This window comes from Ceratotherium simum, chromosome 11 (genome assembly GCF_057802395.1).
Source record: "Ceratotherium simum simum isolate JZ-2026a chromosome 11, ASM5780239v1, whole genome shotgun sequence".
Lineage (NCBI taxonomy): Eukaryota > Metazoa > Chordata > Mammalia > Perissodactyla > Rhinocerotidae > Ceratotherium > Ceratotherium simum.
Genome location: NC_141910.1, coordinates 12,641,190 through 12,901,986, shown reverse-complemented (window position 1 = coordinate 12,901,986; position 260,797 = coordinate 12,641,190). Strand labels below are relative to the sequence as shown.

General features: G+C 45.1%; 5 protein-coding genes and 2 pseudogenes across 14 annotated transcripts; 5 read left to right on the top strand and 2 right to left on the bottom strand.

Moving 5' to 3' along the window:
• Positions 1-4,011: 4,011 nt before the first annotated feature.
• Positions 4,012-25,545, top strand: ACTG2 (actin gamma 2, smooth muscle). Its single transcript, XM_004435520.3, has 9 exons — positions 4,012-4,066; positions 11,299-11,460; positions 12,342-12,470; positions 17,359-17,469; positions 17,728-17,812; positions 19,705-19,866; positions 20,670-20,861; positions 22,631-22,812; positions 25,324-25,545. Exons 2-9 carry the CDS (start codon positions 11,335-11,337, stop codon positions 25,465-25,467), a joined length of 1,131 nt encoding a protein of 376 aa, XP_004435577.1. The 5' UTR covers positions 4,012-4,066; positions 11,299-11,334; the 3' UTR covers positions 25,468-25,545.
• Positions 25,546-31,566: 6,021 nt separating this feature from the next.
• DGUOK (deoxyguanosine kinase) lies at positions 31,567-63,581 on the top strand. 6 transcript variants are annotated; one of them, XM_004435518.3, is made up of 7 exons: positions 31,570-31,738; positions 42,431-42,543; positions 52,149-52,336; positions 56,016-56,163; positions 62,051-62,166; positions 62,773-62,869; positions 63,339-63,581. In XM_004435518.3, the coding sequence occupies exons 1-7, from the start codon at positions 31,597-31,599 to the stop codon at positions 63,363-63,365; spliced, it is 831 nt and encodes a 276-aa protein (XP_004435575.2). In that variant the 5' UTR covers positions 31,570-31,596; the 3' UTR covers positions 63,366-63,581. The 6 variants fall into 6 exon arrangements, with proteins under 6 accessions (XP_087292689.1, XP_087292685.1, XP_087292688.1 ...); XM_087436563.1 differs by lacking the exon at positions 62,051-62,166 and having other exon boundaries at positions 31,567-31,738; positions 56,032-56,163; XM_087436559.1 differs by lacking the exons at positions 62,773-62,869; positions 63,339-63,581 and adding an exon at positions 62,518-62,764 and having other exon boundaries at positions 31,568-31,738.
• Positions 63,582-85,931: 22,350 nt separating this feature from the next.
• On the top strand, positions 85,932-188,544 carry TET3 (tet methylcytosine dioxygenase 3). Of its 3 annotated transcripts, none has more exons than XM_087436558.1 (12): positions 85,932-86,256; positions 88,297-89,026; positions 103,744-103,800; positions 138,042-140,175; positions 156,341-156,431; positions 162,186-162,279; positions 168,781-168,989; positions 170,184-170,334; positions 172,068-172,157; positions 172,673-172,810; positions 179,667-180,003; positions 180,733-188,544. In XM_087436558.1, the coding sequence occupies exons 2-12, from the start codon at positions 88,724-88,726 to the stop codon at positions 182,523-182,525; spliced, it is 5,397 nt and encodes a 1,798-aa protein (XP_087292684.1). In that variant the 5' UTR covers positions 85,932-86,256; positions 88,297-88,723; the 3' UTR covers positions 182,526-188,544. The 3 variants fall into 3 exon arrangements, with proteins under 3 accessions (XP_087292684.1, XP_087292683.1, XP_014646900.1); XM_087436557.1 differs by lacking the exon at positions 85,932-86,256 and adding an exon at positions 87,244-87,477; XM_014791414.2 differs by lacking the exons at positions 85,932-86,256; positions 88,297-89,026 and adding an exon at positions 103,333-103,430.
• Positions 188,545-194,345: 5,801 nt separating this feature from the next.
• On the top strand, positions 194,346-213,800 carry LOC147915925 (formin-binding protein 1 pseudogene; annotated as a pseudogene).
• A 1,000-nt stretch (positions 213,801-214,800) lies between these two features.
• Positions 214,801-215,469, top strand: LOC101402116 (formin-binding protein 1 pseudogene; annotated as a pseudogene).
• Positions 215,470-217,004: 1,535 nt separating this feature from the next.
• Positions 217,005-234,447, bottom strand: BOLA3 (bolA family member 3). Of its 3 annotated transcripts, none has more exons than XM_087436555.1 (4): positions 234,037-234,145; positions 231,675-231,798; positions 229,696-229,784; positions 217,005-217,960 (listed from the first exon to the last, which is right to left on the bottom strand). In XM_087436555.1, the coding sequence occupies exons 1-4, from the start codon at positions 234,088-234,090 to the stop codon at positions 217,787-217,789; spliced, it is 441 nt and encodes a 146-aa protein (XP_087292681.1). In that variant the 5' UTR covers positions 234,091-234,145; the 3' UTR covers positions 217,005-217,786. The 3 variants fall into 3 exon arrangements, with proteins under 3 accessions (XP_087292681.1, XP_087292682.1, XP_004435572.1); XM_087436556.1 differs by lacking the exons at positions 217,005-217,960; positions 234,037-234,145 and adding exons at positions 223,600-223,838; positions 234,275-234,447; XM_004435515.3 differs by lacking the exon at positions 217,005-217,960 and adding an exon at positions 223,600-223,838 and having other exon boundaries at positions 234,037-234,144.
• A 3,934-nt stretch (positions 234,448-238,381) lies between these two features.
• On the bottom strand, positions 238,382-260,101 carry MOB1A (MOB kinase activator 1A). Its single transcript, XM_004435514.3, has 6 exons — positions 259,881-260,101; positions 253,324-253,490; positions 249,370-249,463; positions 247,897-248,030; positions 243,207-243,370; positions 238,382-242,103 (listed from the first exon to the last, which is right to left on the bottom strand). The coding sequence occupies exons 1-6, from the start codon at positions 259,892-259,894 to the stop codon at positions 242,026-242,028; spliced, it is 651 nt and encodes a 216-aa protein (XP_004435571.1). The 5' UTR covers positions 259,895-260,101; the 3' UTR covers positions 238,382-242,025.
• Between the last annotated feature and the right edge of the window lie 696 nt (positions 260,102-260,797).

Sequence of the window (260,797 nt, the reverse complement as noted above, 5' to 3'; positions counted from 1 at the left end):
ACACTCAAAAATGGTTAAGATGGTAAATTTTATGTTGTGTGTATTTTACCACGATTAAAAGTAAAATAAAAAAGAAATGCTTAGCCTTCCTAAGGATGTTATGAGACACAGACACCAAAAAGGAAAGACATTTGATTAAACTTCAATAAGACAAATGCTACCAGACAAAATCGAAAGGCAAATGTTGAACTGGGGGGAAAATATTTGCAACCCTTGTGATAGGCAAAAGGCTATTAGTATCACTAATGTAGTGTACCAAGAACACCTATAACTCAAGAACATAAAGGTGAACCATCCAAGAGAAAAATAGACAAAAACGTGAACCAGCCATTCTCAGAGAAAGACCCCCCTAAAAGGTTAACAAAAGCTAATTGTGTTCATTCTTATTAGTTACCACATAATTTAAAATTTTAATTTTAAAACAAGAAGATGCTGATTTTCTCCTTTAGAATTAGGAAAAATTAAAAAGATCGTTAATTGCCAGTGTTCCACATGGGTCTTTTGGGCACAAGGAGAGCCAGATGAGCAGAGTGGTTCAGTTTGCACCTATTTTCATATTTTCCCCTTTTTGTCTTTTCGCCATTGCATGTATTACTTTTTTTTTTTTTAAAGATTTTATTTATTTTATTTTTCCCCCCAAAGCCCCAGTAGATAGTTGTATGTCATAGCTGCACATCCTTCTAGTTGCTGTATGTGGGACTCGGCCTCAGGATGGACGGAGAAGTGGTGCCTCGATGCGCACCCGGGATCCGAACCCGGGCCACCAGCATTGCAGCGCGCGCACTTAACCACCAAGCCACAGGGCCGGCCCTGTATTACTTTTATAATCAGGAAAAAAAGCTAAACAATCCTAAGGTGGTGAGTCATATGAAAGTTAACATGTTTCCAAATGTAACAAACAAATGTACTGAACAAAAGAACATTGATAACTAGTGTCTGAAAGCGTGTGAAGGACATGGTCTCATACACTATTGGCTGGAGTGTAAACTCATACAACCCTTGGGAGGACACCAATTTGGCAGTTTCCATCAATATTTCAAATGTTCTTGCTTGAACAAACAATTCAACTTTAAGAAATTTACCATATAGATATGCCCACACGTGCACAAAGGCACATGTAAAGTTTTATTAATTGCAGCAATTTGTGTAAGTTTGCATTAAGTAAAAAAATTGGAAATGACCCAAGAGCCCATTAATAGGATATGGGTTAAATAATTAATGGTATATCCCTGCTACAGAAAACATGGTAAGGTTTTAAAAATTATATGACCTGATTTGGAAAGACATCCAAGAGTATTATTAAGAGAAAATGGCACGTTTCAGAACAGTTGTAAAAATATATGTTATAACATAATCCCATTTTTATAAAGTAACACAAAAATAGCAAAAAATCTGAAAGAATACATATCAGACTGTTAAGAGTGGCCATCTCTGACTCAGGTCTGTGTGAGATTGTAAGGGACGTTTACTTTCTAAAATCTACATTTTTGTATTCTTTGAATTTTTTGCATTGATTTTTGAAACCAGGAAACAAAAACAAAGAAAGAAACTTGAAGAGTGGGTTTCTTCATATTAGAAAAAATTGAGTAACTCTGGCACCTGGTTTAGCCTCCCACCTCCCCCACATCCATCTCTCTCAAAGTCAAGGCAGACTCCACCTCCCTAAGAATTTCTAAGGGCTTCAGTTTTTACAGATAGCCTTGCTTCCTGATCTCTGGACTCTTTGGACCCTGAATCACAACCGATCCCTTTTGATGACAGGCTCTTTATTGTTTATCAGCTAATTGCACCAACCAAAGTGGGAATTCCCACCCCAGCCACAGTGCTGAATGATTAGAAGCGACTTCAGCCAACCCTAACACTGTGAAGGACAACGATGCCCTCTCTAGATCCCTGACCAGAGCAAGGGAGGTTGGCACCCTGTCCCTGCCCAGGGAGGAAGACTTTAGGGGGAGCTCACTACCTGGGCACTAGCTCTTAGCTGCTTCAGCCACTCAGGACTGACAGCACTCTGTCCCTGCTGGACAGCTCCCACCTCACCCGCTGCTGCCTTGCATGCCCCCACCATCCACTAGCTTTTTCTAGGGACCTGAAAGGCTCAGGGAAGCTTCCCAGAGGGCCTGGAATTTAGACTTAGCCCTAAGCACGCAGGCCAGTGGTCAAAAGATGGGTAAGTATACCTCATGATGGCTGCGGTGTCCCTTCTCAGCAGGAGACAAGCACAAACCCTCATGTAAAGCCTTCCCTAATCTTGCCTCTGGATTCTCTCAGCAGTGGGCACTCCTTATCCACACTTCTGCCCCACTCAATTCTCAGTTAGTGGGGAAGACAGACCTGCACCCAGCCATTGTGCCAGGACACCCAAAACCACCTAGAACTCCCATGCAGTGTGCCCAAAGTGGGTGCAGTTGTGCCCTGTCTGGTGCAAGCTCAGGACAGCTAAAAGCAAAAGGAAAATGCCACCCATACCTGGGAAAGAAATCCAGTGTGCCCCACGCACCTGCTGCCCCGCACACAAGCTCCTAAGCCCTGGGCTGAGTCACCTGGGGGTCCTGGGATACCAGAAGCACGTATTAGACATGGGCTTCTTCTGGTGGAGGGAGGTATCTTGGACACCTGGGTGGAGGGAGGTTTGTAAAACACAGGTGGCCGATCTCCACCACTGGAGTTTCTGATTCAATAGGTCTGGGGGAAGCTGGAGAATCTGCGCTTCTAATACAACCCCAGGCTACGCTGACGCTGCCTTCTGGTGATCCTGGGGACCACGCTTCGGGAACCGCTGGGTTTAAAGATGGGGCAGAGTCAGAAAGGCGAGTCAGTAAGCTATGGCGGCTCCAGGCCAGACAGGACCAGAGCCCAAAGCAGGGGAGGACCAGCAGGGATGGACAAGAAGGGTCAGAGAGGAGAATGCAGAGCCGAGAGGCACTTCTAGGGGGCGGGCCACCAGGAAATGTGCCCCAGTGGTTGAGAGCATGAGAGAGTGTGAGGAGGTGACACTGACTCGGGGGTTTCTAGCTTGAAGGATTGAGGAGAAGGACTGTGAGGTAGGGAACCCAGGAGTCACAGCAGCGTTGAGGGTAGGGGTCAAGGGTTCAGGATGTCCAATAGGCAATCAGTAATTTTAGTCTGGATCAGGCATGAGGTATTGGGACCGTGGGAATGTGGAGTTCAAAGTAATTGCCACAGAGCTGGTAGCTGATGGTGTGGGAAATGAAACAGCTACCCAGGGAGAGTACGTGAATTACAAAAAGAAGAGCAAGAACCACAGGGCTGTGGAAAATTCTACAACTTGTGAGTTTTGTCGGGTGTGCCTCAACCCTAAGGTAGCTCTCTTGGTCTGTAATTCTCAATATTTAGGGACTGGTAGAGGGAATCCAATAAGGAAAGGAGAAAGATGGGAGACAGTGATGTTTCAGAGGAGGCTTAAGGTGTCCTGGGACCCCCGGGTGACTCAGCCCAGGGCTTAGGAGCTTGTGTGAGGGGCAGCAGGTGAGTAGGGCACACAGGATTTCTTCCCCAGGTATGGGTGGCATTCGCCTTTGGCTTTTAGCTGTCCTGGGCTTGCATCAGACAGGCAGAATTGCACCCACTTTGGGGACACCGCATGGGTATTCCAGGCCAAGCTGGGGGCAGCGGGCAGCAGGTCCAGAGGAGGGGGGTGTGGAGGGAGGAGGTCCACTGCCATTCTTGGTATGGTTCTCTCTCCAGGAGCAGAGCTGCATCTGGCCTCACTCTGGGCAGCTTATAAGGCCTGGTGTGAGTTTTGTTTATGCAAGTGCAGCATAAAAGGAACAAATCCGCCAGCACCGGGGTTGTTGCCACTGGAGCCCTTTTGCATACATTTTTCAAATGATAATTCACTCTACCCAACCCCCTTCCCCACCCCCCTAGGCCGATTTATTGAAAAAACCACCTTATATGGTAATATTGCTAACACACCGTCAGCTGGCCTTTTTAGGGACTCTGTTTAAAGAAGATCCGCCTCTGGGGTTTTATATTGCTCTGGTATTTCTGCCAAAGACACACCAGCCCTGAGTCACTGGGAGAAGGACCTGTTACACCCTCGGTGAGTACTGTGCAGCTTCTGCCGTCTCTTCCTTTCTGGGGCTGCCTGGCCCCCTGGGTGCAGGAGGCGTCTCCAGATTGGCCTGGCTTCCGTGACGCTGGCCCAGATCACACGTCAAGGCCCTCGGTGGGCAGCGGTGCCTCCAAGCACATTGCTGCCTTCCAGGAAAAGTCATTTCTGGCTAGGCGGCATCCTGGGGCAGGGGCGGCGTGGAACCCTGCTCCTGGCCCTCCTAACTGGGAGGCAGGTGGGATGTAACACCTGCCGCCTCTACTCACCTTGCTCACCAGGGCCAGCGCAGATCTACACCCTCGTGTTCTTAGTTGTGGCTCAGAATGTCTGGGAGGCTGTCTTAGGGGAGCAGATGCTTTTCAGAAAAATGACTTCTTCTCAGAGTATTTGAATCAAAGCCAACGACGGTCCCAGTGTCTGTGAGATGTCTGTGTTAGGCATGGGAGTGCATTTTCTTCGGTCCTCCTGTGGCTCTCACTATCCTCTGATTCATGCTTGGCTGAGGTGAACGGAGAATTTTCTCAGTCCTTGAAGGCTCCAGGGTCATTGGGGGATGCAGAAAGTCAGGAGGGGAGTGCGGGCAAGTGTTCTGTGGCATCACGTGGCTTTAGGGCTGGAGGAACACAGGAGCCATCTAATTCATTCTCTGAGGAGGACACTGAGGCCTAGAGAAGTTAAGCAACTTGTCCAAAAAATTCACACCCAGCCATGAAACCACCCACCAATGCCATTGTCCACCCCTCCCCACAACATGCGCACAAATAATTAAGAGGAAAATGAGACCAAGGGACCGTTTCCACTTTGGTGATCAGAGTCTGCTAACATCTCTTCACCACTGAGGCAGGTTGGTGCAGTGCTGCAGGCCTCGGAGGCAGACTACCGGCTCCCAAAGTTACTGAGTGACCTCAATTTCTTCACCTGTAAAATGGGAGTAATGGTAATACTGTCTACTTGGCAGTGCTGTTGTGAGGACTGAATGAGATAGTACCTGTTATCAAGTGCTCAGTCAGCGCTGTTAGGGCTTGGCCCCTAGTGCGCAAACTTTAGGAATCACCTGCAGGGTTTATTAAAACACAGATTGCTCTTCACCCCACCCCAGATTCTGACTCAGTAGGCTGGGGCGGGGCCTGCTAATTTGCATTCCCAATAAGCTCCCAGGTGATGCTGAGGCTGCTGGCCTGGGACCACACTTTGCACAGGGAGGCTCTAAGCCCTTGCTTTCATTACTCGAGTGGGTTAGCCCTTGGGCTGAAAGGAGAGCCTCCTGTGGTGGAGATGAACGGGTGCTGGAGAAACTGCCGTGAGTGGAGAGACTCTACATGCCAGGCCTGGGAAAGCAAGATGGGCAGGATGACATTGAGCATGACCTTGAGGCAAGATTTCTTTCCTCCTTCCCTTTGTTCATTCCACCAACATTTATTGAGCACTTATGTGCCGGACACTGTCCCTGTTCCTTAGGGACTCCTTAGGGGGTCTAGCCACAAATTACAAGCAAGCAGCTGAGGAAGGTTTAGAAAGTCTCCCAGCAGAGACATTCCAGGAGAGCCTGGCTCCACAGTGAAACCCTTCTTCCCAGGGCAGCGCGGGCTGGAAGGCTCCGCTCCAGGCTGACAGCCCTAACCCTGTCCTCAGCTCCCTCCCTTCTCACTTGGTTCTGCTTCCAAAACGGCAGATTTAAATCCACCCCAAGTGCTGCAGAATGGCGTTGTTGACAGCTGTAAGTCACTGTGTGGCTTGTCTCAACTGCTGGGAAACAAAGTCCAATACTCTTTCCGTGTGTGGGGAACTCAGTGAGAGACACAAGTGTTCACTGAAAAGCCAGACTGGCTTGACCTATCAATCACACGAGAGAGGGATGCTGAGGGGACCCTGGAGGGAGACAGTCCCGGAGGTGCAGCTTTGCCTCTGGCCACTTTGTAGCTGTCAAAGTTGCTTTCCCCTCAAGGTGGACCACCTGCTAGAACAGGGAAGCACAGCTGTTTGCTGACCAGTGTGTGAGAGAAAACTGTCCCTGTGTGGTTCTAAATCAGGCTCATGTGACCAAGCTGTCATAAGACTGGACTGTGGGGACTCGGGGATCCCAGGAGCAGAGCAGACCAGGTCTGGGAGGGGGCCACTCAGGTGGTGGGATTGTCTGACTAATGTAACAATTTGAGCACTAACTATCTGCTAACCACCAAGATGGGTGCAGGGGCTGTAACGTAAATCTAGACGCAGTCCTGGCCTTGGAGGGCTCAGAGGCTCAGAGACAGAAAAGAACACAGACCCTTTTATTTTAGGGCTTTTGCTGCCAACAGCTCTAGAGAGACACAGAGGCAGAAGCCAAAACACCAAACATGGAGAAGTCATGCCAGTTTCACCAAGGTGGTGAGGAAGGTGCAGGCTTGGGCTCTGGCACCTGTCCTGGGCTGGCGCCAGCCCTGCCTCTTCCTGCTGAGAGACCTGGGCTAAGTCCTTTCACTTCTCTGAGGCTTGGTTTCCAAATCTGTAAATGGAAATAAAAATATCTTCCCTCAGAGCCTTCATGAGTATTAAATAGACAATATGTGTGAAGAACCCTCAATTTTTTTAAATTAAAAATACATTTTTACCAAAAATGGAAACACAGAACACTGCTGTGTTTCACCTAGCAAAGCAGCACGTGCCTTTTCCATTGCATTAAATATTCTGCTCTCTCCATCAGATGGAGGTTTCTGGCAATTAGTTTACAAGCCAATTTATTTATTATTCAATAACTTTTTTTGACATTCAAGTTGTTTTTGATTTTGGCTATTTTAAACAAAGCTGTGATAACCTGGCTCTTGGCCAAATATTTGCACTCACCCATGAGTGGTTCCCAAGGATAAATTCCTAGAAGCGCCCTTGTGGAGTCAAAGAATATTTACATCTTATATCAAAAGATATATACAGTCATGTGCTGCATAATGATGTTTCTGTCAATGACAGATGGAATATACAACTGTGGTTCCGTAAGATTAGTCCCATATAGCCTAGGCATGTAGTAGGCTGTACCATCTAGGTTTGTGGAAGTGCACTCTGTGATGTTCACCAACAAAATCACCTAATGACGCATTTCTCGGAACGTATCCTCGTCGTTAAGAGATGCATAACTGTACATTATATACAAGATATGTGTATATATATATACACACACCCATATATGCTTTTTAAGGCTTTTGATTAGAAATTTTCAAATTCCTCTTCTGAAAAGTAGTTCAATTTGACATATGTCAGCAGTGAAGGTGAGCCCACTTCCCTACACGTTTTCCAGGAAGGGTGGCCCCAAGAAGCGGGCACAGTACTCCAGCCAGAGGTGGGGTTAGCTTTTATCCCAGCCACAGCACCCTGTTGACTGTTGACAAGACTCAAGACTCCAGGTCCTGCTCACAGATGCAGAACAAGAGCTTTCACAGTGTGGCTAGTTACACTCACGTGCAGAACCTCATATTTATCCCATTAAATTTAATCTTATTGGATTCAGCTTATTTTCTCTGCTTTTTGAGATCTCTTTGGATTTTGATTCTTCCATCCAACATATTTAATATTAATCTCTCCCCTAGATCTGCTTTATCTGAAAATTTGATCAGCATGTGCTCTATATTTTCATCCAATTCATTTATAAAATCGCCACATGAGAAAGGACCAAGAGTGGATCCCTGAGGCATACCGCTGCCTCCAGGTTGACCTTGACCATCAATCAAGACCATTCAGTGACAGTAACTAAGGCAGCTGTAAATATGCCTAATTGATTTATTGTTCAGCCTACATAGCTTTATCAATGAGGATATCACAGGGGACCTTGTGAGATGCCGCGTTCAAGTTTAGCTCAATGTCTCCTGCATTCCCAGCCCAGTGGTCCCGGGGAAAAGGGAGGGCTGTTAACATTTGTTCTGACAATATTTGTTCTTGGTAAACCATTACTGATTATAAGAAATCACTGCTTCTTTAATAATGCCTTCTGGAAAGCTGCCTAACTTGCATATCCAAGATTATCTGAGGTTTTATAAATCTGCCTTCTTTCCCTTTTTGAACACTGGTACATTTGCCCATTTCCAGTCTGCTGACATCTCTCTACTTCTCCATTCTTTCAATATGGTAGGAGGTTGGGCATCTTCTCTGCAACCCAGAAACTGTTCAGACCCAGAGACAATATTTTTTTGGGCAGCTATGTGCTTTCCTTCTGTCTCCATCTCATCTCAGACTTTGATTTCCTCTAACCAATGTTTGTTCTACCTTTGTTGTTCTGAAAATCCTTCTCCTTGACATCCATTGATTCCTTCCCTTGTCCATTTTGATAACAAACATTTAAGAGCCCGCTCTGTGACAGATATTGTGTTAGGCACACTGGAGAATGGCTGGGGCACAAGACAGACCCAGCTCCTGCCTTTACAGAGCGACGGATGAGCCGGGATCTGCAGAGTTGATCATTGCTCAGGCAAGTTCAAGGTGCTGTAGGGAGCAAAGAAGAGAGGCCACTAACTGAGACCAGTAGCCAGAGAGGCCTCACAAAAATGCAGTGTTGACACAGGACTGACAGGTGATAGGAGTTAGACTAGCAAACAGGTAGGGGAAAGGGTGTTCCAGACTTTGTGTCTAAAGATCCAGAAGGGAGAGGAGACGACACAGGTCAGAGAAAAAGAAGAAAACTCCACATAGCCAGAGTGAGAAGGCCAAGAGGGGGCAAGAGGGAAGATGAGCCTGGAGACACAGGCAGGGCTAGACCCTGCTGGGCCCTGTGGGCCGGGTTAGAGAGTTGGGACTTGATCTCCATGGCCGGGGAGTCACGAGGATCAAAAAGGACAGAAGCAGAACTAGACTCACGAAGTCACAGCAGGCATCTCCCCTAGCATGCACCCTGCTTTGAACATAACAGGGAAGGGCTTCCTTTTAGCCTTAAAAATTTTGTTCACAAGCTTCTGCTCCTCTCTACTTAGCTTTTCTGACCTCACATTCACATGCTCATGGCTCTATCTCCTCTTTGCTTTGATCTTGGTCTTCGTTGTCCATCTTCAGCGTAAGACCATTGAGGGGCTAAGGTCACAGATTTCCATAGCAGCTATCGCCTTCCCCTCCTGTGGTCACACATTCTGAACGAAGCTTCAGTGGGCCTTCCTCCTCTGCAGCCACCTTCTCTTCCCAAGCCTCGTGCCTCTCTTCTCCAGACTCCTGAAGGTCGGCCTTCCCGACCCCTCAGCCAGGACTTTTCCCACTTCCACTTTGTCCCACCTGGGGCTTCCCAGGCTAGGAGGCAGTCTGCTCACCATCTCCCGAGCTTCCGTTGCTTCTCCTCTATCACCGAGTGCCAAGAATTTGTCAGATGTTGTCTTTTAACCAAAAAGAAAGAAAACCTGCAACAGATGTTGGAAAAATTCGTTCCCTCATCACTTTGCAGCCATCCAAATTCAGATATCAGCGTTGGTGGAGGCTTCTCTGTTTCCTCCGTCTGAAGCGGCAGGGGGCAGTGAATCCCACCCATCGTGAATTCTCTTGCTTTCCTCTCTCCTCTCAGGCTGCCCCTTCCTCCTCAAGGGGCTTCTACCCTTCGGATTGTACATTTCATGGATAACTACTGCAATTTTTTTTCCTTAATGATATGTTATGTTACTGATTTTAATTATAAACTATACGTGAATACAGTCTCCTTGTGAAAATTTAAAACGTAACAGCTACAACCTGGCACCTCCTCTCCCAGTCTCCTTCCCACCTCCAGAGGTAATCATGTGATCAGTCTTAGACTTTTTTTTCTAGAACTTTTTGCTATGTGTTCATATCCACTAATAGAAAGTGATGGAAAATACACGATATTGATATTTTTGCTTTAAAAAGAACTCACATAAATGGTTTTATGCTGTACATTCTATTCTGCAACTTGCTTTGTTCACCCAGGAGAATAGTTTAGAAACCTATGCATGTTAGTCCATATAGATCTGCCTGGCTCTTCTCTTAACTTCCATACAGTATCCCCTAACCTGGACCTTTGGGTAGTGCCAAATTGTGTGTTTGTGTGTTTCTCTAGGTAAAGAGTGCCAGTTTTCCCACATCCTTGCAAACCCGTATCATAAAACTTTGAATCTTAACCCTACGATGGGTGAAAATGGTCTTATTTCGTTTGCACTTCCCTGATAACGAGGGAGGCTGAGCATCTTTTCATATAGTTGTTGGGTATTTGTAGTCCTTTCCTGTCAATTATCTATTCATCTAGTCTTTGTTTTTCTTTTGGGCTGTTTACTTCTTTCTTATCGATTTGTAAGAGTTCTTTATATATAGTAAATATCGATCCTTTGTCATGTATATTGCAGTTTTTTCAACTCCCTTCCTAACCTTCAAGTCTTTTAGAGATTCTCTCCATTGGATTAAAGCTTTGTAGCCACTTCAGGTCTTTAAGAGGCAGGTCACGGGCCGCCCGGTGGTGTAGTGGTTAAGTTCACGCACTCTGATTCAGCGGCCCAGAGTTCGTGGGTTCAGATACAGGGTGCAGCCCGACGCGTCGCTTATCCAGCCATGCTGTGGCGACATCCCATATAAAGTAGAGAAAGATAGGCACGGATGTTAGCCCAGGGCCAATCTTCCTCAGCAAAAAGAGGAGGATTGGCAACAGATGTTAGCTCAGGGCTAATCTTCCTCACACACAAAAAAAGAGGCAGGTGGATTAATTTGCTGGAGCTGCCATAACAAAGTACCACAGACTGGGTGGCTGAAACAACAGAAATTTATTTCTCACGGTTCTGGAGGCTAGAAGTCCAAGATCAAGGTATTGGCAGGGTTGGTTTTTTCTGAGACCACTCTCCTTGGCTTGTAGATGGCCATCTTCTCGCTGTGTCTTCACATGGTCTTCCCTCTGTCTCTACGTCCTAATTTCCTCTTCTTATAAAGTTACCCATCCTATTGGGTTAGTCATATTGGACACCAGTCATGTTGGATTAATGACCTCATTTTACCTTACTTACCTCTCTACACACCCTATCCCCAAATACAGTCACACTCTGAGGTGCTGGGAGTTAGGACTTCAACATAGGAATTTGTGGGGACACAATTCATCCTATAACAGCAGGGTGAAGGTCAGAAGCCCAACTACCAGAGAGAGGGAGGCCAGGTCCACGCCTGTCCCTCCTGGAACTGGGCTCTGGTTGCCGATGGGGTCAGGCCCCAAAGCCAAGAGGACTGTCTCTGACATGATTTTGACAAGTGGATGACTACTTCTCTTCTCCCCCACCCCCAAGGTGCTCCAGCCCCCGGTTCACTTGGCCACACTCACCATGTGTGAAGAGGAGACCACTGCGCTCGTGTGTGACAATGGCTCTGGCCTGTGCAAGGCAGGCTTCGCAGGAGATGATGCCCCCCGGGCTGTCTTCCCCTCCATTGTGGGCCGCCCTCGCCACCAGGTGTGTGCTCATCTGGAGTAAGGCTTTGAGGCTTTGAGCCACTAGGAGTAAGCGCTGCATCGTGGAGACTATGCAGGGCTGTATGGTGCTCACGTGTTTGTGTGTGCGTGTGTGTGAATATGAGTGTGTGTGTGTGTGATTATGAATGTGTGTGTGTGTTGGGGGTGGGGGACTCTCTTCCAAGTAAATAATAGAGCAAGACTCTTTAAATAGAAATATCCAAGACCAAAACCAACATCCATCAGGCCTGCAATGATGGTATTATGTTTCGCTTAAGTCCTTGGGGTTGCGAGGTTTGGAAGAAACCTTTTTGAAATATAGCAATTAAACAAGCCCGTTGCCTTTTAGAAATTTATACTCCATGAAGATACACACACAAATAATTTGAGATTACAGGCTGGAATAGAGGCTAAATATTTCACCAGGAGAGCACAAAGAAGGGAAAGATTGAATCTGAATGGAGGGACTAGGGAAGGGAAGACTTCATAGAAAAGGGGATAACTGAGCATAAGGAGGATCTCAGCAGGTGGAGAGAAGACCATGAACAAAGGCTCTTGGAGGAGGGCAAGTACAAGTCCCCTGTGTGTGTGTAAAGTAAGGGAAGGGGAAGAAGTGTATAGATAGGTCTTGTTCTCTCTCAGAAAATGACATTGTCTTAGGAGGAAGAAGAGGACAAGTCCACGAGAAATCTTCCACCTTGCCTCCCGTCACTGCCATATTCATCAGTATCTGCCCCATCCTTGTCTCCCGCTGTCCTGTTTCCAGGGGAAGAAGGACGTTTTTCCTATCTTCATCCTTCTTCAGAGACCCTCCAATGCTTGAATCCCTCTAAGAGGAGCCTCGGCCAATTCACATCTCTCTCCTTCTCTTTTGCGTTGCAGGGTGTAATGGTGGGAATGGGCCAGAAAGACAGCTATGTGGGGGATGAGGCTCAGAGCAAGCGAGGGATCCTAACTCTCAAGTACCCCATTGAACACGGCATCATCACCAACTGGGATGACATGGAGAAGGTATCGGTGGACTCTCCTTTAACGTGCTCATTTTAACGATAATACATCATCAGGACACTGTCATCTCCCAGGCAACTGTGCCCTGTCAACTCTTCCTCTAAAATATTTCTCACATCCTTCTTTCCTTCCTGTCCATCTCATGGCCATTCTCCAGCCTAGGCTGCCAAGATCTCTCGCTGGCCTATTGCAATGACTTCCTGACTGATTTGTCTCCTGCCTCATTCATCCAATTAATTCTCTATGCTGCTGCAAAGCTTACCTTTCCAAAAACAGATCAGATCATGTCACTCACCTCCTCAGGAATCTTCAGTAGCTCCTGCTAACCAACAGTGGGTTCCTAACTCCCTATCTGAGGACCTGGTCCTGCCTAATTCCCAGCTTTGTCCTTTCATGCAGCTTTCACTCCAGCCCAGTGCTTATCCCCTCTTTAGAATGCTGATGCTGTCTTGAGAGAGGCAAATAGCCTTCTCTCCTTTTTATTTTCCCTGTCATGACCTCAGCTAGGTGCACTGATGCTATATTATTACGATGATTCTCTAATGAAAATTTTAAGTAGGAATCTCTAGGGGTTTCTAAAAGCTTTTTTTTTTCTGCATAAGAAAATACAAGGGGGGGTCAATTTTTAAATGATAGTTTGTGATAAACAAAATCATGTGTGAAAAATGTTAATAGAGCCTTTCTAATATTCTTTTGATAAATTCTACTGACAGTTGTCTGAGAATTCTTGTTTTTGCAATTCTTGTTTCTGCCTTTTGAAATGTAATAGAGGGCTTATTGAGCAGACTGCCACTGGGAATAAAGAAGGTAGATTTGAAATCTGTAATCCACATAGACTTTTCTCTAAATCCTAGATTCAGTTACTCTGGACGTGAGATAAATAGATAAAATACAATATCTTCCGCGTTACTCAGTGGAGCGGTTAAGAGCACAGACACTGACTGGAGTCAGTGGCAGAGAGACCTGAGTTCAAATCCTTCCCTCTAGGCCTCAGTTTCCTCATTTGTGGAGATAAAATACTTTCTTCATTAGGTGGCTTTGGAGATTGAATTAGGTAAATACTTAGTATAATCCCAAGGCATGGACCATACTTAATGCTCAATAAATGGCATATATCATTCATATGTATCTAACAATATCCAATTTGAAAACACAACAGATGAAATATTTTATTCACAGTAGTAACAATATGTGAACTCTTTAAAGAAACCCCTAAAAATATATTCTGTGCCTTAAAAGAAAAACTGAATGGGTAAAGCTGTCAGATCCTCTCAAATTAGTTTGTCGGCTCATTGCCATTCCAATAAAAAATCCACAATTTTTTAATTTGTATATATTTAAGGAGTACAAAGTGATGATCTGATACATATATACATTGTGTAACAGTCACCACATTCAAGCTGATTAAGATATCTATCACCTCACATAGTTCCCTTTTGTTTTTTTCTTGTAGTGAAACCACTTAGGATCTACTCTCTTGCAAATTTCAAGTATACAGTACAGTATGGTCACCTGTCATCACCATGCTATACACTAGATCTCCAGAATTTATTTGTCCTGCATAACTAAAATTTTGTATCCTTTGAGCAACATCTCCCCTTTTCCCCCTCCCCCCAGCTCCTGGTAACTACCATTCTCCTCTCTGCTTCTCTGAGTTTGCCCAAAAAAAAAAAAAAAAAATCACAATTTTAATTATGTGAAATAATCATCCAGTATGTTTGGAGAAATAAATAAGGAAAAAATTATGAAAACAAAATGAATAAGAAAAATTATGAGAGGAGACTTGTCATATCCAAATATTAAAATATAATATAGAGTTATAAAAATTAAAGCAATTGGATATCAGCACAAATGGAAAGAGGAAATACATGATAAATGCAACTTCCAACACCATAGGAGAGAAAAGGATTATTCCATGAATTATTCCAGGACAATGGATTAGTTATGTGGGGGCTGGGAAATCTTTGTTTACTGCCCTTACCTCATAGTATTTTCACTAAACACATATCAATTGAATATAAAAGTTAAATATAAAAATTCAAATAATAAAAAAATACAATATAGTAAGTGTGAGTATTCATCAAATTTATGGTGAAAAAAGTCAGATAAAAAGAATGACAAGTTTGACTTCTTAAAAACCATTACTTCCAGTATGTGAAAAATAAAACCAAAGTTAACAGGCAAAGGACAACTGCAAAAAATATTCACAACAAGTGCAATGAAGGATTAATATAAACAGCTAATGCAAACTGATAATTAAAAATACAAAGTCTCCAACAGACAAAAGAACAAAGGACATGAATAGATAATTTGCCAAATAGAAAGTGTAAAAAGTTACCAGTCAGAAAAAGTTTAAACTCATTTGAAACAAATTTAAAAAGTCAAAGTAAACCAATTAGGTATTATTCTTACCTATCAAATTATTTCCTATTTGAAGAGTGAGAACATTGAATGCAAGTAAGGTGAGGTAGAACAGATACTTTCTTATCCTGGAGTAAATTAGCCTCTTTGTTGGTAACAGAAATCCAGGTCTTCCAATTGCTGTGCGCTTTAGCTCAGTAATTCCACTTTTAGAATTCTTTTCTTTGGAAAACACCCTGAATAAAAATAAAATGTAATATACGCAAAAATAGCTACCATAGAATTATTTATAAACAAAAATCGAAGATACCTGAATAGTAACATGATTAAATATATGAAGGTATATGATGGAATGTTGTGTAAGTATTAAAAATAAATGTTTTTTCAATTTACTAAAAATAAATATTTATTATTGAATATTTAACAAATAACGTAAAACAAATTTCAACATAAAAGTATAATAATAGTATAATAACAAATAAATAAAAGTATATGAAATAAATAAATGCTAATAATAATAAATTTGAAAATACATAAAGGTGAAATATTAGGAAGAAGAAAAAAGCCAAAATGTTAACTATAGGTGATAGAAATATAAGAGATTTTTATTCCTCTTAACAGTATTTTTTCTCATTTTAAAATTATCAACATTAACTTTTAAAGTATTTTTTAAAACCCCCAAAAATGAAATAAAATGAAGTTTAGATGCTTGGGCCCAACACCCAAAGATTCTGACACCTGGGGCTGGGATACAGCCTCGGAACCTGCACCTATAACAATTATCCCAGGTGGTTCTTTTTTTTTTTTTTTTTTTAAAGATTTTATTTATTTATTTTTTCCCCCCAAAGCCCCAGTAGATAGTTGTGTGTCATAGCTGCACATCCTTCTAGCTGCTGTATGTGGGACGCGGCCTCAGCATGGCCAGAGAAGCAGTGCGTCGGTGCGAGCCCGGGATCCGAACCCGGGTCGCCAGCAGTGGAGCGCGCTCACTTAACCACCAAGCCACGGGGCCGGCCCTCCCAGGTGGTTCTGATACAAGGTGTCTTGGGCCCTCATTTGAAGAAATGCTGGCATCACCTCATAAACACTAATTGCCACCTCTTTCTCATCTCCTGTGAAACTTGCACAGTCCAGTGCCTCTGCTCGTGCCTTTTCCTCGGCTCAGATGCCCATCTCAGCCTCTGGAGACCCTCCTTTGCCTTCAGAGCCCACTCAAATCCCCCAGAAAGTGAAATTTCCTGCCTCTTCCTTCACTTAAAAAGTGGACGTGTCTTTGTATTTTGTCTTTTTGCCTGTCTTCCTCCCCTCCAGACATTAACACTAAGATCTAGGAGCCATATCTGATTCATATCTGCCCTTATCACACTTAGCACCATCGCAGCACAAAGCCGGAGATTCATAAATACACGGGCACAATGGAATCAAATGACCCTATGCCCCCACTCTGAGGAGATCAAAACTGTATGTCCCTGCCACTCTTTGCCCAATCCCTCTGAAATAAAGACTCCTGTTTGGTCATTCTGGATCGCTGAAGAGGGAACTGGACACAGAGGGAAGAAATAAGTTCCTCTAAAGCAGTGGTTCTCCACCAGGGCAATTTTGCCTCCCAGGGACATTTTGCAATGTCTGGAGATATTTTTGCTTGTCACAGCGGAGAGGTGCTACTGGCATCTAGTGGGTGGAGGCCAGGGGTGCTGCTAAACATCCTGTAATGCACAGGTCAGCTCCCCACAACAAAGAATTATCCAACCTCAAATGTCAAAGTGCTGAGGTTAAGAAACCCCGCTCTAAGGCGTCAGCCTGGTCAACAATAAACAGTGAAAGTTCAAGCGTATTTGTCAGGTTCCCAGCAGAAGACAGTATATTCTCAGCTGGGGTTTTGAAATTAATTTGAGGAAGGACTACTTACAGAAGTGTGAGCAGGGTTAAGGCAACTGGGAAGTGATGTTGAGGCACCCAAGTACTAGCAACAGAGGGAAGCTCTTACATCCCTAAGGTGGAAGCTAGGGGGTAGGGGGGCTGGGGAATGTCACTAGAGCTCAGTGAGAGCAGGAGCCCTGGAAGTGGGACCACCCAACAGGAGCTGTGCTCGTGGAGGGCCACACCACTGCCCGGAGAAATACCCTCACCTCTCTCCTTCCTCCTACTCTCCAACCTCTTGCTGTATCTTCCTCAGCCACACATAACCAGAAGCCAGAAGCCAGGAACACTGAGAGAGGCAATGGGTCTAGCCTCCCAGGGCACAAACCAGGGGAGAGAGGGGAGAAGAGGAAAGAAGAGGGAAGGTCTGATGGAAATAATCAGCACACTATGCATATTGGCTTCAGATCTTAGTCCTGTCTGGGGCCATGTTGAGAAGGAATATAACCTCTAAATGTCAATCAGAAATTCCCAGGGCTGACACGTCTCCTCTCCAGATCCAGCCCATCCTGCGAACGTTGTGCCATATTCCCCCAGTATGTACATGTCAATTGGAATTTTCCAGACCATTGGGAGTCTGCTGGGCTCATTTGACTTTTGTCTCAACCAGATCTGGCACCACTCCTTCTACAATGAGCTGCGGGTAGCACCTGAGGAGCACCCCACTTTGCTCACGGAGGCTCCCCTAAATCCCAAGGCCAACAGGGAGAAGATGACTCAGGTAAGAGGCCAGGAAGACTTTAGAATGGCACAAGAACGCAACGCGGATGCTTGGCCAGATCTTTCTTTCATTCACGCATCAATGCAACAGAATTTTTTGAGGACCTGTTATGTGCATAGTCCATGCCAGGTCCTATGGGAGGTGGGAGTGGGGAGTGGGGCACAGCCCCTGCCCTTAATAAGATTACAAACCATCCTATGGGCCAAGAAGTGCTGTGAATGTTGCCAGACAATCCTTTATTCTGCATTGTCCTTTCAGATCATGTTTGAAACCTTCAATGTCCCTGCCATGTATGTCGCCATTCAAGCTGTGCTCTCCCTCTATGCTTCTGGCCGCACAACAGGTGAGTAGCCCTGTAATCCGTTCCCTTTCTGACTTCAGGGGGAGGTAGGGAGAAGCTGGGATCCTGCAGAGTCTCCTGCTCAGAAGAATCAAATGGACAGCCAAAGTCCAGGGAAAGCCTCGCTTAGGGATGACAGAAGGGAATGCCTATGTAGAATGCAGACGCAAGTCTACCTGGTACAGCTGGAAAGAGTTTACATGAACAAACCATGACTAGTACATCCAGCAAGGGCCGTTTCCCTCACAGTGGTCAGTCCCCGAGCTTATACACGCTTTCCAACGATATTGGAATGTTTCTGCTCATGAAGCATCAATGACAGAAACTGTGATGGTGGATGTGTAAGTATGTGGCCTTGATATAGAAAGGTGCTCAAAGAAACAGAGGGAACTTCAAAATAAAGTGATTTTTTATTTTTTGTGAGGAAGACTAGCCCTGAGCTAACATCCGATGCCAGTCCTCCTCTTTTTGCTGAGGAAGATTGGCCCTGGCCTAACATCTGTGCCCATCTTCCTCTACTTTATATGGGACGCTGCCACAGCATGACTTGACAAGCAGTGCGTCAGTGTGCGCCCGGGATCCGAACCTGCGAACCCTGGGCCGCTAAAGCGGAGTGCACGCACTTAACCACTGGGCCACTGGGCCAGCCCCAAAATAAAGTGATTTTTAATAAGGACTTGAGAGCTTCCATGAACTTACTTCAAACATTCAATCATTCATGTATTCATTGATTTACCCATTCATTCATTCATCAGATATTTTCCATTACTCCCGACCACATGCCACATACTGCACCAGGCCGTGGGCACACACTGACTAACAAGACTGACCCTGCCATTACGGAAATAACAGTCTAGTGGGGGAGAGACAAGATAATTTCACTGCAGGTGATAAGGAAGGTGATGGGGAAATATAGGGTATATGCAGTTTTGTATCCTGCACTTTGCACTTGATTGTATGTTGTAAACATCATGTTTAACAGCCACATGGTAGTCATTTACTTATTAATATAAATTATTAATATAAATTATTAATAATTTGTTTATTTATCATTTCTCTATTGCTGGAACTTCAGGTTGCCTTCAATTTTTATTTTTTATTATAAAATATGCTGAGATCAACATCCTTATACAAGAGTAAGCTACTGGTCTCTGGATATTTATTTTGCCTCTGGCCCTTACTGAACCAGCTTGTTAGCTCTAATCATTCCTCAGTTGATTCTCTTGTGTCTTCCAGGTATACAACCATTATCATCTGCAAATAACGACAATTCTGTTTCCTTTTGATAATACCTCTTATTTCTATTTTCTGTCTTATTGCATTGGCTAGAACATTCAGGACAATATTAAATAATAATAATACAATAACAATATTAGTGTTTCACCATCAATTATGATGTGGCTGTTAGATCGAGAAAGATTTCTTATCATGTTGAGAAAGCTCATTTCCCTTCGTGGTTTACTAAAAGTTTTATCAGTAGAGGACGTAAATTTGTTTCTTATTGGCTGGTTTTTATAGTCCTTTCCAGATCTAATATTCTAAATGCATATACATGTGTTAATTTGATGCCTGAACGATGTGTAAACTATCCAGTCTCACTTAAAGAATGTGCAGTCTAGATGCAAATTGACAAGCATGCATTATTGTAAAAGTGTTTCAAGGAATATAAGACGAGAAGACATTATACTTGCTTCCAGCAGCCTACAGTCTCATTTGGGAGAATAAACTGATGTACACAAAAATTGATGTATACAAAAAATATGATTCTCACAGTGGGTGAATTTTCTTAGCTGCTAAAGATAAATGTGGTTGAAGACCATTTGGTAAGGGGTCCTAGAAAGAGATAGATGAAAGACAATAAAGGTTTTCATAGATCCTATCCCCTCTGTCCGTAGGCATCGTCCTGGATTCAGGGGACGGCGTCACCCACAATGTCCCCATCTATGAGGGCTACGCACTGCCCCATGCCATCATGCGCCTTGACCTGGCTGGCCGCGACCTCACGGACTACCTCATGAAGATCCTCACAGAGAGAGGCTATTCCTTTGTGACCACAGGTATCCGGTCCCTGTCCTGATTCTGACGAGCTCAGAGCCAAACCTGATCTAGGATCAGAAGTTCTCAGGACTGATGAGACGTCTGTGGCCCCGTGTCCTCAGACTCTCTTGAGATAGATGGGGAAACCTTAGGCTGGGGCTGGGCTGCTGGACAAGACCAGATAGTCAAGGCGGCCTTATTTAAGGAGGAAGATGCCCGACCGACACCCTGGGGAGGGGGACAAGACTTAGTTCTACTTATCCTAAGCAGCACTCAGCTGAGCCCTCCTTTAAGTGCCCCAGGGACCTGCTACCTCTGTCCATGTCCATGCCAGGATTAGAGCTAGTTTTCACAGGGGTGAATGGTAGTAAAAATCTGGTGATGCATTTCATTACCTAGGGGTGTTTATGGTTTGTCTGAGGACACATGGAATAAATAAGGTCTGAATTTCTAAGGGGAAGTGTCATGCCTCAATGACCCCCCTGGGCAAGAGGAGTTTTTGGGTAGAGGCATTCCTAGATTCTGTGACATATAACACATAAGCCTACATCTAGACCAGAAATGCAGCCTCCAAGGCCCTCAGGAAGGCCTGAGCTTTGCAAGGGCAGAGTGAAGGCAGCAAGGAGAAGAGCCCATGTGAAATTTTGCTTGGAAATCAAGATTTTAAACTCTTTCACTTCAGAAAGATCAATGAAAACATTAACATTCATCCCAAGACTAAATCCAAAGTAGAAATAAGAAGGAGCTTTTCATGGAGATCAAAATGGGACAACCAAACTAACAGAACTGAGTATTGACCTTCTGTCATTTCGACTTCTTCCAGCCGAGCGAGAAATCGTGCGTGACATCAAGGAGAAGCTGTGCTATGTGGCCCTGGATTTTGAGAATGAGATGGCCACGGCAGCCTCCTCTTCCTCCCTGGAGAAGAGCTATGAGCTGCCAGACGGGCAGGTCATCACAATTGGCAACGAGCGCTTCCGCTGCCCCGAGACCCTCTTCCAGCCTTCCTTCATTGGTGAAGTGCTGCCCCTGGTCCCTGCCAATTGGGAGGGCAGGGCGGGGGGGGTGTGAGGGATGGAAAGAGAAACACCAGGAGTCATGCACACTTTCTTTACTGTTTATACATGGCCCATATTTTTTCCAGGAAGGGCAAAATTTTTAAAACAATACAAATAAATAAAATCTAATTTCAAGTAAAAGGGTAAGGAAATCAAGACAAAGAAAAAGCAGGGTAGGGAATATAACTTGAAACTAAAAATGAGGTTAATACACAAAACACTTCTTGGATCACTCAACATTTAGGTCAGGGGGGCCAAAACCTATAGTAGTAAAGAGGATGGTTTTGGGGGTCAGATCTGGTTTTAAGTCCTGATTCTGCCCCTTTAAGCCCTGTCACCTTGGACAAGTTACCTTCTTAAAACCTCAGTTTTCTCATCTATAAAATGGAAATAATGAAAATACCTAATAGATAGGGTTGCAACAAGGATTAAATAAGATAATATTTAATACAAGAACAAATACTTTCTTGAGGAATGTATAAGAAGAGATGGGCCTGTAGGCAAATATTGATATACAGGGTAGTGGTAAACAGCAAATAACTGGACAAAGTGCTACAAACCTAGGAAATCATTGACGTCTCCTTAGAGAAGGTGAACACATGAACAGAACCTTGAAAAATGAGTATCATTTTATGGTATCTGGGGACGGAAGTAGTAGAGAGTACGGAATGGCATGCAAAGCAGATGGAATGGTATGTGCAAAGGCCTGGAGGCGTGAAAGTTCATGTTCTATTTGGGACCCGATGGGAGAGTTCTGTGTGTGTGTGTGTTTGCACAGAGGGGAAATTGGAGAGTTGCTCAACCACACAAAGAGCATGTGTTAATCATATCAGCAATGGAGATGCCCTGGAAGTTTTTAGGCAGCAGTGCAGCAAAGCCAGGTCTGAGTTTTAGGAAGATTCCTATCTACAGTCTGGAATTATGTCACATGGAAAAAAGACTAGAGGTGGGGAAGGCCAGGTAGGCGGGCATGAGCTGGTTTGGCATGCAGGGCCTTTCACTGTGGAAGATCTTGGTGCCAGGCTAAGGTAGCTACTTACCAACATGTAGGCAATGGGGAACTGTCAAAGATGACATGGGGATATCTATACAATGGACTATTAGTTGGCAATAAAAGAGAATGAAGTACTGAAACATGCTATAACATGGATGAATATGCTTGCAAACATTATGCTAAATGAAAGGAGCCAGACACAAGAGGCCACATATTGTATGATTCCATTTATATGAAATGTCCAGAAGAGGCAAATCTACAGAGACAGAAAGTAGATTAGTGGCTGCCTAGGGCTGGGGAAGTGGTGAAGGGGAAAAGGGGAGTGTCTGCTAATGGGTGTGGGGTTTCTTCTTGGGGTGTTAAAAATGTTCTAAAATTAGATTGTAGTGATGGTTGCACAACTCTGTGAATATACGAAAAAGTACTGAACTGTACACTTTAAAAGGGTGAATATTATGGTACGAGAATTATGTCTCCATAAAGCTATGAGAAAAGATGATATGATGAAAGTGCTCCTTTAGAAATATACCTTAGGCAACAGTGTGAAAGACCAGTCAGAACACGGTGAAACTAAAGGCAGAGTGAAGACCGGGTAGAGGGTCTGATCTTGCAATCCGTTTGGGAAGTGATTAGGGGTCTGAACAAGTGTAGGTGCAACCACAGAAGGATCACTGAGGAGCTGGAGGTGTGGGTATTTATGAAGTGGTGGATGCTCACTGTGATCTCTACCAGGTATGGAGTCTGCTGGAATTCATGAAACAACCTACAATTCCATCATGAAGTGTGACATCGACATCCGTAAGGACTTATATGCCAACAACGTCCTCTCTGGGGGTACCACCATGTACCCTGGCATTGCCGACAGGATGCAGAAGGAGATCACAGCCCTAGCCCCCAGCACCATGAAGATCAAGGTAGGTCTTACCTCAGTTTTCTCCATCCTGTTTTTTGTACAAAGCACTGTCTACTTGGGAGATGCTCGGAGTCAGGCTGCCAGGCCTGTAGCTTGGTGTCTCCTGGGTTCAGCATCACCCTGGTCTGGGAGAGATATCATCTCAGGGGATTATCTTCCTTGGGCACTGCTGGGCTGGAGACACATTTAGCACGTTCTCAAACATAATCACACGGATGCCATACGAGGAGGGGGTGAAGGAATTTGGGATGAAGAGAATACTGAGGAGGCTGAGGATGAAATCAGGAGGAGGGAATTAGAGGGGAAGAAAAGAATGAGGCAACACTACAGCATCTTTAAACTTTAAAAAGGACTCGGTGTTACCCCAGAGGAGGGCAAAAGTTCCAAAGAGGGAATGTTTGGCCATGGGGCAGGCTGCTGCTTCAAACTCACAGGACATATCTCGATTCCTGGACAGCCTCTGATCTGCCCTCTTGTCTTGGCCACAGCCCTCGCCATGCTGCTTCTCATCAGGGTTTCTCACTTTGTAGGCCTCAGAAAATGGAAGCCCATCTGTCTTACGGCTTCTCCCCAGCCTCTGGTGCCCAAGCAATCACACAGACCCTTTCAGGGCTTCTAGAAACTTTGCCGCTAGCAGGTTTAGAAAAAGAGTTAGGAATAGAATAGAGATAACAAATAGGTTAAAAGTTACAAAGTCTCACGACAAAGTTGGTCTCTGGGGAGCAGGTCTGATCTGAGGAAGTGTATTCTCTCTGTAGTTTCCTAAGAACCTTCTTCACAAAGGAAGGCTGCCCCAGGCCTTCCTCCTGCCTACCAAATGGTGCTCAGCACAAGGAAGCAGAGTGGGCCCCCATGAAACAGGTGAGATCCTGTGTGCTCTTCCCCTCACTCGGAGCCGCTGGAGCAGCCATGCTTCCTGAGGCCTACCTTATGGGGGCATTGTGCCAGGCCAGGAGCAGGGGCTTTTTACCAGGACCTTGTGCAGCCTAACCTCACCCCCAGATTCTAGTTCAATAGGTCTGAGGTGTCCCCATCACCTACATTGATAACCGAACACGAGTGATTTGATGCATAGTTGTGAGTTATCAGCCACTGCCCTGAGTTGAACAACATGTGTCAGTCTTCAAGGAGTTTAGGATCTAATTAGTGGACATAACCAATGGAAGGGCACCTTAAATAAGACAAGAGGAGGGGAAAGGGCACTCCAGGCAGGGGAACTAGAGTGAGCAAAGGTGCCCAGGGGTGAGTGTGCATGTACGAACCCCCCCGGCCAAATTAGACAGCAGGGTTTGCAAAGAGGAATTGAAGGAGATGAGGCAAGCCTTAAGGATATGGAAGAAGAGATGTGGGGTGGGGGTGGGGCTGCGATTTAGGACCTCCAGCCCAAGACAAGCCAGTTTTCTCACAACTAGAACTGCCTAGCAATAAAATCTGTCTCCTTTTTAGTGGCTGTGCTGGTCCTTGAGGTATCTATCCAAGGAGTGTCTGAGTGACTTTTGTCTGCATGAATAATAAGATAACTTCTAAGGACCCTTCTATTCTGCAATCCCATGATCTCTGCAATTTAGAAAATATGTAGAGAGATTCTAAGGAGACAAAAAAATCAATTTAGTGTCTAATTTGTTCTAGCACTAAATTCTTACACTCTTCAGAAACTGGGAAATTAGTTGAAGAGTCACAGTCCTTCTGGATCCACTTTTAGGTGGAGCTCACAGTTGTTTGACATGACAACCAATTTCTAAAGGCTAAGCTCAGGACTCCCAGTGGCAAGGATGAACAATGTATGTAGGAATTCGAGAACATCTCAGATACAGGTGGCTGCTGACAGGTGAAGCTCAAGACAAGATCTGAGTAGACTGGCTTAGACTCCGGACTGAAGGGAGCCCAGCCCAATCTGCCCATGCGTCCAAACTTCAGGCAAGAACAGAACAGCGCTCCCTCTATAGATGTCTGTATTGGTCAGCTATCACTGAATAGCAAGCAACTATGACATCTCAAGGCAGATAATAAGTATTTATTGCTTGTGCATCCGCAAGTCAGCTGATCTAGGTCAGGCTTGGCTCAGCAGCTCTGCAGGTCCAGCCAGCTCAGGTAAGGTCCACATCTCTCATTAGGCGGCCCAGGCTGAAGGGCCAGCAGCTCCTCAAGGGGAGCTCTTCTCATGAAGATGGCCGAGGCACAAGAGAGCATGCCCAACTGCATGCCTGAAGCACATTCCAAGCCCCTGCTTGTGTCATGTCTGCTAACATCCCATCAGCCAAAGCAAATAGAGGGTCCAGCCCAAAGTCACAGGGTGGAACAGTGCACTCTTCCCCCGGAGGGGCAGGGCCTAGGAGGAGGGCGAGTAAAGATTTGAGCAATAATCTAATCTACCACAAGATTTACCCTGTTTGTTTCTGACCATGAAGCCTGCCCTTCTCTGGGGCAGCCTGGCAGTGTGGTGAGATGATTCTGGACCACCTTCCCTATTCCCTGGGGACTGACCATGATTTGCCACACTTGCTCTTTGCAGATTATTGCTCCCCCAGAGCGGAAGTACTCAGTCTGGATCGGAGGCTCCATCCTGGCCTCTCTCTCCACCTTCCAGCAGATGTGGATCAGCAAGCCGGAGTATGATGAGGCAGGGCCCTCCATTGTCCACAGGAAGTGCTTCTAAAGTCAGAACAGATTCTCTGGGGACCTCCTTGAGACTGCTCTGCTACCAATCACGAAACATTAAAACCTACAAGCCTTACTTCTCTGTGTGGGGCTCATTTTTGTCCTGGGCTTTGTCTCACACACAATGCTAAGGGCTTTTCACACATTTTTTCTAATCCACACAATGACCCTGTGAAGTAGGTACTATTATTATCCCCATATTACAGATGAGGAAATTGAGGCTCAGAGAAGTTAAGGACTTGCTGGAGATCACACAGAACCAAGATTAAAATCCAAATGTATGTGACTCTAAAGCTAGGACTCCTACTATACCACCTTGTTTCCTTTTCCTTGATCATGAGTAACAATGAAGGCTAGAAGATTCTTGGGAGGGCTAAGAAACAAGGGCTTCCAGAGATATAAGGGCGATACACACAGAAAAGGAACAGAAGGAGAAATATAGGCTTTTGGATGTGACATAGAGGTAGTTCAAACACAGTGTTGTTTGAACTTAGGTGAAAGAAGGTCATAGTGGGCTTAAAATCTCTATGAGGTCCTTTGTCATTGAGGATTATGTTATATTTTGCCCCAAAACTAATCAAGAAAGTAACAAGCACCCTTAAGAAGAATATTTTCTCTCCCTCCCTCCCTCCCTCCGCTCTTCCTCCTCCTCCCCACCCTCTTTCTCCTCCTCCTTCCTCCTCCTCCTTTCTCTCTCTCTGTCATGATTTGCTTCCCATTCCCTGTCCTTGGTCAATTCTGTTTAATTTCACAAGTATTTACTAACTTTTTGGCATCTAGAATTGCTGGGTAAGGCCCCATGGGATTTATGTACCCCACAAAGGTGCTTCCTGCCCATCTAGGTCTCATCATATAAAGGGGGAGACAGACATATACCTACAAGACAATGATTTGAGGTGAAATAGAAGCACTCATGAAGTACTATGAGAAAATAGGGGATAATAATGATAGTAACATTTACTGAGTGTTTACAATATCCTAGGCACTAGGTTAAGAGCTTTATGTGGATTTCCTCATTTAATCCTCACCACAACCCTATGAGGCAGGTACTAGTATCATTCCCATTTTATAACTAGTTTACTAGTTAACTTGATCACCCAGCTAGTTAATGGCAGAACTAGGTCCTCACTTCTTGGTGTACCCTTTGCTCTTTCCACCTAGCTAAGTCCCATCCTTGATGCTCCTGAGCAGATCCCTCCTGGCCCATGAACCTTCCCAGACACACCTATTTGGAGACAGTGGAGCCCAATGGAAGCACACGGACCTCAACGACTGCCAGACATTCCTCCTCCACCATCTCTGTGCGTTCCCTCTTGGGGTGGGGTGGAGTAGCATGTTTTCAAAATCCCCTAGAGGATGTATGTCTTAGGACAGGTTTCCCAGAAGCAGACCCTGAAATGAGGATTCACGTGCAAGTGATTTATTAAAGACGTGCTCTCCTGAGAAACTGGTGAGCAGAATGAGAGGCAGACCAGGAAAGGGGAGGAAGCCCAGCAGGGGAGCTCTCAGGAAAAGTCCCACAGAGAGTGGCTTCAGCCTGGTCCGCAGGGAGCTCTGGAGCGTAAGCTTGACTATAGGCAACAGAGCTAGGCTTTCACTGTCACTATCAGTGATTGGTGAAGGCACCCTGGAGGGACATAAAGTCCCAGGCTTTCCTCTGGTGCAGTCAAAGGGCTCCAGTAGTGTGAAGGCAATCCTCCAAAGAAGACCCAGACGCGCTGGCTGGTGGAAGAGAAAGCACAGGGAGGAGGCCGGAGAATCACACACACATACACACACACATACACACACCGGGGGTCCGAGGAGATGTGGAGCGCTGATAATCCTCCCTATAGAGGGGCACACTGGAATCTCCATGTTGGGGGAGAAGGGGAGGCTGACTGGTCGTTCTCCTCCCTCCCCCACCCAGTCCTGCTCCACTTCAAGAAGAGCTGTCCTAGAATTCTTCAGTTGAAGTCGTGTTATGTGCTGATAGAGAGGGGGAGGTTATAAGGGCTTGGGGGGAGTGGAAATCCAATAGCAATTCAATTAAAGATAAACAGAAATAACATCTCAGGCACTGAGGGCCAACCTGAAGACAGCTGTTACTTATTATGTAATGTATATTGGGTGGTAACCGTGTGGCAGGCATTGTGTTAAGTGCTACATGTGGATTATCTTTCTTAATCCTTACCCCTGGCCGTCTGAATCCAGGGCCCACACTCTTAACCACTCCCTATATGCCTCCCTTCATGGCTAGGTGTACCAGTCAGAGTTCATTTAGGGGAGCAGAGCCACCATGTACATTATGGGAATAAGGGATTTATTATAGGAATAAGACTTTACCTGAAGGTGGGAGGAGCTGGGGAAGTGAAGGTCTAGAAGGACTTGTGAGGTGATCAGAGAGGAGTCACTAAGACCTCAAGGACTAGCTGGGATCCATCTATGGGCACATCTGTCTGTCACAGTATCTGACCACAGAGCTCTCCCCAGAGGAGTGACTCAGGCTCCCATTCCGCCTTCCAAATCTCACACCAGGTCCTCTTTTGGCCAACTGCAACTCAGAGCCCTGTCAGGAGGGGATTCTGGAAGCATACTTCCAAGCTTAATCAAATTGATTTAGCACTATCCAGCCCATTATATCTCTGATGTAGACGAGAATATAACTGAGCAGACATCCAAGCAGCAGAAGAAAGGCAAGGTCACATTTGTGTATGTTTATCTCCCCATTTTAATGGCTGCAGAGCATTTTTGTATTATGGGTCAGTATTTTATTTGTCACAATAGCACTTACAAACATTTGAAAATAGTAATTCCTTCAGAGCTACACTCCAAGGACTAAGTAGAGTGCCTGGTGCAGCAGGCGTTCAGCACATACTGGATGAAGGAATGGATGCCGAATGGCTGGAGTCCCCCTAGGACAACATGGACTCTTACTCATAAACTCCAGCAGACATCTGACAACACCCAGGGGCAGGAAGTGGCCTTATTCCTCCAAGTAAGTAGGAGGCAATTCTGCTCACCAACATGCACTACCTTCTGTCTTCTAGCCAACACCTGAGGGGGGGGGGTGAAAACACCCTGTTTAGCACTTCCAGGAGGAACTGATCACCACTTTTCTCGAGTGTCTTTCTTGCTCCCCACAATCCCTTTAATCGTCTTCCTTCCTTGTGCACAAGGGTAGCGCCCTAACACTCACGGTAGTTCCATGAGACCCTATCTTTTGGCCACAGCTGGGCCAATCAGATCCTCTCCCCTGGGAATTAGGAAGTAGGACCAAGAAAGATATTGAATTTTTATGCATAGTATAAGACGCTAAAACAGGCATAAAGAAATAAAGGGGAGTAGAAAGATCATCACTAATATTGGGATAACCAACAGGCAATTTAGGTAAAAGGCATTTTAGTTTCTTCACACTATGCATCAAAAAATTTAAAAGCTTTTAGAAGCAAAGAAGAGAGTGAGAGAAAATATTCGCAAAGGATTCACATCAAGAATATATAAAGAACAAGTAAAAGGCAGACAACCAGTAGAAAAATGGGCACAGAATTTGAACAGGTCCTTCAGAGCAGAGGTTACTGAAATGGCCAAAAAATATATGAAAAGGTGTTCCACTTCATTAATCATCAGAAAAATGCAGATTAAAACTACATTAAGATACCACTATGCACAGCAGAACGCATAAAATGAAAAAACTGACAATACCAACTTTTGGGAAGAATGTGGAACAACCAGAGTGCTCACTCACTGATGGTGGCAGTGTTGATTGGTACAAACATTGTGGAACTATCTACTATTCGGGAATATCTACTAAAGTTAAGCACAGATATAACTTATTACATAGCAATTCCACTCGTAGGTATATAGCCAAGAGAAATGCATATTTAACTTTACCAAAAGACATCTTCAAGAATATTCATAGCAACGCTATTCATAATAGTCCAGATCTAGAAACTCTCAAATGTCCATCAATAGTAGAATGGATAAAATACATTGTGGTATAGCAACAGAGTGGAATACTATACAGCAGCGAGAATGAATGAACTACAACTACATATACAACATACAGATATTATGTCAAATGAAAGAAGTACTTACTATAGGATTTCATTTATAGAAAGAACAGGAAAGTCAATGTCTGCTGTTGGAAGGCTATTGGTTACCTTTGGGGGTAGTAACTGGCAGAGGAAATGGATTTTGGGGAGCTGGTAATGCTCTATTTCTTTATCTGAATCCAGGTAACATGGGTGTGTTCAGTTTGTGAAAATTTCATTAAACTGTGCACCTATGATACATGCTGTTTTCTTCACTACATATTATACTTCACTATAAAGTTTTTAAAAAATAGTAACTTTTAGGAGCTCTAACTTTTAGCAGCAGGTTAGTTGCCTGTCCGCATCTTTCTCATTGAACACAATGACCCTGAGGGCAATGAAGGCAGCGAGTCCTTGGGGACTCCAAGAGCCTCTCAACCTGTTTTGGATGAATATTTTCCAAGTCTGAATTTGCATAGATAAAGAAATATAAGCAGTACTTTTACATAGAGGTGGCTACCAGTGTGGGAGTCAGGGATGGCACAGACTTTAGCTGCTCCAATATCCATTAGCGCTCCACCCAGGTTATCCTAAATAAATTTACAATCTGTTTCCTGTGTGTGTGAGTAAGATCAGCCCTGAGCTAACATCCGCTGCCAATCCTCCCCTTTCTTGCTGAGGAAGATTGGCCCTGGGCTAACATCCGTGCTCATCTGCCTCTACTTTATATGGGACGCCACCACAGCATGGCTTGACAAGTGGTGCGTTGGTGCCCAGATCCGAACCTGCGAAGCCCAGGCGCCGAAGCAGACGGCACGCACTTAACCGCTACACCACCGGGCCGGCCCCTACAGTCTATTTTTTAAAATAATGTGCTTAATATACAAACATCACTTCAACCGTTCCATAGAAACATTAACATAGGGAAAAGGTCCTCTGTTTGCTATGCAACAGCTTCAAGACGGGTGTCCCAGCAACAGACCCTTCCCCACCCGCCTTGAAATCAGATCGCTGCTTCCTAAAACCTCCCACCTCTACGAGCGCTGCCTGAATGCCGGTTTGCCTGTTGACCGCTGGTTTGCCTCTTACGGTAAGTCTAGCGTGGAAGTTAAGCGTGGAAGGTGGAAGCACCCTCTGACAGCATTTTACAAATCATTAGTTCTGAGGTCGTTATGAGGATGGGGTGTGGCAGAAAAGCCGGTCAGAGCCTCACCAGGTGGCAGCGGCTCAGCACTGTCCCCGCCCCTCTGCGGAGCGCAGCTCTCCAGCGACCGCAGGACTCCGGTTTCATACACCAGCGAGTCTCCCTCTACCCTGCCTCTTCTCATCCTTTCACAAATCCCAGTCAGAACCCCCACCCCCCCATCCCGCCCTGCACTTCACCCCCACCAACGTTCACGCCCACAGAACCCAATCTATCCTGTTTAAACGAGTTCCAGTCATATCCCTGAGCCTCCACCCGCTTTATCATTCTGGGATTTTTGGCTACTGTGCGAATCGATTGAGCGAACGTTTATTTATTCATTCGAGAGACAAAATAAGAGGTGGGGTGCAATTGAACTAATTAGTTGATTTATTCAATAATGTGCCAGCAGTGTGTGGCGCCTTACAGAGAATGGGAAAAAGTTAATTTGTGTAAATCATCAGATTGCATCATTTTCCTACTTAAAACCGCCCAATTTCTTCTCATATTAGAATAAAAACCAGACAACACCTGGAAAAAAGAAACCTCGTTTAAAACTACAATTATTTTGATTTGTCTTTAGTTATGAAATTTATTTTAAAGTTAGACAAACATGCAAAGATGATGGAATTGTTGATTTATGTCTCTTTAAAATATTATTTGTCAAAGAAAAACGGAAGGGGTAATCGCGCTGTGGCAATGCCAGTTATCAGCAAACTCTCCCGCGCCCCACTCGAGAAGACTTTTCCTCCTCGCAACGCTTCTCTACAAACATCACGAGAACGGAGTGGCCCCTCCCCGTTTCGGCTCAACCCCACCCACTTCCTGCCTGGCGATCTCCTGACGTCAGAGGCGCGCCGGAGGGCGTGAACGGCCGCACCCGAGGCGGAAGTACTCGGCGGAAGTGACTGTTGCGCGATTCGTGGGTGGGATGGCCGCGGGCCGGCGCTTGCTAAGGCTGCTGCGAGCACCCTCCAGTTCCGTGGCTCAGCGGCCACTCGAGGGCGTGCCCCTCTCTAGGGGCGTGCACGCGGGGCACGAGCCCCGAAGGCTCTCCATCGAAGGCAACATTGGTAAGGGCCGGAAAGTGGCTGCCAAGCCTTGGCCTCCCCGGAGAGGCTGGGAAAGGGAGCTAGGCCCGGAACTCCCTATCCCCCGGTCTGATGCGGCGGGGCTGCTTTTCTGAGCTGCTAGGGCCATTCCCCTCCCAAAGTGCACTGTGGGCCTTTGCCGCTCTGATTTTTAGGACGTCAGGCCTCAGTACGCTCCCACAGGTACACATTTGTTGGGGCATGAAAGCCACGCAGTCTGTAGATAGAACAAGAGTTGTACTGGCTTGTACTCATGGATCGAAATGGGAGCGATGAGGATCAGGTGCCATGTCTTTGCTCTCCTAAGATAGGGTTGTCAGATTTAGGAGGGAGAAAGAAAAAGGATGCCCATTTAAAATAGGATTTCTGATAATGAGTAATTTTTCAGTGTGTGTCTCATGCAATATTTGGGACATACACTAAAAATATTCACTATCTAAAAATACCTCATGCAGTATTTGGGGCATACGCTAAAAATATCGTTCACTATCTAAAATGCAAATTTAACTGGGTGTTCTGTATTTAATCAGGCAACCCTACCCTAAGAGAGATTCTAAACTGAAGTCATTCAAATACCACTTTTGCTATTTTTGTCGTGTCTCTTTGCTAGTCCCACTATAATTTCTTAACGTTTTTCTTAGAAGAAACTCACTTTTTAAACTTAAAAAATGTATTAAAATGAAAATGATGAGAGAAAACAGAATCCCAGTATCTTAAATAAAAGTAATCCAAAAACAGAATGAAAGCAAAACATTTCAATTTAATGTTACTAAATTCTCCCTTGATGCTAAGGTCCTGAGCCCTAAAAGGAGATTAGCAAGTGTTGGGTATTGAAGACATACTAGCAGCGTACTGAGAATTTCTCATTTTATTCCTTCAACAAATAACCCCTTGAGCCACTTCGATATGCCAGCGCTGTTCTTGGCCCTGAGGATACAGCAGTGAACAGAACAAATAAAAATCTCTGCTCCCATGGAACTCTAGTAGAGAGAGACAAACAACATAAATTAAGCAAAGTAAACCATGTGTTAGGTAGTAATGAGTGTGATGGAGAAAATTCAGGGATGAGGGATTGAGGGAAGTTGCAATTTTAAATAGGGTAGTCAAGACAGGCCTCACGGAGAAGGTGACATTTGAGCAAAAAGTTGAAGAACGTGAGGGAGTGAACCATGTGGATAACTGGGAGAAGAATCTTCCAGGCAGCGAGAACACCAAGTGCAAAGGCCCTGAGATGGAGAGTGTTCAGGGAACAGGAGGGAAGCCATTATGGCTGGAGTAGAGTGAGCAAGGAGGAGAGTGGGAGGAGATGAGGTCAGAAGGTAAGGGGTGGCCGGATTGTCTAGGCTTTGTATTCCATTATGGATTTTTACTCTGAGAAGGGAAACTTTTTGAGCAGTCAAGTGACGTGATTTGACTTAGATTATAAAATGGCTGGTATGTTGAGAGTAGAAGGTGTCAGGAGGTTATTGCAATGATGAATTAACTGTGAGTTGGACCAGAGTGGTAACAGTGGAGGTGGTGAGAAGCGATTGGATTCTAGTTACATTTTAAGGTAGGGCCAACTGGATTTGGTAACAGATGTGGAGTGTGAGATAGAGAGAGTGGCCAGTGATGACTCCAATCATTTTGGCCTGAGCAACTTGAAAGATGGAGTTCTTATTTTCTTAAATGGAGAAGAATGGGGAAAACAGACCAGAGGCGGGGAGGGGGGGTGCAGAGAGTGGTTTCAAGTTTTTGGTTTTAGGCGTGTTAAGTTTTTATGTGGTTGTTAGATATCTAAGTGGAGATGTTGAATAGGCAGTTGGATATGTGAGTTCAGAGTCTCCCTGGACTGGAGTTATAAATATAAATGGCATTTAAAGCCAGGAGACTGTGCATGATGATGGAAAGGACTAAGCCTTGAGGCATGCAAATGTTAAAGAGATTGGGGAGATGGGAAGGAACCAGCAAAAGAGATTGAGAAAGAATGACCACTGAGATAGGAGAAAAACAAGATAGAATGATATCCTGGAAGCCAAGTGAAGAAGGTGTTCAGGGAGAGGGAATGATGTAATGCTACTTAAGTAGTGGAGCTTTTTGGTGAACTTGAACAATTTTTAGGAGCAGTAGGGGTGAAGGTCTGATTGGTATAAGTTCAAGGAGAATGGGAGGTGAGGAATTGGAGACAGTGGGTTAAGACAACTGTTTGGAAGTTTTCCTAGAAAGGGGAGGTAGCTGAAATGGGAAGAGGGTTTGAGAGGGTTGTTTTTATTTTTTTCCTTTTTGTAAGAGGGATTAGATCATATTTGTGTGGAAATGGTCTAATAGAGAGGAGAAAAAAATGGTGACACAGGAGAGAGGATAGAATTGCTGGAATGATTTTAAGCAAGCAAGAAGAAATAGAATCTATTGCCCAAGTGGAGAGAGGTTGGCCTTAGCTTGGAGCACAGTTTATCCCTAATAACAGGGGGAATGACAAAATAAATGAGAACTGACTCAAGTAGGTGTGGTGAGAACTTGGGGAAGGTCTTTTGGTTATGTCCGTTTTCTCACTGAAACAAAGAAAGATCAGCTAAGAGTGTGAGGAGAGTAAGCAAGAGAGATGTAGACCTGCTGGGCAGGTTTAACGTCCGCTTGGACTTAGTGGTCGTGAGTTTAAAGTGAGACCAGTCACCACAGCTGTGTGTGTTTCTCCAGCCAAATCAGAAACATCCAAGGAATCAGGAGAGAGTCCTGCTAGCTGCCTGATGGTGTTATTTAAAGATATTCTCTCTTGTGCTTTGGGAAACATGTCCCTCAGAGCCCAGAAAGGTACCCAAGTACTTCACAAAATAAGTACTTTGGACTGGCCGTCAGATGAGGTTTGAGCTGCCTCTCTCAGTTTTCCTGACCTTTGCTTCCTAACCTTTCCAGGTTTTTTTGGTTTCTTGCTTTCTCATGCAACTGAGGCTCACTGAGTGCCTGCTATGATCATGGACTCGTATGTGATACAACTCGTGTCCTTTAAGGAGCTCAAAGCAAGTGGGAGAAGCAGACTTCTAAACATAACTTCTGTTCCATGTGATGAGTGCCATGTTGGGCATGGAAACTCAGAATCTCTGGGGTAGGAATTCCCGAGGCGGAGAAGAGGAAAGAGTGTTCCAAGCACAGGAAGTAACATTTGCCAAGCCAAAGCCTCAAGAGAGATGCAGTTTTAATACCAGGGAAGTAGCTGAATGTGCCTGGAGTTTAAAGGGCCTGTGAGATGATGGCAGAACAAGAGGGTGGAAGGGTAGGATGTTGCACAGCCTGTGAGCCTGCTAGGAGTTTCTCCTGTAGGCAGTGGGAGGCTACTGAAGACTTGACGCCAGTGAGTGCCATGAGCAGATTAATTTTAAAAAGGAAATTGGCTAGAATGAGCAAATAAAAAGTCAAAGCAGGCCCTTTCTTTGCTTGTCTTGTTTGCTGCAGTACCCATAGTGCCTTGCATCTAGTTTGTTGAATGAATGAATAGGAACAAAGTTTGGAGTAGATAGACTAGTTTTGTGGGTATTGTGGTAGTTGGAGGGAGGGAAGATGCAGGCCTGAACGGAAGGAATGGAGGGACCACAGAAGTGATTGAGAGAGATTTTGGAAGCAGGTTTGGCAGGACTTGGTGGCCACTTGGAGGTGAGGGATAAGGAGGCAGTGGGATAAGGTGTGATAAGACGATGGTAATGAAGTTTATAATTTGGATACTGACTCTGAAAACTGAATATGGGAATAAAGGAAAAGGCAGTCTGGGGAGGTAAGAAAGATGTTTTGTATGAGGTACCTCTGAGACATACAGAGGTAGATGTTCTCAGGCACATGCTTGAAGTCAAGAGAGATGGGAGCTGAAATTCAGATATGGAAGTTGTTGACTTGTGGGGGTTGTTGTTGAAGCCTGGAAGTGAATGCAGTTGCCCAAGGAAAGTGACTAATGAGAAGTGGACTGGGGTTCTTAATCTGGCTCTGTCTGGTTTTATCTCCTATTACTGTCCATCACCCCACACACACTGATGACTCTCCCCACACCAAATTAGTCACTGCCTCCTCTGTATGCTCTCATAACATTTTGTACCCACAACTCTGCAGCACTTGAGTTCTGTTGACGTTGTTTGCACATTCAACATCTTCCCTGAGTTGGCCACTTAGTGTCTTGTTCATCTTTATATCATCAGCACCTAACCCCCTGCCTGACTCATTCATTGTTTACCAGATGCTTGAATCCTATGCTGTGATATCCATGTGGAAGTTAGTCATTGCTACCCATAAAGGAAATATATTAAAGTGCTTTTCCAGTCAAATCAAGAATTAGCTTGTTCTCTAATCACAGGTGGCATCCCCAAACAAATCAGAATGAGAGTGCCATTCAGAAAACCTGAGCAGGGAAGGTGAACCCCTGTCCTAACTGAAGTTAGGTGTGTTTAGAGGGGCTTTTCTTGTAGTCCTGCTGCTCTAAATCCTATTAACCTGATCCTGCAGATGTAGACAGTAGCATGTGTAAGGGAAGTGAATCAGTGAAGTAGCAACTAATGGCATCTAGCGTGAGTTACGAAGCCATATGCCATGTGTGATTGCAAGTCAAAAGCTTGGTACCTGGAATCCCTTAAAATCTAAAAAATAAAATACCTAGCCTATCTTAAGTGTATTCATCACTAAAGTGTATTATCGCCTTCTAAAGCTAGTTATTTTATGATTACAAACCTAAATTGAAGGGGTGCTGTTTGAAATATTGTCAGTGAGTCATCTCAGACCATTCTCACTTTGATTTTAAAGACCCAACCAGAGAAAAGGAAACTTTTACACCTTTGCAGTCTAGAGACTTGTACATAAAACAGTGGAGAGCATCCCTAATGACATGTTTCCTCCAATATTTAAAATTAGTGATTTAACAGCACTAATATGCATCTTTTACTTTTATTGAGTATAAACAGTTGGGCAAAAAATCCTAGGGAAAAAAGACCTGTTTATTCCAAACATTGTATATTTGAGTCTGTTTTTGTGATTCACCTCATTCCATCCATCCATCACCATTCTTAGTACCTGGCTAGTTACTCAGGATACAAAGGAAATAAGGTTAGTCCGTGTCTTCAGAAAGCAAGCTCCCAGTCTAGCTAGAGAGAGTGATGAGTCAACAAATAATTACTGTGTAATACCTTGGTAAACTAGAGCAGGCAGTAATTAACTCTGCCTAGGGATGAAGTAGAGGTGGAGAGAGTTCAAGGAGGCTTCACTGAGGAGGTGACCATGAAAGGATGAATCAATTGGTGGGCAAAGTGGGGAGGAGGGCATTGTACATCAGTGAGGGTCTCCTGCTGAACCCATGAGTTCGGATCGTTCTCTAGAAGCTGTGAGGAACTTTTTTTTGTAAACATTGTTTCTGTGAAAAGAAAATAAAAGGAATTGGGTCAAAAATATATGAAGTTTCTTTTAAGCCTGCTGAGTGGTTTTTGTTAAGTTTGCCCAGAATGCTTTTAGGCTCAGAGCCTATCTGATCCTAGGTACTTAGATTCAGGCTTGGAATATAAGTTCCTTGAGGGCAGGATCTCAGCTAGTTCATTATTTTAGTTATAGTACTTAGCACTTAGTAGCTTGAATGAGTGAGTGAATGAATGCAGCATCAAATGCAGTTTCTAAAATAAAGCTTTAAATTTTCTTTGGAAGAATTTTTTTATTTAAAGATAGACTTTTATATTTACTGCCTTTGCTTTTTTGGTAAAAGGTTTCAGAATTGGATTTTTTCCTATGTTTTTCATCTTGTTCAGGAGAAGAAAGTACTGGAGGTGATGGTGTATTTAAGAGGCTCCCATGAAATACAACTGTATTAAATTAAAAATAATATGTTATTTTGGGTGTTAAATCAGATACTATCGTACTATTAGATTTTAGCATAATGTAGCTTCGAATTTTGTAGAAAAATTTGTGGGAGGAAAAAACCATGACTTAGGAAAAGATGAACATTAACAACAGAACTCTTTGGTCCAGCTTGTGGAATGACAATCCTGGTGCTAATAAAAATCAGCATGTTGACGTAATATAGTCTAAGAAAGTACTTCCCACCCTTTTACAAGTCATGGCACATATAATAAAGTACAATGATAGCCAAGGCCCAAAAGAAAGGTTTGATGGTGAGATCTGAGATCTGATACTTCCCACATTTCATAATGTTAAAAAGTATATTGAAAGATAACAGTTAAGCTGGGATCTAACTAAATTGCGTTAATGATATCATAGGAGGTTGGTGCTCTGCATAGAGACCAGAAAAAGAGGAATTCGTCAGTTTGCCCAGGGTTGCGTGAAGAAGAGCAGCTTTCAGTGGACGTGAGTGTTCTGGTCACTAGGAGGAGGCCAGTGTAGCAGTGGAGAACCAGACAATACCACTCTTACGAAGGCCCTGGGAATAGTTTGAAACATTTGTCTTAAAAAAAAAAAACAACAATCAAAATTCAGGCAGGCAGAAAAAAACTATTACGGTCAGGTATCACAGCACTAAAAAAAGTTATGCTGTGTCTGGTTTTTGTATAAATATATAATTTTGAATTATTTTTTAAAATAGTGATTCCACATCTGTGGGTGGTGCCTGGCACATCTGAGTTCCATTGGAATGCAGTTTAAGAAATAGTGCCCTGTAGGTAAATGACCCAGGCTCCGAGCCCTACAGCAACATGGATGGCACAGCCCTTAGGACCTTCCACCACCATTTACTGTCATTCTTTGCTAAAGCTGACTTCTGACTACTATAGTGGCTTTCCAGAAGTTTTGGAATGGAGACTAGGGTACAGGGTGGGGGTGTTGCCCTGGTGTGTTTGTTCCAGTAATTGGAACTGTGTATTTCCCATTACATCTAATTTGTTGGCATTCCTGGTTTTGAGTGTTTAAGTGGCATGAGTTGGTTTCTCAGACTCCTGACTGCCCTTAGATGAACTAATAGTGCCTGATCTCAGAGGTGAAATTGGCACTTCCTAACTCTCAGGGCTCTTCCTTTCCATCTGCAATAGTTTTTTAGGTGATTGGGTTTTTTTGGGTTTTTTTGTGTGTGTGAGAGGAAGATCAGCCCTGAGCTAACATCCATGCTAATCCTCTTTTTGCTGAGGAATACCAGCTCTGAGCTAACATCCTATTGCCAATCCTCCTCCTTTTTTTTCCCCCCCCCAAAGCCCCAGTAGATAGTTGTATATCATAGTTGCACATCCTTCTAGTTGCTGTATGTGGGACGTGGCCTCAGCATGGCTGGAGAAGCGGTGCATCCGTGTGCGCCCGGGATCCGAGCCCGGGCCGCCAGTAGTGGAACGCACACACTTAACCACTAAGCCACGGGGCCAGCCCGTAGGTGATTGTTTTTAACTTTTAAAAAATTTAAATAATTCTAACGATCATTTAATCTCACCCATTTAAACAACTCAGTTACCTTCATCTTTTCATATTAATTAAAATAGCTTTTCAGCTGATAGGCAGGGACCATGTTTTAGTTTTAATCAACAACCTGGAATCTAAATATTGACCATCTGTGCCAAATATTTTAAACTAGGGGCTACTCAGGGCAGGCAGGTATCTGATAATATACAAAGTCAACCAATTTGTGATTCCTGCCACTCTGTTGGGTACTTACTTCATGACGAGCCCAGCGGGTTTTACTTAGTAGTCTGATATGTGGTTTTGGAACCTATATTTTTAAAAAACCGCCTCTGTTGATTTTGATCACACTGTTCTGGATAGCAATCTCAAATATAAGTATGCATCAAGATCACTTTGGGCATACTTTAAAAATGTGGATTCCTGGGGCCCAACCCCAGAGATTCAGATCCTGTAAGGAAACCAAAATTGAGACTCATGAAACAATCACAACAATTAAATGCTAAACATATCATAGGCAGTTAATTCTTGTTTTGATTCAGCTGCCCAATGTGGTAGGAATTTGGTGTGAGCTAGAGAAGTCCTGAACTTCATGGACGAGTTGGGACCTTAGGCTTGGTAGGGAAAAGGGTTTAGACACAGACCTAGAAGAGCAGGGGAAGGCATTTATTCATTGAAGTGTGGGAAGAGCAGAGGCTGAGCAAATGTGCAGAGGCACACATGAGTTGGGTGGAGGGGGACTGAGAGAGGAGCGTGACTGTACAAAATGCACAGATTCATGTTGTTTGTTCTTATCCTGTGTGTTCAGAGAAGAGTTGGAGTGGTGTGTAGTAAATGTCACATATTGGATGTGTGGGCTCTTCTGCTGAGACATCTCTTCACTCCCGATTGGTAACCATGAGTGGCTGATAGAATTGACTGGAAGGGTGCCTCCCTTCCTTCTCTTGGTTCCATTTGGATTCCTCCTAAGGGTAGAACTCACTTGAGAAAGATCATTTCTAATAGAGGATATTGAGCTCCAAACACACTCTTAAGGTTCACTTTTTGATTTTTAACAAATGTGGGTTTCAGAGGGAACTCAAATTAATAACGTATTGTGTTTTATTCATTCAGTCAGTCTTAGGCTGGGCTTTGGTTCCTGCCCTGGAGGAGCCCCGTCTTTTACCTGGAGAAACACAATTAGAATTGCAGTGATGGAGTCTTACCCAGAATGCCAGGCCAAGCACAAAGGAGGGTTGGCTGATCCAGCTTAGAAGTATCAGGGTCTGGAAAGGCTTCACACAGGAGGTGCATCTGAGCAGAATCTTAAAGATTGAGTAGGAGTTGGCCAGTTGAGGAGAGGAGGTGTTCCAGGAAATGGGAGAGTATATGCAAAGTCACATTCACAGGAGAGAACACAGCATGATTGGACTTGCAAGGTGTTTGGTCCAGCAGGAGCTCAGGATGCTGGAAGGAGCCAAGGCCAGAGAGGTGTGTGCAAGGGCCAGATCTTGATGTGTCCTCTAGACCATGCTAAAGGGTTGGATTTTGTCATGAAGGCAATAAAGATCCGTCAGAGGGCTTTTTCTGTTTTTGTTTTTTTGCAGGGATTCACCCTGAGCAACATCTGTTACCAATCTTCCTCTTTTTTTTCCCTTCTCTCCAGTGTCCCAGTGCATGGTTGTATATCCCAGTTGTAAGTCCTTCTAGTTTTTCTATGTGAGCCACTGCCATAGCATGGCGACTGACAGGTGGGTGGTGGTGGTGTTCCGCAACCGGGAAACGAACCCAGGCTGCTGAGGCGGAGAGCACGGAACTTTAACCACTAGACCGTCAGGGCTGGCTCTGTCAGAGGGTTTTAAACATTGTTATTTTGTGTTCAGTGTGGCTGCAGTATGAACGATGGATTAAAGAGGGCAAGGCTGGAGTCAGAGAGGCAAGAGATGATGGGAGTCTGGTCTTGAGTGTGGAGGTGGGAATGGAGAGAAAAGGATAGATGGGGAAAATTTGGGATATGGGGGGAGTTCAGTTTGGGGGGGGAAGATGATGACTCACAGGGAGTGTATTGACTTTGAAGGATTTGTGGGACATCTAAGTGGAGATGTCTGGAGGGCTCTTGGATAGTGAGTCTGGAGCTCAGGAAGGTATGGGCCAGACATTGGTGTAAATGGGAGAAGACAACCCATTGCCCTTAGAATAGGTTCAGACTTCTTTCTATTTTGTTGAAAGATTTTATTTATTTATTCTTTTCCCCCCAAAGCCCCAGTAGATAGTTGTATGTCATAGCTGCACATCCTTCTAGTTGCTGTATGTGGGACGCAGCCTCAGCGTGGCCGGAGAAGCGGTGCCTCAGTGCGCGCCCGGGATCCGAACCCGGGCCACCAGCAGCAGAGCACGCGCACTTACCCACCAAGCCACGGGGCCGGCCCCAGACTTCTTAACCATGGCTACAAGGCCCTGCGTGACCTGGCCTGGCCTGCCTACCTGCCTCTCCACACATCTTGAGCCACTCTTCTCCCTCACTTGACCATGCTCTAGCTGCACTGGCTTCTGCTAGGCCACAGACTTCTCTCTCCTATCTTGTTGTGCACCAGGTTCTTTCCCTTTCGCCAGCCTTTGTTCATGCTGCTCCCTCTGCCTGGATTATGCTTCCCCCACCCTTGGCCTGGCTAACTCCTCCCCTTTCACATCTTACCTCAGATACCATTTTTTTCCAGAGGAACCTTCTCTGACCTCCTGAGCTATATTAGAGCCATCCTGCATTTTTATTTCCTAATTTGTTATTAGTTACTTGTGTGTTTGTTTAGTATCTATCTCCCATACAAGCTCTGTGAGGGCAAAAATCCATCCTCTGTTTTGTTTACCATGTACCCCCAGTGCCAGACAGTCCTGAGCACATAGTAAGCACTCCATGAATATCGGTTAGATTTGTTGAATGAATGAGAGTCATAATCTTCATTTTCTGTTTTGAAAAACTTGCGGTTTTTACACTGTCACAGAATAAAAAGAACTATGATTCAAGCTTTACAACTTAAGTAGCTGATTTCCTCTACTTTTGACAGTCTAGTAGATTTTCAACTGTTATTAAATACTCTTTGCGTCTGGGAGTTTGGGACGTTAAAATTGCAAATCAAATTTTAAGGGTATTTTTCCTCCCTGTTACCTGTATTCATTATGGTGACTCTGGTTAACATGGCCTAACCCATCGTCAGTCTAACAGTGATATGGCTGCTGAGTTTTGAAATTGGAAAAACTGGTACTTGTTGCCTTGAGTTGGACATTTGTGGCAGAGTTTAGTAGCAGCCTTCTCCTTCAGCCTTGATTTAGGAAGTGTCCCAATACATGCTGTTTGCATTGCAGCTGTGGGAAAGTCAACCTTTGTGAAGTTACTCACGAAAACTTACCCAGAGTGGCACGTAGCTACAGAACCTGTAGCAACATGGCAGAATATCCAGGCTGTTGGCACCCAAAAAGTAAGTTTTCAGTTGTGGTGGATAGTTGGCAAGCATGGGTGAGTAAACTAATTGTAATAATCTAATTTGCTCTGAGTAGGTGAAGTAGCCCAGTTTGAGTCTCCTTCTTAAAATGCCTTCATTCCAGAAAGCAGACCACATACACCAGAGAGGATATGACTTGTTTAAATATGTTTAGTTTTGATTTTTGTGGTTTTTACATGTCTGCATAAGTGACTGCCTCTGTTCTTTGTGGTTTCCCAAAGCATGTCCAGCCATCCTGGCTTTGAAGATTAATTTTGTCATTCCTACCCTTAAGTATATTACTGAAGCTGGCCATCAGGATTAATAGTTAATTCTAGTGATTTTAACCTATTTATGAAGTCTTAAAATTGGAAGGGACCTTAGGGAGCATCTTGTCACACTTTGAGTCAGTGTAGAAATAATAGCTAACATTTATAAAGCACATACTATGTGCCAGGCACTATACTATGCCAAGCACTGTACCTTTCACCCATACCTCGTGGCTTAGGCCCTAGTGTCAGGTGTGCTTTGGGAAGGGCCATAGCGTTGGTTTCAACACCAGCCACATCACTGTGAGTAGGGAAGGACCAGTTTGAGGAAGCTGAGGTAGCAGCACCATGCCTCAGTCTCCACAGACTGCTCCTGCAGCCACTGGGAACATTCACTGAGTGGCTCATTCTGGTTTTTAACAACTCTAATTGTTATAAAGTTCTTGTATGAGCCACTTTGCACCCCTGTGACTTTGACTCATTGATTCCGTTTCTGCCTCCCAAGTCTTTTAACTTTTCCACGTAGCAACCTTTCATGTAGTTGAAGGCAACAATTTGCCTGCTCTTTCTCCCCCTCAAGTCTTCTCTGTTTGAAGCCAAACACCATTTTCCTCCAGACTATTCCTCATTCTGAAGTAACTTTGTCTAGGTGATGAGCTCCAGTTTGATAGTTTTCCATTTAGAATTTATGAAGAGTAGGACTCAGAGCTCAACTGGCCAGTCTGGATATAGTCTAAATGGTACAGAATATTACAGAACTTATTCTGGGTGCCATTTTTCTGTTATTCCAACTCAGAAAAGTGTTACCTTTTTTTGGCAGACATGTCATGCTTATTGAGGATATTTGTTTTTTAAATTGTTTCTTTATATGTAAGTATGTGTGGGAGTATTTGTGAAATTAACTTTTCCATTTAGAAAACAAATTTTGGGGCCGGCCCTGTGGCTTGGTGGTTAAGTGTGCGCGCTGCGATGCTGGTGGCCCGGGTTCGGATCCCGGGTGTGCATCGAGGCACCACTTCTCCGTTCATCCTGAGGCCGAGTCCCGCATACAGCAACTAGAAGGATGTGCAGCTACGACATACAACTATCCACTGGGGCTTTGGGGGAAAAAATAAAATAAATAAAATCTTTAAAAAAAAAAAAAAAAAAAAAGAAAACAAATTTTGTATCTTTTTCTGAGTATGCCCCAGGTCACCTGCTGTGGGGATTTAAAAATATGTCCACAAATTGTTTGATACTGTTTCCTTCAAGAGGTAGACCTTAATTCTCCCCTTGAGTGTGACCTGGACTTAGTGACTTGCTTCTAATGAATAGAATGTAGCAGGAATAACAGAGTGTGACTTTCTAGGGTAGGTCATAAAAGACATTGTATCTTCCATCTTGTTCCCTCTCAATCACTTTTGGCTCTGGGGATGCCAGCTGCCATGTCATGAAGCATCCCTGTCTGTGAAGAGGCCAGCGCAACAAGGAACTGAGTCCTCCTGCCAACACCTATGTGAGTGAGTCTTCTTGGAAGCTGATCCTTCAGCCCCAGTCAAGTCTTCAGATGACTGTAGCCTCAGCCAACATCCTGACTGAAACCTCATGAGAAACCCTGAGGCAGAACCACCCAGCAAGCTGCGTCCCAAATTCCTCACCCACAGAAACTAAGATAATGAATGTATTTTAAGCCACTAAATTTTGGCAGAATTTGTTATGCAGCAGTAGATAACTAATATTCCCATAATCCCATTATCTAGAGGTAAAACAGTTAACATTTTTGTCCTTTCAGATTTCTTTCTACAGAAGAGAAAATATATATATATTTACATAGGCTTACATAACTGTATTAAACATATATACATTTACCTTTTGTAAACAAAAATTGTGACTGTCATCTGCATCTGCATGTCACTTGATAGACAAGATCTTCCTTTTTTAGTAATGTCATTTTAATGGTTGCAGTATATTGCTTAATAGATATACTTTTGTTACCAATTTTGCTTCCCTCCCGTAGTACTTGAACCCACAATTAGAGGGGACCCGAGGAAGAGCCCAGGGCCAGTGGGCCTCAAACCTGCAATCAGCCTGACTTATGGGGTCGGTGGGTCGGGTAATACTATCATTTAGTTATTCAGTCTTTTATTTTGAATTTTTTTTTTTTTTAAATGCAAATTCTTTTTTTTTTTTTAAAGATTTTTTATTTATTTATTTTTCCCCCAAAGCCCCAGCAGATAGTTGTCTGTCATAGCTGCACATCCTTCTAGTTGCCGTATGTGGGACGCGGCCCCAGCATGGCCAGAGGAGCGGTGCGTCGGTGCGCACCCGGGATCCGAACCCGGGCCGCCGGCAGCACAGTGCGCGCACTTAACCGCCAAGCCACGGGGCCGGCCCTTTTATTTTGAATATTTAGTTTTCTAATTTCTCCCTATTATAAACAGTGTTAGAATGATGAATATCCTTGTAGCTACATCTTTTTTTAATAGCTAAATATTGTGCACCTTTTTATTTTATTAGGTTAATATAGAACTGGAATTTTGATGTCCAAAAATTATATATCTTGTTGACACTTTTGTTATATTTTTCAAAATTTTCCTTCAAAAAAGTTGTACCAGTTTCCTCATACTTGCAGTAATACTGGGTATTATTGTTTTTCATCCTTGCTAATGTGAGAGGCAAGAAAATGGTGTATGGTTTTATTTTACATTTCTTTGATTACCAGTGAATTGAACATCTTTTTTATGTTTATCGGCCATTTATTCTTTAATGGATTGCCTATTCAAACCTCTTGCTTTTTTTTCTATTGAGATCTTCAAATTTTAGTAATGGCTTCATAAGAACTCGTATGTTAAGTATCTTAACTCTTTGTCATATATTGTTGATACTTTCCCCAATTTGTTATCTTTTTATCTTTATATATGATGTATTTTGCAGTATAATACTTATAAGTTTTTATGTAGTCAAATCTGTCTCTCTTTTTCTTCGTAGTTACTGCCTTTGATGTTAAAGTTTAAAAAGATCTCTCACAGCCCAAGATTATAAAAACATGCACCTACATTTCTTTCTCTTGGTTTTACTTTTTATGTGACTTTAAAAATTTTAGGTGTCTAATTTTCCCCAAATAGTTATTTACTTATCCCAGTAGTCTTCTTGTTAGTTTATTCCTGAATGTTATATGTTTTGTTGTTATTGTGACTGGGATCTGTTTTCCCATCATCTTTTTCAAACTGGTTACAGTCATGCACTTCCTCACAATGTTTTGATCAGTAATGGACCGCGTATACGACGGTGGTCCCATAAGATTAGTACCATATACCCTAGGTGTGTAGTGGGTATACCATCTAGGTTTGTGTAAGTGCACTCTGTGATGTTCACCAACAAAATCACCTAAACACATTTCTCAGAATGTATCTCTGTCATTAAGCAATGCACGACTGTATTGCTGTTTTTAAAAAAAGCAGTTGGTTGTTGTATTTGCCTTGTGTGACTTAATTCTTGTATTAATTTTTCTTTTTGCTTTATTTGCTTGAGGTTTTAGAAAATAATAGTTTTCTCTAACTAATCGTTTATAAGAATTTTCCAATATTCATACCTCATTTCTTTTTTCTTGTTTTCTTTCATAGGGTAGAAGATTGAGAACAATACTAAATAATAGCAGTGATGATAGTCACTCTTATCTTGTTTTGTCTTTAATGAAATTACCTCTAATGTATCAATGTTAAGTTCTATGAATGTTACTCATTTCAATAGACCATGTGGAGGAGGTACCCTTCTGTTACTAGGATATTAACTTTTTTTTTCAGGATGCAATGTTACATTTTCATCAAAAGCCATTTTAGCATCTAGTGAGATAACCATGGGGTTTTTCTTTTTTAATCTCTTAGTATTAGTCATAGATTTGATAATGGTACCATCTTCACATCCCTAGAATGAACCCATTTGGTCATGGTGTTTCACTAATTTGTTAATATGTAGTTTGGAATTTTGCATGTTTGTTTGTTTGTTTATTTATTTGTGCGTGTGTGTGTGTGTGTGTGTGTGAGAGGAAGATCAGCCCTGAGCTAACATCCATGCTAATCATCCTCTTTTTGCTGAGGAAGACCGGCTCTGAGCTAACATCTATTGCCAATCCTCCTCCTTTCCCCCCCCCCCACCCAAAACCCCAGTAGATAGTTGTATGTCATAGCTGCACATCCTTTTAGTTGCTGTATGTGGGACGTGGCCTCAGCATGGCCAGACAAGCAGTGCATCAGTGCGCGCCCGGGATCCGAACCCCGGGCCGCCAGTAGCGGAGTGCGTGCACTTAACTGCTAAGCCGTGGGGCTGGCCCTGCATGTATATTTATAAGTTTAATTGGTATTACTGTTTGTGTGTACAGTTTTTGACAGGTTTTACCATTAGGATTGTGAAAATGAATTAAGAAGCTTTGCATCGTTTTTAGCATAGGAATTATCTATTCCTTGAAGGTATGATAGAAATCATTTTTGAAATTATATGTATTAAGTGCTGTTTGGGGGAATAGTTATTAAACAACTGTTTCTTTCTCAATTATTATTCAGGTGTTTTTTTGTTTTTTTTTTTTACCTTTTTGGAGTCAATTTTGATCATTTTGTTTTCTTAGAAAATTGCCCTTTTATTGAGATTTTCAAGTTTAATGGTGTAAAATTAGTACATGTATTCTTTTATACTTTAAACTCTTCTGTATCCAGAATTGTTGTATCTTTTGTCTGATATTGCTTATTTGTGTGAATATTTTGGGAGGGATAGATTTGATAGATGATTGTCTATTTATTTGTCCTTTTTTTAAAAGACCCAGTTAATGGATTTTATTTTTGAATTCTATGAGAGCTTGCATTCTAATTCATTAACTTTTGCCTTTAAATTTGTTCATTTCTTTCTCAGAATTTCTTTGCATTTTTAAAGCTCTTTAAGTTGAATGATTAGTTTGTGTATTTTTCCTTTTTTTCTGCCTTAATAATAAATGGATTTGAACACGGAAATTTTCTTCATGGGATAAACTTTGGCCCTATCTTCTAGATTTTGAAGTACAAGATTTTAAGTGAAATTTCTGAAGAGTTTGTAACTGTAGTTTTGATTTATTCTTTGCTCAAGAATTATTTTTAAAGTATTTTACATTTTCTGAGTAGATTTTGTGGGTGCTTTGTTTTGTTATGGTCAGACAATGTGGCTTATACAGTTTCTAATTGGGGGAACTTACCAAGGTTTTCTTCATGGTTTATGTATAATCAATTTTTATGTATGATCAGTTTTGGTAAATGTGCCATGGACTTTTAAGAATATGTATTATCTGTAAGGTATGGCGTTTGATGTGACATTTTATAAATTGTAAGATGCCGTTGATCGTAAGATACATAATTTAATAATACTTCTAAGGAATAATTAAATGTCTAAGTTTAATTTAATATACATTGTAAGATGTATCTCAGTTTCAGATATGTGAAAAAAATAATGATTAGGGTCTTATCCTCCAAGTTCTCGTTTTTGGGGTCTACTTTTTATACTAAATTCTGAGAGAAGTGTGTTAAAATTTTGTGTTTTTATTGTGTTTTTTCCACTTCTTCTATTTTAATTGGCTTTGCTCTATTTTTGTATATTTCAGTGCTTTATTATTCCATATGAAAAGGTTCATGCCTTCTTTGTGGGGTATTTATTGGTTTATTAGTATAAAAAACCATCTTGTAGCATTTAATGCTTTTTTTTTTCTTGATGCAGTTTTGCCACATCTGCTTTCTTTTCATTTGCATCTCCTTGGTGGATTTTGCTGTCCCTTTGTCTTCAACTATCTATGTCATCTTGTTTTAGGTGTTTCTCTTATGAACATGGTTTTTAGTTTTTACCCAATCTTAGGGTTTGCCTTTCCTGGGAGTTTTTCTCTTTTATTATGATTATGTTTAATTTATTCCTGCCACCTTATTTTGTGCTTTCTTCTCTCTTTTTGCTATAATTAAATTTTTCTTTCATTTTTCTCCTTCATTCCTATGGGAAATTTACTATTTTTATTCTACCAGTGGAAACATTTAAATTAAAGATATACGTGTTTAAACCTATCTATCAGTGTTAACAGAGTCTCTGTGAAGGGAAAAAACCAACTCTACTACTTTCTTATCACCTTCTTCTCCAGACTCTATCCCCCAGATGTACTGACATCATCTGAACTTGTATAGATCCAGAATGTTTTTACATTGTGAGATTTCTCTTTTAACAATAGAAATTGGCATTAAACTTCATAACCACATTAATAATAGTTACTTTATACTTAACTCTGTTCTGCTGTTTGATCACTGGCCGCTGTTTTCTCGTTACCACATCTTCCCATTTCTTAATTCTTTATTTTGATTAATTTTTTCAGTTGGTTGAAATATAGTTTAGAGAATTTTTTTTTTAGAAAGGGTATGTGGGTGGTGTAATTTCTGAGTGATTGCTTGTCTAAAAATGTCTTTCTTTTGCTCTGGAATGTAAATGGTAGTTTCTGTGGTAGAGAAGTGTTATATGGTTCTCATCCTTTTTTATATATATGTAGGTAATTCGTATTTTTCCCCCTGCTAGGTTTTTGTTTCATTTTTATGAATTGTTGACGTTTTGCCAGCATAGATCCAGTTATGGGCACCTGTGTGTGTGTTTGAAAGCTGTATATGTAAAATACATATAAAATATTTTCTGGTACTCAGTGAATTTCTCTGATGGAAAGTCTCAGGTCTCAGAGATTTTGTTTAATTTTTTTCTTTGATTTTAGCTTCTTTTTCATCTGATCAGTTCCCTCTGACTATAACTCCTGATTGTACCATGATTTTAAACTTTGTTTCTGTTCTTAAATACCTGGAGATACTACATGTTTCTATTAGACACTGATTCTCAGTGACAGTGAAATTTGATGAGGGGGAGACACACCTTGTGAGTAGTGGTCTTCCTCTGCTTATTTCTTTTGTTATTGGGGAGTGGCGTTTCACCTCTCTGTAGTGGACTGTTGTCACATCAGAAGGAAAATTGTTTCCTTGGTTGGATGGCTTTGTCTGAGCTATGGGTTCTGTGAAGTTGCAGATCATTTTAGCCCCTGTTTAGAAAGTTGTTTGATACAAAATTGTATTAATTGCTGTGAGGTGAAACACAAGCAACATTACATCTTGATGTGTCTTTCCAGAGTAAAGAAAGAAAAAGCAAAAAATACCCTACCATTATATTACAAGGTATATTGGATCTCCTCCTTCTAACCTGCCTGTCTTTTCATTTCTTTCTTAATTTTCTGCTTTCTTTTCTTAGTTTAGGAAGAATTTATTGAGCTGATATTCTATATGATATTCACTAATTAGATTTACTGCAGTGTATAGTCTGCTAGTTACTCTCTTCATTGGGTGTTTTATTTTGGCAATTGCATTTTTCTCCTCTAAGAATGTTCTTTTCATATTGCTCCTTTTTTGTGACAGCCTGTTCTTATCAATGTGTCAGTCTCTTGAATCTCATTGAGATTTTTCAGTTTTCTCCTGTTTCTAGCAACAGCCCTGTCTCCTAAGAGGGTGTTTGTCCAGAGCACATGGATTGGTCCTCTCCTTTTGAATTGCTGAATATTTTTATACCCAATGATTGTCCCTCTGTGTATGTTTGAAGGGGGGGTTGCATTTTTTCTGTAGCTGAGATGGGTTCTTTCAGAAATTGTGCAGGCTCTTTTACAGTTTTTGTTCTGGAACAGTCTCCCTTTGGTAGCCCAAAGTCTGGTGGTGGAATAGCCCCGACCCAGTCAACCTAGGACGTTTGCCAGCACAGCACCCCACTCCATTCAGCAGGCTTCCATGCAGTCGCAGAACTATGCTACACACCAAGGGCTCCCTACAGTCTCTAGTGATACCATCAGAGACTCGAAGAGATTCAAATTTGTCTACCTGCTTCCATCTCTAGCTCTTAGCCAGGGGCCATTTGTGAGGTTGGTATGTGTTTGTGGTTTGTGGGATTGGAAGGAGGGAAATCGTTTTGTGATCCATTCTGCTCTACTTACTTGCATTGCTCCTGCTGAAGCCTTCCAAAGGGCTGGGACCCTTCTTTGGAATCTAGGGGTGATATTTAGCCAAACTGGACCACTTGTGGTTGTCTGACCTTTTTCCCTCTCGTGTATCTTTGTCTTCACCTGAAATGCTTTCTTAATCCCCATTTCCATCTGTGGAAATTCCACATCTCATTCTCTTCCCAGCTTCTTAATGCTACCTTATTCCAGAAACTTCCTCAGATTTCCTCTACCATATGTGGTCACCCCTTTGTCACATGTTCCGCCTTATATTCTAGCTCTTTATATCGTTGTTACCCCCTTTCCTTTTGCATCGTGAGCTCCTTGAGTTTGGGAACCACATCTTGCTTGCCTTTATATGAAGTATTAGAATGAAGAAATTAGAGGAAGCCAGGTTTGAGTCCCCATTCAACACTTACTCACCATGAGACTTTGGACAAGGAAGTTACTTAACCTTTCTGAGTGGATTTTCTCCTCAGGAAAATGGGCGTAACAATGGTATTCATCTCATAAAGATGTGTTGAAGATTAAATGAGATAACACAACACAGTGAACATTGGAATAAATCTTAGTTTTATTTTCTGTACTCTTTACAGCACCCAGCCCATGTAGGGCCTCATCCACCTCGGCCTTCAGTTAGTGCTGACTGAGTGAATGCAGATCCAAAGTGCTTTGTGCAAAACTCCCTTTGGCATGGAGTCAGTGGCAGAGCCCAGGAGAGAATCCAGGGCTCATGAGTATCCCACACGTGTTCCCACCCACACATGCCAAGTAAGGGGGTCTTCAAATGCCTTTCATAAAGTCTCTGGAATGGAGGAGGAAGGTTTTGTTTAACAAATTGTAGCCGTTCTATGAGAGAGATAGAAGTCTGTTTGGCTGGTAGGTTTTTCAGATAATCAGTTGCTTTCTTGTCTGGGTTGAAGTTTTATAAAGAAATAGCCACAAATGGAAGCTCAAAAGAGAGACAACATAGTGTTACAGTGGAAAGATTGGATTCCAGGTAGTTTTAGGTGGTAGTTGATTGTTAACGCCTCCTCAGACAGACTCCACAAACCCATCAATCAGTGAATGTGCTAGTTCTATGTGTGGTCCGTCCTCTGCTCTTCTCTGGTATGTCATCTCCCTCTATCAGATTCTTATCTAATAAGGTAGGAAAATCTTTTCCTTGATTATGTAGCTTTGACTAAGCTGGGGGATGTGATTGTGTCTTTTTAGTGGAAGGAAACTTTTGTAATTGCTTCCCTCATTGCTTATTAAACGTGTGGGGGAGGGGGAGAGGTAAACACCATGAAATAAATATGCCTTCTAGGAAATTCTCCTCTTTTGTAATTTCCCTCTAGGCCTGCACTCCCCCAAATCTTGGAAACTTACTGGATATGATGTACCAGGAGCCAGCACGATGGTCCTACACATTCCAGACCTTTTCTTTTATGAGCCGCCTGAAAATACAGTTGGAACCCTTGCCTGAGAAGCTATTACAGGCCAGGAAGGCGGTACAGATCTTTGAGAGGTCTGTGTACAGTGACAGGTAAGACTCTGAGCTCTCCACCTGACACAAGCCGTGTGCTCAGCACTGCATGTTTTCTCTTCGTGCTCAGACTTTGCACCGCGCTGGTGAAAAGTATACTTTGAAAACCTATCTTCTTTTTAAAGACAACACTATACAGATTTGCTCAGACTTACAATTCCACAGTTACCATATATGTCAAGAAAAGAAATTGTGTTTTTCATAAACTAAATGCATTTAATTTCCCACATTGCCACTGATTATGTTTTCTTATTCTTTTCTGGCATAGAGGCAAGCTGGTAGCTATCAGCTATAACCATTACATGCTGAAAGGCAGAACACACACTTAAGTAGCAGCGTATGTTCTAGAAAACCAGATGAATCAGTGGTTGGTTATCATCTTGAAGAAAAAAAAGACAAAATTACAATTTCCCTTTCTAAAATGATATGAGAAATACATTAATCCTTTTTTTATTCTTCAAGAAAGGATTTCTAAGTAGAAATACCACAATTGTGAAATTGGCTTCTGTCTTGGATTTAAAAATCCTTTTTTGACCCCTTATTATGTGACAGGGCTTATTGCTAGCCAGGGTCTGTAATGGGCATCCAGTGCCTATGGCAGGTCAAGGGAAGGGCATCATACTGACCACCCGAGGGAATGAGATGTGGAGTCACTTTTAATGAAGGCTAGCAGCTAGCTTGGGAATTCAGCCCATCTGTTCCAGAGGAACTAGTCCATCTGGGCTCCGGAATTCCTGGCTCTGCCACGAGACCAGGCTGTGACCTGTGTTCAAGCCATTTGGAGATGAGGTGAAGGTGCCTTGATGTGGACACCGCTGAGAGTTTTTTTACCTAAGGCTATGAATGACCTGTGTCAGTGTGAAATGGTAGTTTAAAACATGATAGTCTGTCTTAGCCTCTTTGAGTTATCAAAATGGAAAATGCTGCATTTTCATTGTCCATTCACTTCTGAAGACACTAAGTTGGTTGCCCATTTAATTCCAAATTAGATAAACTAGTTCTACTTAGTGCTCCCAAAAAGCCTCCTGGAGGGAAAAAATAAGAGTACATTTATAAATGTCGTGTGATTTTTTTTTTTTTTTAACATTACCTAAAAATCACACAAGATATGTAAAACAAACCATATGGGCTATGCATTCCTTCTCTATATACCCCAAGAGAGAGCCTACTCTTTATAAAAGCTAAATATGTGAATTATGAATGGTTGGGCTATAGATTTGGGTTCTTTTTCAACTGTTAGATATACTACTCCCTGTTTTCCTCTCCTCTCTCCCAAGCCATGCTTCTTGGACTAGGAAAGTGAATTGCATATAACCACCTGCGTTGCTTGGAAACATATTAACCCTTGGTCTTTTGATTTCTAGCCCTTTTAGTGAGGTAGGCATGTGAGAGACTCCTCAGAAATAGAAATACTTTGTTTAGAAGCTACAAGATCGTAACACTTAATTGTAAAGGAAGAGATGAGACTTGATTGCACTATAGGCAGCTACAACATCCTACATGTTTTCTTCAGAAGGGGCATTTTTGAGACAGGAAGGATAGCTAATTACGCATTCTCATCCTGATAGTAATTTACAGCCTTTCCACTCTTTTAAAAATTCATTTATTTGTTGGCTTAGCACAGATTTATTGAATGCCACCTGTGTTCAGGCACCAGGCGGGTCTAGGGGCTGTGGCAGTAAGCAAAGCAGACCCAGGCCCTGCCTTCACAGCAGCCTTAGCCTAATGGAACTCTGAGAGTACACACGTGCTCATGTGTGTTGTGTTCCAAAGGAGGATCATGGGTTGGTTGGAAGAGTGGATGACAGGGAGGAAGAAATCTAAATTTTTTCTGTTTGAGTTAAAGAAAACAATAGCATGTGGTTTTAGGGCAGAGACCCTGATGCCCAGGTCCTTAAGCTTATTCTTCTCTGCAGCCCCTTTACTCAGACCACGGTAGTTCGCTCTGCTTAGCTCTCAGCACCACACTCTTCTACTCCCTCTCCCCATCACCACCGACCTGGGAGAAATAAAGACATGCTCATCCTCAAAAAAAGGGGAGGGCCCCTTTTATAGAGCTTATTAGCAGATATTTAATTTCTCTTTATAAGATCTTAGTCTCCATGTTAACCTGTGAAGAAGCTGAAAACATTTTTCAGAACTTGAGTTACAGAAGTCACCTCTTTTCTTTGTTGCCTTCAGCCTGACTATAGCTAAACCATTCCAGACTGGGAGAGTTGACTGCTGGAGCTCCCAAATTAGTCTCTTCGTAGCCTAGCAAAGAAACAGTTATAACAACAACTAGGGTGTCTTGAATACTATGTGCCAGTCACTCTTCTGAGCACCTTATATTATGTACAGTCCTCACAATGACTCTATTAGTTAGGTTCCACTGTTACCTCTTTTACAGAGAAAAAAACAGGCTGAGAGAGTTTGATGATTTGCCCATGGTGACTTGCCCATGGTGACACAGGTAGTGAATTTCAGAGCCAGGATCAGACTTGGGAATGTGGCTCTGCAACCCATTCTCTTAACGCCAACACTTGCAGCCTTGTGGTGTATACTTCCCTGAGCCCTTCCTACACAAGGATTCTGAATTTCATTTTCCCAGAAGTGGCCAGTTGCTGAGTGTTGCCTTAGAAACTGGAGTTCATTGTTTAGGATGTAAATTGTGTTTTGTATTAAGATGCCTGAGTTTTGAAAGCAGAATTGACCCTTATGAAGCAAGGGTTACTGGTTAGCTCCAATTTGCTATTTACCAGATGCTCCCATAGTTGTGGATGTAAGCAAGGGGCAAAGCTAGTTTGATTTAGCTTTCTTGTATCTGGATCAGAAGCTCAGCAGCAGAGGAAGCAAGTAAATAAGAGCTCATGTGTGCTTTGGAGGAGAATCTGCTTACTTGGTAGTATTGCAGTCAGTAGGAAGTGCATTTCCCGCTCCAGAGGTGACACCTCTTAAATACAGTTCCTCCTTCACTTCTCAACTAGACAAAAGGATGGCTTAGCAGCCTGGAGACTCAGCAGGCCTCAGTCCTTAAATGAAATGTGGTGGGTGCTTTGTACTAGATTGGTTTGTTTTTTGTTTGTTTGTTTGTTTTCTGAGGAAGATTCACCCTCAGCTAATATCCCTGCCAGTATTCCTCTATGTTTTTTAGTATGTGGGCCACCAACACAGCATGGCCGCTAACCGAGCAGTGTAGATCTGTGTCCGGGAACTGAACCTGGGCCACCAGAGCAGAGTATGCTGAACTTAACCGCTAGGCCACCGGGGCTGGCCCAGTATACTAGACTGGTTTTTTGTTTGGGGGCTTGCTACAATAATAATAAAGAAATCTCAAAAGTTCAAGTTTACGTGCACCATTTGCTGTATGTTCTGACTGGTTTCCAGCAGGGAAAATTGTCAGGGACCACTGATACTGTCTTCCAGTGCCCCTTTTCTTTCTGTGGATCAATCCATCTGGAGAGCTGTCATTTGGGCCTCTAAAGTCCAGATACTATTTCCTATCTTAGTGTTGAGCAAGGAAGGAGATATAGGTTAAGAATTCGGATTTCTTAAAGATTGACGAGGAGCTAGAAAGATTAAGTGGTTTGAATAGACATGGAACAAGTTGGTTATTGATTTGTCTTCTCTTTCTCTTTTGTCTTTCATTCCATTTCTCATTCCTCTCTCCTGCCCCCATCCCACTTACATTTCCAACCAGGTATATCTTTGCAAAGAATCTTTTTGAAAATGGTTCCCTCAGTGACATCGAATGGCATATCTATCAGGACTGGCATTCTTTTCTCCTGCAGGAGTTTGCCAGCCGGCTCAGATTACATGGCTTCATCTACCTCCAGGCTACTCCCCAGGTAACACAGAGCCTAAAGCTTTAGACTTTAGGGCCATATGAAACTTAAGAGATGATGTTCTCCAAGCCCCTGATTTTCTGGTTGGAGAAATTAGATTGCGGGTATTATCTGGAGCACAGAGAGTAGTGGATAAACAACCTCCCCTTCTACCACTGACACTTGTTTCCTACAGACATCCTGTGGCAGAGGACTAAAGCAATTGACTATCCATAGAAGGGGTCCCTCTTGATTTAGCAAGAACAAAAAGAAAATTGGGTGTTGTCTTATCACCCAGGGTTTGCAGGTTGGACCCTTTGACCAGGTAACCTATAGCCACTTGCCTCAGCTTTTCCTTCCCTCTAACTGGGTCATCAGAGGCTGTGGTGATCCTGATAGTTTCCTAAATAGCATGTAGAGAGGAAGAAAAGGAGACTTTCTTCACCTCATCCTGGTACTGCCCTAATTTATAGCCACCTTTTTTTCGTGTGTGTGTGAGGAATGTCAGCCCTGAGCTAACATCCATGCTAATCCTCCTCTTTTTGCTGAGGAAGACTGGCTCTGAGCTAACATCTATTGCCAATCCTCCTCCTTCACCCCGCCCCAAAGCCCCAGTAGATAGTTATATGTCATAGTTGCTGTATGTGGGACAGGGCCTCAGTATGGCCGGAGAAGCGGTGCATCGGTGCGCGCCCGGGATCCGAACCCAGGCCGCCAGTAGCGGAGCACGCGCACTTAACTGCTAAGCCACGGGGCCGGCCCTATAGCCACCTTTTGAACTTTGAGGATGCCACTGGTAAGGCAGGAAGGACTACAAAAATTGTATTCCATGACTTTCTGACTTGGACCATGGAGCCAGCTTAGCACACAGTAGGGTGACGTCATGGCAGGAGCACTAAAGTCTCTGGAGACAGCAGTGGTCCCTGGCCTCTGCTGACAGGCAGTGACCAAGGGCAGCCCTTGGAAACCTTTCCCCTGGAGGGGTCCTTGTCTGTCAAATCCAGTGGCTCAGACTAGTGATCTCTAAGGGCTCTTCTGGAGTGGAATTCTGAGTTAAAGCAGGAGGTGTTTTTTGAGAGATGTGTTGCTCTCAGCCTTTGAGACATGTATATAATGTATAGTCAAATGCCAGATATACCACATAATCTTAGGAGGGAAAGCTCTCTTAGTCTAGAGGCCATGCTTTTTAGAGACAGGACTGAGCCTGTGGACAGGAGGAAGCCGGAGAGCAGACTGAGCAGGGTCAGAAAACAGGTGGGAGAGCCCCTGTCTCCCAGGCTCGCAGGACCCGGAGAAGAGAGGACCAGAAAGAAGGGCCTCACCTCAGGAAGGTGGCGGCCAGGAAAGGGGCCCTCGAGTGTGACTGGAACCAGATATTGGGGCTGTTTGTGTTGAGAGTTTCTGGAGATTGTGAGGAAGAAGCTAGATCATAAGAGGAAATAGAGATTCCACAGAAGTAAATAGCGTCTAAGGTTTAAAGTGAAACTCAACTAGAGATTCAGTGAAGCCAGAGGGCTGAGAACTTTCTGTGTAAAGAACTAAGCTGAAACTGGCAGAGTCACATTTATATGACTTCTTTCAGTAGTCTTCATTGCCTGGGAGCAGGAATAGAAGAAGCAAATTATGAAGGCTGACTATACTGTAGGGGTGGGGATTGCTGTTGATGTAGGGGAAAAGGAGACCCCTGCCAAAGAGGCTGGTTTGAAGTAGCTGAGTGTAGGTTTCAGGATGAGAGGAAAGTCTTGGTCCCCAGGAAGGCTCATGGCCTGGGCTAAAGATGAGTGAGGGCTCAAGTCCTCTATGGACTTGAACTGAGTGAAGACTGGGATTGGAATTTGAAGAGGTGACCTGTTTCCAGTAGGAGTTGTGGGATGGGTGGCTGAAAGAAGCAGTAGATTGAGGGGCTAAGCATCAGGAGAACTGAGAGTACTGACCTAATCTTTTCTGAGAGAAACGGAACTTCAGTGTAATCAACTCAGTGCTGTAAAGACAGTATTAGCGATGAGGAAGTGGGCGGACTCATCCTAGGAGTGAAACAGGGTGCTTGGCTAGCTGTAGAGGCTTTGTTTCTGGGGAGCTGAGCTTGAACCCGGACACTGAGACCCAGCAAGGAAAGCAAGAAAGTCTTCCTCACTTCTTTGTGCACCCGGAATGACTTTGTGAGAAGGGGACAGTGATGATGACGATAGTAGTGGTGATTATTATTATTGTGGTGTGGCTGATACATCTTTTTAGAGAGACTGAAGTATTTCAGCTGGGGTAGAAGGATTATTGCAATTTACTGGTAGAAAAAGAAAAATAGCATATTTGTTTTGAGATTGGATGGGGATTTTGGTGCTATTTTGATGGCGTTAGAGCTGGGGACCCAGGAATGCCAATATCCTTCCCCTGAAGTCACCCTGACCTCTTTTGTGAGATTCGGAGGTAACTATACCCAAGAAAAGAGCAGAACAGAAGTGAAAACATCTCTATGTAAAAAGCCGTGCAAGTGCCCAGTACTTCAATGCTGAGCCCTGGTAAATATGGAGTTGAGTGCGTGTGAGATGGACCTAAGTAGGGCCTTTTGCTCCTATCCACCTACTCTCTCCTAAATTCTAAAAAGCGAGCAAGCCAATAATTTAAAAAAAAAAATCAGAAAAGAATGGCTGGGCCTCAGTGTCCCCACCCAGCCCCGTGGAATCAGGGAGAGAGAGTGCAGCCCGCCAGTGTGCCTGAGAGAGCCAGGCCCTGCCCAGCACTGTTGGCAGCATGAGACAGCGTGCTGGAAATGCCTGGGAACAAATGGCACCTGACTTTGGGGCTTGGGAAGCACAGTGGCCAGACCCCCCAGCAATCACAGTCCAGTTGCTATCTCTGACTCCAAGCAGTCTGAGCAGCAGCTCCTCCTGGGGGCATCAATGAAGGGGGCAGATCGCAGAAGGGTCCCTCCCCTGCGGTTGCAGCTGCACTGTCTTCTCTATTCACATTCAGGTGCATCCTCCCCATGAGGACTGAGATGAGGAGGGACCAGACTTTTTTTAAAGGATTTTTTTAAAGACAATTTGTTGTAACCATATCAGTAAAGCAAGAATTATGCCAAATGCTCAAAATAGGAGTTTACCTAGACTTCTGGGGGAAAGAAAAGTTTGCTCTGTTAAGCAAATTAATAGTAAAAAGGGAATTGTTAGCCTATTTTAACGGGAGAGACGTTAGCATCAATGTTTGCCTGCTAGCAATGAATGAATAATTATAGCTTTTATAAAAAGAATTGCTCTGCCCTTGTGTATAATTGAAAATGTAAAGCCACATTTTAAAAGTATGCATTTTCATTAATTCTGATAATATTTTTCTCTCAGGGAGGAAAATTAGGTAGCTTTGCTATGTTTAGAAATCCTGAAGCTACGTTGTTGGCGGGCATGTAAATTGGTTAGCCTCTAAGGAGGCAGTTTGGCGGTATATATTAGCAAGTGCACATACCTTTTGACCTATTAATCATGCTCCTTGGAATTTACTCCATAAACATGCTCCCACATGGGCAACATGGCTCATGTGCAAGGCAGCACTGTTTGTAATAGCAAATTATTGAAAACAACCCAGTGGTCATCAGTAGGGACCAGTTGGCTATATTATGCTCCATCCATGCCCTGGAAAACTCAGAAGTCATGGAAAAGAAAGAGAAAGTACTGTACTGATACATAGCAATCTCCAAGACGCATTGTTAAGAAAAACAAGAACAGAGTATATGGTAGGACACCTTTTATATGTAAATTTTTAAAAAAAAGAAAAGGTGGGGATAAGAATGTGTATATGCGTAGAATATTTCTGAAAGTATACAAAAAGTTAATGACATTGGTTGTCGGTGGGGTGGAGAACTGAGTAGCTGGAAGTCAGTGGTCTAAAACTGTATGATTGGGGAGGGAGGGGAACAAGGGGAAATGTCTTGAAGCCATCTGCAGTAAGGGTAGGGATGTAGGAACAGAAAGAAAGAAGGAAAAAAAGAGAGGCAGGGTCAGAGTGAAGGAAAGTAGAAATGGAAAAGATGAAAGAAGGAGAAAAAGGCAAATGGACATAGACTAGGTCAGAAATTAAAACGTTAAGTGAATACATGGGACAAATATTTATTGACCACCTACTTTGCCAGGCCCAGTGCTCACCCCTGAACAAGATGGACTCTGGCCTGCCTCCTTGGTCTCCCACAGTCACTGTGCCCTCGGAGCACCCTGTGCAGACCTCCCTCTGTCCTCTGATACAGCTGAAACGCCACTGGTGGTTTGTGTTTGCCCAGGGCGTAGCACAGCTCTCGGAGTGGTGTTCAGTAAGCTGGTACCAGAGATAAAGGGGGAGCTCCTGCCTCTTCCAGAAATCACCTGACTGTCGGAGCCCACGCTGTGCCCTCCCTTATCTGAGCTGCTGCACTTAAGATCCACATCTCACAGTCTAGCACTTGATTTGCTATTTTGCATATTTTATTTTACTTATTGTCTAACTAAATTATAGGCAAGGACTTAGAATCTAAGTTTGGGATAATAATTGATTCAGGGGAAAGGAGAGGTGAGAGGGATGAGAGGGATGAGTGCTATAAGTGTTAACCTGTTAGATTTGTCTCTGTTCATCAATTTGAAAAGTTGGACATAAGATCATAAGTGAAATTTGTTTAGCTGATTTCATTTCCTTAGAGGAAAGGTGGAACAAGAGGGAAACTGCAAGGACTCTGCATCTTTGGGAATATTGTGCACTATATTTAGGGATAAAGTTTTTTAAGTGCTTCAAAGAGGGAAGTCCTAAATCATTGGTTTAATCCATCTGTTCTTCCTAGGAGAGATGACATTGAATAATGAAATATTTGCCAGGCAGAGAAAGGAAGGATGGCAATTCAGGCAAAACAAACATTTGGAGCAAACATTTTGAGGTGTGAAAGAGCGTGGTCTGTCCTGCAGACAGGAGGTCAAATCTCACTCTCTAGCCGTGATTCCAGGGCAGGAGCTGAGGGCGTTGAGATGGAGAGGTGGGAGGGGTGGCCAGACCCTGGGAATGGCCTCGTGTGACAGGTAAAGGAGAAGATGACATTCTCCGAGCCACTGTGCTTCCAACTTTTCTACCAGGCGAAGGCAGAATAGAATTATGCAGACTCTGGAAGAAGAGTTAGTCTCAAGCCTCACTTTTTTTTTACCTTGACTTATGCAGATTTTGCATTCTGCTCCAGAGTGAGTGATAGGATATGAAAGATGTTTCAGATTACTTACTCTTGTAAATATGATGCTACTCATACTTCCTTGAACCTGGGGTGATGGCTGTAGGCAGTAAGGACCCTGTGAAGTGTTTAAGCAAGGAAAGTAATGCCATTATATTGCAGTACTATGGAAGGGTGGACTGAGGGGGACCAACAGGAAGGAGAGAACAGCTTTGGCCAGGAACTTGAGATGCCTTACTTCTGAATCCTCACAGCCACCTGTGGGGTGAGTGGAGAATGAGAAAATGGAAGCCCACAAAGATTGCCCCACTAGTACATTGTGAAGACAGGAATTTAATCCTGGACTTGCTGACTTTAAGGCCTGTGCTCTTTCCATGCACTTCACCACCTCCAGGAGGCAGAGAGCCAGAAGGCTCTTGCCATAGTCCAGGTGAGAAATGATGAGGACCTGACTAGGGCAGAGGTGAGAGAGAGGCAAGGAGAGAAACGACAGAGATTAAAGAGACTTGAATGACTTCCTGGATGTGGTTGGGAGGAGGAAAAAGGGTAATTCCAGGTTCCCTGGGTGGGTGATGGTTGCCATTAACCTGTGATTGAATAAGAAAACAAGACAGCATAAGCAAAGTCGTGACTTCTAGTGCCCAGGATAGACATCATGAGTGGGTCTGAGAGCCCCCAAGACTGCCTTGTAACGGCCAAGATAACAAATGAGCTCACCGGGGCCTGGGAATGGTCTTTTAGGTTTGTTTGAAGAGACTACGCTGGCGGGCCAGGGAAGAGGAGAAAGGAGTTGAGCTGGCATACCTTGAGCAGCTTCATGATCAACACGAAGCCTGGCTTGTTCACAAGACAAGCAGGTAAGCAGAGAAGAGAGCAGCAGCAGACAGAGGCCTGCCTCTGCCAGCCAGTTGTTAAAGCCCAGAAGTTCCACATGCTGCCCATAAGAAGGTTCAGAATGTACTGGAAGTGGTTGGAAATGTCAAGCGTTATCCATCTCAGAAACTTAATATTGGATATAATCTGTATATTCCAGAATATTTTTTATTAGATTCTATTTCTCCAGCTTTTTTGTTTTTTAACATTCCCCTAGATTGAACATGGTGATTGATGATGGGGATAGTTGGCTCAGGGTGAAGGGCTGAACAATTTTAGAGAAATTGTCAATTTACTAAGTTGACGTTGCTAGTTTTGGCCTTTCCTCCCTTCAGGCTTGGTCTGCTGTCCACTTAGAACGTTTGGGGCTCTGGCCTTCAGTATCAATCTCAAGACTAAAGAGAAATTTCAGCCTTCCTCTTTTGAGCCAACTGTATTGAATTCTTTTTTTAAACTGCTGTTGACATGCAGTTTCCTTGAGAAGTCATGTGACTTTAGATTTGTTCTCTGAATTACTAAGACTTGGTGAGTATGTGAAGCTTGGCTCAGCTTGCTTGTTTCTGTTCCCTAAATGTTCATGCTTCTTATAGCCTCCACTTTGAGACTCTGGTGAACATGCCTGTGCTGGTGTTGGATGTAAATGATGATTTTTCTGAAGTAACTAAACAAGAAGAACTCATGAAAAAGGTGGGGAGGACCTTAATTCCTGCTTTCTAGTCGTTTTCCTTTATTACACTTTTATCTTCGCTTCAAACTTCAATATAATGGGTCTTGTGCTTTGTGCCTCGGGTTGCATTTCACACTCCAAAGCTTGTGCGGCCTTGTACAAGTTACAAATAGAATCCCTATTCTCTCAAGTATTTTGGGCTAATAATTGTTATGTAAATGACTTATAATATGTACTTCCCAGCTAACTTCCTCCTCTAAGGTATTCTAGAACTGGGGAAATGAGACTTCTGGATTCTGTTCCCAGCTCTGCCACTTGATACTCTATGACGCTGGGCAAGTCCATTTCCTCTGCACACCTATTTTCCCTTCCTCACAAAAAGTTTCCCTCCTTCCCCTCATGGGCTTGGCTACCTATGCGTTGGGGATGGACTATTCTGTAATCTTCTGAAAATGTGAATTTAACTCTTGGTTTTTCTCTTTCCCACAGGTAAACACCTTTGTAAAAAATCTGTAACCAATACTGGGATGTTCTGCCTGTGATCTGGGCTCTCTGATTTTCTGAAGCTAGAAAAATACTGAGTCACGCATCTTTCTCTCCCCACTCCCATCTCCTTTGACCCCTGGAGTGCTCTGGTGCTCAGGTGTATGGTTTCTGTTATCCTTAGACTTTGCCATTGTCTTCTTTTATATCTCAAGGACTTCTAAAATAAAGTTTTGCTTATTTTGCTAATCCAGTTGTTCATTTATTTCACCGTGTATCTATTGGTGCCTGCTCTGAACTCCCCTCGAGACTAGCTATTTTTGCCTGAGAAAAGTCCTAGCTTTTCTTCTTCTTGAATCCTTCACCAGCCAGACTTCCCTGTGTGTTCACTTGTTCCCTTTGACATGCCAGAGCAGGAATTGCTCCCAGGACCCCTAACTGAGCCCTGCCATGGGCATGAAGAAGGGAAGTAAAGTGGCTCAGGAGTGGGTGGACACCCAAGCTAGGAAATGGAGCCCAAACTCCAGGAAGCTCCTTTATCTCTTCCCATCCAGCACTCTTGATATGGGGGATGGGGTGGGGATTTAGACCTTTGTCCTAGAGCTGGAGAACCTGGACAAAAGAAAGAAAGGGAGGGAGGGAGAGAACAAATCAGGATCCCAAGAGTTCAGCATCCAACATTTAGGGTTTGGTCATCCTGGCACTCTGGCCTGCTCTAAACACCTTACCCAGTGAGTTTCAGGTGACCTGATGGAGTGAATCTGTCTATGCTGGAAAGAAAGAAGATAATTTTTTGTGTTGAACTTCAAGCTTCAAGAACAATTTACTGTTAAGAGAGAAAAATACATGGCTCTATAGAATGGAGTGCTCCATTGCGAGAAGCCTGCACGTGTGTGATTTACCGGGAGCGGAATTCCTGCACTGAGCCCTTGACAGCTGTACAGGCACACAGGAAAATGAGTGAGCTCAGGACTCAGTGTCCCAGAAGACAGACACCTGTGTTTTCCTTTATGCCTGGGAAAATGAGTGTGAGACTGGTTTCTACCAAATGTGTGAAGTTTTGAAATAACAGCACAGCATTTCTTTAACCTACTTTTAAAAATTTATAATGGCTTTGTTGAGATATAACTCACATACCATACAATTCACCCATTTAAAGTGTATATTTCAGTGGTCTTTAGTATAGTCATAGGGTTGTGCAACCATCACCACAACCAAATCCAGAATGTTTTCATCACCCCAAGAAGAAATGCCGTACCAATTAGCAGTTACTCTCCATCACCCAACCCCCTGTAATCCCCCCGACCTGTACTCTGCCCTAGGCAACCACCAATCTACTTCCTGTCTCTATAGATTTGCCTGTTCTGGACATTTCATATAAGTATTTCATATAAGTGGAATCACATATGACCTTTTGTGACTGCTGCTTTCAAGGGTTTCAAGGTTCATCCATGTAGTAACATGTATCAGTACTTGATTCCTTTTTATGACTAAATATTTCATTTTATGGATATGCCACATTATGTCTATCCATTCCTCCATTGATAGACATGTGGATTCCACTTTTTGGCAATTATGAATAATGCTGTTATGAAAATTCATATACAGTCATGCATCACTTGACAGGGATGCCTTCTGAGAAATGCATCATTGGGCGATTTCGTTGTGTGAACATCATAGAGTGCATGTCCACAAACCTAGATGTTATAGCCTACTACACACCTAGGCTGTATGGTACTAATCTTATGGGACCACCGTTGTATATGCAGTCTATCATTGACCAAAACATTTTTATGCGGCTCGTGACTAGACAAGTTTTTGTGTGGACGTGTGTTTTCATTTCTCTTGGGTATATGCTGAGGAATGGAATTACTGGGTCAAATGGTAACTCCATGTTTAACTTTTTGAGGAACTGCTAAATTTTTCCAAAGTGGCTGCGCTATTTTACATTCCCTCCAGCAATGTATTAGGATTCCAGTTTCTCTACATCCTTGCCAACACTTGCTGTCATTTTGATTGTAGCCATCCTAGTAGGTGTGAAGTCATATCTCATTGTGGTTTTGATTTACATTCCCCTGATGGCTAATAATGTTGAGCATCTTTTCATGTGTTTATTGCTCATTTGTATATCTTTGGAAAAATGTCTATTCAAAGCCTTTGTTCTTTTTTCAATTGGGGTTATTTGGCTTTTGATTGTCAAGTTCTAAGAGTACTTTACATATTCTGGATACAAGTCCTATCAGATACATGATTTACAAATATTTTCTCCCATTCTGTGGGTTGTATTTTCATTTTGATACTGTCCTTTGAAGCACAAAGGTTTTTAATTTTGATGCAAATTGATTTTGTCACTTGTCCTTTTGGCACGTGTCTAAGAAAGTTTTGAATAACCCGAAATCACAAACATCTACTCCTGTGTTTTTTTCTAAGAGTTGTATAGTTTTAGCTCTTACATTAGGTCTATGATCCATTTGGAGTTAATTTTTGTGTATGGTGTAAGGAAGGGATTCAACTTGATTCTTTTGCATGTGCATATCCAGTTGTCCCAACACCATTTGTGGAAAAGATTAATCTTTTCTCCCATTGAATTGTCTTGGCACTCATGTCTAAAATCTGTCCCACTTGTTCTCGTGTTTGTTTGCTGCTTCAGACTTTGGACAAGACCAGGGATGAACACAGGGTGTTAGGTGTGTTTTGGAAACTCAATGGTTTTGGTCCTTTAGCTCTGAGGGGCCCAAATGTTTAATTCTCATTTACGTTTCCAGGAACCATTAATGTGGAAATCACCTGTAAACCCCCAGTAAGAGCACTAGGCCCCCACCCTTCCTTCATTTATTCAATCATCAACAAATATTTATGAGTCTCTGCCATATGCTAGAGATGAGGAGATAAGAGCGAACACAACAGAAGGCAGACCTTGTCCTCACCTCACAGAACGTCATCTAATGGAGAAGGGAATAGACACTGAACAAGTCATTGCAGGTGTGGGGAGTGCCTCAGAAGGAGAAGTACAGGTCTACTGTGGGGGCCTGTAACATCTGGGACAGCCCCTCTACAAAAGTGACAACTATTCTGAATTCTGAAGAATGAACCAGACAAAGTATTCAGGCAGAGGAAAAAAAGTCAGGTGCCAAGGCCTTAGTGGAACGAGGCATTAGGCCCAGATTGTCAAAACCAGATGAGGTTAGTGAGTTTATAATTTAAGAATACACTCCTCTCCTTCACGTTCTTCACTTATTCTTAAAGCCTGAAAATCTACGAATTCAGCGTTTCTTTCCATTTATAAACATTGCCTTTTAGAATGTAAATATTTTCTAAGATAGTCAAAACCATCAACAGTCTCACCTGGGTGAAATAATTCACCATTTTCCAAATTGGTAGCTGATGGTCTACAAAGAGAGAGGAAATATTTTAATGAGGAGCAACAGTTTTGAACCTTAACCTGTGGGGAAAGGATAGGTCTGGGTGGAGTGTTTACATATGGAGATTAGGACTGCACAGGCAGGCCAGTCTAGGTGGCTGTTTCACTCATGGGTTTTAGGCTGTCCCCCAGAGTCAAATAACTTGGACGAACACATAAAAATAGCTACATTTCTTTACGGCTTACGATGTGGTAAAACCTGCTGTTCTGTAACCAGAACATTACCTTGATGGGTTTACAGTGTCAATTGAGGTTGGGAAAGTTCTCGAACTCTCGGGCTTTAACCCGAAGGGAGGTGGTGAGAGTTTCAGGTGAAAGAGGCTGTTATATGCAAATACTAGAATCACAAGGAAAATGAAGCAAGGAAATAACATGCACTTTAAAACTGAAAGACTGTTTAACCTCCTTCAGCTCTCACTTTAAAGAGTAGGCAGTTTAAATCGCTGGACCACTTTCTCCTGCTTGGAACTTCTTCCTTTGTTGGTCTCTTCCGGCTCTTCCGCTGCTTGGTGTTTTCCTGTCTTCTTGGCTGACTCTTCTTTTCTTCCTCTCCTCTGAGGTGTTGGTGTCCCCCAGGCACCCTTGGCTCATTTCTGTCTTTACTCACTCCCTGGGTGATCTTGTATTCATTTTCTATTACTGCCATATCAAATTACCACAGATGTGGCTAAATGTAGCACAGACTTACTACCTTATGGTTCGGTAGGTCAGAACTCTGACATGGGTCTCATTGGGCTAAAATCAAATTATCAACAGGGCTGCATTCCTTTCTGGAGGTTCTAGAGGAGACTCCGTTTCCTTACCTTTTATGTCTTCGAGAGGCTGCCCACATTCCTTGGCTTGTGGCCCTTCCTCCATCTTCAAAGCCAGCAATGTTGTATCTCTGACTTTTTTCCCGTTGTCGCATCTCTCACTGACGACAGCCGAGAAAGCTTCTCTGCTTTTAAGGGCTGATGTGATTACACTGGGCTCACCTGGATAATCCAGACTATTCTCCCCATCTCAAGGTCTTTAGCTTTAACTACATCTACCAAGTCCCTTTTGCTAGTAAGGTAACATTCACAGGTGCCAGGGATTAGGATGTGGCCATCTTTGGGGGGCTATTATTCTGCCTTCTATAGATCTCAAACACTGTCATGGCTTATGCTGTTATCATGGGGTGAGGATGTTTTAAAAACTTGGAAATGTTATGGAAAATGTGAATCATTTTCAAGAGTCGAGAGGGTAATGCAAAGAAGTCCCATATCCCCATTACCCATGTCCTGGTCCCATCAGCCTAAGATCACCAGGAACAAACCCACAGTGTGACAAAATCAGATTTATTAACTTATTGCAACGAAGGAGACCACACACCAGAGGAACTATGGGGTGTCTCACCAAACAGGCAAAGAGAGAGTTATAGGATTTGGGGGAAGGATGGCATTTAGATAAAATTTAAATTAAGAAGTGTTTTGATAGGCTCAAAGCAAAGCAGGAGTCAACATCTGGTCAGAACTGCACAGTAGACCCAGATTCATTTCCTTGGAAAGTACAAAGTTAAGATAAACGTGGAATACTGTGTTTGGAAGCCGCTTATCTGAACCTCTGAACCTGGGTTGCAAATCAAGACTGCTTCTCCATGTCAAAGTGACTTAGATCCTCCTGGCAACAGAAAGGTGTTTCATTTTTACTGATAAAATTTCAAACAGCAGAGGTTCTGTTGGTCCGTCGTTTTAGACAAAGTTTCTCAGTGAGTCAGAAAGCAGTAGTCACACAGATGGGGGTGGTTATGACACTTTTGCCGCAGTGTGCCCTTGGGAGGAATATTGTTTCATGGTGACTTTGTAGCTGGCCTTACCTATGTCTGTCCTCCAGCCTGATGAATGGCAGGGCAGCTTTTTTTTTTTCTTAGTCTGAGCTAATTGTTCCTTTCTCATCCACTTCAGCTATCTACTCATAGCCAATTTTGTTTCGCCTATAGCCTACCCACCATTCTCAGATTATTTTGAAGCAAATCCCAGATAGGAGGATGACCTTTAAAGCTAGAGCCATATTGACCTCTGGATATCATTACCTTATGCTCAGCATGTAGGAACAGAGTTCTTTTCCCGACCCCCACCCACCTCAGCCAATAAAACCTGTTTCTCCTCCTCTCCGTTCACCCAGTTGACTTCATTAGAAGCCTTGGAGTTGTCTTTGCCCCTCCAGCTCTCTTCTTACACCCTTTCTCACCAAAATCTGCTTGTTTATCTCTGACATCGCTCAAATCTTCTCTGCACCTCGATTTCCGTTTCTGTGGTTGAAGGTGTAGTGGACATTGTGGTTGACTCCCCAACATTCATTCCCTCCACCTCCCCTTTCTTAAGGATCATTTGGCTCCCTTCCTAGCATGGCTGAGCCAGGAGCGGCTGGAACGCCTGCTCCCCCAAGCCCCGCCTGTTACTACTGCCAGTAACCATCTCTTCCCCAAGCCACCTCAACTAAACCATGTACAAAAAAACTGTGGTTGCTATGCAAAAGCACAGCTTTGAGTCAGGTCTCCTGCCCCGCCCCTGCCGCCAGAGAGCTGCCCCTCAGCCTTTCATGGTGCGGAAGTATTAGAGCAGCCATGTTTTTATAACCTCAGCTCCCACCACTCATTCCACAAACCCTACAAGACTACCTACCGTCCCAGATACACAAATACATCTTGTATTTCCCGCATGATGAAATGCTTCTCTCTCCCTCTCACCTTCTCCCTACCCTTTTTTACTGGAAGAACTACTCATTCTGACAGTCCCAAGTCTACTCTCTCTGTGAGCCTCTCCCCTCGCCCCACACAGAAGTAGCCAGTCTTTATGCTTGGGCATCCTGCTTATTAAACTATGTCAAACTATGCATCAGACCTGAAGGAAAGTTGTCTGGAGACATCTCTCCCCTTCTAGGTTGTGCCATTCTTGACACAGACCATGTCTTGGTCACTTAGCACAGTGCCTGGCATTTATCTATTTATTGCTACCTAGTGAGTGCCTAATATAGACTTTCTAAATAAATGAATGATGTAATTGGAGACGTGATCTGCCCTTTCTGAGGTCACTGGGTTTGTAAGCTCCATATTACAGTCATCAATTTATGAAGTTCTTTCTGTGCATTAAGCACTATGAAGATTTGCAAGAAAATTACAGGCCCAGACCCCACCCTCAGGTTGTCAAGGGAGCTGATGATTATTGAATGCCTACTGTGTGCCAGCTACCCTACTGAACACTTTTTAAATGTTAATCAATCCTCTCAATAATCCTATGAAGGAAGTTTAAGATCCTAGTTTTTACCAGTGAGGAAACTGAAGCTCAGAGAAATTCAGGAACTCATCGGGGTCCTGCAGTAAGGGGTGGAGCCTGGCCTGGAACCTGGGGCCATCCCAACTCCAGAGCCTTTCTCTTGCCACAGTATCAAACTGCCTTGTAAGGGAGACAAGACTGGACTCTCAGAAAAGAAGGCAAGCACACATTTCTTTGGCTGCCTATCTGGACTTAATCAGCCCACTTTGCTGGAGTGGGCAGGAAGACCTAGCTTGCCAGCACTGCTAGGTGAAGGCCCCCAGGTGCATCCTAAATATACCTTTGGCCCACTGAGGCCCTGAGCAGGCACAGTGATGCTTCCAGTGGCCCAGATTTCCTCCTCCTGGAAACTGCACCTTCAAGGGGGTGAGCACCTTCAGGGACTGGGCATCAGGATGCATTTGGAAGTTTGGGGAAGTTCTGGAATGCCGTTACAAATGCCTTCCAACCAACTTCCCGGTCCTACCTGTCCACTGCTATCAGGTGATTCTCCCAAAACACCTTTAATCATGTTAATATTCTCTCTTAAAAAGGTTGTATCTAAATACAAAGTGATATCCTGGATTGGATCCTGGAATAGAAAAGAGACGTTAGTGGAAAAGCTAGTGAAACTAGAATCAAGTCTGGAGTTTAGTTAACAGTAATGCACCAACATGGGCTTCTTAGTTTTGACAAATGTACCACATAACGTACGATGTTAGCATTAGAGGAAACTGGGTGAGGGTGTATGAAAACTCTCTGTATCATCTTGGCAACTTTTCTGTAAATCTAAAATTATTTCAAAATAAAAGTTCACTTTCAAAAAATGCTAGTGCCTTTTACAAGATGATGACCAGGCTCCTTACTGGGCTCTTGGGGTCCTCCAACCTTATCTTCCCTGCCCCTGTGAAAGGACCCCCTGTTCTTTTTTTTTTTTTTTTTTTTTTTTTAAAGATTTTATTTATTTATTTTTTCCCCCCAAAGCCCCAGTAGACAGTTGTATGTCATAGGTTCACATCCTTCTAGTTGCTGCATGTGGGACTTGGCCTCACGTTGGACGGAGAAGTGGCGCCTTGGGGCTTGCCCGGGATCCGAACCCGGGCCGCCAGCATCAGAGCGCGCGCACTTAACCGCTAAGCCACGGAGCCGGCCCAGGACCCTCTGTTCTAACTAAGTGGTTTACTCACTGTCCTCTGAACACAGTTGTGCTCTCCTCATCCCTGCTTTTGCCCTAGCCATGTGCCCTGCTGGACCAATCGACTGCCAAAGAATCAGTCATGGTCCTTACTTGCCAGCAGAAGCAAGTTACTGCGAACCTGTTGAAGTTGAAGCTTCAGGGCCCATCTCTGTTAAGGCCACAGAGGGTCTGCCGTGGCTGTTATGAGGCTGTGATCCCCCTGCAACTGCTGCTGCCTCAGAAGGTTCGTCACGGAGCCAAGACTCTGGTAGGGATGTCTAACTTGCCCAGTCTGGGCCGCATGCCCTTGACCTGCCAAGTAGCTGCCAGGGGATCTGGGAAAGATAGTATCTGACTTTTCATCTTCACTGTGGGAGGCCGGCTCTACCTCCAACCAAGGAGGGTAAGTCCCCAAGCACAGGAAGGAGAGTCCTTCGCTGGTTCTCCACAAAGTGGCAGATGTTGACTACAGGTGGGTTTTCTAGGGCCAAAGCTTCCGCAAGGGACCGTGGGGCTCAGGTGACACTTGTGAAACTCCAGCTTGATTTGGCCTCGAGGTTGCATGTTACATATTTGATTCCTATATTTGATTCACTAGACCAGGGTCAAGGGAACTTCATCTCCTGAGGGCACTTCAATTAAAACCCTTAATGTGAAAAGGGTTGAAATAAAACCCTGTGCACGTCTTTGGGAGCAGCAATGGGAAAAGGCAGCACTGGGGAAGTGAGAGCCTACTCCGAGGCTGGGGGCATTCCCCAAGGCAAGAAAGCACTGTCCCTAGGGGAAGACCCTGTGCTCTCTGCATCCGGTCTGACCCTATTCTCACTCACCCCTAACATCCAGGCGATCGTCTGGGCTCAGATCTGTCTCATCAGTAAGCACCCTCTTCAGGAATCCCCCTCCCCTGCTGGGTCATGTGCCCTGCCTTTGTACTCCTATTGAGTGCCTTCTGCATGTATCTTATTGTTGCACTTGCCACATAGCATTAAAACAATCTATTTCCTTGTCTCTTCATTAGAGCTCAGAATGCATCTTATCCTTCTCTGTATCTCCAGTGCCTGGCACATAGGAGTGAGTAGCTCAATAAATATCAGACAAATGAAAAGAAGGAAGAAAAGGAAAAAGAAATGGGCTGAGTTTGAGAAGGGTCCCTTGGACTAAGCAATAAAATGTCCCCACACCCTTACCTGCTTATGCTGCCAGCTACATGCTACATACTTCCCAAGTCCCAGGCCAGCTCCCAGGTATACTCTGGGCAGCCTCTCCACCTCTGGACTGGATTACGTGATTGTGAGATCGTCAGGGTGCATGATAGAAATAGAAGATGGGCAGTGATTCTGTTCTCAGACACGCCCCCCCAGGTGATCCTAGGGGCCACCGTGGACCATGAAGTGCCTCATGAGGAGAGAATTGCTGAAGACAGAAGAAACACCAGGCTCTGACTTGGTAAAACTGCAACATTAGCCCCGGACAGCCTTCCTCAGACTTCTTTTACACGAGAAAGATGTAAACTCGAAGTCACTGTTATTTGGGACTGTAGCATTATACACAGCTGACCTAATGGTCCTGTGGCTCTGAGCTTGTTGCAGTACTTTCTCTTGCCTAATTTGGGGCCCTGCTTGCAGCAGGGGTGTGTGTCAGATGGCTTGCAATGGGCGACCCCAGGGAATGTTACCTGGAACAGGGGACCCCCTGCAGTTGATAGGTAGTTCCTGGCACAGGGGACGAACAAGGAAAGAGGGTAGGGAGAAGCTGTGTCACCTTGGGCAAATCATCAGGCTTCTCTACACTTTAGGTTCCTTGTTTGAAAACAAGAAGATCTACAAGGTCCTTACAGTCTCATGCTCAAAGTATTCACCTTACAAATGAAGAAGTAGCATGGACTAGATGGAGGGCTTGGGTTTAGGCAAACGTGGGTCAGACAAACCTGGTTTCCAATCCTGGCTGGGCCACTAACCAGCAGTGCGACTTGGACAAGTTCCTTAACCTCTCTGAGCTTCTGTCTTCCTTAAATCTGAAAGTGAAACTAATTTTGCACCTACTTTGCAGGGTCGTTCCAAGGATCAGAACCACTGTACACAAAGCTCCAGCCACAGAGGTAGGTCTGTGTAGATGGAGAGATGGGGAGAGTTGGAAAGTCCTTCACAGAGAGTCTAGCTGAGTGGAGCTTTTGAAGGATGAGGGGAGGCACATGTTGGCAAGTGAAAAACTAAGGACATGCCAGGCAGGTGAGCAGCATGGGCAAAGGAGGGAACATGCATGATGTGATGGTGAAGAGTGGATACAATGTGGTCCCAAATGGGGGAGACAACATGTCCCTAAGTGTGATGCAAGATAAATTGTAACAGGTGCTACTTCCAGCTAACGGAGCTTCCTGGATCACATAGCATTTGAGCTGGGCATCAAATGATAGGATTTTTAGAGCCAAAAAAAAAAAAAAAAGTTGGGGTGAGAGTGGCTTTGGAGTAAACACCACGAGCAAAGGCAGGGAGCTAAGAGAGTGTCCTGTGTGCCTGGGGGAGGAGAGGCACTGAGCCTGGAACAGAGGGCAATAGTGGATGAGGAATGCTCCAATGTTTTAAATAGACAGCTCTGAGAGGCAAAGGCAAGCCGGCCGTTGCCTTTGCCTCCGTTGCTCACACTGACTTGGACCTGCTTCTCTGCAGCACCTCTGCGTGGGCTGTGTCCGTGAGGCTGGAGCCAGAATGCTTGGGTCTGGAAGGAGCCTCTGAGGTCCCCTGGGCCACCTGGCAAAGGGGCTGGTGCGAGACTTGTGTTCAGAAGGTGGAGAGCTGGGAAAGCAGGCAGGCATTCACTGCAGCTTCCTTCCCGCCTGGCGGCTGGCTGCGTGCCCTGAACTTGACCTCAGATGACCTGTGTGTTCTCTTCCTGGAAACAGTTCCATTGCCAGGAGCATTTGAACTCCGTCTTTGGCTTTCTTTCTCCGTCAAAGCAGGGACTTTGTCTTAGCTGAGACTGGCTTCTGCAGTTCCCAAAGTCTCCCCATAACCTGAGTGGAACCTTGCGTTCCTCTCCATTGTGTGCCAGTGGGGTGTCTACCATTCACAACCTGTTATCCTTGCCTCTTGCCAGCCTGCATTGTTCTTAGTTTAGAATGATGACTCTAAGAGTGCGAGATCATTGTAGAGATAAGGACATGAAGACCAAGGGGAGAGGTGTGAAATGTGCCCATCCCCTACCCCCCCAGACCACACAGCTAGTTAACAGCTGAGGTGGACCAACCCAGGAGTTCCAACTCTCAGGCTGATGCTCTCCGTCCTGGCTATGAGCTGCCTAACTCCGTATTCCTCACATTCATTAAGGCGTGGAGATGTGGACCTCAGCTAATTTGCAAGTCCGGATTAATGTCAGTGTCTTGAAATTGTCCTTGTTAACAACACCACGCTTGGATGTTTTGTGGATTGGGTTGGCATGAAAAATAATTCCAAAAATGCCTGGATTTGCCCAGTGTCACTGATTAGTGTTGCTTCAGGAGACGAAATCCAGTATTAGCCTCAGTAAGGTGAAGGAACTGCAACATTTTCTCCTTAGTCAAATACATAAGGTATACACAGAGCATACTTATCAAAGAAAGGGACTGATTTCTAATCAGCATACCAGCTAGAATTTATTAATTCCAAATAGGCTGCTGTTGCTGAAAAATCTTTTCAGACTTACCTTTGGAGACAGTTTATGGGTCCCAGTAGAGAGCCAGGCTCTGTTCACCACTCAACAAGAATACATTGAACATCTGGGTCCCAGGCGCTGTGCAGGGCACTGGGAATACACTGGGTAGACAGACACACACATGTATCTTACAAGTGACCTCTTCACTTAGAAAATAAAATGTCTTACCTGGGTTTGAATACCACCTCATCATCAGGTTTGGTTCTAAAGATATTTTTGGTTGCTTTCTAAAATTAAGCTCCTCTTCCAAGGCTGGAGAATGAATTCACCATTGAAAATACTCAGGAAAAATGTAGCTTAGACAAAGGCAATCTCAAAAGAGGAATTCCCAAGACATTTTAAGCAATGGCCACATAACCTCCCAGGGAGCCGATTTAGATAAGAACATTTATTTGGAAGTAGACATTCTGGGGTGTTTAAAATGCAAAGGCATATTTTCACGTTTTCTGGAGGCCAGCCACCTCTCAAGCAAGATGACCAAATGGTCTGAACCAACTCACATCTATTGGCTACTGTCCACTGCCCATGAGCCCTCAGGCTCGGACTGCCCCTGGGCATCCACATGTGCCAGCACCTGCCTACAGGATCTCCAAATCAAATCAAATTACAAGACTGACACAGCTTAGAAACAAACCTGCTTATTTGCATGGGTTCTCATGTTGCCAAGGGTATTTTATTGATCAAAGATAACTGCTATCATCTGAGTTTCTAGGCGCTAACGAAGAACACATTCTATATGATTTCTTTTTTTTTTTTTTTGTGAGGAGGACTAACCCTGAGCTAACATCTGATGCCAATCCTCCCCTTTTTTCTTGAGGAAGATGGGCCTTGAGCTAACAACCGTGGCCATCTTCCTCTACTTTATATGGGATGCCGCGACAGCATGGCTTAACAAGCGGTGCGTCGGTGCGTGTTGGGGATCGGAACCTGCGAACCCCGGGCCTCCCCAGCGCGCTCACTTAACTGCTTGCGCCACCGGGCCGGCCCCTCTATGTGATTTCTATTTCACACAGCACTTTCTCATTTACCCTCTGCTTGAAGCCACACCCCAACTATTATGGCAGGCATTAAATTTTCCCATTCTACAGATAGACAAACTAAGGTTCAATTAAACAACTCACCTAAAGCACACAACTAGAGAGGGCCACTCATGGGGGTTGAAACCAGGTCCTGCAATTCCTCCTCCACCAGACTACTAAACTCCTGCCAAAACTCGTGATCATGCGTGCAAGCAGTAGTTTCCAGCCTGGCTGCACATTAGACCCCCACCCAAGGTGTGACCAGGTGGTGCCAAGGACACGAGTCCTGAGCCCCTATCCAGGTCCATTCAACCAGAATCGCTGGGAATGGGCCCTGGGTATAGGTACTCCTTAAATTCTCCAGGTGGTTCCAATGTGCGAAGTCACAATCATTTTATTAGTAATCAGGATTTGCTTCCTTCTCTCTCAAAGACCTGCTTTAAGGCATAAATGTTCCCCTTGCCTTTTTTCAAAAATAATTCTCTATTCCTCAATTATAGGAGTAATAACTACTTACTGTAGAAATTTTAGAAGAAAGTTATCAAGAAGAAAACAAAAATCATCCAGAGATCCATTGTTAATATTTCGATGTATTCTAATCTTTATGCATATCTATTTACAAATTTTTTATAATATATACAGATTCTCTTCTTTTGAATTCATATGGTAAATAGTTTCCAATGTTACCAAATATTTTTCAAAAACACTATTTTAATATTAAAACATAAAAGATTTTGAAAGATATTGTCCATGACATTAACAGTGATTAACACTGGACTGCGGGTTCTTTTTAGATTTTCCATTTTGCTCATTTGTATGCTCTTATTTTTCTTTAATTAACCTGTATTTGTTTAATTTTTAAATTATTAAAATCATTATAGAGCCAGCCCTGATGGCCTAGTGATTAAAGTTCGGCACACTCTGCCTTGGTGGCCAGGGTTTGGCTCCCAGGCGAGGAACCACACCACCTATCTGTCTGTAGCTGTGGCAGTGACTCACATAGAAGAACTAGAAGGACTTACAACTAGAATATACAGCTATGTACTGGGTCTTTGGGGAGGAAAAAAAAGAAAAAAGAAAAGAGAGGAAGATTGGCAACAGATGTTAGCTCAGGGCAAATCTTTCCCAGAAAAAAAAGAAAATCATTATAATGGCTGCATCACATTCTAATACGCTCATATCCTATAAATTAATCATTCTTTAATGTAAAAATTAGAAACAACTTAAAACATATAGGTTGTTTGTATATTTTTTTATTATAAATAGTCTTCCATGAAGATCTTTGTACCCAGATTTTTGTGCACCACTTTCCTGGATGTGAAATTATTGAGTTAGAGGGTGTAAACACTTTGAAGGTTACTGATAAACATTGCTAAATTGCTTTACAGATGGGTACATGAGGTTATGGTCCCATCAATGGCATATCTTGGGAAAGAAAATTGTTACAGTCTTTACAAAATTCAGTATTTTCATTTTGTGATCTGTCAATTTGCTACGATTACTAATGAAATTGAACTTTTTATATCTTTATTGGTCATTTGTATTTCTTCTTTTGTGAATGTTCGCATTTCCATTTTTTTCCCTTTTGAGTATTCATCTTTTTTCTTACATACTAGGTATACAACACTTCTCCTGTTCATTTGTTTTGTAAATATTTCCCCTCCGTTCATCGTTTAATTTAGGTTGTTGCCATACAGAAGGGTTTACTGACTTTATGCTTAGAAATACCTTTAGATTGCTTGATCAGGTAAATAGTTACCAACATTTTCTTCTACAGGTCTCAGTGAATAAATGCCTGCTTATATAAGAACAATTTGGCTGGTTAAGTAGGATTTTATTGGTTTGGACTAAGAAACAGCACATCTCCCACAGGAAGCTGACTTGGAATTATCAAAACTACAATACTTTTATAGTATACATTCCTTGAATTACCCCATCTGATACAGGATAATACAAAAACTGTCAGTAGTTCCCACCTACTTTGTAGGGCAAAACATTTTACAAAGCAAACAATATGGCACAGCCTCTCACAATAGACTCCCCACCCCAAAACTAACAAAGCCCACTTCTGCTCTCTATTCAAAAACAGGGAGGGTCTTAGGATGGTACCATTGCGCCCCAGATGGAGACTTTCCTTCAGTCCAAACCTGCCCTGGTCCCACACCTTGGGGACAGACTCTAATCCTGAGTAGGGCTGCTCTGGCAATGTCATATTTGGGACATATGTATACCAAAAAATTATTTGTTGTTTCTCTGACATTCAGATTTAACTGGACGTCTTATATTTTTATTTGCTAAATCTGGTAACCCTAATCCTGAGGTTTTCTTTCAGTGTTGATGTTGGGGCCTGTGTCCCAGGAGTGCCCACAGGAAGCAGCAGACAGACCTGGCACCTCTGGCATACCACATAAAGGAATTTACCTCCTGCATCCAAGAGTGCTCTCAAGGCCAAGGGCACCTTCCTCCCTGGGCCACAGAGATATTTTCAAAAAACCCCACTGTGTTGACTTTTCTACGCACATTGGCATGTGCTTATAAACCTAAGCCCTTCACCCAGGCCTCATGGGTTGTTTCCAGGCTTCCTGCACTTCATTCCTCTTCCTCCTTCTTCTAGCAGTTGTGAGGCTCCTCTTGGGCCACTGGGTCACTGCCTTGCTCAGGTGCCCTTAGCCCACTGGACGTTCCTGTTTGGATGGCCAATCTATTTGTTCCTTGTGGCCTCCTCCCACCTTTAACACCCTATTTTCTGTCTTACAGACTTTTGATTCACTATAAATAGATTGCTTTCCAAAAGCGAGATGTTCATATTCAACGTGGATGTGGGTCATGGGCTAGTCATGTCACCATTAGAACAGTCCTTTAAGAATAGCAAGAAGACTGAGACATCAGCTGATAACCTCCTCCCTGGTTTAGCAGATAAATAGTGCAGTGTTGGGAATACAGTATATCTCCCTAGGAACGATGCTAGAGTGACCTCGAATGACTGAATCCATTGGTGCGAGTGTCTCCAAGATCACCTCTCCCAGCTCAGAGAGGGATGCCTGTGTCCTTTTCACCTCCAGCATACGTAGCTCTAGCCCCTGAAGACTTCTCAGGCAGAGCTGCTCAGTCTTTAGGGTGTACGAATCACCTGGAGGTCTTGTGGAAATGCAGATTCTGATTCAGCAGCTCTGGGGCCTGCTGAGATTCTGCACTTCTACCAACACTCAGTGGCGCCGCTGCTGCAAGTCCACTGCTTACGTTCTGAGCAGCAAGAGTCTGGAACTTCTTTTCCTGATTGGCTGCAGGATGGCCCAGGCACCTGGTCTTTTCAATCCCGGGACTCTGGGTGGCACTGCCCAGGGCCCAGGAGGTCCGAATCAAAAGCAACATGATCCACACCTGTGAGAAAGGAGACCACGGAGTGAGGGCCAGGGAGGGAGGCTGGAGTGGGAGAGCGGGGTAGGCGTGGGAAGCCTGAGGGAGGGGACATGTTCAGGACAGTGCAGAGGGAAGCTGACAGGACCTACGACTGCTGGACTATGGAGGGAGGGAGGTGTGTGGAGAACTGCCGTCTCCAGCTGCGGAGGCTGAGTAGGGGCTCCTACTCAGTGCCAAGCCTCACTCTGGGCACCTGGAATATTGTTTTCCCTGTTACCTTAGGTAATACATGACGACCTCACTGATCATTGTGTATATTTTAACTTTGATTGTCATGGCTACATATAGTTTCTCTCTGAAGTAGGAAGAGAAATCATGGGGTGGGGTGGGGATGGAAGAATGGGACAGTGTGAGTGCCTACTGTATACCAAGGTCTGCGATAGGACTTTGCCCTAGCATGGCTCATGTGATCCTCTGCAAAGGAATCTGCAAAGGAGGCATCATGGGTCCCATTTTCACAGATGGGAAGGAGGCTGGGAGAGGGGAATTACCTCGCCCACAGTCACAAACCAGTACATGGAGGAGCTGGAAATGGAGCCCAGGCATCCAAAGGGAGTTTCTCAGTGTGCAGGGAAGGAGGAGCTGTGAGGGGCACAATGGCCAAGTGGGAAGAATGGGGTCTCTGAGGATTGGGCCCCCCGCACTGTGCAGTTCCTGCAAATGGGGCTTGACTCACCCATAAAAGGATGTGGGGAAGGGGGAGCTTCAAGGATGAAAGAGGTTTGATATCAAGTTCAGGTCTCAGACGGGACTAGCAGGCTCCTGCTCAGCGGGAGATGGAGTGGGAGCACCATATGGAAGTAAGATAACAGGACAGACCAGTCGAAGCTGAACCAGTCTTTGAGGCATGCTCTGTTCTTTTATGAAGCCTTTGCACTGCTCTGACTGGATTCTTAGGATTTGTAGTTCAGGAATTTCACAGTTTTTATGCTACACGTACTTTTGGCGGTTTCCTCTCCCCTACCCCCCATTTTTTTTTCCCCACAAATTCCTGTAAAAACTGCTAACCTTGGGGCTGGCCTGGTGGCGTAGCAGTTAAGTTCACACTCTCCACTTTCAGCGGCCCGGGGTTCGGATCCTGGGCACACACTAACGCACTTCTTGTCAAGCCATGCTGTGGCGGCGTCCCATATAAAGTGGAGGAAGATGGGCATGGATGTTAGCCCAGGGCCAGTCTTCCTCAGCAAAAAGAGGAGGATAGGCAACAGATGTTAGCTCAGGGCTTATCTTCCTCTCTCTCTCACACACACACACAAATGCTAAATTTGTTGGAGGATTTGATGTTGAAGTTTAACCGAGAGGTAGAGCACAGGACCTGCGCCCAGCCAGTTTCCCCAGCTGAACCTTAGGCCTCTCTCTGCACTGCTCCCTGGGGCTCTCTGTGGGCATGTTCCATAGGCACCTCAAATGGGACACGTCCTCACTGACCTCATTCAGCAACCTACTCCTCCTCTGGGCCCCTTGGTGCTACCATCTACCCTGTTGCTCCTCCAGAAACCTCCTCCCTATCTCATCCAATCAGTCCCCATCCTGTTGATTTGACCTAAATCTCTCTCCAACACTTCTCTCCATCTCTACCCCCACTACCCTAACGGAGACCATCCTTTTTTTCTCATCTGGGTTCCTGCAACAGCCTTCCAGCTGGTCTGTGCCTCCATTCTAATACTATATTCCCCATACCACAGCCAACATCGAGTAAGACGTGGTTCCTGTCCACAGCCTGGTGGACAGAACAGTCCTAGGTACTCTTACAATGTGACGGGCGGACCCAGTCTCGTGAGACCATCAAAGGCTTCTTGGAATGTCACCTCAGTTTAGCCAAGAAGGATGAGTGGGAGTGAATGGCAAGAAGGCAGGACATGCTTCTGCCAAAGCTATGCTGTCTTAGAAGCTTCCTTTAGCAGGCAGGCCCCAAGTGACATGTACACCCTGAGTCCTTTCCTTTGCTGAATTCTTTCTCTATTTACAAATTGATTTCTACTAGGTTTGCCCTACTGCCACTCACCTCTTCTACCATGCTTCCCTCAACTCAGGTATCTTTCACCCTAGTCTAAATCTCTGAACCTGCTCTAGTGTGAGGAATGACAACACATTAGAGTGGGAATCTCAAGTATATGTCCCCAGAAGGGAGAAAGCATCCTGGAAATGGGAAAAACTGATTGAATTACACATACCTCAAATGCACACACACATATCCACCCCCCATACACATGCACCAACACACACACATTCCCTGAGTGTTAGTTATTAGTGCTATTAACCAAATATTTTTGCTTCTCCTTTCAGGCACATAGGAGCATTGCATCTATTGCACTTCCCTGCCCCCTTGTGACTTGCTTTGGCCAGTGAGATGAGAGCAGAAGTGATGTAGGTTACTTCCAGGTAAAAGCTCTCAGAATCAGTGCTCAATTTGTCCCACCCTTGTTTCCTGCCTTCAGGGTTAAGTAGGCAACATGTCTGTTTGCAGCAGCCTATGTGCCTGAGTAGCTATGGGAAACAGAGCTCCCACTGACCCAGGATGGACATATTTCATGATTGAGAAATAAAATTTTGTTATGTCAAACCACTGAGATCTGGGGATTGTTTGTTACTGTAGCACAACCTAATTGATCCTGACTGATACATGCAGTCAAATCAAGGATGAAGGCACGAAGACCTGTATCTCTGGTGAGTATTCAGCAACCTGAGGCTCTGAGTCAATCAAAGTTCCCACCCTCCTGCCCAGCCCCCTTAGGATGGAAGATTTCCAGGTTATGTCATCTCTCCCCATTATGATGGGGACCCTCGTATTCTCCTTGTAAGTTATATAGTCTATTTGATTCAATCTAAATTCAAAATAAAGTCACATAAATAGTTATAAAACACAAAAGCATTTGGTGAGCTATTCAAATTTTATTTATTTATTTATTTTTTCCCCCAAAGCCCCAGTAGATAGTTGTATGTCATAGCTGCACATCCTTCTAGTTTCTGTATGTGGGACGCGGCCTCAGCATGCCCGGAGAAGCAGTGCGTTGGTGTGCGCCCGGGATCCGAACCCAGGCCGCCAGCAGCGGAGCGCACGCACTTAACCGCTAAGCCACGGGGCTGGCCCTGGTGAGCTATTCAAAAGCATAGTTTGGATACCCTACACATGTCACACTAACCAAGGCATGTCCAAAAGCACTAACAAATCTCCCTTTCCCCAAGAGCAAGAGCCCAGCTTCTGCCCCATATCAGCCCTGGCATGTAGGCTAATTTCACAGGTTCTGGATCGTAGGCCTGATTCTGCCACTTAGCAGTGAATGACCTTGGACAAATTACCTCTCTGAGTCCCAGTTCCCTTATCTGTAAAATGGCGATAATAATAATAAAAACTATGTCACAGAAAGAAAAGGAAAATAACATTTGCACATTTGGCATATTAGCCACTCTGTGCAGACAGAACAATAATGTGTGTGGAAGTGCTTTGAAAAGGGAAAGCTCTATGCAAATATTAGCTTATAATATTTTTAACCAATACACGACCAAGGAAGAAACACATCCCTAATCAAATGAACTTCCCAATGCCTTTAATCTTTAAAACCAAGGGGCCAGCCCTGTGGCATAGCGGTTAAGTTTGCATGCTTGGCTTTGCTGCCAGGGGTTTGCCGTTTGGATCCTGGGCACAGACCTACTCACCGCTGGTGAAGCCGTGCTAAGACAGTGTCCCACATAGAGCAACTAGAAGGATGTACAACTTTGACATACAACTATCTACTGGGGCTTTGGGGAGAAACAAGGAAAAAAGGAGGAAGATTGGCAACATGTTAGCTCGGGGCCAATCTTCCTCAAAAAAAAAAAAAACAAGCCCAGGTATGGACATCCGTGTATATTTACATTTCTGCAAAAAGTCACATTAGTACAAAGCTCATTCTTCAAATAGGACAAATTGCTTATTAGCTAAAGAGAAGAAGCGGGGTCAAGCCCCGCAGACGAGGCTAGTAACATGCAATCATTTGCAGCTTCAGCAAACATGCAGCGGTGTTGGTTCCACGCGGTGACTTCCCAAAGAACCACACGCGCACATCTAGTTATACTTCCTGTGCCCTTCGCCCAGCGCTGAATCAACCGCAGTTCATCAGTGGAGCTGGAAACTCTCCTTATTCCCCAGCCCCACCTCCATCCCCGTGTAGGGAAACGCCCCCTGCACCCCTGTAGTGCCTGCAGTCCTTCAGGCTCCTTCCTCTCGCTGGAGCTTTCCCTTTCCAGCCCTTGGGGCTGCCGCGCCGCCAGGTCCTGACCTCACTGGAGCAGCGGCCTCAAAAGCTCTGCCCTCGGCAGCTGGGGGTGGGGCCCGCCACGCCGGCTATACAAGGAGCCTCCCTCGGGCTGCCTCCTCGAAGCGCCTCAGGCCTGATCTTGGCCACCGCTCTGGTGCTGAACTTGCTTCTCGCCCGCTTCCTCTAGTCCAGCGCTTCTCAAACTTGAGCCGGCATCACCTGAAGGGCTTGTTAAAACAGAGCGCTGGGCCCCACCCCCGGAGTTTCTGCTTGAGCAGGTTTAGGGTGGGGCCCGAGAGCTTGCATTTCTAACAAGTTCCCAGGTGTTGGCGATGCTTCGGTCCGGGAACCACACACAGCGAACCACTGCCTCTAGCTTAGTGCTGCTCCCAGATAGAGAGGCGCGCTCGGCGCCCCCACGCCCGCGCCGGCTGCTCTCCTGCCCTGAGCGCTGTGTGAGGAGGGAATAACCCGGCAACACAGGAGGCTGCCGACCGGGAAGGAAGGGCCTGAGGATTTTGGACTTTATCTTGGGGGCCCCTGGAGGGTTTGTGCAGGTAGGAAAGTAGGCAGGAAAAAACCTTGGAAGCCTGTAGGTCCTCGGTGTTACTGGGGTTACTGGGATATTTCATTGATCAGGTTCTGCTGACCTTCATTCAACACGTATTGATCTGGTGCTAGGTCTAGGATTACAGGGGTGAAAAGACAGGGTCCCAGCCCTCCAGGAGCTCATAGTAACTGGGGGGGGGGGGATGTGCAAACAATTACAATGCTGATAAGATAACCGTTCCTAGGAAGGGAGTGTCCAACTTCTGTGGAGGGAGGGAGGGGCTCTGGAACCTGTGTGAGGAGCTGGGAAAGGTTTCATGGAAGAACTGGCATTTATGGAGAGACTTGTAGGATGAGTGGGAATTTGGCAGGTAGAAAGGGGGGATAGGAGGGGGTGAAGTGGGAAGGGGTTTCCCCAGGCAGAAGGAATGAGCAACAAGACTGCCAAGTGCAAGGTTCCAGAGGGAGAAGCAGCTGGGAAGACTTGACAGGCACGGCTCAGGCCTGGGCCTGGTTGTCCTCCTACGTCTCTGGTGGCTCCTTCTCTCTCTTGCTGGCCCCTTGTCAGCTGCTGTCCCCCACGAGCTGGTGTTCCCTGCGGCTCTGTCCTGGTGGCCTTTTCCTGTTACTCTCCCTGTCCACTCCTGATGAGCTCCTCCACACCTGAGACCTTGCTTATGATCTGCTCACTGATGGGGCCCACGTGTGTGTTTCCAGCCCAAGTCTCGCCCCCTCGGCTCCACACTCACCTCCACACGGATGTCCCCAGGCATCTTTCGTCTTGTACTCTGTCTTGGTGAATGGCACCAGCATCCACCTAGTTACCTAAGCCAGAGGATTTTGTGAAATGACCCTCTCATAGATAGCTGGTGAAGACTAAACTGGCCCAGTAAATTGCTGGCACCATTCACCAAGACAGAAAGATACCAGGTGCAAATTCTGAGTCTACAATTTAGTAGCTGAGTGACCTTGGACAAGTTCACTAATCTCTCTGTTTCCATACCTGTAAAATGGGTTTAAAGGTAGTATCTACCTATGGATTAAACAATAATTGATGTCATTTATTAAACCTTATGTTAAGGACTCTACTTGGATTGTCTCTCGGAAATGGTGAGTACATCGTCCAACGTCACGCTGCTAGCAAGTGGCAGAGCCAGGTCTGGAACCCAGAGTTGTCTGGCTTCCCTACACCACCTTCTTCACCTCATTGGCACACTGTCTATCTGGAGATTGTGTAACAAATAGGGAAATGCTTATGGTATAATGTTAAGTGAAAAGAGGACAGAAAATTGCATAATCAGTGTGAGTACAACCCTGTTATTAAAAAAAAGGAAACTAATCTACAAATAGAAAAGGCTAGAAGGAAATATAGCAAATGGTTAAATGTGGTTGTAGTTGGGTGATGTTTGTCTTCTAATTCTCCGTATTTTCTACATTTTCTTTAATATACAAAATATTTTTTAAAAGTAAAATTATTTAAAACATTAAACATTTATTAAATTAAAAACAATTACAAGTCCACAACCTGTTCTCATGTTTGATTGAAAATTACACCCTCTTGGTGTCTCTTCTCATTTCTAGGCTTACTTCCCTGATCAGAAACTCTTCAGTCTTCTCAAAGGCCAGGGTAGGAAGTAGGTCTTGCAGCCATGTTCACCACCCACCCCACAGCTGACAACCTGGCCACTGGGGCAGGCTGTCAAAATCCGGCCTGAGGGGAGGGAAGTTCCAGACAGAACCCGGGCTTCTCCTACCGCCTAGGGCTTTCTGGACAGCGCTACTTGAGATCAGTTACTTTTTTTTTTTTTTCTTCTAAATAGCCGGCCGAATGCTCTTTTTCCAGTTCTGGCTGAGTTTTTAGCTTCAGCCGGCGAGGACGCCTGCCAGGTACCTGGCTCCCTGAGCACCGCCCAAACTGGTCAGGCCGGTCAGCCCCTTGGTTGTTTCTGCCAGAACTTGCCCGCGCGCGCGCGTGTGTATGTGTGTGTGTGTGTGTGTTTGAGTGTGTTAGAGACCCACCCTTCTCCACAGCAACCCAGGTAGGTGGAAGGCAGCTGCCGGCACCAGCCTGGCAGTCAGGCCAGATGGGTGGAGCTGAATTAATCTAACCTGGAATTTCAACTTGGCCTGCACAACAGGTGAGGGGAAAAAAGCAGCAGACAGAACGGGCAGTTTGGCAACTTGGAAATGTTCTCGTGCCTTGCCCCTTGCCCCCTGCCTGGAAAATAGCCCGGGGTGACTTTTCAAAGTGTCCGCGCCGGGTTATAGGGCTCTGTTGCGCCACGGCCCCCTCGGATGTTGTCCGAGCCCCTCCTGAACGTTGTCCTCCTCGGTTACCCTCCGAGACGCGCCCGTTCCCCCTCCTCCGGGAGGCAGGGCGGGGGTATCGGATCAGTCTTTGTTTTCGACGCGAAAGAGCCGAGCGCGGCACGGGGGAGGCTCGCGATGGCAGGGCCCTGGGGTCCGCCCGGGCAGGGCGCTCGGCCGTGACCCCTGCGAGGATGCCCCGCAGCCGGCCTGAGGCCTCTCCCCCCCCGGGTCCCCCCTCCTTGCCGGCCAGGCTGACTCGGTACGCAAACGCGCGATGTCCCCCATTGTCCCGCCTCAGAATGAGCGAGCGGCAGCCGGGAGAAGGGGGTCAGCCGGGCCCAGAGCTCGGGGCTCCCGGGGGCGCCGGGGCCGTCCCAGATCGCTCGGGCCCGCAGGGAGTGGCAGGAAGTGGGGACACCGAGGATGGCTCCGCCGAGGGCCTAGGCTGGGAGGTCCGCGTGCCCCACCTCGCGCGGCCCGCCTTGCCCGCCCGGTCTGCATGAGCCCCGCACGACGAGAGCGGCCAGCCCGAGGGGGGCGTCCGGGCCCAGCGAAGGCCGCCCGCGGGGGTGGGGAGGTACTGCAGGTGCAAAGGCGCGGCGGCCGGCCGGGCCCTGCCCCCACCGGCTCGAGGGCCGCCCGCGCCGTCCCCTCCCCCTCCGCGGGAACTCCCCCCTCGCGCAGCCCCGGGCCCGGCGGAGCCGGCGGCGGCGGGGCCGGCGGGGCTCGGCGGGGCCGCACGTGCGCGCCCTCCCGGGCGGGGGAGTCCCCGGGCGAGCACGTGCCGCGGCGCGCGGGGGGCGGGGAGTCCCGCGGACGCCTTCATTGCTGCTGCTGCTGCCGCCGCGGCCGCCGCTGCCTCTTCCTTCCTCCTGCGCCGTCCCCTCCTCGGCCCGGGCGGGGGGCTCCGCGCGCCGAGCTCGGCCGAGCCAGGCGCTCCGGGAGGCGGGCGCCCCAGGCGGCGGCGGCGGCGGCCGCGACGGTGGTGGCAGCGCGCGGGCCGGGAAACTTTGCCCCTTTGTGCGCTCCGCCCCGGAGGCGGCGGGCAGGTCGGTGCAGTCGGTGCCTTTCCGGCTCCGGGGTGGGGGAGGGGCGGCGGGGAGGCGTGGGGGGCCCGGCCCGGGGAGAGGGGACGGCCCGGGGGCAGGCCGGGGGGCCGCTACTTTGTTGCGGGGGACGGGGCGGGGGTGCTACGGGTCACAGTGTAGCGGAGTGGGGCGGGGGCGGCGGGGCGGGGCGGGGGCTGCGGAGCCGCCGGAGCCGAGCGGCCGAGGCCCCAGAACAAAGGAGCCCGAGCGGCGGCGCGCGCGCGGCCCGGCCCGAGCTGGAGCGCGCCCCCCTCCCCGCGCCCCCTCGGCAGAGCCGGCCGCCCTCCCCCGTCTGGCCGGCGGGCGGCGCGGCCGGCGCGGGCTACCCCGGGCGCGCCCCCCACCCCCACCCCAGGCCGCTTCCGTGCCGGGGGTGCCTGGGCAGCCCTGCGGAGAGAAGCTTTCAGCAAACTTTATTTTGAAAGCTCTGCTCCCTTGGGGAGGGCCCAGCGACCTCCACTGAGGGGCGTGTGTGGGAATTTTGGTGAAACTCAACGAAGCCCGTGGGGCTGGGGCAGAGGACAACTTTCTTAAACATCTCACCTTGACCACCCTCTTAAATTCATGGTCCAGGTCCCCTCAGCATCCCGTCAAGCCCTGGGCCTCCTCCCTCAGGGAGTAGGGGCTGGTGTGCCCTGCCAGAGCTTCTGGGCAGAACTTCATTGGAGCAAGCCCCTTCTCTTCCCCCATTTTCTGTTTTCCCAGAAGCAGGAAGAGGTAACATGTGAAAGTTGTCCCTGGGCCCCGAGTGATGCGCTTCCCCTTTCTGTCTCTTTTCAGGCAGCGCTGCCTTCTCCATCATCCTGACCCCGGAGGAGAAATACCAGGAGGAGAGGTTCCTCACCCTGCCTGGCCCCCCACCACGCACCCACCTGCTCACCTCATGCCTGGCTCCAGGGCTGGTGAGGGTGAAGAACCCACGCAGCCAAGATGATCCCTTCTCTGGGGACTGCTGCTGGTGTCCTCCCCCAGATCCTGGGAACCAGCAGGTGGGAGAGTGGCCCCCAGCTGAGCCCTATCAGACTGCTGCAGAGAAGGTGAAGAGAGGTTGAGAAGAGGCGCCCATCCTGGAGACTGGAGCTGCTCGCCTTCACCGTTGTAGACTGTTGGCTGTTTTAGCGGAGAAGGACCTGTTGGTGGCCTTGGAAGGCAGGAAGCTGGACTGTGGCTCTGTCCCGGCACCTATGCCCCCACCTCTGGCAGCGTCATGAGCCAGTTTCAGGTGCCCCTGGCAGTCCAGCCGGACCTGCCAGGCCTTTATGACTTCCCTCAGGGCCAGGTGATGGTAGGGGGCTTTCAGGGGCCTGGGCTCCCAATGGCCGGGAGTGAGCCCCAGCTTCGAGGGGGTGGAGATGGGCGAAAGAAACGGAAACGATGTGGTACTTGTGAGCCCTGCCGGCGGCTAGAGAACTGTGGGGCTTGCACCAGCTGTACCAACCGCCGCACGCACCAGATCTGCAAACTGCGCAAGTGTGAAGTGCTGAAGAAAAAAGTGGGGCTTCTCAAGGAGGTAAGCTGGTCCGTGCTTGGCTGCCTTGTCCCTTGAGGGTGCTTTGACTGGGGCCATGAGTAGGAGTGCACCTGTCATTGGAAGCTGGCTTGGGTTCCTTTGCTAGCCTGCAAATTTGTCAGAGTAACTGGGCCACAGAGGGTTTTGAGCTAGAACTCTCATCACTGATGTTTGCATTTGACACAGGACAGTGATATCCAGCTGTATCTCTAGAAGTTTCTTGTCCTGCTTGAAGCCTCAGACGTATTTCAAGGTCACACTAATGCTTTCGTGATGTGGGGAGTGATGGTGTCAGGCCAGCGATGGAGGTTGATGGATTTGGGAAGATTTGGAGTGACAGGGTGGGTTTATGCTGCCCTGATGGAGTGGGATGTTTCTTTCCCTAAACCTTTTCTTGGGTACCATCGTTTTTCTCAGAAAGATGGCAGGAGAGCCAGTTGAAATAGTTTGCGATTTTAACAAGAAACCCATGATGTGGGTTCCCCTACTAGACTGAGTACTTCTTGAGGTCAAAGACCGTTTATCTCTGTGTTCTCAGGACCTGGCTCAGTTCCTGGCATGTACTAAGCACTGAGATACTAACTGAATGAATGAATGATGTGCTGTTGAGACACTGTTGGCCCCAGAGGAGTACTCCCTTTAGTTGGAGCAGGGGTAGAGAGAGGGAAGGAGGAGTTGGGATGAGAACAGAGGGGGGGAAATGGAGAGGCAGTGACCCTATGTTGGCCATCTTTCCCTTCCATCCTGGTGGTGGGCTGCCGGCACGAGGTTGGTGGCAGCCGCGACAGCGGAGAGTTGGCAGAAGTAGGGACGAGCGAAGTTGAGCAGCCTGGGAGGAGCGATGTAGCGGCTGAGGTCGCTCCAGGCAGCGGAACTGGCGCTGGACAGAGACGGAGGCCTGCGCTGTCTGCAGGGCTTCCCCGCTCTGCCACTGATTTGTCCAAGGGCTCAGACAGCTCAGGCCCCCTCTCTGGGCCTGTTTTCTCCTCCGGGAAATGGAGGGGTTGTGCTTGATGGCCTTTGAAGCCCTTTCCAGCTGGGCTGGGAGCCACTGTGCTTCTGAGGGCTAGGGCACCTGTGGCTTCCATGGGCTGGCGGCGGCTGGCGCTCGGGATTTCCCTGATCGCTGAGTGCAGGGCTGTGCCGTGAGCTTGGCGGGGCAGTGGTCCCGTGGCTGGGAAGAAAGATCCAAGTGTTGGGGGCAGGGAAGTGAGTGTTGCTGGGCTGTTTCTGCCCCTTCTCACCTTCTCTTGTCCACTCCCTGAGGAAGCTGCATGTCATCGCCCAGGGACCACAGACTCAGTGCCCTGTTTCCGCTGTTTCTGGTTAAAGCAGACATCTGGGTCACATCCGCAGCTCCCCACCCCAGCCTGGGTGTCAGTGTCCAGCCCCTTATGTTGCTGGTGTTGCGGAGAGTTGGGATCCTGATGCCCTAGTGTCCTGTGGGTCATTTCTGAAAGAGGCGTGGAACCAGGGGTAGGCTTCACTCCTGGGCGTGAGATCTGGTGTTTTGGTTTAAGCTTTGTTCCTTTGCTTCCCTCCTGCCAGTGTTCACCCCCTTCTCCGCCCATTATCTCATTCCATTCCTCCCATAATCAAACCAGAGGGGTGGGGGGCCGAGCTTTCTGGACTGGATGGTCTTGGAACGAGTGGCCCTTGTGAACCGTGTTTAACTCTTTCGGCAATGACGAGGCATACCTGAGTGAAGGGGGCTGGAGTGAGGCCAGAGTTCTGTCATCTTGAATGTAAGCTGCCGGGTGGTGCTGGTTAAGATACCGGGGGTCTGCGCTGGCTGAGGCTTAGAGCCAACCCTGCTGAGAGATGTCGGCATCCCTCTGGACCTTGCCATGGCTGGCTGCCCCTCTAGGCCCCCCTGAGTCAGGGAAAATGCGGCTGGTGGCCTGTGGTGTCCAGGACAGAGGGTTGACATGCTGGTCTACGGACCAGTGCCGGCCCGCAATAGAGTTCTCCCAGTTTCTGCAGAAACAGTGGAAAGGGGACAAGAGTGAGCATTTTTTCTTAAAGCTAACTTTCTTTGATTTAAAGAACAGTATTTCATTTTAAGGATAGGTCTTTTTTATTTCTCGATGTTTAAAATCTTTCTTTTATGAAATGAAGGTGTTGATAGGAAGTAGATGTATTTTTTTAAAAAAAATCTTTACTTGGCAAAATCCAAAAGGGTAACTAGTGTCTGTCTCCTCAGTTTTTTTATTGGTCCGTGAAAGCTGGAAGCGTGGGAACCGCTGTCCAGGCTACCCTGCATTTAATGACGGTCTCTCTGGCATAGTCGCTTAGCTGAGACACGCCCGGGAGGCTCTGCCTGAGTGATCCCTGAGAACCAGCCCAGCGTTTACAGCCCCCCAGGGGACTGCTGGGATCTTAACTATTAGATCAGGGCAGCCATGTAGCAGAGAGAACATGTCCTGGGATTGGGGAGGTTGGGAAAGGGGGAGACACATTCCTGGCATCTGAGTTTTCATTGGTTTGGGCTCAGGAATAGAACTTGAGAAGTTGGCCCTGACTCTTCAGGTGGGGCAAGACACAGCATCCCAGGAGCCTCTTGGGAATCAGATTATCCCCTTACATCCCTGCTCCCTGGCGTTTCTTCTTCTGGGCACCCTCTCTTTATTTCCATCCTATCTCCACCTCTCCTGGCTTTCTTTGAGCTGTCTGCTGATAGCTGCTTGGTATCATCCTGTAAAGGGGGGAACATAATCTTGGGTTTCCCGTCTTCCTTCCCTGCTCCTCACTCTTTTCCCAGTCGGCGGTAGTGGTGGTGGTGCTGTGGAATCCCTCTACTCAGAAAAAAAGGTGCAGCATTTTAAGACTAGAGACAGCTCTTGGGGGTGGGCCCTCTCACCACAGAGGCAGGTGACTACATCTCTGGGTCCTAAAGTGAGGTACTACACCTGAAGGGGTTCATTCCTGTGCTGTCTTCCTTCCTAGTTCCAGGGAGGATTTAGATTCTGGGCTGATGTTGGAGGCTGTTTGACTTCCAGATTCTTTTTTTTTTTTTTTATGAGGAAGATTGGCCCCTAGCTAACATCTGTTGCCAATCTTCTTCCTCCTTTTTTTCCTTTTTCCTCCCCAAAGCCCCAGTAGATAGTTGTATGTCATAGTTGTACATCCTTCCAGTTGCTCTATGAGAGGCACTGCCTTAGCATGGCTTGATGAGCGGTGCGTAGGTCCACACCCAGGATCCGAACCAGCGAACCCCTGGCTGCCGAAGGGAAGCGCACGAACTTAACTGCTACACCACCCGGCCGGCGCCCAGATTCTTTTTCCCTGAGTGTTGGCTTGGAGCACAACGAAGACAGCTGATTGGAAAAGTCGGGTTTGGTGGATGTGGAGACCCAGTAGGCCTCAGAACCCAAAGTAAGCACCGTGCTGCTTACTCTCTTGAGCATCGGTTTTCTCATTTGTAAGATGGGGTGACCCTTCTTTGCATGGTTGTTGTGAGGATTGGGATAAAATATGCATAACGTCTGGCACATAGTAGGTAACCAGTGCACAGTGGCGGAACAGTCCTAGAACATCTAGAAAAGAATTCATCTTTATGCATAAGCAATTGTGCACACATGCGGTTAGTTTCTGAGTTGTAATTGTAAAGATGAGATACAAATTAAGTGTTTATCTCGAGACATCCCCTAGCTTGCTCATAGCACAACCCTGGGGCCAGGCAAAGGGAGTGAGGAGTTGCCAGTCTCTTTGCTGGGGGAGGAGGCTGGACACCCAGGAGCAAGGAGCCGCTGTGGTCCTGGACCTGAATGAAAAGTTGCTCCTGGGTGAGCAAGTAAACCTGATTGGGAGGGTAGGAGAATAACCCTTTGTGGAAAAAGACATACATAGGAAAATGTATGCATAAGATTAGAAGCATGACTGAGAACATTTTGGGTAAAAAATGAAGAGAAATAGAAATATATATGGTGTGAGAATACTGTCTAGCTCACAGCCAAGTGGATTTAGTGGCTGAAACAGATCTCTGTGCTGATTTTGAGACAAGATACCTTGGAATTGGGGATCTTTCAAAGATAGCAGAACACCTGATGAATTCTTGCCTCACCTCCTAGTAGTTCTGTCTTCCTGAAGATGGAGGCTGTGAGGAGGAATGCTTCCCACCAGCAAAGGGAGAACTGATGGGTAAAGTAGAAGTGATGAAGCTCTTTATTTATTTATTTATTTATTTTTTTAAAATCCTTCAGATTTTTTTTTTTTTTTTAAAGATTTTATTTATTTTTTTATTTTTTGCCCCCAAAGCCCCAGTAGATAGTTGTATGCCATAGCTGCACACCCTTCTAGTTGCTGTATGTGGAACTCGGCCTCAGGATGGACAGAGAAGTGGTGCCTCGATGCGCATCTGGGATCCGAACCCGGGCCGCCAGCATCGCAGCGCACACACTTAACCACCAAGCCACAGGGCCGGCCCAATGAAGCTCTTTAGAGAAAGGACCCCATCTTAGCATTTGTGAAGCCGGAGAGAAGGCTGGGCAGGAGAGGTTCACCAGCGACTTTAGAAAATTGTTTTTCAAATGCAAACAGTTTTTAACCCCATGGCCACAGACTCTAAAAGGGAAGTTAGCTGGAGGGATAGGATTGTTCTTTAAAAAGGAAATGCTGACAAAACAGTCCTGAATGGTACCCTAAGGAGGAAGGTGGCACGACTGGGGAAGAACTGAACCATCTATGTGGCTGCACGGGCTGCGGTCTAGGGAGTGCGGATGGTAAAAGACCACGCTCCTTATGTGGGAAGGGGCTGTGTGTCACTGAAGGCAGATTCAGGAGTGGTCTGACCCCTTACGAGGAGCGTCAGGAAGTCCAGTGGACAGAATATGCTGAGGTTGGTGGAAAATACTCAAGACAATAAAAGTCTTATACATTCCCAGCAAGAATGAGAAGGAAGAGGTAGGCTTACAACTTCGGGGAGCATAACTAGTGACAGAGAGAGAGCAGCCAGTGGGTCACTGTCGTGTTAGGTGGTATAAACTGGGGAAAGACCACAGCATGTGTGGTTGGGAAAGGAGAACCAGCTGGCTGCCCTGAGTCTGAGTCATTCACTCCCTACTGAACACCTTCCGATATGCTCTCTGACATCTTTATGGAATTGTGATGATTGAAAAAGGGCCAAAAGACCAAAGACAGGCAACAAGTCCAATTTTTCAAAGAGATTTTGGAAATTTTGAATGCATAAGCTTGCTGTCAATTTTTGACAGTTCTAGAGCAGACTGTTAAAAAGGTGGCTTGTGAGACTTTAGAAAGCCAAGCGGTGAGCCTTTGGGGGTGCCTGTGGTTCTTTACAAAAAAGCCCAGTCAAGTGAATGGATCTGGATTTCTGTAAATAAATGATGGTATCTTCTGCCAGCTTCTTGGTCAGGTCAGAGGGCCAGTTTTTGATTTAAAGTCATCCTGAAGCGAGAGCAGTGGTATAACTGTCCTGTTCCATCTTGATATGAACCATGTAGATCAGGGGTTCCACATTGGGATCGCCTGGGTCCCACCCCAGGGATTGATTTAATTGGTCTGGGGTGGACTCTGTTGGGGGTTCATAGACCGGGGTTCCCCAGGTCTCTATAATATGTAGTTAGAGGGGAAATCCTCTGATGCAGTGAAGGCTGAGGTGATGGGCACCTATCTGGACTCCTCTACTGCAGATTGCTCACCTGAGTCTTAGGGCACCTGAATGGTTTACAGCCATACTTCCACCTTGCTAATCACTGAACCAGCATGATTGGCATCGTTAGAATGCAGAATCTTGGGCCCCGCCCCAGACCTGCTGAATCGGAATCTACTTTAACCAGATTCCCAGGTGACTTGTATGTCCATGAGAGTTTGAGTGGTCCACAGCGCTGTGTGACTGGGAGAAGAGATGGGTCATGGAGAAGGGGACAGAAATAAGTCTTGACAAATAGGTAAAAAACTGCAGTTGCTAGCCAGAGTAAGGAGGATAACCCAATCCATTTCTTTACCCTATAGGTCAGGGCGACAAGAACCTCTTGAGATTTACTCCATGTTTATTCTTATTCTTCTGGAGTCCATTTCCTTCCAGTCTAGTGAGTTATCAATAAAACCGTTTAAGAACTTGCATGTGTGTTCTGAGGATAGTCAAGAAAGAGCTTCAAAGATGTTTACTGCTCAGCAGGCTGACTTGGGGTGTTGGAGCCCCGTGAGAGAGTTGTAGCTATTGGTGGTTGTGAAGAGGAGGGGTGCGTCCATAGGATCTTGGGTCTCATGGAAGAGTCTGAAGGCTTTTGGAGCTGAAGGGATGTGTTCCCTCTTCAAAAGATGTAGGTAGGGGGCCGGCTTGGAGGCATAGTGGTTAAGTTCACGCGCTCTGCTTGGTGGCCTGGGGTTTGCAGGTTCGGATCCCGGTCATGGACCTGTACCACTCAGCAAGCCATGCTGTGGCAGTGACCCACATACAAAATAGAGGGAGATTGGCACAGATGTTAGCTCAGGGACAATCTTCCTCAAGCAAAAAGAGGAAGATTGGCAACAGATGTTAGCTCAGGGCCGATCTTCCTCACCAAAAAAAAAAAGGATGTAGGTAGTAGCGTGTCAGATCTGTGGGTGAGTGGTGGTGGTGGTGATGCAGATATTAAGTTGAATGGTAGAACAAGGGGTTAAAGAGATTGAGACAGTCTTGGAACAATGGGCCCCAGCCAAACTCGATGGAATTTAATTAAGGTAAATTCACAGTCCTGTACTTGTTTAAAAAAAAAGAAAAGAAATAAATGCACAAGTAAGGAACCGTGGCTTCCTAGCAGGTAGGAAGAGCTGAAACTCTAAAAGGAATGTTGACAGCCTATCTCAAGATCTGTCAGAGTGGTCACATGCAGGACAATTGAAGGGAACAGGGCTGTTCAACTTGGAAATAAGTAGAGGAACACAGGCTAAGGGGAGTCTTCTGTAGAAGAAAGAGTCAATTCCTTCATGTAGGGGAGTGTGCAGAACTTTTATCAGTGGGTGGAAGTTATAAGCAGGTAGACCAAATCCATGTTAGAAATAAGAATGTTCTAACATTTATAGCTGTTCCAAGAGTGATTCAGCCCTGTGCCTGCATGTGTCTAGGTAGAGACTGGGTGCTCTGGCAGGGGGACATCCTGGTTATGAGGACCTCCTGTGTCAGGTGGGGGCTTCCACATGTGATGTCTCTTGCTAAACCTGTGTAAAGTATAACATCAGGTCTATTTTCATGTTCTTTAGACAACTACATTGCAGAAGAAACATCTCTCTTAGGCCATCAAGGTTTTGGTCAAGGTCTAGACTTAATCTTATGCCTAGACCTAATCTCAAACCTGGGTTGGAATAGAGTCTGAACTTTCTGAAAACTTCAGCCAAATGTTGTGTGAGTGTACAAGGGTGTGTTTTCTCAAGGGAGAGGTCCACATTTTCAGCAGAGTCTCAGGAGTGTTCATGACCTCTCCAAATTTAAGAAGCATGCTCTACCTGACCTGTCCAGTATGGTAGCCATTAGCTACATGTGGCTGTGTGAATTTAAATTAATTAACATTAAATAAAATTAAATTCAGTAACTCAGTCACACTAGCTGCCTTTCAAGTACTCAGTAGGTGCATGTGGCTAGTGGCTTGTGTATTGGACAGTGCAGACATAAGAACATTTCCGTTATCATGGGAAGTTCTGTTGGACATAGAGTTTCCCTGCGTGGTCTCTGAACCCTCACCGAGGCCTCTTTCTGGGTTGGGGAAATAGCTATCCAGGTTGGCTGTTCTCAGAAGGATTTTTTGGGTTAGGATCCCTGTTGCCACCCCAGTGTAAGTGGTGAGGGGTGTGGCAGGGGACAGTGCTTTCCTGGATTCTAAAACATTGCAAAGCTCATGGCTTCTTCTTGAGGGCAAGGGCCATGTTTTAGTTATCTGCTATGGGGAAAGAATAACAATAGGAATGAGGTGTGGCTCTCCAGTGACTCTCTCTGAAGCTCCCTAGGGGCAAGTGGACTCTCCTACCCGCAGTCTTGACCAGCAGCTCTGGTGAACTTTGACTGTGTTTACCTCTGGCCCCAAACTTACTTCTCACGGACCATATCCTGAGTCAGTTGTGACCTCTTTGCCTTGGGCCCTCGTTCTGGAGAATGCAGTGTGGTGACTGGGCCAGTGGGAAGACCATGTCAGGGGTTTCAAGAGCTGTCATTAATTCCCCACTCCCTTCTTTACAGCTCCCCTGTGGGTTGAGGGCAGGGTGCTCTGGAAGAGAGAAGGTGTTGGAAAGGAAAGGGACTCCTTCATCTTCCTTGAGCCCTGCTTGCAGCCTAGCTGGCTATTTCTGGGAGAGTCTTTCAGGATTACTGTGGGCCTCTGCCTGAGTGTGCCTGCACAGGGCAGAGGCTGCTGGCACATCTGGAGTGGGCACACCCCTCTGTGGCCCTGTCTCCTGTCATTTGCATAAGAAATCCGATAACCTAAGTTTTTATTAGTTACTGAGGGAGGGAAAAAAGAAAGCCAGCCGGTAGCCCAGGGTGGGGTAACTGGCCGGCCTGCAGGTGACCACGTCTGGGTCGCTCACTTGCTTCAGGTTACACAAGCTCTGTTCCTGCCTGCTGGCTCTGACCTATACAAGGTCGGACTCCATTGTGCCCCCACCTCCCCACACCCGGCCAGGGAGTTCATGGACAGAATAATGCACTTGCCATTGCTGGTAGAGCAGCAATTCTAGATTCTCCGAATGGAAGGGGAGTTGCATTTGAATAGAGTCATTTGGGGGGCATTTTCCAGACTGTGTGTCCCCATAGGCCCCCACTCCCCCTAATTACTGCCTGAGGAAGCCTCAGGAAGGAGTGTGGAGTCTGGGTGAACAACAAGGAACACGGTGCTGGACTAGAGTCGGTTCTACTTCTGAGCCATTCATGTGGGAAGGACATTGGGTGGCTCTCTCTTGTTTCATTTTTTTCTCTCACTTCTTATGGATTGCTCTGCCCTTTAAGGGTAAGCTCTGGATGCCCCAGTTCCCTCGTTGATGCGGGGAATTGCCCTGGAGCCCAAGAAGAGAGGGATGTCAGACTCTCACTGTGAGGGCTGGATCCTGTCTGGACTGTGTTCAGGCTCAGGATGGGGTGGACTGCAGTGGGTGGGGGTGTGGGGAACCAGCAGGAGGAGAAGAGAGACACCTTCTTGGAATGCTTCTTCTGTCCCAGGACCTACAGTGTCCCCCATGCGGGGGGAGGGGAGCTCTTCTCTCTGGTGTTGCTTCTGTTTCCAGAGGCAGGACGTCATCTACTCTGACTAGTAGACCCACAAATTGCCTTCGCAGCCTCATTCAGCAAATCGCCTGGGACTGGCTGTGTGCAGGGCGCTGTGCTGAGCCTGAGGCGCAGGTAAAGGGGGGGCAGCATTTACTCTGTCCTTAATGAGCTCACAGTCTGGGGAGGGAGACAAGCGTGGAAACAAATAATTACAGTACAGTCTGGTTGGGCTATAAGGGAGGGACGCCTCGAGGGCAGAGACCAGCGTTAGTCACCTTTGGGCCCAGAGAGCCCAGCAGGGAGGGGAAGGAACACGTTTTGAGAGTTGCATCACGTTTTGAGAGTGATATGTGAAGGATGATGGGGGACTTCCAGGAGGAGGGAGGCATCTCCCCTGAGCCTGAGGTCTGTAGAGGTGCCACTCCAGTGCTGGTGGCTGCTGGCAGGGGTGTGGAAGGACACAGACAGACCATAGGGTGCCACCGGAGGGTATTCTCAGATCCTCGAGGTGGAAGGTAAGACACTTTGTGTTAATTTGTCTTGGAAGCCTTCTGTGGGGCTGCCTCTGGTTTCCAAACCACTCGGCATTCCTGTCCCGCCTTCTCAATGACCTCTTAAGGTCCCGTGTTATTTGCTTGGGTCCTGGAACATTTTAGGCTGTTGAATTTGGGGTGGGGAGACCCCGATGAGGTTCACAGACGGTAAGACCTTCTCACAAGCATCTAGGAGGGCATGCAGGTGTGGGCGGAGCTGCACTGCTACCTGTCAGCCTGGGGGGCCCGGCGCGTTCTGCCCATTGGTGTGGAAGCACGTGGATAGAGGTGCTGGCTGGCTCTGTTTTCCCTCGGACATGGCTGGGTGTCTGGGTTCAGTCTGGTTCTGCTGCATCTCCAGCGAGGAGCATCTTTTCTTTTTCTATTGCTGCCGCCGCGGCTGCTCCTCCTCCTCCTCGGCTTCCTCCTCCCTGCGATTGCTGTTGACACAGACTTCCGCTGCCAAAGCTAATTGTGAGGCCTGATCAGTGAATGAAGGCAAAGGCAGTTCCCATGACAACCGCAAAGAGTTTCAAATATAGGGGATGATGTGTGTGATGGGCTGCAATTACTTGGATGGAAATTGATGCGTAGACACCGGGGACTTCAAACGTAGGCTCTGAAGGTGGAGGAGGTGTTGGGTATCTTTGGCAAGATCCTTTGTGCGATGGAGAAGGAAGGGAAGGAGGTCACAGACTTCCCCCACAGTCTATTCCAAGTGCCTTTAATGTGTGGAATATTGGGCAAAACGCCGCAGGGGCTTTGGAAAGGCACGATTCCAGCCATTCTGGTTGGAGAGACAGAACACCCAGAGAGACTAATAGCAGTACCAAGTGTCAAATGAGAAACATTAGAAGTGCTGTCGGCTGGCAGAGGACTGGGGTAACCTGAGAAGGCTTCCTGGAGGAAGTGGGGCTTGAACTGAGCTTTGAAGTAAAGCTTTGTGGGGAGTGACCTCGTTCAGGACACAGCCATGGCCAGGGAGGAGGAGAATCCCATCTACTCCCTGCCAACTCTAGAAGAGGTAGGTTGATATGAAAAGCATAGAGCTACATAGAGCAGCCCCAACAGTATTACCAAGAGTGAGGGAGAGGTGAGAGCTCTGCTTAGTCATTTTCTAGCTATGTGATCTTGGGCAAGGTGCTTAGCCTCTCTCTATCCCAATTTCTCCATCTGTAAAATGGCCATGAAAAATTCCTGTCTCATTGGTTTGTTTTGAGGGTTAAATAAGATACGGTACATCATGCTCCACGTTTGGGCCCGATGTGAGGTTGGGGCTTGGTCGATGCTCCTGCAGATCTCCCCAAATCTATGTCTGCCTGTGTCCGCATTCCCTAGTCTTTGTCTATCTGTGTGGGTATCCGTGTTCTTGAGGTTCTCAGTGTTGGGGTATTTTGTGTCTTCTAAGAGTGAGTGAATCCATTCACCTCTCCTGATGGGGAGGGCTGTGGCCCCATTTCTTCTGCTGGGAGTGCAGTGGGAACTGGGGGTCATGATGGAAGGTGGGGAGGGACCCTTGGCCCCCATGCGAGGGACCCTCAGCCCCATGCAGAGGGGTCCGAAGTACCCCTGGGTACTGGATCGTTTACTGTGAAGCCCCAAATGTAGAAAGAGGGGCAGATAGAGATGGGAGAGGGTCAGGTGTGGGGTGTGGAGAGTGTCTCTGTTGGAGGCAGAGCAGCCCCAGCATGTGCCTTTGTGACCCCTTGGAGCCCTGGCATTCCAGGTGCCTCAGAAAAGGGCAGGAGGCCAGTGTGGGACAGAGATGGGAGGAGGTAGACTGCTTCGGGGACCATGGGCTCCTCTAGGGTATCCACCGGCTGCTGCGGGGGTGGGCTGGGACCTGTGGTTGGGGTAAGACTGAGTTAGCACTGGAGGGTGGGTCAAGCAGAGGGTTAGGGTGGCTCCTGCAGGCTGGTGAGGAAGACATGTGCTGACTGAACAAGGCTGGGACTCAGCTGTCGTTCAGTTATGGCAGGTCCTGCCTCCTAGGAGAGCAGGTGTCCCTCCGATCCTTGGGGACCTCAGAGAGAAGGCCAACCAGGAGAGTGGCCTCTGCATCTCAGTGCCCAACCCCCTGCCTGTCCACCCTCCTTGAGTAGAAACTTGGCTCAGCACATTCCAGCTCTGTGCAGAGCCTAGTAAAGTGGGGAAGACAGGGCCCCCGCCCACGTGGGGAAGACGGCCGTGTAAATAAATAACTGCGCTTGGTTGTGACTGGCGCTCTAGGAGAGGCCACGCTGCTCTGTGAGGCCCCGGGAGGAGTGAGTGATGCTTGCGGAGGCTAGATGTGCTGGGAAAGCGGCAGAGGGAGGTAATGTTGGGATTAAGCCTTGCACCAGGCAGGGGAGGGGAAGGGAACTCAGGCAAGGAGTAGCATCTCGAAGTCTCCCAGGGAAGTGGTTGGGTTCAGGTGACCCCAGCCCTCTTTGCCTTTCCCTGGGGTTTGCAGAGAGAGGAGAATTAGAGAAGTGGAATGAGAAAGGCCTAGATTGGAATTCTAGCTCACCACTTACCAGCTGTGTGTTGACGGGCAAGTAACTCAACATCTCTAAGTCTGTTTTTCCATAAGAGACAAGGTTGTGGTGGAGTAAGTCCAATGAGATGCTCCTGCAGCGTGGTTGGCACAGGGCCTGGTAGGTAGCAGGGGCTTGATGAATTGTGGCAGCAGCAGCAGCAACAGTATTAATTGTTACTGTCCAAGCAGTGTTAGTCGCTCTTATTCAGCAGCAGACGGTGTGTGGGGTGGGGAGGTGGGGCAGGGGTTTTGGGGACCAGGATAAAGGAGGAATTACACTTGGCCTGGCCAAGGTAAGAGCTAAGGGGTGCAGGAGCCCAGTTTCCCATCTTGAGCCATGGGTCAGGACACTGCTCCTTGCCCAGCCTTGTCACCTGCCCTGGAGAGGAGCCCAGGGGGCTGCGCTTTGTCCCCCAGGGTGAGGCAGGTGTGGGCTCTGGTGCCTCCTGGAGTCTCCTCATCAGAGGCCAGTTTTGCTGTCTCTCCTAAGGCAGCTCATCTCACTCTGAGTACCCCCTTTGGGCCCCAGGGAGGGGGCAGCAATAGGGCATCTCTGGTGGAGCAGGTAGCAGAGCACATCACTGAAAGAGGGGCTCTCACACACCTAATTAGTCCTGCGAGTCACTTCTCTTGGCCTCAGCTGCTTCTGTGAGATGAGGAGTAGCACACAATGAGCTCTCCCAGAAGTTGAGTGATGGGAGCCAGCAGCACCTACAGCCTGGCAGGCACCGTGCTGCATTTCTTTACAGAATGCTCACAACTGTGTATGAGGTAGCTGCTATTTGTAGTTCCGTTTTATAGACGAGCAAAGTAAGACTAAGAGTGGTAAGGTACCACCACCAACGTCCTTCAGCTCTAGGTAGTGGTGGAGCCAGGAATGGAACTAGATACGTGAGCACCAGAGTCTATGGAAGTCCGCTTTTTGGGAGGTGGAAGCTCTGGGGTGTTCAGCTACAGGGAGAGGATGAGGCAGAGCAGGATGTGCGCAGGGATGCCCAGGAATTAAATCCAGGAGGGGATTGCAGGGCCTTCCTCTCCACATTCTGTTCTTTCTCCTCCCGCCCTTCCTTCACTCTCCTGGGTGTTGCAGCCTTCAAAGGCTCAGAGTCTGGGAACAGGAGGCCAGAGCTCTTGGGGTCTGGGCCACCTCCCCTCAGCGTTTCCCTGGGGATAGGAAGCCCTGAGGTCTGGGGGGGCCCTTGGGACCTGGGGAGCTGCCTCCTGTGGCCTTTCTAAGAGAGGAGAAAATGTGGAGGAGGGAGAGTGGGCTGTCTGGACATGGTGGGGATGTTCAGACAGAGGGATGAGTGATCCTAGGGTGAGGTGTGGGTGTTTGTGTGTGTGTGGGGGGCAAGGCTGACTTGGTGAGGCTGTGAGCCACAGGCAGTGTGGGCTTCAAGAAGAAGTCTATTTTCTGAGAGCGCTGGAGGGAGGGAGAAGTAGGACCGCATAATGGTTAAGAGTCTGGTCTTTAGAGCCAGACAGACCTGGCTTGGAGTCCCAGCTCTGCTGTTTTTTAGCTGTGTCACCTTGGGTAAGTTACTTCACTTGTCTTGCCTTGTTTCCTCGAATCTGCAAAATGGGATAAAGCTTCATACTGCCAACGCTTTCTTTTTTTTCTTCGAAGATGGCAGGGGCTGTTGCTCTTCATCATGTTATCACAGCGCCGGGCACTGTCCTAGCTGCGGCTCAGTTTGCTGGTGTTCTGGGGTTAGAGAGTGGCCAGAGGGGGAATCCCACCAGTGTCTGCTCACCCCCCGGCGCTGTCTGTCATCTTTGGCCTGGAGATGCAGAGGATGCCTCTGGGTATTACCTTCGGGGTCCCCTACTCGGGAGGAGGCGGGGGTGCCCCGGGTTCCCCGGCCTGCCAGGGAGCGTCGGCGGGCCTGGGCAGCAGCCAGCGCAGCTCCGCGGCACCCTTGGCGGCGTCCCCGCCTCTCGGCTGGGCAGGTCCAGCCCCCGGCGGCCCTGCCCGCGCCAGGCCAGCCACGGGGATTGGCTGGCGAGCGCGCCGCCCCCTCCACACCAGCCTCGCCGGAGGCGGGGAGGGGAGCCAAGCCGGCAGCTGGCCGCCGCCTCCTCTGCAGTGCCTCCCTCCGTGCGCTCCGGCGGGGATAATGGGAGGCCCGCCGGCCGATGCACCAGAGGAGGCCGGCCGAGGTAGAGCGGGCAGGGCGGGGAGGGACGAGGCCAGACCGGACGCAGGAGGAGGGGCAGTGTCCTCCTGGATCTCGGGAGGGTGGAAAAAGGAGAAATGAAAACAAAAACACACTGGAAGGCCAATGAGCCCGTCCACCGCGCGTCTGGGCGGCAGCTGGAGCAGGAAGACGGTCCCTGCTCTCCTTTCTTTCCCAGGCCCCCTCCCTCCCATTCTCCCTCTTCCCCTGCAGCGGAGTTGGGGGGTGCAGCAGAAGGACTTTGCCTCTTTCCTGCTGTCAGCCTGGCTCATCAGTCTCTCTGGCTTCTTTTGCAGGTGGAAATAAAGGCTGGTGAAGGAGCCGGGCCGTGGGGACAAGGGGCTGCTGTCAAGGTACCTTGTGTGTGTTTGTGTGTGTGTGTGTGCGCGCGCGCGCGCGTGTGGCGGGGGTGAAGTGTTTGACTGGATTGGATAAAAATAAAGGGTCTCCTCGGGTGATCCCTTAATCTCCCACTGTGTGTGTAGCAGCAGCTGAGGGGGAGGGGCGGTGGAGGTGTAGGCGGCCAATGAATTCTCAGGCCTGTGTGGGTTTTGTTTGGATTCTTTTTGCTTTCTCAGCTGGACGGTTTGGGTGCAGTTGGGATTGCATTTGTTGAACTGTTGTGTTTCTTTTTTTTTGAGACATGCATCCCACTCCCCACCCTTGCCTCTGGAAATCTCCCGAGAATGTCCCTGGCACTGTTGGTTTGCATCCAATCTGCAGAAATCCCGGAGGGGGGGGGGTGTGTGTAAGAGGGAGGGGGAATTGCGCTCCTGAGTCTGAAGCTGATAGGGTGTCATTAGTCATGCTGCTGTCACCATGGAGATGGCTGGAGAGGAGGTGGTGGGGGTGAGGATATTTTGGGTAGGGTGGGGGCTGATGCAACATCATGACTGGGAATCCGGCAGGGCGGGCGGGCTGCTGCTGTTACTCCGCTCGGCTTGGTGTCTGGGGGACTGGGAAGGGAATGTTACCAGGTGCGTGGGAAGTGGAGAAGGAGGCACTGAGCTGCTTCATGTGGTTGTCTGAGTGCGGGGGCTAGGGTATTTGGGGCAGGGCAGAGTCCGGTGGGGTATCAGCCGTTAGTCGGAAACACAGATATTGCTCCCAGGTTGACAGGGACCAGGATCAGTAGGTTTCCTTGGGCTTTGCCCCTGTTTTCAGGGCTGGGGACCCGCCGTGAGTTTGGGATTACTCAGCAGTATCCTCTGCTGGCCCAGGGTGGAGAAAACAGAGCGAGAGGCAGCTCCATGTGGCAGCCTCTCAAGTTGAGAGCAGAGAGGCTGGGGAAGGAGTGTGGGGACAGGTGGGCAGGGGGAGGATGGGATGGGACTTCTCCTAGGAGGGAGAGAGCCCTTTCCTGCCCCTGCCTCAGTCCCGTCTTCCCCTTCAGCCCCTGAGTCTGTGGGGACCCGGGGGAATCTGGTTGCTTGGGGAGCAGGTGGGCGAGCTGCTCATGTTCCCAGACGCTCTTAGACTTTCCTCCCTGGAAATCCTCCTCCCGCTTCCTGGGAAAGCTGTGGGAAGCTCCGTGGAGGTGCCGGAAGTGGCACCCCACCTCCTCACTGCCTGGGTGGGGACGCTGGCAGGGAGGGACTCTGCTTCCCCACGTGGGATGAGGGCTCCTGGGTGAGGTGCATCAGGAGCCAGGGTGGTTCCCTGGCCTCCTCCCAAAGAACTTGAGGCCAAGAAGTGCTTGCAGGAGGGCAAGAATTTTGCTTCTGGAGCAGCTTCTGGGGGAAGGAGGAGAGCCAGGTGGCATTGGCTCCCCTGGAGAGCCGGGCGTGCCTTGGTCAGGCTGGGAGGAGTGGGCAGTTACCTGGGACGAGACTGTGAGAGGCTCCTGAGGCAAGCAGAGGGTGGCTGATAGTGGTGATGCTGTGGGTGGGGAGGAGAGAGCTGTGAGCTCACTCCACGCTCTTCTCCGGAGCTGAACCCCCAGGTTCCACCTCCGCTTCCTCCCCTGGCTCCCACTGCTGACTGGAGGAGCTGTACGCACCACACCGTATGTGCTGCTGAGGGCTGTGGGCACGGAGATCATGGAGTACACCTGTTCTGCCCCCAACCCTGGGGAAAGCAGGACAAGGGGATGAGGACAGATGGACTCAGGGAGGGGGCAGCTCCCTCCCTCTTGTGTGTCTCCAGCCCTGTCAGCCAGAGCTTCTCTCTGCTGGGAGCAAGGACTGCTGGCAGGTTTGTTTACCCCCAAAAGCACCCCCTCCCGCCCAGCGATGGCTTCTCTTCAGCTCTTTCCAAGTGTGTTCTTCATTTCTCCCTGCCTGCATTCTGCTGGCCCTGCAGTCCTGCTGGATGCTCCCAGACTAATACCTTGACCCTTAGAGTGGTGGGCATGTGGCGGGGCTCCTTTAAAAACCAGAGGAAACCCTTCAAACACATCTTCCTCCTTCCCCCTTCTCAGAGTGGGGCCTGAGCTGGCTGCATTTTTAAAGCTCTGAGGTCGTGTCGGTGTTGGTTTTTGTTGTTGAGTTGTTTGTTGGAGAATCATAGCTTCCTCTTGGCCTTGCTTGGGCACTGCCACCCAAGCGCTTGGATCTGAGCCCCGTGTTCCTGGTGCCACCTTCCCCCCACAGGGTTTTCTTAGGTGGCCAGCTGGGGGTGGTGTCCCATATACCCTGGATGAAGCAGTTTTGCCAGATCTTCTTCCATCATCAGGTTGTGGTGTAGGAAGATGTGTCCGGTGTGTGAGCTCGTTCTGAGTTCAGGCCAAGACTTTGGGACACAGGACAAGGGGGGGTCTCACACTCGGTGTTCCCAGGGGACGGGCGTAGGATGGGTCAGCGCCATGGGTGAATGGTATCTGACAACCAGTGAGAATATGCTCATCTACTGTGTGCTGAGTCCTGCCATGGCTGCAAGAATATCCATGATGTGGGGTATGCGTAGTGCCTAGCACGGGCACAGAGTTGAGCCTGATAAATGCAAGTTCTCGTTTTACTGTCTAGCGTGTTATGTGTCTACCCATGATATGCCAAGGCACATGCCATAGCACACACTGTTGCCACCGCCTCCTTTTTGGCAGCCTGGACAGGAGTGAGTGCCCAGTGCCAAGATACCAGGCTGCCCTGCTTTCGGGCTCCCACACTTCTCCCACGCTCTGCCCCATGGGAACCCTTCACTGGCTGAGGATGTCTGGGAACTATTTTGGGACTGTGCCCAGGATCTCTGCCTTCTGTCTCTCCTTTTGACCACTGCAGAATGGCCCTTTGTCAAGGACCTGTGATCCTCGACTTTCCACACACCGTGGGTCACTCGTACGAGTTCTTTCTTGCCTGCTCTTCCCACTCTTCAGCCCTTCGTGAGGGTCCAGCAGGAACTCTTTCTCTCTGAGGTACACTTACAAGCAGTAGTGAACTTGGGGAGATATGGCAACAGGTGAGCATGACAGGCTAGAGTGGGAAAGAAACCAACCAAGAGGATTTCAGAGTTGAGTTTGAGGATGGAGAGAGGGAGGGCTTCCCCCATGTATAATAAGACCTGGAGTTAGACTCCCAGAGCTCAGCTCCATCTCCTTGGTAACCCCAACCGTTTTTGAAAGTCATGGGAGAGGGAGAGGACTTTGCAAGATAGACAGATGAGGTGAAGGGAGAGCCTTCATGCCCACGATGATGCAGGAACCCTGAGCTGCCGGTAGGGATCACTGATGGCTCCTATAGCCCTCTGGCTGGGCTGGCTGAGGAAGGGCCTGGGCACTGGGCTCCCTCCAGCTGTAGATGGATGTTTCTCTGGAAATGGTCTTCGTGGTCTTGCTAAGTCCCCTCCCATGTGCCTGAGGCTGTAGCAAATGGTTTTGCAGGGTGGGGGCAGGGATTGTGGGGAGGGGCTTTGGTTTGGCTCAGCTTTTGGGTCTCCCAGTCCTCTTAAGTCCTGTCTTTGCCACCCTGACCTCTTGGGCTTTTGGCCCTGTTTCCCCCCACACTCTGGCATCTGGCAGTCAGCTGCGGGCTTCCCCTTGTTACCAGCAGGTCTGCAGCTTCTGAGAATGAGATGGCTTCCTTGTGGATTAGTTTAGGAAAGCTTTGGGCAAATAGGGGACAGGAATGGCTCAGACGATTAAAATCCATAGATGATCATGCTCTCCAGGACTGGGACCCCACCCCCATTCACTCTGTCTCCCTTTCTCCCTCCCTTAGTTGTTCAGCATTTACCATGTTCCAGGTACAGTACTAGGTCCTGAAAAATTAGAGAAATCATTATTATTTCATCTTCACAACACCACTGGAAGTAAGCGACATTGACTAAATTACCTAAAACCATAAGTCTAGGTGGGAAAACCAGCACTGGCAGTTTTCGTTTTTTATACAGTGAATGCTTTTGATCTTTGTGTTTGGGGCTGTGAACTCGCACATGGCAGACCAAACTGTTCACCCCCAGGTGTTTGCTTTCAGCACTGGCTGAGTGGACCTCAAGGGACTTGGAAGGAAGAATCAACATGCCAGCCTTGTTTTCAGTAAGTTAGCATTTCTGGGATCTGGCAATTACAGATTAGAGTAGTGGGGTCAGAAATGGACCAGCGGGGAAGAGAGCTTAGTTTTGAAAGGAAGGTGTTGGCTTTAAATGTGTTTGGTTTGAGATTCAGGTAAAGCTGGATGGAAATACTGTGCCTGGGCAGTTTACCTTGAACTCAAATTTGTCTTCTACTCATTTGGAATGTGTGGGTCCCGCAGCCCTTAACTGCTTCAGGGGGCGCCCACGAGACCGCTCGCTGAGAAGAGGAGGGCTGGAAGTGCAGTTGGCCAGTTTCTTTCCCTCTCTATTCCCGGCTCTGCTCTTACTCTTGGGTTCTGTCATTAGCCGTGGGGTGGTCACTTAATGTCCCTGGACTTCAGTTTCCTCTGTAAAATGAAGGGCTTCCCTTCCAAAGTAAGTTTTTCTCAGACTTAATGTGGGGAAGGGCCCGTTTTCTTTTTTTCTTAATTTTCAAAACTTTGCAGACAGAAACAGGTCCTATTTTGTACAACTAGTTCACAGCTCACGCCATGCATGGCTCGTCTTGGGTGTTCAGCACCAGCGGTCTGTGAGCCGTTGGATGAGGCGAGCCTACAGAACGCAATCTTGGGTGTCACGGCAGGTTCATATCGCTGTGACGGCTTCTAAAGGCTCGCTCTTGGTTCCCGTGTTTACGTTGCGGTAGACTGGTGATAGGCAGTTATGAGCCATACCCCAAACAGCATTCCTTTTGAACTTTGCCTCTGGGAGAGCAGAGGGCCACTCTTTTGACACCTTCACCCCTTTCTGGACATGACTCCCCTCTCTTCTGTACTCCCCATCTTGTGGACAGAGACGCCACTTGGAAGAGTAGAGATCTTGCTATCCCAGAGATTCTCTCGGAGTACCTCGAAAAATTGACTTGCATCTCAGCTTCTGTAGATAAGGATGCCTCCTGTCTGCCCTTTCATCTCTGCAAGTCTCAGATTCTGATGGTGGAGTGTCAGAACCTTCAGAACCCCCTGAAGGGGCAGGACTGTGTGTGTGTGTGTGTGTGTGTGTGTGTATGCGTGTAAACTACATGACTTAGAAGAAGAGAACAGCTAAAGGAGAGGCCAGATCCTCCTGTAGATGCCAGAGTGGACTTGGGCCCTGCAAGAAACTAAAGCTCTGTTGCCTCCAGCAGGGCATCCTGAATTTTGAGCTTTTTCCATTTGGTGGCTCTTAAGAAACTAGAGGGAAAGCTCTTTTCCTCTAAGGATTGATCACAAACTGCCTTGATTTCTGTAAGGACAGACATCTCAATATTGATTGCACGAGTTTGGGCATCTCCTTCCTACTTTATCCCCCTGCCACACACTCTGTAAATCTTGTTTTTTTCTGCTGAGGATCTTTAGCCTTTTCATTTAAAATGCTCAAGATTAGACAAAAATATAAAAATACTAATTTCCTTCTACCCTGGGTGCCTCTTCAAGAGGAGAGATGGGAGGGGGCTAAGCGGTAGGTAACACAGTCTTGCCACAAAAATATTCCTGAAGAGGGACACATCCCAAGGACAGTAAGATTAGGGTCTGAGCAAATCCTGGTTCCCTCAGTGGCCTGGAACTCTTCTGCTGTTGGTGCTTAAGTAATTGGATTTCTCAATCCCGCCTCCAAGCATTTTTCATGTGTAATCCTAACCTCATGGGCTTTGCGAAGGAAACAAAGACATTGAAAGGGTTTGCAACTTGTCCCTGACAGTGAGCTCCTAAGCTGCCTGCCCTGTTGACTGAGTTTTCTTGCTTTGCCTCCTCTGCAGCATCCACACCTCACCCCCCACACCCTCCTCCCCAGGAGTCTGCTCTTAGCCTGCGGGCTTTGCTTCCCAGCCCTGCTAAACAGACACTTGACAGAGGAGCTGTTTCCTACCACTTCACCTTCCTATACCTTAGGAAGTTTCCTTCTCTGATTCTTGCTGGCCGCCCTGCAGAAGGTGGAAGGACTGGGAGGCTAGTAGCTCCTGGCAGAGGCAGAGACCCTAGAAGGGGTTCAGGCTGAGAGCCCTGTCTGCATCCCCAGACAGACGCCCTCTGCTGCACCTTCTCCCTTGAGTGTGACCCCCTGAGTCAAAAGTCATTTCTCTGCTGGCTTGACCAAGTTCGGGCTGGGTACAGAGGGCACCCTCTGACTGCACTGGGCTCTGCTGGAGCCAGAAAGGGGAGACTGGGCCTTCTCGATTGGGATCATTGTTGCTCTACACCTGTGCTGTGGGGGGGATACAGAAATGGATTTTCTGTGGAGCACTAGAGTCTTGTGTCCAACAGAAGCCCACTCTGTTTTCCCTGTCACTACAGGTCTCCTTCTCTTCTCCCGCTGTGCTTTCCATCCTAGGACACTCTTCATGGCCTCAACCCATCCCCACTCTCACCCCTCATGCTTTGAGCTCAGCCCTAAATTCTAGACTGAGCAGAGAAGGCCTCTGAGGGCACTGCTTTGTGGGGCATGGGCCAAGGACTCCATGTGTCAGAATTATCTAGGAGCTTGTAAAATGCTGCAGGGCTGCTTGGGCAAGACAGCCATCTGCTGGGGTCAGACCTGTGGGTTCCTGTCACACAGTTAGGTAGAGTGGATGCAGGATGAGGGTGGCGTGGGGGCCCCAGAGTTTAGTGTTGAAAGCTCTGGGCAGGTGGGCCATGTGGCATCCCCTTCCTCAGTGGCCCCGCCACTTGTCCCTGAACCAGGTCCTACCTGATGGTTGAGCCATATCCTGACCTCTGCCCCATGGCCTTTCTTCCCACTATTATTTCTCCTCGGTTTCCTGTTTTCCGGCTGTGGGTTCCCAATGGTGTCATTTGGACCCTGGGTAGTAGTTAGGGCTTAGCTCTGGGGTTGTGTGGTTGGAGTGGTGTATGTCTTGGGGCTATACTGGCAAGTGGTCCAGAGCAGTCTGAACACCCGGCTGGGAGCCAGAGCCCAGGGTTCTGTGTCCACCCGCCTTGCTTTCCAGAGGCTGCCTCCTCCATTTGAGGGGCATCGCTCCCTACTGGGTCTCTGCCTGAGGTCTGGAGGAGGCGGGATGTGGAGGAGGACCTGGGTGGATGCCAGGGCACTTCAGCCCTAAATACTTACTCTCACCCCCACAGCCTCCACCAGGACGGGCAGGGGCCGTGTTTCAACTTGCCTAGAGAGTTTCCAGTGGCCAGTCACTCTGGTTCAACTAGTTTAGTGGTTCTCAGTCCCACTGCATATTAGAATCATCTGGGGAGCTTTTAAATAAGAAAATATCAATGCCTGGGCCCCAGCGCCAGAGACTCGGATGTAATTGGTCTGGAGTGGAGCCCGGGCCCCAGCATTTTTCAGAGCTCCCCAGGTGATTCAAGTGTGCACTCAGGGCTGAGAGCCACTGCCCTCATCCACTTTGGCTTTCCCTGTGTCGCCCCAGAATTTTTTTCTTATTCATTGATACTTTTAGTGATAATAAATACAGAGTCTGGAAAAATTAAGACAATGAGACATTTCAGACAAAATACTGGATTGAATATTTTGGTCCATGAAACTGATCTATGAGTTCATATTTATTAAAACCAGAACTTAAGAGGGAAACTCTGTTGCACATGACAGAAACTGAGTGCTCTCCTCTCAGTTTTAAATTTTTTGAAAACTTTTTATTGAAGTATAACATACACACAAAAAAGCACATACTGTGTACAGCTTGGTGAGTTTTTCACCAAGTAGGCACACCTGTGTCACCAGCATCTGGATCAAGAAATGAGTACTCTCACCCCATTCCCAGTCCAGAATTTCTATGGCGTTGGGGCAAAGTCAGGTCAGGTGATGCATGGTACAGCAGTATGTGCTGGCTCTAGGGCCTGGAGGGCCTCAGCTCGTCCTCCACCAGGAACGCCTTTACACGCCTGCGTGGGTGCTTGAAACTGAGTAGGCTCATGGCAATGGGGCGCAGGGCAGAGGAATCCCCAGTGTTCCCCTCTTCTCTGTCACCGTTAGTTCCTTGTCCACCGTGGCCTTTAGGCTTGCCAGTCCTCAATCTTGGCTAAATCCAAAAACTCTGTATCGTTTCTTAGCTTTTTATTCTCTTTTTTTTCGTTATACAGGTAATGCATGTTCTTTGGAAACATTAGAAAGTAGAAATAGACAGAGGGGGAGGAATTTGCCCATAATTTCACAACCCAGTTAACCACTGTTAACTGGAGTATCTCTGCAGGCTTGATTCTATGACTCCTATCCACTTGTTTTGTGTTTTTTATGAAAATGGAGTCATGCTGCATTATAGCCACTTTACCCTACGTAATAACTAGCTGTGATGTTGTTTGTGGAGCTCTTACCGTGTGTGGGGCACATGGGGCAAAGTTTTCCTAGTTCTCTTCCTTAGTTCTCATGACAACTCTGAGGCAGATGGTGGTAGCCCCACTTTTCAGATAAGGAAACTGAGATTCAGGCTAGGAGCGTGACCAAGGGCTGATGCTTCACAAGTGAGTGGAGCTTCATTTGGGACCAAGGTTGTCTGGCTTCAGAGCTGATCCCCTGGTCCATAGACTACTGCCTCTCTCGGCAGGACCGTCCTTCCATGTTAAATTCATTTGGCAAATATTTATTGAGCAGAGGACGTTGTTCTCCTTAGTGATTTTTTTTCCTTTTCACTTTAATATGAGTGTCTCTAGTGTTTTACCGATAGGCATGGTTTTGCTGATTGAGGTCTTCTGTATCATGTTAAGGACATCACTCCCATTCCATTTTATTAAGAAGTTTTTTTTCCTATTAGTAGTGGTTGTTTCATTTTGTCACATCTATTTCGCATGGTTTGAAGATGAAATGATATTTCTCCTTTGCCTGTTAATAAGATGAATTGTGTTAATACATTTCTTAATATTGAACTATTTTTGCATTCCTTGAATATACCATACTTGGTAATAGGGTGTTTTTTTTTTTTAACCTGCTGTTTGATTTGATTTGTTAACATGGGAGTTTTGCATCTGTATTTGTGAATGAGATTGACCTATAATTTCCCTTTTGTGTTTTCGTTATCATGTTGGTAGTAGAGTAATAGTAACTTCATATAATGGATCGTGAAACTTTTATTCTTTCTTTATGCTCTGGAACTATTTAAATAATACAGTTTAAATAACAATTTCATTCCTTAAGGATTTGAAAAAGAAATCTGCTGTTGAAAGCATCTGAGCCTGGTACCCTTTTTGAGGGATGGGTCTTTCCAGCTTTCTGGTTTATTTTTTCCCTGTAGCCATTGATATAAAACATTTACTTTGTGTTTTCCATGAAAGTGATCTATTTTCAGATTTATTAGCATAATGTGTATACAGTTATTGCTTTTCAGTTCCCTCAGTATTTGTGATTTTTTTTCACTTGCTTAATTTCTAATGTCGTGTTTTAATTTTTTCTCTTCCTTCCTTGGCTTTGCCAGAGTTTGATGTAATTTAAAAGCGCGTAGATTTGTCAGTTGTGCTTTCTGTTTTCTAAAGAATTAATTTCTGCTTAGTCTTTATTAATTTTCTTATTTTCTTTAGGTTTATTTGGTGTGCACTTTTTTAGCTTCTCAGTTGGATCCTTCGAACACTCTATTTTTTCTGTCTTTTTCTACTTTTTTCTTCTTTGATCACAAACACATTTAAAAATATGACTTTTTCCTCTAAGTTCTACTGTGGCCTCATTCTCTGGGTTTTGATGTTTTATGTCTTCTAGAGTCCTTTGGGATATGCCAACGGCGTACCCAGCGTGTGAATAGCAAGTCCTGATTTAGCCCGACTGTCCTTCCTCCCGACAAGGGCCCTGTGGAGAATCCGAGTACGTGGGACAATGGCAGGGCCAGACAATGTAGCGCTTGATTACTCTTGGGAGCTTTGTCTCCAAACCCTAGATAGGGACCTGGTAATAGCTTAGCAACATAGCAGCCAGGACCTGTGGAAAACTTTTTTTTTTAACCTAGGCAAAATCAGTTTGAATTTATTGCCTCGGACCAGAGCATATCCTAAGCCCAAATGGAAATTTTAGTAGTATTGAGAAAAACCTCATGCCTTAGCACCAGAAATGAAGCTAGAAGCTAAGGACAGAGAAAGAGAGAGAGAGAGGGCGAAAAATAGTATTTGACCCAGAGCTCGTGGCCTAGTTGAGCTGGCCTAGACTGCAGGTTCAAGTCTTGCTCCCTGCTTCTTTCATGTACTTCTAGAAGATATGGCCCAGTTGGTGTCCAGAGGCTGTGAAGAGTGTCCTAGGATGGAGAGGACAGTAGACAAAGAGTGAGGGATCCATAATGCCAGGAAAAGCAGGGTGGGCATCTCTTGGGGACAGTCTCCAGCGCTCCACTGAAAATCCATTTCCTTATTCTCCCCTAGAGCTCAGGGTGCAGGGCAACAATGATCCCAGTTGGGAAGGCACAGTCTCCCCTCTCAGGGTCTAGCCTGGTCTGGGGTGGTGGGGGGAGCCCTCTGTACCCAGCCTAAACTTGTTCAAGCCAGCAGAGAAATGACTTGGCCTAGGGGTGACACTCAAGGGAGAAGGTGCAACACCTTGGGGGCTAGATTTTCTTACCTTTTATTTTGACTCCTTAGAGAGCACTAAAGGCCAGGGGGAGGGTATGGGCAGGAGGACAGAGAAGGGATGGACTTTGAGTTCAACCTGGAAACCAATAGCAATATTTTTTTTTTTTTCTTTTTTTTTTCCAAAATGGACAAGAAATTTTTAAACTTTAAATAATAGTAGTGGGATGGCCCCATGGCACAGCAGTTAAGTGCAGGCACTTTGCTGCAATGGCTCGGGGTTCACAGGTTTGGATCCCAGGCACATACTGATGCACTGCTTGTCAAGCCATGCTGTGGTGGTGTCACAGGGCCAGTCTTCCTCAGCAAAAAAAAAAAAAAAAAAAGAGGACTGGCAACAGATGTTAGCTCAGAGCTAATCTTCCTCACACAAAAAAATGAAAAAACAAAAAATAATAGTAATACATACCCATTTAAAGAAATCAAATAATATAGAAGTATATAAATTGGAAACTGAAAATCCCTGTTTCTTCTCCATCCTGGTGTAATCTCTGTTAACACTTGATAAATATCTTTCCAGGCTTTATTTTTTTATTTTTTTGGCTGAGGAAGATTGGCCCTGAGCTAACATCTGTTGCCAATCTTCCTCGTTTTTTGCTTGAGGAAGATTAGCCCTGAGCTAATATCTGTGCCAATCTTCCTCTACTTTATAGGGGGGTCGCCGCCACAGCATGAGTGACAAGTGGTGTAGGTCCATGCCTGGGGTCCGAACCCGTGAACCTGGGCCGCCACAGCCAAATGCGCCAAACTTAACCACTACACATGGGGCCGGCGCCTCTTTCCAGACTTTCAAATGAGCACGTGAGCTTACTACCTTTCCTGCAGTAATGTGTTCATACCATACCTTTTTCTGGGTGTTCTTTTATTTGCTCATTAATATGTTGAGGATGTCTTTCCACGTCAGTACGTTTATCTTAGCCTTTTAAATGGCTATGGAGGGCCGGCCCCGTGGCTTAGCAGTTAAGTGCGCATGCTCCGCTGCTGGCGGCCCAGGGTTCGGATCCCGGGCGCGCACCGACGCACTGCTTCTCCGGCCATGCTGAGGCCGCGTCCCACATACAGCAAGTAGAAGGATGTGCAACTATGACATACAACTATCTACTGGGGCTTTGGGGAAAAAAAAAGGGAGGAGGATTGGCAATAGATGTTAGCTCAGAGCCGGTCTTCCTCAGCAAAAAGAGAAGGATTAGCACGGATGTTAGCTCAGGGCTGATCTTCCTCACACACACACAAAAAATGGCTATGGAGTCTTTCATTTTGTGGGTTTATTGTAATTTGTTTCCTGTTGATGGAGGTTTACAGTTCTAGTTTTTTGCAATTATAAATGATGTAATTAACATATTTGTACCTTTTTTTGGTTATTTGTTCAAATATTTGTGTAGGACAAAATCATACAAATGGAATTTTAGTTGATATTACCAAATTATCCTACCAAAAGATAATTTGATAATATCTATCAAATTTACTGTCCCACCAACACTGAATAAGGAATTATCAGTCTTTAATTTTTGCCAATTCCATAGGTGAAAAAAGATATTCCATTTGATTTTAATTTCTTTTATTAGTCAACATGAGAATGTTTTTAAATGTTAGGCATTTTGCATTTATTCTGTGTATTACCTATTATATATCCATTACCCACTTTTTTTTTTTTTGGTGAGGAAGATTGGCCCTGAGCTAACACCTGTTGCAATCTTCCTCTTTTTGCTTGAAGAAGAGTGGCCCTGAGCTAATATCTGTACCCATCTTCCTGTATTTTGTATGTAGGTTGTCATCGCAGTATGGCTTGATGAGTGGTGTAGGTCTGTGCCTGGGATCTGAACCTGCAAACCCCAGGCTGCCAAAGCGGAAAGCACGAACTTAACCACTATACCACTGGGCTGGCCCCTCCATTACCCACTTTTAATTAGATTGTCTTTTTATTGATCTTTAAAAGTTCTTAATATATTATCAATATTAACTGCTGTTATATTTTGAAAAAAAAATTGGGGGCCTCTCATTTTTCTTTCATTGTGTCTGTCATGGAAATTTGACTTTTTTTTTTTTTTTTTTTTTTGCTGAGGAAGATTTGCCCTGAGCTAACATCTGTTGCCAATCTTCCTCTTTTTGTATGTGAGCCGTTGCCACAGCATGGCCACTGAAGGGTGGTGTAGGTCCACGCCCGGGAACCAAACCCAGGCCACTGAAGTGGAGTGCACCAAACTTAACCACTAGGCCACTGGGGCTGGCCTGGAAATCTGATTTTTATACAATTGGAATTCATAACTATTTTGGCTTCTGAGTTTTTACTTTATAGTTTTATTTTAGATATTTAGATCTCTAAGCTGAGATTTATTTTTTTTATTTATTTATTTTTTTAAATTTTTAAAGATTTATTTATTTATTTTCCCCCCAAAGCCCCAGTAGATAGTTGTATGTCGTAGTTGCACAGCCTTCTAGTTGCTGCATGTGGGACGCGGCCTCAGCATGGCCGGAGAAGCCGTGCGTCGGTGCGCACCCGGGATCTGAACCCGGGCCGCCAGCATCAGCGAGCACGCACTTAACCACTAAGCCACGGGGCCGGCCCTGAGATTTATTTTTGTATATGATATAAGATAGGGATTGAATTTTTCCCAAATAGAAAGCCTGTTATCTCCAGTCTATTTATTGAATATTTATAGTTTTCCAAATGGTTTGTAATGCCACCTTAAGCATTTTATAAATACACACATATTCATGGGTGTTCAAGGGCCTCTCTTCAGTTCCATTGAATTATTTGTCTGATTTTATGTCAGTATTTCATTGTTCTAATTACTGCAGTTTTTATATAACAGTTTGGTTTAAAAAAAAAAAAACAAAAACAAAACTCATTTTTTCCACAACAGTTTTTTGGCTTTTCTTATGCATTCCCTTTTCCAAATAAGCTTATAAACAACTTGTCAAGTTCTGTGAAAAATGTTGGGATTTTTCAGTTGGAATCACTTGGAGCTTATAGATTATTTTGGGGAGAATGGACAGCTTTATAATGAGTCTTATCTAGGGAATGGGAAGTGTATCTTTCTGTTTATTTTAGTCTTTGTGTATGTCCATCAAAGTCTTAAAGTTTTCTTCATATACGTCTTACACATTTCTCATTGTTTATTCCTGGGATGTGTAGGTTTTGTTGTTGCTGCAGTGAGCAGGATCATCTCTGTCACCCTTTCTAACGTGTTACCACAGGTGTATTGGAAATGCTCTGGTTTTTTGTCAGCTGCTCTGTAATGCTGTCCCTGACACACTGGCTCCCTGGGCCCGACACCCCTTGTTCCCTCAGTCCTCCTGTGTGTCATCTGTGCCTCTGTAGCAATACTTTAGTGCCCAGATGAGTCCCTAGTGGTGAGGTGCTCATCTTACTCAGTTTCGTTCCCCAGAACCTGGCACAAAGCCTGGCACGCAGTAAATCCTTTTAATAAATGCTATGGAATCAAATTGATGAGAGAGAGAGTGAGCTTCACCTCCTCAAAGTGTGACAACCTAGGCCAGAGTGAGGAGCAGAATCTAAAGCAGCCCTGGCTCCAAGCCTGGAGGCTGTGAGCCGGATAACAGGGATGGGGCACCTGTCCTGTCCCTACAGTAAGATGAAGGTCCTGGGCCATTTTCCCACAGGCAGACATCAAGGAGGAGCGCTCTGAACCCAGCCCTCCTAATTACCCTGGGACTGACAGCCCACCTGTCATTAACCCTCATTAGTACTAACTAGTAGGGAGAACTGCCTTCTTAGTTTCCAGACACCTGAAGGCAGCATAGAACAGAGACTGATCTGCAGTTGCTCTTTGGGGATGAGGATTCCTCAGGGCCAGAAGCAGAGCTTGTAAAGGCCACTGGTGAAATGGGCTCCACATCTGTGAACTTGCTCTCCTTTCTCAAAGGTAGCATCTTTCTTCTCCCCGTCCTGTTCTTCTCTGACACTCCCCCACACCCCCCAAAGTGATTTCTAGGTGAAGTTTATTCCTATCAAGGTGCTACTCCTCCTCATTGTGTTTGCCTTTAAAGCTCTTACTTGTAATTGGGGGATGAGAGCCACTGTTAGTTGATGGAGCTGTCTAGTGCGAGCCGCTCTGCCATGCCCCACTGCTGTCGCCCCATAATGGCACGTCCCCGATCTCTGCTGCTGCAAGAGCTAGGGTGGAGATGTCTACCTGCCTAGGAAGGCTGGGTCCACTGGGACCCATGAACAAGGGACCCCCTCATCCCTGGGGCGCGGGGGCTACAGACCTAGAGACATAAGAATCCCTGCTGCTGTTAAGCAGAGGTCAGGATTTCTGCCTCTTGCCTTGCATGAAAGGAAGGTTGGGGGAGGGAATCAACTTGGCTTGTGCGGGTAAAAGAGACAGCTGGGCTGTGAGCCGCTTCCCGATCAGTCTGTAATGTCATACATCTGGTTCAGTATGTCACCGGGTTGTGTTTGACTGTAGCAGTGAACTGTTCTCATTTAGCCGGTAGTCTGTGCTTGCTGTCCCCTCGATGCTTAGGGCAGCAGAGGAGGGAGAAACGCTTTCTCTGGCTCCTCTGCTAGTTTATTTAAATCCCCAGGGGGACAGTGGAACCAAGGGTACACCCCAGAGTTCGAGGAGGGAGGTGGAAGTACTGCTCTGGGCCCCACGCCATCCATATCTTGCTCCCTCTCCCAGCACCCACCTGGGGCAGAAGAGCAGCTCCAGGGCTAGGGGAGGTCGCCATGGACCTCCACGTGTGCACTGCCAAGTCCTCGGGCCCCTTGTGGCGGCCACGGCTGTATCTTTGCCAGCTCTGGAGGAGCCGCCTTCTCAGGGTGCCCAGCAGAAACTCTGACAGATGGACCTCTGTGAACCCGTGGAGTTGTTCCAAATGCCTTCTCTCGGAGCAGAGAGCATTCTGGCAGTGAAGCTGCAACGCCGGGCTGCTCGGGGCTTCAGCTCACCTGTTGGAGAAAGCCTTTTCCTACCCCTGCTCCCCCGCCCACTTGTTGCCCTCTTTCAAAGAACAGAGGCGCTGACCACTGACTGGAGAGCCTGCGTGTGCACTTGGGGGTGGAAAGAGACTGCTGTCGCCTGCCAACCTGTAGGACCCTCAGTTCACCCAGTTTCGGAACCAGTTGGGACTTTCCCCTTTTCTGCGCTCACCCTCAGCCCCATAGGATTATTGGAGGAGGTTCTCAAAGGGTTGTCCCGGGACTGACTGCCTGTGTCCACATCCCCTGTATAGACACACAGGGTTATCTCTGGGCGTGGGACCTGGGGATCTGCATCTGTGCCAGCTTCCTACAGGTGATTCCTCTGCCCACTGGAGTTTGAGAACTGCCGGTCTGTGGGCTAATGTAGAAGGGGCTCTGTTTATTTGGGGCCCTGAATACTTGATAGGGACTGAGAAGACATGCCTTTAAGCTCGGTGATGGTTTGTGAAAAGGCCAAGAATTATGCAAACACTTGTAAAAACCCGAGAGAGACTAAGTGGAAAAGCTACTAAATTTCAGAAAAGATCAAACTCGAGGAAATAGTTAAAACTTTTTTGTTGTCTATTACAAAGAATGCAAATTCATTGTAGAAAAATCAGGAAGTTCAGGTAACCAAATAGAGAAGATAAAACATTCATAATTTTACCACTCAGAGAGAACTTCTGTTAATATTTTTGTCTTCCTATAACAATCATGTTTTTAAAACTTTAAATGTTTATTGATTTTTATCCCCTGATTATCAAAATAATACATATTATAAACTATTTTTAATTGGTGAAAAAATTGGCATAAAATAGTTTGATTTGCAAACCTTTTGTTGCTCTGTTTAGTTGTGATTTGCACTTCTTTGTGAATATATTTTGATTTGCTTTGCCTATTTTTCTTTTGTGTGATTTTTCTTCTGAATTCTTAAGAGAGCTTCATATATCAGAGGTATTAACACTTTATCAGACTTGGGCAAATATTACAAATATGTTTTATTTTTTTAATGTTTGTTTTTGTTCTATTTTGCCAACCTTTTTTTTTTTTTACGTTTGTATGATCAAATCTAATTCTAGTAGTTTATTAGTTGATTTTTTTTTTTTTTGGTTGTGCCAAACAGTACAAGTATTGCTTTCGCAGATTTTAAGAGAAATTGAAATATTGGTTGGACAGATATAGGCCAGACTAGTGCTTCTCACATTTTAGTGTTCATCCCCATCACCTGGGAATCTCTTGACAATGCATTTTCTGATACAGCAGGTTTGGGGTGGTGCCTGAGATTCTGCGTTTTTACAGGCTGTCTGGTGATGCTGATGCTGCTGTTGGTTGGACCATACTTTAAGTAGCAAGGGGCCAGAAGTTTCCAAACCTGGCTGATCACAGAGGTACTTGAGCATTTTGGGACACAGAGTTTTCTGGGCCTTATCCTGGAGATGTCAGGCTGTGGGACTGAGTCCCAGATTGGCCATGTGTGGCTGGGTGACTTAGAGACTGTGCCTTGGCCCTCTGAGCACTTGGATTCCTTGTCTGTGAAATGGAGAGATGGTGCTTACCTCCTGGGGATCTGGGAGAATGAAATGAAAGAATGAATAAAAGAGATCAACATTTTTTATGAGCTAGAAAAATAATGTAATAAACAACTACTGGGCCTGGTGCCCTTTTTTGGGGAGTAGCTCTTTGACAAATGTCTACTTGTTTGGTGTTTGATATTTTCAATATTTCCACCTCTTCTTGGATAAATTTTCCTAAAAAATTGTCCTTTCATCTGTATTTTCAAAGTTTTGAGTAGAGCACTACATGTCTTATTTACTAATGATGGTTATATTCTTTTTCACATTTATGATATTGTTTATGTTTTTCTTTTTAAAGATTTTATTTATTTATTTATTTTTCCCCCCAAAGCCCCAGTAGATAGTTGTATGTCATAGCTGCACATCCTTCTAGTTGATGTATGTGGAACACGGCCTCAGCATGGCCGGAGAAGTGGTGTGTCCGTGTGCGCCCAGGATCCGAACCCGGGCCGCCAGCAGCGGAGCGCGCACACTTAACCGCTAAGCCACGGGGCCGGCCCTATGTTTTTCTTTTTAAAATGACCAGCCTTACCAGAAGTTTGCTTATTTTATTGGTCTTTCGAGAGCCGTTTCTTAGCTTCATTTGTAAATACCACTGCATTTTATTTTCTAATCGACTATTTCTGTCTTTCTCTCTGATTCCTTTTTCCTACCTTTCTTAGTTTTTATTTTAAGCTTCTTGGATTGAAACTTTAATTTATTTTCCTTCTTATTTAACAAAATTATTTATAGAAGCTTGAGTTTTTCTGTTAATATTGTTTTCATTGATATTAATTAATCTTCAAATCTGTAATTGTGACTTTTTTCCTACAGAAACAACTCTATTTTTATACTCATATTAGTTTACATAGTAATGATATTTAAAGTACATATGGACATGCCATAACAAGTACAACTAGCATAAACAGATTGGAAATAAATGTAGTGGTGATTTTAATTTTTTTTCACCTTGACCCCAGAGTTATTTAGGAGACTTACTTAGGATTTCCAGATGTTGTGTTCCTTTTGGGCAGAGAGAGCCGAAGGCTGCCCTCCTGGGGCTCTGCTTGCTGTCAGTGTAGGCTGTCGTTCTGTGCTCCACGTGGACCTGCGTGTTCTGGTGGAGCTTGTGTGCGTGTGTTGCTGAAGCTGTGGGTTAGCCCTCTGGGGTGTGCGTGAGAGGAGCCGTCTGTGCCCTGTGCATGTGGAGGGAAGGGGTCTTGGGAGGAGACCGGGCGGTCCCTGTTCTGAGGTTCTCTGCTTCTCCTGACAGCTAGCCTGGACGCTGTCCAGATGGCTTGTTCCTTACTTGCCTTCTGCTCTGCGGTTCTTGTCCGTGCCGGGGGTGATGTCTGGGGCTCACCGTCCCTCGTGGTTGGAAGAGCTGGGGTCTGGTGGAGGGGGAGGACTTGGCTCAGAGACTTTGAGTTCTAGAACCCTCCTACTGCTGCTGAGGAGCCATCCTCATCATGTTTCCTGTCCCTCATCTGTAAAATGAGGATAATGTTACCTTTTCACAGAAACTGGAAGAGGCTTAGAGATCATCTAGTAACATAACTCTTTTAAAAACTATTTTTATTTTGGCACAATTTCAGAGTTGCAGAAAAGTCGCAAGAATAGTACCAAGAGTTCTCTTCACTCAGATTCCCAAAGGTTAACATTTTACTATATTTGCTTTATTCTTTTCTATCTCTCTCTCTTAATTTTTATGAACCATTTGAAAGTAAACAGAAGACATGACGTCCTTTACTTCTAAATACTTCAATGTGGATTTTCTAAAATCACATAAATAACTGCAGTGCAATGAGCAAAATCAGAAAATTAACATGGATACAACAGATGTAATTGACAGACCTTATGAACACAAGTAACACTGATCTGCAGACCTTATTCAAATTTTGCCAGTTGTCACAAACTCTTTCGTAGGAGAAAAATCCCCAGATCACACATATTCAGTGGTCGTCTTTAATCTGGAGCAGATCCTTGGTTTTTCCTGACATTTTAAAAGAATATTTTAAAAGCAGATGAGGAATTTGAGGCCCAGATAGGTAAAATGACTTGTTCAGGGCTTCAGCAGGACAGTCTTAAAAGAGTTGGGACCAGGAATCTGGTCTCTCTGCTAAAGTGCTCTCCTAGTACCCCACTGACCACCGCCCCCCCCCCCCTCCCCCCCGCCAGCTCCCAGGTGAACATGTAGCACCTGGTCTTTATCATCAGCCAGCTCCTCTGGCAGAGAGGTGAGGCAGGGCCCAGGTCCGCAGGAAACCGCCTTCTGCCCTTCCCTTGCCTCCTCTGTCTGCAATGCCAGGCCACAGCACCTGCTCCCACCCCTTCCCTGGCTGGTTAGGTGTTGGCCAGGGATCAAGGCCGGAGCTGGGGAAAAGAGATGGACTTTAAAACTGGTCTGGCAACTGCCTCTCCCTTGAGAACAGGGCTGAGGAGCAAGGATCAAGGCCTTGGGCATGGCTGCTGCTTTGAGAAGTGACACCCTCGAGTTGGGGGTGTGGTATTAACCCCCCTTAGCAATTTTGGGGTTAGTGGCTGGGCCTTGTTTGTCTTCAGCCAGAAGTGGGAGGCTGGGATATGTCCTGACGCTGAACCAGAGCAAGCTGGTCACCTATTCACCTGCCCCAGGTCCTCCTGCAGAGGTTCTGGAGTGTTCATTTGTATTACAAGGGGGGACACCTAACAGATAATTGACTGTAAGGTGATCTTGCGGTAGCAGCACCCTCTTATATTGTGGGTATTAAAAACATGATTCATTTTTTCAACAAAATGATTTGCATTTAACTTAAAGGGCTTGCTAATTGCTCAATGCATATTCCTTGTCTTATTTGTTTTTATTTTGTTGAATCTCTTGTGAACTCACGTCCCCAACTTTTTTTTTAAATAATAAGGACCTTTTGAACCAACTTATGTTCTTATGGCTCTATAATGAGTCTTACTATCACCTTTGATATTCTGTCAGTAACTACACAAAGGGCAGCTTCACTCGGAGATGAACTCACAGTTAATATCAGTTTTCATCACATACTCAGAGCTGTGGCTGAGTACACACTTGTCAGAGAGAGCGCTCCAGTGTCTGCCCTAAAGGAACTCACCTTTGAATGGGACTCAAGACAAATCCAAACATCTAAAAAATCTCTGTCCACGAGTAAGGGACTACTTGCTTACCTGTATCCCCGATGCCTAAAAGTGACACTCAGATAGTCAATGCTCAGTACATATTTGTTGGAGGGATAAATGAATGAATACATAATTATATATATATGCACAGATGAAACGTCTGATGTTATAATGTGCTGATAGTATCAGTAGGTGAAATTTCCTAATTCTATGGGGCTACTGTAGCTATTTTCACTTTTTTAAAAACTACCTTCCCTCTTTGTCATTTGCATTCACGGTTTTACGTAGTTGTAGTCATAACCTTCATATAGTATGGTATTCTGCTATTTTTACTGCCCATTTTATCCAACATTTTCCCTTGGTGTTCATAATTTATAGGTTTTGATGACTGTATAGTATTTCACTGAGTTGTATCATAATTTACCAAACTGTTCTCCTTATCCTGAGTTTTCAATCTTCACTAATGTAGAAAAGATTTTTTAAAGTGCAAGTTTATAAACCTAAGTTCCTCGGAGCAGCACTATGAGATGCAAGGGTCTTTATTGCCCTTGATACATTTATTTATCTGTTTATTTGCGTACCTACTTATTTGTTTATTTTTACCATTTGAACCAAAAGAGAAGATTGAAGTAGTGAATTAGAAGGCACCATGGCCTGGGAGCTGGGGGACATGGGTTCGAGGCTCAGTGGATTGAGTACGACTCTAATGGTGGTGGGCTGGGGTTAAAGCAGAGGTGGGTTTGCCATTCAAGGAGCCTCCTACTGCTATTGTCCCCATGAGAGATAAGTGAGGAGAAAACGGAAAGAAGGTAGGTCTGAAATACTCTCACGAGGAGCAGTTGACAGGACCAGGGTCTGCTTGCATAGGGAAGCATGAAGAGGAGGACATCAAAGGTGATGGAAGGTTTGAGCCAGGATGCCCAGGAGAATGAGTCTTCACGTGAATTTAAAAAAGGAATGTCCAGAGGAGGAGTTGCTGGAAAAAGGGGACAGGTGCTGAGTTAGGCTTTAACTGTGTTGAGCTTACGTTGCATCCAAGTGGAATTGTGTCTGGTAGCTGGAGAGCAGGCCAGGAGGAAGGGAGCTTTTGGGTTATTGGTGCAGGCTGAGTGGTGGAGATTGGGTGGAGGTGAGGTTTCCAAGAGAGGTGAGAGGGCGAGGATGGAAGGGTGGAGAGTAACTCTGTGGAGGGGACGAAAGTGGAAAAGGAGAATGGAGGAAGACCAGGATCCAGCTGCCTCACAGAAACCTAGGGAAGGGGGAGGTGTGGGGGTGGGCAGGAGAGTGGGGGTCTGTCACAGAGAGGCCAAAGGGACAAGGACTCCTACGGCCTTCATCATCCTCACCCTCAGGAAGCAGATCATGGATGAGGAGGCTGAGGTTCCTGTGCCCTTTTTCTCTGCCATTGCAGACCGGACTTGCAGATGAACATGTATAAGAACCCGGAATACTGGCATCTTTCGGTTGTCTGGGCTAACAGACCAGCAGTGACTGCAGATAGTGAGACTTCACGTGGAGATGTGCTGTGGGATTTTCCAGGGGTTTAGCATAAGTAGAATTCATTTGCGCTTGCCAATTTCCTGCCTCTGGACAGCAGCAGGCTTCCCTAAATGGCGTATTCTCCCCTTTTCCACTTCCTCACCCACTGTGAAGTTGGTCTTATGACTGATGGGTGGAGGCCCTTCTGCCAAAAATTACATGTCCTCCAGATTTTTGGGTGGTGGCTTATAGATTCATTTCTTTGAATGAAAAAATTTAAGTCTTCTTGAGTCTTTGAGAAAAGAGTCGATGGGGGCAAACTCACTCAACAGGGGTCCAAGTGAGAGGCTGAAATCCATAGTTACGAAAACTCTCCTGCAAATGTGGGAGCTCATTCTCCAAAAGGTGAGAACCCTGGGAGCTGGGAGGCCACGGGCGTCCACTCTCAGCTCCCACATTGAATTTGGCTTTTGCCGCTTGCCAGTTATGAGCCTGGGAGAACGTTAGCTAGCCTTTGTGTTTCTCATTTGCTCATCCGCTGAAATGGGTCTTGGGTTGTTGGAAGACTTGAAAAGGTTACATTTAAACATGAAAATGCTTACTTAATCCAGAGTTTGGTACCCAGCACTCAAAAAACTGTTAGCTGCCATCACCGCCATCCTCTAGCCCTCGTCCTTTTGAGGCACCTGTGCTGCCATTGGGTTTTGTGGGGTTTGGGGCACCTTTAGGGAAAGCGTATGGGATCATTAATCAAGGATTGGCTCTCTGTCAGCGTACTTGGTGTTGGCAGTGTTTCCTTTCTCATTTCCTTAGGTTTTTAGACATTTGGGGTAGGAGGTGGTGAGAACGGGGTCTGAGCAGCGGGTGGATGGAGCTGTGGGAATGCCCGGCCTCACTGGGAACTGATGGGGGCTTTTCTGGCTGTGAGACGTGCACTGCGTATTTTGGGTGATGGCCCCAGCGGCGGCTGGAGCGCTGTGTGTGTGTGTCTCTGTGTGTGTGTGTGTCTGTGTGGAGTCGGGCTCTTGCTCTCTGGCTGAGGAGTCGCCTCAGTGTCCTGACCTGGTTCTCGTGTGCTGGCGGCATCGAGGCAGCTGCTGCTCCTTTCCCCACGCCTCAGATGTGGTCGGCTCGATTTCCTCCCGGCTGGCCTCCGGCCGGCCTCCACTGGCTGCTTGAGGCAGGGGCTTCCATCAGGAGTGCTGGCTCGGGCTCCCCTGGCCACAGATCAAGAGGCTGGCGGGGGAGCCTGCAGCTCTGCTCCCCTCCGCCACCCCCCTCCTCACCCCGCCCCCACTGGCCGCCTCAGGTTGCTGGGTTGCTTTAGGGGAGGAACGAGCTGCTGCAGGAGGGGGTTCTGCAGGGGTCAGAGTTGCAGGGCTTTACTTGGGGCTTCTGGTCAGAGCACAGCAAGTTATGGAGAACTTCTCATGGGTGGGAAATCGCAGGCTGAGCACCTCGCCTCAGCTAGACCCTCCTTCCCCTCCCGGAGTGCTGCCCGTCTTGTCGAATGCTTCCTACTTTCTGCATGTGTGGTGTGTGTGTGTGTGTGTGTGTGTGTGTGTGTGTGTGTGTGTGTGTGTTGTAACACAGACAACTCTGTAGCAACAGAAATAGCAAGAAGAATCACCCACGAATTCGTCTCCCTGAGGCTCTTCCAGCTCTTGTCAGGCACGCATGGTTTGTGTGAAGTTTCAGGTGTGTTGTAGGTGCTCTATTCTTAAACTTTTTCCCCCTAAATAAAAGTGTAATACCTATAGTAAATTCTGAAGACTGTGGACAAGAAAATATCCTCATTCTCTGCCACCCAGAGATGAGCCCTGTTAACATTTCTGCACATTTCCCCTCGGTGTTTTGTGTGTGTGCACAGGCGTGCGTTGTCAGTAGAAGCAAATTCTGAAATTGGGCAATATCTCGAATCCTGGTTTTTTCCCACTTCAAATAGTATAAACACTTCTCCTGTCATTAAAAACCCTCAAAAAGCATCTATTTATGAGTACGAGTATATTCGTGAGTTTCATCTTTCATTGAAGACATTTCTGTGTTCTTGTTTTTTTGTTTTTTTGAAGTTTTCCCTGTGTTTTTATATGTTCTTATTCTTTATCATTTTAAGCATCATGCATCTACTGATCAAATATTATATACAAGCATCCCTCAAAGATAGTGCGGGTTCCGTTCCAGACCACCGCAATAAAGTGAATATTGCGATAAAGCGAGGCACGTGAATTTTGTGGTTTCCCAGTGCTTATAAAAGTTACGTTTACACTGTACTGTAGTCTATTAAGTGTGTAGTAGCATTACGTCTAAAAAACAATGTACAGACCTTAATTAGAAAATACTTTGGTGCTAAAAAATGCTAACCGTCATCTGAGCCTTCAGTGAGTTATAATTTTTTTGCTGGTGGAGGGTCTTGTAAAAAATGCAATATCTGCAAAGCACAATAAAACAAGGTATGCCTGTATGATCATTTTTCATATGTGTTATTTGAAACATATAGTAGACCTAGTGTTGTATATATGTTAAACAGATAAACGTAGTAATGAACACATGTGAGCTCCCTACCTGTGTTAAGAACTAGAACGTTGCTGATATCACTGAGACCACCTGGGGGGCTCCCCACCCCTGTCCCCCTTCCTCCTACAGAGGCTACCACCATCTTGACTCTAGTGTTTATCATGCCTTTTCTTTTAAAAAAGTTTTAGTTACATACGTTTGTATTCTTATACAATATGCTTATTTTTGCTTTTTTTGTTTGAGCTTTTTGGAATTGGTGGACTATGTGTAGTCTTTTGAGGCTTGCTTTTTTTTTTTTACTCAGTGTAGTTTCTGAGATTTATTCATGTTCCTGTGGTTCATTCATTCACTCTGCTGTGTGATATTCCATTGTCCATTCTGTGGTTGGTGGGCACATAGAATATTTCCACAGTTTGGTTTTTGTGAGTCATGCTGCTATGAACATTTGGGTATAGACCTCCTGATACACATGTGCAAAGTTTCTCTAGGATTGGAATTGCATGACCTCAGGGTACGTGCATGTTTAACATGAAACATGTTTAATGTTTACAGACCTTTCCAAAATGATTGTTCTGTTTTGCACTCTGCTAAACCCCACCAGCACTTGGTATCAAACTAAAATACTCTTTCATGGTGCTTACTATGTACCTAGTACTGTTATAAGTGTTCTTCATATGTTAGTTTGTTTAATCCTTATGACAACCCTGTGAGGTTAGGTACTGTTATTAACCCCCAATTTACAGATGAGGAAACGGAGGCAGAGAGAGGTTAACTTTTAAGCCCAGATTTACAGATAAAGAAGTAAGGCACAGAGAGGTTAACTAACTTGCTCAAGGTCACACAGCTAGTAAGTGGTGGGGGGAAGATTCGAACTTAACATTCTTGCTCTTAAATTCTATATTATGGATATACAATGGACTCTCACTGCAGTCTTATTTTGTATTTCTCTGATTAGTAAGGAAGTTGAGGATTTTTTCCTGTTTATTCCTCATTCTCTTTTCATGAAGAACTACCGTAACATTTTTAAACCGTTTCCCTATTGTTGGGGCACTTAGGTTATTTGTAATTCTTTGCTATTAATTCTTCAGGGAAAATCTGTGGCACATGTAACTTTTTAATTTCTTCTATTGTCTTATTTGTTTTGTTTACAATTCCTGAAGTGAGATTAAGAACACTTAGTGGTTAAAAATGACTGTGCTCTTCTGGATTGCTGTGTGATCTTGGGAAAGTTACTTAACCTCTCTGTGTTCAGTGTCCTCATCTGTGGAGTAAATCTCTACCTTGAGTTTAGGATGATTGGAGGAGATAAATGAGTGTGCAGCGATTAGCATGATACTCAGCCTGTCATAAGAGTGTTCCATCAGAGTTATGTAGAGACTTTTCCTAGTTCCTCCTCTTTTCCTTTCTTCCCTGAAACCACGTTAATTACTATTGGGTCAGAGGGCATGCACAGTTGTAGTCCTGTGCTTCTGCCTGATATAGTGACCTCAGGGAATTAGGCCTTGTTTCAGCTTTTTCCCCGAGCATCACGCCAGCCATTGAGAGATTTGCTGTTTCTGTCCATTTTGCAGTAGGAAAGAAGTTAGATTTTTAAAATGTTTTATTGATATGTACATAGTAACCACCATTTCCCCACTTCACACAAGAACCCCCTCTCCTAACACATGACCGTCTGGAGAAGTTAGATAATACCCTCTGAGATTTGCTGTTTGCAGAGAGGGCTTGATGTGGGGAGTGCGGACACAGGACTGGGCCGAGGTGTACACACACACACACACACTCACTCTCTCTCTCTCTCGCTCTCTGTCTCTCTCTCACCCTTGCCAAAACAGGCAGATGTGTACATCCTCTGAAAGCGTTCCCCTAAAAGTCTCTTTCTGCACTTGTAGATTTGTTTCATCAGTAAATCCCAGGAGGGGAGAATCCTCTTAAGAGATGAATAATTGATCAACTCTAGATGGAACATGCCATAAATACAACCCGTGTGCTGTTAGAGAGAGTGGCGCCGTCCATTTGGGGGAGGGGAGGAAGGGATGGGCCTCGTGTGGAGGTGGCTGCTGAACCCTAGGGCTGGGGTAAAGGATGGAGCTGGAAAGTCCGAGCTGGAGGAGCCGAGTAGCTGAGCTGCGGGTGCAGGCGGTTGGGAGAGCGCTGGGTGGGATTTCCTGGCCAGCTGGGTGGGGAACAGCCACCGCTATCTTGCAGTCCCATGAGAATTCATTCTTGGAGATTCCTCTGTAGAGGATGTGCCCCAGACTGGCCCTGCCTCCCGGCCACCGGCCTTTGTGGAAGTTGACTGCAGGCTTATTCATCCTGGCTGAGAACCCCTTCTTGGACAGGTTTCATCTCACTTGGTGTGTAACTGCTGACGGTCAGCAGAGCAGCCCTCTGGACTCTGTGCCTCTTCTAACTTCCCCTTTCCTAGAAGCCCTAAGAAGGTGTGGTCAACGGGGACATTGATCTCTCATGAGAATGGTCTTCATCTCCCTTCATCCCTTCTATTCCCCTTTGGTGGAGGATTGCCGATCTGGTTTCCATGTATTGGTACTTGGAGAGGCAGGAAGGACTTGGCAGGCCTGGTGTCGTTTCTGCACCTCTCGCTGTGTCGTGGATAAAATGAGGTGTTTGGAGGGTGGAGTTCCACACTTCTCCAGCCTTGCCTGGCGTCCAGGGGCTCTGGAGCTCCTCAGTTAGGAGGGCAGGCTGCTGTTTGCCTGCAGATGCCTAGGGACCAGCTATGGGGATTTGGGAGCATAGAAGGGAGGTGGCTGTAGAGGAGGAGGCGGGTGGGACCTCACAAGGTGCAGAGACAAATTCCGACAGAGATTCCTGGAGGAAGACCTGGAGTCTTCTGCAGGTGAGAATGGTGACTGGGGGTGGCAATGCCGTATGTACGCGTCAACTCTTTGTGAAGTGGGCGGAGGGGTTAGGTCTCTTCCTGGATCTGAAAAGAGCATTACTCTGCCTGTCTTCCAGCAACAAACCCCTGCTGTCCCCCAACAAGAGGTGCGCACTCCCAGCCTGGGCAAGGCCAGGCCTGGGATGGGTCAGAGCCCTCCCATTAAGGCTGGGTGTGCAGGTCCCAGTGAGGGCAGGGCAGAGTTTGGTACCTCGAAGGTGGCTGTAAGAAGGGACAGCACCAACAGCTTCGGTGGGTCTCTGTGTGGAGGGCGGATGGGAGGATGGCTGTTCTGAGATCAGCTGTCGGGTTCCCGAGTCCTTTGTGGCAAGGGCATTCCCGATGGCACGCGTTGGCTTTGCAGATGTCTACTGTGTGTGCATTGTGACAGGTGCCTTAATAGAGGAGTGACCACCAACTTTGTCCAGAGTTTCGCAGGCCATCCTCTCAAAGTCCGAGGGTGAAGAGGGTTGTACCAGCCAGCTCCCAGGAGGAAAGAGCAGCAGATCTTTCTGAACACATACTGAGCACTCTCTGCTAGGTTCCAAAGGTGCGATGGAGGCCTTGTCCCCTAGGAGTTTACAGGGTAGTTGTCTTACTCCTAGGAAAAGATCCCCCAACAGAAGGTGGTTGTGTGTGGTGACTGTGTGGGATCTGGTTCAGACCTTGTGTGGGGAGGACTTTATCAGGAGGGGCTTGATTCCGTTCCTTGTCTTACCCCCTGCGTTTAATCGTTTGCCTCCATAACTGCACTTCGTCCCCATCTCTCTGCTCTTGCCTTAGTTCAGGCCATTATTATCACTAAGCTGGACAGTGGCATTGGTCTCCTAACTGGTCTTCAGGCACCAACCTTGCACTCTGCAGTCTGAGCTCTTCAGGGACACCTGAGTGCCCCTCCTGAAATGTGAATCTACTCTGTGGTGTTCATGCTGTGAGCCACACACCTACCCTCCCCACACGTATGCTCAGGATACGTCAACCACTTACCCTTCCTTGGGCCTGCCAGGCCTTCTTTTGACTTGGTGCCTTTGCGTATGCCTGTTCCTCCACCTAGAATTCCTCCTCCTTCCTCTCCTCTAAAATCCTTGCCCATCTTTAGAGCCTCATCCTGAAGCTTACTTTGAGGTAAACCTTTCTTGATACACATGTCCACCTGCCCAGATAGAAGTGGCCCCATTCCCACCAGTGCCCCCCTAGCCCCTGTTAGACTGCTTCATTACACTGATGTACTTCAGGGTGTTTATCTGCTTATAGTCTGTTTCTTTCCTTTCATCTTATAGACTTCTTGATGTTCCTGAAATATAGTCTGATCTATTATTGGGAAAGAAACCACCTCCAAATTTAGTCGCATAAAACAGTAATCATTTTGTTATGCTCATGGGGTTTGTGGATCCGGAAGTCAGAAAGGACACAGCATGAGTAGCTTGTCTCTGTTCCTTGATGTTTAGGGCCTCAACTGGGAAGGCTCAAAAGCTGGAGGTAACTCAACCACTGGTCTGGAATCCTCCAAGGGCTCCTTCGCTCACACGTTCTGCAGGTGATGCAGCTATTGGCTGGGAATGTGGGCCAGACACCTGCATGTGTCCTTCCGGGCCGCCTGGGCTTCCTCACAGTGTGTGGCTGGGTCCCAAGAGTGCGTGTCCCAAGAGAACCAGGCAGATGCTGTGTTGCCTTTTATGATCTAGCTTTGAAAGCCGTATAGTGTCACTTCCACCATTGTCACAAGCCCACCCAGATTCAAGGGGAGGGAGCATAGACCCCCACCTCTCCATGGGAGAAGTGCTTGTAGGATGGAGGGACTGTAGTGGCCATCTTTGGAAAATAGAATCTGCCACACATACAAATCACTTTGTACACACAAATGGCATTCTTAAAATCTGAAGGTTGAGCAAGGGTGGAATATGAGGAAGGGTTATGAAGGTGGTGGCAGGGTCTGGAGGGATAATGAGATGTGATCAACAACAGAGATTGTAGGGTGGGGGAGGGGACTTGAAGGTACAGAAAGTTGCTGGAAGGAGACACTGTCAGGTTGGACAATTAAAAAGTGTGCACACACACCACCGCCCAAATTAGGAGGGCAAGAATGGAAAGGGAGGAGATAGAATAGAGAGGTGTTCACGTTTAGAATTGTTTGGACCTGGTGACTGGGGGCATTGGCAGAACATGGATGACGTTTGGGCTCGGAACAGTGGTGAGTGCAAGAACACTGGCAGAAAGAAGAGAATTGGAAAAGGAGCTGGTGGCAGTGGGGATGGAAGTTGCATTCTGTTTTAGACAAGCTGGCTCTCAGTGGGCTTGTAACGTGTCCCAGGGCTTGGAGCTAGCTGGAGGTCAGCTGAGAGGCCAGACAAGAAGCAGACATGGAGGAGCGTCCTGACTGTGGTGTTTGCTGGAGCCCAGAGGGGAACGAGAACCGAGGGAGAGAGCGGGGGGGGTTGTGGAGTTGAGGCATGTCTGAGCGGGGACTTTGAAAGGGCCTAAACCAGCCTCCATTCTCCTGCAGCCCTGTCCTGCCTGCTGCCAGTAATGGCCAAGTGACTGCATGGTTTCCTTTTCAGCACCTCCTGGTCGTTAGGGAGATGGGGTTCAGTGCATTTCTTTAGTATCTCTAAGTATTAAAACCGTTCCATAAATTGGGCCTAAGTTCTTCTCTCTAAAGCTTTACCCATTTGCTAATTCCACCACTTTAGGCCTGCTTGAGAGGAGTCTAATTCTTTTCCCAAATGATAGATGTTCAGAAATTTGGAGACCTTCTTGAGTTTTATCTGCTTCAGAACCGCAAGGCACTGGTTCCTCTTGTGGTTTTGGGCTGTCCTGCTTGTTCTCCTCTGTGCCCCGCAGAGGGTGCAGCCCAGGAGGGAAGCCCGTGTTCAGGTGGGGACTGTCTGGCAGAGCAGGGCCATCGCCACCTGTGCTGCAGGTCCTATTCCTGTCAGGTCAGAGCATGTGCGTATCCAGTTATGGGCTGGGACTCGTTAGTGGCCTGTGAAGTCAGCTTAGAAGGTTGTAACCTTGCAAGAAGAGAGAGGGGGAGGGGTTCGCGTGTCTAGTAAGGGGAAGGACTATTTTGCCGACTTGTTATATATATATATAAGTATATAATGGATCAGGTCGTAAAATGTATTTCTTACTGTGGATTGTAGTAAAGAAGTTTGAAAAAACCCTGGGTTATAAGACCTTTTGAAGCTGCCAAATCACATCATATTAAGTGTACCATCAGGTAGAGTCTTTTACCCCTCCTGATTCCTAAGACATTTTTATATGCGCTGCTAGCCATTGTTATGTGCTTCTTCCGTGTTTAATTTGCACATATGTGGTTTGGGACCTAAGTAGAAGACCCTATTTGCCCTGTTAGATTTCTTTCTCTTCACTCTCTTGACCTTTTGGCACCTGATCCTGTCACTCAACATGGCTTATCCCTCTTATTTTCAACATCTGCCTGTTTAATAAGTGTGCCTTTTCTGTCTTTTTGATAAATATGTTGAACAGGATAGTTCTGAGGACAGAGCTCTGTGGCAGACCCCGAAAGACCCTCCCCCCAGTTGATACACTGCTTGTATTTTGAACGTGGTCATTCAGCCAGTGGTGAGCCAGCCCGTCCAGCCTACAGTTCTCTGTGGCTGGCCCTCAAAGGGATCGCGGCAGACCTTGTGAAACTTGAATGTTTACAGCCTGCGTGGCAAATTCACATGCCTACAGGGGCTTGGCAAGTAACACAAATGAATGAAGTGGTAATTAATTCAGGTAATTGATTAATAATCCCTGACCCCTGGCCTTGGTTTCACGAAAGCAGTGTGGAGTGGCGAAGCTAGGGGTGGGCTGGAGCAGTGGCCAATGCTCTGTTATAGACGAAGTTGCCAGGCAGAAGTGTGGACCTTCAGGGAAATCTGGGTTTCATGTGAAATTTGATTTTTTAATATTGACAAAACAAACAAAAGAGATCTGTGGCAGATTTGAGTTTGTGACCTGTCAGCCAGCATGTGTCCCCATCTCCTGGTCCACTGACCACATGACAAAAAGCAGTGAGATTAGGTGGACGTTGATGGGTGATGGCTTTCGTTGAACCTGCCTCCTTGTGGTTCCTGTCGTTACCCAATCAGGAGTCTCCCCCTGAGCTGTGCTCACTCAGTGGACTGAAAGTTGGGGATGACGCTTGCCCTTCTCTAGCCTGGTGGCACCTTCTCCTGATGGCGATTTCCTTCAGGGTCATCGGCAGCTGTGAGGAGTGTATCAGGGGGACCCCCTGGCTGGGCACTGGAATTTAGAGTTTCTTAAAATCTCCCTACCCATCCTGGCTTCATTTCTCTCATTTCTGTGTCTACTCTTCCCATTCTTTTTTTGGTCCAAAGAGCATTTTCCTTCCCAGGGAATTCAGAGGCACAAGAGCCGGCTTAGCCCTTTCTTGCTCTTATTCACACACCAAAAATAACTTTAAGTCCTTTTAGTTGTCTTGACCATTTTGGGGAGGCCTCAGTTCATGCAGCGTTAGTCTTCCTGACACTGTTTCTGTAAATCCATGCTACTCCCTCATGTTTCTTCTTGGTTGTACATGCTCCTTCTCTCTTTTATACATAAGTATGTAAAATTTGACCAATTGGTAAAATCGACCAATCTGGCAATTCAGGTTCTGTAGCCTTTGCAGCCACATTGGGTTAGGTTTCCTAGAAGGAAGAAGGGGAGTGCTGGGTGATCAGCCACATTCCTAGAGGAAAGGTAGTCGTGCCTAGTTCCTTGTTCTAAAAGGTAGTCTTCCACTAGGGTCCGGGAGAGGCTGGCATATTCCATGGCCAATGGGGGATGGACTGGGAGTGTTACTGCTGCAGCTATGGGCAGGACACACAGAAGTCGTTACGATTTGGACCTTGTCTTGAAGGAACTATCATCTGGTGGGAGAGGCAGCTGCTTGAACAAATAGTAGTAGTGGCATATGATAAGTGCTAATAGAGGCATGTACAAGGTGCCATGGGAACCCAGGGGAAGGGCCACAGGTTGTTCTGCCAACCAGGTCGGGGAGGAGATGACATTGAGCTGATGAAGAATAAGCCAGAGTGGCCTCTCACAGAGGCTGAGAAGGGCATTCGGGGCGATGAGAACTACATATGCAAAGCCTGGAAAGCATGTTGGAAAAGCATAAGGGTCCTTTGTGGCCAGAATTGGGGCAGTGACGAGGATGAGGCGGGAACCACAAGCTGGGGCCTCTGCTCACCACCCCCAGGGCTGATCCCAAATCCCAGCTTCTCCGCTGCTCTGGAGCCCGGGATGACCACGTTCGACAGTCTGAGGACTAGTATCGTTTTAACCATCTGTTTAATACACTTTGTGTTCTACCTGAGGGACTAATTTCTTTTTTAACTTTTTATTTTGGTAGAATTTTAAAACTTACAGAAAAGTTGCAAGAACAACACCTGGAACTCCCACAGAGCCAACTTGTTTACCTTTTGCCTTAACTGCTTTATCATTTTCTCTGTGTGTGTATATTTGTCTATATGCATATAACTTTTTCTGAACCAGTTGAGATTAAGTTGGAGATAACTGTGTCCCTTTATTCCTAAATACTCCAGTGTATGTGTGTCCTAGGAGAGGGACGTTCTTTTACATACCCGTAGTATAATGCGGAAGGCAAGAAGACTGAGGTTGGCACAGTATGATCGTATCCACATCCACATTCAAATTTCATCACTTGTCCCAGTGATGTACTTGATAGCTATTTCCCCCTAGTCCAGGATGTAACCCATGCGCGTGCATTTCGCTCTCTTGTCTCTTTAGTCTTGTGTAAGCTGGGAGAGATGTTTGTCTCTTGTCTTTGAAATTTTTGAAGACAACAATCCAGGTACTTCCTAGCAGGCCCTTCAGTTTGTGTTTATCTGCTGTTTCCTCATAATTAGATTGAGGTTGCATTCTGGCCGGAGTTCCGTGTGAGTGACCGTTACTCCTTCTCAGTGTATCGTATCAAGAAGCTCATGATGTTGGTCTGTCCTGATATTGGTGCTGATGATAACTTTGATCATTTGGTTAAGGTGGGGTCCACCAGATTCCTCCACTATAAAATTACTATTGTAGTTAAGTAGTTTTCGAGATGATCTTGCGACCATCTATATATCCTGTGCTCATGAAGCTTTCACCTGCTGGTTGTAGCGTCCAATGATGACTTTCTAAATCCATCATTCCTTCTGCGTTTTCTTTGGCATTCTACTGTAAGGAAGGGTTTTTCTTTCTGGAGGGACAAATCTTGCAAACTCAGTTCCACATCTTTGTATTACCTTTTAACTTGCTGGGCTGGGCCCCCCGGCCCCCTTCCTCTTGTGCCCACTTTGTGCTTTAGGGGACATCAGGTGTATAATGGTGGTTTCTGGGCTTGGGGAGAGGCCTGGATCTTCTTCCAAGCAGCACCTCACTTGTCATTGGCCTGAGTGGCTCAGCATGGGGCTAAATGCACGTGGCATCAGATCATTTGTGAAGTGTTTCTCTCAGTCCTGGGGCCAGGAGTGGGAATGTCATCTTGTCGCCAGCTCTCTGAGCTCAGCCTGGGCTTAAGTGAGGACAGTAATGGGCAGAGAAAAGAACCGTGGGTTCCTTCCCACTGAGAAGCTATGGCTGACTCCTTGTTCAGGCTGAATTTGTTAATCAAAACTGCTCCTTTTCTATCCATACACACACACACACTCCACACTGTGGCTCATTATTACATAGGGCACTTGGTTAGCTTTCTTTCCCTCCTGACAAAAAACAAAGTCAATACGGTCCTGGTGTCACTTTAGTCATTGCAAGTTAAAGACCTTTTTGTGTGTTCTTAACAAATGCTTGACTTCAGGGGAGCCTACTTGTCAGTATGATCGATCTGAGGCTCTAAAAGGGTCTGAGCAACATTCAGAATTCTGCATTAGGATCTCCTAAAGATTTGCTTTCCACTTCTGTTGGTGCAGCTGGTTGGGAAAGGAGATGTGGAAAGATGAGCTGAGGTTCAAGCTGTACCAGAGACTGAGAGGGTTTGCAAGAGAAGCAGGGTTTAGGTGTGCACGTGAGTGGTATGAAGCAGGACAGGGCTTTTCAAATATTATGGCTCATCTTTTTCCTTTTTTTCCTCCCCTTTTCTCTTCAGACAGGCTCAGAGCTCAGCCCAGTTGATGGACCTGTTCCAGGTCAGATGGACTCAGGGCCAGTGTACCATGGGGACTCAAGGCAGCTAAGCGCCTCAGGGGCGCTGGTCAATGGTGCTAGAGAACCTGCTGGACCCAGTCTGCTGGGGGCTGGGGGTCCTTGGCGAGTAGACCAGAAGCCCGACTGGGACGCTGCCCCGGGCCCAGCTCACACTGCTCGCCTGGAAGATGCCCACGATCTGGTGGCCTTTTCGGCTGTGGCCGAAGCTGTGTCCTCTTATGGGGCCCTTAGCACTCGGCTCTATGAAACCTTCAACCGTGAGATGAGTCGCGAGGCTGGAAACAACAGCAGGGGACCCCCGTCAGGGCCCGAGGGCTGCTCTGCTGGCAGCGAAGACCTTGACACGCTGCAAACGGCCCTGGCCCTCGCTCGGCATGGCATGAAACCTCCCAACTGCAACTGCGATGGCCCGGAGTGCCCTGACTACCTCGAGTGGCTGGAGGGGAAGATCAAGTCTGTGGTCGTGGAGGGAGGGGAGGAGCGGCCCAGGCTCCCAGAGACTTTGCCCTCTGGTGAGGCTGGCCTCCCAGCACCAAGCACCAGGCCGCTCCTCAGCTCTGAGGTCCCCCAGATACCTCCCGCCGAGGGCCTGCCCCTGTCCCAGAGTGCCCTGAGTATCGCCAAGGAAAAAAACATCAGCCTGCAGACCGCCATCGCCATTGAGGCCCTCACGCAGCTCTCCTCTGCCCTCCCCCAGCCTTCTCACTCCACCTCCCAGGCTTCTTGCCCCGTTCCTGAGGCCTTGTCCCCTCCTGCTCCTTTCACATCTCCCCAGTCCTACCTCCGGGCCCCCTCGTGGCCTGTGGTCCCCCCTGAAGAGCACCCACCCTTTCCTCCTGATAGCCCTGCCTTCCCTCTAACAACTCCCAGAACAGAGTTTCCTGAAGCGTGGGGCACCGACACCCCACCAGCAACTCCCCGGAGCTCTTGGCCCATGCCCCGCCCAAGCCCTGATCCCATGGCTGAACTGGAGCAATTGTTGGGCAGTGCCAGTGACTACATTCAGTCAGTATTCAAGCGGCCCGAGGCCCTGCCCACCAAAGCCAAGGTCAAGGTTGAGGCGCCCTCTTCCTCTCCAGCCCCGTCCCCATCTCCAGTTCTCCAGAGGGAAGCTTCCACGCCATCCTCGGAGCCCGACACCCACCAGAAGGCCCAGACCGCCCTACAGCAGCACCTCCACCATAGGCGTAGTCTCTTCCTGGAACAGGCCCATGACGCCTCCTTCCCCCCTCCCACGGAGCCTCCTGCTCCCGGCTGGTGGGCACCACCAAGCTCACCTGCCCCACGGCCTCTGGACAGACCACCCAAGGAGAAGAAGAAGAAGCCCTTGACACCAGCTGGAGGTCCTGTGGGAAGTGAGAAAACCACCCCTGGAATCAAGCCCACTGTCCGGAAGCCCATTCAAATCAAGAAGTCCAGACCACGGGAAGCGCAGCCTCTCTTCCTGCCTCTGCGGCAAATCGTCCTGGAAGGACTAAGGCCCCCAGCCTCCGAGGATGTGCAGGCACATCCACCTGCCCCCGTCCCCACCTCACAGGGCTCTGCTATCCCCCTGCCCCCAGAACCTTCTCTTGCGCTATTTGCACCTAGTCCCTCTGGGGACAGCCTGCTGCCCCCTACTCAGGAAATGAGGTCCCCCAGCCCCATGGCAGCCCTGCAGCCCAGCTCTGCCGGCCCTCTTCCCCCTGCTGATGACAAGCTGGAAGAGCTCATCCGGCAGTTTGAGGCTGAATTTGGGGATAGCTTTGGGCTTCCTGGACCCCCCTCTGTGCCCGTTCAGGATCCCGAGAACCAGCCAACATGTCTCTCAGCTCCCGAGAGCCCTTTTGCTACTCGCTCCCCCAAGCAAATCAAGATCGAGTCTTCAGGGGCTGTGACCGTGCTCTCAACCACCTGCTTCCATTCGGAGGAGGGAGGCCAGGAGGCCACACCCACCAAGGCCGAGAATCCACTCACACCCACCCTCAGTGGTTTCCTGGAGTCGCCTCTTAAGTACCTGGACACACCCACCAAGAGTCTGCTGGACACGCCTGCCAAGAGAGCCCAGGCCGAGTTCCCCACCTGCGATTGCGTTGGTAAGTCTGCCTGGGTGTCAGGGAAGGGCCAAGGGGTGTGGCCTGGTGGGCTTGTGTTTCTAAACTCTGTCTTTCATCTGGCAAACATTCACTGTGTGCCAACTACCCCACTGGGGCCTGGGGACACAGAAATGAGCTCCCAGGCTAGTAGAAAAGACATCAAAGGAAACTGATAGTGATGCTGTGTGGTGTGTGGAGGTGGCCACAGGTGCTTTGTCGCACAGATTGAGGTAAAGGCATCGTGGAGGCCTTCCTGTGGGAGGTGGTGCTTATGCTGAGGTCTGAACTTGGTAGCTGTGGGGGAGAGGGGCTTATTTGGACTGCTCTTGGTCTGCAGGAGCAAAAAGGGAGGAGTCTATGTGGGGATGAACAAAAGGTGGTCTGAGAGGCAGGCGGGGACCAGATCTTGCAGGGCCCAAGGTTGGGACTTTGACTTGACTTCAGAGGTAATAGTGAGCTCCTGAGGGAAGCAAGTAATGACCTGTCACCTTGTGCTTTTGAAAGACGATTCTAGCTTGTGGGGAAGAACGATTGGTGGGGGCACCTGTAAGAAAGATGTTGTCATGATCCAGGCAAGAAATGACAAGGGCCTGGACTGAAAGAGTGGGTGGGTGGAGGGCACAGAGTGGGTTTGAGGGCCTCTGAAGAGGGGGCGTGTAGGGATGAGGACAACTCAGGTCTCTGCCTTGGTGGTGGTGGTGGTCACTGGAGCACAGATTTGAGTTCTGTTTGGACGAGCTGAGTTTGAGGGTCCTGAGAGACTGGAGATTGGGCTCTGAGTTATGGGTGGATGCAGTTAGTTTCCAGGTGTGGTTTGGGTAGGAATGCTGAGGAGTTGGGTCCGTTTCTGAGCCTTGCCTTCTGGATACAAGTGGGGCCCCGGGGCTATGAGGGCTGCTCCATGGACCTCTGCTGTGTTGGAGGAGGTCACTGATGCGTTGGTAACTCCGGGTCTACGCTAGGCTCCGGCTTCTGCTGTTTGGGGAGTGTTCTGTAAAAGATACATGTGTTTCAGATGTTGACCAAAAAACACGTTGGTGCTGGCGATAAGCATGTTGAATTCTTGTGATTTTATGATACACAAACAGGTCTTATGAAAAGACTGTCTTCTCTGCCTGTCACATGTGACTTGTTGGGATGTTGTGTCCCAGATGGTGAGGAGGAGCTGGGCTGTCCTGCCCACTCCAGCTACCCCAGAGTCCTGGGGTACAGGGCAGAGGGGTCGTTGACAAGGAATCACTTGGGGACCAGGGAGGAGTTGGCCCCAGGGCTTCTGTCTGGGGGTGAACAGATGTGCAGGGTCCTGCCAAATGCTCGCAGATGTGCTCCAGGGTTGTGGTTCCCACCAAGGGCTAACCCTGTTCGTTGCTGGATCTGACTAATGATGACGTGACTTTGAGGCCCCCTTATTTCCTGGCATTTGGGACAGGCTTGTTCTGATCATAGGGACTGGGCTCCTCCCCTGTTCTTTCTCTCTTTGTGTCTGTATGTATCTGTCCCATCTGCCCTGTGTTTAGGGTCTCCTTAGGTGTCTCCCCCTCCAGGGTAGGAAATATCCTTACCTAGTGCCTAGGACACAGCTGATCCTTAATAAATATTTTAATTGTTGAATTCAATTATATGGATATTATGTTTGATCAGACTCATTTTTTTAAATTTGAATTCTAATTCCATCAATTCCTCATGCGTAACCTGAAAATGAGAATAGTATCCCCTCCCCAGGGCTGTTGTGAGGATTAAATAAGTTAATGTGCATAAAGCACTTAGAGCCATGTCTGGCACATAATATGCACTATAGGAGTGTTAGCTGTTATCAAGCCTGTTGAGTGCAGTAAGGCAAGAAAAAGAAGTAAAAACGTGTGTTATAGAGGAAGAAAAGTGTTGGCTATTACTTTATCCATCAATCATTTATTGATTACTAGCTCTGTACTAACTACTGGGAAGGATAAAAATAAAAGAAATGATTCATCTTGAAGAAACTTTGCGGTTTGTTTGAAGAGACAACATAAACAATAAAATATTCAGTCACCCATTCAACAAGTGTCTGCCACGTGCCCATCATGTCATATGTAAGTGGCTAAACTTGTAAGGAGGCTCTGAAACACCAGGCGTGGGTGTCATTATGGAGGGTAATGTTTTATCTAACAAAGTCTTGTTCAGAGCTGGGTTTTGAAAAATGTGGTGAACACAGATGGGGAGAGGCGAGAAGGTGGCCACTCCAGACCGAAGGATGCATGAGTACAGTCTAAGGGGCAGCAAGGAGCAGGCTAGCAGGATGTAAGGCCAGTAGCACAGGAGTGGACCTGAACCCTCAGTGTTCTCCTGCATTCCTCAGACCAGAGGAGCCACCCGACCCGAGAGGGCAAGTCTCAGCTTGAAGCTGGTGGCAGGCAGTAGACTGTCAGCATGAGGGAAACCCAGTAGGGGCAGTGCTGGCAGCTGCTGCCTTGCCAGACTGGGAAGCGCAGGGGCAGGGGCAGGAGATGAGGGGAGCAGAGATTCCCACTACCACCAGTCATTTATTGCTCCAATTTGTATTTACTGCTAAACAAAGAATTAGAACCAAACTTACCTTGTGTTGTTAAATGTTAAATTACGGAAAAATGCTTAGATGAAAACGGAAGGCACAAGTAGTACATAAACGATCATCTCACCTAAGTTTAAAAAAAAAAAAAAGGCTAAAAGGAAATACATCAACAGTGATTGTCTCTATGGTCAGACTATGGGTGACTTTTCCTTCATATGTTTTCTAAATTTTCTATAATGAAATATGTATTTTATAATCAAGAAATATTTTTGAAATTGCATCCTAGAAGTAGTATGGAAGATGAATTGGTGAAGGGTGATAATCTGGTGGTAAGAGACCAGTTAGGAAGCTATTGACAATAATAATAATAATAATAATATTTAAGAAACACTCACTCTGTTCTGGGCACAGTGCCAAGTACTTTACAGTCACCACCTCATTTAATTCTCGTAACATCTGTATGAGGTGGTACTGTCAGTAGTTCCATCTTAATGATGAAGAAAGCAAAGTTAGACGAAGTAATTGACCAGGTCATAGAGCTAGCAAGTGGTGCAAGTGAGATTTGAACCTAGGGGTTGGACTCGTAACCACCGTGCCATACTGTAATTGAAATTGTTTAGCTGAGAAATGAGTTCTAGCTAAAACAGTGGTATTAGGAATGAAGAGGGCCGAAGAAGAAGGGATCACTTGGAAACAGTTTCTAGAGATGCTGGGGTTCGTGTTAAGGAAAGCCATCCTGTTTTGCAGAAATGTCTGGACAAGTGCTTCTATCAGCTGGTATGGCAGAATTTGTCTTTGTGAACTCAGGCCCAGGACAAGGATCAGGAATAAAGCTACTTACTCTGGGATTGATGTCAGATGGGAACCATTTCTTATTTCAGAAACCCATCTCCTCAACAGTTGTAGGTAGAGAGGTGCAGATTGCAGGTCAGTCTAAGGAAGAATTTTTCGTAGAAGTGACGGTGAAATTTGGAGACACCATTTAAGTGTTCATAATAAGTGATTGACAATTAAGTATGGAACAACTTTATAAAAGCATATAAAGGTCCTATAGCATAACAAAAAACCCTAATATTCAAGCTCCATGGTGATTTTTGCCAAATAAGCAACTTTGGCCAATATGGGCATCACTAGTTAATCAAAAACCCAAGCACTAAGAGTATTGTTGAACTTCTGTATAAAGACTACAGGTTTCTGAAGGTATGGACGGGGTTCATATGGATTTGTTCTCTGAATTTCAAAATACTAGAATTAAAGGCACTGCGGAAGCTTCAAAGAAATAAAATTTAGATGACATAAAAGAAAATCCCTTACTCCAAAAGGCAGAATGGTATGTACAGGTTTGAGAAAACTTTGCACAAATTGAAGTTCTATATTGAATTACTGGGGGAAGGGAGTATTGATGTATTTCTAGGATTTCGAGGCACACATTGGAGATCCCCCTAACCACCCTTTAAGCATCCTATAACACCAGTGGCAGAGACAGGACAATAGCTGCGATGACTATTGGCTACGCCCTTTATGTATTTTATCTATTCTCAGAAATGGGGAAATTCACAAGGAGAGCCAGTTTAGGACAGAGAATGAGTCCAGATGGGACTCATTTTTAGTGGGAATAGCATCCTTTGAGATCATCTGCTCATCATTTTATGGATAAGGAGACAGCTCTGTGTTAACTTTTAAGTCTTGTCCTGATGTCTCTGAGGAGCAGTCCATAGGCAACTGGAAACATTAAACCTTCCTGAAAGCAGCAGCTTAGGAGACATGGATTTTAGGTCACCTTCATAGAAATGCTGTATTTTTATCCAGTTGATTATCCTGCCTTCAAGAAGTAGTCAAAGACCAATACAAGAAAAACATCTCCTTTGCCTGGAACATGGTGCAAGTCTGGGTGAGGGAGGGGTGTTGTCCAGCAGCTGTAGCTGATAGCAGTATCTACTGGGCAACTTCAATGTGGACCACAGTTTTCAATGAGGGACATAGAGACTTATCTCTGTTTACAGTAATGTAAAGTCTATTTCCTGTAGTTTTTATGAGAATGTATTTCCCCCTCTTGCATTCAGATGAGATGAAGAGGAACTTCATTTCTTTTAAGTATTTTTTTAGACAACAGCATATTTGGACACCAGTATAAAGGTGAGGAATCTGACTCTGGGTAGGAGGGTATGAGAAAGAACTTCCTGGAGGAGATAATGTCTGCTCTGAGTTTTAAAGGATAAGTAGAAGTTTAATAGATTAATAGGGAGAAGAGAAGGTAGAGTGTTCCAGGCAAAGGGACGTGAATATTATGGAGATGAAAAAATAACGTGAAAAACCACTTGAAGATGTGGAGATGAGAAAACATGGGGAAAGACAAGTAGTTCTGGTGTGACTGGTGTGTTAGATGAAAGATTGGGAGTGGCTGGAGAGGAGAGAGCTTCAGGGGAAGAGAGCATGATACCAAAGGCAGAGAAACCAGTTTGCAAGCTCAGGCATAGTTCAGGCAAGAAATAATGGGTTGCTGAACTAAGAATGACATTGAGTAGGAGGGAGGTGAGAAGGAGGTGGATAAGAGAAAGAAGAAGAAGAAGAATTAACTGGCTCAGCGACCAGTTGGATGTAGGAGTAAGGAGGAAGCAGCAGTCACAATTGACTTCTGAGGTTCCAGGCTGGGCAACTAGGCGGTTGGTGGTGCCATCCACCAAGATGTGAAATTCTGGGAGGGGAGCAGGTTTGGACATCTCCCTTTGAGGTGTACGTGGGACCTGGAGGTGCATCTGGTTGGATCTGTGGATTGGAGGTTCTTCAGCAAACTGACGGTAGTTGAAGTTTCAGTTATGGTCATTTCACCAGGCTGACTACGTAGATCAAGAAGAGGCTTGAGACTGGAGGATACTAACCTTTAGGGGACAGAATCTCAAACAGGAGGCTATGATGGAGGTGTGGAAGAAATGTGGAAAGAAATTGAGGAGAGGGTAGGTTACAAAACCAACAGATAGTTTGGGAGGTTGGGAGGGCTAACAGCATCAGTACTGAAGAAGGGTCAAATTTTAATGCCGGATTCTTCTCTGTCGTACATGATTTGTTATTATATGTACACTAGTCTTTTCAATTAAAGCCCAGGTTCCTTAAGAACAGGAACTGAATGTTGTATTTCTATAGCATCTAGACTGGTACTGAGCATATGGTAAGTACTCTCTCTACATATTTTTTGGTTAACTGATCAACCTTATTCTAACTCCATATTTAAACTCTACAAAGATGTCAGATCGGTTTAAGCACGATCTCGTTACCTTTAATCTTTGTTGTCAGTGAGTGTGCCCATTGTTATAAAGGTGTTGCTGTCTGTTACCAGCAGGCACAGCACACTGCCCGTGAACTCACAGGCAGCTGACCTAACATTTTAGTTTAAAAAAATTCATCTGATATACCTCATCCCGGCTAGGGCCCAACCATCTACCTGCCCACGGCGTGGATTTGTGACTGACAGGAGGCAACATGCTAGCTGTCAGTTATTGACTGTCATGGAAGTGAAATCTAATTAGTTATATAAGCTTAAGCTGTTCAGCTTTAAGTCCACTAAAATTACATCAGGAAACTGAGGCATTATATAGGATTGTTTGGAAAAAGAAGATGGGTGCGATAAAATCTTTGTTTGATCTTGACACCTATGCATTAAGTGTACACCGGTTATGATCCATCTCTTTGTATCAATGTCATAAACAGAAGAAATGCCTCAGCCTATATCTATACCTCGCCGTGAGTCCCCCCCTGGGAAAGTGTGGTTGCCCTAGTCTCTGTGTGGAGAGAGGAGGAAAGGTGGAAGGAAGTTTCATTTAGAAATTAAGGATCCTTCTTTCTGTTAGGCAGTAATGAGTAGTTTCTTGTGTTTAGTGTCTCTTGCTGATAGCAGAAAGGATACATTTCACTCTCTCCCCAGCATAGTGCAGAAGTGGAACAGAGCATATTTTTCTATTTTTAATAAGTATAAAATTAAGTGCACAGGGTGAAGAAAAGCACCTAGAGCCGCATAACCAACATTTTCTCAAAAATTAGATTTTGCTCTCCGGAGCTCTACCCCAGAGCTTTCTATTATGATTTTAGGAAAAAACTTCACTTCTCCCACTACTCAAAGCAAGACATAAAACAGATTTTCCTTTAAGAAGAGTTGCGCCGTTTTCCTTGCCCTGCCGCTTTACCTCTACAGAGAAGGAGGAAATACTACACTGGGGACTAAAAGGGAAGATGGTGACTTACCAGCAAAATAGCAAAATACTCCTTTCCTGAAACCCAGCTAAAGGGACTAAAGGAAACAGAGAAAATTTCATCAACTGAAATTTGGAAATAGCCCCAATCTTAAACCATGTTTTCCAAGGGCTGTCTGCCAGTTTAAGATCAATTTGAATTAAAATAAAGGATGACATGTGGTTTATAACTCCCAGTGTTGGGAAAAACAATAGTGGAGGCTCAGAAGGACCCCACAAATTGGAGAGATGGGCTGGAGACCACCCATCTAGAAGGCGTGCTCTCTGGAAAGTTGGGAATGCACACAGGCCCCTTTTCCCTCTCTGCTCCAGCTTCTGATGAGGATAAGGTCTGGGGTGAGGACAGTTGGCTGGAGAGATGGGAAACCGTATCTTAGGAGCCAGCTTTGTAGCTGAGGGCCAACAGCACCAAACAAAGGCCATTGTGCAGAGAAAAATATTTGCTGAACCACCAAACAAGAATCCTGTAAACCATGGGGCTTTATTTTAATTTGATGTCTTATCAGTGACCAGCTCACTCCCATAAGAGGAAATAAACCCAAATCCTAGCATCAGGACAGAGCACAACCCAGCCTTCCACACAAACATACATACGCATTGAGAGGCGTTGGCCCAGCAGACGGAGGGCATGGAGACATTTCCCGGTCGCAACTGTCCATAGCTAGCCCCAGTTCCTCCCATCCCCCCTCAGGCTGCTGAACTTTTGAACTAATCATTGAAACCTCTACAACGTCCAGCTCTCTAGCTTAATTTCTAAGGGAAGAATTTGAGCAGTGTTAGATAAATAGGAGTAAGGAAATTTTATTTTTGGGCAAATGAGTTTAGACCAGTGGCTTTCAACTAGGGGCTCATTTACCCCCCTTCTTCCAAGGGAACATTTGGCAATGTCTGAGGATATTTTTGGTTATCACAACCTGTGTGGTACTACTGGCATCTAGTGGGTAGAGGCCAGAGATGCTGCTAAACATTCTTCAGTGCACAGGACAGGCCCCCCACACACACAACAAAGAATTATCCAGTTGAAAAGGTAATAGTGCCCCAGGGGAGAAACCCTAGAGATAAACTTCCTCCGTTGAAAGATTAGTTAACAGGCAAACAGACACAGAATTCAACATGCAACCCATCAGATGCTGTGGGGAAAAGTGGTGGAGGGGTTAAATATAATATTCAAAATGAAGACATATTAGAAAATACAAGAAGAGTTTGAACAACTGATTTATACCTTCAAGGAAGTTGGCTAAAATGTTCATTGTGAAATCAGAAATGAAAGATGAGGTGCTAGAATAAAGTTACAAAGAGGTCACAAGAGGCATGGATTAAACTCCAGAAGCATGCCCTTGCACAAAGCATTTACAATTGTACCAGAAGCTGCAAAAAAGCAGAATCAGAGTTACAGAAAAAGCAAATCAACGAGGAAGTGGGGCAGGCTTGAAAGATCCCTCCAGGAAAAGAAAATAGAAGTGAACCTAGTCAGAGTGGAGATAAGGGATACAGAGGAGAGACAGGAGGGATCCTACACACAGATTAGTTCTGTCAGGAATGTTGGGAACGTTCCTTGGTGTTCCCAGCGAAGAGCGTGGAACAAACTGAACAAAGGCAGGAGTCAAAGATAAAATAGAAAACTTTTTCAAAATGGAAGATAATGAAGAAAAACCGACAAATAATGATCCTGATGAACTTACTGAATTTCAAGGATCAAGAATGGCCTACAAATAAATTAATAAAAAATTAAGTCAGTCATATGTACTTGGTTGTTTAAACTTTTTTTTTTACTGTTTAAAAAATACTTTTTAAAAACTTCCTTTTAATTGAAACACATATAGGAGGGTATATAAATCTTAAGTGTACAGCTCAATACAGTTTTACAAAAGGCACATACTTACATAACCACACCTAGATCAGGAAACAGAACTTTACCAGCACCTCAGAAGCCCCCTCATGCCCCTCCCCAGTCACTTACACCTGACTCCCTAAAGCAAACTATGGCCTGCAGGCCACATCTGGCTCATATCTATGAGCTAAAAACGGTTTTTATGTTTTTAAATGATTAAAAAAAAATCAAGAATAATATTTCATGGTTCATGAAAATTGTATGAAGTCCACATTTCAGTGTCCATAAAGTTTTAATAAAACATAGCCATGCTCATCTGTTTGTGTATTGTCTATTGCTTGCACTGCGTCAGCACAGATGAGTAGTTGCCACAGAGACTGCATGCCGTACAAAGCGTTACATGTTTACCATCTGACCCTTAACATAGTTTCCCAACCCCTGTTCTAAGGTTACTATTATTCTAACTTCTAACCACATTGATCACTTCTGCCTGTTCTTGAACTTCATGTGTATGGAATCATAAATACATAAGTATTCTTGTATATTCTGACTTCTTTTGTTCAGTGTTGCGTTTGTGAGGTTCATCTATGGGTGTGTAGCAGTACCTGTAGTTCATTCATTCTGATTGTCATATAGTATTCCATTTTATGAATATACCACCATTTATCCATTAGCTTGTTGATGGTCTTTTGGATTGTTTCCAATTTGGTATTGTTGTGAATCATGCTGATATAATACATGCTTACATATGTCTCTTGGTACACATATGTTACACTTATATGTTTCTGTTGGGTATATACCTAGGTCTGAAATTATGTATGTTCAACTTTAGTAGGTAACTACTATCGATTTTCCAGAGTAGTTGTAGCAGTTTAAACTCCCACCAGCAGTGCTCCACATCCTCACCAGCAAATGCTATCAACAGTCTTTCTGTCACTGTGGTAGGTGTATAATCATCTCTCATTGTGGCTTTAATTTACGTTTCCCTGATGACTAAGGAGACTGGGCACCTTTTCATACGTCGTCTTTTGTGGAGTACCTGTTCAAGCCATTTGCCCGTTTCTCTGTTGTGTTTCTATCTTTTTCTTATTGATTGCTAACAGTTCTTTCTTTATTCTGGATATGCGTTCTTTGTTGGATATATGTATTGCAGTTCTCAGAGTATTGAAATAAAAAATTTGACCTAAGAATTCTATACCCGGTAAAGTTGCCATTCACATGTAAAGTCTTCATAAAAACATTTCCAAATATGCAAGAACTCAAATTTTCTGGAGATGAATCAAATCAGTCACAGATTGGGGAAGTTGTATATGAAGGGGCTGGCAGTGAAATTAAATGTAAAGTCTAAATTTAAATAACTGTGATAATTATTTTTCTAAAACAAAAATAATACAGTTACACTGTACTTGAAATAAATTTATTTTATATTAAATATCTCTTTTTTAATAGAGGGGGAAATATCTTATGAGGATACCAACAAAAAGCAGGAGGTAAAATGAAGGAGGAGGTGGAGAAATTGTAAGGGTGCTAACTTTTTTCTCTCCAAAAGTACCACTAGCATCACTAAAAACATACTATAGATGTTCCAGATTACCAGACATCAGAGGTGGGGGTAAAAGAAAATACAAAATTTATAGCAGAACATAGGAAAGAAAGAAAACAAGGAAACATAAACATGGAAAACGTAAAGTGACAGAAGACTATGCGTATGTTACAACAATAAATGTAAATAGGGCAAACTCACCTATTGAATTTAAGGTTAATAGCATTAAATAGCATCAAGAAGGTGAATAAACCTTATTTCGCCATGGGAAAACAGAACCATGTATTGGTCACTGATTCAGAGCGTATACTGTATTCTATTGAATATTACCCCAACCTTGCAAAGTATGGTTACCTGTCTGGAGCCGTAACTGAGTACAAGCCCATTGCCACACAGAAGACATAGATATATACAGAGATATATTAAATTTGTAAATGTATGTAGTACTGGTTTTATAACTAAGCATACTTGGTTATAAGTCCTATTTCTTCCCATAGAATATCTTCTCCCCCATACAGACATGTGATCAAGGACAGGGAGATACATATATAAAATCAGGGAAAGGGATGTAATTAAAAGAAACAATCTTCTAAAAGACTCCTTGGGCTGCCTTATAAACTACTAGAAGGGAGAGAGTGACTGGTTTTGTTTGGCACTTGGAGCTGTGTCTGCCTTCTGTGTTTTAGTAGCCTTCCCAGAGAAACCTGACCATCCAGTTTCTGGGTTGGCTTGGTTTTGGATCTTCAGGTCTTTTTTCCTAGCTGCTGGGATGGAGTTGCCAAGATTTGGTTTGCATGTATGAAAATCTCCTTTGTCTGCCCGTAACCTTGTAAGTTTTGAGTTTTTCTGATTTGGGGCAGAAGGTAGTCACCAAAAGCTACATTATATTCGAGTTCCAGTGTGAGACCCTCAGTCAATCCATTACTTTGACTTTTCTCCAGATAGTATAAACTGGAATAGAGCTCAGAAGTTCTGGCATATTCTTGTGTTCTGTTTTCTGTATGCTGTGTAGTATCCTAGTGCCTATAAAGAGCTTTCAGCCTACTGCCTCCAACACCCACATTCTTACGTTCTCTTTCCCTACGCACCCCCTCTTGGTCTCCTCCCCTCCTCCACTTCACATGCATCCTTCTGTAATCCTCTCTGTTTTATGGTTCAAAATAGTGTATATTTGGAACAAGTCATTTTTAATCCTTTAGTTGAAAGTATTCATTCATTCATGAAACATTTAAGCATCGATAGGTTGAGAACTCTGCTAGGTACCTTACCTCTCATCTAATCATCAACAAGTCTATAATACAGAAACATTATTTTCTATACACCGAGTTACACCATAAAGGTGGTATAACTCGGCCACAATCACACAGTTTGTTTGGCAGAGCCTAGAGAGCAGCTACCTATTGAGTTCGTGTTATGCACCAAATACCACACTTAGTCCTTTATGTATTTTACACATGAAGGCATGAGGATTAGAGAGGCTGGGGAGATAACTCGTCACAGTTGCCCAGGCCTCTGTCTGCAAAATCCGTGTTCGTTCTGCTGTGCCATGTTAACAATAAAAATGTGCTGTGATACACGCTTTGATATTTTTGTTGTCTGCAAGGTGCTTTGGGAGTCCAGAGGGAAAACAAGTCTGAGAAGTCCAATAGGGTTTCACAGAAAAGGTGGCATTAAACTAGGCCTTAAGAGATGAGTTTTTCCAAAGAGAGAAATAAAGGAAGGCACTATCATGATGAGAAAACATATTTAAAGACACAGGGGTATCGCATGGTTCCATGGAAGGGGCTGTGATGGCTGATGCAGGATGCAAGGTCGAGAGGTGTGCAGAGATGGCTCAGTGGGGGCCTTGTGGACTGTGCTCTGGAAGTTTAGGTTCCATCTTCTGTCTAGCCTGGAGTCGTCGCTGGGAAGTGATGTGATCAGATTTCTGTTTTGGGATTATAACTGGTGTTGTTGGGTAGGATGACCTAGGAGAGCTGAGACCAGCTGGGAGATCATGACAATAATTCAGGCAAGAGCCTGACCCAAGACGTTAGTGGGGGTGAAGAACATCCATGAGTGGAAGCCATAAGTGGTAGACAACTCCCATCAATTCATCTACTGTGGCTGCACACACCATTGTGCATCTTTTTGTTTGTTTTTATAAAACCAGGAACACAACTCATTTTCGCAAACTTGCTCTTACTCTTATACTTATTCTAGTGTGAGTAATGATGTGTATACCTTTATGCTTGCATATGTGTGCGTGTATACTAATGTATGTATGATTATGTGTACACTAACTAGCATATTGTACATGCTATACTGAAACTTGCTTCTCTTCCCCCTTAAAATATCTTGGAGGTCATTTTTTATCAGTAAATCTGGAGCTGCCTAATTCCTTTTGATGGCTACTTAGTATTTTGTTATATGGATGCACCATAATGTATTTATAATATATAATGTATTATGATGGACATTTAGGTTTCTTATATTTTGCCATTACAAATGATGTAATATGTGTATACACATCGCTGTACATATGCAAGTATATCCAAATTTCTAGAAATAAATTCATAGAACATTTGAAATTTTTTGAAATTGCTGAGTCAAACAGACTCATGTGCATTTGTAATTTTAACATATTGCTAAGGTACTTTCCATACTGCCTATTTTCCTATTCTCTCACCAATACAAGGAGTGATTAGACTTTGATGCTGACTCATCTGATAGGCAAAACTGGTACCTTATTGTAGCTTTATTTATGTTGGAACCATTTGCATTTCCCTTTCAAAGAATCATTTCTATCCATTTTTCATTTTTTTCTTGTGTTATTGACCTTATTTAACTACAAGAGCTCTTCATATAGTAAGGAAATTAGCCATTTATCTGGTCTCAGTTCCAAATATTTCTCCCCAGTGTGTTGTTTGCTTTTCGGCTTGACTTTTGGTATTTATTACTATAAAATTTTCTTTAGTTAAATTTATCAGGGTTTTTTTCTGTGTGTCTGTGGCCTCAGAATTTCATGTTAGAGAAGGCCTTCCTTCTTCCATGATTATTTTTAAAAACTGTTCCATTGTTTTTCTTCGAGAGCTTGTATAGTTTCATTTTTTTGTATTTAAATCTTTCAACCATTTGGAATATATTTTGGGATACAGTATTAAATATGGATCAAACTTTTTCTCAGTTGTCCCAACACCACGCATTGAAAAATTAATCTTTCCCCGTTGATTTGAAATGTCATTAGATATCCTTTTTTGTGTAGGTCTTATATACGCAGGTAGATCATAAGCTTTTTAAAGGCAGCAATCCAGTGTTATCGTGTCTTGTATCCCCCATAAATCAGAGCATAATGTTCTGCATAAAATAGATACAACATTAATTTTTTTACATTTAAAAAATTGTGAATTGCATATATAGGAAAATACACAAAACATATACAACTTAATATAAATGTATAAAATGAACACCTGTGTAACCACAACTTAGACCAAGAGGCCATTTCCAGCTCCCCAGAAGTCCCCTGTTTACCCTTCCCAATCACAGCCCTTTCCCATCCCCCAGAGGTAACCACTCTTGACTTGTGACGGTGATTTCCTTGTTTTTCGTTTCCTTAAGGTTGAACCATATGAAATCACCATTTTTTGTAGTAAAAAATCTTTGACTATCTGCAATTTCCTATTTCAACCTAGCAGTATTACCACCTATGTATGGATCTCTAAACAGTATAGTTTAGTTGAGCCTGTGGTTTTTGGTGAGGAAGATTGGCCCTGAGCTAACATCCATTGCCAATCTTCCTCTTTTCTACTTGAGAAAGATTGTCGCTGAGCTAACATCTGTGCCAGTCTTTCCCTGTTTTGTATGTGGGACGCCTCCGCAGCATGGCTTGATGAGTGGTGTGTAGGTCTGTGCCCCGGTATCCGAACCTGCGAACCCTGGGGTGCCAAAGTGGAGTGCACGAATTTAACGACTATGCCACCAGGCCAGCCCCTAGTTGAGCCTCTTTTTGAATACCATTTCAGTGTAATCTTACTGTATTTGTTCTTCTGTTCTCTGCTGCTTTTGCTCACTGTGATGCTGTAGTATTCAACCATGTTGTTGCAGGCTGTTAGTTCTCATTGCTGGATGTATCCCATTCTGTGACTCAGCTACATCCTTATTTATCCATCCCACTGTTGCTGGATTATGGGTTGTTTCTAGTTTTGAGTATTGCAAACCATGTTGCTATGAAAATCCTTGTACGTGTGTTTTGATGCATGTGACCAAGGTTTCTTCTAGGACAGGATCAGCAAAGTAGGGCCAGCTGCCTGGTTTTGTTTGTTTGTTTTATTTTTGTAAAAAATAAAAACTTTGCATTTTGAAATAATTTTACACGCGTAGAAAAGTAGCAAAGTTGGTACAGAGAGTTCCTGTATACCGTCTACTCAACTTCCCCTCATGTAAACATCTTATATAATTATGGCACATTGGAAACGAAGACATTAGTGTGTTAATGTCGGTACAGTGCTGTTAACTATAGACTCTTTGGATTTCAGCAATATTTCCATTAATGTCCTTTTGCTGTTATAGGACTCAGTGCAGGACACCACATTGCATTTAGTTGTAACGTCTCCTCAGACATGAAACAAACTTGCCAACCGTAGCACAGTATTTGTGTAAAGTTCTTTTTGTTTTCAGCCTTATAGTATCCGGTCAAAACACTGTTTTCCAAAGCTATGCTTACATAGTCTTTTGAGTCTTATTTCTTTCACTTAGCAAAATTCATTTAAAATTCATCCTTGTTGTTGTGTGAATCAATAGTTTGTTCCTTTTATTTTTTTTTAAATTGTGGTGAACTTTTGCATAACATAAAGTTAACCATTTTTAAAGTGAACAGTTTAGTGGCATTTAGTACATTTGCAGTGTTGTGCAACCACCACCCCTACGTAGTTACAAAACATTTTCATCACTCCAAAATAAAACCCTGTACCCATTAAGCAGTTACTCTCCATTCCTCCCTCCTCCCAGCCTCTGGCAACTACCAATGTGCTTTCTGCTTCTATGGATTTACTCATTCTAGATATTTCATATGAATGGAATCGTACAATATGTGACCTTGGTGTCTGGCTTCTTTCACTCAGCATAATGTTTTTGAGGTTCATCCACATTGTAGCATGTATAAGTACTTTATTCCTTTCTTTTTAAAATTGTGGTAAGATATATATAACATAGAATTTGCCATTTTAACTATTTTTGAGTGAACAGTTCAGTGGCATTAATTACATTCACAGTGTTGTGCAACCATTACCACTATTTCCAAAACTTTTTCATCACCCAAAACAGAAATTCTGTTACCCATTAAGCAATAAGTCCTCATTCTCCACCCCTCCCAGCCCCTGGTAACCTCTAATCTAATTTTTATCTCTATGAATTTGCCTATTCTAGATGTTTCATGTAAGTGGAATCATAAAATATTTCTTCTCTTATGCCTGGCTTATTTCATTTAGCATAATGTTGTCACGGTTCATCCATGTTGTAGCATGTGTCAGAACTTCATTCCTTTTTACGGTTGAATAGTATTCCATTGTATAACTATACCACATTTTGTTCATCTGTTGATGGATGCTTGTGTTGTTTTTACCTTCTGGCTCTTGTGAATAGTGCTGGTATGAACACTGGCATACGGGTATCTGTTTGAGTCCTTGTTTTCAATTCTCTTGGATTTATACCTAGGAGTGGAGTGGTTTGCCATCCCCTGGTCTAGAACCTGTATAATGGTAAACTGAATTCCAAAGTGGTTAGACTACAGTCTTGACAACACTTGGTTTTACCCGATTTAAAAATTTTTGCCAGTCTGGTCTGTGTGGAACGGTATTTCATTGTGATTTTAATTTGTATTTCCTGATTTCTAATGGAGTTGAACACATTGTCACATGTTTATAAGCCTTTTGGATTTCCTGTTTTGTAATGTGCCCATTAATTTTCCTATTGGTGGTTTGCCTTTCTAAGTTAGTGTTGATGAATTGATGTCTCCAAATAATGTTTACTCTGTGTTTCTGCAGAACAAATAGTGGAGAAAGATGAAGGTCCATATTACACTCACCTGGGATCTGGCCCCACGGTAGCCTCTATCCGGGAACTCATGGAGGAGCGGTGAGTGATACACAGATGTCCGAGGAGAAATGGGCAAGTTGTTAATAGAATATGGATTTTAAGCAGCTCTCATTTTCGTTGCCTTGTACTAGACAGCTTACAGAAAGGAAGCCCTGACATCCAGACTGTGGAAGGTTGGATGTGGGAGTCTCACCCTCAGTGCCTCTTCTATCTCTAGGTCTCCCTCCATATATCCCACTCCTCCCTGTCTTTTTTGAAATACTTTTTACTGGAGAAATGTGGTTAAATGGTTATATGTCCTAAGAGTTTCCTGTGGTCTGAATTATGCTGCTGGCTTTCCTGTGGTATTGTGTAGCATGTTCTTCTGCCCTCTGTAAATTGGTAGTTAGATCTAAAGACTTGATCAGAATCAGATTGTTTTTTCTTTCTTTCTTGTTTTTGAAACTACTTCATAGGTGATATTTTGTACCTCTACTGTGATCTGCTATGAACCTCTTAATTACCCTGTACTATCTTCTACTAGGAGAAATGTAATGTTTCATCTTTGGCCAGTGTCTCCTGAGTCCTTTTGACATGATCCTAGGAGTCTTTAATAGCTTTCTTGATTTCTCATATGACAAGGTGTTCTGGGTTCGCATTGTACATTTATCCGAGAAGTCCTATTTCTTTTTATTGGGGGAAAAAGTATTGAGAAAACAGACTCTAGGTACTAGGGGTACTCATTACTACTGGAGTGCTCATTATTTCTAGGCTATTTCAGTAGAAGGAGCTAAAATATATGTGTAGGTTTTTTATTTTTGTTATTGTTTAGTGATTAAATACATCATGAATTTATATTGACACTTCTGATTCAAACTCAAGCTCTGTTTGTTTTAAACAGTTTGTATAGATAGAGACTTTAAAATCTATGTACATGTCCACAGCAGATATTAAATACGGTGAGTTCCAGCTTATGGAGAGGTAAAATAGCTTGGTGAGTGAGAGCATGTGGACACCAGAGCTAGACTACCATCCAGTCCTGGCCCTGCCACTTACTGCTGAGTCCTTGGGTAAGTTGCTCTACTCTGTGACTCAGTTTTCTTATCTGCAAAATGGAGGTGATGATAAAAGTACATACATTGTAGGAGAGTTGTGAGGATAAACTGAACTGATGTCTGGAAAGCACTTAGTGCTTATTAGTAAGTACTGCCTACAGGGTGTCTATCTCATATACATGTGTACTGATTGCATTTTTAATAACAAGCATTATTATTTTAATAATAAAGGCAAAGATTATGTAGACATAATCATGTTTGCTCATGCATATACATACAGATGTGGGGAAGGTCGAGGGGCTTAGTGTTTCCACAAATTGGGGAATCAGATTTTGTCTGACCAGGGGAGCCAGATTAATCCTGTCGTTAATATAGCAGGGAACGTGAGTTTGAACTGAATAACTGTAATGGCATCCTGAATGAATAAAAGGTAAGATTGAGGGAAGACAGTGATCTGCTGTGAACACTCTTAATTACCCTGTACCACCTGGAAACATTTATATTCAAAATAGCCCATCAGAAAAGCATTTGATCAAAGACTCGATCTGTAAATTCAAGCCTGATTAAAGGGGCACCTCTGAGTCCATGAGAATGAAACACTTAAAGCAGAGTGCGTGTATGTACGTGCACACCCACATGTGCCCACGTGCGTAGGTGCTGCAGTTTTGAGGTTGGAGCAGGCATCTCATTGGCCAGTGATTTTTGTAAGGAGTCTTGACACTGTCGTTTTCAGGTTGAGGGCTGCAGGGGAGTCAAATGTTCAAGTTTGATCTGAGACAGTTTTTGTATGTCTTTATTTCATGGTAACAGTTTACAAGATTTCTAGAGAGCTCTCTAAATAACTTTTAGTTATAGAACAGTATGTTTTGAAACAAGGATTAAGAGAGAGAGAGAAAGTTGAGACTTGTCCTTTTTTCTCATTGCTTTAAAAATAACAGCCAAGTGTAGATTCTTTAGAAACTGATCCAAGGGAGGAATTCCTCTCAAGACCAGGAATACTTGTGTTTTTCCTCAGCAACTGGTTTATTTTTATCTTAAGGACCTTGTAAATCATGTAACAGATTGCGATTCCATCTTTATGTTGGCTGCTAGTAAGTTTAGAGCCAGATTTGTGTACCCCCGTTAGGAGGAGCGTAATTTCTCATCTTTGGCCTGTGGGAGCCTATTCACATTCACTCCTGAGTCCTTTATGCCGTGACCCTAAGGAGTCTTCATAGCTGGTTTCTCATATGATGAAATGTTCCAGGCTCATCTCTCAAAAATATGCACAAGACCCCACTGTTTGCATTTTGTGTACCAACATCATGTCTGTCTATTTCCCCTGTTACTCTGATTTCATCACCTGTTATTTTTATCACATAGATGTCTTTTTAAGTTCCTTTCAGGAACAAGGAAAGGAATGAAGGATTGATGAAAATCACCTGGCTGGGGATCTAGTTTGTGAATGGTCTAGGCTGTCTGTTTCCCCAGACCCTCCCCTCAACCCTCTCTCTGTGAGACCACTCTGCTTCCAGGAGCTGGGCAAAGGCAGGGAGGGGGAGCGAACTGAAATCAAGGAGACTTTGGTGCTTTTGGCTTATCTGGTAAAGATTTGGAGAAAGGAGGGGGAGGTGGAAAGCAAATCCTAAAATATTAACCTGATTTATTTGTGGGTTCCATACCTCCTGGGTAGCCAGGTCCTCATTGTCATAGATAATTGAAGTCAGTTGTTCAAACCCACATCTGAGAATGGTGTGCTGCACAGAGCCACGTGTCCTCCAGCTGGGAAGGGGATTCTCTGCAGCCTAGGAATTCATTAAATGTTCATTCTATAAATGAAGAACTGACACTGTGCTCACAAATCTGAGTTTGGGGGAACTGGTCTCATTACTGTGTGAGAGAGAGAACCCTGAAGCAGCACGACTTAGATCAGTGGTTCTCAAACTTGAGCGTGCTTCAGAGGCTCACTCAGGGATTATGAAAGCACAGGTTGCTGGACCCCACCCCAGTTTCTGACCCAGCAGGTCTGGGATGGGACCCGAGAGTCTATCCTCCCAAGTTCCCCGGTGATGCTGGTCTCACACCACCCTTTGAGAAACACGGGCTAAGATGGTCGGGTTATCCTTTAGAATAAGGTTTCAGCCTGTCCTTCTAGACTTCATTTAGGATCTAGGAGTTCATCTATATACTAGAAGGGGCCTCTTAATGATAGGCTAGAAAGTAAGACATTTAAGAAAAAAGAACTAAATCCGGAATCGGTAGGTTGTATTTAAACACAGAGACAGTTCTGGTTTAAAAAAAAAAAAAAATCTAGCTGATCAGTTGTGCTTGATTGACCCTCTTATGTGCTCTTGAATGTGAAGTCCACTGCGGGAAGCGTTTCTCAGAAGGGTGCAGTGGGGGGCAGGTCCTGGTCAGAAGGCCTGGTCTGCGTCCGCAGCTCACCCTCCCGTGGGGAACACGATATCCTGTCTGTTTGGGTGAGAGCAGTGTGGTCACTGTGCTTCCCACAGCGACCCCAGGACACACGGAGTGCCCAGCTCTGCCCTGGTGGGCCGCTTCCTGATAAATGATTGTTGCATTGAAAGTTTTCCAGGAACCGAACCAAAGCAGCTCTCTCTGGTCTTCTCCTCTTGAGCCAGACCAGGCTGTATGAAGTGCCCAGTGCCCTGACTCCAGACACGTTTTATAGGGACTGACCTAGCCTCAGAATGTTAGTGAGCTATTTAGCAGAAACACTCTTAACCTCTTCACTGAGATCTGGAGTGAAACAGAGAACACTGAACTCGGAGAAACCTTAGATCAGCATTTTAAAAAATATTTGTTTTCTTTTCCAATTACAAAAATAAAACATATCTATAAAAGGCCTTTTAAAAAAAATTGAGAGTGAATAAGGCTCTCGAGCAATTATCCTTCCCAGAAGAAACTTTTTTAAAAAGTTTGATGCTTACCTTTCAATTTTTTCTGTTTACAAAGATATACATATGTATATAGATAAATTTTGAACCAAATGGGATCAGTCATAATATAACCACTGTTTGCAGCAGCTTTGTTCCTCCACTTAATTTCTTCCATGTCAGTACATATAATTCTGCCGAATCTTTTTTGATGGCTACATGGTTTTCCATTGTATGGAAATTTATTTTATTATATTGTATTATATTTTATTTAGCCAGTCCTATACTAGATGTTTGTTGTTTCTAATTTCTGTGTTGTTAATGCAACAATGAATATCTTGTTCCTAAATCTTGTATTTGTACAGTTATTTCTCAGGTAGAAATTCCTAGAAGTGGAGTGGATGAAATAAAGAATATGCATAACTATATATGGATGTATGTAAAGAATATGTATAACTGTAATAGCTATGATAACATTATCCTCTGTTAAATAGTATATTAAAATAATATGCGATGACCAAATTGGATTCGTTACAGAAATACAAGGATAGTTTGATTTAGACAGTCTGTTAAAATAGTATACCATGTTAATTGATCAAAGAGAAAAACCCGTTCAATCCTCTATGTTCTTAGATGCTAAAAATGTATTTGATAAAAGTAATCAATTCTTGATGAAAAATCCTTAGAACAGGAGACCTTTGGTAGAACCCTTAAAAGTAAGGAAGTCTCTGTTTCTATCCGGAAGTCAGCTAACTTCATGCTCAGTGATGAATAGTTGGAAACATTTCTGGTAAAGTCAGGAAATAAGCAGAGATGCCTGCTAGCACTTCGGAACCGCTGGCCAGTGTAGAGACAAGAGACTGAGATAGAGGCATAAAGAGTGGACAGGAGGAGGTGGCAAATGACCATATTTGCAGATGGTATGATATTGTAAAGAGTCTGAAACTAAAGAGCCATTAAAAATAAGACAATTCAGTAAGATGGCTGTTTACATTATTAAGAATAATTAATATTGATTGGGCTCTTCCCTCATGCCAGGAACTTCAAAGCACTTTAAATAATGCAATTCCTGCGGATTGTCTCATTTGATCTTTTTCCAAGCCTAGGAGGTAGGAACCATTTTTATCTCCAGTATACAGATGAGAAAACTGAGGCTTAGAGAAGTTCGGTCATTGACCACAGTCCTGTACCAGAAAGTGGCTGGGCTTTTGCTCATCCCAGTCTGTCTGCCCTCCAAGGATGCACTTTAACCCCCATTCCCCCAGGTAGCTGTGTGGCCTTGGGCAGGTCAGTTCAGATCTGGGGGCCATAGTTTCATCACCTCTGAATGTGGTGTGTTTAGTTAGATGGTCTCAGAATCCCTGAGTGTGTGCACATGTGTGTGGGCCAGGGCAGGAGTGTATGCAGGAACCAGACGTGTTTACTGTCCTTGTCAGGTTCACATGCCAGCTAGGATTGTTGAAAGAGAACAGGAAGAGTTTCCCCATTTCTTCCCTCTTGTTTATTGAATTTGTAAATAACTGACTCTCAGGGTGACTTAGCAACAGGGCTGGATAGAAATGCCTGCATTTAGCCTTTGGTTTGAGTACCTTTCCTGGAGGCTCAAAGGTAATAACCAGGGACATTCTGCTTGACTGCCCCTCTGCCCTGGGACAGAGCTGGGCCAGGTGGGCCACAGGCCTTAGGAACCTGTGAAGTAAGCCTGGCTGCTGTATCCCTGGAGGCTCTAAGCACAGAATAAACATGTAAACCTTTCTCTTTCTTCTCTGTTGCCCCTACAGTAACCAGAAACCCAAGCTGCAGCACACTGAGGCCTGCTTTCTTACCAAAGTTGCTCTTTGGGGTTCCGCTGTGCTAATGGTGGCTTCTGTGTCCCTCTGCAGGTACGGAGAGAAAGGGAAAGCCATCCGGATTGAGAAGGTCATCTACACCGGGAAGGAGGGGAAGAGCTCTCGGGGCTGCCCCATCGCTAAGTGGGTGAGTATCGAGACCCTGCAGCCCAGGCTGTGCCTCCCTCTCCTCGCCCAGGCCCGGGCAGGGTGTGTGGAGGAAATAGACGTGTTCACTGTCTAGGGGAACCGCAGAGCCAGCATCTGGTGCGTCGTGAGGGTCATTTTCCCCAGCCCCAGCCATTTGTCCTCATTTTCTTTAAATGCCAGCACCTGGAGTCCTGGGCTGACCTCAGAACTGCTCTGGTCATTACGCTCAGCTCCTGCTGTCCCCGTGGTTCAGGGCTGAAGCTGCAGATGTCGTCTTACGCAAGGCTGGGCCCCACTGTGGACCGTTTGACTCCTGTGCCCCTCTGTGTGCTCCAGAGCTGCCAGTGTTCCTGTCTCCTGTCTGGAAGAGGCTGGGCCCCCGGGCAGGGTTGGGGGCAGCCTTGCATCTGCTTTACTTCTGAACCACTGTTTCCTGTGAGGCAGACTAAGTGTCTCTGCAGAGGGATCGTCAGTGACTCAGACCGTAGTTTCACCCAAAGTTTTCTGACCTTGCCCTTCTAGTCCTCACAGAGATCTTCAGAACCGCTGCAGGGTTAGGGCTCAGACACAGCGGCAGGGTGATTGGGCAGCTGCGAGCTCAGCACTGGGCTGGGTGCTTGGTGGGGGAACAGGCGTGGAAGATGGAAGGCTCTGTCCCCGTGTCCCAGCTGCTTGTGATGTAGAGACACATAAAATCAAATCACGGAGACCTGAATAATCGAGGGTTAACTCAAGAGGCAGACTTGGTGCTGTAGAGGTCAGGGGCAAGGGACATGCATGGCGGGAAGAACGTCAGGCCAGGTTTCCCAAAGAAGGTGGACGCATGTGGGGCTGTGAATCCGGGGCCATGTTCAATGGGCTGAGGGAGGGTAGAAGCATTCCTGGTGAGGAGAGGCGTGTGAGCAAAGGCAAGAAGGCTGTGAACATACATGGCTCCTTGGAGTGCAGGAAGGTGGCGAGATGACCTTGTCAGCCCGTGTCTGTCTGTGCACATGCCTCTTCTTATCTGGAATATACCCCATGCCTTTGCACCTTGGTTTTTAAGGAAAATAAAAGGTGTCTGAACCTGAACTACCACATGCCTATTTGTAGCAATTTTCAGTCAGTATTGCAGAATTATAAACAACAAAACAATCTGCAACGGCTTAGAGCAGTCAGAGGTGTGAAGAAGCATATCATCCCTGCCTTGGTGAAGGATGGTCATTGCAGTGGGAGGTGGACTGTGTCCGTCTGTGACTGATTGGTTTGGGGTGTTGTCCCCCCAGAGAACCCATCAGGGAAATGGCATCTGCCCCTTTCTCCTGCTAATCCGTGCGGTTGTGGAGGAATTACAAAGCCTTGGGCAGGAAACTGAAGATCCTTGGGGCACAGGTAGAGTGAGGGACTTTTCCAGCTTCAGAAACAGTTGGCACTTTAAGGAAAGAAAACAGCTGGCTGTGGGGGTGGCACTGAAGAAGAGAATATGCGTTTCCAGCCCCTGGATGCCCCTGGAAGCGTTAACTCTTGACCAGCACGCGCTCGTGTGTCTCTGCTGAGGACCAAGGAGGGAGGCGCCCAGGTAAAGCATGAGATCCGTTCCTTTCCCCTCCGTTCTTGTGAGGGGAAAGTCAGAATGATGGACGGGGGAGGAACGTGGTCCTCAGCTCATTGGCCCCCCGGGGTCTGTGGACAGATGCCTAGAGCAGAGCACATGTAGCACAGTGAACTTGAGGCTTTGTCCAAAAGATGGAACAGGGACCGGCCCCATGGTATAGTGAATGAGTTTGGCACATTCCACTTTGGCAGCCCATTTTTGCAGGTTCAGATCCTGGGTGCAGACCTACACCACGCATCAGCCACACTGTGGCAGCGACCCGCTTATTAAAAATAGAGGAAGATTAGCATAGATGTTAGCTCAGGGCTAATCTTCCTCAGAAAAAAAAAAAAAGTGGAACATCTCATGGGCTTCACAGGGCCTGGTGGGTGATGCCCCCTTTGAAAGAAAAGCCCAGGTAGAGGGAAATGCATAGTGACAGTGTTCCCAGAAGTGGAGAAATTCCTGTATCTGATGAGAAAAGATAAAAGGAGAGAGGAAAGAAATAGTTTTTTATGAGAAGAGCAAATGATGGTAGATCACAGAACTATTACAGTGGCAAGAAAATGGCAGTGCTGAGTTATGTTTTTTTCTTTTCTGGCCATCTCCCTTAGTATGGTGGACCACTCTTGTTTTTTGCTTACATAGCCACCAAATACCCTAGTATTTTGGTGGTGGGGCTCATCTAAAGAGTTCCACCTCCTTGGAAGTTGGAGAGAGGCAGGTGTTCCCTTTCCCTGCCCCCCTGGGGAAGTGACCTGCAAACGCCAAGAAGGACAGATTATTCTTGGTGGCAGCATGGCATCAAGAGCCTGGGCAGTGGTCCATGGCTGTGGCAAGTGGCAGCCTCCAGCCACCTGTGGTGGACGACACCCCCTCTGCTTCTCCCTGCCCCGTAGTCCTGTGTCCAGAGCCTGGGTTTCCTTTACCAACAAGGGTTCGTGTCTGTGTTTGCAGCCTGAACCCCAACTGGTATCTTCAGCTAAAAGCAGTATCCCTGACAATTTCTAGATGTGACTGGCCAGGATCTTGGGGTACAAAGTCGAGGTGCATCATGGGAGCCCAACAAATGTGTGTTAAGAAAATGACGTGAGAAAGACCCAGAGAGCCCACTGGTGATCTCAGATATTAAGGTGGCCTGTACAAAGTATGGAAGTCACCAAGTATGGGAGTAAGAGAGTGACCCAGGTAGCATTTCGAAGGGTCAGAATAAATGGAGGCATGTCAGAAGCAAACACTGCAGATGGTAGAAATGGGCTTTTGGTAGAAGAACCCGGGAGATGCTGCTTGGGCCGGTCTGTAAACGTCACAGAGGTCAGAAGGCAGGTATTTGAAGGCCCATAAGGATCTTGATGGAGGGGACTTCTGGGAGACGCCAGGGGTGGAACTAAGTGCCGAGGGTGGAGTGATAGGAGGACAGATGGGGTTTCTGTGGGTGCTGTGCTCAGGGACCTCCTACCCAGGATCTGGGGGAGAGGTGTGTGATTCCGGGATGGCACAGGCACCATGTGTGTTGCCATGCTCAGAGGTTGGTGTGTTCGTGCCTTCCATTGGCCTTTGACTTTTGCACTTTGTGCGTGTCATCCTGCTGGGTTCTTGCATAGAGTGTGGGTCTCGAGCTCCCCTTCGTTTTCGTACAGTTTTTTTAAGTTTGCCCAGAGGCCTGGGAGGATGTGGCCACAGAGGGCTGTGTGCTTGTGCCTGGTCACATTTGTGTGTTTGCCACTCAGGAAACCCAAAGGACGTGGCCTCAATCTCAGCTTCGACAGGTCAGATGTCTCCCTGTGTGCTCTGAACACGTCGCACATGAGTGCGATTAGCTGGTGTGCTGCCTCGGGCACTGAGCAGAGGTTGACGATAGTGCCTCGAAAACCCTTGTCATAGGGACCGCCGTGTTATCAGTACCTTCGAAGTGTGCAGATGCCCGGCTCAGTCTGTGGGAGGCCAGGCCATCACACAAGGAGTTCTCACGCGACAGATGATTCAACGATGTGTTCGTGTGTACTGATCCCAGAAAACAGATTTTAAGATAATGATGTAGTTGATGCTTCCATGGGGGGATACCGTTATCACTGTGGCTCAAGGCGGGAACTTGTGGCCCAGAGATGTGTTTTGTTCAGCAGGCAAGGTGTCCTTTAAAATTTTGAAGGAAACTCTGACACATGCTACAGCATAGATGGACCTTGAGGACGTTATGCTCAGTAAAATAAGCCAGTCACAAAAGGACAAATACTGTATGATTCCGCTTACATGAGGTACCTAGAGCAGTCAGATTCATAGAGTCAGAAAGTAGAATGGTTGTTACCATGGGCTGGGGTCGGGGGAGGGTGGAGAGTTAGTGTTAAATTGGTACAGAGTTTCTGTTTGGGAAGATAGAAAGTTCTGGAGATGAAAAAAGTTCTGGTGATAGCTGTACAACAATGTGAATGTATTTAATGTTACTGAAATGTACACTTAAAATGGCTAAACTGGTGAATTTTATGTTACCTGTATTTTGCCACAATTTTAAAAATTGAATCTGGTGCTCACATCTTTAAAAGGGGACATTTCATGTAAAAATCTGGATTCCTATTTTCTTCTTGTAAAATTGAAAGAGGAGGGCCGGTCCCGTGGCTTAGTGGTTAAGTGTGCGCACTCCGCTACTGGCGGCCCGGGTTCAGATCCCGGGCGCGCACCGAGGCACCGCTTCTCCGGCCATGCTGAGGCCGCGTCTCACATACAGCAACTAGAAGGACGTGCAACTATGATGTACAACTATCTACTGGGGCTTTGTGGGGTGGGGGAAGGAGGAGGATTGGCAATATGTGTTAGCTCAGAGCCGGTCGTCCTCAGCAAAAAGAGGAGGATTAGCATGGATGTTAGCTCAGGGCTGATCTTCCTCACAAAAAAAAAAAAAAATTGAAAGAGGAAGCTGCTGGAATTCCCACAGGCTATGGCTGATGGAGAGGCCTAGCTTCCCCCCTTTGAAGGGGCAAATGCTTTTTCACTTTGCTACGGTCCACACCACTCCCTAGTGGTACCAGACCTAATGGTCTGGCCCGATTTCCCTGTTTATATTGCCTGCCTGGCTGCCTCTTTTGACATCTCCCTGCACTGACATACACATGACCAAGTTTTTCTCCAGCCCCATTCTGTTGGGGCCTACTGGAAATAGCCACTCAGGTGTTCCAAAGTACCTCAACCTCGGCACGTCCCCAGTTAACTTGCCGGTGAACAGCACCCACACCCACCCACTTGCCAGCGCCACAAAACGTGGAAGTCATGTAAGACTTTTCTCCTGTCCCTCAGCCTCTCTAGTCACGTCGTCCCTAAGTCACCTTTCTCCTAAATGTCTCTGGAATCCATCCCTTTTCCTATTTCATTCCCCACTGCCCTAGTTCAACACTTTATCTGTTTTTGCTTGTGTTATGTTGGTGGTCTTCCAGCTGGTCTCCTCATCTCACCATGCCCCCCACTCCCAACCATCTGCCCCCCCTTTATAAAACATGAAGCTAGTTACATAAGTAAGCCCCCTGCTTATAGTCATTTGTGGAACCCTTGCCTCAAGTCCTTGTTTCTCAGCCTGCCACTCAAAGCCTTTCCCAGTCTGCCCTTATCCCTCCCCTCTTCACAGGCCGCCACATTTTACCTGCTCATAGAATTACTTGGCATTCTGGTGGGGAGATTCAGCTACCTCATTCGCCAGCTACCGGGGCGCTTTGCCTTGACATGTCTTTCTGTGAGCCAGGACGGTGTTTAGGGAGTGAGTGAAGAGTGAGGTGAGCACCCTAGTGAGGGCATGGCCGGATCCTGAGGGGCAGAGCAGTGCGGTGCCCAAGGTCCTTGCTTTTTTGGTTTGTTTATAGCCCTATTGAGATATAATTCACGTACCATACAGTTCATCCTTTTGATATATACAATTCAATGGTTTTTGGTAGATTACCTTATTAATTTTTAAAAATTGTGTTAAAATATACAAAACATAAAATTTGTCATTTTAACCATTTTTAAGTATACAGTTCAGTGACATTAGCTACATTCACATTGTTGTCCACCAATCACCACAATCTATTTCCAAAACTTTTTCATCCCATACTGAAACTCTATACCCATTAAACAATAATTCCCTGTCCTCCCCTTTCCCCAGCCCCTAGTTACCACTATTCTACTTTCTCTCTCTGTGAGTTTGTCTATTCTAGGTACCGCATATAAGTGGAATCATACAATATTTGTTCTTTGGTGTCTGGCTTATTTCACTTAGCATGATGTTCTCAAGGTTTCTTCCATGTTGTAGCATGCGTCAGACTTTCATTTCTTTTTAAGGTTGAATAATATTCCATCACATGGATATGCCACAATTTGTTTATCCACTCATCTGTTGACGGACACTTGGGTTATTTCCACCTTTTGACTGTTGGGTAATGCTGCTCTGAACATGGGGTACAAGTATCCATCCATCCGAGTCCCTGCTCTCAGTTCCCTTGGGTATATTCCTAGAAGGAGCATCACTTGGTCATATGGTAATTATATGTTTAGCTTCTTGAGGAACTGCCAAAACTGTTTTCCACAGCACCAAGGTCCTTGCTTTTTAACTAAAAAGATACAGATAGGCAGCATTTTCTCTGCAAGTGTTTTAGGACAACATAAAAAACTCTGTGAATATATTTTGGCCTACAATTTTATCTGTATACTCCTAAGTCGATGTAAATCATCAGTAACTTAGATTTTGTAGTGATTATTTTTTATTTTGCTCTTGAAAAAATAAGCTTTGTGTTTTTTGTTCCATAATTATAATGGTCTTTTAGCCTGTGTGGTTGTTGTCACCAGGGTGTGACACCCCCTGGGACACTGCCCTAAAGACCTGCACCCCCAGGTCTGGTCGGCAGAGGAGCATGGGTGCCTGGCTCCCGTGGTTAACGGTGCCCTCCCCGCCCTGTGTCCCCACAGGTGATCCGCAGGCACACGCTGGAGGAGAAGCTGCTCTGCCTGGTGCGGCACCGGGCGGGCCACCACTGCCAGAACGCCGTGATCGTCATCCTCATCCTGGCCTGGGAGGGCATCCCCCGCAGCCTCGGAGACACCCTCTACCAGGAGCTCACCGACACCCTCCGGAAGTATGGGAACCCCACCAGCCGGAGATGTGGCCTCAACGATGAGTACGTGGGTGGGGTCCCAGCAGGCAGGGGTCAGGGTTCACCGGCAGGGCCCTGGGCAGCAGATGCCGGGGACTCTGGGCAGCCCTGGGGAGAGGACTCACCCCACCCAGGGCCCTGTCCTGCAGTTAGGATTGTGGTGGAAAGAGTGCACCCCCGTGGGTCCCAGCCTGGGCTCCGGTCCTGGCGGGGAGGGTCTGTTGACTCGGCTCAGCTTTGCTTTGTGCCCCGGATTGACTTGGAGGCTCTGATGATGGTAACAGGTGTGGAAAAGTGTGAGGGCCCCACTGATATAAACCTACCCTTATAGGATCTTTCGCATTTTTTAAATTAACATATATTTACTTACAGTACAATTCGTCCTTTTAGGTATACAGCTGGAAGAGTTTTGACAAATGTTTAGAGTCATGTAGCCACCACCACCACAGTAAGATATAGAACAGTTCCATCTCCCCTAAAATTTCCCGTGCCCCTTTATAGGCAAGCCCCTCAGCCGCCCCGGTGGCCACCAGTCTTGTTTCCTTCCCTGTAAATTTGCCTTTGCGAGAATGTCATATAAATGGAGCCATACAGTGTGTAGCCTTCCTTCTTTCCCTGAGAGCAGTGTCTCAGAGCTTCATCTGTGGATGTGTATCAACAGTTCATTCCTTTTTACTGCTGAGTAGTAGTCCACTGCGTGGGTGTATCACAATTTGTTATCCATTCCCCAGTTCAGGGGCATCTGTGTTATTTCCAGATTTTATTAAGCATTGAATTGTAATGTCAGTGTTTATTAGTTTACAGGCCTGTCAGCATCTGGGCCTGCAGGAAATAGGCATGTTCAAACCCTGGGGGTCACGTTGTTCCCCTGTGTGTGTGGTCTGTGTTGGAGCTGGTAAAGATATTAGAGTTAAGGAAAAATATAAACCTTATTGGGTTTTTATCTAGATTCGTCCCACTTACCTCAGACAACCCACGTGCTTCTCCCAACAAGATTCTCAGACCTCCAGGCTCAGAGGTGGGAGCAGAACAGGCTGCTCAGAGCTTGCTCTTTACCCGAGGAAATTTGGGAAAGGAATTGAGGGTGAGGAAGGATGCGGTCTCAGTCACGGGGAGGCCAGTGGGTGCCAGGACTCAGCTGGGTCTCCCCTTGAGGGAGGAGGGAGATTCTGAAACAGAAAATGCATCTGTATGCCTAACATGCAATGTGTGTTGCAGCCGGACCTGCGCTTGCCAAGGCAAAGACCCCAACACCTGCGGTGCCTCCTTCTCCTTTGGTTGTTCCTGGAGCATGTACTTCAATGGCTGCAAATATGCTCGGAGCAAGACGCCTCGCAAGTTCCGCCTCGCAGGTGACAACCCCAAAGAGGTGAGCAGAGCTCCACAGGGAACAATGAGACCTTCCCACGTGTCTTTAATAGTCCAGATGGGAGGTAGGATTGGCACACCATGACTCAGATGTGCAGAAAACGGAACTTAATTTTTTTTTTAAAACTGACCGTATCTTGCTGTGAAATAAAGTATGTGGGGTATGGTTTGGAGGGGTGCAATGAGTGAAAAGTTAGACTTACCAGTTAAGGTACCTCAGACTCTCCCAGTTTAAACAGTATTCTTAAGGTCAATATTTATATTTCTTATCAGAATTTGACCCTCTTAAATGGTCATTTCTTCCCTCCGTTCTTCCCAAGACGTCTTTCTGGGTGTGGGAAGTGTAGCAGGAAGAGGGGCTTCTGGGCCCTGCCCCACCTTGTGGACTCCCCGAGGTGTCCCTCACCCTGCCTGGCTGCTGGGCAGACATCTCAGCGCAGTTGTCTGGTTGTGCAGGCCCTTGCTGTCTCCTTGCTGGGGGCCTGGCCTGGTCCTCAGGCACTCGGCTGGCATCCACACAGTACGGCCTCTAGGCCCGGGCCTCCTCTCTGCAGTCTCCTCTTTGTGCCTGTGCTCAAGGCCTGCTGGGAGCCCCCACAGCCCTACTTGCTACCCTGAGAGGGCCAGAGGGAGGCTATGGGTACCTGAAACTCTCTGCCAGGTGTAGGGGCTGCTGCTTTGTCTAGGGCAGCGCTCTCCAGTGGAACTTGCTGTGATAATGGAAATGTTCTGTGTGGAGAACATATAGCCACGGGAGCCACATATAGCCATTGAGCATTTGAAATGTGGCTAGTGCACATGAAGGGACTGAATTTTTCATGTTATTTAATTTTAATTAAAATTAATTTATATTTCAATAGCCACATGTGGCTTGTGACTAACACGTGAGACAGTGCAGGTCTAGAGGGCAGAGCTTTGAGGTCTGTGTACCTGGCTCGTGCCTGGCTCTGGACCTGGCTGGCTATGGAATTTCTAGCACAGACCTTGACCACCCCTCTCTGCCTTTATTTAGCTTACTGTAACACCAGAAGAAGGATCCACACTTGTTCACGTCTTTACATACCTGCCGTACCTCACCTCTGACTAAGAGCGTTGAGCACTCAAAAGCAAGACCCTGAGGGCCGGCCCCGTGGCTTAGCAGTTAAGTGTGCGCACTCCGCTGCTGGCGGCCTGGGTTCAGATCCCAGGCGTGCACTGACGCACCGCTTCTCCGGCCATGCTGAGGTGGCATCCCACATACAGCAACTAGAAGGATGTGCAACTGTGACACACAACTATCTACTGGGGCTTTGGGGAGAAAAAGGGGGAAAAAAAGGAGGAGGACTGGCAATAGATGTTAGCTCAGGGCCAGTCTTTCTCAGCAGAAAGAGGAGGATTGGCATGGATGTTAGCTCAGGGCTGATCTTCCTCATAAAACAGGTTCTTGCCTTTTTTTTTTTTTATGTGTTCTGATCTGCACTGGGCTAGAGCCCAGAAGAGCAGCAGCTCAGCAGTCAGGATGACTGGGCCTTCAGACTCAGGCTTTTCCTCGTGAGCTTCTGTGTCTCCAGCTTTAAAAAGGACATGGCACCATAGCCCTCCCAGAGAGAATGCTGTAAACACACTGGAGGACACCTTACTTCCTACCTTCCCAGTGGCAACCCAGCAATGGTTCTAGAATGGAGGTTCATTTCCAGTGTGCAGGTGGCCAAGCAGGGCTGCTCTGGATACATGTGGCTGCTCTTATCTCTGCAGGAAGAAGTGCTCCGGAAGAGCTTCCAGGACCTGGCCACCGAAGTCGCTCCCCTGTACAAGCGGCTGGCCCCCCAGGCCTATCAGAACCAGGTACTGGGTCTTGGGCCTTTCTCCGCCCACATGTCATCCACATCTCTGCCCAGCCTCCCTGAAGTTGCAAATTGGGAGAGTGAGCTTCTCTGTGTTCCTCCCAGGAAAAGCCCAGCTAGAGATAGAGCAATGATGTAGGTGTTTGATAGACCCCTTTTTTATGCCGAGCTAACAGCATCCCAAATCATCTCTCCTCTATCTCTTCTTCATCTTCATCCCTCTCCCACTGGTAATCCTTCATCTCCTCTGGTCTGGTGTCTACTGGGGAGCCTCAAGTTTCTCTCCACTGTCACCCCTGCATCTCCCAGATGAGCGGGGGAGACTTGAGATAACCCAGAAGGAAGTAATTCCGACAGGAGCTTCAGCCAGAAGACTTCGCTCCTGCAGCCCAAGTACAAGGCGGCTGTGGTCCCTAACCGCCCTCCTCCCTCCCTCCAAGACCTGGCCTCCCCCGTGCAGCATCAGGGCCACTCACCTCAGGTTACTTGAGCAGCTCTCCTTGGCCGTCCATACAGGTGACCAATGAGGAAATAGCGATCGACTGCCGCCTGGGGCTGAAGGAAGGGCGGCCCTTCTCGGGGGTCACGGCCTGCATGGACTTCTGTGCCCACGCCCACAAGGACCAGCATAATCTCTACAACGGGTGCACAGTGGTAAGGAAGCCTGTGACCTGTCACAGCCCCACCTGTGGGCCGATCCTGGGAGGTTGATCTTTGTAGACAGGTGGGCTCAGAGTAGGGGGGGCCCTGGAGACAGGATTCTCAGAACTCTGGGAGGTGCCTGCCAGACTGCCTGCTGCTACCCGCTTCACCGAGTACATGGGCTAGATGCACGGACAAGGCTGGCCTTGTTTCCATGTCTTAGGTGGACACTTAGAGTCCCCATTCTCTAAAGCGTGGTTCCAGGTGTCTGTGGACACCTGGATTGAAATCCTAACAACTTCTGATTCATTCACTGAGCACACGTTTATTGTGCCCCAGCTATTGCTCCAGATTCCAGGAAATAAAATGGACAAGGTCCCACCCAAGTATGCGATATAACGTCTGTTAGCAATGAAGGCTGCGAGGAAAGAGATAAAGTGATAGCAGTTGCTATTTTAGATGAAGTGGTCAGGGAGGCGTCTCCGAGGAGGGGCACCTGAGCTGAGACATAAGATTGGAGTGAGAGGATGAGGGCTGGGTGTCTGGGGAAGAGTGCTTAAGGAGGAAGGACCAGCACCGGCAAAGGCTGTGGGGTGAAATTAGAGGGTGGGCAAGGGTCAGGTGGCAGGGAGCCTGGAAGGCCAGGGAGGCCTGTGGGTTGTGCTCTAAGTGTGATGGCAAGCCCTGGGGGAGCTTTTCATTGGGAACGGTAAGATCTCATTCTAAAGTTAGAAGCGCTCTCTTGCTTCTGCAGATGGAGAATAAAGTAGGTGGGGGTAGGAGCGAATGGGAGAGAATCAGAGGAGGCCAGGTAGGAGGCTGGGACAGTTATCCAATCCAGAGGTGACGGCTTGGGCAGGAGTGAGGGCGAAGGTGGGGGGCAACTGGACAGATTTTGGATGACTTTGAAGGCATAGCTGAGAGGATTTCGCTGATGGACTGGGTGTAGGATGTGAGAGAGAAGACTTGAGGGCCACTCCAAAGTTTTTTGCTTGAGCAACTGGGCGAGTGTTGGTGTTATTTACTGAGATGTAGAATAATGGGAGAAGACCAGTTTTGGGATGAGAAATCAAGAATTCCATTTTGAGATGCCTGCTAGAGGTCCAGGTGGAGATGTGAAGTAGGCAGGGGAGAAGGAGGGTCTGGAGAAATGAACATGGGACTAGAGAGCATGTAGTTCAGAGTGAGAGCCCTGAGGCTGGATGCGGTCACCAGGGGAGGGAGTGTAGGTGGAGAAGAGAGGAGGTTTGGGCTGGGGTGCCGCCACCTGCAGGGAATGACGCCAGCTTTCTTCTCTGCTTTTTAACTAGGTCCTGGGCACATAGGGCTCCCAGTGGCAGAGGCAAGGGCACCAGCACATTCATCTGAAAGGGGGCTCCCAGAGTCTGGGTGTAGCTTGTGTCCCCGTGGATTGATGGCCCAACTCTAGGATTTCATTTCTCCACCTTGTCCTCCTTCCCCATGTCCAAGGCTGAGAAGCAAGATGGGCAGGCTGCCATCTACACTGTATTGTGAAGGTTTTCTGCTGAAATATAGAGAAAGGGTGGGAGTTCCAGATTAGGAGAGGGACAGGGAAGGAAGAAGGGGCACCGGGACATAGGAGAGAGCGAGAGCACAGTGAGGTTATTTGGATCTCAGAGCTTCTAGAGTTTGGAGTGGAAAAGAAGTAATATTTTTCCAAAATCAATAGTATTGTTTTTTTCTTATTTTTTTTTTATTTAACTCATTCTTTATTGATTGATATTTAGATTGCTTCCAGACCTTTGCTCTTATAAACTCTGTGATGAAAAACATTGTCTTCCTATGATGCTTTATGGAATTATTTCAGGATGCGTTTCTGATAGTGGTGACATTGTATCAAAGGACGTGTATAATCTGCATTTTGATACATATTTACAAACTGCACTTCTAAATGTACCATATTATTCCCACACCAGTGTTATATGAAAATATCCAGTTCTTCAATGTTACGCCTTATAATAAGTATATAATTCATCTTCATCTTGCCCAGTGGAATTTAGTTTTTTTTTTTTTATTGTGGTAACATTGCTTTCTAATAACATTATATAAATTTCAGGTGTACATCATTATATTTTGATTTCTGTTTAGATTACGTCATGTTCACCACCCAAAGACTAATTGCAGTCCATCACCACACACGTGCCTAATTGTCCCTTTCACCCTCCTCCCTCCCCACTTCCCTCTGGTAACCACCAATCCAGTCTCTGTCTCTATGTGATTATTTGTTGTTTTTATCTTCTACTTATGAGTGAGATCATACAGTATTTGACTTTCTCCCCCTGACTTATTTCACTTAGCACAATACCCTCAAGGTCCATCTGTGTTCTCACAAATGGCTGGATTTCTTCGTTTCTTATGGCTGAGTAGTATTCCATGTGTATGCATGTCACATCTTCTTTATCCATTCATCCCTTGATGGGCACTTAGGTTGCTTCCAAGTCTTGGCTATTGTGAATAACGCTGCAATGAACATAGGAGTGCATGTGTCTTTACACATTGGTGTTTTCATGTTCTTTGGATAAATACCCAGCAGTGGAATAGCTGGATTGTATGGTAGTTCTTTTCTTAATTTTTTGAGGAGTCTCCATACTGTTTTCCACAGTGGCTGCACCAGTTTGGACTCCCACCAGCAGTGTACGAGAGTTCCCTTCTGTCCACATCCTCTCCAACATTTGTTGTTTCCTCTCTTGTTAATTATAGCCATTCTGACGGGCGTGAGGTGATATCTCATTGTAGTTTTGATTTGCATTTCCCTGATAGTTAATGATGTTGAACATCTTTTCATGTGCCTGTTGGCCATCTATATATCTTCTTTGGAGAAATGTCTGTTCAGGTCTTTTGCCCGTTTTTTAGTTGGGTTGTTAGTTTTTTTTGTTGTTGAGATGTGTGAGTTCTTTATATATTTTGGGTATTAACCCCTTATCAGATATATGGTTTGCAGATATCTTCTCCCAATTGTTAGGTTGTTTTTTCATTTTGTTGATGGTTTCCTTTGCTGTGCTGAAGCTTTTTAGTTTGATGTAGTCCCATTTGTTTATTTTTTCTATTGTTTCCCTTGTCCAGTCAGACATGGTACTTGAAAATATGTTGCTAAGACCGATGTCGAAGAGTGTACTGCCTGTGTTTTCTTCTAGAGGTTTCATGAAGAAGACTTTATATTCAAGTCTTTAATCCATTTGGAGTTAATTTTTGTGTATGGTGTAAGATAATGGTCTACTTTCATTTTTTTCAATGTGACTGACCAGTTTTCCCAACAGCATTAGTTGAAGAGACTTTCCTTTCTCCATTGTATGTTCTTGGCTCCCTTGTCGAAAATTAGCTGTCCATAGAGGCGTGGGTTTGTTTCTGGGCTCTCGATTCTGTTCCATTGAGCTGTGTGTCTGTTTTTGTGCCAGTACCATGCTGTTTTGGTTACTGTAGCTTTGTAGTATATTTTGAAATGAGGGAGTGTGATACCTCCAGCTTTGTTCTTTTTTTCTCAGGATTCCTTTGGCTATTTGGGGTCTTTTGTTGTTCCATAGAAATTTCAGGATTCTTTGATCTATTTCTGTGAAAAATGTTGTTGGAACTTTGATAGGGATTGTGTTGAATCTATAGATTTCTTTATGAAGAATGGACATTTTAACTATCTTAATTCTTCCAATCCAAGAGCACAGAAGATCTTTCCATTTCTTTGTGTCTTCTTCAATTTCTTTCAACCGTGTTTTATAGTTTTCAGTGTACAGGTCTTTCACCTCTTTGCTTAAGTATCTTCCTAGGTATTTTATTCTTTTCATTGCTGTTTTCTTCTAATTAGACAGCTATTCATAGTTTAAAATAATGTAAATAATATAAGAAAGTATATAGTAAAAATTGCCTGAAGTCTCAGAAATAAAGAATGTTAGCACTGTGATGACCATCCATTCAGATACCTGAATGTACGTGCGTGTGTGCGTGTACAGCTATATATTTTACACAAATGGGATTACATTGTATGTACAGGCTATTCCGTGACCTGTTTTTCTTAGCTCAAGGGTACGTGGTGGACAGCTTTCCGTGTCAGTGGATGTAGATTTACTTCAGCATGTTCTAAGGCTGTGTGCATGGCTCTGCCGTCATTTATTTGACCAGTCCCCTGTGGATGGAAGTAAGTGCTTCAGACTTTCCCTCTATAAACCACAGGGAGGGGCCATCCTTATGACATCTTTGTGCAGTGGTGTAGTAATCTCCTTGAGGTCCCAGGATAAGGACATTTACAGGCTTCGAGTGGTTGTTCTCCAACTTACTTGGCAACACAGGGTTTTCTCGGTCTTTTTAGTCTTTGCCTGCCTGAATGGCAAACATATGATCTCATTTTGATTTGTGTTTCTTGTATTACTAGAGAGGTTGAACATCTTTTCCTATTTTTCTTGCCCTTTTTAATTTCATCTTTGTGACTATCCTATATATGTCCTTTACTTATTATTATTATTATTGTTATTATTATTATTTTTAACTGGGTAGCCATATCTGTTGACATTTGTAAGATATCTCTATATGTTAGGGATAGAAACACATCTTCTGTCGTATCTCATCCTTTGCCTTTTTCCTTTGCAATGACACTGGGTTTTAGAGAATGGTGGGAAGCAGGGCTGGTGGTCAGTCGGACCCAGAAAGTATGCAGGGGTCTGGTCAGAGCAGAGTAAGTCTGAAAACCCACGTAGACTCTGGGAAGAAACGTACTTGGAAGAGCATGACACCAAAGGAGAAACTATAGATGAAAGGATGAATACAGTTGATTCCATGAAAATGTAGTTTCTGTTCAATAATAAAACACTGTAATCAAAATTGAAAAGCCAATACAAAGGGAATGATAATCTTCATATACAAAGACTACTTTATATAAGTGATAAAAAATGAATAATCTAGTATAAAAAATGGTCAAAAGGCTCATAAAACTCACAAAACAAGGAAGACAGAGTGTTGTGTTAAAATGTACCTGGGAGCTGGCCCGGTGGCGCAAGTGGTTAAGCGCGCGCGCTCTGTTGCGGCGGCCCGGGGTTCACTGGTTCGCATCCCGGGCGTGCACCGACGCACTGCTTGGCAGGCCATGCTGTGGTGGCGTCCCATGTAGAGTGGAGCAAGATGGGCACGGATGTTAGCCCAGGGCCAGTCTTCCTCAGCAGAAAAAGAGGAGGATTGGCAGATGTTAGCACAGGGCTGGTCTCACCAAAAAAAAAAAAAAAAAAAATATGTACCTGGAATTTGCTTTAATTAGGTATAAGACAGGAAGACTCAGAAACGATTGTCACGAAGGAAGAAGTGTATATTCAGAGCCCTGGAAACAGGAGGCACGCCATGCAGGGCCACATGGGGGAGCACTGGGGTCAGTCAGGAGGCGGAGAGGACAGAGGGAAAACGTGGCCCAGAGTCTTCATTGGAGATTTCATGGGAAGGAATGGGCTAGACAGGGTAGGTAAACTGAGTAAGTTTAGGATTGGATAGTTTGAATAATTTCTGTGGGCTCTGGGCTGTAGGGGTGATCCCTCATTGTCTGTCCCTGGTCCTGGGGTAATTTAGGGCAGAGGGAATCTTGGCTTGGTGTGTGAGTTTGATAAAGGAGATAGTTGAGGGTGTGGGCTCTGGATTGGTTAGTTTGTGTATCAAAGGTGCACTCGTGGGGGAGTCACTTGCTCTCTCTAGGAATTAGCTAGCCCTCAGAGGGGCAGTCCTGCAGGATCAAAGTCCCATAATGCCAGAACATCAAGAATACAGAAAATAAAATATAGTCCATACAGAGTAGATACTTGAGGGGGAAAAAAAAAAGAAACCTCATTAGAGATCAGAGAAATGCAAACCAACAACGAGAAACATTTTGATAATGAGTAAAAAGATTTTAAGAGTGTAATGGCAAAATTATCGGCAAAAGTCTAGGAAAATTGATACTCATGTTCTGCCAATATGAGTAAAAAACTGATGGTAATCATTTTGGGGGACAGTTTGGCAATATGTGTCAGTTCTGCTTCATAGTGTTTATTCTAAGGAATTCAGTGTCTTCGAAAATTTAGCTAAAAGGATAAAAGTATTGTTTATGATAGGGAACAATTGGAAACAAGTTTAAATGGTAATGAGGGATTAGTTAAATTAATGCATTGTTACAGTAGACTATTATGTAGCTCTTAAATCACGTTGGAGAATATTTAATGCCTAAGAAAATATTCATACTATGTTAAGAAAAAGTGAAGTCCGTATAAAGCTGTATGCATAATATGATCCTATTTAATTACCAAAAAGTGAATGTGTGTATGTGTATATGACCAAAGTGTTTACAGTGATTATTTCTGGGTGGTGGGCTTATGGAAATAATTTTTATTTCCTTTTTGCTGGCCTAAATTTTCTACTACCAACACACATAGTTTTTAATAAAAAATATTTTCAGCAACAGGAGGCCAAATGTTGAGGGGAAGGAGGATGGTGGTGGGAGGCCTGAGGCCCCGCCTGGTTGTGTAATACAATGGCACTAATGCTCTGCTGGAGGGCTGAGCACGTCTCCCAGTCCTCACCTGGCCCCTTTCCAGCCGTGTGACCCTGGGCCAGTCATCTCGTCCCCTCTCAGCCCTATTAGGATCACATGACACAATGTGAATGGATGTGCTTTGAAAACTGCAGAGCAGACTCTAAATGTTGGTGATTCTGTTAACTCGACGAACCAAGACAACTATGTTTCTTGGGCACCCTAGGAAGGAATAGGGAGCATTAGGGCCGAGCCAGTGGCTAGTGTCAGGGCTATGTGGGGAAGGGGGAGGTCACATATGCAAGGCGCTCAGCCCATCCCTCCCAGCGCTGGGCTCCCCCAACCCCGTGTGCCCCCTCTCTCTGCTTGGGGCAGGTCTGCACCCTGACCAAGGAAGACAATCGCTGCGTGGGCAAGATCCCCGAGGACGAGCAGCTGCATGTGCTCCCCCTATACAAGATGGCCAACACGGACGAGTTTGGCAGTGAGGAGAACCAGAATGCCAAGGTGGGCAGCGGGGCCATCCAGGTGCTCACCGCCTTCCCCCGCGAGGTCCGGCGCCTGCCTGAGCCTGCCAAATCCTGCCGCCAGCGGCAGCTGGAAGCCAGGAAGGCGGCGGCCGAGAAGAAGAGGATTCAGAAGGAGAAGCTGAGCACTCCTGAGAAGCTCAAGCAGGAGGCCCTGGAGCTGGCTGGCATCTCCACTGACCCAGGTGTGTGGGATGAGGCTGCCTACCAGCGGTGGCATTGGTACTGTTTGGTGGGGGACCCTGGACAGCTCTCTCACTGCCCCTCTTCCTCCTTGAGATAGAACTCCAGACAGTAAAGTCCTGGGGCCTCTCGCAGCCGTCTGCACCATCCTGTTATCTTAATTTTGTCTGTGCGATATCCACAGCAGCCCCAGGACACCAAACCTGATGGGGGCACCTGCAGAGCCAAATGCAAGGAGGTCTTCCTACCTTCCCAAAGAGGAGCTGGGTTTCTCCTCTAGCTTGCCCACCCCCCTCTCTCAGAGTCGACAGAGAGTACCACGACTTCAGTGACGGGCTGCAGTGGGGGCGGCAGGGTTTATGGGCGTGGGACGGCTCTCATTTCTCCTGCCCCTTGTCCCTGCAGTGGGACAGTGATCCCTGACTAGGGGAGGTGGCCAGCATGAGGGGAGGTGCTTCAGTGAGGACTGGTGGAGCTCACCAGGTTAGGGAGCAAGAAGGGTGACCCAGAGGGGCTGTGGGTTCGGCAAGCTGCTTATCCCAGGGCTGCAGTGGGGCTGGGCCCGGGCCGAGCAGCGCTTGGAGCAAGTCCAGCCTCGCTTGTCTTGCTTGTCTCACAGAGGAAACATCTTAGGGAAAGAGGGAGGTCCCATCCCCAGTCCTCCTGCCCAGGGCCTTTGCCAGCTGTGGTTCTCTCTGCTCCTTCTCTGTCTTGCATTTTCTTCTCCCCAGGCCTGTCTCTGAAGGGTGGGTTATCCCAGCAAAGCCTGAAACCCTCTCTCAAGGTGGAGCCGCAGAACCACTTCAGCTCCTTCAAGTACAGCGGCAATTCAGTGGTGGAGAGCTACTCGGTGCTGGGCAACTGCCGGCCCTCCGACCCGTACAGCATGAACAGCGTGTACTCCTACCACTCCTACTATGCACAGCCCAGCCTGCCCTCCGTCAATGGCTTCCACTCCAAGTACGCGCTTCCATCGTTCAGCTACTACAGCTTTCCATCCAGCAACCCCGTCTTCCCCTCGCAGTTCCTTGGTCCCGGTGCCTGGGGGCACAGTGGCAGCAATGGCAGTTTCGAGAAGAAGCCAGACCTCCACGCTCTGCACAACAGCCTGAGCCCAGCCTACGGCGGTGCTGAGTTTGCCGAGCTGCCTGGCCAGGCTGTTCCCACAGACACCCACCACCCCACTCCTCACCACCAGCAGCCTGCTTATCCAGGCCCCAAGGAGTATCTGCTTCCCAAGGCCCACCCGATCCACCCAGTGTCCAGGGACCCTTCTCCCTTTGCACAGAGCTCCAACTGCTACAACAGATCCATCAAGCAAGAGCCAGTAGACCCACTGGTCCAGGCTGAATCTGTATCCAGAGACCCTGGTAAGATAGGCAAGGCGCCTTTGCCAGAGGCATCTCAAAATGGGGGACCCAATCACCTATGGGGACAGTACTCAGGAGGCCCAAGCATGTCCCCCAAGAGGACTAACAGTGTGGGTGGCAACTGGGGTGTGTTCCCTCCTGGGGAGAGCCCTGCCATCATCCCCGATAAGCTCAGTTCTTTTGGGGCTGGCTGCCTGACCTCCTCCCACTTCCCGGATGGCCAGTGGGGTCTGTTCTCCAGCGAGGGGCAGCAGCCAGCCCCCCAGCCTGGAGGACGGCTGCGAGACAAACCGTGGAGCCCCTGCAAGTTTGGAAACAGCACTGTGGCCTTGGCGGGGCCCGGCCTGACTGAGAAGCCGTGGGGAGTAGGCGCAGGGGATTTCAGCTCTGCCCTGAAAGGCGGTCCTGGGTTCCAAGATAAGTTGTGGAGCCCCCTGAAAGGGGAAGAGGGAAGGATTCCAACCCCGGGGGTGAGCCAGCTGGACAAAGCCTGGCAGTCCTTTGGCATGCCCCTGGGCTCCAGCGAGAAGCTGTTTGGGGCCCTGAAGTCCGAGGAGAAGCTGTGGGATCCCTTCAGCCTGGAGGAGGGGACGGCTGAGGAGCCCCCCAACAAGGGGGTGGTGAAGGAGGAGAAGGGCGGCCAGGGCGGGGGCGGCGCGGAGGAGGAGGAGGAAGAGCTGTGGTCGGACAGTGAACACAACTTCCTGGACGAGAACATCGGCGGCGTGGCCGTGGCCCCTGCCCACGGCTCCATCCTCATCGAGTGTGCCCGGCGAGAGCTGCACGCCACCACCCCCCTCAAGAAGCCCAACCGCTGCCACCCCACCCGCATCTCGCTGGTCTTCTACCAGCACAAGAACCTCAACCAGCCCAATCACGGGCTGGCCCTCTGGGAGGCCAAGATGAAGCAGCTGGCGGAGAGGGCGCGGGCGCGGCAGGAGGAGGCCGCCCGGCTGGGCCTGGGCCAGCAGGAGGCCAAGCTCTATGGGAAGAAGCGCAAATGGGGGGGTGCCATGGTCGCCGAGCCCCAACATAAGGAGAAGAAGGGGATTGTTCCCACCCGGCAGGCGCTGGCCGTGCCCACAGACTCAGCGGTCACCGTGTCCTCCTACGCCTACACGAAGGTCACTGGCCCCTACAGCCGCTGGATCTAGGTGCCGGGGTGCCAGGGAGCCAGCGTACCTCAGCGTCGGGCCTGGCCCGAGCTGCCTCTGTGGTGCTTTTGCCCTCACACCTGGGGGCGGGTTGGGGGTGCAGAAGTCTTTTTATCTATATATACATATATAGATGTGCATATATATGTATTTATGGTCCAAACCTCAGAACTGACCCGCCTCTCCCTTCCCCCCACTTCCCCAGCACTTTGAAGAAGAAACTACGGCTGTCGGGTGATTTTTTTCGTGATATTTATATCTCCACGTTTTTGTTTTTTTTTTTTCCCTTGTTTGGGGGGCTTTTATTTTCTCTTGTTTTTAAAACTCTATCCTTGTATATCACGATAATGGAAAGAAAGTTTATAGTGTCCTTTCACAAAGGAGTAGTTTTAAATTCCATTTAAAATGTGTATTTATTGGATTTTTTAAAAGCAACAGTAGTAACGGTAAAGGATGGGCAGGAAAGGCCAGAAGCGCTCATTCCTGCCCAGTCTTGCTGGGCCCAGCGAGCCTGGCCCTCTAGGGAGCTGACGAGGTTCTCAGCCGTCTGCCCCTCATGAGCCAAGTGCAGACTGTAGCCACCCAGTCCCCCACTCCTGGCAGATATGCCTTCCCTTCAGGGAAGGGAGCCCTCAGGACAGCTTCTGTCCTCTCCAAGGATGGGAGAATCGGTAGAAAAACATCTGGAGTCCGTTTTCCAGTTACCGGCTTGGAGTCGGGGAGGGAGGGGCAGGTGCACCCCAGGCCAGACACCTGCGATGCTGGCGGAGGTTTCCCCAGAAACCAGGTTGGAAGTAGACAGCTTCAAGCTTGCTAGTCTCCACACTGAATCCTCTCTGTCCGTTATTTATCAAGTCACAGGATGTCATGGTTCCCTAGGCAGCACCTCATGATGGAGCTGGAGTTGAGAGGCTCTTAGGAGCCTTTTGCACCGAGTTGACAAGTCAATGAATACTGGGCTGAAGGAATTTGTCTTAGTGGCAGTTTTTAAGAAAATGCCCCAAAGTCTATGCTGATACTGAAAAAGGGCTACTGTATCTTTAAAAACAAGAAGTTGAACCCAAGCTGTGAAACGCCAGCGTTGCTCCTCACGCTGTGCAGAGCCTGGTGCTGTAGTATTGTGCTGGGGCTCCCTTGACTCGGGCGGGCCCGTCCTGGTCCTGCAGGAGCTCAGCACACCAGTGTAACAGCAGTTAACGCATGTCTCCTTATTCCTGGGTTTCCACGTTGGACAATGGTGCATGCTTCACCCGAGCCCGCCCCCTCTATGCGATCGTTCGGGGAGTGGGCCTACACTCAACAATTTTAAAATGCAAGAGTCAAACGTTTTCAGCGGGTAGCTATGATTTTCCTCCCAAATTGGTGCCATTTCTCTATTTCATCATTTTCTCCTTTCCTTCCTCCCCTCTCCACCCACTTTAACACCCCCGTTCTAAAATTCTGGTGCATTCGTTTAGTTCTTTGAAATGAGAATGTGGTGCTTCATTTTCGCGACACTGTTGAGAGAGGTTAGGCCTGACAGGTGGGAGCAACATTCGTCGACAGCAAGTCAGACTTCTTGGAGTGTTTTGTCTTTCCTGTGGTATTAGCAGAAATCATATCCAGCTACCCATGTGGATGTGTGTGGTGAATGAGAGGCTTCATCAGGACACACAGAGGGGAATGTGGCCACACAGTGAGTGACAGCCAAGCCCTGAGGTGAACGTCAGATGGTTATTGAGCAGTTTTATTCAGATGTGGGTCTTGGTGAGATGAGTTTAACAATCAGATGACGATGCTAAAGGCAAGTTCCTGAGCTTCCGGGTGCCTTGTGTAAGAGCTGAGAGCCGACCCGCTGGGCGTTACTGTCCCTGTTCCAGAGCACTGGCGGAGAGTCGCTGTAAGATGTCCTGAGCATTTATGTGGTCTGGTTTTAACTGTAAATAGTGAAAGATTTTTTTAAGCACTTTTGCCTAGATTTAAACAGCAACTTGAAAAAAAAAAAAAGTATGTTTTAACATGTAATTGTGGGAGAAATTGTAAATAGTAGCTGAATATTTAACATGCTTTGTCTATCCTTCACTTTTACCATATTCTGTAAAGTTGCATTTATTTTACAGGACAAAAATGAAATATTATTGCTTTTGAAATAAATACCCAAGAGCTTATCAGGATTTAGAATTATTCAGAACTCAGATTTATAGGAAAACCTCTGACCTTCAGTTTGACAAGCTAAAGGAAGCAGAGTCTTTAATGAGCATGCTAATTTTCTAGTTTTGAGGAAAAGTTGGGTCCTTTAAATGCTATTTTGCTTATCGCATCAGTACTTTTATGCAGGTCTCATTTGACTCTGTGCTTAGGTAGATGCGGGGGTGCCTTGAAAACTTCATTTTAAATTATCTTAAGCAAGAAATACAATATTTTACGAAACATTTGCAGAATGTGACCGTCTGTGTGACCCGGGAAAGCCCCAGGTTGGCTGTTGGTTTGGAAGGTCCCGAGTGTAACCCAGGTGATTCTGATACTTGGCGTGTGTGAATCTTCCTGATGTCTGTTAAATATGCTCTTCCCCTCGTCACCCTTTGGTAGCAAAGCCATTAGATGAAAGGAGAGACCAGTACAAACTAAATTCATGTGATGTCTGTCCCCCCAGCCCAAACAGCCTTGGGTTCATCAATTTCTAGATTAGCAAACAGGCTGCTGAGAGGTGAGTCAAGAGGCAGTCTCCATTGGACGTTCCCATTCCCCTCAGAATGGTGTTCCAGAAGTTAGGTGGTGCTGTTGCCGTGCTCAAGCCCATGCTGATTTTCACACACTACATGTATAACCTACCTCAAATCTCAGTCATTAAAATTAGCATGCTTTAGACATATATTTAAAAAGTAACTATGCACAGCTCTTTATCCCCCCTTGCTGCTGAAGGTTTCTTAAAGAGAAAAATCAAATTTTTATTTTTTACTGGCACTATCATTTTTTAAGTCCTAAAGATGATTAACAGACATTTTTATCACGAGAAGAAAAATAAAGCCATTGCAACTAAAGAACCTAACAGCATGACCAAGATTTACTAGTAATGTAATAGCGACGGGAAACGACGGAGTCTTCCAGTCATCTCCTCAGTGTGCCCTGTCCACAGACGCCGTCCACGTGCAGTGCAGACCTTCGGTTTCTTTCTTCTGTTTTGTTTTCCCTGCCTTTTGGGTGCAAGGGAAGTGCTTGCAAAGTTCTGTGCTAAGAGATTTTTTAAATAAAAATCGCTTCGTGGCAGGTTCTCACAAAATAACTGGTGCTAGCTCAAGAAACCATTAACTAACCATCAGAAATCTTGACTAAAGGTGTTTCGTGGATTTTGAGGTTTGCTGTTGTTGTTGTTTGGTGTGTTTTTTGGCAGGGCCTAAGTGTCCCACACGCCAGCTCCGTGGGTACTGCTTTGCCTTCTCGCTGAGATGACAGTGGTGTGCATGGAAAGAGATCAAACCTTGCCTCCTCTTGGTCCTTCCACCAGCCTCTTTTGGAAACAGTATTTTGCAGAGCAAGGGATTTTCAAAGTGCTAAAGCAAGGAAAGAAGTAGCAGAGCTTAACTGCTTTGTACCAAACAGCAGTAGGTGTGCGAGGACGGTTGACGATGAGTAGATGGTAACCTGATTTCATTGAGAGAAGTCCAGCCAGACTTGGTGCAGTTGAACCACGGCCGGATCTCAAACCAAGGCCATGTTGGTGGGACGTTAAAATGATATCCCTGACGTGCCTCAACCAATCTCTTTCCTTTTGTTACTGAAGTGTGTTTTATGGACTAGGGAGCATTTTTATGAATTGAAATCGTCTAAATAAAATGGTGCTATGGTGTTTTAATGTGACTGTCCCTGATCCTGTCCTGCTGAGGTGCTATCAAGGTTCTGAAACCACAACCAACCAAAAACAAGGTGGGCTCCAGTCTCTCTTGGCTTCCCCCCCCCCCCTTTGGTGCTGTCTCCTTAGACCTCTGTTTACCGTGCTATAACCTGCTCTGAGCAGTTTTGCTTTTGTCTTATTGTTCTTTCTTGGTGGCCAAACGCAGAAGGGCAAGTTGCAAAGGCAGCCAGCTCCCTTACCGCGAACAGGAGCGGACCTGCCCAGCATGGCAGGTGCTCTGGGTTTGCGTGTGTCCTCTCAGGCCTCATGAGGAAGGAAGGGTGAAGGGCCGTGTTTTTGAAGAAGGGGAGTCGGGTGCTCCTGCCTCTTCGAACAGAGTGGGCATGTTCATAGCCAAGGACACACATTGTCCTCCTGCAGCTCAGGGGGCTAAGTAGACGTCTCTGAGGGTCCCAAAGGCACTTTGCATGCCAGCGTGGACCAGACAGCCCTTCTTCCTCACCTGGCACTGGCCAGGGCCATGGTGGGCAGGGGGCTCATTCCTTTGCTCCTCACAACCTTTGCCCTAGCGTTGCTTCTGCCTCTCCTTGGTAACCCCTCACTTTGAAATGAAAGGAAGGAGCTTTCTTTGCTCACTCGATGCCACTGAGGCTGCTTTTTAGTTGGTGCTATTCTACATTTCTTCTTGGGTCCACAAAAGTTGATGTTTGAAAAACTCAACAGGAAGCTCCATTTTGTGTCATCCACTGTCACAATAATTTTTTTAAATACCTCAAAAACAGGACATCGTGACAACTTGGGGAAAGTAGATTCCATGAGGGTCTGATACCTGCAGGTTGTCCATTTGATGACATACTGGACCTTGAAGAATCTGGGGTCGTTTTATTTTGCGTTCTTCAGCAGTTAAAATGGCAGAATGCCGAAAGGAAGGAGCATGGTTGACTTTATTTCATTTTCTTTTTAAGTTTTGCTTTTGAATAAAATGTGAATTTCCTGTGCCCATCTCAATGAGCTTTTTCCGTCATTGTTGCTGTCATTTGCAATGACTCCCTCAAAACCTGGTCTCATCAGCCAGCTGCATGTGCTGCAGTACATGGCCAACGTCCACATACCCTGGACCAAAAGGAACATTTTTTGAGGTGCGTGCCCCCAGCATAGGTTATACAGTCCCACACCCACGTGTGCACAGAGAGCTTTTCCACTGGGGAGGCCCTGGCTTGGCGCTCCCAGCCCTTCCTCCCGCAGAGCTGCCCACAAGAGCAAAGCAATAGGCTTCTCCCCTGAGCAGAGACTGCAGCACAGAGATGCCAGGTCTGAAGTTGCTTTTTGCCTAGGAATCAGCGAGTGATTTGGCCTACTTCTAGTTTGCTTCTATTCTGATATCAGGGATGCTTTTTGTAGTGGTATTGTGTGCTCTCGCTCCTCGTTTTGACTACCCGTCATTCAGGGATAACTCATCACTATTCACATGGGGATTTCAAAAATAATATTTGGCTCATTTGAACATCCAAATTTTCTTGGTTCCAGTACTTTTTTTTTTTCTTTTGAGGGGAAAAAGGAGGAGAAAAACAGGAGTGATGTCATTTCTTTTTCACGTATTCTGATTAAAACAAGAAACAAGGGCAGGTCATATTGTGGCATATGCATTAGACTTAATCTAGAACCCCTGTAGCTTTTTGATGTGTTTTATTTCTTCTCTCTTTGAATTCCTGTTTGGTTACTTGGCTTCCAATGGAGGTGAACTTAACAACCATACTTGAATATTCCGTCTTGACTTTGTAACTGTGGCTACTTGAAATGAAGTTTATCTGGGGTTGATGGATGAATGGTAGATTTTTGCAATGTCTCAAGGCAATAGGATGTGTATTATTAAACTGTAGATATTCTTAGTACAGTAAATTTATGCTGATAATTTTATTTTGTATAATTTTTACCTTTTTGTTAATATTTTTTCCTCCCACTTTATTGGTTTGCCTCCTGAGCTGCCCCTCCTTACCCTCCCATCTCCCCCAGTGTTTCAGTAAATTTAATTTAGGGTGCCTAGAAATTGCAAGTATGTATCCTCTTTTGATTTGTATTTTATTATAATTTACACAAACAACTGGGTTTGTGAACTGTATTACTCCTGGTATCTTTAAAATATTGTGGGTGTTTTAATAAATTTTATATTTATTTTTTGCACTCAGATTCAGTGTGGGTCCTTTTTTTCTCTCTCTTGAGCCAGGCCCAGATCGTGGTATTTAAGTTTCCTTGAATCCCACCCTCCCACTGTAGGTTGTAGATGCACAAAAAAAAACCCTCACTAATAGCAGTGAAAGAACCTGTCCTTGGCCCCTTCCACCACCATGTGGAGTCACATTCAAGGGCTGTCAGCTGTTAAAGCTGGGTTAAAGGGGGAAATAGAGATGGCCTTTTATTTATGTTTCTTCTTTTGTTTTTCTTCCCCTTTTATCTTTTTGTCCCCTTTTTTCATTCAATTTGGAGACTCCTCCCCTCCCTCCATTAAAATTATTCACTTCCGTGTAATGTTCGCTAAAGGATGGCTGCGGCCTGCTGCGTTCTGATGGCCTGAGCACCACGTCTGGTAGGGAGGGCTGAACCTGGGGCCCTAGATTCCGCTGTCCTTGGAGAGGAGATTTCCCGTAAGGCCCCATGCCTGGGGCTACCTCTTTGAATTCAGATTGCCAGTTCTGGTGGTGGCCCATCTTGAAAAGGGAGCTATGGGTTGAGGGAAGGAGAAGAGAGAAGGGTAAATGGGAGGGGAAACTGTCCCCTCCTTCTTGAGACATCTGACTGAAACTGTCAGCGTCTTTGAGAGACAACCAATCTGATAGTCCGCAAAGACTTCAGTTTCCTTCCTAGGTGATGCCAATATCCCGTGAGGTCGTGAGAGGAAGCTCCTCTCTGAGGGCATCTGGGAGAAATCTCCACAATCATAACAGGGGTGACAGGCTTGGAGAGGTTCATCTTCATTTTGTTTCACTTGCAAAGGAACCTTCTGGAACTGCCTGGGCACACATGGCTATCGGGAATCCTCATACACATTGCATGTTTTACAAAAGTGGGCTCACCCTGTGTCTGGTAACCTGCTTCTTTCTATGTGACATCTTTGAGTTGAAAGAGACCTACCTAGTCCTGTCCCCTTCCCCAGCTCCTGTCACATTCACCCCATTTCCAGGGCCCGAGGGGAGGGCTTCAGCAGGGGCTGACTCACTATTGGGTAACTATAATTATGCCTTCATCTCTTCTCATAGAAATTCCATGTTAAATAAAAATTAGAAGTTTTAAAAAAATTATCTGAAATCCCACTACAAGAGAACCACATATTGGTTGCAAACATTTTCTGAGTCTGTAAATATAAATGTGTATGTATATTTTTTAATGGACTAATACCATAATACTATGTTGTAATCTTTTTTTCACTTACTGTATCTTTAAATATCAGTGTACGGAACTGCATCTTTTTACAGAGTTGCCTAGTATTTCATTGTATGGCTGTAGAAGCATTTAATCATCCGTATATTATTATCAAACTCTAAGATCCCAACTCATTGCAATTATGAATATCTGCCTCCATCTAAGTCCTGCCCACCGAATGTCTTTCTGCTCTAAGAAGCATCCTGATTAATCCCGCTCAGCCGCACGACTATATCCTTCATCCCCTGAAATTCCTGTGACATAGCTCCAGACCCCATCCTGCCCCCACAGGCCCCAGTCAGTTCACACCTAGAGCATCATTCTTTATATGGGGATCTCTAGAAATGAACACTTTGTTCCCGATGGGGTCTGGCTGACCTAAGGCAAGCACAGAGACACCAAGGAGTCCCTCGATCTGGACACACCATCCTTATAAATGCACACCACAGTTTATTCACTTCTTAAGCAGCTGAGTCATGCTGAGGGCTGTGTGGCTCAGTGGAAAGAACATGGCTCCCTCCCCAATTATGTGATGTGAGATGAGCAGTTTCATCTCCCTATGTCGTCTTTGTCTATAAAACAGGTTAATGATACCACATAAGGTTGACATAAGGATCAAAAAACTCTAGAAGCAAAAGTCCCAGACATTTGGGATATGGCAGGCAGTAGAAGCTATCATTATTACTCTTGGCGCATACAAAGCTTTAGGTCACTGAAGAGTCCGAGATGAGTCGCAAACCACATAGTGCCCTCTTATGTGAACCACTGCCAAGGCAGGTCCCCAACTCCAGTCATTATGCAATTCATCTTGTGTTTTTAATTCTATACCCAGCACTTGAGGGTGAGCCATCTTAAGTGGACTGTTTAACCCATCACCCCTGCCGATGTTGAATCTCAGTGTTGTCAAATTGGTTTACCCTACTCAGCCACGCAAACTTGCTCAGCAACCTCATCACAGGTTCTTCTGTTGATGCTCTTGTGGATTTCTTAACCTTGGAGAGCAGCTAGTCATCTTTATGCCTCCCTTTGTACTCTGAGAATAGTAGGCACTCACCATCCCGTAAGAGGAAATAAATCCTTTAATACCCGCAGGGCGCAGCGGTTCAGCTCAAAATACACTCGACACATATAACCCAGAGCACATTCCCGTCAGAGCCACCAGGACACCACAGGAGACATGATCAAAGCTTCATTTAAATCTAGATCCTTCCAACTCCATCCCCACTCCGACTTCCGACAGCCTTGGCAGATGCCTGCTCTCCTCCTCTACCAGGAAGCCCAACCCCAGGCCCAATGAGCTTTCCCAATTTCCCTTCCCTAACGTACACTTCAAACATCTGCCTGTATTTTCATTTTTTTTCTTCACGCTGATCCCTACTCCTCCGGGCTAATCCCCCACCCCCAAGTTTTGTCTTGTTTTGTACCCTTGGCTTCTCCTCTGGGACAGGCCTCATCAATTATCCTCTCCCTGTGGCTCCTCCTCCACCATGCTGTCACGTCCCCCCACCTGCCCTGCCCTGCCCTCATGCTCACCACCTTCTTCCTCTCGCTGCCATATTTCTGCAGGTGTAGACAACCTCCTGCTTCAACTTCCACACCCCTTACTCACCCATCTCCTTGTCTCCAGAAAGAGCTATCTCCTAGGCCAATGATTCTTTCCTCACTGACCTCCTGAAGCCTTGACTCTGTGGACCCTCCTGGAAACCCTCTATTTCTGGGCTGTACTACCAGTAGTAGTTCATTGTCCCAGGACCCTGAAGCCCTTTGCCACTCTCATGGCTCCTTTGTGCCTTTATGTCCTTTAAATACAGATGCCCCCAAGAGACTCGGCTCAGTCCTCACTATGGCCTATAGGCTTTCCCTCAGAGGCCTTGTTCAGCCACCAGGCCTCAACCATGACCCCAAAGCTCATGATTTCCTAAACAGTGTCCAGCCCTGACCTCCCTCATGAGTTCGGGCTGCTGGATAGCTCTGGCTGGCTGTTTGGCAGGGCCAAAGCCTTAACACACCTATAACTGACTTCTCAACTCTCTGCCATATTTTCCTGTGGCTGTTGATGACCCCATCATTCTCTTGGTCACATCCTGACAACCTTCCAAATCTAGATTTTACCCCCTCAGTGTCCTCAATCCTGTCCCTCCTTGCCACTGTTATTTGCAGCCCATACTGTGTAGTTGCACAGGCTGTGCTCTACACAAGTCTGGGGGGCACGATTCATATGGACTACCATGTGAGCTTTGATCATTGGCATAGACTCCTCCCCCCAAGGTTAGGGGATGCTGAAAGGGGACCACAGCAGGACCTTCTAAAGCCGAGGGCCCAGGGTAGAGGCCTCTCATACCTTGGTCTAAAAATGAGACTTTTCAAAAAGATTGAGTGCCTTGCCCAAGACCATCAAGGTAGGAAGTGGCAGAATCCAGACTCAAACCCACTTGTGTCTGACACCAAAGCCTTCCCTGTCCTAATATACTCCTGCTTCCTCTGCACTTAAGAGCCATGAACCCAAGGAATTCACATGGTTCTTGCTGGCACGAATCTACCCACTAGCAGAGCTTGAGGCATGGCTGGCAGCCTGGGGGTCTGCGGGCACAAGAGGCACAGGTTGCAACAAAGTGGCTCAGTGGGAAGACTTGTGCTCTGAGAGCTTTTGCAACAGTATCCATATTTGAGAGGCTGCATCCTAGCCCCGATTTGATCCCTCTGCCCACCTCACCAAAGACGATCTCCTTACCTAGATAACCTTCCTAAAAACCGAATCAGATGATACTATTTCCCTGTAATACTCCTCACTGCTCCCCATCTGATAGGGCTCTCGCGATAAAGTACAACATCCTAATTTTGTCAGACGGCTCTGCAGGACCTGGCCCCAGCTCGCAGCTCTGGTACCACTGCAGGCCACTCGATGTCTTTGTCTGATTATCTTCTCAGTCCCCCCACCCCAAGTGGCTTCTCATGTATGAAGGGCTTTCCGGCTACTGGTGGTACAAGTAATACCACCAAGAACTCACTCCTTTTAAAATCCATTAAAATATTTACATAAATTATAAAACGACTCCAAATTATCAATAAGAACAAAAAGATCAAGATTTTACTGAAGGAAGGATGAATAAACAGGAAGCCAAGTTATCTGAAACCAAAGAAAAACTTTTACTGTACAAAGAACAACAAACATTAAGACTTCAAAGACTAGCCGCGAGTCCTTGGCAAGGAATACAAGAGGTCAGACGGTGATGGCAGCCTGTTTTCAAAAAGATTTAAAAAAAAATTTCACCGACTCAAGAAAAGCAAGATTAGTAGATAATAGGCCAAGTAGTGTCTACGCTGAAAGCACAGTTGATGTGCAGGGGACAGAATAACCTGTGCAGATCGGGAAACAGCTATTTAACACAAAAGAATACACAAGAAGCTGTAAAGGCCATAAACGAGAATAGAGCACTAAAACGCCTCTTGAGAATACTGGGAATTACCAGTAAAGGACACAGAACAAAGGGTTCTGAATCAGGAATCAAAGGTCTATGGGAAGAAAAATGTTCTGAATGAGGTCAGATGAGAACTGATACTTCCAAGGCATGGCAGGCTGGGGCTCATTCCATCAAGAAACAAGAGTCCTGGAAACTAACTTCCTCCTAATCAGCTGGGGAGGCATTTCTGCAAATAAATCTTGACTCTTCAGCCACGTTCTCATTTGCAACCCTGAGCAGAAGCTGCAGCCCCACGGCCCACGGGTCTCAGATCCACTCACGCCACAGCCAGCACCAAACACCTTGCTCTCGGAGATGCTGTGCTGGGTGCTGGGCACGTGCCACCAGGCCCAAGCATCCAAGCAGCTCAGAGCACAGGACCCTGCTGGAGACTAAAAGGTCGGGCTGCTTTTATTATCCCTATGCGCTGGCAATTCTAAACAATGTCATTGCTGAAGCAATAAATGAAGTAAATGTTATGGTATGAAAAAGGAAAAGTGAATTAACACTTTTTTGTTTTTGTTTTTAAATTAATAAACTTTGTTTTTAGAGCAGTTTTAGGTTTATAGAAAAATTGATTGATAAGCAGAGAGTTCCCATGTACCTACCAAATCCTCCCCAATTTCCCCTATTACTAGCATCTCACATTAGTGTGGTAGTTTGTTATGACTGATGAGCCAACGTTGATACAAAATTATGAACTAAAGTCCACAGCTTACATTAGGGATCGCTCTTTGTATTGTACAGTCTATGGGTTTTGAAAAGTGTATAATGACATGTATCCACCATTATAGTGTCCTACAGAATAGTTTCACTGCCCTAAAAGTCCTCTGCGCTCTGCCTATTCATCCCTTCCTCCTGTTTAGCCCGTGGCAACCACTGATCTTTTTTCACTGTCTCCGTAGTTTCGCCTTTTCCAGAATGTCATATAGTTGGAATCACACAGTAGCCTTTTCACATTGGTTTTTTTCACTTAGTAATGTGCATTTAATGTTCCTCCATGTGTTTCCGTGGTTTGATAGCTCACTTCTTTCTGTCGCTGAAATTGACACTTTTTAATTGCATTAACCTGTGTTTTGAAAAAGGGAGGAAAGAGAGGAGTTTCTGTGGATGTCGAGGGAAGTGTTTCCTACAGACAGAGCTGCCGGCACCAAGCGTGATCTAAAGCTCGCCAAGCTGCCGGGACCCAGGTGAGGAGCCAGCAGGGCCTGTGCAGGGGCGGGGCGAGCCGCAAGTGGGGCGGGGCAGCGTGGGGCAGGAGGGGTAGTGGGCGGGGAAGAGGAGAGACCTGACAGGATTGTGTTTTGACAGCATCACTCTGGCTGCTGGGTCAGCGATGACAAGTGCTGCGGAGAAACAATAAGTCAGAGGGCGGCCGGGAGTCCTGAAGCCGGGGTCTCCGTTTTTAGCGGGGTACAGACCCCTCCCTGAGAAGGCGACGATGTCCCTGTAAGTTGTAACAATTGCTGTGGTTCCTGTGTTAACAATACGTATCTTTCAGATTAGCACATTTTTTTGTGTGTGTGTGAGGAAGATCAGCCCTGAGCTAACATCCGTGCTAATCCTTCTCTTTTTGCTGAGGAAGACCAGCTCTGAGCTAACATCCATTGCCAATCCTCCCCCTTCTTTTTCCCCCAAAGCCCCAGCAGATAGCCGTATGTCATAGTTGCACATCCTTCTAGTTGCTGTATGTGGGACGCGGCCTCAGCATGGCCGGAGAAGCGGTGCGCCTGTGCGCGCCCGGGATCCGAACCCCGCCCGCCAGCATCGGAGCGCATGCACTTAACCACTAAGCCATGGGGCCGGCCCTACTTACTCTTTAATAAATATTATATTCTGCAGGCAAATTAATCCCAAGTCAGCCCCTGACAAGCCCACTCAGCCACACTTTTTTTTTTAATTGTTACCATTGTTTGGTTTAAAGTGAGTTTTTCCCTTGGCTTCTGTTTACTTAGCAATTTTTAAAATTTATTTTTTATTGTAAAATGTACATCACATAAAATTTACTATTTTAACTATTTACAGGTGTCCAGTTCAGTGGCACTAATTACATTCACATTGTTGTGTAATCACCACAATCCATCTCCAGAACTTTTTCATCATCCCAAACAAAAACCCTGTATCCATCAAATGCTAAATCCCCCTTCCCCTCTCTCCCAGACCCTGGCAACCACCTATCTACTTTCTGTTTTCTATTTGTCCTTCTATGTCTGGCTTAATTCACTTAGCATAATGTCTTCAAGGTCCATCCATGTAGTAGAATGTGTCACAATTTTACTCTTTTTTAAGGCAGAATAATATTCCATCATATGTACATACCACATTTTGTTAGCTGCATGCTTTGAAGAGTGAATTTGTAAAGGTTCTGAATCTTTAGCTCTGACATTCAGCTAGTTGATGTCTCCAACTCTCCCTCACCTCATCCTGCTTTAAATAGTACATTTGAAATAAATGATGGGAGCACAGTGATTGTAAGGATGGAAAAATAGAACTTATATTACTTCAATTCTGTCATTCTGTGTGACCACTTGGAATTTTCTTGTATATTTAACATTTTTAACTTAGAGATAATTGGAATCCACTAGCATCAATCTTGAAAAAACAGACATGGGCATTATTGTAATTTCTGGAATTTATTGTGAAATGGAATTTTTATGAATCTCTGACAAACTTATCCATTTGTTTGCAACTCTTCCTATCTTTATATTTCTTCTTCAATAACCTACAGATTGACACAGCTGTCTGTACCACTACTGAACATGAATATGCAAAGAAAGTCAGTTTTGACAAATCTATTGATAATTTTACAGAAATTAAGACTCTAAAAAAGGAATTATAATTTTATTACTTATTACTATGACAGACCAATATGTAGGTATAGGTTTCCCCACTCTATAAAAGACATATATTAATGTAATTTAATAGTATTAATCCATTTTTTCCTTTTTGTACTGTAATTTTTATTTTATTTTTTATATTAACTTCCAAATGTAGAAAGTTCTCCGTATAAGTGTTGTATGTTGAAATTGTAGCCGTCAGGTGAAATAATGCATATTTCTTCCTACAAAAGTAATATGCCACAATAACTAATGATGATTGTGGAAGCTGTGAATTATACAAAAACAGTTATTAAGAATTTACAAGCAACAATAAGTTTAATGCACAGAGAAACAAGTAGACAGTTAATACAAAAACTGGGAGGCAGTGTTAACTGGGTAACCTTAGAAAGATCCTGTATCCTTTTTAAGCCAACAAATATTTGTACATTTTAAAATAATAGGAAGCAGAACAATAAAAATGAGATTATATTTTAATTCTAATCTTTGTAGAATTTTTTGGATCTTAACATTCATAACTTTGGACATATTAATCTTTAAGAACTAAATTAATTTTAGTTATTTAGCTAATTTAGGCCAGGAGGCTTTCAAGAGAAAGTACTACTTGGGAATTCTGCACGTCACATCAGGATGAATTAAAACATCACCAGTATACCTTCTCTGCCTCAAAACTTTACCAGGACAAAAATCTCCAAGATTATGTACAAAAATATCCACGCTCTGTGAACTTCAATCCAAACATAATAAGGAATGTGATAAAAGAAGAAACTTGTAGGAAAAAATTAGGTACTCATTTCTTTCTTACTAATCTGACTTCTGAACAACGGCCGTTACAAGAATGCTTTAAAGAAAACAATTTTTTATAGTTTTGAATCTATGAAATTTTCTAAATTTTTGTTTTGAAAAATGTCAAATTTATAGAAAGGTTGCACAAATAGTACAATGAGCACCCACAGACCCTCCACCTAGTTTCACCAGTTTTAAGCATTTACTTATACTTGCTTGTCTCTCTCTCTAGTATACATACACATATATGCAGACACACATGTACATATATACATACCTACATATACATAAGTGTTTACATTTATATATACATACATATCCACATTTACATATATATTTACCTATACGTATTTTTCGATGAACCATTTGGGAATTCATTGCAAACATCGAGACACTTCCCTCTAAATACTTCTGCCTGTGTCTGCTAAGAACAAGGTCCTTCTCCTTCATAACCACAGTGCAATTATTTTACCCAGGAAATTTAACATCGATATAATATTATCTAATATAGAGTTCATATTCAAATTTATCCAACTGTTGCAAGAATGTCCTTTATAACTCTGGTTTCCCCCCGCAAACCAAGAGCTAGTCCAGAATCACACAGTGCATTCAGTTGTAATGTTTTTTCCATCTCCTTTAGTCTGCAACTGTTGCTCTATTGCTTTTTTCTTTGGTAATATTGCCATCTTTTAAGAGTTCAGGACAATTACTTTGCAGAATGCCCCTTAATTTTGGTTTGTCTGACTGTTTCCTCATTATTCAATTCAGGTTAAGCCTGTTTGACAGAAATACTACCCAGACGATGTCGTGTTCTTTGCGGTACTTCGCTCGAAGAGACACACTTGTTCCGTTATTGGTAATGTTAGGTTGCTCATTTGGCTAAGGCGGCGTCCAGCAGGATGCTCCATTGTGAGGTGCCTGAACATTTTCCCCTTTGTGATTAATAAGTCATCTGTGAGGCGATGCTCTGAGACTGTACGAACAACCAGGTCCCCAATAATCTTTCACCCAGTGGTTTTAGCTTCCATTGATGATTCTTGCCTGAATCAATTTTTTTGTTTTGTTTTGTTTTGGTGAGGAATATCAGCCCTGAGCTAACATCCATGCCAATCCTCCTCTTTTTGCTGAGGAAGACCGGCCCTGAACTAACATCTATTGCCAATCCTCCTCCTTTTTTTTTTCCCCCTTTTTCTCCCCAAAGCCCCAGTAGATAGTTGTATGTCATAGTTGCACATCCTTCTAGTTGCTGTATGTGGGATGCGGCCTCAGCATGGCGGGACAAGTGGTGCGTCGGTGCGTGCCCAGGATCCGAACCCGGGCCCCCAGCAGTAGAGCGTGCGCACTTAACCACTAAGCCACGGGGCCGGCCTCACCTGAATCAATTATTAAGCATAGTTGTTATAAGAATGGTGATTTTCCCAATTTTACAATTTCTACATTTAATGATTGGCATTCTTCTATTTTACAAAGGCACTTTTCCTTCTCCCTCCCTTTCTATTATTATTAGTATTAGTCTTAATATTAGTAGTAATATGATCTCATAGATTCTTGTTTTTAATTGAACATTGTAAAATAAATACCTGTCGTTATTCATTTTGACATACAAATTGTCTCAAATTTAACCGCTGGTGGCTCCTTCAAGCTCACACCTGTGACCTTTTGACAGGTTCTCATCCTTCTTTGAGTGCTTTCTTGTTTTCCCTCACACAGGATATTTCAGGCCTCGTACTTTCCCTGCCCCCGTTCCAGAATCAGCCATTTCTCCAGGAAGCCCTGGTTCTTTTTAAATGGGAAATATTTAGAAATCAAAATCTGAGAGATATTCATGTCCAGTGCTGCTGGAGTATTGCTTTTCAGCCCTTTCAGGGGACAGATTTAGGAGATACAGAAACATATATATATTTTTTTAAATCATGAGTTCAAACTGACACCTCTAATTCCAATATAATACCACAGGGCTTTTCTTCTCTATTCTCCATTCTCCATTCCACATTTGTATTGTAAATTTCCTTCAGCCAAAGACCACCGGGAACACACCCAGTTGAACCAAGTCAGATTTATTGACTTGTTGCAGCAAGGGAAACCGTGCAGGCTGGGGAGCCGTGGAACATCCCAGTGAGAGGGTGTTAGAAAGCACTTACAGGATTTGGGCTTGTGTTAGGTGATTATGGGGGAAGGTTCAACGAAGTGATGCTTTGCTCTGGATATTTGCCATCAGGAAGCAGGGCTAATTCTATGATCAGGTATGTTAATGCTCATCTAGATAGCGAGAAGCATGGGAGCCAGGCGAACACTGTGACTGGTAGAGAAGCAGCAGTCACTCATATGATCCAGGATACAGGGATGTTGAGCCCTTTTTGTGGTTTAAACAATGTTCAAGTTTTTGTCTATGTTTGGACATGACTATGAAGTGGGCTTGTTTGTGTTTTGATCCATCACGGTCACAGAGTGGCCGTGTCTGATTTGGTGAACAATTTCTGTGAAATTGTTTCCATTTAATAAACACCACACCTTAGCCCCAAGTGCCAGGCCAGCTCCTGGCCGTCAGGGGCTACTTCTCTCTTTCTCAATATCTCCCTCTTCTCACAGTGAAATCTTCCTTCCAACAGTATCAGCATATTTAGTCATTTGCTCCATCCTACAATACACAAAAAATAATTTCAGAATTGTTACACTCATACCACTACGAACGATAAAAATATCAACTGAGGGGCCGCCCGGTGGCGCAGCGGTTAAGTGCTCGTGCTCCGCTGCAGCGGCCAGGGGTTCGCAGGTTCGGATCCCAGGCGCACCGAAGCACCGCTTGTTAAGCCATGCTGTGGCGGCGTCCCATATAAAGTAGAGGAAGATGGGCACAGATGTTAGCCCAGGGCCAGTCTTCCTCAAGAAAAAAGAGGATTATAAACCAATGTTACTGCAATAAACAAAAAATTTAAAAAAATAAAAATAAAAATAAATAGTTACTGATTTTCTACACTGAAATGAAAAAAAAAGAAAAAAGAGGAGGATTGGCATCGGATGTTAGCTCAGGGCTAGTCCTCCTCACAGAAAAAAAGAAAAAAAATCAACTGAAATTCAAGATTTCTTTGTAGGTTTTTTCATCCTCAGAATATGTCCAACTAAGAGTACTGTGTTCAAAGTTACTTGAACTAATTCTATTTTTGTCTTCCATATGAATGATTTTGTTGTCAATTTGACTCACAGCTAGGTTGATTTTAAAATGAAATTTTAAGTATTTTTCTCCAATCCTTGTCGCTTTATTTTTATTATTTGAATATGTAAAATGTTAACACAGTTCAAAAGTCAAAACTATATGAAAAGGTGTACTCGGAAAAGTATCATTCCTTTCCTTCTTCCTCCTGCCGCATTGTCACCTAGCCCCTCCAGGTAAGCCATTTCATTAATTTCTCGTTCCTCTTTCCAATCTTTCCCCTTACAAAAATAAGCAGGCACACATATAGACTTTTATTTCCCTTACTTACACAAAAGCTAGCATACAAAATATACTTTTACTTTGTTTTTTTTTTGAAGTCAGGTTTATTGAAGTATGATATATATTCAGTCAAATTCACCCTTCTTAAGTGTACAGTTTGATTGATATTGACATCTATACAGCCAGGTAACCACCAACAAAATCAAGGTATAGAACATTTCCATCACCCCAAAAAGTTCCCTCTGCCCCTTTGCAGTCAACCTTCTTCTTCCACTCCCAGCCTCCAGCAAACACTGATTTAATTCCTCTCTCTATTATTTTGCCTTTTCTAAAATATCACAGAAATGGAATCATACAGTATTTCGCCCTTTGTGCCATCTGGCTTCTTTCACTTGACATAATGCTTTTGAGATTCATCATTGTTGTGAAAAGTACTAGTAGTTCCTTTCTTTTTATTGCTGCGTACTATTCCATTGTATGGCCAGAACAATTTGTTTATCCCTCTGTCAGTTCATGGACATTTGGTTTGCTTCTGGTTGATTGCACTTTACTTTATATCTTAATAATATAGACTGGAAATCATTCCTTAACAGTTTATAGAGTTTGTGGAAATTAATAAACAGAAACCTCATTAAATTGGAGTTGGGAGTCCAAAAGCGGGAGCTCTCCCACACTGTGAGGATCGCAGAGCCCAACAGGAAGAAGAAAGTCTTCCTCTTCTTGACAGGCAAGAAGCTCAGCCAATGAGAGACTGTCACAACTCAGCCAATGAAAAGCCACTACACCTGGAACTCCTTGTTTACCCTAGCCCTCCCAACTTTCTCCTCCCCTCTATAAAAGAGTTTCTCCTCCTCTGCTTCTCAGGACTTGCACATGTCTTATGGATGCAGACCCTGGCTGGCAATTCTTTGCTGATCCTGAATAAACCCATTTTTGCTGGAGAAATAACTGGCTGTCTACTTGTTTAAGGTCACCATTTTGGTAGCCCTTACAGGGATCCAGAGAAAACTCTACATGGCTCCAAGGCTGGTGAGCAAACAGGTGTGGTACCCACAAAGGAGCCTCTGAGCTCGCTGCTTTTCTCCTGACCCTGGAGTTTGAGGGTAAGTCTTTTCTCCGGGATCTGAGCTTCTGTCCTCTTCGTGTTTGAGGCTCTCCAGGCTTTGTTCAAGATCTACTTTAAGGCTTCGTCCTTTTCTGGTCAAGGCCTTGTTTGTCTGTCAGTGCTCAGGTGACACTTCAGCCTGACTCTTTGAATCAGGCTGTTCCTTAGAACTGCACTAGCTTTTGGTCCAGTTCCTTTTGGAATCAGACTGTTTTCTACTGAAACTGTGTTAGCCTTCAGTCTGACTTTTGGACTGTTTCATTGGAACTGTGCCTTCAGCCTTTGGCCCAATTCCTTTGGAACCGGGCTGTTATATTGGAACTGTGCGGTTTAGCCCTTGGCCTGACTCCTTCAGAATTAGGCTGGTTCGTTAGAATTGTACTGTGCAGCCTTTGGCCTGACTCCCTCGGCATTAGGCTGTTCCCTTAGAACTGTGCTCATATTAATCCTGCAGGCTGTTTGAACTCTTCAAGCTGTTTGAGTTGCAAGCTGTTTAAGCTATTTGGTCTGTTTGAAAATTATTCTTTTACTCTAGAGAAAAACCTCTGAGAAATGGGATCACAGTTATCTAAATGTTTTAATGGCGCCCCACCCCCACCCCCAGGGACCCCAGCCAATTTTATGTTTAAAAATTGCAGTCCTTCCTCCTGCGCATTTCTAACTAAATGGACCGACTTAACCAAAAGTGCCTCTTTGCAAAATAAGATTACTGAGGCAGTTTAAGATTAAGTGAATCAAACAAACAATTAAAAAAAGATAGAATGGCTTCCAAAGCCTCATGTTTCCCTCCTCTGGAGCCGTCTTGTTTGGCTTCCCCCAGCAACTTGGGCTCAGGCCCAGCCTCTGCCTCCATCTTCCTCCTTCCCTTCTGTACTGCCTACACCTCCTCTGTACCCTCAGTTCCCCCATACTAACACTCTCACTGAACTTTGCCTTTTCGCTGAACCTCTCCCCACTCCCTCTTCCTCTGAACCTATCAGAATCTGTCCCTTTAAAATTAAGCCTTCTGAGGATCCAAAATCTAAACCCTTAATTTCTTTTATTCCCTGGAGTAAATCTGAACTGTGAGCCACAGGCAAAGATTTTCCCAAAGCAACTGAAGATCCTCACAGATGTGCTGAGAAACTTAATATAGTCATTCAAACGTATCAACCTGGTTTCTGTGACTTATGTCAGCTAGTTCATATGCTTGTCAGTGAAGGCTAGGCCCAGCGTTGGATGAAAACCTCTAATTGGGGAAATCCTGAAAGTTCTCTAGAATCACAACCAGGAGACCAACCAGCTGACGTGTTGTATGATCAGGTTTGGGCAATCACTAGACAACTTCATCAGGCAATTCCTAGGGCTTTCCCAAAGCCTGTTGATTGGAACAAAATTCAGGTTTGTGCACAAAAATCTGTTGAACTTGTTCATGATTATTACAATTTACTTCATTTTGTCTTTAGTAAAAATTCTTATCTTCCTTCCGATGTTGGTTCCAGCCAGGTAGCATTTAACTCCATGTTTATCAATAGGCTGAACCCAGACCTTTCCCTTCTAGTAAAAAGGACAAGTATGAAACAGGAACCTATGTCCACTCCAGACTTAGTTAATCTGGCAAACCAACTTGCTTACACTCTAAATAAGTCATCTAAAAGAAAGACCACTAAAATTCTTAATCTTCAACTCCAGCAAATGAAGGCCCCTAAATGAAACCAATATTCTCCTAGTTCCTATTATTATTGCAAAGAGCCAAGACATTGGAGAAGAGATTTTTACAAATCTAAGCAGTCATGTGCCTTTAGCCCTCTAACTATCCTTTCCAATGTCCTCCAAATTCCCAGGATGGGGCTCTGAGGAAGTACAGGGGCTCTTCCCAACCTTCCCTCTTAATCAACTTGGACAAGCATTTCTCCAGATTGGAGGTGAATCTCTTTCTGTCCTTATTGACACTGGAGCCACTCTTGATGCTCAACCCCACTACTATAAAGCAGCCCCTGCCTCGGAGTACTAAAACAGGTCACATAGTACCACAACAGTTTAAGTTCTAATAAACCTCAAGAGTTGCCTGTCTCTGAACCTAGTCCCTTTGTTTAGGCCCTTTGTTTGTTAATGGACTGAATAATTAATGGGCTAAGAGACACACACCCTTTTCCCTTAGTCCCTCTACTCCTATTCATTTATTAGCCCAAGACTTCTTAGAAAAGTATCATGTCAGAATTGCTTTCTCTCAAAAGGGTGACATAATTCTAGAATTTGACAGTAGTCATCAAAACGGCTAACCAGCTGAATTAAATGACCTTTTGAAATCTTTTATTTGCTCCGTCTCTTGACGATACTAGAGCTGATTCTGGAAGCTTATCATTTGTTCCCGTTGAATCAGCTACCACCTCCTTTATGGGCAAAATCTCCAAATGATGTTGGTAAAATTCACAGCGCACCTCCCATCAAGATTCAAATAGATCCCTCAACATCTCTCTCCAGAATTAATCAATACCCTATAAGTAAAGAAGCCCTTCAAGGTATAAAGGCCATAATAGAGAATTACAAGGTGCAAGGCCTCATTATCCCTTGTACTAGTCCCTGTAATGTTCCTATTTTACCTGTAAGAAAACCCAAGGGCCAAGGGTGGAGGTTTGTCCAGGACCTCTGAGTATTAAACAACATCATTACCACCCAGTACCCTGTTGTTCCTAACCCTCATATGCTACTAACATCCATTCCACTGGAAGCAAATTCTTTACAGTAATTGATCATGCAGTGCATTCTTCAGCATCCCAGTTAATGAGGCTAGTCAATACCTTTTTGCCTTCACTTGGGAAGGAAAACAATTCTCCTGGACAGTGATGCTTCGGGGTTTTACTGAGAGCCCTTCTTAGTTTTCACAAATCCTGGAGGCTGATTTGGATGATATAAAGTTCCCTAGGGGTTCTACTTGGTTGCAATATGTGGACAATTTGCTTCTTTGCTCTCCCTCCCAAGCCTCCTCACAGGAAGACAGCATCCATTTGCTAAAGCTTTTAGCCTTAAAGGGACATAAGGTCACCAAGGAGAAATTGCAGTTTTCCCAAACCCAGGTTCAATATTCAGGGCATGTGATATCAGAACAAGGACTACATCTAGATCTAAATAGGCTTCATGGTGTCCTAAGTTTCCCAAAACCCAAAACTAAGCTCCAGCTGTGAGGTTTTCTCGCTCTAGTTGGTTATTGCTGAAACTGGATTCCAAATTTTTCTCTTATGGCCAAAGTTCTCTGTATGTTTTACTAAAGAACAACAATCCACGGGCCGGCTCCGTGGCTTAGCGGTTAAGTGCACGCGCTCTGATGCTGGCGGCCTGGGTTCGGATCCCGGGAGCGCCCCGAGGCACCACTTCTCCGTCCAACGTGAGGCCGAGTCCCACATACAGCAACTAAAAGGATGTGAACCTATGACATACAACTGTCTGCTGGGGCTTTGGGGGGAAAAAAACTGAATAAATAAAATCTTTAAAAAAAAAAAAAAAAAAAAAAAGAACAACAATCCAGACCCAATTTTATGGGTAGAACAGGACAACATAGCCTTTAAGGTCTTAAAGGAGAATTTGATGAACTCATTTGCCCTTGGACATCCCAATTATCAGATTCTCTTTTTCCTTTTTGCATCTGAAAAGGAAGGGAATGCCCTTAGGATGCTCACCCAAAAACGCAGGGACTACCATCGACCCATAGGGTGTTATGGCCAGGAACTGGACCCTGTGGCATGAGGATACCCCCTTGCCTTAGAGCCATTACTGCCACTGCTCTTTTGTTTAAGGCCTCCAAGAAAATCATTGTGGGATCCCCTTTAACCTTTTTTGTACCTCATGCTGTAGAGGCCCTTCCAAATTATCAACACACTCAACATTTTTCTGTCAGCTGCCTCACCTCCTATGAAAACTTTTTGTTAACTGCTCCTCACATAACTCTTTTACATTGTAATAACCTTAACACTGCTACTCTTCTCCCCTCTGTTCCTGACAAAGTCCCTCCCAACTGTTTTTTTTTTTTTTTTTTTTTTTTATTTATTTTTCCCCTAAAGCCCCAGGCGATAGTTGTATGTCATAGTTGCACATTCTTCTAGTTGCTGTATGTGGGACGCCGCCTCAGCATGGCCGGAGAAGCAGTGCGTCTGTGCGCGCCCGGGATCCGAACCGGGGCCGCCTGCATCAGAGCGCACGCACTTAACCGCTAAGCCACGGGGCCGGCCCCCCTCACAACTGTTTAATGCTGACGGGTCACCTCCTAATTCCTCATGATGATCTGTAGGAAACTCCTTTGGGTAATGCCAACTTCTCATGGCTTACTGAGGCTTCTTATTTAAAAGGTGACAATGGGGGGCTGGCCCGGTGGCGTAGCAGTTAAGTTCATGCACTCCACTTTGGTGGCCTGGGGTTCACAGGTTCGGATCCCGGGTGCAGACCTATGCACCACTCATCTGGCCATGCTGTGGAGGCGTCCCATATATAAAAAGTAGAGGAAGATGGGCACAGATGTTAGCTCAGGGATAATCTTCCTCAGCAAAAAGAAGAAGATTGGCAAACGGACCTTAGCTCAGGGCTGATCTTCCTCACTGAAAAAAAAAGGTGACGATGGCAAATACTGTGCTGGGTGTGCTACTGCAACTCCTTTTGATATTGTTGAAGCAGCACCTTTACCTATGGCTACTTTGGGCCAACAGGCTGAATTATATACTCTTACGCAGGCTTGTACTTTAGCCAAGGGCAAAACTACCAACATTTATTCTGATAGTAGATATGCTTTCAAAGCAGCTCATGATTTTGGAATGTCGTGGAAGCAACGTGGCTTCCTTACTTTCAGCAGAAATAAAATTAAAAATGGCCCCTATGTTCAGGAATTATTAGATGCTATACTTTGACCTGCCACATTAGCAATTATTAATATCCCAGGGCATTCTACACTTGACTCTCTGGAAGCTAAAGGAAATCACCTTGCTGACATTTCTGTAAGGAATGCAGCCCTTAAAGGAACCAACAACAGCCAAGCCTCTGCCATGGTCCAAAGGGATATTTCCCCAAATGATAACTTAGAGAAACTGACTAGAGAAGCCCAACAGTTGGCCTCAGAAGAGGAAAAACAAGAGTGGAAATTCAACAATTGTTGGTTTGATAAAAAGAGAAAACTCTGGTTTGGACCAAATAACAACCCAGTCCTACCGGAGATTCTAAAATCCCTACACCTAACCAGTGTACATGCATTAAACCATTGGTCTCCTGACAAAATGATAGCACTCATGAATCAATATTGGTGGGGAAATATTAACAGGGCCACAGAAAGTGCCCACCTCACTTGTCCCACTTGTCCCAAATACAACCTAGGAAAGCCTGTGCATACTGCTCCTGGACATTTGAATCTGCCTAATGGACCATTCGAGGTTTTGCAAATGGATTTCATTCCCCATCTCATGGATATAAATATGTTCTAGTCACAGTCTGTATGTTTTCTCATTGGACTGAAGCCTTCCCTTGCAGACAGCCTACTGCCTCTTCTGTGGCTAAAGTCCTTTTGGAAAAGATTATCCCTACCTGGGGAACTCCTCATGAACTTCACAGTGATCGAGGAACTCATTTTACTGGTCAGGTGCTTTGACAAGTCTGCACTGTTTGGACGGTTTTACAACACTTCCATTGCATTTACCACCCTTAAAATTTGTAGATATTCTCCAAATACCTTGGCCAAAAGCATTGCCATTGGTCCTTATAAATTTCAGATCTACCCGCTTCGGAACTCATAAACTCTCACCCTTTGAAATAGTCACAGGATGTCTAATGCATTTGGCTTCTGTCTCTCTTGATGCACAGCTGATAGAAGGAGATATACTCCAATATTGCAAAGGCCCAATTGCTTCTATTAAGATTAACCATGTTTTGGTAGAGCAATCTTTTCACAGTGTGCTCCAAGGAGACAAAAACTTTAAACATCACACTTTGCAACCTGGAGATTTTGTCTATTGGAAAAGACAACTCCAGAAGGACTCTCTTCAACCTTGCTGGAAAGGCCCCTATCAGGTACTCTAACCCTTGTGCTGCCAAACTCCAGGGAATAGACTCTTGGATTCACATGACACACCTAAAGAAAGCTCCCAATCCTGACTGGACCTGCACACCAGCTGGTGACCTGAAAGTAAAGATTTCTCAGAACTGAAGCAGACAACATCTGATTAGGCAGCTTTCTCACGATGGCTGGATGAGGCCTGTTGGAAGTTTGTCTGCCAAACATTTGATGATGACATATCACTTCAGATGACCTCCAATGCCTATGATCTCGATAACATATGGACTTTAGATAAAAGGTTCCTGAGGGCTGGCCCCGTGGCTTAGTGGTTAAGTACGCACGCTCCACTACTGACGGCCCGGGTTCGGATCCTGGGCGCGCACTGACGCACCGCTTGTCCGGCCATGCTGAGGCAGCGTCCCACATACAGCAACTAGAACGATGTGCAACTATGACATACAACTATCTACTGGGACTTTGGGGAGAAAAAGGGAAAAAATGGAGGAGGATTGGCAATAGATGTTAGCTCAGGGCCAGTCTTCCTCAGCAAAAAGAGGAGGATTGGCATGGATGTTAGCTCAGGTCTGATCTTCCTCACACCAAAAAAAAAAGGTTCCTGAGAGTTCTCCCTTCTACTCGTCCTAGTTACTAAAATGTGCTACAATAGGTTTCCAATCTGTGCCCTTTCCCTCCAAAGTGGGACATGACACCAAAGAAAGGTCCTTCCTGGCATTGAGGAACAAAAGACCAATGAAACTGGAAAAACCTGACTCTTGGTCAGCTTTCAGAGAAAGCTCTTGATCAAAAAGGAAAAATGTGGAAATTAATAAACAGAAATCTCATTAAATTGGAGTCAGGGGGCCAAAAGGGGGAGCTCCCACTCCCTATGATTGCAGAGCCTAAGAGGAAGAAGAAAGACTTCCTCTTGACTGGCAAGAAGCTCAGCCAATGAGAGACTGTCACAACTCAGCCAATGAAAAGCCACTACACCTGGAACTCCCTGTTTACACTAGCCCTCCCAATTTTCTCCTCTCCTCTATAAAAGAGTTTCTCCTCCTCTGCTGCTCTGGACTTGCACATGTCTCACCATGGATGCAGACCCAGAATGGCAATGCTTTGCTGATCCTGAATAAACCCATTTTTGCTGGAGAAATAACTGGCTGTCTACTTGTTTAAGGTCAACAAATTCTTTCTTATTCTCTTCCCTCCACTTCTCTACATGTTTTCAAATAACAGCTTTATTGAGATATCATTCACAAAGCTTGAAGTTCACCCTTTTAAAGTGTACAATTCAGTGGTTTTTAGTATATTTGCAAAGTTGTGCATAGATCAACACTATACAATTCTGGAATATTTTCATCACCTCCAAAAGAAACTCCATATCCATTAGCAGCCACACCCTATCCCTAACCCTATCTACTTTCTTAGTCTAAGGATTTGTCTATTCTGGACGTTTCATATAAATGGAATCATCTAATATGTGGCCTATTGTGTCTGGCTTCTCTTACTTCTGGCATAATGTTTTCAAGGTTCATCCACATAGTAGTATGTATCAATACTTCATTCCTTTTTATGGCCTTATAACATTCCATTGTGTGAATATACCACATTTTGTTTACCCATTCATCAGTTGATGGAAATTTGGATTGTTTCCACTTTTTGGCTATTATGAACATTCACGTACAAGTTTTTGTGTAGACATGTTTTCACTTCTCTTGGGTAAATACCCAGGGGTGGAATTGCTGGGTCGTATGGTAACACTATGTTTAACCATTTAAGAAACTGTCAGACTGTTTTCCAAAGCGGCTGCACCACCAGCATGTGTGAGGGTTCTGATTTCTCCACATTCTCTCCAAACTTGTTATTGTCCATGTTTTTCATAGTATTTATTTATTTTTTTTTTGGTGAGGAAGACTGGTCCTGAGCTAACATCCATTGCCAATCTTCCTCTTTTTTTTTTTGTGAGGAAGATCAGCCCTGTGCTAACATCTGCCAACCTTCCTCTTTTTTCACTGAGGAAGACTGGCCCTGGGCTAACATCCATGCCCATCTTCCTCCACTTTATATGGGACGCTGCCACAGCATGGCTTGCCCCGGACCGCCGCAGTGGAGCGTGCACACCTAACCGCTTGCACCACTGGGCCGTCCGCAATCTTCCTCTTTTTTCCTTGAGGAAGATTGTCCCTGAGCTAACATCTGTGCCCATCTTCCTCTATTTGTATATGGGATGCTGCCACAGCATGGCTTGATGAGTGGTGCGTAGGTCCATGCCTGGAATCGGAACCTGCAAACTCTGGGCCGCCAAAGGAGAGTGGGCGAACTTAACCACTATGCCACCGGGCCGGCCCCTGTCCATGTTTTTGAGTCTAACCATCCTAGTGGGTGTAAAGTGCTATCTCACTGCAGTTTTGGTATTCATTTTCTCAGTGGCTAATCTTGTTGAGAATATTTTCATGTGCTTTTTTCCCATTTGTATATCTTCTTTGGAGAAATATCTATTCAAATCTTTTGCCTATTTTTTAATTGGATTATTTGTCTTTATTGTTGAGTTGTATGAATTCTTTATATATGATTTATTCTACTACTTGTGTGGTTACATTTTAACATTTAGATCTCTGATCTATTTGCATATTTTTCTTGTGTATGGTATAAGAAATGGGTCCAATTTTATCTTTTCCCAAGTAGTTCTTTAGTTGTCTCAACACCGTTAATAAAAAATGTCTATCTTTTCCCTGGTAATTTGAGATATCGCCTTATTTTATACTAAATTTCCACATTCTAGTCTTTCTATTCTGTTCCTCTGGTTGGTCTATTCATGTGCCAGTACCTCACAGTTTTAATAGTATAGTATATTTATATTTATAGTATATATTAGTATTTAATATTAACATTTATAGCATATTTTAATATCTGGTAGGGCTAGTGTCCTCTCATTGCTCTTCTTTTTCAGGAGTCTCCTAGCTATTATTCCATGTTTATTTTTCTATATGAACTTTAGAATGAACTTGTCTAGTGCCAGAAAAAAAATACTTGTTGATACTTTTGACTCACACTAAATTTGTAAATTAACTTAGCACTGACATTTTTATGCTATTGAATCCTTCTATCCAAGAACAAGTTTACATTTCTCATTTGTCCAAGTCTGCTTCTGTATCTTTTAGGATGCTTTAAAGTTTTCCTCATATAGGATTTTCACATTTCTTGTTGTTTCTTCCTAAATATATTATCTTTTTATGTTGCATTATAAATGGGGCTTTCTTTTTCATTTTATCTTCTAATTGGCTATTGGTTTTATATATGAAGCCTATTGATTTTTGTATTTTAATTTTATACATTGCTAGTTTACTGAATTCTTTTATTGTTTGAGTTAGCTTTAAAGTGGTTTTTTTGGGATTTGCAGATATGCTACATCAACTGCATATAGAGATAGTTTTACTTCTCTTCCAATTCTTATGCTCTAATTGTTTTCATGTCTAATTGCACTGGCTACTAATTCCAATGCAATGGTAAATAGTAGTAGAGACTATGGGCATCTTTGCCTTGTTCCTGATCCCCATTAAGTTATATTTAGAACTGATATATATATATAATGTTAAAAAACATCCACCAATTACTATTTTATTGGATGTTTTGATCAGGAATAGGTGTTAAATTTTGTCAAAGGCCTTTTCAGCATACCTGGAGAATATATGGTGAATTATAGTAATGGATTTCCAAATATGAACTATATCTGCTTTTTTTTACCTGTAACCCACTTGGTCATGAAGATTTATTTCCTTAATTGGCTATTGGGTTAGGAGTGCAATATTTTATTTAATTCTTAAGTGAGATTCATTTATAGTTTTCATTTTTGTGCTAACTACATCAGATTTATATATTAATTTTGTACTTGCTTTACAAAAGGATTTGTCAGTTTTCCTTTTTTTTTTTAGTTTCTGGAACAATTTATATAGTATTGGAACTATCTGGTATTTAAAGGTTTGATAGAATTCCCCTGTATATGGTGTATTTATTTGATAAATTTCTCTAGTATTTTATGGAGATTGGTCTGTTAATGCTTTCTATCTCTACAGGGGCCAATTTTGGTAAATTGTATTTTCTTCTGAAATTATTCATTTTAATCTGTTTTGAAATTTGTTTGCATAAAGTTGTACAAAATAGCCTCATTTTTTGTGTGTGTGTGTGAGGAAGATCAGCCCTGAGCTAACATCCATGCTAATCCTCCTCTTTTTGCTGACGAAGACTGGCTCTGAGCTAACATCCACTGCCAATCCTCCTCCTTTTTTCCCCCCCAAAGCCCCAGTAGATAATTGTATGTCATAGTTGCACATCCTTCTAGTTGCTGTATGTGGGACGTGGTCTCAGCATGGCCAGAGAAGCAGTGCGTTGGTGCGCACCCAGATCCAAACCCGGGCCGCCAGTAGCGGAGCGCTCGCACTTAACTGCTAAGCCACGGGGCCGGCCCGATTTTTTAATTTCCTCTGATCCAGTGGTTATTTCCCTATGCCGCTTCTTATTTTGTATTTTTGTGCTTTCTTCCCTTTTTTATTAGTTTAATTATTGGTTTGTGGATCCTGCTAATTTTTTCCAAAGAACCAGCATTTTTTTTTCAAAGAACCAGCATTTTGATTTATTATTTCTACTATCTTTTGTTTCCTACCTCATTAATTTATACTTTTATGCTTATTATTTCCTTCCTTGTACTTTCTTTTGATTAACTTTGTTGTTCTTTTTCTAGCTTTTTGAGGAAGCTAAAAATTTAAACAAAAGGTAGCTATAGCTTGCCAGCTATTTTGGGGTAATGTTTTTTTTTGTTTGTTTGTTTGCTTTTTAACTTCTATTCCACCTATGAATCCTAGAAACGAAGTTCATTCTAGAAGATTTCACTGAAAAATCTCCTTCCCAAATTAAGGTTGATGGTATCAATAAGTATACTTGTGAACATGAGCACTTGTTTCATATGGCAAATGTGTAGCATATGGACCACAGGAGCAGGCTATGCACCTGACGCTCCTCAGACATTGTCTCTACACAAGACTTTATGACTTTAAAATTTCAGTTAAAATTTTAAACATAAAATTTCAGATTATTGACGTTATTTATCCCTGAAGTTAATTCTCTAATAATGGTAATTCCATTTCATGCTTAGCTTTGGCTTAACATTTATTTTGTCATATGGCCTGAATGTTTGGTCCACTTCTACCAGGAAGGGGGCAAGGAGGTTGGGGGCGGTACAGTCTGGTTTAAGGGTAGCCAAGAGAGAAAGGAATTAGGAGGCAGGGGGAAGTTAGGCTTGAGGTGCCAGAGGGAAGACCCAGTGGTGCCCCAAGGGTTCTGTTACCACAGACGCTCTAGGACCGTCCGTGCGCTGCCTGCCTTCTCATGTGAGAGGCCTCTTGGACCTCCAGGTTCCTCCCCAGGGTGCTGCAACACCAGGGCGCTGCATCCCCGGAACCGATTGGACCGCCTCTCCCGGGCGCTCCACCCCTGGGGCCGGGATCCAGGCTCCCCCCCGGAGCGCTCCATCCCTGGGCCTGGCGGGCGGCCTCCGTGGCGGCAGGGGGCGGCCTCTCGGCGGCGGCTCTTTGCTGGGTCCCGGGTCGCGAGCTTCCGGGGCATTGGCAGGCAACGTCCCTACCCCTCGGTCTTTCCCTTCCCGGGCCTGTGCGCACCTATTCCGGATGAATGCGCGTGTGTGCGCTTCTGGACTCGGGAAAATATCCTGGTCATTTGCAAATTAATACACACGGGGCGCGGGGCGGGCCTTTTTGGTGAGGAGCGACCGGGAGGAGGGGCCGCTGAAGAGACCCAGGAGGAGGCAGCGGCCGCGAGGAGCCGCGCCCGCCGCGGGGAGCGCCGTTTCCAGCCCCCTGCACCGAGCTCCGGGATCAGTTTGACTTAGAAAAACATATACTGTAGGAAATTGGTATTCTTAAGAAATACATCACATTTGTCAGAGTAAGGACAGAGATTGACCTCAGCTATGCAAAGCAACTCAGGAATCTTTTGAAGAAATACCAACCTAAAAAGAACTCGAAGGAGGAGGAAGAATACAGTTATACATTACCTAAAGCTTTCCTTTCCACCCTGTGAGTGAAAGGAGCGATCACGCTGGGCAGCATGAACTTGTCCTCGAGAACTTGACCTCATGGATCACTGTGGAGTTAGCCGGATATGTTCAAGACCTGAGCAGGAGTGGACATCGCACTTTCATGATGCACGGAAGGCACAACCACCAATAGATACTTGCTGGAAGCAACTTAAATCAGGTAAAAGACGATTTGAGCGAGATTGCAAAAAGACTTGACGGCGCACAGCAGCATTTTGGGAAAACGATGCTAACATGAATGTTTTAAAAAGTAGATGTTGGGGCCGGCTGGTGGCTAGTGGTTGAGTCCAGTGTGCTCTGCTTAGGAGACCTGGGGTTAGGATCCCCAGTGCAGACCTGCACCACTCATCAAGCCATGCTCTGGTGGCAACGCACATACAAAATAGAGGAGGATAGGCACAGATATTAGCTCAGGGCCACTCTTCCTCAAGCAAAAAGAGGAAGATTGGCAACAGGTGTTAGCTCAGGGCCAGTCTTACACACAAAAAAACAAGTAGATGTTGAAAAGGCACGCCAACAAGCTCAAAAGTGGCACCAATGGCAGAGGACAGCAAAGCAGATTACTCATCAATTCTTCAAGAAATTTGACCATGAGCTGCGTTAATATTACCATCCTCGGGCCGGCTCTGTGGCTTAGCGGTTAAGTGCGCGCGCTCTGATGCTGGCGGCCTGGGTTCGGATCCTGGGAGCGCCCGGAGGCACCACTTCTCCGTCCAACGCGAGGCCGAGTCCCGCGTACAGCAACTAGAAGGATGTGAACCTATGACATACAACTATCTACTGGGGCTTTGGGGCGAAAAAGCTGAATAAATAAAATCTTTAAAAAAAAAAAAAAAATATTACCATCCTCATATTTCCAACATCTTTCAGAAAATACAAGAGATGGAGGAAAGGAGGATAGTGAGAAGTTGAGAATCAATAAAGACAGAGATTGATCCGCAGGTGATAGCAGTCAATGGGAAATGCTTGGATAGAATAGTAAAGGCAGCAGAATCAGTAATCTGAAAAATGTCAGAGCTGGTAATAGAAACTTTCAAGTCAGAGTTTGAGCCTGCTGGAGACATCTGAGGATGACACTCAGCCAATGAAATGTACTGTGTCTGATAATAGTCTTTCAAATTCCAGAGAAGGTAAACCAGAGGTCAAATCTGATAGCAAATCCAAAGGAAAGTTATGGCTGCTCATAAACATAAATAAATCTTCCCAACAGAAAAGGGAGCTCATTGCTGGAAAGAGTTGATGATCTTCAAACCCAAAATTCACTGCTTCAAAAGGCTAAAGTGTAATGAGTGCAACACCAGAGAATTTCAGCAATCTTCTACCTCAACAAAGTAGGAAAAAGCTATAAAAGAAAGTCAATGAATTAAATAAAGAAGTCCAAATGGAGGTGGATCAAAGAGACGACATAACAAAGATAAAGAATGACTATCTAAAGAATCCTCAAACCGGAGACATAGCCAGTTTGGGTCACAAAATAACAAAAGTCAGACAAAAATATAGAAAAACTGTGACTAGAGGCCCAGAAATTTTAAATCTGGCTGGCTGAGATTGAAGGCAGGCTCCCAGCACCAAGCGAACAGGCCTGAAAACAGAGTAGAATGTGCAGACGCCCAAAACCCCAATCACTGTGCACAAGACGGGGAGAAGAGAGATGCCAGTTACCAAAAGAGCAAAGTCAGAAGAGCGAGGGGAAGGTTCTGGCCACGGATTTTAATGATGAATTTGGTAACAAAGAACCCCCTCCCACCATAGGGACTTGTATAGCTCTCTACATATTTGAAAGTCAAAATAAAAGAATCATTTCAGTAGTTGAAGCAGAAACATTGTATGTTATAGGGGGAAATGAAGGTGATTCTGCATTTGGAGAAATGAGGATGAAAAGGGTTACATTTCTACTTCATCTGTGAAAGTCTATTTGGACAAAAATGCCACAGGTCCTAAGGTGTATATTTAATATCACTTTAAAAACTTTTTTAAAAAAGAACTGGACTTGTTTCTCCCCACAGCTGGGGCTGTTACAGGCAGTTCTTGGAAAGACTGGGTGGATGGAGAGCAGCACAGTGTATATTTTCACATAGTCACACAGTGGACTCGTAGGCATCATATGCCTGAATTTTCCTTGGCTAGTTTTGACTCTAGTCAAGTTTCTCTTGCTAAGATGAACTTTTACATTGAAAGCTGCCAACTGTCAATTTACCACTGTGTCATTTGAAATCTGATACACATTTCTTCTTTTGGCAACATCTACAAATGACAAAAAAGTTGGATTCTACCTTCTAACCATTACTTGTGAATCAAAAAGGATAGCATCATGGGCATGCAGAAGACTTCCACTCTCTTATTTATATACAGTGCCTGCCATAAATTAAAGTATACTAGAATGTTACATTTTATAACTTAATAAATTGAACTAGGCTAATTTGTTAAATTTTACCATTATTCACTTAGAGGAAATCATGGACAAAATAAAATCTCACCCTTCTTGAGTAAAGAAGTAAAAATACTGGTACTAAACATTTGTATTTTTCCTTCAATAGGGTTAAGATTGTGGTTACTTCATCATGATTATTCTATCATGTCTATTTAATCCTAAATAATCAATTGAAATCTGGAAATCTGGAAAATCTGGTCAATTAATCTGTTGATTTTTACGTATGACATCAATTAGTCTTCTCTCCACCAAACTGACCCAGGAGATCAGATGTTTTTGTGCTGTACAGACATGCCTGTAGGCAAACAGTGCAGGTCTACTTCTCAGCCACCTTGGTTCTGTTTCATTTGGAGGTTTTGTGCCAAGAGGAGCTGTATTCAGCCCACACTCCCCTGGGCTGGCCTGTAACCACAATGCAGTGTGGCACTAACTACATTCACACACAGACAGAACTCAGCATAGTGCTTTACAAATGGTAGATTTTTTAAATCACTGGCATCTTTAAAACCCCAATTTGGAGTTTACTGGAATTTTTTAAAAGTGATGAATGTATAGGCTCACTTTACAAAATAATATGATTAACTTTAGCCAGAATAAAATTAAATTTTCTCACCATCTTTAAAAATCTGGCCACATAGGATTTGCATTCTTAAATTGGCAGTGACGGAGGAGAATGGATAGTGAAACTGGTCACATGCATAGACAGCTACCAAATCCAGTATTTAATCCTTCTCAGGAAGGAGATCTACCCAGAGACCACAGAGAACCAGCTATAAATGGGTCAGAAGGAAGGCGTCAGGTTGAGACATTCTTTTTTTTTTCCTTTGAAAAATATTTATTCATGGGCGAGCAGGGTAGTGGTTATGTTCACATGTTCCACTTTAGCGGCCTGGGGTTCAGTTTCAGATGCCGGGCGCAGACCTACACACTGCTCATCAAGCCATGCTGTGGCAGTGTCCCACATACAAAATAGAGAAGGATTGGCACAGATGTTAGCTCAGGGCCAATCTTCCTCACCAAAAAAAAAAAAGAAAGAAAAGAAAGAGGAAGGAAGGAAGGAAGGAAGAAAAAAGAAAAATATTTATTCATATCCTTCCTACTTTTAGACAGGAAAGTTAGCTTCTTGCCTCTACATTACAGGCTCATTTCTTAAGCTCAAATCAGAGGATCAGAAAATGGCAGGAGGGACTCACACTCGTTGCTCTGGATGGCCCGTGTTTCAAGGTTCCAGCAGTGTGTTAGTTTATATTTTACAAGGGCTACTGAAGTGAAATGGAGTGGACTTTATTTAATGACAGTCTGACTTACCACTACATAATTTTTAAAATTTTATAATTAAAATTTCTTTTGAATTATTATGCCTTTACTGACACAATATTGGTAAAGCTGCTTATCTTGATCCAGACTTCTTCAGGGGAATTGTTTCAGTTCTCCTTTTTAAGTATTGTAGAAAATCAGCTGACCCTTAAACCATGAGGATTTGTTTTAATGAGCCATGAATACCTCCCCCCACTTCAGCACCAGCAGATTACCAGCTCTAGGCATTTAACCAAACGAATGGGAGACTGCAGATATTAAAATCTGACCTTCCAAATCAGATGATGAGCTCCATGCCAAACTGTTAACTACTGGAGAAAGCAAAGGAAACCCTGAAAAAGCCAAATAGGGCAAGTCACCCTTAGCTTCTAAAAAGCCTGCCTTGAAAAACATCCTGTTCTTTGAAGTTTTTTTTTCTTTAGAGTTGTGCAAATTTGGTTCAAAAAATAGCTCAACTGGTTTGTATAAAGCAAGGGGGTGGGTGTGTGCATGTATTTATGATCATTATTTTAAGTTGTATGCCTCAGCACTGAGAACAGATGAAGACAGGACATTGACTAAACAGTACAAGACATTTTGTAGTTTCGGTTCCTCTAGTCAATGCCTGAAGGGTTAGAAACAGTACTGAAATAATTTCCAAAGCATCAGGAATTTCCATTTCCACCCAACGCAGTCTTTGTTTTCTTCCAGCAGGTCTCTGTTAAAGAAAAGAAGGAAAATTTCAGCTTGTGTATAAAGTTTTCCACCTTATTTTAGAGAGACACTTCCAGGTTAATAACGTGAGTGTACAAGCCCCTCCCCCCGACCTTGTTTATTCCACCAACCTCTCCGCAGACAATGTCCTCCTTTAAACCCATCCTGTTTGGGGGAAGCAGCTACTTCCTGATGTCCATCACTCAAGGCAGTGGTTTTATTCTTAATAATGCCGGTGCGCTTTTTTGGTGCCATGTCTAAGATGCGATTAATTTGCCAAAATGTTTAGACTAGAGTAACTTTCAATTGGTCACCTGGATTGTGACTTCTTTTGTGGTTTGTTTTTGTTTTTCAAATTGCTTTCTGTCAAACACATCTATAATTCCCCCACGGAAAATATTTGTATGTACTGCTATCTAAAAACTAAAGGGTCATCAAAAACGAGGAAATTCTGAGAAACTGTGATGACCAAGAGGAGCCTAAGGAGACACGACAATTAAATGTATCGTGGTGTCTTGGAGGGGGTACCTGGGGAAGACATTAGGGAAAAATTAAGGGAATCTGAATAAACTGTGGGCTTTAATGTGTAATAATGTATCAGTATTGGTTCAATAATTGTAACAAATGTACCATTCTTGTGTAAGCTGTTAAAATAGGGGATACTGGGTGTGGGGTAGAAGGGAAACTCTGTACCATCTTCTCAATATTTCTGTAAATCTTAAACTGTTATAAAACTGTTATAAAAATAGTTATAAAAACTTTTTAAAACATTTTTTAAAAAAAGCTAAAGTGATTACTTGAACTTCAGTTGTTTTAACTTTTTACACTTTTATCCGTTTGTTTAACTGGTTATTCTGCTCCCAGATGGCCTTTTTGTTTGTATAACTGCTGGGGAGGCCAAGGCTCTTACACTCATGGTTTGGTGGCCCGCTGGATGCTACACATGAGACCATTATAGGCCCTTGGGTTCTGAATAAATTGTGTTTGAATAAAGGTCAGCATGATTGTTTCTTTTTATTCCAATTCTAAAAGAAAACAATCTGTTTGTCTGCCATCTTTTAGCTGTACCCTCTTATCTGCCTCTCTAATAAACATTTATCTCAAAAAAAATTAAAGTGCATAAATGGTCTTTTTTTTTTTTGAGGAAGATCGGCTCTGAGCTAACATCTGCCAACCCTTCTCTTTTTGCTGAGGAAGACTGGCCCTGAGCTAACATCCATGCCCATCTTCCTCCACTTTATATGGGACGTCTGCCACAGCATGGCCTAACAAGCAGTGCGTTGGTGCGCGCCCAGGATCGGAACCTGCGAACCCTGGGCTGCCACAGCAGAGCAGGCGTTCTTAACCGCTTGCACTACCAGGCCGGCCCTGCATAAATGTTCTTTTAAATTCGCAGTGACAGGGTATCTTATTACAACCTAAGAAATGAGATCAATTCCCTGGAATGAGGTGCCGAGCGAGAGAATTAATTCTACCAGCATTATCAGAGCAAATGCAAATACAAAAGATGTCAAAAGTCGGCTTGGTGGGCAAGGAGTTGAGACGCCCTCCAGCGGGTCCCGGTAGAGACTTGTAAGATTCGCGCAGTGTGGCTTGGGGTTCTTTAGGCTGCACTAAGAAGGCCAACTCTGCCTACTCAAGCCAAGGGTTTCTGATTTATGGCGATGTCTTAGAGTCGTCTGGAGGAAGCGCAGGGTAGGATTGCGGTGGGCGGTGGCTGGAAGCAGGGCTCAAGGCTGTGCGGACCCGGGGTGGGGGCTTGGGGGGCGTGGGGTGGGCGGGCTCTGCTCCGGGTGCTCCCGGGGAAATGGTTGCAGCTGGTAGAGGCCTGGTTCAGTTACCCTTGGATCCTGCAGGCTGGATTCACCCAGGTCAGATCGGGGGCCTGTGCCTGGCTCTGGTTGCATTGGCGCTCTCCTGCCGGCCGTTTACCCTGTGGAATTAGGGGCGTGGGGGCAGCTCCCCAAGATGGGTATGGGATAGAGGTGAGCAGGCAAACCGACAGGCAGCAGCTCCCTGGAGGGAAGAGGGGGTGGGCTGGCCTGGAGAGAAGCAGTGGGCAGGGCAGGCCTCCCAGAGGTGTGGAGCAGGTTAGGAGGACTAGGTGGAGGGGGGGTCCTGATTCCTGGGGCTCTAAGGAGTCCAGGAGGTTCACTTCCAGCCTACCTGTAACTCAACTACCTGGTCTCCCATATGTCCACTCTCCACTGCTCACTAGCCGGCCTCAGACCTGGGAGGGACCCACGTATAGGCATTTTTAAATACCCCAGCTAGTTCTAATTTGCAGCCAGATTGAGAATCACTCTCTCTTATTATAGTATCAGCTTCCTCTTAATCTCAGACTTGCCAATGTCCATCATGACATCTCCAGGCGCTTGTTTCAACTTCTGCTTCTCCTTGATCAATTCCCTCCGTATTTCCTGGTTTGAATGCCCAGAATGTTTGCCCAGAGCTTTCCACCAGCCATGAGCTGTCCTGGGGTCATTTACTCATCCTTTCCAGTTTTGATTCCCAAGAAAGTGAATTGGATCCGGTGACTTCTTGCCACTGCGACTGTCTGGGTGGGGATTTGTGGCCCCAGATTCCCTCCCACGTTGCAGGCCAGCTTGTCCCATGACTGCTAGTTGACGGGTCCAGTCAGGGGAAGAGGGGCACTACAGAACCTATGGAACAAAATGGGCCACGGAGGGCTGTGGACCAGGCAGTGTCCTTTAGATTGACCTGCCCAGTCAGCAAGTGCCGACATCAGGACGCCTTGGATTTTCCCCTGGAAAACTCTACACTATTCTTAAAAGGACACTTGGCTCAGAAAATGTGTCATCTTAATTCAGCAGTTTCCACAAGTAGCACTTAATCAAAAAGCTAGGAGTGGCTGTATCAGACGCAATATTATACTCTGGCCACTCTAAGATTAAACCATTTCGTCTTCTTTTTTAACCACCTAAAAAGAAACCCTATGACTCCTCTCCCAACGTTCCGTTTAATTGGGGGAAGAGCTGCTGCGGGGCAGGGGGCAGGGTGTTTGTGTGAGCTACTTTAAAATGTTCTTGTTGCCAGATTTGGGAGCAGACACGTGGAAGTGGGAGGATTGACACATTTCACTGGGCCTGAAGAGTCCTGTGGGGTGGAGCAGAGGGAAGAGTCTGCTTTTCTCTGGTGACCCCAGACTCCTAGGAGGCCTGCCACATCACCTTTTCCTCCAGTGGAGAACAGCTGTTTTGTCCCAGCCTCTTCTTTGGAGAAAAGAACCCCTACTGCTTTTCGCAACTGTTCCTCCCTCCACTCCAAACCGGAGTCCAGAGAGAGGCTGCGGCGTACATGACTCCTGATCACCTAGTCCAGGGTGGCTCCTGATTTAAGAGGGGTTGATGAGAGGCCTTCCCTGGCATTCTTTGAACTGGAACTTGGAAGGAAAGTCTGCCCTTCTCATGGCCTGGACATTAAGATATAAAAATTAAGAGCTGCTGGCAGTATAATCACTGCTCTATGGTGGAAACCAATCCAGAGTGAGAGATAATAAAGCTGATTTGCAGAGAGAGGCAGACAGGAGATGCAGAGAAGACCTGGTGGCGTTGGTGACATTTAGCTATACCCATCTCTTCCGCAGTTTGGCTCTTCAATGCTTCCTTCAATCTGTGAAATGCCCCAGTGTCTTCCCAGTAATGCTCAAGTGATCAGTTATCTATTGCTACATAAAAATTTACCCCAAAACCTAGTGGCTTAAAGCAACAAACCTTTATTATCTCACAGTTTCTCTTGGTCAGGAATTGGGGAGTAGCTTAGCTGAGTAGTTCTGGCTTAGGTTGCAGTCAAAACATCAGCTGGGGCTACAGTTTTCTGAAGGCTTGACTGTGACTGTGACTTGGAAGGATCCACTTCCAAGATGGCTCACCCACATGGCTCTTGGCTTGGCAGAAGGCTCAGTTCTCTGCTGGCATTTGGCAGGCCTGTTTCATTGCCTGCTGGTAAGAAGCCTCAGTTCCTCCCATGGGCCTCTCCACAGGCTGCTTGAGTGTCCTCACAACATGGTGGCTACCTTCCCTAGAGAGAGGAATCCAAGAGAGAGCAAGGAGGAGGCCACAGTGCCTTCTATGACCTAGTTCTGAGGCTGCACATTGTCACTTCCACCTTATTCTGTCCTTTAGACGCAGATCACTATGTTCAGTTCACCCTCAAGAGAACGAAATTAGGCTCCACACAAGTAATCAACATGCATCTAATTCTGTGGTCTCTCTGTTCTCACTGACCACTGCCTTCTTCTGGCTTCCGGGACTCTAGTCTTAGGTGTTTTCTCACTACATCACCTAAAAGCTGGCCTCTCGGGGTGTCTAGCTCTTTCAGAGGTGTCTCAGGCCCTCAGGAGTTTGTTTTATCCTGTCTTCTCAGCTCTGACACAATTGAGTGACTCTATTCCACGTAAAAGGCAGTTCTGCCCTGGCAGGACACCAAGCCCTGCCCCCCACCGTAGAGATAGAGAATATTTTTAAACCAAAAAATGGGGACACAGTATGTGAACAGAGTATGTAAAACTTGTGCTGCTCCAAAACTCTAGGGCCCAAGGTTGTTTTACCTACATACTCTTATTTCCTAGGGAGGTAGGAGGGGCCTTCAGAACCGACAGTGACCACTGATTTCCCTGGTGGTCAGTTACATGCAAGACAAAGGAGGAGTTTGAGGAAAGAGTGGATGGTCAAGCTGCCATCACCAGTGACTGGGATGCCGAGGACTGAGAGCAGCAGTGGATCTCTCAGAAAGCTGTCCAGGAGGGAGTGGGGGCAGGAGGGCAGGAGCCACTGTGAGGGGTGGGCAGGTGAACCCAGCAGGGCTCTGGGTTGCAAGCAACAGACACTGACCAGGCTGATGTGAGCAGAGAAGAATTTTGTGAAAGGATATGAAGGCAATGACAGAATTTTGGGGAACACTGGTGAACCAGCTTCTGAAAATGGGCAGGAACAGGAAGCTCTGAGCCAGAGCAAATTACCCTGCAGACCCAGACACTGGGACCACTGCCATGGACTCCAGAGACAGCAGCTTGTAACACCAACTCTGCCACCGCCACTACCCAGAACACTGGACACTGCTGCCACTGCTGCCAGAATGGATGCACCACTGCCCCTGCTTCTTGGCGTCACTTGCTCCCAATTCAAAGTGCAGGGCAGACCTGTCTGGCTGAGTCTAGATTGGCTTGTCCGTTATTTGCAAGGGAGCTAGGAAAGCAAGCCTTTTCAGCTTCTGACGGGTGAGGTGGAGCCCACCTCCCACCAAGATGCAAAGGGTAGGGGAGGACTCTTCAAACATAGGAAAAAGATCCTGATCCAGGCAGCCCCAAATCCTTAGAGTCCACTCCAGGGAGTCAGAAACTGAGCATCCAAGATCTTTCTTGTGGAGGGGAAGAGAAAGAGAGTGGTAAACTTAGGAAACAGTAAAACTAAAGGATCTTTTCTTTTTGGTAAGATTCAGGGGCCTGAGCAGTTTCAGGGAGGAGAAACAAGAAAGTCACTTGACAGGACAAAAGTAGCTGGCACTCCATTCTGCCTCTGTTGCAGCAGGACAGAACTGTCCAAAGATGAGACCACTCTGGACAAAAGGACATTGCTTCTGAAACAAAGGAACTAGAAGCATGATTAACGACTCTGTAAAAGCTTCAGCTGTCTGTTGCCTTTAATTAACATCTAAATAGATAACATATTCTTCTATAATTATAATATGGAAATGTCTACGAACAAAATAGATAACTTTTTTGGCAAACGCCTAGGAAAGAATGGTCAAGTTCATCCAAGGTTTTAAGCAGCAGCATCTATGCAGCCAGGGCGTGGTCAGTGTTTGGGGACGGAGGTAAATATCCGCAATCCGTGCATTCCTTTGATTTCTTCTTTTAGTGCCTAAGCAAGTAAAAGAGCATCATCACTTATTTTGTATTTGACATTGATTACATACGTCTCAATGAGAGTATTTTTATACAGTCTGTATCTGTAGGAGGCTTTGCACATGCTTTCTTTAAGCAATTTTTCATGTTTTTGGAAAACAATTTTTTATTTTTTTGAATCAGTATCTAACCTGGCTCAAAAATCAAAAGGCATACAGTGACATCTCCCTCCCATACCTGTCCTCCATCCCTCAGTTTCCACCTTCACCTCCCAATAGAGAACTGTGGTTAGTTTCTTGTGTGTCTTTGCAAGGATTTAAAAATGCATATTCAAGCTAATATGCATTTTTAAAACACCAATGTTAGCATTTCAACCACATTGTTCTACACTTTGCTTTTCCCCTTCACCATCCGAGAGCTTTCCACATCAGGCATGAAGAGCGCCCTCGTTCTTGTTGGCATCAGCATAGTTTTCCATTATATGGATGTATCATAACTTTTCAGCCTGTTCCCCAACGATGAAGTTTTAGGCTGTTTCCTGTGTTTTGTTATTTTGAGCAATGAATAATTGTTCTTTAAAACCACACCAATTAGCACAAATTCCCAATTTTACTTTAGATCAGGAAGTAAAGCCATAAAGTAATTATGAGACTTGTTTAAGGCTACAAACAGTGTCAGGGCACAAATCTGAACGAGCCACAGTCCAATCGATATTGATTACTTCCCTGCAGTGCCGGGAGAACAGCTGCAGGACCTGACGGAGGCTGGGCCCACTGGAGTTTATCATCAGTGCTGAGGAGGTGTCCAAGTCCTTTTATTTGAGGCCTGAGCCTGGCCATCATAGTGGGGTGCACGTTTCTTCTCCAGCCTGTCCAGCAATCTCCCTTCTCCCGGGGAACAGCTTTCCACTTTAATCGCACACTTCTAGAGGGACTACCAACTGGCCTGGTATTGAGGTAGCTATGTGCCCCTGCCCTAGCCTGATTGGTCCAGGGGTGGCATGTGACCCAAACTGGGCCAATCAGAATCTCCTCTGGAATTTTTCAGTGTGGAGCCTTGTCTCTTGGGTCACTACTGGAATACTGGCAGTTAAGAGGTGGTTGGGGGCCATGATCCCCACCAAAAGAGAAAGCCCATCTCCAGTAGGAGAAAATGAAGCCAACACACAGAAAGAAGCCGAAAGCTCAGAGAGAGAGAATATGAAAGACAGCAAGCAGATGAATTTGTTTAAGACCTTGAATCTAAATCTGCCAGAAACCAGATAATTTCATTACATGGGCCCTTTGTTTGCTGATGCTAGTTTTAGCTTGGTCTCTGTCACTTACAACAAAAAGAATCCTAACACATGCAGTCAGGTTTACAGAGTCAGAAAGATCCTTAGGAACAATCTCGTCCTATCTCCTTATTCGATAAAACAGAAACAGAGCTTATCCCTTGTCTGAAGTCAGCAAGCAAGGAGCAGAATCAGGACCTGAACCCAGGTATCCTGATGTCCTGGCCACTCCTGGGTTCCCTCAGTTTCCTGTCCAGCCCTGATGCCAGAGCTGCTGTGTGTTGGGAGCCAATGAGCTGCCCTACCATCTCCATATTCACAGACAAGCCCCCTCAACTCTGCAGACAAGCAGAAACGCCTCTGGAAAAGGCCTCATGTCATTGCTGGGGGAAGGGTGCACAGCCCCCTGGGCCACATGCTCTCTGCTTCCTGCAGGTCTGGAATGCTCCCTAGAGGCTGTCCCTGGGCCACAACCAGCCTCCCCTCCGTAAAGCCTCCATAGCTAGGTGAGGCCCCAGCCACACCTTCACAGTGAGAGGCCCTGACCCCTCATGCCCTGCACACTTACCCTTCCCAATGCCTTCTCCCAGCTCTCTTGCAGCCCTCTGAGGACTCCTCAACACACGTCACTGTATCTTACAGCTACAGAGGGCCTTAGGCATCACCTAGGTCACTTTATAGTTGAGGAAACTAAGGCTTGGTAGGGAAGTGGCTTGGCCATAGTCCCACAGTTTATAAGGTGTAGCTTGGGCAAACATTTTTCGGCACCTGCTATGCCCACAGCATTATGCTGGGCGCTGGGGACACAGATGAAAAAGGCATGGGAAAATGATGAGAGAGGTAGGAGAGTAACACAAGTCCACAAAAAATGGACTCAGCGCAGAGAGTGATGGGCGCTGCAGGAATACAAGCCAGCTCGGGACTGCTGTGGGTGTGCACAGGAGGGAGCGTTTATGTGCACTGGCTGTTCATGGAGGAGGCAGCCCAGGAGCTGGAAAGCCGGGAGTGTAACGGGCAGAGAGGGACAGGGCACTGGGCCCAGGAGAGCACGGTGAGGGAAAGTTGGGAATCTGCCGCGATTTACCAGGAAAAGCCTGGTCTTGAGTCAGGCATATGTAGGGGAAGATGGAGGCAGACCTCACAGAGGATCGGAAATCCCAGGTAGGACTGGACTCTGTGGGGGGGGCCCACTGAAGGGCTCTCAGCAGGGGAGACACGGGCAGAGGCACCCTTAGGGGAGGGTGATGGGCAGCAGACAGGAAAGAGGTCAGAGAAGGGGAGAGGGCAACTGCTATGTAGCAAATGCCTTCCCTGTGCCGGCACGAGGCTGGACTCATGTGGTCAGTCCCTCGGGTGATCTTTGCCAACGAGGAAACTGAAGCTCAGATCCCACTGGGAAGCCAAGAGCCAAGATGGAACCAGCTCTGTCCAACACAAAAAAGGGAACTGAGGCTCACTCTCCTCCCTATAGCTGCCCCCCAGGATGGGAATAGGATGGGTGGGGGAAGGGGTCCTGGGAGAAGAAGAACACCTGTCATCCTGGCATCCCTGGGGCCTGGCCCAAAGCAAATGCCAGGGACTCTTTCAGAAAAGAAGGCTGCTGAACCATGGGAGCTGGGAGAGGCCGAGCCACAAGTCGGCAGGGTCCCAGAGGAACGGTGAGTTCACTCCTGAGGGTAGAGCAGGTGTGAGCTGTGAAGGCAGGGCGCCCCGTCCCGGGGGAATCAGGCAGGGACTGTCTCATGAGAAGCAGTTTCCAGCATCAGATGGGCCAGGGGGCCTTTTCAGGGCCTTTTGGGCCTGACAGTCTTGATCACTAGGGTGATTCAACAAGATCAAGGAGGAAAGTTTCACCCCGGCCCAGGACCACCAGGCACCTCGCCCCCCGCTGTCACTCACTCTGGAAGAAACCACTTACTCGGCAACCATGGGGCTGGGGATACCTTCTCCTCTACTCCCCTTCCAGCTCTGCCTCCTCCTACGGGAATGCCTGTCAGAGCCTTGATTCCCACACCTTTGAAAGACATACAGCCAACTCCAGGTCCAGCTCAGACCCCTACAGGCCGACAGACTTGTTCTTTTTTTTTGTGAGGAAGATCAGCCCTGAGCTAACATCCATGCCAATCCTCCTCCTTTTGCTGAGGAAGACTGTCTGTGCCCATCCTCCTCCACTTTATATGGAACGCGGCCACAGCACGGCCGGACAAGCGGCGTGTTGGTGCGCGCCCCGGATCTGAACCCAGGCCGCCAGCAGCGGAGCGCACGCACTTAACTGCTATGCCACGGGGCCGGCCCCTGGACAGGCTTGTTCTTAAAGACGTTTTGTTTCACTCCTCCCACATGTCTCTATCCCAGCCAACACCCACAAACATAATCACCTGAAGTGCCCGTGACCACATCGTGCCCTGAGACACGCATGACAGCCCAACAGCTTGCTGTGGCTGACGAGGGCCTGTGCTCAAGCTGAAGGCCAGGCTGGGATTGCCCTTCCTTCCCTGCCAACCTGCTCCGGCGGCTGTGGGCGCCTGCCTGTGACCTGCGTCCCCTCCTCCACCAAAGCAGTGCTCGGCCGGGCAAGGTGGCTGCGGTGGTGACTGGGCTGTAGCTGCTGCAGGTTAAAGTGCACCAACGCCAGGACAGGAATTCTCTGAAAGGGAACTCCTGTCAGGCACCGAACATTTCATTTCTCTGTGAGCCAGTAACCAGGCCCAGGCCAGCTCCGCGTACGCTCTACAGACTCCACAAACACTGGCTGAGCTCCTTCAGGTGCCAGGCCCTTTGTTAGGTGTGGGCGACGTGGTAGTGCATAAGACAGACCCGGACCACCTGCATGGGCTTGGCTCTCTAGGGCGACAACAGACAAGTGAGCAGGACTCTCCTGCTAGGACGGTGTCGGGGAAGTACACACTCTGTAGGGGGCCAAGAGGAAACCCTGAGCCCCCAAGGATGCAGGTGACATCCCCCAAACCGAGGGAATCGCTGCCCTCCCCTCTGGACTTGGTGCAGGTTGCTCCCGGTGTTGTAGATGACGATGGTGACGGCAGCTGACATTTCCTGAGGGCCTACTCTGTGTCAAGCACTGCTCTCAGTGCTCCACGTGTACTTTGTCACTTAGCCTCAAAACAGCTCTATGAGGCAAGTCCTGTCACTCTCCCCAGTAACAGACTAGGAAATTGAGGCACAGGGAGGTTGAGTTAACTTGCTCAGGTCACACAGCTAGAAAGTAGAGAGGCTGGATTTGAAATGTCGGCAGTCGGACTCCAGAACCTACATCTTTTACCACTTGTAACTGTGGCCTTCAGGCCAGGGGATGTGCTCAAATTAACAGCACCCCTGGAAGTCCAGTTGCACTAGGCGGCCTGAGTAGTTTTGGGAACAAAACCCAAAGTCCCACTGGTTGGGGATGATCTGGGCCAGCCAGGTCTTCCCTGTCTAGTCTTCTACCTTGGCTCCGATTCCTGAGACCATGTGGGGCTGGAAGAGCTTCTGGAGGAGTGACATGGTTGCTGTTCCACCCCAAACCGCCCAGGCTGACACACCAGCATGCCTCAGGGCGGTAGCTGCCCACCTCCACGTGAAGGGCTGGCTCCATGAGGAATCCAAAGATGGACCCAGAAGGGAACCAGCCCACAAAGGGCTGACAGGGCTAAAGGACAGATGGCGGGGACGTAAGTATCCAGGACCCACGGCAGAAAACGCTGGAGTCAGAGGGTGGAGGGCATTCACTCCCTGCCAGGCAGGTAGAGGCAGCATTTGAGCTGGGTGGAGTAGGGGCGGAGGAGAACCCAGGCAGGAGGTCCAATATGGACAAAAGTCCAGATGCACAGAGAGACCCATGGGAAGGGGCCAGAGGGAGGGTGCATAAGGAGAGGGGTGGGGAAAGGCCTGGAATAGTAGTCTGGGACTGAACTTGAACGTCAGAGGGGCCACAGAGGAACTCTCATGACCAGAGCTGTGCTTTACAAAAGTTAAACTAGTTCACAATGTGCAAGACATTCCAGAATGATGTCAAACACACCTGCTGAAGGGAGCAACGTTATAGACGCAGGCCCAAGGGTTAAAGGCTGGTATAATTTCCAATAAAATGAGTAAATTCCAAGTAAAATGAGCATGGATAATGAATAAACTGGGCCTCATTCTGGTTAAATCTGATGTTTCAGACTCCTAATGTCCTGTCACTGGGTCTGGGGCAGCTGGAACAATTCTCAGTCAGGTTGTGCCTCAATTTACCTATCCATAAAGAAGTCCTAAAGAGAGGCTAAAAAAAATCTTCGACTCTACAAAAACATGTATCTTTAGTATTCCTATGTTTACAAACACTATTCACTATGTACCAATAACACTAAACATTGGTAGAATTATTTAAAGAAATGCAAAATAACTATTGGTTGACTTGTTTTCAATTTTGAAGAAAATTCACATTTGCCCACAATTTGATTCCAGATAGTCCCAGATTACATTTTTCTCAGGTCCTGACCCCTGTTCGCATGACTGTGGTATTGCATTATTCTTTCCTAGATGGTAAAATACCATCCCCACTCGGCAGGCCCTTTCGGATGCTGGAGACCAGTGGCAAAGGAGCGCAGTCGCTCCTACTGACCTGATTCACCATCCTGTGCTGCTGGACAGTTCTCTTCTCCTTAAATTCTTCTGACTCGATTTGGATTTCATACATTGCCCCACAGCCTCCTGAAATAAACACGATTCGGAAGTTTCAATGATTCAGTTACAGCAGCCACAGTCCCGAATGTCCTTGAAGTACCACACGATCCAAAGACAGTCTGAATATTATTATTCAACAGAAAGTTGCTAGATTGTTAGAAAAAGATCATGGCTTACAATTTGACCCTATCTGCCTCCAGCAGGCTGCCTACATCCAAAATGTGCTCTTCCTTTTGCAAGGCAGCTGCACTCCCAAGGATGATTACTTGTGGGGAAGGGGAGATAAGGCACGAAGCATGGAAAACCCAGGAGATGTAGGTTTCCCTTGTATTTCCTTTTATTAAGCCAACAAATGCCATGGAAGAGGGTGGGAGGGACTGAATTTCAGTGTCCCACCTTCCAAAGGACCAGCAATTGGTATTTTTAAAAGTGCAAAAATACACTAAAATTTGGGTTGAAACCCGTATGTAAATATCCAAAAGAAAAGGAACGAGGAAGTGTGAGAGAGACAGGGAGACAGCATTACAATAAACACTGCAGACATGCTGGTCATGGAGCTGCAGCGGCTCTCTCCAGCACCTCTTACTCTACAAGCAGCACTGAGCGGACCATCCTGGGCTTCCGCAGGGAGGGAACCGCTTTCTGGTGAAGCTCTCGAGGCAGAGCTTGTGTGGACCCATCCACTCCCTGCCCAAGCTTGGTCTCTGGCTGATGACTGATGATAAAACATGCTGCTCTAGCATGAAACAAGGTAGGCAAGAAAGAAAATGTTCCCTGTGCTGTTAACACTAGGCCACTGTATGAGAATTGCAATTTACACAATAGGCTTGGCTGTGCTTCTCTGATGTGCTCTAGGTGTCCAAGCTTTGGTTAAACCAGAGTTCCCGGCCTTGATTCCCTTTAGGCCCTCTGTCCAGCTCTGGGCAGAACAAGAATCAAGGTCAAGTTCCAGCTCTACCCTACCTGGGCCTGGGGCAGGAGCAGGACTGGTGTCATCAAGGCCTCAGCATTGCCCTGGGACCTTCGCAGAGCGCCCACTCAACCTATCATTCCAATGGATCTTTAGATCGATTAATTTTCTATAGTTTCCAGAACAAAAACTACTTTCTAAACTTTCTCCCAATCCTTGTAAATGTTATGTTCTCAGAAAAGCCAGTGAGCCATCGCAGCAATGCAGAGAGGCAAAGACTGCACCTGGGTGTGGGGAGATTCAGTTCAATGCCTATCTTGCTGCCCATGGCCAGCTGTTCCACGTGTGTCTGGATAAAGGCCCTCTCTTCCCTGTCCTGGGTGCCAAAGTTGATTCCTGCTCCTAACACACAGCCAGCCTGAACTTCTGAGGTGCCAGCGGCCATCTAAGAAAGGCAGGGCCTGGCTGGGGCTGGTGACTGGGCTCAGGACAGTCTGCCCTGGGTCCTGGTTCTGATTCTGGTTCTGCTGCCTCCTCCCTGTGAGGGGCGGGGCAGGTTCTTTGGCCAATTTGGGCTCATCTCCTTGTGGGAAAACCGAGGCAGTTACTTTCCTCAAAAGGACAAAGTCTCTGGGGGTTGGCTCCAGCTCTAACATCCCAGGGTGTCAGAAGAATGTGGGGAAGTTAAAGTAAGGCCTTTCTTAAAGTCAATTAAAGACTGTGGCCCTGAGCACTGAGGTGACTGAGAGGGACCTCATCCAAGTTGGGCCAGGCTGGTGATGAGTCCTTCCAGCTGGGCCTAGTCCCCACACACAGTTTCCCTCCAATGATTCGGCATCCCCACCTCCACCCCCTCAGGTGGGAGAGGCCGAGTTCCATCCGTCCAAAAGCCACACATGTTGAGAAGCCCCTGAAGGCAAGTTCCCTCAGCTAAGCCCCCCTGCCCTCTGCCCCTTAGAGGGCAAAATGCTCCCAAACTCCATGGGAAAGACGAGAGAAAACCTCACCTGAAATGTCGGTGACTTTGATCACAGTAGCTCGAGGAAATTTAGCTTTGAGAATTTGGGTCACTTTGAGCTCCCCCTCAGTCTGTGAGGCAAACATCCGCTGGGCACAGTGGAGAAGAGGAAGCTGCCACAGAACAGAGAAGAGTCATGGCAGAGCAAGATGATGTGCCCCCAGGCCAGGCTGGGCTACCGTGCACCCCCCAGCCATTCCCCTGCAAGGCAGCACCCCCGGCCCTCACCAGCTTGGCCATGGGCTAAGTCAGAGGGGCTGCATAGCGTCATGTCCATTTAAGCACCCCAGGATGCAGAATAAACTTTTTTGGGGAGGGGAGTGTAAATAACTTACTTTGCCTCTAGAGACAAGGCCCCAAACCTAATTCAATAGGTGTTTAACTCCCCATGATGATGCTGTGAGAGAGACACTATCATGATGACAGTTTTACAGGTGAGGAAACTTAGGCACTAAGTAATGTGCCCAAGGCTGGATCTGTTAGTAACAGAGCCAGGAGAGGTAGGGCAGTCTGCCTCAGACATGCCCTGCTAGGCCAGCGTGCCCCTGATCCAGCACTGGTGCAGCCAAATGCCACCCACCCTTTAGGCCTGCTTAACATTCCACACTCTCTCCAGTGGGATATGACCTTGTGACCTACTGCTCAATAAGCCAGCTACCCTTTGCAGCATGTACTAATTCTCACTGGGGAGAGGAAGCAGAATTCTGTTAAATGACCAGAAGGAGGAACATTTTTAGATTATTTACCCAGCCACAACACTCCCTCCTCCCCCAGTGGCTACCATAGGGAGCCAGTGCTTCTGAAGGGAATGTGTCTCAATCCTTAGGGGTGAAGGGGCAGAAAACCAGGTGGGCAACCCCCTGCCTGGGTTGAGCACATGCTGAAAAGGGAGAGTGAAAATAGAGCACGGCAGGCCTTGAACATCAGGCTAAAGATTTTGGACTTCATTAGACAAAGTAACCTGGTGCCAAAGTTATGTGCAGGAAACAGTGCCATTTGAAACTAGTCAGGAAAGATGCCCAGATAGGAGGCATTACAAAGGGAGCAGCACCAGGTGTGGGGCCTGGCTGGAGGGAGAGGGGAGAACACTAGAGCTGTTCATCGAGTGCTGGTGCTGAAGGTACCATCCCTTCGCCCTCAGTCCTGCCCATCCTCAGGCCTTTCTTGACGGCCCAAAACAGGGTCTTATGTTACAGAATCTCAGAGCACCTTCTTTAAAACGACTTGTACACTTGCTCTTTCACCAACCAGTCTCAAAGGCCAAGACTGAGTCTGTCCTGTTACTGCAGCCCTCCAGAGCTGAGCCCAAGGCAGGTGGATGGATGGATGAATGAATGAATGAGCAGGGGAAGAAATGATTCAGGGCATGCCTACTGGGCACCTGCAAAGACATCTCGATTCTGGCAGGCAGCTGAAATGCAGGTCAGGAGAAAGATCTGAACTTAGCCTGCCTGAGTACTGTGTAGAGGGACAGAAACTTGATGTTGTGGGCCTGGGTAAGACTCGGGGGTGGGGGTGGGGGTGGGGTGGAGCCTCTTCTGAGGACAGTGCTTTGGGGGACAAAGGCAGAGGGTAACCAGGAGGCAGGCAGAAGTGGTCATCACTAAAGGGTGAGGGTGGATAGCCCTGCAGATTCCTTGGGAGAAGCCTTCCTTTTATCTCAGCAGATCTGTGGGCAGCGGCCTTTAAACCAGCAATCTACTGACAAAATCCCCAGATACCCACCCTCCACGCTGAAAGTCACCAGTAGAACTGCTCAAGGGAGGCAGGTCCGAGACCAGCAGGAGAGAAGGAAGAATGTGAGAGGAAAGTAAAAGTGGATGAAGTGAGGCAAAGGATGAAACCAGAAAGAGGGAGAGAAAATTAGGAGAGCGCGTGGTGAGTGCCCTCTGCTGGGCTTCTACTCTGGGTGTGTGGGATTTGGGGAGGGTCAAGGTCATAGAGGCAGGGCGGACGTTTCCAGAGCCCTGACCCTTCCGCAGTCCTCGGCGTGGCACCCACGCCGTGACTCCGGGCTATGACTCCTATGGCTGCGGCTAAGAAAACCAACGTTGCTTTTCCGTGCCCGCTGTACTACGACTGTTCATGTGTCTGTTCCCCTCGCCCCAACCTCCACCCGGCTCGGAAGCTCCCCACAGCGCGCGCCGGGGCCTGACATTTCTCCGAAAGCCGGTTGCCGGGGCCCACTGAATGGACGAATCAATGAATGAATGAAAGAAAGGAAGGGGAGGCCCCCAGGCCCCGCGCGGAGCCCTCGGGGAGCCGCTCTTCGAGCCCCGGCAGCAGCCGGCCCCGCGGCCCCTCCGCAGCTCCCGCCCCGGGAGACCAGCCCGGCCCCCGCCCGCTCTCACCCCGCGGATCCCGCGGAGCAGAGGCGCTGCCGCGGCCGGGCTCCACGCCGCCATGCCCGGCCGACGCGGCCCGCCGCCCCAGGTCGCCGTGTCGCCCGAAAGGCAAGGAGCCCAGGACCGAGAGTCGCAGCCGTGGGCGAGGCCGCCCCCTGCCGCCCGGAGGCCGCGAGCCGCCCGGCCCCGCCCAGCCCCGGCCCTGTCGGCGCCCGGGGCCGCGCCACCCCGGAGGCCGCCGCACCGTCAGCTCAGCGTCGCGTCCTCCGCGCTCGCTCGCGCCGCGCTGCTCCAGCCTTCCCCGGCCTCGTTCCACGAGCAGGTCCTTCCTCCTCAGCCTGAAACACATCAGAGCGTCTCTGCCCTCCATGCTGACTTTCCCTTATCCCGATGCCCCTCGTGCCCTAGGTGAAACTTCTCCATTCCCACTTCCCACCACTGGCAACCTCGTGGTTCCAAACTGAGGAGTGTGGGAGTTCTCCCTCCAGAAGGGGGCCGGGGAAGAATTTTAAGCAGGGAAGTCGTTTTCAGGTTTGCCTTTTAGAACGATCAGTCTGGCTCCTGCGGGGAGCAGGGACTGCTGAAATCGGAGCAGAGGACAGAAGTTCCGAGGCTACTGCAAAGGTCCTGGTGAGACTTGTGGCCTGACCTAGAGGCGCGACAGCAGGGACAGGAAGAGTGGAGTGAGACTCCTGGGAGGTGAATGGAACGAGGGACTCCCAAGTTTCTGGCTTGGACAGTGAAATGGGAGGGGGGAGGTTGGGCTGAAGCGGGCCGACAAACTCAGCTTTGGATTTGCCTGAATTTAAGGTACCTGCAGGCCACGGCCCAGCAGAGGCGTAGGCTGGAGCCACAGACCGAGGAACCCTGAGAATGCAGTGGAAGCTGACACCATGAGGGATGGGTAAGATTGTCAGCAAACCTGCCCTACCTCTGGGGAACTTCAGACAGATGTCAAGGCCAAAATCCAGCCAAACCCTTGCCCTCTCTTAGCTGTATTTGTTTGCAGCATGTGGTCTGGTATACCGGGCAGGACCTACCAGCTCTTTTTGCTACTGCATTCTGGCCTCTGCAATCAGTATTCAACCTTGCACTTGGATGGTAGGACAGACCTACAGTTGTTCTTTAAAGTGATCAGCTAAAAATGTGCTCATTCATTCCAATATTGACTCCTATGTTTGGCCCTCGTAATTTTTTCTTTGGATTAGTGTAACAGCCCCTCTCACATTTTTCGCCTGATTGCTTAAAAATTATGGTTGGTGTGATGAGGGATAATTTGCCAACTTTTAATTTCTCTTCACTGATGTAATTAACTGCCCAAAATATTTTTTCCAGCAGTGTAGTACTGACAGGCCCTTTGCTACTCAAACCACAGGGTTCAGATGAGGGAGACCATCCCCAGCTCTAGTAGTCACATGACCCAAGTCTCACCAATCAAAGGGATTGGCTTATGGTTGGGCACACGATCTCAGCCAGACCAGTGAGAGTGGTCCAGGGACTTTCTGGAACTAAGGAAAAGAAATGATCATTTGCAAATAGACTGCTAAAATGGTAGAAAGCCTACTGCTGGTGGCCATCTTTGCAATCATGTGGGCACCGCCACTTTATAAACGAAACAGCCACAGAAAGCAGGGCTGCGAGGGGATGGATGTTTGACAGTTGTGCAACTGGAAACAAGCAGCAACCAAATGAGCACTGAAGTCATTTTAGCTGGGTTTGTCACTTATAACTAAGAGACTTAAACTCACTGATTTGTATTTGCAGAATTCTTCCTTCCTTCCTTTTTTGAAAAATCAGTACTTTGCTTATCTCCTATTTTCCTCTTCCCTATAATTTAATGATTGCTCACATTATTGCTATTTTGGACTGTCACTCTGCCCTAGTATCCTCCCCTTACCCTCAGTTTCCACACTGCTGTCAGAGCCATCTGAAATGAAAACCTGTCCATTATTTGCTTATTTAAATTCCTTCAGACTCCCCATCACCTACAGGCAAAAACCCATCTTCTTTCATAGGATCTAACCCCTACCTACCTGTCCAACTGAAATCCACCCTTCACTGCTTGTACCTCCCCGTACAAACTATGCTGCAAGTATGGTTATGCAGTTACTCATATTTTAAGCCAGTTCAAGCCTTGTCTTCTCCAGGGAGCCACCTCTGACTGCCCCACAGTATACTAAGGGCCCACAGCTCGTGCATAACTTTTACGGGACGGATGGCCCTTTAGAACTTGCAATCTATGTACGTGTCTGTTTTTACCACTGGTCTGCAAGCTCCATGACAGGATCTAGCTTTAGTCATCTATGTCAACGGCCCAGCATGGCATGGGACAAAAAGTGCATGTACTGTGATTACTGAACAGAACTGACAGTGGTTTTGCAATTCTAGTTCCACAGTGTGACTCTGAAGCTTTTTAGAAAAGGATTTGCAGAACAATCTCACCAATCTTGGGCTTCCAAATTAGCTTCAATTTAACAGTTTGAGTATAATTTTTTTATGATAGAAACAAAGTAAAAACAGTTTTACTTTGTTATGATTAAAAGTGTAATGCCTTTAGTCCCAATCCCTTCGGCATTTTACTTCTTTGCTCTAACTTGACATTCTCTTACCTTCACTTTATTGGTCCTTGCTTACTCCCAGCTTTCACACTTATAATCTTTCCATCTGAGCTACTGCAGGAAACTCCTTAGGTAGGATCTCTTTGGATGCATTTCCTTTTTGACCTCATTGGGGTGATTTTTAATTGCAGTCACTTTATTTTCTAGAGCCTCCTAGCACTGTTGAGCACACAGAATTTTTACAAATACAACCCAGAGAAGCAGAGACTTAACTTTGCTATGAACGAGCTATCTGAAGTCTGAGGTTCTGTGACACTGTCTGGAAACCACTGAAAAATTCCTAACATACTTCTAAATTGCCACCCCCCTCCCCAAGTTGCTACAAGGATTAAACGGGACAACGTGCTAAAGCACTCTCCTAAAGAGTCCTTAGGTTCCTCTAAGGAAGTGATAGTCAAAGTGCTGGTCAGCCACAAAATAAGGAACTTGGCCAGAATCTGAATCAATAATCTACTTCCTTCACTTAGCAAATCTGCTACCAAAAAAAAAAAAAAAAAGGCAGCTGAGCTCAACAGAGTGCTTAGACACATTCTGGTGAAAAACCCTTATCTTTTCACAGAACAGGAAAAAAAGCTCACAGAGCAGCAGCCAGTCCAAGCTTTTGGACCATCCAGCATCTTTGAAACAATTTTGCTATGAGCTCTGAACCCCCAGGCAAAATCCAGACACTTTTCTCCAGCTTCTCTTTCAGCTAGGACAGAGGTATGTGACCTAGGATCTGCCAGTCAGAGGCACCCATGTGAGTTTTTGATTAGGAAGACACACAAAAGGAAGCAAGTGCTAGGTAAAACCCCTTATTTTGGTCAGGGCAGATGCATCTAGCTTTTGGGAGGAGCTGAGGTAGAGACCGACATCTAGTAGCAGCAAACAGTGCAGGCTGTAGCATCCACACCTAGCCGACAACACGGTATTTGCTAGAGAAGGCCCAAGGCATGGTTTGGACATTGTTTCTGGCTGTGCAGCTTCAAAGGCCAACTCTTTGCCTTCCCGAAGATTATTCGGGTTATTCTATTACTTATTTATAACGTTTGAAATAGCTTGCAAACTTAGCCATTAGACACCCTTACAAACTTAACATTTTTGCGATTGATTTTAAGCCTACTGAAATATAACTCAAAAAAATCCAAAACTGATTGCTAGCTTACTTGTGTCTTATGCAAAATATGAGGGTTAACCCATATTATTTAGCCACATTTCTAAGTTTTTAATTTTAACTCTATTCAAGAAAGGTCAAAACAATTCTAGCACAGCTATTTTGAATAGCCCTAAAATTAGGCATCTGTAATTTGCACCTCTAAAAAGAACTCTAATATTTCCCTTGCAATAATGAAAAATGGTTGGTTGAGGTGGGGGGTGTCTTACGCATATGCTGAGTACTCAATTTCAAGGTCAGAAAATTAATGAATCCAGTCTCTCCTCTTCCCTTTTCTCAATCTCACAATCAGAAACGTGCAAAAGAGGTCGAGAGCTTGGTTAGCATGGTAAGAAGGAGACTTTTTTGTCTGGGATGGGTTTTAGCGACTATCATCAGAGGAATAGTTTTTGTTCTTGGGGGTGGGGCCCTGATATTATAAGATATTTAGTTCACTTAGGAACTTCCCTTTCTTCTAAGAGTTAAGAAAATATTTTCGCTACTAAATGATAAGCAAAGATAATCTTCCACCGAACCTGCAAAAATCTCAAGTTTCACATTTAAATAAAAGTGTGTTGAGCACATACTTTGTAATAAATCATTACTTTCTTTCAATATATTTTATTCTGATGAAGTTACAAAAGTAGATACAAAATACTTTTTTTAAAGTACAGTTAACTGACTTAGAAAAATAGATAAAGCCCCTAAAGGTTTAAAAATACAACATAAATTTTCATGTAAAGAACATTTAAAAATATTTTAGATGGTAACCAAGACTAACTGATGCAAACTATTTTCAATGTAGACCAAACACAGAATGTTGTTCTATATAAATCCATAGCACACTGGTAATCCATTTGGATTTAGAGAATACTTTTTTGGAATAGAATCTGATGAGAGAAAACCCAAGTGGATTTCAATGCAGTTGCTTCAATAAAATTACTCCTATCACATGTAATATCATCCCCCAAAGCCTTTTACAATCTGAAACATCAAAATCTAATGCAAAAAAACACAGGAAGACTGAGGGACTACTATTTTCCCTCTTTGCCAAAATTCTATAATAGTAAAAACCAAATCCATTAACTAAACTGACATCAGGAGGAAATAATGTCCCTGTGGAAGGTGCTCAGTTTGGTGTCCCAGTGGCATTTTTCAGGCCAGAGTCCTACAGACAGGAGATGGCCTCCTATAACCAGACAGGAGTAACACCAGCACCATGACTGGAGCTGCTCAGGAACAAATTTCTAGGACTCATACTCCTGGGCCTGATTTGTTTATGCTTATGAGGTAATGATTTTGTTTAGAAGCGTCACTTCTAGTATAACCTCACTGCTCACAGAGAAGGCCACCAGTACAGTCAGGAAACCTCAACAACGTTTGCAGAAGTTAAAATCACCACCAGCATCGCTCCTCTTGCCTCTGCACTACTAGGAAAACTTTCCTTTTGTTGTTATCAAAGTCGTGATAATACAGATTTGCATTTCTTGAGTAGGCAGCGACATGAGCTAGGGCTCTACAAGTCTAAGATGAAAGGAAATACTTTTCTAGCTGGCAGCCCTCCAAAATCACTTTATTCACCATCTGGAGAAAAATAAAGGATATGTTTGGCTGTCAATACAAAAACCGTAGTACAAGGAAGTTTCAATATTTAAACAAAAATCTGCACATCGTTATCCCAAAGATTTTTTAAAGGCCTGGAAATTCAAGCACCATAGGATTAACTGCATAATTTAGCAAGCATTCTCCACCCCATGATTGCAATCAGGTGTGAGGAGCCGCAATCAGACACTGAGAGAAGATGACTTCTGATTCGGAGAGGAGTGTTGTGGAATAGGCAGACCCTGGGCCCAGGGAGACAAAAGTGAGAGGAGCCAAAGACTGATTGATTTCTTCCGACTCTTATCAAAGGCTAGCTCTCTAGCCAAGTCAGAAGGCGTCATACTCTCCCCTTCCGCCAACTCTCCTGCCCTCCCTGGCCTTGAATGTAAATAAATGTTAAGACTAATGTTTAGGTGCATTATGGGTTATGCCAGATTAGCTTAGGAATCTGGTAATGGTTTTATTTTTTTAAAAAAAGGCCATTCTGAGTCTCAAATTACCGACAAATTTTTTATTTATGTCCTATTAATAAGTTGCCTTTACTACTGTTCTAGCATGTCACCATCTTTGGTTAGTTATGGGGCTGAGTCATGAAGAGAGGGAGGATTTCTATCACTGAATATAAATGGAGAAAAGTGAGAATCCTTTTGTTTGACAATATTTGAAATATTATAAATGATGATGAAAGTACAACCTTAGTTGAGAAATATAATTTCATTGTTTGCAGACGTAATTAAAGCCAAGGTTTAAAGTCGAGAGGCAGTAACATTCTAGGTGGCATCTAGAAAACTGCTTTCTTGTTTGTAAATGATCAACATAAACATACAAAATGCCTGACAGGGACCTTTGGATAAGCTTAAAACACTGACCGTGGGATGTTTTGGAGAGGGGTTTTCTCTTTTTTACATAAGTGGATTATCCCACTTTTTAATTCCTGAAACAATGACATATGGTTTCAGCCTAAATTAGATGAAACGTTTTGTTTCCTTTAAAATTCTGGATATAGTTAAGAATTTATTGAAATTGAGTTATTACAAAAATGAAGTTTCTAAGCAATTCTTTATGATCTAGTGGAATAATGCAAATAAATTAAAAAAAACCTTATGAAATCTAACCTTTATCAAAGCTATCAAGGATGGTGAGTACTTTGCAAAAATCAGCTCTCAAACACAGAATGCTGATGAACTTCAAGCACTGCCAGTCTGGCAAGTCTTTAGTATACTTGTGCCTCAGTACATTTTAAACAGTTAGCTAGAGTTGACTAAATCCTAGAAACCTAATGACAATCAGATCTTTTCTTCACTAAAGGCGAAGATTCTTTTTATCCCAATAGAAATAGAATAATTTCAAGTTTTGATACAAAAACAATTAAAACAGGATAAAACCCATATGGGGCTCAATCCATCCTTTGACTATTAACAGAATGAAGTAAATTTTTTTTAACCTATTCTTCCTACTTTGTCTCCTTTAAACACAAATACACACACACACACTAAAGAACAGGTAGCACACTAAACTTTTAGCTGTGTTATAAAATGTGTACATCTTTAAGGTTTTTTATTGTTGTTTTCCTTAAGTTTTATCCTTATTGGGATAAAGTTTGTGCATTTCTACACTACTCTTAACTACGTATCAAGTCACAATAAAAACACATAGAAGTAATTTTTTTAAAGGAAACTCAAAACAAAATAATCAAGTACTCTGAGTACTTTCTTCCATTCTCTTATCCAAAATTTCAAGGCCTCTGAAAAACAATGTGAATGAAAATAGTGGTTCTGAGACCTAAATATGTCATAATTTTTTGGGACGTTTTCTTTCTCTCAGCCAAAAGCTACACAGTAAAATTAGTCTGAATGAAGCATTTCGAAATAAAAATCTACAAGACTATCCTTAGATGACTTAAAAATTATTTCTCATATACACATACTCCTAAAAATTTAGATAGGTTTATGTGAATAAAATTCCAAATAAAGATTAAAAAATAAAGTTATTTTAGAAATAACTTTGGTTACTCCCATACCACATATGTCATATGATGATTAAATTGCAATCATGGATTTTGAAAAAATATACATATATATTCTTATCTATAAAAACACTAGCACACAAACTTCAAACTAAAAGGTTATCCAAAGTGACACAAATGTTCTAAATCTTAAGGAAACTTAAATTTAAGTTAAACTTAAACTTGAAATACCTCTTCTTTTTGTAAAATAAAAGCAGAATAAAACTAATCTGATTGCATTACTGGGAAATTTGTTCTGGAAACTTGTTAATAAATTATTGGTGGAAATTCTTATTACCCATTTATGTTTTGTCACCTGAAACAGTCTCAATCATTTTCTTCAGTAAAAGAAATAATAAGTAAACGAATAAACTACTGGTTAGTCATCACATATTATAACCAAGTGTGACTCTGACAGTAACAGGAGTGGTCACATAGTGCCTCAGATTCGGCTATCCTGAATTTCTCACTCTGAAGGTATTAGGCCAATCTACCTTTGAGACAATTTTATCACTAGACACAGACAACGAGTGTCTTTTTATCCTGTTTTCTTAAAGTTTGCATCACTAGCCTATAACAGATAGCAATGAGATAGCTCTAGCAGTAGCAAGAGGGTAACTGTGTTCCAGAAGAAACATTTATCTGTCTTTCGATCCAAGCTTCTCAATTAACTCCTGAAGAGGTGCCAACTCACGCCTATCAATCAGATTAAACTCCTAAAAAGAGAAGAAAAATAAAATTTAAAAATAGATCTAAAATTAAAACTGTAAATATCATTCAGAGAAGGGATTCCCAACCATAGTTTTCTGAAATCCAAAAGAATGATGAAATAAGCTCTGTGAACATTTTAAAATGGGATAATTTTTACTCCATTTTTAAAATATAGGGGGACTTACTAACTAATCAACTATACATATTGCAATGATCTTCACTGTATAAAATATTAAAATCCAAATTATATATACATTTGCATTTACAGAGACATTATCTGAAAACTATACATTGAACCTTTGATAGTGGCGACCCTTGGGGCAGTGGATCTTTTACTTTCATATATCTATATCTACATTAATATCTATATCTATGCCATACACCAATCACAGAAGGAAGATAGAGAAGAGCACAGTACATTCTCCTTTGTGTGGTACACAGAACTGTAATACACAATACCCACTATAAAGCTACCATTTTTTCCCACAAAAAATAATATCTAGATAGACATTTAAATTTTGCATATAGAATTAGGTATCTCTAAATTTAGGCTAAAGGAGTCCCAATTTTTTGATATCTTTTCCAAACAATGTGAATCATTTTGATTTAAAAAAATTCCAATTCTAACTAAGGGCCCATAAGGCAATAGGCCACATCTCTGAAGGGGATGTTTCCAGCTACTGACTTCATTGGCCCAAAGTGGGACTTCTGAAAACTTAACCCAAGATAGCAGCTAACAAGTTCTTCCCCAAACTTCTCTCCCAGGCATAGATATCTCATAACACTATCCAACTGCAGGTGTTTTTCCAGAGCATCCCTTCACCCAGCAGTGGCAATGGGTATGGACAAACTTTCTTGGGTTTTTGGTGTCCTTGTCACAACCTAACTAGACACCTGAGGCAGCCAGAGGCAAAAGGCCCCAAATGGGGTGATGCTTTCTAAGAGGCTATGCATACCAATGAAATAAACAACATGGAAAAGAGAACATAAGCGAGAACCCTGTTTATACTTAGCTCTACATCTATAAATAAGACATTGCTCTTATTCAAGTTACCAATCCAAATAAGTCCAAGTCAAAGTACACAGAAGTCAACACGGCTCAACCTACCTGAACAAAGAAAATAAAGTGCTTAAAGGAGGTGTTGAGGTGGGCCTCCTCCTGCAGCTGCATCACAGAATCAAAGTGCTGGTGATAAATATGGGCATAAACCCTGAACAGACGCTTTAGAATGGTCTTTGCCACAGACATAAAATTTTTGGGAAATGGGACACCTGTAATCAAATATACATATATATCGATTAGTCTTTTATCTAATTCAATATCAGAAAGTTCAGATACTGCCATGAGCAACTCCAACACACAAACATACACATTCACAAATACAAGCCTATTTCCATGTATTTAAAAAAGCCAAGGAAAAAAATCCCAAACCTAAGTATATGAAGTATCCTCACATACCACACTTTTTCTGACCGCCTTAGAATAGGAGGCACAGGTTATCAAGTTATATAAGATGCTACTGAATCAAAGTTTGGTTTTTTTTTTTGCGAGGAAGATCAGCCCTGAGCTAACATCCATGCTAATCCTCCTCTTTTTGCTGAGGAAGACCGGCTCTGAGCTAACATCTATTGCCAATCCTCCCCCAGTAGATAGTTGTATGTCATAGTTGCACATCCTTCTAGCTGCTGTATGTGGGATGCGGCCTCAGCATGGCCGGAGAAGCAGTGCATCGGTGCGCGCCCGGGATCTGAACCCAGGCCACCAGCAGCGGAGCGCGCGCGCTTAACCGCTGAGCCATGGGGCCAGCCCTGAATCAAAGTTAAAATAAACATAATGTTAGTTGTTTCATATTTCTTCCTAAGATTAAATGCAACAAGAGTATTTTGACTATAAATAGGAAATTTTTATTTATTTATTTTTTTGCTGGGAAAGATCTGCCCTGAGCTAACATCTGTTGCCTGTCTTCCTCCCCACGCCATTCCACCCAAAGCCCCACTGCATAGTTGTATATTCTAGTTGTAAGTCCTACTAATTCTTCTGTGTGAGCCACTGCCACAGCATGGCTACTGACAGACGAGTGGTGTGGTTCTGCGACTGGGAATGGAACCCAGGCTGCCAAAGCAGTGAGAGTGCCAAACTTTAACCACCAGGCCAACAAGGCTGGCTTGAAAATTTTTAATTTTTGTAATTTGTAACTCAAAAAAAGTTTTACACACACACACACACACACACACTCAATCAGGACTGGAAACTATCCTAAGCAAAAGAAAAAGAAAGGCACTTTTAGTCACTATAATCTGCTGTCTACAAATAAAAAGTATTTTGCCTTCTTAATTACTCTGAAAAGCCAATTTTCTTTCTAAACTAGGAGTCCCCAACTTTTTACTTTATTTTTTTAAAGTGCTATTTCCGTTTTCCTATAGTCTAAGAAGGGGATATACTTCCTGAAAAAGAGAAGAAGGGTATCTCCCTATTTTTCAAAGAAAATCAATACCTCCTTAGAGAAGAACTGGGAGAGGGGTTGGTAATCTCTCTCCAAGCAGTGCAGGTAGGGATGCAAGTGGTTACACTCCTGAAAATTTTGGTTGACAAGATCAAAGTCTTTTCAGGGACAGGAGAAAGATAATACAATTGGCACTGAATATAGTAAACAAACACGTAAGAAGGCATCTGCTTCCAAAATAACCTGGATTAGTTGGCCTTAAAGGTCTGTTCCACAACTCTACTCTTGAAACATTTTCTTTTCTTCAATCTTTCAAGAAATAAAGGCTAAAACACTTTCTCCTTCCCTGCACTTTGTTTTCTTTAGTTTATTTCTCAACCAGTCCTTAATAGCTTGAAATTTAGTATATTTTGTTCTTGTAAACTGATTTTTGTGGGTTTTATTCCCCAGTCTTGATTAACAACTTGCCTTTTCAAATATTATTCTGGAGCTTATGGGCATGTTTTTTGAACAGGGTCTTTTATTCATGTATTAAAAAGATGAATTTTTAAGTCAAACTCCTTTACTCTCAGAATTTACAAATGGGCATCTTGCTAATAAAAGGAACAGTAATAACTTGGATATATTAGTTAAAAATGAATAATAAACAGCTTTGTCTAATAAGAATAAATAAATGTCATAAGTAAGATGTGGATAGTAGCCTAATGAGGGGGGGAAAGGATTCCACAGAACATTAGGATGAATTATTGAAGAATGGGAAACTGAGAAAAGAGAATAAAGTCAAAAGTATTCTTTATCTTCCATAAGAAGGAGACGTTAATGAATAAAGAAATATAAGTAATTTGTATTAGTCTAAGCACTTTCCAAGCTGAATTTAACAGAAACATTCAAGCACAATCAATATACAATAAAGAATCTATGAGAAATAAAGGGTTTAATAACAGAATGGAAAAGCTGACCAACAGCAATCAGACCAAGTGTAACAACACAATGTACACTTTTCTCCTGAAAGAGCCTCTGATTAGACTGCAGAAAGGAATCTGCTATGTTCTGAATGTTTGTGTCCCCCCTAAAATTCATACGTTGAAATCCTAACCCCCTAGGTGATGGTTTTAGGAGGTGAGACCTTTTGGAGGTGATTAGGTCACAACCAGAGCCCTCATGAATGGGATTCGTACCCTTATAAAAGAGGCGCCAGAGAGCTTGCTGGCCCCTTCCACCATGTTAAGACTAGGCGAGAAGTTGGCAGTCTGCAACTCGAAGTGAGCCTTCACCAGAACCTGACCATGCTGGCGCCCTGATCTTGGACTTACAGCCTTTACAACTGTGAGAAATAAATTTCTGTTGTTTATAGGCCATCCAGTCTTTGGTACTTTTGTTATAACAGCTCGAACAGATAAGACAGAATACAACAATATGTTGTCTATAAGACACCCTTAAACTGAAAATGACAAGGACCAATCTCATCCATGCATACCAATGCCAAAATCTTAATCAGAATATTAGCAAATAAAAAATACTCTTCCAGCAGAACATTAAAAAAAAAATAATGGAGAAAACCTTATGTTGATCAGCAACAGATACTGCAAAAGTATCTGATAAAACTCTACAACCATAGCTGATTTAAAAAACTCATACACCTCTAACCAAAAGCAAGATTCCTTCTTAATGCTGAAATACTAGAAGCACTCACATAAAAGTAAGGAAACGAGAAAAGAATGTCTGCCATCATCACCATTACTCAGTACTGTTCTGGAAGTACTAGTTGATCCAATTAGATATAAGTTACACAAGAAGTACACATATCAGAAAGGAAGAGGCAAAATTACTATTATCTTAATATGATGTGGCTGTATACTTAAAAAACTGAAGAAAACCAACCCAAAACATCAGAAACAATCAGAATCTAATGGTCAATTTACATAAAATTTTACATAAAACGTATACAAAAATCAACAGCTTTCCTATATACTAAACAATAACCAGTTGGAAACCAGGAATCAATAAAAAACATTAAATGCCTAGGAATAAACTTAAGAAACTTGAAAGATTAGCATAAAGTAAACTATAGAATTTCACAAAAGGAAATAAGAAATAAATAAAAGATATGGATAAATGAAGAAATATACCTTGTTCTTGGATAGGAAGAGTCAGTAATGTCAAGAGAACAAGAATCCTGTATTAATCTATCAATTGAATGAAATCGTAATCAAAATCTCACAAAAGTTTTTTTTTTTTTTTTTTTACCTTGACAAAATGATTCTAAGTTCTCTGGAAGAACAAATATCCCAGAATAGCCATGAATATTCTGAAAAAGAAAAGCAAGGAAGAGAGACTAGCCCTACAAGATGCTCAAAGATATATGGCCATGGTAATTAAAACAGTGTGGAATTTCTATAGGAAAGATAAAGAGATTAAAAGACTCCAAAATATGTGGCAATTTGGTGTACACATATGATAATCAGGGGAGAAGAGACACAAGTATTTGATAAATGGTATTAGGCAAACTGACCAGCATTTATAATTTGAAAAAACTGAAGGAGGCATTGAGAAAAAAATTCCCCCGACAGAACAAACATTTAAATGTAAAAACAGGGGCCGCTCTGTGGCTTGGCGGTTAAGTGCGCGCGCTCCGCTACTGGGGGCCCGGGTTCGGATCCCGGGCGCGCACTGACGCACCGCTTCTCGGGCCATGCTGAGGCTGTGTCCCACATACAGCAACTAGAAGGATGTGCAACTACGACATACAGCTATCTACTGGGGCTTTGGGGGAAAAATAAATAAATAAAATTATAAAAATAAATAAATAAATAAAATAAATGTAAAAACAAAACCACAAAACTACTAAATGAAAACATGGACAAATATTTTAATAATCTTGAAGAACGGCAAACTTTTCTAATCATTGTATTAAAATCCAGACATTATAAAGGAAAAGATTAATAGAGCAAAATAAGAAAGTTATATATAGTAAAAACACCTTATGAACAAAATAAGACAAAAGGCAATCTGAGGAAAACTACAAAATAAGACAAAAGGCAATCTGAGGAAAACTACATACAACACCTATGACAAAGAGCTAATATACTTAACATACAAAGAAATGGAAAAAGGATATAAACAGAAAACACACAATGATCAATAAACCAAAAAGTGAAAGATAAAAAAATAAGCAAAAACCAGTATTGATGAAGAAACACAGGCAGACACAAACCTGGCTAGAGGGAGTATACATTTACAATCTTTTTGGAGAGGAATTTGGCAGTCTCTATTACATTTTTTTCAAGTAATGGAACATTAAAAAGAACACATGTATCATTTAAAAAGAAAAATAGTTCTACAACATTAACTCACCAATCTTAGAAGGAAAAAGAGTTTCATCATCAAGTTGATCCTGAACCCAAGTCATCAAATAGTCAATGTATTTTGGTGCAGAACATTTGATTGGCTTTTTAATATTAGTACCATCTGCCCAATGATATTCATATCTGGAGAGAAAAAGGTTTACTGATAAAATTTTCAAAAACATTAACAAATGTGCAACTTGTAATCAAAGTAGGTTCACAGTTTGTCAAGAGACGTTATATATAACTTCAGTAAATTACCGAACTTTCTACTTAAGATTACTGAGAGTTCCCTATAGAATCATTCTGAAATGTGATGGTTATAATTGGAAGAGAAAAGGAAGATAATGTGGCAGCTGGCAATGCCAGAATTTATGTTTTATAACACAGCCCTGGGAAAGATAAAGGAACTGCATTCATGTCTGTTAGGCAGAGAGTGCTGAGGACTGGGTAAGGGGCTGATAGATCCATCACCTTCTGAGATCCTTGGCCATCAAGTTATCACCAATAGGCCAAGACTATAAAACCCTGTTTTCTGGAGAGAGTGTTAAAGAAACATCCCTAGCCACGCATCTTTTTCCCCCTTACCTTTGCTGAGCTAGAATGATTAACAAGACTTATACAAAACTTCAGTGGGTAAAGCATTTAAGCCATAGATAAGTTTAATTTTCCTATTTATTTTATTTGAATTTCTTTTAAGGAAATTTGAGGAATAAAACTTAACACAACACAAAATAAAAATATCTCTCCTAAAATAATGTAATAAAAATAGGACTACAAACTCACTGGGGACTCTTTTTTCCTTTATACTTGTAGCAAATTCAGAAAGGAAAATTTTTTCCAAGAGGTAAATATCTTGATACCATCAATCATCACATAAAATCAGTCATTTATTACAGGAAAAAGGAATGGAAGGAGACACTAAAACATTAATCCCATCACGCTGTGACTGAACATTATGGGTGATAAAGAGTTCCATCTTTCTCAATATTTCTTGAAATTTATTATAGCCAAATTTTTTAAATCTAGCATCTTTAAACTAGATAACTAAAGCAGCACAACTTGGAAATAATTACCACTAAATAAGCGCAAGAAAAGATAATCAAATATTAAAAGTCAACTAAAAATTCTTCCAAGAAATTCATCTAAAAACCAGAAACAGAATTGTTAAGTGTTAATAAAATTGAAAAAATAACTTTTGCAACGTAAGATAAACCTAACTCAAATTTCTTTACTTTTGCTCCTATAACTGAATTCATACTTACCATAATGCAATTATAAAATCAAAACACTAAGTACTACATATAAAAGTATTTAATAATAACTTAAAGCTTATAGGTAAGTATTCAAGAACTCACAAAATTAAACTGTTTTTACACAAGCAGATAAGAAAAATAAAATGTCTTTATTATTTAATTTATATCAATTAGTGACTAGCTTTATTTAGTAATTCAAATACCTATATAATAGGCAGTATATGTACCTTGGACCTGCAGACATGACTGGACAGCTTGCTTCAGTGCAGAATTCTGTAATAGTTCCATATAACATGTTGATCTGGTTGAAGAAATCCACAGCTGGAAAGATAATCGCAGAACTGTGTTAAAATATCTGTGTAAACACAACAAAACATCAGACCTCTCAGTTGAAGGAAAAATGGACAATGCATTCAAGTTCTTGGCTGAATCCTCGGGAGATTCAACAATCCAGGGGTACTATAAATTCTCTTCTTTTTTTAAGTTGTCACACCTAAGTAAAGTTAACTTTTTATATATATTCACTTTTAATATACTAAGCTTGTAACCAGCATTTAACAGCAACAAAATAAAGCAGAGATAATTCTAACTTAATGGTTAACTATCATGTCATTAGATATACAATTTGATTATATCCAAGGGAATGAAAAAATCCATAGCTTCTTATCGATCTGGACCAGACAATACCATTTGTGTTAGGAAAGAAAGAAAAGTGTTGTGAAATATACAGTGAGGGAGAAGTGTATCAGGCATTTAAAAAATCTAATTCATCATAAAAAATTGAGGCCTAATGCAAATTGAGGATATAAAAAAGACATAGGACAATGTCCCTTGTCCTGGAGTCTCCAGCTAACAGAAGGGACAAAATTAAAAGAGATGAATAACACAACATATAAGATAGTGCCCAAAGGCCAAGAATAAGTGCTAGAGAGTTCAGAGAAAAAGCAGTATCTCGAGGAGCTGAGGGAGTGAGGAGAACTTCCTAAAGGAGCTTCAGCTAGATCTGGAAGAAGATAGAAGAGGAAGGGCTAAGTAATGAACTTAACGGAGTGAAACATGTTACCCTGTGCAAAGAGAACCACATAAGCCTTGGAAAGTTTTTAAAATGTTTTAGTTCCCTATCTAAAGGAGTACCTAAAAATCAATGAGGGCTTTTCCAAGTTTCTTAAAAAACAAGTAGATAAAAAAGTTTTATCTTGTCAAAAGGAATTTTATACAAAACTTCCTCACTTATAAACCTTCCTCTTGATTAGTCATGCTTTTAGGAAAGTAATACTTAGGCACTCAATATTCATTCAAAATAAAGAGTATGTCCAGATGGTGTGCTGGTGTATTGGTCTAAAGCAGCTGTTCTCAAAATGTGATCCAGGGATCCCCTGTTTCAGGAGGGATCTGTGAGGCTAGAACCATTTTAATTGCTCTTTTCACTCTCATTCCCTCAGGAGGCACAGGGGAGCAGTCTAGAAGCTCCATGATGTTGACATCACAACAGACTGAATGCAGAAGCAGATACGAGAATCCAGCTGTCTCCTATTAAGCCAGACATTAAATAAGATTTGCAAACATGTAAAACAATGCCATACTTTTCCCTAAAATTTATTTGGAAAATGACTGTTTTTCATAAAAATATATTTATGTTAACATGCAACGGGTTTATTATTTTTATTTTTGGATGAACTTAAAAATAAGTATATTTAGGAGCCAGCCCAGTGGCGCAGTGGTTAAGTTCTTGCGCTCCACTTCAGCGGCCAGGGGTTCACAGGTTCGGATCCTGGGTGCAGACCTACGCATCACTGATCAAGCCATGCTGTGGCAGGCATCCCACATACAAAGTAGAGGAAAATGAGCATGGATGTTAGCCCAGGGTCAATCTTCCTCAGCAAAAAGAGGAGGACTGGCAACAGATGTTAGCTCTGGGCTAATCTTCCTTGCCAAAAAAAAAAAAAAAAAAAAAAAAGGTAAAATTTCTCGGTTTTAATTTCTAACACAGTACCTATCACTAGATATAACCTACGTAATTAAAAGCTCTTTGCAGTTTTCAATAATTTTTAAGAAAATAAAGGGATCCTGAGACCAAGGGGTTTGAGAACAGCTGCTCTAGAGCAGTAAGTCTCAAAGAAAAATCTAAGGCTGAAGAAGGCCAACAAGTGCCTTCAGAATAAAAGATGATAATTTGAATAAGGCTAAAAAAGTCTTTTCTGAATACATAATACTTCACATGGTTCAACCCCACCCCTACACACAGATAACCACTATATTATTAATTTTTTCTGTATCCTGCCCCCTAAGTTTCTTTATCCTATCTTACATAAAAGATAACATATTACATAGTTCTGCACCTTGTTTTTTTCTTAGTAATATGAATAATGGCTTTTTAATGAGTTGAGAAAAACAAAATTTTCCTTAATGTGCTACCGAAAAATTTTAAATTACATTTGTAGCTCACATAATATTTCTATTGGACAGTGCTGATCACGGCAATGATTATCAATAATTGATTAACACCACATAAAAAGACAACTAGAGGGCCGGCCCCGTGGCTTGGTGGTTAAGTGCGCGCGCTCTGATGGTGGTGGCCCGGGTTCGGATCCCGGGCGTGCACCGAGGCACCACTTCTCCGTCCATCCTGAGGCCGAGTCCCACATACAGCAACTAGAAGGATGTGCAGCTATGACATACAACTATCTACTGGGGCTTTGGGGGGAAAAAATAAATAAATAAAATCTTTAAAAAAAAAAAAAAAGACAACTAGACACTATGGAAGTATCTACATTGTTGGAGTATATACCACCACCTATGCAGCAGTCTTGCAAACAAACAAAAATCAAACTTGAATTTGATCAAAGCTCCAAATCTGTGCTAACATGGTAGCCACTAGCCACATATGGCCACTTACATTAAAATGAAATTAAATTTAAAATTCAGTTCCACAGTCACACTAGCCACATTTCAAGTGCTGAAAGCCACAGTGCAGATATAGAACGTTTGCATCATCACAGAAAGTTCTATTGGACAGTGCTGCTCTAGATCTAACATTTACAGGAAATAAAATGAGGAACAGAACACGATAACGGATGCCTTGGGCATATGATCAGCAGAATTCATACTGTGGAAAACAAATGAACTGGTTTCAACAACAAACAAAATAGCAAGGAAAAAAGGGTGCAATGAGGGGAAATCTGTGAATTAATAGATTCAAAATACATATGTATAGGCCTTGTTGGATCCTGATTTACACCAACCACACATTTTTTAAAAAAGAAACATTTATAGGACAATCAGGGGAAATGTGAACACTGACTGGATATTTGATAATGTGAAGGAATGACGGTCTTGTCACTATCTTTAAAAAGGGGCAGTTCTTGTCTTTTAGAGATACTGAAATATTTATAGATGAAATAATGTCTGGAATTTGCTTCAAAATAATCAGAGTGGGATACAGAAGCAGCACAATTGGCAATGAATTGATAATTGCTGAAGCTAGAAAATGTTACCTGGCAATTCACTGTACTAGTTTCTCTACTTTTTTTATGTTTGAACATTTCCATTAAAAAGTTTAAAAAATTCCTGGAATATCTGAAATTCCTAACAGATTTAAACCTCACCACCCAGAACTGGTCTCATCTCAGAAATGATAGACCAATATTCAAATCTCTAACCTCAGCATACCCTTCTATGTCATGCCCTCACTTTCTTAAACTCAGAATGACTTTCAGCTCATCAGTCAAGTGCGTTTTGACTACTACCTAAAAGTCACAACAATCAAGTGACTGACAATATAAACTCCAACTGACTTTCCTGTATACATAGGCAGATGAGAACTCTGGGAGTGGGCGGACAACTGTACAGATGGATTCCCTACAAAGTCATGGTCCACCACAGGTAGAATCTTTGTATTTATCGATCTTTTATTTGACCTTACTCAGCTCTGTTCTCCTCAGAAATTACCCCAAAGCACTCATCATTTCTCCTCAAGTCTCTCTACTCAAACACAAAAGCCACAACCACGTACTCTGAAGAGAACAACATAGTTTTGGATGTATTTGTACTTATGTGTTTCTTTACAGATACTCCGTTATACTACTTACAACAGTTAATTTATAAAATAAAATTCATTAACAAAAAAATTTTAGCAAAGTCTTCCTGTAAACCAGCAAAGTTGAATGTTATTAAAAACTTACTGTTAACGGCAATCCATTCATTGAGGTCCTCTCCCTCTGGTAACATAACAGCTTGTCTCAGATTCCCACTTCCTAGAGTTGCTTCTGCATGTTTTAAGAGTTCATACTGATGAGACCCTTCAGGGATATTCTTCTTTGGTTTGAATGTTTTAGAAGACCGGCTGCTGCTGTTAGGTTAAAAGTAAATCAATTTTTAGGACTGCAAGTAGAACAGCATAATTTTAGGCACATAAATTGCTCTGTAAAAAAAATTTAAAAATACTCCCTGAAAAGCGCCAGGATCGGGGGGGTGGGGAATGATCACAATAAAAGAATACTTTAAATTTTTTTCCTCCCATAAAAACAGGATTAGCAACACAATTTCACATGGAAGGCAATTTTACTATGCCTCATGAAGCAGTCTGGTGTAATAGAAAGGGCACTTTAAGGAAAAAAAGAAGAAACCTGGATTCTAATCCTTGATCTGCCACTGTCTCTCTGTGACTGCCTGAGAAACCTAAACTCCTTTTGGTCTCAATTTCCACCTACAGAAAATGGTGCTGGGAGGGAGGCAGCGCTAAGGTTCTCATAGTCCAAAAATCCAGTTTTCTGTATCAAAATCCTTGAGATGCCATCAAAGCAAACCACAGAAATCACACTAACATTTTAAAGTTTTTAGCAGGGAAAATAAATGAGACAGAAACAACTGGTTGTTGGGGGGAAAAATAACTTTTTATTCCTATCTGTAAGGAAGGTCTTCTTAACACTACAAAAAGCCCAGAAACCTTAAAAAAAAAAAAAGGACGGATTTCAAATCATAACAAAACTTTCATAACAGAGCAAAAAGACAAGTAACAAAAAAAGTACTTGCAACATATATTACAAAGGATTGACTAGATAATAAAAGGCTTCTATAATCTGTTAAGAAGAAGGTAAGGAACCCTCTAGAAAAATGGGCTTAGGCAATGAGGAGGCAATTCTGAAGGAAAAATACAATGACCAATGAACTTCTGAAAAGCTGTTCAATTAAAGTAAGACTCATTTTTCCTTAACCTGAGTGTCAAAAGTTAAAACAATTACATTAAGCATGGGTTAGGGTATAGAGGAAATTAGTACTTTAATATACTATTGGTGGGCCGGCTCCGTGGCTTGGCGGTTAAGTGCGCGCGCTCTGATGCTGGCGGCCCAGGTTCGGATCCCGGGCACGCCCCAAGGCACCACTTCTCCGTCCAACCCGAGGCCGAGTCCCACGTAGAGCATCTAGAAGGATGTGAACCTATGACATGCAACTATCTACTGGGGCTTTGGGGGGAAAAAAATGAATAAATAAAATCTTTAAAAAAAAAAAATATATATATACTATTGGTGAAAATGTAAAGTGTATAACATTTTGGGAGGGCAATATGGCAGTATCTATTAATGCTGAAATGCTCCTCAATCCATTCCTTCCATTTCTAGATACCTCTCCTAGACATGGATAAGGATGTATTTTCCAAGATTTTTATAGTGAAAAACCTGCAAACAATGCTAAAGCTTATTAATAGAGGAATGAATAAATAGACTATGATACATCAGCATCATGGAATAGTGCATAGTGGTTAAGAAGAACAAGATACAGCAATAGGTATTCACAGGGAAAGATCTCATGACATGGTTAAACACATTACAGAACAGAATGTAGAGCAGGAGCCCATTTTGTAAATGCACAGAAAGTGTCAGAAAGGATACACATCAAACTGATTAGTACTGGTGATTACTTCCAGGAGGAGGAAGAGCACAGAAGTGTGGACTTTCACTTTACCCAAGTAATCTGAATTTTAAATAAGACTGATTAAGAAGTAAAAAGGAATTACAAAAACACTAAAAATCAAATATGGAAAGTTTTTAACATGATAAAGAGCTACATTTAATGGGGAAGTACTAAATTAGAAGCAATGGCCCTTTACAAATAGAAAGAAGCTGTGAATGACAGAAGCTAAAATACGGAAAATTAACATGGAATGATGTCTCAAGATTCAATATGATCTTCATCTAAATTAAGACTTTTGTGCTTGAAATGGCACTATTAAGACAGTGAAAACAATCCACAAAATGGGAGAAAATATTTGCAAATCATAGATATGATAAGGGACTAGTATCCAGCATAAAGAATTCTTATAACTCAAAAACAAAACGACAAATAACCCAATTAAAAAATGGTCAAAGTTTACAAAAAACTATATGCCAACAAATTGGACAATCTAGAAGAAATGGATAAATTCTTAGCCTCATAAAACCTCCCAAAACTGAATCAAGAAGAAATAGAGAATCTGAATAGACCAATCACAAGTAAAGAGATTGAAACAGTAATCAAAAACCTCCCAAAAAGCAAAAGTCCAGGATCAGATGGCTTCTCTGGAGAATTTTACCAAACATTCAAAGAAGATTTAATACCTATCCTTCTCAAACTATTACAAAAAATAGAGGAAGATGGAACACTTCCTAACACATTCTATGAGGCCAACATCACTCTGATACCAAAGCCAGACAAGACTAGCACAAAGAAGGAAAATTACAGGCCAATATCGCTGATGAACATAGATGCAAAAATCCTCAACAAAATATTGGCAAACCAAATACAGCAATACATTAAAAAGATTATACACCATGATCAAGTGGGATTTATACCAGGGACACAGGGATGGTTCAACATCTGCAAATCAACCAATGTGATACACCACATTAACAAAATGATGAGTAAAAACCACATGATTATCTCAATAGATGCAGAGAAAGCATTTGACAAGATCCAACATCCATTTATGACAAAAACTCTCAATAAAATGGTTATAGAAGGAAAGTACCTCAACATGATAAAGGCTATATATGACAAACCCACAGCCAAAATCATACTCAACAGGGAAAAACTGAAAGCCATCCCTCTGAGAACAGGAACAAGACAAGGGTGCCCACTCTCGCCACTCTTATTCAACATAGTACTGGAAGTTCTGGCCAGAGCAATTAGGCAAGAAAAAGGAATAAAAGGAATCCAAATAGGGAAAGAAGTAGTGAAACTCTCACTGTTCGCAGATAACATGATTCTATATATAGAAAACCCTAAAGAATCCACTGAAAAACTATTAGAAATAATCAACAACTACAGCAAAGTTGCAGGGTACAAAATCAACTTACAAAAAAATCAGTTGCATTTCTATACTCTAATAACGACCTAACAGAAAGAGAACTCAAGAATACAATCCCACTTACAATCGCCAACAAAAAGAATAAAATATCTAGGAATAAATTTAACCAAGAAGGTGAAAGACCTATATAATGAAAACTATAAGACATTATTGAAAGAAATCGATGATAACATAAAGAAATGGTGAGATATCCCATGCACATGGATTAGAAAAATATAGTTAAAATGTCCATACTACCTAAAACAATCTACAGATTCAATGCAATCCCAATCAGAATCCCAATGACATTTTTACGGAAATAGAACAAAGAATCCTAAAATTCATATGGGGCAACAAAAGACCCCGAACAGCTAAAGCAATCCTGAGAAAAAAGAACAAAGCTGGAGGCACCACAATCCCTGACTTCAAAATATACTACAAAGCTATAATAATCAAAATAGCATGGTATTGGTACAAAAACGGACACACAGATCAATGGAACAGAATTGAAAGTCCAGAAATAAAACCACACATATACAGACAGTTAATCTTTGACAAAGGAGCTAAGAACATACAATGGAGAAAGGAAAGTCTCTTCAATAAATGGTGCTGGGAAAATCGGACAGCCACACACGAAAGTAGACCATTATCTTTCACCATACACAAAAATTAACTCAAAATGGATCAATGACTTGAATGTAAGATCTGAAACTATGAAACTCCTAGAAGAAAATATAGGTGGACACTCTTTGACGTTAGTCTTAGAAGGATCTTTTCGAATTCCATGTCTACTCTGATAAGAGAAACAAAAGAAAAAATAAACAAGTGGGACTTCATCAGACTAAAGAGCTTCTGCAAGGCAAAGGAAACCAGGATCAAAATGAAAAGACAACCCACCAACTGGGAGAAAATATTTGCAAATTATATATCTGACAAGGGGTTAATCTCCATAATATATAAAGAACTCACACAACTGAACAAAAAAACAAATAACCCGATCAAAAAAATGGGCCGAGGATATGAACAGACATTTTTCAAAGGAAGATATACAGATGGCCTATAGGCATACGAAAAGATGTTCAACATCACTAATCACCGGGGAAATGCAACTCCAAACTACACTAAGATATCACCTTACACACATCAGAATGGCTATAATCATCAAGACAAAAAAAAAACAAATGTTGGAGAGGATGTGGAGAAAAGTGAACCCTCATACACTGCTGGTGTGAATGCAAACTGGTGCAGCCACGATGGAAAACAGTATGGAGATTTCTCAAAAAATTAAAAATAGAAATACCTTATGATCCAGCTATCCCACTTCTGGGTATTTATCCAAAGAACTTGAAATCAACAATCCAAAGAGGCTTATGCACCCCTATGTTCATTGCAGCATTATTCACTATAGCCAAGAAGTGGAAGCAACCCAAGTGTCCAATAGCTGATTGGATAAAGAAGATGTGGTATATATATAAAATGGAATACTACTCAGCCGTAAAAATAGACAAAGTCGTCCCATTTGCAACAACATAGATGGACCTGGAGGGTATTATGTTAAATGAAATAAGCCAGACAGAGAAAGACAAACACTGTATGACTTCACTCATACATGGAATATAAACTAACATACGGACAGAGAGAACAGTCTGGTGGTTACCAGGGGGAAGCAGGTTGAGGGGTGGGCACAAGGGGTGAAGGGGCACATTTATATGGTGACTGACAAACAATAATGTACAACTGAAATCTCACAATGTTATAAACTATTATGACATCAATTTAAAAAATTTAAATAAAAAAAAATGGTCAAAGGATCAGAACAGACGTTACTCCAAAGAAGATATACAAATGGCCAATAAGCACTCGAAAAGATGCTCAACATCTTTAGGGAAGATGCAAAGTAGAGAAATGTCATTAGGGAAATGAAAAGTAAAATCATAATGAGATACCATTTCACACCCACTTAGGATGGCTATAATCAAAAAGGCAATTAACAAGTGCTCTGGAGGGGGTGGGAAAATTGAAACTCTCATACAGTGCTAATGGGAATGTAAAATGGTGCAGAGCTTTGAAAAAGCTTGGCAGTTCCTCAAAAGGTTAAACATAGTTACCATATAACTCAGCAATTCCACTCCTAGGTATATACCCAAGAGAAAGGAACACATACATGCACCCAAAAACCGTGTACACAAAAGTTCATAGCAGCATTATTCATAACAGCCAGAAAGTGGAAACTCAAAGGTCCATCAGCAAAATAAAGTTTGAAAGAAATAAACAGCCTCATATTTAGATCACAAAAGCAACTAAGCAACTGTGCATCGCCAAACAAACCACTAACTAAACCATAACTCATAAGAAAAGGACGGGGGGAAAGGGGGAAGATAGTGTTCTAGTAATATGGAAATTTGCAATTAAAATCTAAATCATACAGACTTTCTGACGTGGTAATCATACTTCGGAGACTACCTTTAAGAAAATAATCCAAAGGAGGGAAAAAGGGGTTTGGACAAAGATATTCTTAGGGGTAACAGCAAAATACCAGAAAGAATCCAAATTTCTCACAATAAGGAACTGTGTAGATAAACTCTGGTTATGGAAACACTATGTAACAATCAAATTTAATAAAAATGTCAAGGATGTGGGTGATGTCCATAACTAAAAATAGATATTCATCCAATCACACCTCACACATTTAAGCAATATACTAGGTAGAGAGAGCCACCTGAGAAAAATGCGCTAGAGCAATGCTTCTCAAATCTTAATGAACTTAACTATGAAGCATCAGAGAATTTACCAACTTTTCCACTTAACCCTCATTTGGGCCCAGGCGTTATCTGTAAAATAGGATTCTCCCGAGGAAATGAGAAGTTAATTATAAAAAGTAACAAAGTGGGCTGAATCAGAACGGGACGGAACGGTCTGCAAGGCCTGCAGCTTAACCGCAAGCTTCTCAAACTGCAGCACTCCACATTTTCCTGGGGCGGCCTTTTTCCGCGCGGGTAATTTAATACCGACAATAATAAAACTGGACAAACGGTGGAGGAAAAAGCTAAGTCAGTTTGGATCTTTGCTGAAGGCTCGAGGCAAGAAGCTGGGAGCCCGCGGCGGGGCCGGGGGCTCCGCCCCCAGATCCTCCCCCCGCCCTCGGGGGCGCTCAGGCGGAAAAGTTCCGAGGCGCCGGCGACCTCGGGGCCTTTCGGCTCCCCAGCCTTCTCGCTCCGCTTCCTTTGCGTCGACCTTCATCTCCGTCTGCCTCTGCCCACATCCCGGTCTCCGGCGACGGGGCAAAGCAAGCGCCCGCCACCCCGACCCCGACTCCGGGGGACGACCCTCGCCTCAGGAGCCCGCTCGCCCCGTCCCCGACCTCGGCCCTCAGCCCTCAGCCCTCAGCCCCGGGACCCTCGGCCGGGTCACACTCACAAGAGGAAGCTCATCTTCTAGACTCAGAGGGGAAGGGAGGGGCCGCTGGCCCCCGCCGCGGTCAAGATTCGGAGCCGGCGCGGAACCGAGAGGGAGCGACGGTCTTCAGCCGGCGGACACCGGAAGCACGGTCCTCTGCTGCTTCGAGTCGGGGGTCCAGCCGGTACAAGCCAGCGCAAGCCTCTGCACTCACCTAGCCCGCCTCCCCAACCTCGCCGACCCGAAATGCGGAACCAGCAAAATCTCGCGAGAGAAGGCTTCGCTCCGCCCCACCCCGTCGAGAGGGACTCGACGCTCCCCTTTTAGCCCCGCCCTCTCCTACAACTCAGCCAATCAGCAGCCTCCTGACTGGGACTTCCTTCTCTCGAAGGGGTGGTAGGGTTGCGGTCCTGGGCCTGGTCTCGTGCTTGGTCCACACTCATTTTGCTGGCTTCCGTCCCTGTTTTCTAGACGCCAGGGGGTTTTTGTGAGCGCTGCAGTTTTTTAAAATTTTAAATGGATTTTTAAATTAAGATATAATTCACATAGCCTAACATTCACCCTTTTAAAATGTACATAGGTTTTTTTGTATGTTCACAGAGTTGTGCAACCATCACCACTATCTAATTCTAGAATATTTTCATGACCTGGAAAAGAAACTGGTGCCCATTAGCGGTCACTCACCATTCCTCCCTTCTCCCAACCCCTGGCAACAACTGTGTACCTCCTTTCTATATGGATATGCCTAATCTAGAGATTTCATATAAATGGAATTATACAATATGCGGTCTTTTGTGACTGACTGACTTCTTTCACTTAGCATAATATATTCAAAGTTCATCCGTGTAGTAGCATGTATCAGCACTGCATTCTTTTTATGGATGAATAATATTCCATTGTATGAATATACCATATTTTGTTTATCCATTCATCTGTTG

Excerpts from the sequence above, each read along its gene's own strand:
- ACTG2 (XM_004435520.3), top strand. The coding sequence starts at position 11,335 with ATGTGTGAAGAGGAGACCACTGCGCTCGTGTGTGACAATGGCTCTGGC. Across the intron at positions 12,471-17,358 it reads ACTGGGATGACATGGAGAAG|ATCTGGCACCACTCCTTCTA; the intron begins GTATCGGTGGAC and ends TGTCTCAACCAG. Across the intron at positions 17,470-17,727 it reads ACAGGGAGAAGATGACTCAG|ATCATGTTTGAAACCTTCAA; the intron begins GTAAGAGGCCAG and ends TTGTCCTTTCAG.
- DGUOK (XM_004435518.3), top strand. The coding sequence starts at position 31,597 with ATGGCCGCGGGCCGGCGCTTGCTAAGGCTGCTGCGAGCACCCTCCAGT. Across the intron at positions 56,164-62,050 it reads ACCTCCAGGCTACTCCCCAG|GTTTGTTTGAAGAGACTACG; the intron begins GTAACACAGAGC and ends ATGGTCTTTTAG. Across the intron at positions 62,167-62,772 it reads CTTGTTCACAAGACAAGCAG|CCTCCACTTTGAGACTCTGG; the intron begins GTAAGCAGAGAA and ends TGCTTCTTATAG.
- TET3 (XM_087436558.1), top strand. The coding sequence starts at position 88,724 with ATGAGCCAGTTTCAGGTGCCCCTGGCAGTCCAGCCGGACCTGCCAGGC. Across the intron at positions 172,158-172,672 it reads CCCAGGCCTATCAGAACCAG|GTGACCAATGAGGAAATAGC; the intron begins GTACTGGGTCTT and ends CCGTCCATACAG. Across the intron at positions 172,811-179,666 it reads TCTACAACGGGTGCACAGTG|GTCTGCACCCTGACCAAGGA; the intron begins GTAAGGAAGCCT and ends TGCTTGGGGCAG.
- BOLA3 (XM_087436555.1), bottom strand. The coding sequence starts at position 234,090 with ATGGCGGCGTGGAGCCCGGCCGCGGCAGCGCCTCTGCTCCGCGGGATC. Across the intron at positions 231,799-234,036 it reads TGCTCCGCGGGATCCGCGGG|CTTCCTCTTCTCCACTGTGC; the intron begins GTGAGAGCGGGC and ends GTTCTGTGGCAG. Across the intron at positions 217,961-229,695 it reads AGCACAGGATGGTGAATCAG|AGACCTGCTGGAAGAAAACA; the intron begins GTCAGTAGGAGC and ends TTTCTTTAACAG.
- MOB1A (XM_004435514.3), bottom strand. Across the intron at positions 249,464-253,323 it reads TGAATGGATTGCCGTTAACA|CTGTGGATTTCTTCAACCAG; the intron begins GTAAGTTTTTAA and ends TTATCTTTCCAG. Across the intron at positions 242,104-243,206 it reads ACTTTATTTTCTTTGTTCAG|GAGTTTAATCTGATTGATAG; the intron begins GTAGGTTGAGCC and ends TTCTCTTTTTAG.